At 38.2% G+C, this 237466-nt stretch overlaps 10 protein-coding genes, 1 long non-coding RNA gene, 1 other non-coding gene and 4 pseudogenes across 21 annotated transcripts; 7 read left to right on the top strand and 9 right to left on the bottom strand.

Moving 5' to 3' along the window:
* The first annotated feature begins 8654 nt into the window (after positions 1-8654).
* Positions 8655-11254, top strand: LOC143876110 (U-box domain-containing protein 30 pseudogene; annotated as a pseudogene).
* A 17622-nt stretch (positions 11255-28876) lies between these two features.
* On the bottom strand, positions 28877-32151 carry LOC143876111 (septin and tuftelin-interacting protein 1 homolog 1 pseudogene; annotated as a pseudogene).
* A 6943-nt stretch (positions 32152-39094) lies between these two features.
* Positions 39095-66402, top strand: LOC143876112 (proline--tRNA ligase, cytoplasmic-like). Of its 3 annotated transcripts, none has more exons than XM_077377754.1 (14): positions 39095-39167; positions 39269-39340; positions 40428-40492; positions 40588-40670; positions 40998-41090; positions 45475-45591; positions 49497-49684; positions 53430-53496; positions 58027-58149; positions 58247-58399; positions 60194-60478; positions 63661-63879; positions 65773-65866; positions 66079-66402. In XM_077377754.1, the coding sequence occupies exons 3-14, from the start codon at positions 40435-40437 to the stop codon at positions 66141-66143; spliced, it is 1545 nt and encodes a 514-aa protein (XP_077233869.1). In that variant the 5' UTR covers positions 39095-39167; positions 39269-39340; positions 40428-40434; the 3' UTR covers positions 66144-66402. The 3 variants fall into 3 exon arrangements, with proteins under 3 accessions (XP_077233869.1, XP_077233870.1, XP_077233868.1); XM_077377755.1 differs by having other exon boundaries at positions 39156-39174; XM_077377753.1 differs by lacking the exon at positions 39095-39167 and having other exon boundaries at positions 39181-39340.
* Positions 66403-68080: 1678 nt separating this feature from the next.
* On the top strand, positions 68081-91940 carry AGY1 (Albino or Glassy Yellow 1). Its single transcript, XM_077377756.1, has 20 exons — positions 68081-68575; positions 69199-69271; positions 70104-70310; positions 74544-74647; positions 74767-74946; positions 75358-75576; positions 76037-76150; positions 76896-77009; positions 77498-77665; positions 81645-81820; positions 82001-82067; positions 82175-82321; positions 85211-85306; positions 85397-85465; positions 85953-86054; positions 89167-89418; positions 89586-89653; positions 89736-89853; positions 90350-90589; positions 91490-91940. Exons 1-20 carry the CDS (start codon positions 68162-68164, stop codon positions 91607-91609), a joined length of 3048 nt encoding a protein of 1015 aa, XP_077233871.1. The 5' UTR covers positions 68081-68161; the 3' UTR covers positions 91610-91940.
* Positions 91941-93592: 1652 nt separating this feature from the next.
* LOC143876114 (Ribosomal protein L7Ae/L30e/S12e/Gadd45 family protein) lies at positions 93593-101434 on the bottom strand. Its single transcript, XM_077377758.1, has 6 exons — positions 101256-101434; positions 101025-101084; positions 100531-100588; positions 96446-96577; positions 94133-94300; positions 93593-93917 (listed from the first exon to the last, which is right to left on the bottom strand). The coding sequence occupies exons 1-6, from the start codon at positions 101315-101317 to the stop codon at positions 93831-93833; spliced, it is 567 nt and encodes a 188-aa protein (XP_077233873.1). The 5' UTR covers positions 101318-101434; the 3' UTR covers positions 93593-93830.
* Positions 101435-108514: 7080 nt separating this feature from the next.
* Positions 108515-128717, top strand: LOC143876115 (uncharacterized). Its single transcript, XM_077377759.1, has 3 exons — positions 108515-109147; positions 116221-116408; positions 127981-128717. Exons 1-3 carry the CDS (start codon positions 108541-108543, stop codon positions 128437-128439), a joined length of 1254 nt encoding a protein of 417 aa, XP_077233874.1. The 5' UTR covers positions 108515-108540; the 3' UTR covers positions 128440-128717.
* Positions 119959-121109, bottom strand: LOC143875907 (triosephosphate isomerase, chloroplastic pseudogene; annotated as a pseudogene).
* A 5487-nt stretch (positions 128718-134204) lies between the features above and the next one.
* LOC143875759 (uncharacterized) lies at positions 134205-134832 on the bottom strand. The gene has a single exon (XM_077377362.1). The coding sequence runs from the start codon at positions 134731-134733 to the stop codon at positions 134539-134541; it is 195 nt and encodes a 64-aa protein (XP_077233477.1). The 5' UTR covers positions 134734-134832; the 3' UTR covers positions 134205-134538.
* A 3204-nt stretch (positions 134833-138036) lies between these two features.
* On the bottom strand, positions 138037-154051 carry LOC143876117 (methyltransferase). 2 transcript variants are annotated; one of them, XM_077377761.1, is made up of 8 exons: positions 153803-154051; positions 151984-152057; positions 145622-145764; positions 145397-145443; positions 145197-145305; positions 141568-141629; positions 139004-139118; positions 138037-138401 (listed from the first exon to the last, which is right to left on the bottom strand). In XM_077377761.1, the coding sequence occupies exons 1-8, from the start codon at positions 153959-153961 to the stop codon at positions 138253-138255; spliced, it is 858 nt and encodes a 285-aa protein (XP_077233876.1). In that variant the 5' UTR covers positions 153962-154051; the 3' UTR covers positions 138037-138252. The 2 variants fall into 2 exon arrangements, with proteins under 2 accessions (XP_077233876.1, XP_077233877.1); XM_077377762.1 differs by having other exon boundaries at positions 138038-138401; positions 145622-145741; positions 153803-153868.
* LOC143876116 (uncharacterized) lies at positions 146962-150340 on the top strand. Its single transcript, XM_077377760.1, has 3 exons — positions 146962-149513; positions 149604-149808; positions 149908-150340. The coding sequence occupies exons 1-3, from the start codon at positions 147707-147709 to the stop codon at positions 150026-150028; spliced, it is 2133 nt and encodes a 710-aa protein (XP_077233875.1). The 5' UTR covers positions 146962-147706; the 3' UTR covers positions 150029-150340.
* A 3784-nt stretch (positions 154052-157835) lies between the features above and the next one.
* CF9 (Carbohydrate-binding protein) lies at positions 157836-162544 on the top strand. 6 transcript variants are annotated; one of them, XR_013250311.1, is made up of 3 exons: positions 157836-159260; positions 160466-160531; positions 161868-162544. XR_013250311.1 is itself a non-coding variant. In XM_077377763.1 (2 exons), the coding sequence occupies exon 1, from the start codon at positions 158003-158005 to the stop codon at positions 159212-159214; it is 1212 nt and encodes a 403-aa protein (XP_077233878.1). In that variant the 5' UTR covers positions 157836-158002; the 3' UTR covers positions 159215-159260; positions 161868-162544. The 6 variants fall into 6 exon arrangements, 4 of the variants coding, with proteins under 4 accessions (XP_077233878.1, XP_077233880.1, XP_077233879.1 ...); XR_013250312.1 differs by having other exon boundaries at positions 161888-162544; XM_077377763.1 differs by lacking the exon at positions 160466-160531.
* Positions 162545-163975: 1431 nt separating this feature from the next.
* LOC143875760 (uncharacterized) lies at positions 163976-175986 on the bottom strand. The gene is made up of 2 exons (XR_013250188.1): positions 175704-175986; positions 163976-164344 (listed from the first exon to the last, which is right to left on the bottom strand). It is a non-coding gene; the product is annotated as an uncharacterized LOC143875760 (long non-coding RNA).
* Positions 175987-178343: 2357 nt separating this feature from the next.
* Positions 178344-178458, top strand: LOC143876310 (U6 spliceosomal RNA; annotated as a pseudogene).
* Positions 178459-183630: 5172 nt separating this feature from the next.
* Positions 183631-184524, bottom strand: LOC143876120 (phytosulfokines-like). Its single transcript, XM_077377768.1, has 2 exons — positions 184360-184524; positions 183631-183879 (listed from the first exon to the last, which is right to left on the bottom strand). The coding sequence occupies exons 1-2, from the start codon at positions 184471-184473 to the stop codon at positions 183751-183753; spliced, it is 243 nt and encodes an 80-aa protein (XP_077233883.1). The 5' UTR covers positions 184474-184524; the 3' UTR covers positions 183631-183750.
* A 12379-nt stretch (positions 184525-196903) lies between these two features.
* On the bottom strand, positions 196904-214398 carry LOC143876121 (Peptidase C13 family). Of its 2 annotated transcripts, none has more exons than XM_077377769.1 (10): positions 214170-214398; positions 208629-208670; positions 208398-208542; positions 203723-203952; positions 203395-203452; positions 200912-200989; positions 200692-200780; positions 198017-198098; positions 197497-197667; positions 196904-197406 (listed from the first exon to the last, which is right to left on the bottom strand). In XM_077377769.1, the coding sequence occupies exons 1-10, from the start codon at positions 214340-214342 to the stop codon at positions 197266-197268; spliced, it is 1209 nt and encodes a 402-aa protein (XP_077233884.1). In that variant the 5' UTR covers positions 214343-214398; the 3' UTR covers positions 196904-197265. The 2 variants fall into 2 exon arrangements, with proteins under 2 accessions (XP_077233884.1, XP_077233885.1); XM_077377770.1 differs by having other exon boundaries at positions 208398-208489; positions 214170-214386.
* On the bottom strand, positions 208938-209063 carry LOC143876315 (small nucleolar RNA snoR83). Its single transcript, XR_013250371.1, has one exon. It is a non-coding gene; the product is annotated as a small nucleolar RNA snoR83 (small nucleolar RNA).
* Positions 214399-237466: the final 23068 nt, after the last annotated feature.

Genomic DNA, 237466 nt, shown 5'->3' on the forward strand with positions numbered 1-237466 from the left:
GAGCTGGAAATAGTCCTTTGAGTGCTTCCGCTATTCCTAATGCCAGGTTGGTTAATGCTGAAAAGTTTGAAATTGTTAGTAAATTAGATGGAGGTCAAAAAACGGTCCTCTTGGGAAAAGACAGAGACAGAGCTTTGGTATCCTTACCATGCTTACCACCCACCATTGAGGCAGTTCAAACTTCAATCCAAATTATTGAGCAGGCAAATGTTGAAAGTTGGCCAGCACTTCCAAATGCCACTAGCAGAAATATTCCAGTCCAAAGGAAGGAGGTACCGTGGAGTTTTTTGTTTGAAAACAAAGAAATTCTTTCTGATTCCAAGCTTAAGCATCATAAACCAGAGGATCAATCTGGGACCTCTGGGTATGACTTTGAGGATGAAGAATTGGCGGAAAATGATCTAAAATGGCAAAATTCCATTGTGGGTTATTTGATGGGCAAAAGACCATATTTTGTGGCTCTTATGAATCACCTAAAGAGAACCTGGAAGCTTAAAGGGGATTTTCAAATGTTCAATCTCCATGGAGGTTTCTTCCTATTTCAGTTCAACAATTCCGAAGACTGTGAAAAAATTTTAGATGATGGAAATTATAACTATGGTGGTCGGCCGTTGGTGTTGAGGAGATGGACACCGGACATTGAATTGGAAAAACTATCCCTGACAACCATCCCTGTGTGGGTGAAATTTCCTGGTCTGAACCTTAGATTTTGGTCGGCGCACTGCTTGAGCAAGCTTTCTAGTAAGATTGGCATCCCTCTGTACATGGATGTTCAGACAACGGGTGCAACTAGACTTAGTTATGCTCGAGTGTGTATTGAGGTGGAGGCTGGGATGGATTTACCGGATCAAATTGAAATTAAAACATCTCTCGGTACAACTTACCAGAAGGTAGAATATGAGTGGAAACCTCCATCCTGTAATGAGTGTAAGACTTTTAACCACTCTGATTTATCTTGTCCTAAATCCCATCATTCTCAAGCTGGAATGGCTAAGAGACAAGAATGGAGACCTGTGCAGAGAGTGTCTCAAAAGTCTAAGGGTAATTTGATAGATTCTGAAATGGAGGCTGCTGATCTGCCTCAGATTAATATAGAAGATACTGGGGAGGAAAAATTGGAGGAGTCTCCTAACCAAACAGAACCTGTTATATCCCATGGAGGTCAGAAGCCTCTGAAAGGCCCGGATTCGCGACCAGAGACTAGAACTCTGGAGCAATCTAATATTACTTCGATACTACAGCCTATAGATATTGAAGTATCAAATCCGTATGCTATTTTGGATGAAATGGGAAATGAGGGTAGTGAAGATCCTGCAAATCAGAACCAATTGGAGGAACCCAGACAATGTCAAGACTATCTGAGCGAGAATAGAGATCACATTGTAGATCTACAATGTGCTAACACTTCCATACAAATCCATAATGATGAAGATGGGAATTTGGAATGTTAGGGGCTTGTGTTCGTCAACCCGGCGAGATGAAATTCACGATCTTATCAACCGGGAGAAAACTCCTGTTTTTGGGCTTCTTGAAACGAAGGCTTATCAGGATAAGCTGATTCCTTATGCTGGGAATATCTACATGAATTGGGAATTCTATGCAAACTATTCCCATACTGATAAAGGCAGAATTTGGGTTATATGGGACGGAAGCCAAGTTAATGTGAATGTGTTGAGTGATTCTAGGCAGCATATTCATACGGAAGTTAAATTCATTCAGCAGAATGTGACCATCCTTGTTACTTTTGTTTATGCAGCTAATTGTGCTACTGAAAGAAGACAGTTATGGGAGGCCCTTGGGAACATTGCATCTTCTACTAGGAGCCCCTGGGTTGTTTCAGGAGACTTTAATGTTATTCGTTTCGATAATGAAAGGCATGGGGGAGCGGATCCGAATAGAAGGGAGATGGAAGAATTTAACAATTGTATCCAGAATGGTGCTCTTCATGACCTCAGATGCTTTGGGCAAACTATGTCGTGGAACAATAGTGCTAAAAATGGTGAGATTAAGCTACGAAGGTTGGATAGAACTCTAATCAACACTGAATGGCTGAATCTGTTCACGGACTCGCATGCCATCTATCGTTACCCTGGAACTTCTGATCATTCTCCCATTATAATCAATATAATGGAGAAGAACAGAGTGTTTAGAAATCAGTTCAGATTCTATAGTGCCTGGCTTCAAGATACATCTCTTTTTGAAATTGTTGAGAGAGCGTGGGAAGTGAAATGCAAGGGGAATCCTATGTTCCGTCTAACTCAAAAGCTTAAGAATGTGAAAGCACATATTAAGGTTTGGAATGAGGATACCTTTGGGAGAATTGATCGAATTCTGCCTTTTGTGAAGAAAGAACTGGATGATGTTCAAAGAGATCTTGCCGCTACCCCTACGGATGTGGATCTCCGGAACAAGGAATCTACTCTTAAAGAGAAGTATTTTAAAGTTGCGAGAATCGAAGAATCAATGTTTCGTCAGAATGCTCGCGTTCAATGGCTAAATTTAGGTGACACCAATTCAGCTTACTTCCATTCTGTCATGAATGCCCAAAGGAATCGTAACTGTATAATGGGGCTTCGGGATGCAGATGGTATTTTGACAACGGATCCGCTTAAGATTGAGGAGATCATTGTATCCTACTTCAAGAATCTTTTGAATACAGGTAGACAAGGTGAGGTTTCCCTTCTCCCCCATCCTACAAAGAGATTGACCATGGAGGAAGCTGAATTTATTACCAGACCTGTGCTGAAGGAGGAAATCAAATCGATCATTTTTGATATGGATGGCAACAAGGCGCCTGGACCAGATGGGTTTAATGGCGATTTTTTTAAAAGCTTTTGGTATTGTATAGGCCCAGATGTGGTAAATGCTATCCAACATTTCTTTAAGCAGGGGATCCTGTTAGCTGAAGCTAATGCTACCAACATTACTCTAGTCCCAAAGTGTACTGATGCCTCTTCTCCGGATATGTTTCGTCCCATATCCTTGTGTAATTTTTCCTATAAGGTCATAACGAAGCTGATGGCAAATAGGATCAGAAATGTGATGAATAAAATCATTGGGCCGTATCAATCTGCTTTCATTAAAGGCAGATCAATTCAAGATAATATTCTCCTGACTCAAGATTTGCTTCATAATTTCCATAGGAAAAAAGCCAAACCTGCTGTGTGTGTGAAAATTGATCTCCGGAAAGCATATGACAATGTATCTCATGAGGCTATCCTTGGGTACATGGCAAGATTGGGCTTCAATGAAAAATGGTGTGGGTGGGTGAAACAGTGTATCACTACTCCATCCTTCTCTGTTATGGTTAATGGCAGCCCAAGGGGGTACTTTAAAGCAACCAACGGTATCAGACAAGGGGATCCCCTATCTCCTCTTTTATTCTGCTTTGTTATGGATATCCTCTCCTGTATTTTAGATGAAGCTGGGCAAATGGGTCGTCTCACCACCCCATTTTCCAAGGGCAATATGTGGATAACTCATTTGTTTTATGCTGATGATGTTATGTTGTTTGCAGATGCAACTGTTGAGAATGCTAATCAGATTATGAGCTGCCTTAGCAGGTTTAGAGAGTGCACAGGTTTGGAGGCTAATGTTGGGAAATCGGAGGTGATGTTTGCTGGATGCAGCCACAGGCTTAAAAATCATATTAGAAGAGTGTTGCAAATGGAGGAAGGAACCTTCCCCATGAAATATCTGGGCCTTCCACTCATAACTTCCAGGTTGACGAGTTCTGATTGCATCCCTCTAATTTCTAAAATCAGAGGGAGGATCTCTTCTTGGGCAAATAAGTTATTATCTCGTGCTGGAAGAATTGAGCTAGTAAAGACTGTGTTGAATGCTTTCAGTATCTACTGGTCCACAGTTTTCTCCCTGCCGATGGGGACTCTCAATGAGATTGACAGAATTTTCAGAGACTTCATTTGGGCAGGACCTTCACTTGCAAAGTCTCTCCACACTATAAGCTGGGTTCAAGTGTGCTCTCCTAAGGAAGAAGGAGGAATTGGAATTCGAAGTATTTTTGAAGTCAGCAAGGCCCTTCAAATCAAAAGTTTATGGAGGGTGATCAGCAACAATGAAAGTCTCTGGGCGAAATGGTTTCTTCTGAAATATGTTAGAGGAAAAAACTTTTGGAGTATTAAGATCCCTTCTAATCCATCAGGGGGGGCTAGAGACATTCTCCAAGCGAGGGAAGAAGCAAAAAACCATATTTGCTATTCGATAAGCAATGGGGAGGGAGTTGACTTTTGGAATCAACCTTGGCATCCCTTGGGGATGATGTATACCCGGAACTTTAATGATCCTCGCATCATCTCGATCCCTACTCATACTTCTATCAGGCAACTAATGGAGGAAGGGTTATGGGAGGAAAGTACTAATAGTTCAGAGGTGGAAGCAATCAATCAGTTGATATCATCTGCCCTGATTGACACAGATGGCAACTTTCCAGTGTGGAAACCTGAATCTCATGGCAAGCTTACTCTGAAATCTGCTTGGAATTCGATCCGGACTCAGAGACCAAAAGTGATCTGGACTTCTTCTATTTGGTTTAAAGGCCATATCCCTAAGCATAGCTTTACTGTTTGGCAGGCCATTCAAAATCGCCTTCCTACCAGAGATAGACTCATCTTTCTCGGGGCTTCAAGAGAGACCAGATGTGCTTTATGTAATTCGGAGAGAGAAGATGTGCACCATTTATTCTTTAGGTGTTCCTTTTCGGCATGGATTTGGAGATCGATATTATGGCGTTTCAACTATAGAAGGCGTCCAAAGAAGCTGATTCTTGAAGAGGAGGAATGGATCAGATCGCATTTTCGAGGGAAGGGGCAGTGTGCTACTGCAATGAGAGTGGCCTTTGGGGCGGCAATATACTATATCTGGGGTGAACGTAATGGCCGCATTCATGGAGAACCTCACAACCACAAGCAATCAATTCTTAGGCGGATTCTTGCTCATATCAGAGACAGAGTTCGGTTTTTGAAGCTTCCGGATGAACTCTCCATTCGAAATTTGAGGTTTGCAAATTTATTTAAATGCTCTCTGTTTGATGTAGATAAGGTGCAGCAGGTGTGTTATTGGGAAAAACCAGAGGAGAACGTTACCAAATTAAACTCGGATGCCTCTATTGCTGATGGAAGTGCTGGTATTGGAGGAATTCTTCGTGATGATGGTGGAAAGCCGATTGGTTTATTTTCGATAAGGGGGGAGATTAAACCAATTCACATGCTCGAAATGGAGGCCATTTTGCAGGGGTTAATGCTGGCTCTATCTAAAAGGATAAGTAATATTTGGGTTGAAGCAGATTCTCAAGTGGCGGTGGAGATTCTTAATGGTGGTTATGAATGTCCGTGGCGGGTTAAACCTCTAAGAAACAGAATTCTATCGTCTCTTGGGAGATTTGAAAATTGGAAAGTTACTCATGTTTGGAGGGAAGCGAACCAACCGGCAGATTTTTTATCTAAAGCTGATTGCCCATGTAAGGGGGTGGACATAGAGGCTATGGCCATCCCCCAAGATCTCATCATGTTGATCGAGCAGGATTCCGTTGGAACCTGTTATCATAGATTGTAAATTCTTTTCCTTTTAATATATTCTGGTCGGGGTCCGCCTTAACCCCAGCTTGCCTATCAAAAAAAAAAAAAAAAAAAAAAAAAAAAAAAAAAAAAAAAAAAAAAAGGTACTGTTCCTTGTAGATTACTTCTCAAATAATCCATGTGGTGGGATTGGGAACCGATATCGGCACTACCGTATTTTGACAGCGGTACTACTCCCTTTCGGCTATTAGCCTATTACTATCACCAGCCAATGGGAAAAAAAGTATATCAAAGTGAGTGGTGTCATTATCATGATACAGTAGTGGGGATATCAGTCTTCTTTTTTTGGTTTATCTGCACGAGGGTCTTTTATTAGTCTAAAAGATCGTGTAGTGTCACATCATTCAAAGGAAGTGCGTCATGCACTCGTCCAAGTAATCTTCACATGGGTTACGCCCTTTTTTACAAAATCTACTTCTTCTGAATCCTATCGAATACGCAAAGGACCCTCTCTTTCTTTCTTTCTTTCTTTTTTCCCTCTCTTCAATGACAATAGTCCCCTTCTTTTTGTAACCTTCCTATCCCTTCTTTTTGGTCACTACAAATGAGAAAAGGGAGTGTAGACCGAAGACTAATTAATTTCATAGTCCACTCAAATCTCACTTCATATTCTTATACCAATCATTTACATTGTAGTTAAGAGGAGAAAAGATGAATGGTGAGGATCAAATCAAGGGCCTTAGATGGGAATGCATCCGTTTGTAGAAACCTCATGAGTCACCCTAGATGATAATGGCTCATCATGCTTCTTCCAATATCCAAATCCAAGAAAAGTGTACAAAAAAATACAATATTTTTTTATTGGAAGCAAGTACCATCTTAAACAAGAGAAATCATATGATGCCCGACCATGAAGTCCAGTTCAGTCCAGTCCAGTCCGGTCAAGGTGGTACGTCAGAGGTACCACCCTTAAAAAAAGTGGTCTACTGTTGGATCAAATATCAAGGGTGGTACCGATTCGACGGTACTTCATGGTCGGGCATAGTATAAAAACTCTTTAAACAATCCCCTATTTTTAGTTGAAAGTTCCATCCGATATTTCAAAATCCATATTAAAATGCTTTACCAAGCATTACATTTTCCATTTCAGATAAAAAAGTTTTTTTTTTTTTAAAGAAAAAACAATCCCCGGTTCCTCCAAACATGCCGTAAGTATTGTAATTGTCGTTAAAAACTAATTAAAAAGTATAAAACAAAGTAAGTAGCCTCATTATCAACTTTTGAAGCCCTAGGCGCACATATGTTGATAATGGCACCACTCACTTTGTTTTACATTCTTTATTGGAAGTATAAAACAAAGTAAGTAGCCTGGTAAAAAACTAATTAAAAATAAGCAGTGTCATTTATCAACGTAAGTTGCAATTAAACTATGCTTAACGAGTGCCCTTAGCAAAACCCAACAAAAAAAAAAGATTTTCCATGAAGACATCTGTATCTCTGAAAGAAAGAATATTAGTTAAATCGACTCCACTTCTTTTAATTTAATGGAATTTAATTAATCCAATAAATAATTAAAAAGAAAAAGAAAAATAATTGCCAGAGTGTAAGGCACGGTTCCCATCGCCACGTGTCGGTGTCTTATTCGGCTAAGGGCGAGCATGCAAAGCAGTCAAAGGAAAGACGAGATAAGCCCGAGGCTTACAGTCAAAGGTCAAATGCTGAGCTGGCACTTTAAAAAAGAACTCGTTGAGTGGGACCCGCTTAATTTCTTTATATATATATATATATATATATATATATATATATATATATATATATATATTTTATAGAAAATATTCGTTTTGCTATTTCGAGATATGGCTCCACCCACAACCCGACGAGCATTTACTACTCTTCGTCATTTTTAGGGCTGGACTATGAAAAGACGAATTTACCCTTATTAACTAATATGGTCACCTCCTTAATTAAAAAGCATGGTATTAAATTTCGACCGAAATTCCATTTTTCGCCTTTTACCAAATGTCGGACCGAAATTTCGGATTTCGATCCAAAATTTAGATTAAATGCCATTATTTATTTATTTTTTAAAAGTGTTACAAAATTTCAGAATTTTGGACCGAAATTTTTTGAAAATTCAGTCCTGAATTTCGAACCAAATTACAAAATTTCGGATTTCGCCGAAATTTCGATTTTCGGTGGGGTCCAAAACGGTTACCCAAACCGAAATTTTAAACCGTGATGAAAAGCACTAGCAAGGGCATGTACCACTGTTATTACGCTTCAGCCAATGAACGGTTTGGATCATCTTGATCCCTTTTTCAACTGATATAAGTCAAGATCCAATTGTTTCCTTGTGTTTAGCCAATCCATTTTCCACGGATTTTTTACTAACCAAAATTTTACCTTTTTTAGGTGAATTCATTCGTGCTAGGCCTTGGATTTTCTTTTCCATGAAATATTTTTTCATGGAAAATTTTCTTTTCCAATATTTTTTCCTAGATCCAAACAACAAAAACTATATAATAGCGATAGACACAGTTGAAAGTGGGCCCACAAAAGCATTGAAAGTAGGGCCCACATCCCCTCAAAATGGTCAATAACGTGGTCTTCTCTCTCACTACCAGAATCCTCCTTCCCTTTTAAACTCACAAATGACAAAAGCATCCTAGCTCCCAAAGGGTAAAACCGTAATTTAAAATTTTGAGGAGATGAGTGTCATTGTAAGAAAAGTTATGAACACAAAAGTCTTTTCCAATTCGCTTACTCAATTCCTTTCTTTTAACCGGTTATTAATTTAGGGAGATAATATCTTCACCCCTCTTCAGTACGCATTCGCCCACTGTTAACGTGACTTGACGTCAAAAAGAGTTAAAGTTGCCCACTGTTCACGTTATACGGGGGCGAATGCGTACTGTGGAGGGGTGAAAATATCGTCTCCCTTAATTAATACAATAATAAAAGAAACCGTGGGATTACGGCCACTCGTGACATGACTGCACGTGTGGTGCGCGAGCCGAGGTAAGAACGACCTGCTACAGCCGGCCTCTTCCGGTCATCCGGTAATTATTTTTTAATAAACCCCTCCCATCTATTTTTTTTCTATTTCTTGAGAAGATTTTTTTTTTTTTCTTCAGCAACTGAGGAAAGAAGAGCCAAGGGGAGCGTGAGAGAGAGAGAGAGATAAATTATTATTATTTTCTGAGGCTCTTTTTCCTCTCTTTCGCCCCTTCTGGTATGGTTTTGATCTTACTTCATTTTAATCTGTAGGGTTTTTTGTGGAGAAATTTTATCTGTTATTTTCTTTTTGTGGGGTTGTTATTTTTTGGGGTTTTGAGTAGTGGGGGGTGTTGTAGATTTGGGCATTTGTGGTTTATTTCTTTTTGGGTTCTCTTTTTCTGATATGGGTTTGATGATTTAACTTTTTTTATACTTAAGGGCTTTGGTTTTAGAGCAAGGGATTATACGTTTATGATGTTTGTTGTGATGATGGTGATGATTTTTTTGACTGGAGAAAGGGACCAGATAAAGCAAAAAGAAGAAAGAAAGAAAGAGTATCTCCATTAGAGGAGGGTTTATCTTTTGATTGTCAATCAGGGTTTGTTTGTTCCTCTGCTCTTCTTTTTTTTGTTAACATTTCATGTGCAAATGCTATGTTCCTTTAAAGGGTTCTTGTTTAGGGGTTTTTAGGGTGGGCTTTTGGGTTCTTGAATTATTGTTTTTTTCAGTTTTTTTTTTTTTCTGGGTCTCGAGGAATGCCAATTTTTCAGCTGCCTGCTTGGAATAACAATGGGGAAATTAGGTTTGAGGGAGGTGGGCATGTGGTGGATTTGGAGATTTCTGCAAAAAATGGGATTTTGGGTAGTGGGGGTGAGAAATTGGATCTGAAAAAGATGATTGAAGAACTTGATTTGTCTGATGTGCCATCTGTTTTCATCTGCCCAATTTCTTTAGAACCTATGCAAGATCCAGTGACCCTTTGTACTGGCCAGACATATGAGAGATCTAACATACTCAAATGGTTTTCATTAGGGCATTACACATGCCCCACAACCATGCAAGAACTTTGGGATGATTCAATCACACCTAACACAACCCTTTACCAACTAATCTACAGTTGGTTCTCCCAAAAGTATTTGCAGATGAAGAAGAGGTCAGAGGATGTACAGGGTAGAGTGACAGAGCTTCTAGATACTCTCAAGAAGGCCAAGGGTCAGGCTAGGGTTCAAGCCCTAAAGGAGCTCCAACAGGTTGTGGTTGCCCATGATTCTGCTAAGAAAACCGTGGTGGATGAGGGTGGGATTGGTTTGATTTCATCTCTGTTGGGTCCTTTTACTTCGCACGCAGTTGGGTCCGAAGTTATTGGAATTTTGGTAAACCTAACGATTGATTCCGAATCAAAGACAAATCTTATGCAACCTGCGAAGATATCATTGATGGTGGATATGTTAAATGAGGGTACAATTGAGACCAAGATTAATTGCACCAGGCTTATTGAGTTGCTGATGGATGAGGAGGATTTTGATGGTGGATATGTTATACAGCGAGAACGGTCTGAAATTGCCTCGAGTCTTAGCCTTTTGGTTGGTTTGTTGAGGCTTGTGAAGGATAAGAGGCACCCGAATGGGACCTCAGCTGGGCTTAGTCTGCTCAAGATGATGTGTTCATATAAACAAGTGAGGAATTTGGTTGTAAGTATTGGGGCTGTTTCTCAATTGGTGGAGCTCTTACCTTGTTTGAATTCTGATTGTTTGGAATCTGCACTGTCCATCTTGGACGTTCTGGCTACTTTGCCAGAAGGACGGTCTGCTTTGAAGGATTGCCCTCACACAATTCCAACTCTAGTGAGGCTGTTGATGAGAGTTTCAGAGAGTTGTACGCAGTATGCACTGTCTATTTTATGGGCGGTATGTAAGCTTGCGCCCGAGGAGTGTGCTTCACTCGCTGTGGAGGCAGGTTTGGCCGCGAAGCTTTTGCTTGTTATACAGAGTGGTTGCAATCCGGTCTTGAAACAGAGGTCTGCAGAGCTTTTGAAGCTATGTAGTCTCAATTACACTGCAACCCTTTTCATTTCTAAATGCAAGCTTACAAGGACTATCCAGTGAAAGAAGATTATTGTTTGGTTTGATTCCCATAACCGTTGGGAGTGAAAGGAGCTGATGGGGAATGCCCATTCTAAGAGAAATTACAATGGGGACAGTGTTGGGACCAATTGACAGATGAAGTTCTGCGATGTGAGGTACTTAGCTCCATTCTCCTGTGTATACTAAAACCTGTAATTGTCTGTTCTATTGAATTCCATACATGATGGGCCATCATAATGTAGACTTTTAGGCTCTCTCTTATAATGACTTGAAGCCCTTTGGTGGATTTGGAATCCACTGCCCGGTTGTTGGTGGCTCTACGGAAATTTTCTTAATAAGCCAGCACGTTTCCAATTCGGGCCATTTTTGTTCAGAAAATGAAAAAATATATATGAAAAGTAGGGAAAAAAAATCGTCTGGTTGGACTCATCGATGTGCTTCCGCTAGAGCAAGAAAATGTTAAATGAATGCTAGATTTATGCAGGAAAATGTTGTTACAACAAACACGTGGGGACATTGAACCCATTGGGCTTGTAATTGCAAGTGTTTCGCCTGTTTCTCTTACACATTTTCATGAATCATAATCTCCCATATTTTCCCAAATTCTCTATTTGGGGCATCTATTTTCTTTTGGGTTCAGCGGCGTTGTAGAAACAATGAGTATCAATTTACCTACGAAAAAAGTGTATCCATTTCTATCAATCTTCAGCTCTACTTCTACTCAAATGTGCTTGTTTGTTTGGATTACTGTACCTTCCCAAGTATGGAATTTCATTATCAGTTATTCTTCAGCCCTGGTTTTACTCAAATATGCTTGTTCGCAACTACAGATAATTTCATCGTCAGTTATTTCCATCACTTTATTATTTAATCTTACTCAGTGATTAGCCTATTGCTATTCTCTGATCGATCATATTGACCTAGTGGGTGATAGCCTTCAATGCATATTTTGTGAAACATTGTTTTAGGAGAAGACCCGTGTCACTTACTCCAAGCCGATAATTTCATTATTTGTTATTTCCATCATATTGTTATAATCTTACTCAGTGATTAGCTTATTGCTATTCTCTGATGACCATATTTGACCAAAAGGGTGATAGCCTTCGATGTACATTTTCTGAAAGATGGCTTGAGGAGAAGACCCATGTCACTTACACCAAGGAATTGATGGAGACCCACAAAAGCCAGAACTAGTACTGAGAGAGTGAGAATTAGTAGAAAACTAGCAATCCAGCGAAAGAGATTTCACTGAAAGAGTGCTTTTGAAGAGCTGTGTTTGTAACATGGTTTGAGGACAGGACCCATGTCTCTTCCACCCACCCATTGAGACCCAAATGGCCAAAGTCAGTTCTGAGAATTTGGGAAAGCAATGCAATGTATTGACCAGACAACTGGGAATTTTTGTGCTTGTAAGTTGTAAAATGGTTTGAGGACAAGGCCCATGTCTCTTCCACGCACCCATTGAGACCCAAAGGGTCAAAGTCAGTTCTGAGAATTTGGTATTGCAATGCAATGCAATGCATTTACCATAAAACTGGGAATTTGGAAGAGAGCTTTTGAAGAGCTGTGTTTATAAATGCTCCAAAAGAGGCACATCAAATCATCAATGCAATTTTTGAAAGCTTGTTTAGACCCTCAACTCCTCCCATTGCCATTTTGGTAGTAGATATGTTTAGGCCCTATGGAGGTGTGGTCATTTCATTGCTAGCTTTCGATCTTGTACTGTTCTGGGTTCTTTATTTTCCATTAATAAAAAGTGGTAAAGGCTCTGCCAATTCCCTCTTTTTCCTTGAATGAAAAAGGCCATGAAGAAGGCATCTTTTTGTGTGAAAAATAATTAAACTCCATGATATGGAAAGCTTGTAGTTCCAGTCACTGAATTGACAAAATCACCCCCTTTGATTGTGCAAATTCCCACATGTATTTTTGAGTTGATTTTACCAATTTGAGTTATCTTGGAATTTTGAAATATTGGAGGTGTGCGTGCCATTGATTAATTATAGACATTGGAACCAAGTTTAAACATGTAGAGCTGACAAAGCTGGAGAGAGCCAGAGAGGGTATGGGTTTTGAGTTTGTTTAATATTTTTATTGTTTTTGGGAACTGATTTCTGCAGCTTCTTGTTGTGATATTGAGACCCTTCTCTTTATTTTAGAAGTTAGACACTTAGACTACTGGGTTAAGTCTCATGCTGAATGGATATTACATCCACCAGACAAAAGAATGCAAAAATCAACAGCTAAACTTTTCTTGGAGACCAAATTAATTTGGACCCATTTATGTTATTTTTAAAAAACTGCTCTAAACTGCCTGTTGCAATTCTCATTTTCCAAAATCTGTCTCCAGTCAATGGGAGAAGGTGTGAAGTGCCCCAAGTCCCCAGCAGAGAAAAAAAAAGGGTTTAAAATAGAGAAAGGTGTGCCAGTATCAGATTAGGTTATCAAAATCAGCTTGCTTATTATCCAATTCTGATTCCTATTTTGTTTACCTTGGAAATGGAATGGAAAAAATTTAATTCAAAAAATTTCAATAAAAATTCCATTCTGACCAGGCGGAATCAGAATACCACCTCTTGATGCCGGACACAGATTCCAACATTCTTTCCCCTTTAATTCCTCCCCGGTTCTGCTATTCTTTTCTTTTCTTTTCTTTTACCGATTTGAGCACCTGATTCCCACGTTAATAGAGGAATTGCCCCCGGTAATTACACTACGGCTTAGTGGGTCCCACCTTTGATTAATCTGAACCATTCATTTGATGGGCCTTGCTGTAATCCACTACGGCCCAAAAATACGCCATCATCCAACCTATCTATATATTTTTTTGCTAGGCAATTTCACGGAAAACCATTTAGCAACTGGCTTTTGCATGTGAGAACAGACACACAGGTTGACTTTTTGACAGATTTTGTCTTATTGATTAAATTCATCCAGGTGGCTGTTCTATCATGCAAAATTCAGCCACGAAATGGCTTTCTGCGAAAGTGCCTATCAAGTACCTTTTGTTTTCAGTGGACATCCAAGTTCAAGGGCAGAAGATAAAAAATGTTACTGGATGGACAAAAGATAACACATTATTGGCTGTTAAAGAACCATGAAGATCTAAAGAAAGGGCTATCAAGTGAAATGGTTGAGAACAATGGTGGGACTCACATTTATCTCTTTCTCTCCTCCAAATGATATTTTCACCACCTTATCTACCATTCCCATCCTTTTGGTTGTCTTTTTCTTAAAATGCTGGAAAAGGGGTGGAAATATCATTCCACCTGCCGTGGGGGCATTAGTCGTACTACCTAATTATTAATTAAAATCTCCTTTGACCCTTGGTGAAGAAGGTTCAATGGTGGTTACAGTCAAAGCCATTGAGTCCAAGTCCAAGTGCACAATAGGTTACCAACTGAAAGGGTATAATAAATCAATTGAAAACTTTAAAATTTGATAGTGGGGGCCCGCCTAGTATGGGACTGGCTGGGACCCAGCCTGGTATGGAACAGGTTTAAAGGGCATTGCCTAACGCGTTCCATCAGCTCTGGAGCTTTTAGCGTATACGTAAGGTACCTAACAGAGCCACCGTTAACTCCATAAGGCTTAAAAGTTAACGATTTCTGTTAAAGGTAGGGAAAACATCCATTAGGGGGATTTCACGAGCAAAAGGGCTAAGTAGATGGAGGAAAAAATTCCGAATAAATTGCTAACTTAACCTATCAAGATGGAAAAAAATCCCTAATTTTAAGGGCCAACCCTGAGTTCAAGGGGTGGTTCAAAATTGGTGATCAGAAGGAAGACATCCAGTCAAAAATTGATAATAAATCGATTTAGAGTTTGTGTACGGTAATCTCTAATGAAAGGTCTCTCTATACAAACTTCTATAGGTTTCTCAGTACTCAGTAACAAAATAAAATAGGATTCAATATGCTGCGCAGGTCATATGGTTAGTTCAAACACACAAACCCAATCTACTTGCAGTGATGTTGACCAAAATGATTTTGTTTCATGACTTGACCAGTCACTCGCCCTTGTATTCTAAGATCACCTTACCATGGGCCAACGTTAAATTCCCCTTACTCATCGGTGCTCATTCTATTTGGATTTGAATGGGACGGCTCTCCCAAAAAAATGGTGCATATGGCTGGCTCTTCGGGTGTCACCAATACAAACCATGAAAAGACAAATTCCAAATCACATCACTGACCAATCCTCACCAGAAGGAAGAAATATAATCGAATGATGTACAATCCTCACTGGTATTGTCACTTTACAGAGTTGAAATATTATCGGGATAAGCTAATTACAAATTCTAGGAGTCTACGCCGAGTAATTAATGCTTAAGGCTAGTCTTGGTGGGATCATATAGCGGTGGCCTGTTACGTGCCTAATCGGCCGTAATGGAAATAAACAAAAATAAAAGAGAGAAAAGAGGAGGAGAGAGGTTGATTCGAGGCAACCGGACCTCCTAATGATTCAAATTGAGAGGAACCATGACTCTCCTACAAAGTTTCCTTTGCTATAAATTCTCTTCTTCTCCATTTCATTAGATGATAACATTTTAAATACAAATATATGTCACTTGGCACATGCATAATGCAACTACTACTAACAAAACCACCCTAACCGACTACCACTACTCACATGACATCAGCACCACTACTTAATAACCACACACCACTACCCACATTACATAGCACTACTTAGTAACTACACACAACTAACACTACTAACATGCATATAACATGGCCCAATAAAGATTATAGAGCGTCTCTACGACCTCTGGCAATAGATAAGAGGCAGCAATGTATTTTTCTCTTTCAACATGCTTGCATTCCCACGGAAATAAAATGGAAAGGCCACTGATATTTGCACTGCCACGTTTTGATAATTACACTAACTCATATTGTCTTAGTGCAACTATCATAGCATGGTAGTGCAAAAGATTGTCCATTACTGATTATATTTCTTGGGAAATGATTTTTTCACACCCCTCCCTGTAGGATTATGTGCCCCCTCTTAACGTGATTTGCTGTAAAAAAACGTTAAGGGTGGCAACGGTTCGGTTTCACCCCCAAACCGAAACCGAACCAAACATTCTTACCTCCAAACCGAAACCGAAACCGAAACCAAAACCGAAATACTCCAAAGCGAACAGAACCGATCCGATTAAAGGGGTAAATTTATCATTTTCCTACGAAAAGGAGCGCATTTATCATTATCCAAACCATACCAAACCGAAACCGAGCCAAACCGATCATCGGCTTGGTTCTACCGAACCGAAATTTGATTCGGTTTGGTTTAATTTTCGGTTCAGTTTCGGTTCGGTTCGGTTGATTTTGCCACCCTTAATGGGGTTTAGAGGGGGATTCATGATGAGATTACGTCGCACTTAGAATAGTGCCACGTCAGATACTGCCAATAGCTTTTCTCATGGGAATGCGGGCCCCAGGTTTGCTTTTTTGAGTAAACAGGTGTCTCGTCTATAAGATTCGGTCCTTTGCTCGATTTAGCCCACTTTTAATCGACAAGTGGTCCCATCCGACAAACAAACGGCCCAGATTTCCATACATTTTCCACGTGTACAAAGCAGTGTGTACCTTCTGCACATGGCAAGATGATGTGGACCCCAGAAAACTCTTTTTTTTTTTTTTTTTTTTTTTTTTTTTAAACATGTAGCATGAGGGCGGGGGCGCCAATGACTTACAAAATCCCTTTTATATTGCACGCTTAGCTAGGAATTCTCATGCATGCTTAGCTAGTTTAGAGGCCATGGCCACCCCCCAAATACCAATGCAGCCAAGTGTAAATTAGTTTGGCCCCCAAGTGTAAATTCCTGGCTCTGCCCCTGATCGTAGGGTGTCCCCACCCCACTATTCCCTCCCGGGATATGTAGAGCGGGACTATTCCCTATGGATGCATGGAGTGGCTCACAAACCACATGCATTAGGTTAGCCGCCGGGAAGGGCGGGGAGGGGGGGTTGTGTTTGAACACTCGTCGAACACTCGTCACCAGACAGAGAACAAACCCCGTGACTTATGCCAAAGATCCATCACCTGTTTGGGGAAAAGGAAAAAAAAAAACTCTATTTTTTACCTATTTACATTAAAGGGGGGTATGAAATAACCATAGCTGATGCATCGGATGGACACCAAGTAATTGATATTATACCTCCAGGACCGGAACTTCTTGTTTCAGAGGGTGAATCTATCAAGCTTGATCAACCATTAACGAGTAATCCTAATGTGGTATGTGGCCCAACAAATAGACGGTTTGGATCATCCTAAGAAGTGGATCGTACAATATGTTTTTGAAAAAAATACTGAACTCTACTGCCACACACCATATAAAATCCCTTATTATTCTCGTTTATTTCCCGTATATTTTAAATTTCTGCTCCAAACACCAAGTCCTAGCCCCCTAATTAACACTTTCATGAACAGTCGGATTCAAAATGGATTATGATCGGGACCCTGAAGGTAAAGATCTCGAGAAAGGATCCGACCAATAAAATAGATGGTGACCAAGACAAGGTGGATCGATCCTGTTCAAAGCCAATATGGAATGGTTCCATACAATCCAACGGTCAAAGAACACATCAACTCGTGCCACAACTAACTACTAACTATTAATTATTCCCAAAGCATTCGTTAGAAAGCTAATCCCTTATCATTACACTGTGGCTACTTTCACCATAATCGAGGTCAAGTGGTCGACTGTGGTTAATTCTAAACCAAGGTTTAAAATTTCGGTTTCGGTACTGGTTTCGGACCCTGAAATTTCGAAATTTTGAAATTTCGGTCGAAATCTGGTACAAAACCCGAAACCAATATTTTATTCAATATTAAATTTCGGTAATTTCGGTCAAAATTTCGGTGAAATATTAAATTAATATTTAAAAAAACAGATTTTTTGGGTCAAATTTTGGAAAAACCGAAATTTCGACCGAAATTCCGAAATTTTGGCCGAAATAAATGACAGTTTCGGTTTTTATCGATTTTGGTGTCGGTCTAAACCACACAAGACAATACTCATGTTTTGACATAGAGTCTGCAACCAGTAGCTTTTTGGTTAAAATATCTACAAGAAAATTGTAGCCCTTTCAAGTGTGATCTATTCTCCACTTCATTTGAACTTTGATGCCAGAAGAGGCCAACTTTGATCTTGAGAATGACAACCGAGGGCTATTTCAATTATTATTTTTTCCGCTCCCTATCTGGTAACTCATTGAAATGCAAATCTTGTACCTTAGTATGCCAACTTTCTTGCCATTGTCCATTAGATAACCAGGCCCTTAATCCCCTCTACTAATTTAGAATTTCATATCTGACCATCCTGTTATTCATCTCCTTCCATATTGACACTTCCCAAAAGATAAAAAAAAATTACACAAAAAGGGCCTCCCATCGAACCTTCAGATTGTTCTGAATTCCTTGCTACGAATATCCATCTCATTCCAAAGCTGGAGATAAGCGAACTCAAACTGCTGACATTTAGATCGGAAAATCGTACGGATTTTATTAAACCATGTGCTATGGCTCGAATCCGTAGTCAATCCTCAAGAATTTTTTTTTATCCAATCTGTAGGAATCAATAGACAAGGCAAATCCCTTTCCAATAATATGGAAAAAAAGAACCCCTACATCAATTTTACAGATTATTTGACCCATAGCTGCCAGAGTGGGAAGCAACTGCGAAAAGCCAAGTAGGAAACAAAAGCGGGAAAAAAAAAAGGGTTTAAAATAGAGAAAGGTGTGCCAGTATCAGATTAGGTTATCATAATCAGGTTGCTCATTATCCAATTCTGATTCCTATTTTGTTTACCTTGGAAATGGAATGGAAAAAATTTAATTCAAAAAATTTCAATAAAAATTCCATTCTGACCAGGCGGAATCAGAATACCACCTCTTGATGCCGGACACAGATTCCAACATTCTTTCCCCTTTAATTCCTCCCCGGTTCTGCTATTCTTTTCTTTTCTTTTCTTTTACCGATTTGAGCACCTGATTCCCACGTTAATAGAGGAATTGCCCCCGGTAATTACACTACGGCTTAGTGGGTCCCACCTTTGATTAATCTGAACCATTCATTTGATGGGCCTTGCTGTAATCCACTACGGCCCAAAAATACGCCATCATCCAACCTATCTATATATTTTTTTGCTAGGCAATTTCACGGAAAACCATTTAGCAACTGGCTTTTGCATGTGAGAACAGACACACAGGTTAACTTTTTGACAGATTTTGTCTTATTGATTAAATTCATCTAGGTGGCTGTTCTATCATGCAAAATTCAGCCACGAAATGGCTTTCTGCGAAAGTGCCTAGCAAGTACCCTGTTTTTCAGTGGCCATCCAAGTTCATGGGCAAAAGATAAAAAATATTACTGGATGGACAAAAGATAACACATTATTGGCTGTTAAAGAACCATGAAGATCTAAAGAAAGGGCTATCAAGTGAAATGGTTGAGAACAATGGTGGGACTCACATTTATCTCTTTCTCTCCTCCAAATGATATTTTCACCACCTTATCTACCATTCCCATCCTTTTGCTTGTCTTTTTCTTAAAATGCTGGAAAAGGGGTGGAAATATCATTCCACCTGCCGTGGGGGCATTAGTCGTACTACCTAATTATTAATTAAAATCTCCTTTGACCCTTGGTGAAGAAGGTTCAATGGTGGTTACAGTCAAAGCCATTGAGTCCAAGTCCAAGTGCACAATAGGTTACCAACTGAAAGGGTATAATAAATCAATTGAAAACTTTAAAATTTGATAGTGGGGGCCCACCTAGTATGGGACTGGGTGGGACCCAGCCTGGTATGGAACAGGTTTAAAGGGCATTGCCTAACGCGTTCCATCAGCTCTAGAGCTTTTGGCGTATCGGTAAGGTACCTAACAGAGCCACCGTTAACTCCGTAAGGCTTAAAAGTTAACGATTTCTGTTAAAGGTAGGGAAAATATCCATTAGGGGGATTTCACGAGCAAAAGGGCTAAGTAGATGGAGGAAAAAATTCTGAATAAATTGCTAACTAAACCTATCAAGATGGAAAAAAATCCCTAATTTTAAGGGGCAACCCTGAGTTCAAGGGGTGGTTCAAAATTGGTGATCAGAAGGAAGACATCCAGTCAAAAATTGATAATAAATCGATTTAGAGTTTGTGTACTGTAATCTCTAATGAAAGGTCCTCTCTATACAAACTTCTATGGGTTTCTCAGTACTTAATAACAAAATAAAATAGGATTCAATATGCTGCGCAGGTCATATGGTTAGTTCAAACACACAAACCCAATCTACTTGCAGTGATGTTGACCAAAATGATTTTGTTTCATGACTTGACCAGTCACTCGCCCTTGTATTCTAAGATCACCTTACCATGGGCCAACGTTAAATTCCCCTTACTCATCGGTGCTCATTCTATTTGGATTTGAATGGGACGGCTCTCCCAAAAAAATGGTGCATATGGCTGGCTCTTCCGGTGTCACCAATACAAACCATGAAAAGACAAATTCCAAATCACATCACTGACCAATCCTCACCAAAAGGAAGAAATATAATCGAATGATGTACAATCCTCACTGGTATTGTCACTTTACAGAGTTGAAATATTATCGAGATAAGCTAATTACAAATTCTAGGAGCCTACGTCGAGTAATTAATGCTTAAGGCTAGTCTTGGTGGGATCATATAGCGGTGGCCTGTTACGTGCCTAATCGGCCGTAATGGAAATAAACAAAAATAAAAGAGAGAAAAGAGGGGGAGAGAGGTTGATTCGAGGCAACCGGACCTCCTAATGATTCAAATCGAGAGGAACCATGACTCTCCTACAAAGTTTCCTTTGCTATAAATTCTCTTCTTCTCCATTTCATTAGATGATAACATTTTAAATACAAATATACGTCACTTGGCACATGCATAATGCAACTACTACTAATAAAACCACCCTAACCGACTACCACTACTCACATGACATCAGCACCACTACTTAATAACCACACACCACTACCCACATTACATAGCACTACTTAGTAACTACACACACAACTAACACCACTAATATGTACATAACATGGCCCAATCAAGATTATAGAGCTTATCTACAACCTCGGGGAATAGATAAGAGGCGGCAATGTATTTTTCTCTTTCAACATGCTTGCATTCCCACGGAAATAAAATGGAAAGGCCACTGATATTTGCACTGCGATGTTTTGATAATTACACTAACTCATATTGTCTTAGTGCAACTATCAAAGCATGGTAGTGCAAAAGATTGTACATTATTAATTATATTTCTTGGGAGATGATTTTTTCACACCCCTCCCTGTAGGATTATGCGCCCCCTCTTAACGTGAATGTGGGTAGACTTTTAACGCTTTTTTCCAGCAAATCACGTTAAAATGGGGCGCATAATCCTCAGGGGGTGGGGTTGAAAAAAATCATCTCCCTATGTCTTTCATGGTGGTTAAAGGTGGCAACGGTTCGGTTTCACCCCAAACCGAAACCAAAACGAAATTCTCCAAAGTGAACAGAACCGATCCGATAAAAGGGGCAAATTTATCATTTTCCTATAAAAAGGAGCGCATTTATCATTGTTCAAACCGTACCAAACCGAAACCGAGCCTAAATGATCATCGGCTTGGTTCTACCGAACCGAAATTTGATTCGGTTTGGTTTAACCAAACCGAATTTTCTGTTCAGTTTCGGTATCGGTTCGGTTCAGTTGATTTTGCCACTCTTAATGGTGGTTTAGAGGGGGATTCACGATGAGATTCCGTCGCCCATAGAATAGTGCCACGTCAGATACTGCCGATAGCTTTTCTCATGGGAATGCGGGCCCAGGTTTGCTTTTTTGAGTAAACAGGTGTCTCTTCTAAAAGATTCGGTCCTTTGCTCGATTTAGCCCACTTTTTGATCGACAAGTGGTCCCATCCGACAAACAAACGGCCCAGATTTCCATACATTTTCCACGTGTACAAAGCAGTGTGTACCTTCTGCACGTGTCAGGATGATGGTTGTGGACCCCAGAAAACTCTTTTTTTTTTTTTTTCCCAGAAACATGTAGCATGAGGGCGGGGGCGTCAATGACTTACAAAATCCCTTTTATATTGCATGCTTAGCTAGGAATTCTCATGCATGCTTAGCTAGTTTAGAGGCCATGCCCCCCCCCCCGGGGCAATACCAATGCAGGCAAATGTAAATTCCTGGCTCTGCCCCTGATCGTAGGGTGTCCTCACTCCACTATTCCCTCCCGGGATATGTAGAGCGGGACTATTCCCTACGCATGCAGTGGCTCACAAACCATATGCATCAGGTTAGCCGCCGGGGGAGGGGGGGGGGGCGTGGGTGGGGTGGTTGTGTTTGAACACCCGTCCCGTGACTTATGCCAAAGATCCATCACCTGTTTGGGAAAAAAAAAAAAAACTCTATTTTTTACCTATTTACATTGTGTGGCCCATTTGGCCCAACAAATGGACGGTTTGGATCATCCTAACCTAAGAAGTGGATCGTACAATATGTTTTTGAAAAAAATACTGAACTCTACTGCCACACACCATATAAAATCCCTTATTATTCTCGTTTATTTCCCGTATATTTTAAATTTCTGCTCCAAACACCAAGTCCTAGCCCCCTAATTAACACTTTCATGAACAGTCCGTTTCAAAATGGATTATGATCGGGACCCTGAAGGTAAAGATCTCGAGAAAGGATCCGACCAATAAAATAGATGGTGACCAAGACAAGGTGGATCGATCCTGTTCAAAGCCAATATGGAATGGTTCCATACAATCCAACGGTCAAAGAACACATCAACTCGTGCCACAACTAACTACTAACTATTAATTATTCCCAAAGCATTCGTTAGAAAGCTAATCCCTTATCATTACACTGTGGCTACTTTCACCATAATCGAGGTCAAGTGGTCGACTGTGGTTAATTCTAAACCAAGGTTTAAAATTTCGGTTTCGGTACTGGTTTCGGACCCTGAAATTTCGAAATTTTGAAATTTCGGTCGAAATCTGGTACAAAACCCGAAACCAATATTTTATTCAATATTAAATTTCGGTCAAAATTTAGGTGAAATATTAAATTAATATTAAAAAAAACAGATTTTTTGGTTCAAATTTTGGAAAAACAGAAATTACGACCGAAATTCCAAAATTTTGGCCGAAATAAATGACAGTTTCGGTTTTTATCGATTTCGGTGTCGGTCTAAACCACACAAGACAATACTCATGTTTTGACATAGAGTCTGCAACCGATAGCTTTTTGGTTAAAATATCTACAAGAAAATTGTAGCCCTTTCAAGTGTGATCTATTCTCCACTTCATTTGAACTTTGATGCCAGAAGAGGCCAACTTTTGATCTTGAGAATGACAACCGAGGGCTATTTCAATTTATTTATTTTTCCGCTCCCTATCTCATAACTCATTGAAATGCAAATCTTGTACCTTAGTATGCCAACTTTCTTGCCATTGTCCATTAGATAACCAGGCCCTTAATCCCCTCTACTAATTTATAATTTCATATCTGAACATCCTGTTATTCATCTCCTTCCATATTGACACTTCCCAAAAGATAAAAAAAAATTACACAAAAAGGGCCTCCCATCGAACCTTCAGATTGTTCTGACTTCCTTGCTACGAATATCCATCTCATTCTAGAGCTGGAGATAAGCGAACTCAAACCGCTGACATTTAGATCGGAAAATCGTACGGATTTTATGAAACCATGTGCTATGGCTCGAATCCGTAGTCAATCCTTAAGAATTTTTTTTTATCCAATCTGTAGGAATCAATAGACAAGGCAAATCCCTTTCCAATAATATGGAAAGAAAGAACCCCTACATCAATTTTACAGATTATTTAACCCATACCTGCCAGAGTGGGAAGCAACTGCGAAAAGCCAAGTAGGAAACAAAAGCGGGAGATCAAAGGGCCTTGAAAAGAGAAAATTCAGCAAGCAGAAATCTCTAAAAACGTAACAAGGAAACATGTGGGAAACGTCATTGAAAGTCAAGATGAAGCATGCAATAAACCTCATTAGAGGCAAGCAAGAAGTATATGAAAAGAGAAGGGGTACAATAGGTTTGCGTTAATATAGGCAACGATTACTTTGTGACTGATTAGAATTACAACTTTTAAGGAATTTTATTTTTATTTTTATTTTTATTTTTATTGAAAGGTGACTTTATAGATAGATCCGAGCTGGGGACAAGAGTTCCCCGTAATTACAATAGACACAAATCACCACATGATGCCACAGAGGCTTATAATATAATCCTCTATGTCAGGGGTAGTATAAATTGACATGGATTCCAGCATTACACCATCTCTGGCAACTTTTAAGGATTTATAATTTTACATGTTTATTCATGTAGATTTAATGTTAAGTTTTTGGAAAAAGACCATTTAAAACTTAAGAAGTTTTTATGTTTTAAAATACTATTTTTTTTAACATGCTCCTTCGGCCAAAATCGTTGCGTTGAGGTTTTGAGATTGATATCTTTAATAAATCAAAAACATATGCAATCGTTGTGTTGCAGTTTTGAGATGGCGTGAAGTGAAGTGAAGGGTCTAACGTAGAAAGTGGACTAGTGCTATAAATAGGATTTAGGGATCCAACTAATGGTGATGAAAGAGACGTTAACAACAGCATAGTCTCAAATAGGCCGTAAGCGAGGGACACAGCTTCAACCCGAGTAGCTAATGCCTATGTCCCGAGCGAGGACTTCTTTACCCCCCGCTATGGTACTCAAGCGGTATTCATGAAAAACTCTCAACTCAACTCAACTCAACTCAACAAAGCCTTTGTCCCAAACTAGTTGGGGTCTGCTAAATGAATCCTTTAGAAAAAAAATCATGAAGAAGGTGAAAGGAATCTACCCGGCTCTAATCCTGGATCTAATTCGGTTCGTCAACGTGGATCATTTTTTCCATTCTATCATATCCAAGGTCATATTCTCTGTTATGTTCCTAGCTATCAAGTCTTTCCTCACTGTTTCTACCGAAGTCGTTGTCGGTCTGTCCCTACCTCTTTTTACTCCATCAACTTGGGACGAGTCGCCTCTTCTCACTAGAGCATCCAAAGGCCTACGTTGGATATGTCCAAACCATCTTAAGCGGTGCTCTCTTCTTCTCCTCAATTGGTGCCACCCTCACCTTTTTACAAATGTCTTTATTTTTAATTATATCTAGCCTTGTGTGGCCGCACATCCATCTAAGCATTCACAACTCCGCTACACTCAACTTATGCACATGCTGCTTCTTGGTAGCCCAACATTTTGAGCCATAGAGCATGGATGGCCTCACAGCTGTCTTATAAAACTTTCATGTCAACTTGGTAGGGATTTTACGGTCGCACAAAACTCCTGGGGTAAGCTTCCACTTCAACCAACCTGCTCTTATTCTATGGTTAACATCCTCTTCAATCTCTCATTCCTTACGTAAAATTGAACCAAGATAGCAGAAGATATCCCTCTTAGGTACCTCATGTCCAGTCATATTTACTACATCCTCGTCTCGCCTCCTTACATTACTAAAGTTGCACTCCATATACTCTGTCTTAGTCCTACTCAGTCTAAAACCTTTGGATTCCAAAGTAGTCCTCCATAACTCTAACTTAGCATTTACTCCTGCTTTGGAAAAGGAAAAAAAAAAACTCTATTAGGAAAAAATAATCACTTAAATAGGAAGCATACTCTTAATTAAGGGGAAACCTGTTAGAAAGCGTGAGGGAATATCTTAGAAGCAGGAACCTTCTCTCGGGGTGCCGCTCCCAACTCGGAACCTCAATTCGGTACTCCTTAGAAGCTTCCAGGGAGCGCGATCCCGAAGAGATGGAAACCGCTCCCATGGCGCTTCCAACCTGCTCCTATTACTCCATTAGTACCCCCTCACCAACTTACTTACATCAATCTTCTCCAACTGATCAAAGTACTTCAATGGAGCAATCACGGAGGCAAATCTTCAGAAGGCATGAGGAAAGAGGGCATGAAAATGAAGATAATTAGAAATTACTACTTTTGATATACTGAAATTTGGAAAGATTTATATGAAGATAGCTAAAAATTACTAATTTATGTACTTATATTTTGAAAAACATGATGAAAATATTACATTAACATTAACCATTCAAAAAAAAATATTACATTGACGCTCCCACGGCGCTCCCAACCTTAGACTCTTCCAAACCCCCACGCTTCCCCGCCCCCGCACCCGCTTCGTGTTCTCCTAAATATGGGAAGTGAGAAGAACTTGGCTAGCTAAATGAGTTTCTGGGGAAGCAAGCTTCCCATCCAAGTAGGAAGTTTCAGGTAACTATGATTTAACCTAATTCTTAGCAAAGCGTGAGACAATCAAGAGGTGAGATACATTTTTTTCTGAATGACAATCAAGACGTGAGATACTAGGAAAAAAAAAAAGGGCAGTGTCAAGTTGAAGGTGTTGCTAAGTCGAGTATTGATGATAAAAGTCGGGTAAGAATCTTCATCTATTGATCCTGTAGAGCAAGATACAAAAAAATCAGGAAGATGCTGTCACACTGGCTACAAGTTCCTGCTGGAAATCCTATTAAAAAGATAAAGAATGACACTGAAATCAATGGGTTAGAACAAGCGAGTCTGGTGAAGTAGAAAGCATCATAAAAGGGCTACACATGCCACTAATAGGCTGCTGTTGCAGCTAATAGTGCATAACAAGTGGCATTCCTTTTGGAAGAGGAGTTATCCATGGTTCACAAACTCCCATGTACCACCGGTTCATTTGTAAGAAGATGAAAAGAAGACAAACGTGGGGAAATGGTGAAAAATCGATCACATATTGTTTTGTAAATATGCAATTCCTTTTAGGGTGGCAAATGGTCCAGAGCAAGGAAGCAGGATTCTTCCCTGGGAGCCTTCGATTCCCGCTTTGATTCCCATTTCGATTCCCGCTTTTGATTCCCGCTCTGGCAAGCTTGAGTAGGATTCTTCCCTGGGAGCCTTTGATTCCCGCTTTCGATTCCCGCTTTCGCAACCTTGGTCCAGAGTATGTATAAGAATGAAGAAACAACTAGAGAAATCAAACTATCAGGTCCTCATACAGCTGGAGAGATGAGCACGGCAATAAATGAATTCCAAATAAAGAGTTCATCAATAACTAGTTGAAGGAATTTGAGAATCTCCAATTAGCAAAACGAAGATGTTTGAAGGGATAACAAAACTGATAATGGGGCTAAGCTACTCAAGCGATCTGGTAGCACTTTATATCAATGTCGTAGAGGAAACTATTAGAACATTGTCCTTGATCTTTGTGTCATATGAATACATTTGCATTTAGTTCTTCCACTATTAACTGCTCCACAAAGCTCATGTTATCATTGCCAAAACCCCACAAAGCTTTATTTATTGTGATCAGATTCCCTAAACCAAGGCCTTCCCTTCTTTGACCTACATAGTTCATCCCACTTCACCACGTGTCTGACTCTCTTTCTTCCCTTCCTCGTTTCCTTCCCATAAGAAGTCCCTTTGGAGCCATTCGAAAAAAAAAAAAAAAAAAGTCCCTTTGGAGCTTCTCCAACCATTGTTTAAAAACTACCCGAATCAACCATGGACATGTCCCAGTTGGCTCCTTTTTTACGTTGACCGAGATCTAGTCTTAGTTAGAGTTTTGCGCTACCAAGCCATTCAAAAACACCTTTGACTAGGCCGAGTTAAAGAAAAACTAAACGCATCAATCACTGACTTCCCCAGGTCAACTCTTTTTATTCTGACCAAGTTCTTGTTCAAGTCCGACCCCCACCCTCCGAGGGCTCTTGCTATTACCTTAGGAATCTTAAAAAGCTCCACCCTTCTAGCTATTTACTTAGGAATCTTAAACAGACACAATATGTTGGAAGGATGGATTGAGCCACCTTAATAGGTGTAATCCTGCCACCAAAAGATAGGAAACCCTTCTTTTTTCCTGCTATAACTTCCTTTCCATTCTTGCAATATAGGTTCTTATAGCAACTTGGGAGATTTTTCCACCCTCAAAGGAAGGAACAGTTAGGTTATCAGGAATACTTCCAACTTAATTCCAAACATGTTGGCTAGCTCCGCAACCCTCTCCATAATATTAAACGCTGCTAATGAGATTTTACCCATTCCTCTGATGTCTGCTCCAAAGATCATTGAAGCAGAAATTTATGAACTGTTGCTATTGAAGTCTCTACTTTGTAAGCGGTAACTGAAACACATTGTTATCATTAAAAAACAATAACTGAAAGACATTGTTTGTAACTTTGTCTTTGGTTTACGGCTACGTAATGTACTTCACTATTTTATAACTTTAAAATGTAATAATAAACTACCTTTGGATCTTATGAACTGCTAAAGATAGCTCTATAAATTTTTTTTGAAATAAGTATATCGCCAAATTACTTTGTCAGCCACTCAAATTAGAGCTTTAAGTCTTCATCCGAATTGTAGTCCCTATTTTCAACATTTACTTGTATCTCTACAGTAATTGTTATAGATCATATACGGCCTTAATGAGTATGGACTTTATTTATTAACCCTACTCATTTTATTTTGAACTTTTCTTTGTTCAGATTCTAGCATTATTTTCTTTTTTGTTGATAATTTGAGTCAACAAAAATTTGATTGAATCTTGAATCTCCTCCAGGTTGAGCATTCATTAAGTCTGACTCAAATCTCAAGATTTTAAGCACATGTAAACAATTTGTATAGTGACACAAAGGAAATTGGTGGATGAATCTTCTAGAAATAACAATACGCAATGGAAACAATAGTAATGATCCCAGAAATATGCAAAGAATGAGAAAAGTGCAGCATCACAAAGATATCATGTAAATGGACAGAAATCTTTTGATATTGCTAATTGGTCACAACTTACAAGGATGGTACCCTTGTTACGCTTTCACATTCTTTCAAAATTGCCTTTATTTTTGGACAAAGGCACATTGAACTAAAGCCAGTATCGCATATGTATTAGGTACAAAAATAAGTCACTAGGTACAAAAAATGCATATATGCGGAACTAAAAATAAATCACTAGGAGCAGGTTTCTTATTTCTGTTGTTGAATTTGGGTATTCTGCTTCCGAGTTATTAACCTGGATTACACAATCTGTAACCAACAACTCACAAGTCAAGAAGCACCATTTAACATATAAAGAAAATGTTTTTGCACTCAATGTCTCACATGATTAATCCAAATCTATCCTACAAATTAGCATTAACGAATATTGTAAGCTTTCCACTCTGCATGAAACAAAATTGAAGTATGATTGCATCTACATAAGAGGAGCGCATGTCTTTGTGTCCACATTAAAAATCTCAGCATTCAATATAGCCAACCTTAAGCTACAATGACAGCATTTGAAAAATATCATAAAGTTATGGCAACCTCGTTCACAACAATGCTACTCCTAACTAAACATGATTTAAGATATAATGATTAACAATCAAATAAAATAAGTGTTAGCAGACCAGGCACACCTTTGATTTCTCAACTGCTTCATTGGGTACAATAATTGTACTCGTACAAAATTCAGCGACACCCCACACTCTCTTTATGATGCATCTCCAGCAACCATTCAAGGGATACAGCACGCCACACCCCCTCAGTTTGTGCAAGGAGTTTTTTCTTTACAGAATCAACACAGATGCTTATGTTGCCAAAGCCATATACCTGAAGATTATCATGTGTTCTACCGAATTTAGGCTTAAACTCCAAATCGTTATCTTGGGCATAGGCCTCAATAACTTCCTTCAAGCTTAACTGAGGCACACTACGCATATTATCCATATGGCCCCCACTCCCAAGGCCCGCAGAAGCACGCTGCTGAGCATTTGCTGCCGCTTGCTGCTGAGCCTCAAATTGCCTTTGCTCTGTCACTCTAAGATATGCAATGTTCTCTCTAGCTCCAGGTTGCACCACCTCCATACCTTCCACAGCTTGATTCATCACGTCAAGCCCTACATTAGCAGATATCGGACCCGCTCATTTGCCAACAGTTCTGGTGGGAAAAGTCCTTTCCATCCCAAAAACCATTGTGTGACTTCTTCAAAATTTGGGTTCGAACACAACCAGTGATACAAAACCTGGCGCCACTTGGTGAAAAAACCTGCCTCCAACATTGCAACCATGTGCTGAATTGGAACAGCGGATGCCCACAACATGACCCAGTAGAACTCATCGAGCTTCTGATTTGCTGGATTAACATGGAAATCTTGCAAGACCTTCATGAGTTTCGGAACTATGTAGATATCAATAAGCCTTCCCCAACTAGCTGGATCAAAGACTGTTTTCCACGGAGAAAGTATGGCATGGGCAGATGCATCGCTTGCATGCCAAGCATGAAGAACAACACCCAGTTTGGAACATATTCTATGATACAAAATCTCCAATTTCTGTCCCATAAAAGGTAGCCACGGATGCACCCAGACATGAATTGGGACTGTCTCTCGGCATGGATCCCATGTGTCCACAGCTTCTGATAGCTTTGGCATCACCACATTTTCTAAAATGTGGTGAAGAACTGGCGGAGGCAGTAACTTGTCCCATGACTCCAAAAATCGAAGCATTGGTTCGGGGTCCCTTGCTATCCGTGTATTTCTCCCTGATATCCCAACAGCAGGCAAAATTACCTCCATGACCAATTGGGTATAAGGAGAAGCCACAGTAGCTTCTGAATAATCATAAGGGTCATCTCCCTGCAGCAGACTCTTCCACGAAGACATCAACTCCAATCCGTGCAAGGGGTTCTGGAGTGGTTGCCAACCTTGAAACACTCTAATCAATAATGGAAATGCAAATGAACAGGCAATGCAAGATAAGTTACACAGCTTGTAATCATCGCCGAATCTCTTCTGCAAATCATGAAACATTTTTGCAAGTGAATCCAATGTCAAAGTCCCCGACGAGTTCTTCTCGTCTATTCTATACAAAACCCCTAGTATTTCTTCCATATTATCCAGCTGTTTCTTTTGTCGAGCTGCCTCCTTTTGGGGCTTCTCTTTCTCTATCTGCAAACCAGCAACAGTTTCCCTCTCACGCCTCAAATCCCTATAAAATTTCTGGATATCGAGGATCAATCTCACGTTATGTTGAAGCTCCGGCATTGGTACCTGATTTTCCCTTGCCTTCTCTTCAGCATTCAAGTTGTCCAAATTCGTCAAAATCCGAACTTGCGGGCCCCTCATATCAAGTACCATCTGAACAAGTTCCAACCCCCCCTGTTCTTCCTTCTTTGTTTCCAACAACTCGTCCGCCGTGATATACTCAATTTTTTCTTCTGCCGATTCTGCTTCGACCAGCACTTCTCTTTGGGCCGAGCCAATGCCGCCACAGGCTTCTCTTCTGGTTCTTCCAAAACAGGCAATTTCGCTTCTTTGAAATCATTAAAACCCATTCCCATATTCTTAGGCCGCAATTTCGCTTCAATCGGGGCAACAATCCCTTGCTTGCTCTTCCCCAACCCACCGCCTTTATACCCCATCTTTTCGAGCAATTTCATACCAATCCCCTTGGTATGCCTCTCGAATTCCCCCACATCTCCAATTTCAGCCTCCCTCTTCCCACCAACTTTCTTCTTATCCCTTTCTCTCTCACGTCTCTGCGCACCCTCCTTAATCATTCGCCCAAACGCCGTATGGGAGAAACCGATCATCTCCATTATCTTCTCCGCCCTCATCCTTCTTCTTCCGCAACGAATCCTTACCAAACCCTAACCCCACCCCGCCTTGAAACCCTAACCCCAAATTCTTGTCAATTTCCTGATCTGGCATCACGGTTCCAGTCGAGACGAAATTCGCGGCCTTCGTGAGGTCGGATTTCTTCGATAGATCTCTTATCCGCTTCTTCTTCTTCTTCGAAGATGAATCATCCGAATCTGCGAAGACACCGTAAAGGACGTCTTCCTTGTTCTGTTTGCGCTTCTCCTTCCTTTTCCGGTAGTAGTAGAATTCGCCACCGATCCATTGCCCGTCTTCGTAATCGTTTTCCATACCGAACCGCTCCATGTTCTGATATTCATCATCCATGGAATCTATCTACAAAATCTCTGTTGTGCCGCCTTGCTTCGTCTCCAACTATCTCAACACTCTTCTGTCCATGCCAATGCCCAGGTTAACACAACCAATTTCAGATTTTGTATCTCGTTTATCCTTCTTTCATTTCGTTTTCTTCTTTTCTTCCTTTTTCTGCTTTTCACTCTTCTAATCTCCCTGCCTAGATGTTTCATTAGGATGACTTTTAAAGCTTATGTTGTCGGTCATTAGGCATTTTTTGAGTTGGGCTTCTTTAGGAGAAGAAATTGGGATTTTGGATATGAATCTACAAACCTAGAATTTTGTGCTTCATCTATGGATTATTAAGAACTACATGAGAAATTGGTTTGGTATAATTTTGTGAGTGTCTAGTGTTTATTTGTAACTCAAAATAAATGGGTTTGCAGAAGCAGCAGAATGGAGACGATGAGGGTATGCAATATTTTCATCTAATCTTTTACACCTCTAGGGAGACTTGTGTGTGTTAAACTTATAACTATAGCTAGGTCTTCCTTTGATTTAGGATAATGTTTGACTGGATGAGAAACTACTTTCATCTATTCACAATTATTGTTTAGCTTTGTGCTGCAAAGTGGCCGGTATAAGATTGTAATTTCAGTATCTCTTAGTCAAGTGTTTAGGGATGCTAAATGGGTGAGGTGATGCTAGATGGCCTTTCAAAACTGCTTCAGTTTTATTTATTACAAATACAACAGCATCTTTGGGCTTATGAAAGGTTGAATCAAGTTCAGGGTGGATTAGGGCAGGTGCTTAGGATAATATTTTCATCATGTTTAAATCAAATTTAGGGAGAATTAGAACACGTTTAAAAAGATAAGTCTTGAATGAACCTCAATGCGAAAATGTCAAAAAACCCGACCCGGCCCGAGAAACTATCTCGAGTAGGGCCGGGTTTATGAATCGTGGGTTTTCGCAAAAAAACCCCGACCCGTGATAGTTTCTCAGGTAGGGTAGGGTTCTTGAAATGCCGACCCGAGTTGCAACCCTAGTATTCAGATTTCAGTTACTCTAATGGGGGCTGTCCCAAGTAAAAAAAAGGGCAAATATATCATTTGCCTTTTAGAACCATGATAGGCAAATATATCATTTGCCTATTTAAAACCATGATATATGCGTGTGGTCTAGAATCATCTGATGAGGGCGAGACCAAGGATAATAAGCCGACTTGTATTGACCAACATAAGTTATGGACTTAAATCACCATAGATCAGTGTTCATGAATTATGAACATATATATAATTAAAGTTATATTTCAGTGAATAGCTAAATTTGCAGTTGATGATTCATCCAAGTCTATTAATATTGGATAGTTGATGAGTCAAGTTGCTTAATGAGAGAACTGAACAACTGCTTTTAAAGGACAATTGACTTAGGGCAGTGATAAATCGACCCCCATATATCCTAAATCGACCCCATACAGGGCCGTGCTGGGAGAGAGAGATGGGGGTCGATTTAGCACTGCCCTTGAGTTAGTACTCAGCCAATTGTTCTTGATATCCTATGTGGTGTCCCAGATGTTCATTTGACGATGGAGAGGAGAAAATTTTGTAATAAAAATTCGGTAAAATAAAAGGAAGTTTGAATGAAAGGTGAAAAACTCTTGAACAACTTAAATTGATCCAATAGTCATTTGAGATTGTCTGCAATTGGTAGGTTTTTTTTTTTTTTTTTTTTTTGGCCCAATTATTACGAAATGTGCCAAATCGTTCTGCAATATGTAATAGGCAAAAAAATGAGAATTGTTAATTAAAAATAAATAAATTTCATAATTAAAAATAATAGATGATTAAAGGTATTGTTATAGGTTGATCAGCCCACACACACTCATCCCTTCCTGCAAACAAATTCAACCAACGCTGACTGAAATCTCTTTCACCACATTGGGTTTATTTTATTGGGAGTGTTAATTGATCTGCGTTTCTTGTGAACTCTAAACCAGAGTCGCTACCTAAGTTAGGGCCTAGGACCTGTGCCTGTTTCTTCTGATGAAAATGGGATAAGTATCCCAATTTCATTAAAAGAACAGTAACCAAAGGGGTTCTTTTGCTCTGGGCCTTGAACCCGTTATTTTACTCTGTTACAGGCATGGTCCCTACATATATCTAGGTAAGGGTTATGGTTACATTCGGGGAAGGTGTTAGGCACCCCTCATGCCCGGATAAATCCGATCTCTTGACTTGATTTGGCATTCGAATAATTTACTTAGAAAGCTTGTCTTTTTCTACCTTCAATTGGATTAAGCTTAATTCCAAGATGTAAACATAGTGTATTTACAAAAGAAAGAAAAAAGAATCGATCATTATCCTGATTCTGATCGCATGCTATAAACAAGCCTCCTAGAGGTCTCTGAGCTGACCACAATCAGGTTAACAATAAATTAAACGGAAAATTACAATACATAATGGAAATAGTTATCCTGATTCTGATCGTATGCTGTAAAAAGAATCTGAAAGAACTCGCAGCTGACCACAATCAGGTTAACTAGAAATCAAACGAAAAATGGCAATGAGATAAATGTAGAGTGGTTTATATCACAGGACCTGGGGGCTAAGTGAGTCGGAGATCCTATAACATCACCGCCTCGTACCAGTTTTTGTAATAAAACTACTGAAAGCATGTAAATGAAGTCAAATGGAAAGAGACTGTACAGAAAGTAGAAGAAAGGTAAAGGGGTTTATATTATAGAATCTAAAGCAAAGGGAGGCGGAGTTCTATAACGTCACCACCTCGTACCTTTCCTTGTAAAGTAAATGCAGTATAGAAAGTAAAGGAAGGGTAGAGGGATTTGTATTATAGAATCTAAGCCAAAGGGAGCCGGAGTTCTATAACGTCACCACCTCGTACCTTTCCTTTTAAAGGAAATGCTGTGCATAAAGTAAATAAAGGGTAGAGAGGTTTATATTATAGAATCTAAGGCAAAGGGAGCCGGAGTTCTAAAATGTCACCACCTCATACCTTTCCTTGTAAAGAAATGCAATGCAGAAAGTAAATGAAGGGTAGAGGGGTTTGTAATATAGAATCCAAGGCAAAGGGAGCCGGAGTTCTATAATGTTACCACCTCGTACCTTTCCTTGTAAAGGAAATTGCAATGCATAAAGTAAAGGAAGGGTAGAGGAGTTTGTATTATAGAATCTACGGTAAAGGGAGCTGGAGTTCTATAACGTCACCACCTCGTACCTTTCCTTGTAAAGGAAATTACACAAAGTAAGGAAATAATTGTTATATTACCAGAATCTGTAGGAAAATTGACCGCGTAACGACGTTGTTTGGAAGGGGAGACTCTGAAATCGTCGTTGATTTCGGCAGCGTAACGGCGTTGCTCGGGCAACGGGAACCGAAATTGTCGAGATTTCAACGGTGCAACGGCACTACTTTGAAGTTGTCACTCCGAACCTTTGGAATTTCGGCGTAAATCCGACGCCCAAAGTGAGCACCAAATTGTTTCTCTACCTTTCTCTTTTCTAAGCAAAAAAACAAAGGGAATTTGGGAAACCAAATTGATTTTGGATTCAAACCCCTAAAGCAAAGCAAAAACCAAAGAGCTTTTTACCAAAACTAAAAAAGAAAAGTGGAAAGTCTTTTTTATTTTTACCAAAATCAAAAAGAGGAGAGAGAGAGAGAGAGAGAGAGAGGATTATCTCTTTTTTTTCCAAAAATGGAAAGAGGAGAACTGAGAGTTGTTTCTACTCCCCCCTCCTCTATTTTTAGTGGGGAGGGGTAAAGCTTGTAATTTCGTCCAAATTTCGTAGTCTGCTAAAATATTTCGCAGTCTGCTAAGTTATTTTCGCAGTTTGAGAAATTGGGGGTTTTTTCGGAACTTTTGTCAAGCCATAACTTCTTCGTTTGGACTCAGAATCGCGCGGTTGGATCCGTTGGATTCCTTGTTCCGAGGAGCATTCAATGAGTCTAATATTGCAAGCTTTTGGGTGTAGTATTTTTTGGGTAAAAACGTATGTTTTATACTCAAAGTTAACTTCTGGTTGAAATGCCGTATGTAAACGGGCTTTTTGACTGTACCGTAAAAAACGGGTGACTGTGTAAAGACGGGATTTTCAGTTGTGCCGTAAAAGGCGGGTGCTGTGAAAAAAAAGGCTTTAGTTGCATCTTTGGAATATAATTGTTTAGGAAAATGACAAAAAGCCATTTTTTTGGACTATGATTGAAAAAGCAGTGGCAAGTTGAAAAGGACAAAAAAGCAGTGCTTTTCACTGTTCATGATTTTTTGAGGACAGAACTACCCTTCACCCCATACGACTTAAGAAGTTCATTTTTTTACTTTACATTTGAAAGAGACGTTTCTCTCTCCTCTACCTCTATCCCTTCTACGGAAAAAACCAACATCGCCACGTCGGTGAATCCCTTCTGACGGAGAAGAGACCCTTTTCACCACGTCAGTGAATCCCCTTCGACGAAGAAGAAAACCCTGTTTATGCACGCCGATGAATCCTTCACTCCGCAAAAGGTTCATTGACGTCATTGAAGTATTTTTTTACGCCGGTGAATCCCGTTGGAGATCGGTCGACGTATTTGAAGGAACTTGAAGTATATTTTGTTCTCTATTTACATATTTACATATTCTGTAATGGGGTTTTGTTAGAGTTTTGGTAAACCAATTTGAAGCAGTATTTAGGGTTTTGTGAGGATTTTGCTACACCCATTTCAACGACTATTCTGTTAGGGTTTTCGTGAACTAATTTCCACCACTTTTTAGGGTTTTGTTAGTGTTTTGCAAAATCAATTTCGAGTACTTAGGATTTTTTAAATCCAATTTAGAGTACTATTCCTTGTTGATTTTGTTAGGGTTTTGAAATCTCTGTGGAGATAAAGTCTGTAGTGAGGAATTATTGTTTGAATTTTGTTTTAGTGGTTGAGATGTGTTGAAATAGTGGTTGAATTCTACTTTACTAGATGAAATTGGTATAAATAGTGATTGAATTATGTTTTACTGGTTGTAATTTGTTGAAATAGTGGTTGAAGTCTGTAGACACCCTATTTTGATCGAACCCCAAATAACCTTGTTTTGAATAAAACCCTTCATATCATTGAACTAGAGTCCCAAATTGCATCTTAGTGTAGGTTAGGATCCCAAATAGGTCCCTCTAAAATTTCGTTGAAATCCGTCATCATTTGCCTAGTGAGATGAGTGCAGCTTATAGTGTAGTGTAAAATAATGTAGCTGATGGAGAGTGATTTATTCAGTTTGGGGGGCGGTCCGGTTAGTGTATTCCCGCGACGGGAGGGTTGTCCTGAAATCTTGAAGGGGTGTGCAATTCAGCTTATTTTTTTATTAAACTCTCTGCTTTTGGGTCACCCTATTTGGAACCAAACCAAGCAAAACATATAGAAGGGGGTTGTCCCATGAGTTTTTGGGCTTCTCCCATAATTTCGATGCTAACTCTTCTTCCATAATACTGCACATAGCGTGTATCTGCAAGACATAGCGTGTATCTGCAGGACATAATCAGATAGTATTGACAACCCTTATTCAAAAAATCACTAGACTCAATGGCTTCACACTCATCGTGTTTCATCTTTAATGGCTCGCCATAGATTAAAACTATCATTTTCATTAAATAAGTTCCTCTTGCCTCTTGATGTCGAGCCTATTGCAGCAATTTCAAATCAATCTAAACTCCTTTATTAACTTTGAATGCCAATAATTCATTTTCGGCTTTGGTTTATTCTTTGGCCATCCAATCAAACTAGCACTTAGCCGATTGGCCAATTCACAATAGAATGGTACCTAGTGCGAAATCAAGCCCGTTGATTTTGCACCATGGACATAGATCCCGTGCCTAAGGTAAAATGATTTAAAAAATAAAGACTTAGCTTTCCTTGGTGGGGGCTAGACCTGGCAAACTCGACCTGTGCCCGCGGGTCGACCCGACCCACCCGCAAATTTGCGGGCACAGGTCTGAGTTTTAGTGACCCGTCAAAACTAACCCGCGGGTGACCCAACCCGCAAAAACACGGGTCGGGTCGGGTCAACCCGCGGGCACCTGCGAAAAAGACAGGGGGGTCATCACAATTCACAACCGTTCATACTGTGGTCCTACCATAAAAAGGTTAAAGTCCTACAAATTGCTCCAATCAAACAATCTCAATCCTTCAATAAAATCCAATCTTCTATTGTGTGTGGGCCCCAAATGGATTACGTAGATATACTGAAAAAGGCACGCACTAATCAAACTATCTCAGATTCTCAATCCCTCCACAAACCCAATCTTTTCTTTTGATATTTTCATAGAATATAAATAGGTTGTGGCTGGCACCATAGGTTGATCCCAACCCTCCGATCTGAATGTTAGAGGGTTGATCACTTGATCCTAACCCTCTATAGATCGGAGGGTTGGGATCAACCTATTGAAATGATTTTTGGGGTACAACCTATTTAGGTTGTGGGCCATCTAATGGACGGTTTGGATCATCCCACGGTGCCGGCCATACCCTACTTTTAAGTTTTAACATTTTCCTAAATTAAAAAAATCGTTTGAATTTAACCACTGTTTGAATTTGCGGGTGACCTGCGGTTTGACCCGGCCCACCCGCGGGCCGCTTGGGTCACGTAAATTCTGACCTGCAAAAATGCGGGTCATTTCCTGACCCGCACCCGCATCACCCCCAGGTTGACCCGGCCCGCCCGGCCCACCCGTTTGCCAGGTCTAGTGGGGGCCCTATACAAGCAATTGATCAAGGGCCTACGATTACTGATGAAGGTATATTTGGGAAATGACATATTCTCTCCCTTTTTTCCTTATGCTATGTTTGGTTGCCGGGTTTTTTTTGTTCCTAGGAGTTTTGTGGGAGAGTAAGTTAAATTTTGGTCCCATCACATGTTTGGTTGCCTTTTAGCACTAGGTTTATTTTAATCCCACTCTTGTAATGATTACTTGTGGGGTGAATTTTTTAATCCCACTTTTGTAATGATTGCCTTTTCATCCCATCCCAAGATAACCCCAGGAACAAAAATAAACTCAGGAACCAAAAATAAGCTTGAGAAGAATTTTTTTCTACCCAACAATTCAAGCAACCAAACAAAGGTTTTTTTTTTTCCCACCATATCTCCCAGGGTATTTTTTTCTCCCACATAACCAAACATGGGATTTTTATTTTACCAGGATACTTCCAGGACTTTTTTTTCCCACCTATCTCCCAGGGTATTTTTTTCTCCCACATAACTCCCGAGAACAAAAAAAACCTGGCAACCATACAGAGCAGTGTAAAAGAGTAGTAATAAACACACTAGAGGCAGCTGCCGAGTAGAATAGGGGAGAAATATAGGGAGATGATAAATCCGCACCCCCTCTAGGATAATTCGACCCATTATAACGTGAATTGGGCCACACTTTAACGCTTTTTGACGGCAAATCGCATTATAAGAGTAGCGAGTTATCCTATAGGTAGTGCGAATTTACCTGCACCCTAAATATATCCCTTTCCTTTCCCATTACTTCTAGCCTAAGGCGCCAAGCTCATGAAGGTAAAAAAACCTCGAGATTATTAAGACAATAGAAACGGTAAAAGGTCAATGCTCTCGAATTAGCATTTTAGGGTTTCTCTCTACACTATATCTCTCTTCCCTCTCCTTTATCTCATCTGATACATTGGTTCTTTCTAGGGTTTTTGTTGTGTGCTCCCATTGAAGGAGGGAGAGAAGAATAAGAGCCTTGAAAAAGCAACATACAATCAGGTATTATCCATTTCCATTTCTTCAATTTGATGTGCTTCTACTGTTTCTCCTTGCCAAGATTTCATTTTTTTTGGTTCTGTCTATCTATCTAGGGTTTTCTCAAAATGTTTCTCTCACTCTTCTGATTTGTTTTTTTTAATCTATGTATAAGTTTCACAATTCTGTTTTTTTCTTTTTGGGTTTTGTGTGATTTGATTAGATTCTATTATTTATTTCCATTTATTTTTGGTTTTGAGGTGTTGGAAATTCATGGAGAGGTTAATTAAAGTAATTTTAGTTTCATTAATTGTTATTGTGTTTTCTTTGACCTTCTCCAATATCATTTTGCTTCCAGATCGTTTGAATTCTAAACTATGTTCGTTTATTACATCACAGTGTTTTCAATGTGGGTTTATTAAATATTAAAGTAATTAAGAGGTGCATTTTTTAAATGATGTAAGGGCCCGTTTGGATACCTCTCATTTTTTATTTGGATTTGGAATTGAGTTTTGAATACAAAATGAATAGATCCGGCAGCTCCTGTAGAGGGAGATCGAGAGGGAAGGGGGTACTTCCTAGTGGAGGGGAGAGATTGAGGAGAAAAGAGGGTGAAGGAAACTGCCACATCTGTGGATTTCCAATTTCTTATTTCCACAGCAAATTTAGAAATCTGATTTTTTTCACTGTGAGCTGCTGAATTAGAAATTCAAGAATTTGATCCTATCCATATTACAATGCAAAAAGGGCTGCAAATGTGAGAAATCCAAATCAAAGTCTTCTCGGCATCCAAACGGGCCCTAAGATGATTTTACCCTATGGGTTGAATGTTCTTCGTTTTAAATATAAACTATGTTTGTCTATTCGATATATGCAATTTTGGTTTATTAAATATAAATTAATTACGAGGTGCTTTTTTTTAAGATTATTTTGCCCCATGGGTTGTATGTTTTTGTCCTTACCATTGGAGTAGTAAGTGAGTAACAATTGCACCACATGGGGGTACTACTCTACTTCTAGTATTTTATGTCTTCTTTGTTATCATTTGTTTTTTTTTTTTTCATGCTGTTGATTCTGATTATAAGGGCTTTTCAATTGGACTATGATGCAGTTGAGACATGGCGAAAGATGATGTTTCTGCCACAGGCTCGAAGTCTAAGACCAACTCCAAAGCTGGTGACTGTTATCCCCTTTAAGATTCCAGTTAGATGAGCTTCCATTGTGTTTCTCTAGGTTTTTTTAGGAGCTAAAATCCTATTTTTTTTCTTCAGCCAAGAAGAAGGAGGTGAAGAAAGAAACTGGTCTTGGCTTATCTACCAAGAAAGATGACAACTTTGGGGAGTGGTATTCTGAGGTATCTGTTACATGTTTGAGCATTGCTATCGTATCAGTTTGTTCTGCTTTTTTTCCCCCCATAAATATTGAAAGGGCACAAAATAAGGTCTTATACCCTTATTGTCACTAAATATGGGAAATGATATTTCCAGTCCTTTCCCACCACTTCCACCTCCTTTTGTTTTTGTCTTTTCTTGAAAAGAACTTCAATTTCAGTGAACGACAAACGAAAGGGGGTTGAATTGCTGAGAGGGGGGGGGGGTGGTGTTTTACCATTTCTTATGATATATATTATAGCCCTTGTTGAAGTTGTATGCGTGCTTGATCTATTTGCCAACTTTTGCAGGTTGTTGTGAATGGTGAAATGATTGAATATTACGATATATCCGGTTGTTATATACTAAGGCCATGGACGATGGCGATTTGGGAAGTCTTGCAAGTAAATAATTCATTCACTTGTTATGCACACCTGTTGTATTTGTCAGTTTATGTTGCTGTTTATAGTTGTGGTTTCCTATCAACTTTCTGTCTGATGTTGATATATAGATCTTGTGTGTTACTTTTATGAGCTTCTTAAGAAATACCATTTGGTAATTCCATTAGTGGTCTCCAGGCAGTTCCACTTCTGTGTTTTATTATTCTGGACAAGATTGTTACACTAAAAGTTTGGAATTAATGGAAAATTTCTATCCTGAGAATTAGACTGCCATGTATATTGACCAATACTATGGTCACCGTACTGATTCTGATTCATGTTTAACAGAAGTTTATAAGACCCTTTTGTCATTCAAAAGTTAATGGAGCATTGGTTCTTTGGTTTAGAACTACTCCTCTTCTATGTTCCTTTAATAGAAATAAAGAAACTTCCTGGCAAGTTGGTTCAATCTTACGTGAAGATGTCCATGATCCAAAGTCTGGAATATTTTTCATGTAATGATAATGCAACAAGTTCACTTGTTGATAGCTATTTGACTAGCTGTTGGTTGTTGTTATTCGATTTTTTTACTACTTCACCTTCTTGATACTTGTTTCATCAGAAAGATAATGATGAGGGTTTTTTTTTTTTTTTTAAAATTTTTTATCATTGTTTCATCAATTTTATACTGCTTCTTCTTCATGACATCAGAAAGACAATGATGAGGGTGTTTTTTTAAGTTTTTTAATTGTGGCTTAAAAGCCAAGCCCCTTTCATAAATCCATAGTTCTTCTAATGAACTTTCACCGTATGCCTCATGCCAGTGTGATTACTTGAACAATTTTAAGTCAGAAAACATTGTTGACGCTTGGTTGATTATTTCATATAAACAATGAGGAAGCTAGATTATATTAGTGGTATTATAATTAGAGCCAAGTGATAGAGGGAGAAAATTCTAGTAGTTGACTTGGGTTTTGATTTTTTTTTTAAAAGGCAGGCTCTTTGTAATTTGCAAATTCAAGGTATCTTTCAATGTGCTTATCTTTCATGCGATTGACATCATCGAAGTGTATCCATGATTCCATTCCATTTTGTTATAGTCAAAATGATTCGTGGAAACTAGTACATCTCTTGTCAATGAATCACGATTGTTTTTGGGTATACCGGGGTTTAATTGGCTCACATTTGGTTGCCAATCCTTCCCATGTCTTGTCATTTGTAAAATATTCCTTTCCCTACTTATGTTAGGGCTGAAGGTAAACTGAGTGGTTACCTGTTCTATGTTACATATTACTTAATGAGACCCTTTTTACCATTCAGATGTGTAACACATATCTTCATGGCTACTGCAAAAAAAAGCTTCATCATGTATATTATTTTCTATCTTTAAAATAGCAACATAACCCCTTTCGTAATTGATTTTGGTAGTTTTTTAATTGGAAGTATGCACTTGTGCTTGTTCTTGCCTCTTTTGCCAAATATGAGCATGTCTCTAGCTAAGTTTCCCGCTTACATTGAATTTTTGTTTTGCCAAACTTTGCATAGGCCATATGCATATGGAAGGTCCATACTCTATTAATGTTGAAGATAAAACCCAAACCCTCATGATTCCATAAAGAATATGCAACAAAATTTTTGTGAACCACAAACTGATTTTACAGCTGAAAATCTTTCAGAATTCAAGACTGATAGATAACTCAAAATCAAGAATCAGTGAGCAAGTTTTATTTTCGTGTAATTAAAGTTGATATGCGCGCGCGCGCACACACACGTATCATCAAAGATGGATCTTCACAATCAAATTCAGTTCTTGAAAGAACTGCGTAAAGATGCATTATTACAGAAAATAATCGTTGCCACTAGGGAAAAGTAAATCTCTGCGCTGAAAAAAATGTCCGGTTGCCGTAGGTTAGTTCTTCAATATCTTGTAGAGATCAAGTAGCAAAGATATTCAATAATGGAAGCTTCTTCCTCAAAAACTCTACAAAAGAAAACAACAAACTGCACACCACTCACCAAACTCTCCTTTTTACATAAAAACAAATCTGCCTCAAGCGGGTTTACATTGGTATTTATAACTCATTGCGGGTTTACGTTGGTATTTATAACTCATTCGCATTACCATCCACTTTAAACCCAAATCCTAATGAAAATAAACACCAAACCATCCTTATTTACATAAAACAAAGCTGCCCCATGCGGGGTTTACGTTGGTACTCATAACTCATTCACATTACCATCCACTTTAAACCCAAATCCTAGTGAAAATAAAACACTTAAAGTCCCTATAAAAACCTTGAATAATGACATGGACAGTTATGAATAGTGAAGTTGGACACTCTTTTATTCAAGAAGCCCCTATAAAAACCTTGAATAGTGATGTGAACAGTTATGAATAGTGAAGTTGGACCCTCTTTTATTCAAGAATCACTTCAACTCTGGTGCAAACCTGGAGGCTCGCGACTTCCACATGAACTTTTAGGAGCTCAATGGAATCAACTTTTCACAACTCCATAGTCATATCCACACCCAAAATAAATAAGCAAGCAATAAAATGAATAATAGCAACATAAAGAATCATAAATTTAGCTTTAAAGTGAACTCATGAATGAGAAACATTCTATACTAAGTATGAGTGCATGTAAGAACCTAAATAACATAAAAAGATGAAGATTCAAGGCTCAAATAACGACTTTTATTTACTGTTAAGTTGCTGTCCGCAAATAAGAATATAAGTCTAGGGCCCAAATATTGATGAGAAAATGGCAAATGGCTCAAAATATACTAGGTTAACTAACTAGGGATGTTCCTAAGGATTTCTAAAGGCTAAAATATGTCTAAAAGGGCTGAAAATATGAATAAATCTTACCAGTAATTTGCAGCAGTCATTTCACTTGTAGATCTTGCTAACAAAGAGGCCAAGAGAATGGTGGAGAAGTCATGGCTAACCCCAAATAATATGTGAAAGATGGATGAAAAAGAGAGAATATGAGAGAAAGAGATCAAGATAGAGAGGGACCGCAGCGAGAAGAAAGAATGAAATCAGAGAGAGAGAGAGAGAGAGAGAGAGAGAGAGAGAGAGAGAGAGAGAGAGAGAGAGAGAGAGAGAGAGAGAGCCCACCCGTGCCGTGAGGAGGGAGGAGAACACGCCCATGGCGTGGAGGGAGAGGGAGACGTGCGGCTCCTTTGGTTTATTTCACACAATATTTTTCAAAACTAGGGCTTCTCCCCATTAAACTCATATTTATATGCTTGCTATGGGGGGCCCTCTTTATTAGTTCTAATCTCCAAGTGAGAAGACTGCTTTGCCCCCGAAACAAAGAAAGAAAAATAAACTTATAAGGGCATAATAGGACCATGGTTTTAAATTTCGGCCGAAACGTTTCGTTTCGGCCGAAATATTTCGGTTGAAAACGAAAGGAAATTCACAGTGAGTCGGAGAAGTACCAAATTTCGCCGAAATGTTTCGGAAATTAAACGTTTCGGAAATTTCGGTGAAACGTTTCGGTGAAGTACAAAATTTCACCCGAAATTTCGGTGAAACGTTTCGGAAATTTCGGTGAAATTTTTACAAGATTTCGTCCGAAATTTCGTACCGAAACCGAAACGTTTCGGTTTCGGTGATGACCGAAACCGAAACCGAGATTTAAAACCTTGAATAGGACAAATAGGCTAAACAAAATAAATAAGGGGTGAGTGGTGTGTGCAACAGTGGACCCTAGATGATGTGGACATCCCCCACATCTAGGCATATCAAATAAACATAAAATGAGTCCAATAATCCTCATTAAACTAAAATAAATAATTGCATGCATGGAAAAGAATGATCCAACGGTCGGATCACATCAAACTCTCTGTCTCTCTGTCTCTCTCTCTATGACCCATAACACGAAGAAATAAGTCTTGGCATGAGCCCTACAAGGCTACAACTTATAACTAAAAGATATTAAAGACGAAAGAAAGCGGTCATTATCACTTAACTAAATACTTAAATAAACTTCTAAACAGAACTCCACCGTATTGAAATATGTTGTGGGCCCCAATTTATCGTATAGAAACTAGTTGTATTATGCATACTCATATTGAACAATTTAAAACTGGTTGTATGGAACTAAAATCTTTCTCTTGCTTTCTCTTCATATATGTATAATGCTAATCTTCTTTCCTGTTTTGGTTGCTTGGTTGGGGATAGCCAAGCAATTTTCATATAAGTGCCAGCAGCTTGGGAAATTTTTGATTAACTTGGCTGATGAACTTTTGCAGCTCCATTTGGTAATTGTTTTAGGTTTTTGAAGTGCTGGATTCTTATTTTCTGATAAATCATATACATCACCAGTACCTGAATCCTTTTACATATATTTAGCGTTGTATACATGGTTTTTGACTTCACAATGCCATGAATATGCAGGTCTTTTTTGATGCAGAGATAAAGAAGATGAAAATCAAGAATTGCTACTTCCCTCTATTTGTAACCCCAGATGTTCTACAACGGGAGAAAGATCATGTAGAGGGTTTTGCTCCTGAGGTGAGGTCTTGGGTGCTTTGGACTCGACTATTTTGCCCTGCAACATCTTTTGCTTGCTTTGGATCATTTATCCTTCTTGATAAAGGGTGTAAAAGGAAATGTTTCAGTCAACAAGGGAAACCGTATTCATACAATATCAGCAACAAAACCAGACATTGAATTTCCTAAAAGAGTGATGATAAATGCGCCCCTTTCTTTACCATGACCACCCTTGTAGTTGTTCCACAATTATTCCAAATTGATGTCTTTAGTCATTTTTAGGGAATTAAATTAGTGTAGGCTGTATCTAGTTATGTTCCATGTTGTTAACTTTACTTTAGGTGTGTGTTTTGAGGGTTTTGTTTAGTTATTTACTTGAAGTTGACAGGGCCCATCATTCGGATGCCCCTAATGGCATTTATCCTATATATATATATATATATATATATATATTTTGTTTATGTGACTTATATAATGGAAGTGCTGGGAGAGAATCCTCCCTTTCCATGATTTCCCTTTCATCCCCTTTTCTCCTACCTCTCTCAACAAGAGATGGGAGAGAATCCTCCCTCTCCATGATTTCCCTTTCCTCCCCTTTTCTCATTCCTCTCGTGACTTGTCTTCCTCTCACATACTCTCCACATTTCCTCCATATAAAGTGTATACTTATGACTTCAATAAGGTATCAACACGGGCATTCTAGATCTAATCAAGATCTAGAGCCCAAAAGGTAGCAGTGTAGCACACATCAACTTGACACGCCGACTCTTATTCTCTATCTTATATTGTTGAACCTTAGTATCCTAGAATTGAGCCTTAAAATCTGAGATCTAATTCTTAGAAACCTATATCTTTTTTTATTATTGAAAATTGACATTTATATATATTTTCATACTCATAATTAGATAAAAGAGGGACCAGGAGTCCCCCGTGATTACAAGCATGAAGGAACATCGGAACAAGCTCCATTGTGCAGGAAAGGTAACCTTAAACAAAAGCAAAAAATACTATATGCCCAACATCTGGGACAATCTTTAACACAGCCAGACTATAACACATTAGCAATATCCAGCAGGAATCTTGAGAACCTCTCCTTCAAAGAACCAACCCGAAACACAGCAATCTGCCCCATGAATCCTAATCTCCATCAACTTCTTCCACAAGAAGACATACCCAAGGGCTTCCTTCAGCAGAAGCAAGGAAATAAGTGGCTCAAAACAAGTCGAGCATCTGTATCGTTTCATACACTCATTTTGCTCTTCGATTACCTCAGAACTTGAAAGAAAATACATCCCAAGCGGCGAAGAACAAAGTTCCTCAATCCCACTCGGATGATCCATTACTATCTTCCGATTAGAGCTGCTGTTCGAGATAGAGCTGCCGGGACTCGAACCCTAACAAAATCCCGTAATCAAGAAAAAAGAAGCCACCTAATAAACTAAGCCCCAGCAAACACCGCACGACCGGAGAATATAATGAACCATCTAAACAACCATTCCTTAAAGATACTAAAGAACCGTCTCTAAATTCTAATAACTCCTTCACCCCTTAGAGCCTTAAAGCAAGACCGAACAATTCTAAAAACCATCAAAAGACTTATCAAGATCCCATCGAAGATTCACATCAAAGTTCAAAGAACCAGGAAGCAAAAGAGGGAAACACAAAAGACTAAAACCAAAAAGATAACTACAAGAAAAATAAGAGAAGGAGAGGTTCTCTAAGGGCTGGGGTCAGGGGACCCATCCTTTTTCTGGCTCTGACTTTTCACCTCTTCCTTTTCCTTTTCATTTTCCTTAACCGACCGATCATCCTGCCAAGTCCCAAACACGTCCCCTAAAAACAGGAGGTTTGCCGATTCATCCCATGAACTGGCCTCCTCTTTAGTTAGACAGATCGACAGATTCGCAGAAGGAACTTCCTCAGCCTCCACTCTCTCCCTTTATTGGGCTATCCACCGCAATCTCCTTTCCTCTCTTTCTTCTGCTAATGCCTCCTTGAAAAACGGTAGTTTGTATTTCGGGACACAGGTTCTTTTAATGTTCCCTGGACCAGTTAGGATAAAAAATTCTTCTATGTTCTTTCTTGCATCGGCTTTGAATTTCTTCCAATCTTTCTTTATGATTTCCATTTCGGGCTCCCTTGGAGTTGGTGGCCCTTCATAAGGTCTTCTCTCTTTGACTTTAGGAGATTTTTTAGGCTCATCTCCAAGCTCGACCCACTCAATCTTTGTCTTCCCTTTTCTGTCATCTTCATTGTCTTTCCCTGATGGGTTAGGGTTTTCCATGAGAGGAAATAAAGGAAATTTTTTCTTTTTCTTTCCTCATTAGAAACCTAGATCTGAAACCTTAGAATTCTAGATCTAAACCTTAGAAACCTAAAGCTGAAACTTGTTTGTTACCATAGATCTGAATCCTAGAATCTTACTTCTACACCTTAGTAACATATATCTATACCCTAGAAATCTAGATTTGAACTTCTGTATCCTAGACCTACACCCTTGAATCCTACATGCTCTAGTGGTAGAGGCAATAAGTACTCTGTTGCCTTGGTGTAGGGTTCAAGACTGGTACAGAGAGAATCAAAGACCTATACCCTAGAATCCTAGGTCTAAACTTTCTTTTCCTAGATCTACAATCTAGAACCCTAGATTTGAACCCTAATGCTATTAAAAATCATTTTAAGTTTTATACATATGTGAGTAACTGTAATTGTCTTTATCCATCAACCACTTTCTCCTTGAACCCCTAAGTCTTCACCACCTACCTTTGTGCACAACCACCTTGTGGGGGATCTTCTTGGTTTTTTTTTTTTTTTTCCGTAAAACATCTTGTTGAATTACCATTAAAAAAAGCATCTTGTTGGATTAGAAAACCAAAATGGATGAACTACCATGCTGATGTGCCAGTGACAGAAGTTTCTCCTCGCATTAACTGAAATCTCCTCGACATTCGTTTATGGAGTTGCTATACCTTCATGGATTGATGTGCTTTCCTACGTATGGATTTTGTGTTCTTGAGGTTGTTTTCTTTTCTCTCGTTGCTACTTTGTTGTTGTGTGAGGACTGCATCGTCCTTTTGTACGACGATTGGATCTTTGTTAAGTGTGGGCTGCTGCATTGCGTGTTCGTGTGATCGGCTGTCACATTGTGCTCACTGCTATGTGGAAGTCCATGTACTCCTACAACACTTTTTTGTAGACGTGTTGCACCGTGCAGAGCTGGTACTTTGTGTGGACCCTTTTGGATTACTGTGTAGCCTTTATGTAGGCTATTGTGGGCTTCATTGCAGCCTTTTCTAGTGACTTGCTATCAATTTTCCGTGTGGGTTCTTGTGAACGTCTCCTTTGCCGATTAATGCTGGTAAGCCATTATTGTGGCTGCCGAGCCAATCTTGTGGTTGTTACACCATTTCTTGTGTGGCTGTTACTCCATTTCTTGTGTGTTCCATTTTGCCTTCTCGTACCTTTTCATACATTCGTGGTATGAGTTCTGTTGTATAGTGATGATACTTGTGGATGAATGTGTTGTTTGTGGGGGGAATTCTTTGCTCGTTTGTGATGTTTTGACTTTTGACAAAGGATCAAGCTATTGACAGGGTTAGATTGATGTCTACTCAAAGTGAAGCATCCAAAGTCAGTGTGGAAGTGTTTGTTTAAATTTGAGCATGTTGTTATCCTTTCTCCAGTTTCGGGGGGGATTGTTAAGAGAATTAAAATTTTGCTTTCCCCCAGGATTTTTAGTTTTTCAATTGATTTTGCTTCCTAGAGTTTGTGGGGGCTATTCTAGAGAGGGATTTCTTTTCTCGGAATATATGTTTGTGTCATCATAAACATGCTTATCAACTTTATTAATATTTTGTTTTTGGCGGATTTAACCCTGTATAATTGCCCCAAAATTTTCATGCCACATTTTCTTATCGGGTTCTTAGGTTGCTTGGGTTACAAAGTCTGGAAATACTGATTTGGATGTTCATATTGCGATCCGTCCGACAAGTGAGACCGTGATGTATCCCTATTTTTCTAAGTGGATAAGGGGGCATCGGGACTTGCCTTTGAGGCTCAACCAGTGGTGCAATGTTGTTCGATGGGAATTTAGCCACCCCACTCCTTTCATCAGGTATAATATTCTTGACATGTTAATCTTATTTGTATCTTGATTTATGTTGATGGCATCTAATAGTGTTATTCCTATAGCAGTTTTAAGATGTTTGACTTCTCTAATGTTTGATTTTTAGCACTTATACATTGTTTTAGTTTTGTCACATTTTTCTTCTCTGAATCTTAGTATCTTTCCATGCGTTGTAGTTCTTGACTTCTTGTTGCTTTTAGATTTATGTTTTTTTTTTAAATCTCCTCTTGAGTCAATGCCGGTTTCAGGATTGGAGATATAATAAGTGAGATTTCTTCCATTCATGAAAGTATATCAAACTCTCTCCTTCCCTCAAAGTGGATTTTTTGGGGAATGAATACTCTATTTTGTGGAATGGCATGCGGTGAATGAAAAGTATTCTAACGTAATACCGTAAATGAAGTGATACAACATTCTTAGTCTTTAGTTTTATCTATTTTATGTTGGATATGTCTTATTTTTCTTTTATATGGGATTTCTTTTGGTATATTGACATTTATTTAGCTAGATGTTGGAAATATCATTTCCCATTTTACAACTGTTTCACTCTTGACCCTCATTTCTCTTTTTCTGGTAGGTAAGCTGGGATTGAACCTCTGACCTCCAGGTTGAAGAACAAAGCCTTGACCATTGTGCTAGAGGCTCAATCCCAACTTACGCTTATTTCCTATTGGCTAAAGCCTGTAACCCCATATATGTGTTTTCTTTTTCTTATTAGCTAGCCTTGGGGCTCAGCTCATAAACCTCACACCTCTAATATAAAACCCCTAAACCCTAAGTTTTGAAGTAAACAAAAAGGATCCACCTGGCCCACGTTGCCCCCGCGTGCACACACTTGTCAGTTATTCCCCTCACCTCTCTTTTCTTCCTTCCTTCCCCTCCCCTTCATTTCCTTGTCTTCTTACAGCTGGTGCAGCTCAACAGCAATCCTTTCTCTCTTCTCTCTTCCTCGCTTTTTCTCTTCCATCCACCTTTATCTTTTTCTTTTTCTCCTTTGTTCTGCTTTATCTTTCCTTTCCCTTCTGCCATTCAAAAAAAAAAAAAAATCTTTCCTTTCCCTTCTTTCGCTCTCTGGTAGCCTACAAGCGACATTCCCCTTCTCCATCTCCCTATCTTTCCTTCCCGTCTTTTCTCTTTTCCCCTATCACTCTCTCCTTACTTCCTTTCTCTCAGTATGGGGACTTGCCGCAGCCCCTTTCCAACCTTTTTCCCTCTCTCTCTCTCTCTCTCTCTCTGTGTGTGTGTGTGTGTGTGTGTGTGCATCTCTGCAGTTTCTGCTGTTGTTGTAGCCATTAGTTTTTCTCCTTAGTGCTTGCTGATCCAGCTGTTATTGGAGCCCCCTCATCTATGATTTTTTTCATGTTTCTGCTGCTTTTTCAGCCTCTTATTTCCCTTCTATTTTCTTCCATACGGCCCCTTTTCTACCTTCTCACCCTTTATATCTTAATTTTATCCCATACTCATCTGTCCATCTCCCTTCCTTTCTCTCTTCAGGCTGAGATCAGCCATGTCTTCTCATATCTCTGGTTATCTCTCTTCTCTTGGAGGCCACATTCATCTGGATCTGCACACCACCCAAGTATGGATTTCCTCTATATTCTTATTTCATTACAGCTTACCCGTATTTCCCTCTTTGATCCTCTCCCACTAGTTTTGCAACCCTTGATTGCCTTAACCAATCCTACGCCCATCCCCCTTAACCCTATACCCTACACACATCCCTTACCCTTATTCCATTATCCCTTTTAGATTTCTTTGGACCATAGTTAGGTAGTTTGTTTTTATAGACTTGATTTGTTTGACGTACCTGATCAGATATCTGATTATTATTGATTAGTGAGCTGATATTTCTTGATTTATAATTCCTTGTTTGGAACTCATTTGGCTGATTTTTGATTAGTGAGCCGCTATTTCTTGATTTATAATTCATTGCTTAGAATTCATTTGGCTGATTGATTTCTGTTGCTGGAAGAATTCAGAAGCATTGTATCTTTGTCACAACCTAGCTGTTATTTGATTATTATTTCCTGTTTATTTTGCTATGGGAATGAATGATGCTGCAATATGAATTATAATCTATTTTATGCTCACAAGTTCCCGGAAAAGTTGTCTGCGAACCCTAGGCTTGCACCAATAATTTTTTGAAGTGCCAGACTGGAGGAGCTGTGATGGGCAAAACTAGGAAACGAGGCCATCTTCAATTAGCATATGATAATTGAGACTATAGTCTGATATCATGATGATTCAAGAGGTAGACTGGAGGAGATCCAACTGGTAAAACAAGGAAATATGGTCAGATCATCTTCAAGTAGCCACCAAAATATGCAAGATTACCCATTTAGGTGTTCATGGAAATAAGCCGGCCTCTTAAATTATCTTCTGAATTGATCTATGAGAGTTCTTAAAGTCCTACATTTCTTAAGTTTTTTTGGAGTGATATTAAGGCATGCTTTTTGCCTGGAGTATTGTCTACATAATTTCTAGGTAGATTTTTTTTATAATTTCTCTTCTCTATCCATCTACATTATTCGCATGTTTACATAAGGCATTATTATATTAACTTTTATATATGATCTTCATGATGCTGGATGGGTTTTTCCTATTGTTGTCTACTATCTTTCAAATTTCTCTTCTCTTTCTATCTACACTATTCACATGTTTACATAAGGCATTCCCATTGTTGTCTACTATTGTTCAAATTTCTCCTCTATCTATATGCATTATTCACTTGTTTACGAGAAAGTCTAGACTGAAGGTGAGAGCCCTTCCAAAATGGAGGTGAAAGGGCGCCCTCATTGGCTGCACGTCACCATCCAATTTGACTTTTCAGCCATTATTAATGCAGGATGGTGAATATTCAAATGAAAAAAAAAATTAATGCAGGATGGTGATGTGCAGCCAATGAGGGCGCCCTTTCACCTCCTATTTGCAAGGGCTCCTTCAGTCTAGACTTCCTCCATGTTTACATAAGGCATTATTATATTATAACCTTTAAAAAAATTATTACATTATATTATACATATGATCTTCATTATACTGGATGGGTTTGTCCCATGGTTGACTACTATTGTTCACTACGAGCTAATGGTTATCTGATAGTTTTCTAATCTAGTTGTTCATTTGCACGGATTCTTCTCTTATCATTCCTTTCTCTTTTTCAATTGTAGTTTCTTTTCCTGTTACACTTTCTAATAATACTTCAAATTTTCTTTTGGTCTTTGTTTTGCAAAATTTAGTTCTTTTCATATATTGTATTCAGATAATATTCGCAACGACATTCAAATCTTGGATATCCTCTAATGAGATGTTTGTTGTATCATACTTTGACATCAGCAAAGCAAGCTCTGTCTGATCTGGTGGAATCATTGTGTTGGAAGTCTAGTTATCTTGGTTCAATCATATTTTTTTTAGGTTTAGGCCTAATGCTAGCTTTGCTGGTGCCTTAGGCTGCTTCTTCATTGGAAGGATTTGTGTTTGATTTCATCTTTTCAAAAGAAACTGAAATGGCTACTGATCACATTTACATCTTGTTAGAATCTGCAAAGTTTGTAGTTTTGGTTTTTTGCATCTTTTACAAATATTATTCCATGTTTGTCTACTAATTTATAATTGAAATATTTGCTTCTTAATAGGTGAGGAGGCCATTGCCAATTTAAACATTGTTGCCTTCTTAATGATCTATACTTAGATAGAATTTATTTACCAATATTGCAAGCATATGTATTGATTGCAGGAGTCGTGAGTTTCTTTGGCAAGAAGGGCATACAGCTTTTGCAACAAAGGAAGAAGCAGATGAAGAGGTATGGGACTTATTTATTTTTCCCACACTATTTTGTGCTTAACATGATGCAATTCAGGCACTCATACTTGTAATGATGCTAACACACCATTGTACTCTATGCCATTAATTTTTCTTTACTGATGGAATGTCGTGTCAATTGTTGGTGTATTTTCATATTGATTTCAAAAGCCTTAACATGGATAAGATTGAAAATATTTCAATATTTTGATTTTTATTTCTTAAAAAAACCATAAGTATTTTATTAAAATAAAGACAACAAAGTAATAATTATACCCCTCTAATTTTTCCATTCAAAATAAACAAAAAACAAAGTAATAATTATGCAAAGAAAAATTAAGACCTGTGAAATGTTTGAGAGTCAGCATCCTGTTAATTCTTTGGTGTTTTTGTTTGAAATGTTTAAGGCCTTTTAAGTCTTCAGAATCATGAATAGGTATTGAATTTTATGATATTTTTAATGTTTGTCTGTTCCCCATTTGTTATCTCAAGATTTTCTAATACTGTAGGAAAATATAAAATTAGAAGTACAAAATAAAAAAGGTAAGAATACTGTGCGAAAAAGGCAATATGCACTTGGATTTTCAGCTTGGTTGTTTCTTGGGCCATTTTGTTGAGGAGCTTTGTGCAGGTGTCTATGGTCGACTTGTATGAAAAAGGCAATATGCATGCACATGACTTCCACATGTGCAGTTCGTTTTCTGAGGATGGACCGTCTCCTAGATGGATCCCTCCCCCTCCCCAGCCGGGCTCCTTTATGCTTAATTAGATGGTTTCATGTTTGGGAATCTAGATCCAGTTGGTATGGGTGGCCTCATTTGAGATCCTTACAGGGTGAGAAACTTGGGTTGTGTTGGGTTGAACTCGGGTCGGGTTGGGTCAGTTTGGAACTCGGGTTCGGGTCGGGTTCGGGTTGAGTAAAGGGTTCCTTAGGTTGGGTTTGGGTTGGTCTCGACCGGACCTAACCTGACTCGAGTTGCATCCCTATTTAGTATCCATTTGGATTTCGGTATGTGGGGAGGGAAACAAAAACATTTTGGTCTTTTCGTGTCCGTGTTTGTGGAAATTTAAAACCATGACTCAGCCGATTGGGGTTATCGAATCTAGAACGTATGAGCTGGCGACACTTAGATCTGGAGTCAAAGTGTGGTGATGGGGGCCATCAGTCACAAAAACTAGATCTTTTATTTTATTTTATTGTGTTTATTTATGTTGTATGTTTGTAATATTATATTGAGACAATTATGAGATGTCACATGTGCGTCTCACTTTTAGAGAGATTGCCCAAGGTAGTTATGTCCTACAATAACCGCCCATTGCCACATGTGATTTTCTCGTTTAAAGAGAGCTCCGGGTAGTTATGTAACTAACTTCCCATCTCTTAAAAGAGAAGACGTTGCACGTTTTCTAGAATAATAGAATGAATAAAAAATTTGAAGCTTTTGCTCTTGCGGGGCCGTGACTTCCATTGTTCCTATACATGGGTGTGTTGCTCATAATCTAGCCAATGGTGCAATGCCTTTGGTTAGTTAGTGGTGTGATACCCCTAACTCCTATCCTTTCTTGTTTAGATGTTATAATTTTCATCTTCAAATCACTATTTCTCTTCTATTTCAAGCATTGATTATTCGTTCCTTAATTATCCTCGAATCCGTGCTACATCGGTTTAGTATCAGAGCAAAACCTGGGTTCGACTTCTTGCAATAGGATTTCTATAGTGAAGATCATACTCAACTCAACTCAACTCAACAAAGCCTTTGTCCCAAAGTAGTTGGGGTCGGCTAAATGAACCTTTAGAAAAATTTCATGAAGAAAGTGAAAATCTTCCCGGCTCTAATCCTGGCTCTAGTTGGGTTCTTCTACGTGGATCATTTTCTTCCATTCTATCCTATCCAAGGTCATGTTCTCTGTTATGTTCTTAGCTATCAAGTCTTTCGTCACTATTTCTACCGAAGTTATTTTCGGTCTGCCCCTACCTCTTTTTACTCCATCAACTTGTCACGAGTCGCCTCTTCTCGCTGGAGCATCCAAAGGCCTATGGTGGATATGTCCAAACCATCTTAAGCGGTGCTCTCTCATCTTCTCCTCAATTGGTGCCACCCCCACCTTTTTACGAATGTCTCAATTTTTAATTCTATCTAACCTTGTGTGGCCACACATCTATCTAAGCATTCTCATCTCCGCTACATAGTGAAGATCATACATGTTCAAAAAAAAAAAAACATGTTAAAAAAGAACTTTATTTCTGTTTCGACGATAACCGTAAGCTTTCGTTCCTAGAGAAGTGTGACACTTTTCTAGCTTGGTGGTTTGACTTCATCGAGAACCTATCTAGATTGGTGAGAGGCTCTTCTAGTTGGGATTTAACTTGAGCTAAGTTAGGATAACGATGCAAGGAAGTAGGATTTTCATGAGAGGATTCATTAAAGTTTAAAAATGATGAACCAGTGCCCAAGACTACAAAGGGGGTGTTTTTTTTTTTTTTTTTTGTGCAAGCAGGGGAGAATAATGGGGGGCCATCAGTTGCGAGAATCATATATGTTTTTATTTTATTGTGTTTATTTATGTTGTAAATTTGTAATCATTTATTGAGACAATTATGAGGTTTCACATGCCAGTCTCTCTTTCAAAGAGAGCCCCATGTAGTTATGTCCTACCATAATCACCCGTTGCCAAATGTTATTCTCTATTTTAAAGAGAGCGCCCCAGGTAGTTAACTACCAGAACCTCCCATCTCTCTAGGGCGTGCTTGGCAAGGCTTCTCATTTAGTCCAGCATAATCGGGCGGAAACGGGTAGATGAGAATCTGTGGAAGCGACTCCGAGTCGCTCCATAGAATCTCAGGATTCGCTTCATAGAATCTCATATTTTTTAAGAGCACAAAACACAAAAAGTTGGAAATGGGCTTGACGGGCCGTATTTTCTGAACAAGCTTTTTGCGATTTTTAGTTTCTCATTACCCACACCTATAAAAGAAGTAAAATCCATTTAACTAATGGTGGCCGAATACGCCCTTAAAGAGAAAGCCTTGTACATTTTTTGGAATAATAGAAAGGATAAAACTTTGAAGCTTTTGCTCTTGCGTTGATGCGACTTCCATTGCGCCTAGACATTGACATGATGCTCATGGCCTAGCCAATGGTGCAATCCCTTTGGTTAATTAGTGGTGTGATGCCCTAACTCCTATCCTTTCTCTTTTAGATGTTCTAATTTTCTTATTCAAAATACTATTTCTCTTCTATTTCAAGCATACATTATCTGTTCCTTAATTATCCTCCAACTCGTTCTACATTATGTGGACTCCTCTCCCTCTAGAGTGTTATTGAAGGTGACCTCAAAGATGTTATCCAATGGCTGATGGAACCAAGTAGAATCCCTTGGAGATTCCTCAACATGATAGATGATGTGATGAGTTTTTAGTCTGGTGGAGATATCTTGTTCCATCATGTTAGGCGGTTAGATTACGAGCATGCTAAGGAGGGAGTTCAGCACCCATATCTGATTACCTTCGACTCTATTCCTTTACCCCAGGGTGCTGTTTATTTCCTGTTGCTTTGATGTTGTAGTCTTTGCTGGACCTACTCAGTCAACACTTGAGTTATATTTCTCTCCTTTTTTGAATGTATCATTTTAATAAAAAGATAAATTAGAAATACAAAACCAGAAGGTAAGATGTTTACTCCCACATGTTTAGATAGATATACCCCCCCCCCCCCCACACCCACACACACACACACAGACAGAGTAACAGTAACAGTCAAGTTGGAAAATTAAAATAAATTAATGTGATTTATCTATCAAAATAAGGGTTTCCAAACAAGAGGTTTGAAAATTTTGATTTTCTATTTTTTAACATTTTAGGTTTTTGGGGGACCAAAATCCAAAAAATTAATTCCTGAAAGCGTAGTCAGGAAAATTACTGCTTAGCTTGCTTCCAGTGTGGCACTTCACAAAGAACCATCTGGTTTGAATGGTTAAAGTGTTAAACTAATAAATTAGCCTGTTCTAATGTGTTATGCAAAATATATTTAGTTCGTCCTGACTAGTTTTGTTCAATTTGGATCATTATAAATACATTCAATGGAAAACTAGTCGGAATTTACAAACTCCTCTTCAGCCCAATCTCATCTAACAACACATGATGCTTCTATGAACTTCATGTCCATTATATCTCCAGTCCTATGCCTGTCCTAATTTTTTGGATGATTCTGTATTAGGTTTAACCACATTTTCATCGTATTATTGGTGCTTTATCAGCTTTAGGGGTGTATATCTATAACTTTGCCCCCTGCATTTGCATATGGAAGGTGAGACACCTCCAAAAATAATGGAGGGAATGTGATTCTTTGCAATTTATTTCCACATGGAATGTGTAAAATGCAAAGGTGCTTAGACACCATATATGTTATATAAAATTAATACCTTCATTCTTTTTGTTTTTCAAGATTAGTTGTATCTTGGCTTAAATATGGCCAATGTTTCATTTTTAATCTTAATATCTGAGAGTATTTGCATGTAAACGTGTTTCCAGGTTCTCCAAATATTGGAGTTATATCGGAGGATTTATGAAGAATTTCTTGCAATTCCAGTTGTAAAGGGGAAGAAAAGTGAGCTAGAAAAGTTTGCCGGTGGTCTTTACACAACAAGTGTTGAGGTATTAATATGCTTAAAGTAGCATATAATTTGATGAATTTGGTCCATACTTATCTGGTGCCTTCTTATAATCTATATGTTACCTATTGTCGGGCTAGGCTTTTATTCCAAACACTGGGCGTGGTATACAAGGTGCTACCTCACATTGCCTTGGCCAAAATTTCTCCAAGATGTTTGAGATTAATTTTGAGAATGAGAAAGGAGAGAAGGGTCTTGTTTGGCAGAATTCTTGGGCTTACAGTACTCGTACGGTAATTTTCTTATATATTTCATCGATTATTTTTCATGGGAATTAATATCTTTTGGTAAAATAATAGATTGTCTGACAGAGCAGCAATATATGCCTGCCTTTGTTGGTTTGTGTTGGTTGCATTTATAGTCCAATACATGTTTTTTTTTATACGAGTGCTGCTTCTGAAAAATTACTGAGTGCAAATTGTCCTTTTAATTTTATGCAAGATCTTGCTTATATTCTTTTTGGTCTTAAGTTTCTATAAAATATTCCAAATATGAGCTGGGTGTTTTTCAATAACTTAATAGTGAAAAAATGGATAATTATGTTTGAGGTTAATGTTTAGATGTTTTGTTGCCTCTTCTGGAGATTGCCTTACAGATGAACTTTGATAAGAGCAGAAAAGGTATTTCTGATCCATAGGCTTTTGGAGGTTTGCTTCATGACGATGCCCGCTTGGTCTCCTTCTACTTTACCCACTAAATTGGATAAACTATTAATGTGGTGGTAATGGATAAAACTTTCTGTTGCATGCCTTTTCTTTTGGCTACTTGCTCATTTTGTCAATATTTTTTTACGACTGAGGGGACCTTTCGGTGTTTTGTGTTGGGCAAGGCAGGTGTTTGCAACTATTTGGATTTCACAAGGTTCTTGACTAGGCTATCATGTATATCTGTGGTTCAAGAGGCAGGGATTATTCATATTTATATAGAAGCCAATGGTTATTGGCACTCACTAGTTTAATCCCAGAGTTGGGCTGCCGACACTTCGGGCTACTTGTCATTCTTTCAAGTTCCAACACCTAAAAATGATTGAGGGCTCCGTATGCCAAACGTAAGCAAGGTAGCCTTCGGACTTTGTTGCCTATGAAGGATCATGAGTCACGACCATTGCTTAAAAAGTAAAAACTCCGAGTCAAGCATTGGCTCACACATGTCGATTCGTTTTTTGCCCACCCTAGTCATTCAAAATTCATGACTCACCTGAGTCAATAAAAAACTCACTGTATCAATCATTGACATATCTAAGTCCACTTGGTCTTACCTTGGGCTAGTTCTTGTTGAGTATGATCATAACAGTTCTTCATTATACTTGGTATCACTCTCTATGGTTTAATAGTCTTGGACCCTTGGTTATCAATATTCACAAAAAGCTAATGGGGCCGAGGACTCTTACTGTAATTGACACTTCATTTCCAGTCACATGTTTATCCCTTGCAGGACTGGCCTATTAAGGAATTTTAACAACTTTGTCAGACGATTCGGATGTTTTATGCCGGTGTTCAAAAAATAATTTGCCTTGTTAACATAGCTTGAGTACTGCATTATTGATCGGTTAGACTAAGACCAATTCTGTTTATCATTCCTGTGTTCTATACCTTTTATGTTTGAATTTCCAAGTACACAGCCAGCTATTCGGAATAATATCTTTTAAGCATGTGTTTTTTTATTTTCACTTGTTCTGGCAAGAACAACATTATTACGCTGTTCAATTAAGACTGGTTCCAATCATTCAAAAATAAAAATAAAATAATAGTGGCTCCTTTTTACTTTCCTGTGTTATCTATCTTTAATGTTCAAATTCTTTCACCTTTTGCTCTTTTTCTTCTGTCTTGTTCTTGTTCTTTCTGTTCTTTTCTTTTCCCCTTCCTCGGATCTTAATTCTAAGACATTTTATCCAATTAGAAAAATAAAATAAAAAGTCTACATCTCCTGCCTACAGAAATTTGGCATGATTTTGTTGTCATCTGTTGCAGTGGAATTTTATGCTCATAAAAATTTAACTAATGTAACGTGATTTCTTTTGCTCACAGCTTGGGGTGATGGTGATGGTTCATGGAGATGACAAAGGCTTGGTGCTACCACCTAAAGTAGCATCTGTCCAAGTTATTGTTGTTCCTGTGCCCTACAAAGATGCTGATACACAGGCCATCTTTGCTGCTTGCTCTGAAACTGTGAAGAAATTGAGTGAAGCCGGTTTCCGTGTTGAGGAGGATTTAAGAGACAACTATTCGCCTGGTTGGAAGTACTCCCATTGGGAAATGAAAGGTGTTCCATTGAGGATCGAAATTGGGCCCAAAGACTTGGCTAATAAGCAGGTAAGCAGCAGCTTATACTTTTGGATTACAGCATGCATTTCACCCATGAAATCATTCTTCTTTTCTATTGTCATGGATTTGTGAATCACTGGATCTCATTATTTCTTCTGTCGGTTTATACTTTATACTTATCTGGTTGGTTTATACTTTATACTTATCTGGTTCATTACATGGTGTTATCTAGCTTGGCTACTTTGGGTCACTCTAATTGGCCCTTGAATTTAATGCTTTCAAGACATTTACCACTAGTGACATCAAGGAATTTTCTTATATTGATCTGAGTGGAGGGGTTTACAAGTTACAAAGTGGTCTTGGATATTAAAGTTTTGGACTGTAATAGGTTTCTGTACAAGGAAAATCTCGAAGTGTGTATTGCGGAGAAAAGTGTTTCATTCACACAACCAAATTTATACTGTTATATTCATGTCTTGAATTCTATCCCTCGAAGCACAGAAAAGGGTATTTTTGTCATGCGAAAATAGCGTAGTTTCCATGTTTGGTGGAGTTAATGTATTGGGATTAGTGTTGGGATCTTGTGTCCAATGATGTAGGAAAACCCAAAGAGGATGAACCAAGAGCCTTTGGAGAAGGTCCTTAATTAGGTGGAATCTTAGATCAGAAAATGCTAATAGGAACTATAATTTGAGACAAATGATTGCATTAAATTCAGTAACTATATGAAAGAATTGAGAGAAAACAAATGATGAATTAGGATTTAGGAAAGTAATGAAATCAAGACTTGAAGTTAAGAACTCAATATAAAGAATAGCAAATGGTAATGGAAACCAATAGTTGGACAGTAGTTAGTAGATAGGTAGATGAGAAGAATTGAAAAATGTAAGAGATAATGTCAAAAGGGAATAAAGAAAACATAATTGAGAAGCTAAATTTGAAAAGAGGAAAATCTATAGCAATTCAGGGAGAGCAGGGAAGGAACAATAGTTTAAAAAGAATTAAGGGAACAAATTGAAAGGAATCCACCAATGGTTTCTGGAAATTCACCTAGATCTTTAGGAATCCACCTGGAAGAAAAAACTCCATTTACCAAAGGAATCCACAAAAAGGGAAAACACAATGAACCCATACGGCAAAAAATTGGGGTTGCGACAGCTTTCAAAAATTTTATTTCATCAATTTGCATGCGTTTGCAAGATTTTCCATTGGGACTTGCTCCTAATTGAAGCTAACAACTTGCACCACTTCCCATCCTGTTCGTACAAAATTAGGATACTAATTTTACTTACATGAATTGCTAGAAGCTCTCCCAATTGCATTAAAAATAAAAAACCCCAACATGACAAGTATATCCCTATAAAGTAAAATGCCATTTATACCCTAAAAATAAATTAAAACCCAAAGGAGCTCCTAGCCGCCCCCCCCCCCCCACTCTTTCCTTTCTCGATTGATGGTCCTCATCAAAAGGTATTGGTTGTAGACCACATCTTGTACTTTGTAATCTCCAAATATAGTGGCATCTCTTGGATTGCCTTCGCCTGTGGATGTAGTCACAAAACATTAGGAACAGTATAAATCTTGTGTCCTCAATTGGTGTTTTTAGTTTAATTTCTCTATTTATTTGTGTTTCTATTGAACCATAGATCATTATTTTCATAACAAACTGGTATTAGAGCTTTGGTTGGGTTTTCATTATTGCCATAAATGTTTCTATTGTGAGGTTCAAGGTAAAGAAGTTCATTGGAAGAACAAGTTTAGCTTATGGCAAGTCAAAAATGGAACCCAACATCAGGATGGATCAAAATCTCAATAAATTTTTTAAAGAATCAACCACAACATGAAGTGAATCATTCTAGAATTTTGGTTCATAAAAGAGGGGCAATGCTAGTAAGAAAAAGCTTGTTTGAAGAGGTTTCAATGAGTGGATTTTGCATTAAAGAGGCAGGGAAGACGGGAGGAAGGAGAGAAGGGAGTACGACTAGAAGAGGAAGCTTGAGATGAGGGGGATAAAGAGAAACACAATATGTCCCTTGGAATTTCGATTTTGAAAATCTCCTTCCTTGTCCATAATCTTTGAAATCATGATTTGAGGTTTAAATCATAAGCAACTAGCGGTAGAGGTAACCACATGGTTAAAACAAAAGAATACAATTTGTATTTTTTGGAGTTCAAAAACTTGAGCAAACTCATGATTTTTTTGGCACACCAAAAGTGCCCCAAAGTATATATATATGGTTAAATGATTAATAGATGCCAACACGTTTCGACTTTATACCCTTCAATAGGACCATGCTTTTCAACACAAATAAGCATAAGGATAGGAGCTTTAACCACCAATATGAAAGAGACCCCTTGAGATGCTTCAAACCTTCAGTAAGACCACAATCATGCGCATTTGATATAAGGAAATGATCTTCCACCCCCTTTCCTGGCATTTCCATTCCCTTTTGCTTGTCTTTTCTTCTTTTTTTTTTCTTTTTTTTTTTTGGGAAATGCTTTTGGAAAAGACAAACAGAAATGGGTAGAAATGTTGGGAAACAGGGTGGAAATATCATTTTCCTCAGATAAATATGCATACACTTTATTCACCGTGCCTTAATTTAGCTTGTATATGTGCATGAGTTTTGTAGTATGTATTTTTAGCATGCTATAAGGTGCAGTTATATTAGGCAGCCTCTGCACCCCTCCTGAAATTAGCTGTATAAAGCACGTTACTGTATTTGATAGTTCTATTAACTACCTTCCATCAAAAAATGTAAAATTCATAAATTCATAAGCATAATATCCAGGACGATTGACAATTGATATGCACATTCCCTGTGGCACCCTTCCCTTTATTTACACTTTTCTAGTGAGCTGTTAAAGGCTGTTATTATTCGCAAAAAACTATCATTAACCAATAAGAACAATGTTTTATAAAGGACTAGTGACATTGTGAAAACAAGGGAGTGCAGATATCGTTGTCCCAATATATATTGGAATATGCTAATCACTTTCCTTCTCAATGTTTTGCAAATTGTTTTTAGATTGTGAAAATTGAATGAGTTTGTCAATTTTAAGGGATAAAGATCAAATCGGACAATGAATCATGTTGCACTTGATTTGTATCAGTTATTAAGTTCTATAATTTTCTTGGATTCATGTATTATGTTCTCTGTTTATATTGTATTCTTAGATGTCGTAGCGTATAAACTAGAAGAGTGACTAATTCTGAATTTTATTTGCAGGTGCGTGTTGTTCGTCGTGACAATTCGGCTAAAGTGGACATACCTATGGACAATTTGATTGAGGAGGTTAAAGATATATTGTCCAAAATCCAAGAAAGCATGTTTGATGCAGCAAAGCAAAAAAGAGATGCTTGTATCAAGGTCATAAAGACATGGGATGAGTTTACTGTAGCTCTTAATGAGAAGAAAATGATCTTAGCTCCTTGGTGTGATGAAGAGGTATTTGTATTTGTTTTTATCATTCATAATTCGTTTGGCATTTATAATGTGGAAGACAATTTCTCATCTAATTACACGTTCGTGCTTTTAATTGGAATTTATATTATTTATTTAGGATTGAATGTTTGGTGGTTGCCACTGTGGAGGTCTCAGCTTGAGTTGCTTCCTTGGGTTTAATAAGAATGTCTACAACTTTCTACGATAAAGAACATAATTTGTTGGAGTTCTAACTAAAATGGAGTACTTCTAATGTTTTATTACTAGGGAGTGTGTAGGCAATTTCGCACAAAGTCATTTTGCGGCCTCTCTTTTTCTTTTGCGGCCTCTCATTACCACGAGCCTTGGCGCAATGGTAAGGTTGGTCCATTGTGACCTGGTGGTCACGGGTTCGAGTCACAGAAACAGCCTCTCTGCAAAGCAGGGGTAGGGCTGCGTACATCTAGCCCTCCCCAGACTCTGCAATGGCGGGAGCCTCGTGCACTGGGCCGCCCTTTTTTTTTTTTTTAAGAGAGAGGAGACACTTCATATGTAAATTTTCTTATTCATTTATTTATACGAGGAGGCACTTACTCTCCTGAAAAAGAGGGACTGCAATATTGTTTTTGCGAAATTGCCTAGAAACCCCCTTCTCACTAATTCCATTCAAAAAGAAAAAAACACCCGTATTACTAATATCTCAGTGATGACAAAAAATGATGACGAGTCTGAAATGGTAAAAAAAATTGTCATAAATATTACAATTTTCAAAAAAAAAAAAACTAATATAGGTTGGTAAATTAAAAAAATAATAATATAGTCTACGTTTAGTTCTTATGCTTTTAGTAACTGAAACGTTTCATAAGAACTTATATTTCATTCAGATGTTATATTGGTGGACATATTTTAACATCTGGAATATGAGAGTGATTATTTTCACTTTATACCATGCATGTAAAGGTTGTACCTGTTATTATGTTTTTTGCGACTTTGCTTTCATGAATTTATTGTGTTAAGTACTCTACAGAATAAGCTTTGACATTCCTTGAGATCTATGCACTGGGACATGACATGAGGCATAACGAACTAAACTTATGTTAAGACGATGCTAATCACGAGTGTTTAAAAATGCAAATGCGGCGTGGAATGCAGCCGGAGAAAATCCTAGTCAACTTGGCACGACGCGTCGAGTACTCGGTTGACCCGGTCATAATCCGGGAGAGTCAAATTAGTTTTTATTAATACTGTAGGCCGAAACGTGGAACGCGGCGACAAAACGCTGAGCCCGGCCAACGTAAAAGGGAGTCAACTCGGGGAAGTCCATGATGATGCGGGGAAGTTTTAAAACTATGCTACTTACCATATCCAACATGTTCTTGAATCTAGTTTATGTTACACTACTTACTGAAGTGATTACTGCAATCTGGCATTATGTTTATGGAAATTCTTCATTGAATTTTTCTTTGGGGACAGTTGTAAATGCTAGAAACATAAGAGGATGATCTGATCCTTATATTGACACCTATCCTATCATGTGCTTTTCGGAGACTTCTCAATACAAGGATGGATTGCTGTCGGTTTTCGAGGACAAGTCCTTCCTTTTGGCAATCTTTTTCTTCATTATGTTTGTGACAATTCGTCATTGAATTTTTCTTAGGGGATTTTACTATCCTAGACCTTACATTGACATGTTTTTCATGTGCTTTTGGGACACTTGTCAGTATGAGGATGGATTGTATTCTATTTTCAAGGACAGTTCCATGCATTAAGCCTTCTTTCCATTTTGTTCTATATTTGCATTTTGAAGCATTAATTGGTTGAACATTCTTGTTTTGCATTGCAAAAATTTTAATTTATTTCCGTTGTTTATATTTGATCTACATTGTTCATAGGGTTTTATGTTATTGTGTTCATTAGGAGGTTGAAAAGGATGTGAAAGCACGAACTAAAGGTGAAATGGGAGCAGCGAAGACACTATGTATCCCGTTTGATCAGCCAGAACTCCCCGAAGGTGCCATTTCTTTTCTGTAACAGCTGAAATTTTCATCTTGAATCTGTATGGTGATCATTATTCATGCGTGGTAGTTTGAAATCAAAAACCTCTTGTACATTTAGTCTTGACTTAAAATTTATTGTCTGCCGCCGAAACAGTTAAAATGTTTTTGTTGAGAGCCATTTTCCATGTTAAAAACAATTCTGGACTCATGGTTAACGTCTGTGCAGGTACTGCATGCTTTGCCTCGGGAAAGCCAGCGAAGAAATGGTCGTATTGGGGTCGGAGCTATTGAGTTTCTCATATCGGTTCTTCATCCGCCAATATTCTTTCACGGTTTGCTCATACAAGAAGTTTTGCTTAATATTTCGCAGACATGTGTTGGATGCAATCAAAGTGTTTCATAGGGCTAATGCTAAAGTGTTACCCACATTTCATCATATGGATAACTTATATATTTAGGAAGAATTTAAATTTGGGCATTATCTTGATGAAAATTTTGAATATTCATGCAATATTGATTATTGAAAACGTAGAATATTTTCTAGCAAGAATTTGGGTATTACAGTTTTGAAGGTAGACATACGATTTGCAGGTTTCTTATTATTTATATTTTGATTTTAAGGAATAGTCAGTAAGATCAGAAATCATAAATAACTTGATGTTTGACAATTAGCCCAGAAATCTCATATCTGTTTATGTGGTTTTAATGTTGGATGATCCCGACCGTCCATTTTTATGGGCCCTACTATAGATGGGCTACTATTTGAAGATTCTAAGTGTGATTGATTTATTTATTTTAATTATTGTTAAATGTGGACTACGAATTATATATTGTTTGAAAGCTGTTAATTTGGACAGTTAGGATTGCCCGATGGGTTTTTGCCCCTCGTGTTGCAGCATGATCGGTATACGATCAATATGGACGGTCCAGATCTTCTGATCGGTATACGATTAAAATATAAGATAGAGGGTTGCTAGCAAAAGGGGAATCCCATTTGGAAAAAGAGACCAGAGCCTCTCTCGTGACTGCCTATAAAGACAAAGAAGGGGCAGAAATTCCCACAAAAAAAGCCAAAAATCAATTGGAAACTGACAAAATCATGATTAATTTTCACTATCTTACTTATTAATCCGTTTTAGAAGTGTTTTCCTCTATGATAACTAATTATTGGGCCCACCCAACTAACAACAAAATGTTTTAGAACCAAAGCTTAGAAAGAGTGAGAGGAAAGATAACAAAACCGTATTTTTTTCATAATTGTTGTGATATTGTGTTTCCTACCTTTTCTTCTATTTTTAGTTTTCTTTATCTATTTTTAGAGGTTTAAGATATGAGTTTTTATATGGTGTATCCCCCTTATTGTCACCTGTGTGGACCACACTATAGATGATCCAAACTGTCCATGCGATGATGGGCCACAAAGATATGGCCAAAAAATCATTTCTATAGGATCATCCCAACCCCCCGATCTATAGAGGAACTACATATTATGGAATTTTCAAAAGGTACTGTATGGACCGCACTATAGGATGATCCAAACCGTCCATGCGATGAGCCACAACGTAAATAGGATACGACCAAAAAATCATTTCCATCCTAATGATTTTTTGGCCATATCCTATTGACGTTGTGGCCCATCGTATGGACGGTTTGGATCATCCTATGATGTGTTCGGTATACTTTTTGAAAAGTAGGAGATTATAAGGGCTTACACCATATAAAATCTCAATATATTTAATTTTCAGGAGAGAAATGATATTTTCATCCCCTCTTCGTCCTTGGGCCACCCATCCTTCGGTGTATTTAGGAGTTAAGAACTTAGGACTACTCTTTTTAGTTTTTACCCTTCAAGGGGTGTGGCGAGAGGACTAAAAGGGGTGAAAATATCACTTCCCATTCCAGGAGAGTAAATACTAAATACCGGTTCACTCAAATAAGATGAAAAATACCTATGAAAAAGAGAAATTATATGATGCCAAACTGTAAAAATGTAAAGGGTGGAAGGAGACAAAACATGCTGCCTTGGTTTTTAACCAAAGAAGAAAAGTAAAAAACGGGGAAAGCCCCGTAGATTAAAAATAAAAGGAGAGAGGTTTTCTCTCTCACCGCCTTTTATTTTCACGGTCGAGCAGCGTATAATTTCTCATAAAAAAAATGAAATAAGACGAAAAAGGACAATTTAGGGGGTGGAAATATCATTTCCCTTTAGATACTCAATATCTCTTATCTTCCTACTCTCTCCTCCTTCCCTCCACAAACAGATCCTCCCATGCAAAGCCCAAACAAACGCAAAACAAAAGGGCAAAAAAATGGCAGCATCGAATTTTTTTACGCCAGTACTGAAAACCCCCTCTTATTTTCCTCCATTTTCATCCAAATTTTCCATCTTCCAAACCAATTCCACCCCCAAAACTGAAATGGGTACCTCCCCTTTTGGTGAAAATCCCCACCATCTATGGGATTTTAGGGGAAAAGCCTCCAAATTCAGAGGCTCGAGAGCGCGGCAATTGTGCCCTGTCGCTTCTCTAGGAGGTCTTCTTGGTGGGATTTTCAGAGGAGCTGATACAGGTGAAGCCACAAGGCAGCAGTATGAAGGAACTGTTAATTTAATTAATGGGCTTGAATCAGAAATGTCAGAGATGTCTGATTTGGAATTGAGGGAGAGAACTTCGGTTTTGAAGGAACGAGCTCGGCAGGGTGATTCTTTGGATTCTCTTTTGCCTGTAAGTTGTTATCTTTTTTTTTAAATATCGTTATAGGGTTTTAATTTTGACTTGTTCTTGTTGTTTTGTTTTTAAATTTGATTGAAGCATGGAACCCTGATCAGGTAATTATGAAACAATATCCCGGGTTTTATATGGGTTATGTGTGGTTTTTGGCTTCTATGTCAATAAAATACTTTGGTTAGATGTAGAATTTCTATGTACCAGGAAACTACTTGGCTTGTCTCCTTGTCTGCCCAACGAAACTACTAGCAAAATTCAAGCAAAAAAACCCTTTTTTGGTGGTTTTTTGCTAGTAGCTCTCTCTCTCTGCCCAACCAAACTACTAGCAAAATTCAAGCAAAAAATCCTTTTTTAGTGGTTTTTTGCTAGTAGCTCTCTCTCTCTCTCTCTCTCTCTCTCTCTCTCTTTTGGTGTTTTTTTGCTAGTATCAGCGTGGAGCTGATACTGGGAGTTACTGTGCATTATGGTTTATGGTTTTCAGTTTTACTGGGAGTTACTCATTAATTCCTTCTGGATGTTTGTAATTCCTTTTAATATTTTCCTGTCAATACTGCTTGTGATATCTTATTGGAAGAACCAAATACACATGATACTTATGAAAGGTGGACCGTCATTGGCAGGAAGCATTTGCTATTGTTAGAGAAGCTTCAAAAAGAGTATTGGGCCTTCGTCCTTTTGATGTACAACTTATAGGTATATCAGTCACTCATTTATTATAGATGTTCTGTTAAGGTCATTGACCTACCAATAAATTGCATCTTGACAATGATGTTTTACTCTAAGCTTCAAGCTGTATCATGTCTGAACAATACTTTCAATAATTTATAACCGCTGGCTAATCTAAGATGGTTTTTAGGTTTTATTGACAATTTAGCAAGACTTTTATTATGCCATACATTGAATGAAGTCTTCACTGGATCAGTGCTTGGAATTGAGCATATTTCATAGTATCATACTTCAACTTTTCTGTGCTTCATTTGACTACCTTTACTTTTATGCTAGGAGCTTGTTAAAATACTCATCTTTAGGCATTGACACGATTTATAGATCCATGTTTCTGGCATCTCAGCTACAAAGTTCTTTGATTGTTGTCATATTTGCCTTTCACTATTTTGTTTTGAGGGGTATGGCTCTGGCAGTTCGAACAACAAATTTGTCACCTGTGCCATTCAAAAATAAATAAAAATTCGTCAACTCTAAACCATCAAATTGTGGAACATTTTTTTAAAATTTCTTTTGGACAGTGAATTTTTTTGGGGAAGAAAGATTCTGGGTATTTTTTGTTAAATAATTTTCTTGGCTTTTTTATTATATTAGTGAACCAGATGGGTTAAAAGACATCCAAGCATTATGAAGGGACCATGTTATATGGGCCAGGACTTAGCCTTCCTACCTGAAATTTACTCGTGAGATGGGCACTGAATAGTTGAATTTTATTTGAGTTTAAAAGTAGAACAAATTCAGATTCGTTTTATTATTACACTTCTTTTTTAATATGTAATGCTTATGTGTGTTGATTGTGTAGGTTCCATGGTTCTTCACAAGGGAGAGATAGCCGAAATGAGGACAGGAGAAGGGAAGACACTTGTTGCTATTTTACCAGCTTATTTGAATGCATTGAGTGGCAAAGGAGTGCACATTGTTACCGTGAATGATTATCTTGCCCGGCGTGATTGTGAGTGGGTTGGTCAAGTTCCCCGGTTTTTGGGAATGCAGGTTGGCCTAATCCAACGTATGTCCACATCCTCTTAATAATATCTGTTTCTGTTTTCCTGGTCATGTTTTATTCGCTATGATCCAATATTGAATCTTAATTGAATGGATATATTGACTGATTTTTTATGAGAGATTTTACTCTTTTGATACGGAATTTTCGTTTTCTTTGTTTTCTTTTAAATCTAATGATTATAAGATGCTTCTCTATTTAGTGAGGTTTTTTTTTTTAATTAGATACTGTTCTATTTTTTATTGGGTATGGAGGTTGTCAGGTAATTACTTCCATGGAGAAGTAAAATAAGTTAAATTTATGTTGCAGAAGTACGTTTGCTAGATCAAATAATCAAAATTTTGCTAACTAGAGGCTTGTTTATCAATAAAAAATAAAAATATATAGATCTTGTTTTGCCCAAACATACTTGCATCTTTTTTTCTTTTTTTGATCGGTAACATACTTGCATCTTGATAAAAGAAAACACGTGATATTTGCTCTCTATATTTGGAGCTTGTTTAGATGTCATTTTTGGAGATCCTCAAGAATCACGCTTTGAAGTTTGATTAGAGTATTAAAAATAAAATAAAAAAAGTTTGATTAGAGTATTTTTGTTTTCTTGCTTCACTTTATTAAAAGAGATTCTAGTATTACTCACCCCTTGTTCTCTTCTCCGCTTAGACTCGTACTAATCCAAGATCTCTTTTGATCTTTTCTGCAGATTTATCCCTTTTGTTGTTTTCTTTGTCCCATACATGGTCCGCAATAAATACGCACACACATATAATGTATGTGTGCGTGCGTGTATTATGTCTGCAATAAATACACACACACATATAATGTATGTGTGCGTGCGTGTATTATGTCTGCAATAAATACACACACATATCGGGAACATCATTTCCCTATTTATAATATGTATGTGTGTGTGTGTTTATATATATATATATATATATATATATATATATATATATATATATGGGAAAGGTGTGCGTACTCGGTCGAGTAGATAAGCTTATCTACTCGGTCGGGTTAAAAACAGTGGGGGCCCACATTTTTGGGGTGATCCAAACCATTCATTTGAAAGGCCCTTACCTAGATAAGGTGCCCACGAAAAATCAGCCCCATAGGATCATCCTAACCCATCCAACAACGGAGGGAAAAATGGGCAGATTTGTGGACAAGCTGTGTTTGTCCATTTTTTCCCATTTTTCCCTCCACTGTTGCATGGGTTAGGATGATCCTATGGGGCTGATTTTTGGTGGACACCCTATCTAGGTAAGGGCCTTTCAAATGAATGGTTTGGATCACCCAAAAAATGTGGGCCCCCACTGTTTTTAACCCGACCGAGTAGATAAGCTTATCTACTCGACCGAGTACGCACACCTTTCCCTATATATATATATATATATATATATATATATATATATATATATATATATATATATATATATATATAGAGAGAGAGAGAGAGAGAGAACATTTCCTACACACTTGTGTAGGTAAGTTACCTACACACTAGCTTAAAATACAGTGGGAGCCCACATTGTTTGGGTGATCCAAACCATTCATTTGAATGGTCCTCACATAGATAGGGTGTTCACAAAAAATCAGATCCATAAGATCATCCCAACCATTCAAACTATGGAGGCAAAAAATGGACTAATTTGTGAAGGTTTATACACGTCCATTTTACCTCCACAAATCGTAGGGTTGGGGTGATCCTATGGATCTGATTTTTTGTGGACACCCTATCTCTGTGAGGACCATTCAAATGAATGGTTTGGATCACCCAAACAATGTGGGCCCCCACTGTATTTTAAGCTAGTGTGTAGCTAACTTACCTACACAAGTGTGTAGGAAATGTTTTCTCATATATATATATGGGGAAAGTGATTGTGAGCGGCCCCTCATATAAGCTTATATGAGGTGACCGCTAAAAACATGGCGGGCCCACATTTTTGGGGTGATCCGAACCGGTCATTTGATAGGCCCTGACTTAGATAGGGGGTGCCCAAAAAATCAGCTACATAGGATCATCCCAACCCTTCAAACTGTGGAGGTGAAAGAGGGGAAAATGGATATATATATATATATATATATATATATATATATATATATACAGAGAGAGAGAGAGAGAGAGAGAGAGAGAGAGAGCCTATAGGATTATCCTAACCCAATCAAAGGTGGAGGGGAAAATGGACAGACACTGTTTCTGACCTTTTTCCCCTCCACAAATGGCAGGGTTAGGATGATCCTAAAGGGCTCATTTTTTGTACACACCGTATTCATGGAAGGGCCTTCCAAATGAATGCTTTGGATCACCCCAAAAATGTGGGGCCACATGAGTTTTTGAAGCAGCTGCTCTGATAAGCTATCTGAGCAGCTGCGCAAGAACACTTTTCTCGAACACTTTTCTCATATATATATATATATATATATATATATAAGAAAGTGTTGGTGAGCTTGAGCTTAAGCGCCCAATCACATTGGGGCCTACTTTGTTAGGATGATCCAAAGCATTCATTTGAAAGGCCCTTACATAGATGGGGTGTGTACCAAAAATCAGCTCCATAGGATCATCATAACCCATCCATTTGTGGAGGTCAAAATGGACAGACATTATTTGTCCACAAATCTGCCCATTTTTGTCCTCCACAAATGGAGGGGTTAGGATGATCCTATGGAGCTGATTTTTGGTACACACCCTATCTATGATAGGGCCTTGCAAATGAATGGTTTGGATCACCACAGAAAGTGTGGGACCCATGTGATTGGGGCGCTTAAGCTCACCATAAGTTTGGTGAGCTTAAGCTCACCAACACTTTCCTCATATATATATAGGAATTATCATACACATTATGGATGCATTGTATTACTATGCATCCTAGCTTGTATTGTACATACTAGGCTGACCATGATTGATCTAAACCATTCATGTATTCAGTTCGTAGTAACTTCAAAAGCATAATTTTATGTATCCCATTACTTGAAATCTATGAAGCATGCGTACGGGTACGGGGTGCGGGTACGACACGACACGGGTACGTGGGTACATGATTTCAGAAAAAACGGGTGCGGGTACGTTCGGGTACGCCGAATATAATAATATTTTTTTATATATTTATAAAAATTAAAAAGTAATAATTGGACAACAATCAAATAACAATAACATCACCAAAATGGAAAATTCTAATATTACTCTTCATTTCATAAGTGATTAAGTTCCATATTTCATAACATGAGGCTGACATCATTCATTAGAAAAAAAAGTCTGTCGCCAGTGTGTTGACCAGTGCCTGACAAGATGAATAATTTTTAGACACCAAATTGTAAGATTTTTTATACCGGACTTTTGGGATTTAATAATTTTTGGACATGATAGATTTTACGAATTTTTAAAATTTGAAAAATAGCCACCGTTTGGAAGTTACGAAAGTTAAAATTTTGACCCGACCATTTTTCTTCGAATTTTTTACTAGAACAGGAGAGTTGACATTTTTTCCTTTCAGATTTGGGTCTTGAAACTATTTTTAATAAATCCAAATGGGGGGTATTCCGTTATTTACATGTAAATCTTAAGTAAATGGACATTTACTTAAATGGTTTACATGTAAATACTAAGTACAGGGGAGGAGAGAGGAGAGAGAAGAAGCAGGAAGAATTTACACCAGCTGGGAGAACCAGCATGTGTCGGGTACGCGTGGGTGCGCACCCGACCCGCATCCAACAACCAAATTTGAGGTTTTTTTTTTCTCTCAAAATGTGGGTACGTACCCAGGACGTACCCGAACGTACCCGCACCCAATACGTGTCGGGTACGGGTACGGGAGCCCCGGGAGAGTACCCGTGCTTCCTAGCTTGAAATTGTTAATTAGACAAAGCACATGTGCTTACCAATATTGTGTTGGACTTATTTATCGTAACCTTTTCTGTTACCTTTTATTTCTCGGTGAAACTTCATTTATGATAATTTCTATTGTCTTGTCTGGCTGTTTTTTGTTAGCTATTGTTCAGATGAATTAACACTAATACAAGTCTTAGACCCTCTAATAGTTGATAAGTTTTTTTTTCTTTTTTCTTTTTTGGATGATAATACTTGGTTACTGTTTACCATTGTTTTTTGAGAATCCTTAGTCGATGTATTCATATGTTCTTTTCTTCCTTGACAGGTATTTATTATCATTACTGTTATCATGGAAGCTTCATTACTACAAATTTCTTTGGATCTTATTTACGCATAAATTTTGTTGGCAGAGAATATGTCAAGTGAACAGAGAAGAGAAAATTACTCATGTGACATAACGTATGTCACCAACAGTGAACTGGGTTTTGATTACTTGAGAGATAATCTTGCCACGGCAAGTAAATTTTTCCATACCGATCATTCTTTCCATCTGTAGCAGACCTTCTTTACTTATACAATTATTACTCTTTCCCTTTCTTGGACTGCATGCTAATGGCATTTATGTATTTACAGAGCGTTGATGAACTTGTTGTGAGGGGTTTCAATTACTGTGTGATCGACGAAGTTGATTCCATTCTTATTGATGAAGCAAGAACGCCTCTCATCATCTCCGGACCCGCAGAAAGACCAAGTGATCAGTACTACAAAGCTGCCAAGATAGCTGCAGCTTTTGCACGTGATCTGCATTACACTGTAAAAATAAAGCTATTTTGAAAATGTTAAAATCTTATGAATCATTTCTGTTAAATTTTTTATGGCACTACATGTTGTGGTCTATTAGGTACCTCCACTGAAGGACTGAAATTTTGTTTTCCGTGGAAATTTCAGTGAAAATCTTATAATGTGGGCCGGAGTTTTAAAATTTCGATTTCGGTTTTAAATTTCGGTCCCGGCCGAAATCTGAAATTTTGGTATTTCGGCCGAAATTTAAAACCATGCCTCCACTTTCTAGTTGATCTCACTGTAGTTCTCACATGCTGAAGTTCTTTTAAATTAGAACTTCTCATATATATTGAGGAAAAAATTGTTAGACTGGTAATCAATATTGTTAGACAACTCGACAAAGTATTATATCCATAATCTTTTATTTGGGTTGCTTTTCAGGTCGATGAGAAGCAGAAAACTGTTTTACTTACTGAACAAGGTTACGAGGATACTGAAGAAATTTTGGATGTCAAAGACTTATATGATCCCCGAGAACAGTGGGCCTCCTACATTTTGAATGCAATAAAAGCAAAGGAACTCTTTCTTAGAGATGTAAACTACATTGTCCGTGGGAAGGAAGTTCTTATTGTGGATGAGTTCACTGGTCGAGTCATGCAGGTACTTCTCCTTATTCAGCATTTCAGCCTACCAATGTCTTTTGAAGTCTTTTATTCCAACCACTTGTTTTTAAGTTGTTGAAATTCTTTGTTTCCTGTTATATCATATATTATTGAAAGAAACCAATTACTTATTTCCATCTTGAAATGGTCTTCATGGGGAAACCATGCATTTAATCTTCATGATGGCCAATCCTGGACTTTATCTGGGGTCATCATAGATTTATTGTGGCTTCTTCACATAATGGTGGAAGCACACATGACGGTGTGCAGTTCTTGAGAAGTTTATTTCTGTATGAGTTTGATTTGGAGGTCCTTTAAGAATGTTTTTCTGCTTTTCATTGGAATGGTTCGCTTTTAATACTATAACATTCTCTGGTTTACCAGAAAAATTCCATGCTTTTGTCTCTATTCTAATTTATTATTTTATTTACGCCCTTTATTTTCATGTTTCCTGGCAGGGCAGACGATGGAGTGATGGTCTTCACCAGGCAGTTGAAGCAAAAGAAGGCTTGCCGATCCAGAATGAAACTGTGACCCTGGCCTCAATTAGCTACCAAAACTTCTTTCTCCAGGTGGGTGTATATATTTATCCACGGTTTTAAATTTCGGTTTCGGTCGCCACATAAACGGAAATCTTTCGGTTTTGGTTGGAAATTTCGGTGGAGTCCTATAAAATCAGGGCAACATATGGAAATATGTACAAATGATATAATTTAAAGATGAAACTTCAAGAAATGTTAGAATAAGCACAAATACTTGCTTAGAGACTCATAAGCAAAACAATCATCCATAATAGTTTAAAAACATCAAACACTTAGTGGCATGCACTGTCGCGCATGTCTAATAATTTAGTACATGCCAAAATGTAATTCATATAAATGTTTATGGATTTGCTAGGGACCATCGCAGACCGGCTGTTGCATGAGAGAGCAGCCACACAGGCTCAGATTTTGTCTTATTTATTTAATTCATCTGAGGTGTGTGCTCTCTCATGCAACATCGGGTCCACGAAATGCCTTCTACGATGGTCCCTAGCAAATCCCATTATACAGATACGTGCACCACATTTTGCATGCAAGTCATATAAATATAATTATGTAATGCATAATGGCATAGTATATCACTATTATACTTACGATTTTGGTTTATACATTTTGGTTGTTTCTGTTTTGGTTTCGATGTGGATGGAAATGGAAACATTTCGGTCATTTTGCGTCAGCTGCAGTGGAAATTTAAAACCATGTATTTATCCTATCTCTTAGTGGAGCATCGCTCCTATTCTAAATGTCTGATGTTAGTTTTTATCCAATAATACAGTTTCCAAAACTTTGCGGCATGACTGGTACTGCAGCCACTGAAAGCACAGAGTTTGAAAGCATATACAAATTGAAAGTCACAATCGTGCCGACAAACAAGCCCATGATAAGAAAGGTATATGTTAGAGTTCTTCATTTCCATGGTTTTATTTATGGCACGTTTTGGAATAATTGAAATTACAATATGAATTTTTGTTTTCTTCTGTTTTTGCATTTGCATTTACACAACTAGGTAACTTCTTTGCTCTTTCTGTATAACTTATTGCCTGAGTTCTCATGAGAGTTGTTGTTTTAAACATGATGTCAGACAACATATTGAAAGAATCATGTAGAATTGTTTACATTGTGGAATGTGGACCTTTCACAAAGATATTGTTGAAGGCTTCCTTTTTATCTCTTTAAAGGTACATTATTGCTGTATTTCTAATGTTGACTTGAGAGACTGAAATCATCAAAGTCCATCACTCTCTATCTATATTGTTCTAAATTTGAAAAAAAACGTTTGCATCTAGAATGCTAGATATGTTCTTAAACTTATAATGCATCATCTTTTTGGAAAATGAACTTGTATGATATTTTTTAACTTAATTTTATGTTTTATAGGATGAGTCTGACGTAGTTTTCAAGGCAACTATTGGAAAATGGCGTGCTGTTGTGGTAGAGATTTCTAGAATGCACAAGACTGGTCGCCCTGTGCTTGTTGGGACAACTAGTGTTGAGCAAAGCGACTCTTTGTCAGAACAGTTGCAGGAAGCTGGAATTCCCCATGAGGTGAGGAGTAAATAATATTGTAGAAACTGATATTCTTTTAGCTGTGTTAAGGTTCTCATTGCAGCCGTATATTGTTTTTTATTTTTTTGGATTTTTAATTCATCATTAGCCATATAAATTTTGTTTTCCATGAGTTTTGTACTTTAAATTTGAAGGTTGATGCTTTTCTTTCACATTTAAATTCATGTTGATAAGAAAATATTTAACAAGTAGTTTCCAAATGAGAATATTTGCATTAAAAAAACCTTCCCGGGGTTGCTCCACATATACTTCCTCACTAAGATCCCTATACTGAAAGGCCTTTTTTACATCAAGTTGAGATAATGGCCAGCCATAGTGTTAGCAATAGAAATGATGACATAAACAAAATTAATCCTTGTAACTGGAGAGAAAATCTCAAAATAATCTATGCCGTATGTTTAAGTGTATCCCTTGGCATCCAATCTATCCTTCAATCTTTCAATGTTGGTCCATCGGGATCACTTATTATGTTATAATGTTAACTCACTCCCATAATGGTCTTTTGCCCTTTAAGCTTATCAGACATATGATCCTTTTGATAAGCTTGCCCTCTTATTTTGATTAGCCAACCATCTGATCTCCCTTTCATTACCTCATCATTATCTGTTACCAAAGACATCATCAACAAAGCTTACATTTTTTCAAATGCCCTAACGCCACCACACTCACCACCCCCGAGAGAAACGGATTGATGAGATCTGGGAAGCAACTCCGAGTCGCTCCGCAGAATCCCATCTTTTTAGGGTTAAAAATGCGCAAAAGTGAAAATTCTTTAGAAACGGGCTTGTAGTGGGTCAGTGAGCCGAACAAGATTTTTGGGATTTCCCTATTTTCTCTCGTTCTTGCGCCTACAAAATAGGGTGAAACAAATTTTAAAATGGTTGCCGAACGCGCCCGAAATTACTAACAGTGACCGCTTCAGCATCCTTTGATGTTCTGCACCACCTCAACAACCAATCAGTGAGCCTTAACGAGCAGCCAGCGATGCAACTAAGGTTGCCAAAATGCCTAACATTGCTGAGTGGGACTGCATCCCATAGGTGCCTAGTTACTTAGATATAAAATCTTGGGTTAAATTAATCTTCTTGATCTATGTATATGATTTGATATCATTTTATTATATACCATATTTTAGGAAGAATGGCAGTTTATTCTCAAATTAGTACTACTAAATAAAATAAGTAGGAGTCTAGTAGATGCATACAAGGTGTAATTATATTTCAAACGCGAACTATTCATGTATAAACTTTAACATATTTTGTATATTACTATTCATGTATGACCTTCAACATATTTTGTCTATAATGTATAGAATTATATTGAAAGGGAGGAAAGAAGTTTTTTTAAGGTCTAGCGGTTGATAAACCCTCATTTGTAGGTTTTTTTCTTACCTAATGGGAAACTAGCCTTTTCTTCTTCTATGGATTGTACTCCTGACTCCCCGGTCCAAGTTCCAAGAGTCTGCTCCGGATCTAGGTGGTTACCTAAGCCTTCGTGGTTACCTAGATGACTTCATAGACCGAAGCTGCCTCAGTCTAAGCATAGTATCCACCCTAGGGCATCCATGTAAATGTCATTGAGTACACAAGACACATTAGTTGATCAACATTGCACCCACCCTCGATCAATGACAATGTTGCCTAAGACAAATCAATAACCATGCAAATGACATCGGATCTTGTAACATGTCCCAAATGTACATGCTAGCCTCATCAGCACCGATTATCACAACTAAGGCGGCCATTGCTCGCTCCATACTTCTCAATGACATGTGTCTTCCATGCACTGCAGCAATTGGCACACGTGTAACGTGCTTATCACATGTGTGTGCACTTTCCTCAATGCATGAAAATTATCAAAAAAAAAAATTGAATGGTAAAATCTTTTATTGAAGGAAGAGAAACTCTCAGTTGAGATGGTCAAGGACAATATAAATAGCAGCAAAATACAACGCGACCCTCAAGGTGGAAGATGATCAAAAACCTCAAACTCGCCTCTCCCAACCCCACTACGAGCAAGAGAGTTTGCTCACTTTTGGTAGAACAGTAGATCTTCCTTTGTCGTTATATATGGGCTTCCAAAACCTTCAAAGAAACCCTGAAAGAACTGCTACTATTTAAAGGTAATTGCACGGAAATAGGCTTGCAAATATGTAAGGGACCATGCTGAAAAACAAGAATAACTAAAAATAAAACTTGCTAAAAGCAGTTCTGCCACTATTGTTCCGTGTTATTCATCGTTCAACAACTGAATGTGTTGGTTGATGTTCTGGTCTATCTACAAATTATTCAAGCTATTGATCCGCCTTGATTCTCTACTGTGCTATTGCTCCATACTTCCTATCGGTTGATGGCTCAATCTATCAATTGATGATTCGGCCTATTGATCAAAGATTTGGGCTATCGATTGATCTATCACATTCCTTATGTGCTAGATCGCACACAAACACTGATTAATGCTTGTTCATTGCCTTCAACTTCTGTGACATGCATAGGACTTTTGGTTGGCTATGATGCTTTAGAAATTTCTATGCATTTTTTTTAAGTCCCTTTTCGTTTTCCCACCCGTTTTCTCAATATTCTTATCTCTTATCTCTTTTTACTTTATTTCTCACATTATTCTTGCATCAATTTTTGGCTTTTTTATGAAACTCTTCAACTTTTGGTATATTATTTCTCACATTATTCTTGTATCAATTTTTTGGCCTATTTATGAAATTCTGATACTTTTGGTATGAGATTCTCCTTGTGTTAATTGAACATTTTCTTGGCCTAATATGTTGGTCCATCAACACCCTCAATTAAGGAAAATAGTAGGTCAACTTTTTCTCCTGTTTTTTTTTTTAAACATGTAATATTTTAATTAACGAAGGGGGTAGATAGAAACAAGGATTTAAATTTTGGTTTCGGTCGCCTCAAAAATGGAAACATTTCAGTTTCAGTTGGAAATTTGGTGGAAGTCTTGTAAAATAACGGAAACGTATGGAAAGCTATGCAAATGATAGAGTTTTAATATGAAACTTCAAGAAATGCTAGTAAGCACAGATACACACTTAGAAATCATCACATAAGCAAGGCATCCTTCCATAATGGTTTAACAATATCAAGCACCTAGTGATATGAGTTGTTGCACCTGTCTGATAATTCAGTACGTATCACAGTTCACATGTAATTCATATAAATATATACAATATACACACAACACATTTCATAAGCAATTCATATAAATATAATTATGTAACACATACTAATATAGTATATTACTAATACACTTATGATTTTTGTTTCGATTTGCATTTCGATGGGGATGGGAATGGAGACATATCACTTGTTTCGTATCGGTTTCAGTGAAAATTTAAAATCATGAATACAAATTAGAAAGAAAGAAAAGAAGACAAAAAAGCAGTATAAGCTATCTCAAAGAGAGAGCTAAGCAGGACGAGCCACCCAAAGGCAAACTAGGAAAAAATCCAGGAAAAAATTGGCCGAAATTACCGAAATTCGTGACTGACACGGAAGCAAGGTACTATCGGTGTCAGTGGCCAAAATTTTAAACCATGCTTTCAACCCTCCCCGTCTTCCTTTTTTTTTTTTTTTTTGAAAATTCAGCCCTCCCCGTCTGATCCATTTAAATCTCAAGGATCGCCTCAAAGAGAGCACACAATTAATTTTTCGCCTAGTTTGGACTAGCTTCATAAAAAAAATCGGCGTTCTTCTATCAACTTACTAAGTTGTATAGATCATTCAATTATTGCATGATACTTAGCTTGAAAATCCATGTTTAGATAAAGACAAGCTTCATTTATATTTCAAACTAAAACTCATTGGGTAGTATTTATAAGATTGAATCCAATTTTTTTTTAATGGTAATTTTTTTTTATTACCACAGAAAAATTTCATTTATATCTTTGCCTTCGGCATTAGAAATTTCCCATTTAATCATCATTTTTCATTTGCAGGTTCTCAATGCAAAACCGGAGAATGTCGAAAGGGAAGCAGAAATCGTAGCACAAAGTGGCCGCCTTGGGGCTGTAACAATTGCTACTAATATGGCAGGTCGTGGAACTGATATTATTCTAGGCGGCAATGCAGAATTTATGGCAAGGTTAAAACTACGCGAAATGCTTATGCCAAGGTATTGCCGCATACATGCTCACATTTGCTCCTAATTTATTTTTTCTGTTATTATATAGATGCATCCCATCTTTTCTATTTCTATCGGATGGGATTCATGCAGTTTTAAACCACAAGAAACCTAAAAGAGCACATCATCTGCATATACTACATTGTTTCTAACATGTCATGAATGCTATAGAGTTGTTAAACCAATTGAAGGGGTCTTTGTATCTGTGAAGAAACTTCCTCCAAGAAAGACTTGGAAGGTACAGTTATTATTTTAGTTTTATTAAAAATTGGATTTAGTGAAGAGTTATATTATTATACTATTATGTTACTTCATTATTTTGATACGTCATGTTGAGACTTTCAGGTGAATGAAAGGTTATTCCCATGTGACCTATCCAAAGACAAGATTTCATTAGCTGAGGATGCAGTAGAGTTAGCTGTCAAAACGTGGGGCAAAAGATCATTGACTGAGCTTGAAGCAGAAGAGAGACTTTCGTATTCATGTGAAAAGGTGACATTCCTTAGACATTTAACTGGATGAGGTCAGCTTATCTAATTTGAATTGCAGGTGCAATACTAAGAGTTGAAATTTAGTAAACAGCAAGATTTACTCTTGGTAAGAGTAATTGTATAACAAGTGATCCGAAAATTAAAAGAATACATGTAAATTTCACATCCCAACACTTGTAGTTGCTGTTTTCATGCCACTATTGTTTCTAGGATATTAGGGCAAAAGATGATCCTGAAGGTTTGATTGCCGTGTCTCTTGTTTTCAGTTCTGATCTGCTACTCTAGAACAAGTCCTAGACATACCAATTTGTTGGTAGTGTATGAAGTAAACTTAAAATTTTTGCATGAATTTTGAATTTGATGGGGATCATCAAGCGAAGAAGAAAAGGGGGAGCCCATTAGGGGTGTTGTAGAATTTTGTATCCATTACTTACTTGTTTCTACCAGAAGAAATATAGTTTCGGAACAGATGGTTAGGTAAGTGCAGAAAGGAAGTGTGTGTGTGTGTGTGCGTGCGCGGGGGGGGGGGGGGTGGAGGAGGGGGTGGATATGGTAGAAGACGATTGTTGCAGTAGTGTAGAAGAAAATGAGAACCTGAGAAGGGTTTGTAACTTTCTGTTAAGAGAAGCTCCTGTGTAGAAGAAAAGCAGTTGCAGTGAGAGCGAGAACTTGAGAAAGCTTCCTGAATGAAACAGAGAATGTGATACTTCTGCTGATTTGTCCAGCTTTGATATTCGAAGATTTGAAGAACTTGGGAAAGGTTTTGGAGTGCAGTGCATTCCTCAACTCAAAATCTGCAGTTCAAAGCTGAATGAAGAAAATACTCAGAGAATGAAGAAGAGGAAGAGAGAAGCTTTCTTCGGGTTTTCCAGGTAGCGACAACAGCAAAACAGAGGAAAACCTGAGTGGCTGGGATTTTTTGAGTTCCCATCGGGTATTTCTTGCATCCTCTCTTTTTTCTGGTTTCTACCTCCCCAGGTTGCATACTTGCATGTATGCTGCCAAACCTCCTGACCCAAATCTCACTCAACGCTGGCTACTGGATCAGTTGCTGGCCGAATATTATGAGGGGGGCAATCTAAAAGTATCTGAACTGAGGAGACAAGAAGAGCAAAAGGAAAATGGGTCTTCTGGAAAAAAAAGAAGAAAAAAAAATGGAATCCCCGGCTCATGCACCCAGAGAAGAACAGAAGCTCCCATCTCCTTGAGCCCCCTCCATCAGCAAGGTTCTGAGCATGAAGCTCGATACCCCAGAAATCGAAAACCACATCCAAAGGTTGAAGGAAATGGCGAATTTGGAAAAAAACAGAATTAAAAAAATCAACTCTACCCAAAATGGAAATGAAACAGATGTGACAAGAGCTGGAAATGCAAATGTCGGGACAAATGAAACCGAGAAGAAATGGGTTCACAGATCTGGAAATGGGACAAATGAAACCGAGAACGAAAGGGTTCACAAATCTGGAAATGAAACCCGGCAGAAGTCTGCAAATGTCAGCCTATCCTCAGACCTTGGGCCACAAATCCCTGTTGTACTTAATGCAGGGCCACTAGAGGAAATATCAGAAGACCTACCTGGGCGATAAAACAGTAATGGAAAATTTTCAAATCAATTTCAAAGGAAGAACACCTCAAGCGCCACCCCCTTTCACCTGCAAGAAAAAACAGCAGAAAAGGATCTGATCCTCAAATTTCGAAATCAGGTTGAAAAAACCCAACCAGAAGATCCCAATTGTCATCCCCAGGACAAAAAAAGAAAGTACAAAGCGGGAAACTGTGCTTTCAAATTTCGACCGTGCGTGCGCTCTCACACACAATCGACCACAAATTCCCGCCCCTGGAGCTCTCTTTTTGCCCATACCAACTTTTCAAAAGAACTACCAGCAGGGAAGCTTTAAAATCCCAAAACATAGTTACTTCGAAACAAACAAAAAAGAAGTTTCTGCCCTGCAGAAACTACACTAAACTTTCGGAAAAATCAAATAAAACTAATGAAAATTCTCCATAAGTCGAAATAATAAAATTTCCCGACATTTGTTGTATTCAGACTTCAGACCATTCGTGTGCCTCTGCTTTTTTATGACAGATAAATGGAAAGCAAATACAAACCAGGTCCTCATTTTTTTTTCCTTCTTTTTTGAAAGGAGACAAACCTGCAAAAGATCCAAAGCCATAAACTAATGCTGCTGACTGTAGCCAAGGAGACGCTGAAGTCCATACCATACTTAGTTATCGTGTCTTGCACTGTTGCACCACCTTAACCGTGTGGAGTGTAGACTTGAAACTGGAAAGTGGCCTCTGGAGAGTCATGTCGAGGAATTAGAAGAGAGTGGTTAAGTTAATAAAAGCTGTAGATATTTGTTTAAGAAACCCAACACCCATGCAGGTATGACTATCATTCCAATTCAGTCAGTATGAAAGAGCACAACTGCTCCTCACCATCATGAAAACCTCTCTAATCTTCAATCACTTATGACTACTGTTATTGATCTTACCCATTGAGCACCAATGTCAAGCAAACTGAACGGAGTTTTAACTTTCTCAGGGCCCGATCTTGACAGGATAATAATACATGTACATGTACTCAAATCCAAGATCAACTGTGGGACGCCCACTCCTCCAATGATATGCTTGCTGATTAATCAAGTAGTCTGGCTGTTTTCCTCCTCAATTTCTTCAAAATACTTATATGAATCCACTTGAAGTTTAGTTGCCCAGAGCCTGTAGAGACTCGAGTCTATGTTTCATATCATGAATTTTTGTTGATTACCTGCAGTTCTTTGCAGATTCATTAATATGTAATGTGTATAAACTAGATATTTATCTGTTCTTGACTGTTACGAGTTGGTATGTGTAATAGAACTAATAACCATGCTTTTGGAAATTATAGGGGCCTAGTAGAGATGAAGTCATAGCAAAGCTGCGGGGTGCCTTTACAGGAATTGTTGAAGAATATAAAACATATACTGAGGAGGAAAGAAAGAAGGTCTAATTTACTCCTTGCTAATAATGGTTTTGGATGCTGATATCAAGATTACGCTCACCATAATTAGTTTTTTATTTGTACATTTGTCAGGTTGTTTTAGCGGGTGGGCTTCATGTAATTGGTACAGAACGCCATGAATCACGACGAATTGACAATCAGGTAGAAGTTTCTATTTGACTTGTCGATATGAACACTTCTGTAACTATATGAGAGCATCCGCCCTTCTCTATAAAGTAAATTTTCTTTACAATTCACATTTTTCATACGATGAATAGTAGAAATCGCCAATGTTACTGCTAAGAGTTAAAATAGTTTCCTGTTCATTTTCATTACAGTTTTCAATTAGTGTCTTAATATTAGTTACACTAGTAGGATGGGGCCCATCATGTATGGTTCCAGTTTATATGAAAATTCTATATAAAACAAGTTGCGGGATGGGATTTCAATCTCCACGAAATATTTCTTCTTCCTATTTTTCATATTTCTTCTCTTTCTACCTTCCCCATTACTTGTTTTCCTTGTTTGTGGACTGTTGGGAAATACATGCGCATAAGTTATTTTGTCCAATTTGGATAAAGCATGAGCATGGAATTGTTGTGGTATTCTTGTATATCTGTTGGCAATTTCTTAATTTGTATGCATACAGCTTCGTGGACGTACTGGTCGGCAAGGGGATCCTGGAAGCTCACGGTTCTTCCTCAGTCTTGAAGATAACATCTTCCGTATTTTCGGTGGAGACCGCATTCAGGTATTGCTTGTTCTCACTTTGTCATTGCCTTTTTTCTTTCTACAAATTCTCGGACCATGAAGATCTTGAAGCTGTGGACTAGAATTTTTCAGAAACAGTATTATAAGAATAAAGTCACAGGACAAAGCGTTAAAAACTTAGAGATTTGCTAGGGACCATCTCAGAAGGGATTTTACGGGCCGGCTGTTTCATGTGAGAGCAGCCACCTCAGATGTATAAAATAAAGAAGACAATGTAAAGTAAGCCTATGTGGCTGCTCTCTCATGCAACAGCAAGCCTGTGAAATGCCCTCTACGATGGTCCCTAGCCATAGCAAATCTCTAAAACTTATAATGAAACAAATAATACACATTCTGTCATCATCTGATCATTATCGGGATTGCTATCAAATTCTCTTCGAGGGACAATCGTTCGATCTCATGTGCTATGTGGAACATTTTATCAGTTGTATCTTCCAATGTTTTATGAATTGCTGAAGCTGAACCTATGATTTAGGATTTTTTTTTCCGCTTGCCTTGAATGATTTGGGTTAACTGAAGAGATGCATATACTAATGATTATCAAATGTGCTCAGGATACCTATTCCAAGTAGTTGATTATTCCCTGAAACTCAGATTAAAATGTCAGGCAGCTTTAGAAATGTCATCAACTTCTCAGTGTCATGATCCAATGACATTGGAAGCATAACTAAGTGGAGAGGCACACAACTTCTTCTGTAAATGATGCAGACCATTCATTCATCCATATCAGTTTACTTGGGAGTAATTCTACTTAAGATGCTGTTTATATTTTACTTCACATTCCATCTTAACATAAGTTGCTGTTTATTGTACTACGATTAGAAATGCAGATGAAACTTTTCAATTAATCACATGCTTCAGTTAACAAAGTGTCCCAGGGTTCCTTACCACTATTAGTTTTATTTATGATTGTGAATCCTTTTGTGATTACTAGGTGAACTGCTGATCCTTTGATGAAGGATTAATTTTTCGCTTGGCCTGAATTATTTGAATTATCTGAAGAGATGCATATACGACTGATTTTCAAATGTGTTCAGGGATACCTATTACCAGGATTGCATTATTCTCTAAAAGTTGGGTTAGAATGCCTTGACAGCTTTAGAATATTGTCATCTACTCCGCAGTATCATTACCCATTGACAATTTTTTTTGAATGCTAATTACCCATCGACATTGGAAACATGATAAGTGAAAAGGCACCCAAGTGATATAGACCCATAGACCATAGTTGCCAGAGTGGGAAGCAAGTGCGAGAAGCGATGCGGGAAGTGAAAGCAGGATGTGTGGGGTTTAGAAAAGAGGAAATGTGGTAAGCGTCATTGAAAGTCAACATGAAGAATGTAAGAAGCCTCATTGGAAGCGAACAAGTACATAGAAAGAGTACGATTGTAGTAGGTTAAGAAGCGTTAATATAGGTAAGGATTGCAAGTAGAAAAGAAGACTTCACAACTAATTAGAATTACAAATTTTAGAAATTTGCAGTTTCATATGTTTTATTCACATATATTTAATGTTAAGTTTTTGAAAAAGGTCCATGTAATTTTTACTTAAAATAAGTTTTCAAATGTTTTTAGAGCTCTTTTTTAAATACGCTCCTTCAACTGAGAAAATATACTTTAGGAAGATATATTCACCTAAATAAGAAGCGTACTCTTAATTAAGAGGAAATGGCGCACTTCCCCTGAATTTGGGAAGCGAGAAGAACTTAACTTCTGAAACAAGTTTCTGGGGAACTAGGAAATTTCGGGTAACTATATATAGATCATTCATTTCATCCATATCATTCATTGGAGAGTGATTGTGTACTTTAGAATCTATACCTATGTTACTTCACGGTATAACTTAATAAACGACAAGCAAACACTCGAACGTGAGAGCAAGGGATCACCCGACGAATGGACGAGCTCCAAGGAGGGAGAAGAGAGGGAGGCAAGAACCATGCTTTCAGAGAAGTGGCGGTCCGAATCAACTCCGAACTGCGAGAATAACTGACTAAGCCGTGCCGTAAGGGGGGCATTCTCCACACATGATGGGGCCAAGTTCATGTACAGGAGCAGAAGTGAGAAGCAGAACTCGAAAATGCCTACTAACGAGCTCGAGCCAGTTCCTACTCATGAGATCGACTCTTGAAATGGATCTTCCTGAAAACTCCACTTGACTCAAGCTTGTTAGTAGCATTAATGGACCGCCTTTAAAGTAGAAGGGGAGCCTTTCCCTTTTGGATATAATATCAGTCTTGTTTCATTGCGTAGGGGCCCGGTTCAGGTTAATAAAAGCTATTATTTAGTGTTGTACAAGTAGAAATGCAGAGGAAACTTCATATTAAGTTAATCACATGCTTCAGTTAACAAAATGTGCCCCATGGTTGCTGACCACAATTGGTTTTATGAATTTGTTCCTTTTGTGACTTGCTGACTACAAAGTGAACTTGGCCAAGTCTTTGTCTAGTAGCGTCAAAGTAGTTGTGATTCTCTTACATCCTTTCCACTTTTATCTTCCACACCTCTAGCTATTATGTATATGAATATCAACCAATACATTATACTTGTTTAGTTTGACAAATTAATAGGATCATTGAGAGTTATAATCTCGAATCAGGCACCAGAAGAATGCAATATTAATATTTTAGAGGGGAAAATTAGGCTGGTGGAAAAGAAAGGACTCTACTGGAATAACCTTAAAACTCACCCTTAAGCAAGACATTGTGGATTCAGGGCAGAATGCAAGATTTTAGAGGGGAAAATTAGGCCTGTGGAAAGGAAAGGACTCTACTGGAATAACCTTAAAACTCACCCTTAAGCAAGACATTGTGGATTCAGGTCTTCATAGAACCTCTCACATTGCCCACAGAAAAAGCATATGTACAAAACATTGGCCATAGGCCCATAGGCTATAGTACCACTGAGTACTGGAACTTTCTAAGACGAATATGTGCTTGTGGATAGATCAGTAGGGAGAAATGGCAATCCCGGTTAACCATTATGACAACCGGCAAGCCTCTTTCTTTTGTTTTCTTTTTCTTTTCTAAGTAAACTTGTATGCACTACTTTCTCCAGCGGATACTGTTACTGAAATGCTCTTAACTGATGTAGGGTTTAATGAGAGCCTTCAGAGTTGAAGACCTACCAATTGAGTCCAAAATGCTGACAAAAGCCCTAGATGAGGCTCAAAGGAAGGTGGAGAACTATTTTTTTGATATCCGGAAGCAGTTATTTGAATATGATGAGGTTTTGAACAGCCAAAGAGACCGTGTATACACGGAAAGAAGGCGAGCCCTCCAATCTGACAACCTACAAACCCTTCTTATAGAATATGCTGAGTTGACGATGGATGATATTTTAGAGGTAACTCAGCTTTGAAAACTCAGAAGTGAGGTAGCAATTGGCTTCCCACCATCAATATTTTAATTGTCCTCAACCATGTCGAACATGACAGTCTAACCAAATTTGCTCTTTGTTTTGCTGGGATTTTTTTTACTGACTTTTCTAATTGTACTATGACACATGGCTAGGCAAATATTGGTCCAGATGCTCCCAGGGAAAGCTGGGATCTCGAGAAACTCATTTCAAAGCTTCAACAGTAAGATATGCCTTGTCAACTTTTGGTCTTTTTTATTATTGTTCTATAACATTTCAAATTCTCCTTTGATTCCTACTTGCAGGTACTGCTATCTGTTGAATGATTTGTCAGTGGAGCTGTTGGCGAGCAGATCTTCAACCTACGAGGACTTGCGAGACTACCTTCAATTCCGGGGGCGTGAAGCATACCTACAGAAAAGGGTCAGTGTTTGTTGTTGTTGTGACCCGTCCTCACGAATGTAAATTTTAGAATCTATTAAAATAGGATTATATTAGTAATACGTGTATTTTTCTATTTTTCTACCTTCTCATTTTTCATCTACCACTGCTCGACTCCCATCACTGACAACCAGTACACCACCCTTGTCGATGCTATTCTTTTGTAGCCACCACAACAAAATAAATAAACTTGCACTCATCAACATGCTCTCTTTTTTTGGAGATTAGCACATCAAAGTACAGAGTTCATGTCATACCTGAATGGAAGTCACCTCTATGAATCAAATAGTTATGCAACATAAAAGCACGCTTGTCCTTTTTTGTTGTTGTTTTTCCCATAGATACAAAGATTAATTCTCTATGTAAAAACCTTGGCTTCATCTAGTATTCACATGTTTGGAAGGATCCTATGCCATTAAAATTTCAGAACCTCAAGTTTTTTAATTTAATTCCTTTTCCCAAAAAAAAAAATTTGCAGGAAATAGTGGAGAAGGAAGCACCAGGGTTGATGAAGGAAGCTGAGAGGTTCCTCATTCTGAGCAACATCGATAGGCTATGGAAGGAACACTTGCAAGCACTGAAATTTGTCCAGCAAGCCGTGGGCTTACGGGGATATGCACAGCGAGACCCTCTTATTGAGTACAAGCTCGAAGGGTACAATCTCTTTTTGGAAATGATGGCACAGATTCGTAGGAATGTCATATATGCTATCTACCAGGTTTGTCCCATCTCCCAATTCTTGAGGCTTCCCTCCCGTATTTTTCTTTTTTCCCAAGCATGCAATTCATCTCCTAATCTAGTCTGGTACTGATATACTTGGTCTCTTTCCTTAGCCACTTTAGGCTACAAATCATGGTTGACAAGTGTGGGCTTGTGTGGCTTCTGATTGTTCTTTATATGAGCTTCAGATCAATTTATTCAATAATACCCATTCTTAATAACTGCTATTACAGAATTTTTGATGTGTTATTTATTTAAGGAAACTGTGTTCTTCATATTCAGACATCTGTACACATCTCTTCTACCTAACCTCTATTAGCTAGTGCCTTCTAGCCAATCCCAGCAGCATTAGGTATGAAGGTTCTACTGCACTTGGTACCTGATGTGCTCTCAACAACAAAAGAGCGAGTTTTTCATTGTGTCAAACTAGTATAAATCAACATCCAAAGCGTACTTGATGTTGTGCAGATGTCTTGTATTCTAGTATTTTCGGTTTTGCATTGAAGGGTATTTGGGTAATTTCCTTGATGCAGTGGCATTGATATAAGCCACACATTAGGGTCACAGGTGTAAGGTTTTCTTTTTTATTTCTTGACCGGCAGAAAGGAGTTTTGTAACCCTAAACCGAAATAGTGAAACTCTTCTCTCGTGAACGTAGGCACACTGTCGAACCACGTAAATCTTGTGTTTTTTTTAATTGAGTTCCTCTCAGTCTTATCTTGACGTTTTGCTGCACTTCGTGCATGATCCTAGTTGAGAAGGTATTTCTCGGTTTTTTACACGATATAAAGGAAATTGAACATACTTTTCCATTGAGTGTTTTGACTTTTAATTGCATGGGGTTCAGTCCCATCAAGTTTATTTCTATTTGTTGACATATGCAATATGTTCTCTACAGTTCAAACCAGTAATGGTGAAGGATCAAAGAGGCGATGAAAATTCGAGAAAAGTTGTTTCCAGTGGAAGGGGAAGCGATAGCGACTCAAACCCAGTTGGTGCAGTAAAGGCATCCTCGTAAACTGTTGGTTTTGAGAGACTCAGAGACCCATATACGCCGTCGAGGTAGAGGCTTCTTCCAAAACTTAAAAGAGAAGAAGCCCGGCCTTTTTCGAAGTGCAGAAAAGCTGGATGCCCATAAAAAGTCTTTCAGGCACCCTATCTGTTGTACCATAAGAAAATCACCTCAACAATCAATGCAGGAGAGTTAAATGTCAAGAAATGAAGTATAGAGCTGAATGAAAAGATAGATTGATTTTTGTATTGATTTCAGGGTTGCTTGGGTGTGCAATCTAATTGGATTGTGGGTGCAATTTTTCTATGCTGTTCTAAATAGAGCGCTGTTATGGACACTGGTTGCCTAACCGAGAGCGGAACCAAACAAATCCCTACACGCCACATGGCACAAGGAGAGGTAGTTTTGCCGTTTTAAGAAAAAAGCTAAAAAAAAACAGGAAGTAAGATAGTGAATCATTGACATATTGGGATGAGGAGAAAGAAATCAAGTAATGAAAATGTCTCCGGCATCCTCTGAGGAGCCGAAATGTTCTAATTAGGTAATGAAGTCTTGATGATATCTATCTATATATATAAGTAAAGCTGAATGTGGGAAGCTGAGGCTACGCCACGTGTCACCCCCACTGCATTCCGAAATTTAATAGCGCATTAAGGGGATGCGGCACACCGTTTCACATGTAACCTTAATAACGAAATTTAAAAACATATTAAGAGGATGTGGCACCCGGAATTTAAAATGCCTAAAATCAAGAAATGGAAAAATCGCCAAAAATCAAGGATTGATTAAAATAATCTCTCCACAAATTAAATTTCCTAAAATAGTAAAATACGCTTTTTATTTTGGATTTGAAAAAAAAGGCTAAAATCAAGGAATGGAAATATCGCCTAAAATTAAGAGTTTATACACAGAACTGGCATGTATATTTTTGTCTCTCTTAAGAGAGACGATACATAGAAGTTGTGTGTATAGATTAGATACACGCTATATTTATGGAGAGTAATGCCTATTGGACTTTTATGAAGAGGTACACACGAAATTTTAAAAAAAATTGCAATCCCATAAATAGAGAGACGGTTATAGATAGTTTTTTATAATACTAATTTTTCTTCGCCCCCGTGCGACTGCAACTAGTTTATTATGTATTTCATAACTAAAACTAAACAGTCAAAGCCTCCCATTTCAATTCTTGAAAATTATGACCAGATCTTAGAAGATCTAATAGATTTGATATATTCTAAACAAACTAATTTTTTTCTCTTTGGTGGACTCATCTAGGCACATAACAAACTTAAATGAGGATTTGACTGTGCTGAAAATTTGTTGCTCAAATTCATTGTGCACCTCCCCTTTCGTTGACCCCTTGTATTTCTTCCTCTCTCTTTCTCTCTCTCTCTCTCCAGTATATATGTTAGGTCATCCACCGTCTACTGCATGTATAGCTTGAAGCCATTATAGTATTCCATCAAATTAACAAAACGAGTATTAGATTTTCCAATGACTATTTTCTCGTGTGAAAATAAAGAGTAAAAAAGATGATCTCCACCCATTTTGAAAACTGATTATTTGACCAATATGGATGTAATCCATGAAAAAAATTTCAACCTCCACATTGCAGGGGGGCAAACGGCCAGTGGACCCATTTGATCTGTGTGAATTTCATACCTTTGCCCCTTCACAATAGAGCCCACCACAAGAATGGTGCAGGCCATGCTGCCAACCTTTCTTTTATATGTGACAAACCCCATGGAATTGTTCAGAATTAACAGAGTTCCAGCATCTTCTCTAGCAGTATCTTAAGGAGCCCAAAAATCTAAACTTATTCAATTTCTATGACACCTGGGATCTTTTTATCAGATGGGTAGGAGGAACAAACTAATATTTCACATTTTCAGTTACAACTTGATATGGATATCTGTAGTACCAATGACTTGCCCATTTCAATTGGAAGGGCTTTATCACACAACTACTGACAACAATAAGCAAAACTTGGGAAAATTATGATGATTTGAATTCTCATGACCTTTGATGACAAATTACAAAAGAAATAATCATAAGCATTACTCTCACATGGCAAAACTTGTATTCAATCTATTAATCTGAGCTTGCCATCTTTGATGGGTACACAAATCACATGTATCTTCTCTATATCATACTTCCCAACATTTCTTTCCAAGATAGCCTGCAAACAAGCTCATTCTTTTTAACAGGATAAACTAACTTACATTCACATTTTGTGTAATTCTATGGCTCCAATCGATTCATTGTCGTGGAGAACTTCCTCAATAGTCTTATTGATGACGCTTCCTTTTGTCTACACGGAACATAAAAAAGATGAGAGGCTTTCTTGTATGTCATGGCACTGGTATAATGCAGAATGTCTCAGAAAAGATGGTGTGGCACCTCCACCTGAAAATAGCACTTACACTTGCAGGTGCTGGGTGGCCCTCACCACATAATATGTCCTCAATTGATAAATCTTTGAGTAAACAAAATCTATGATGAAAGAGATACAGAGTTAGAGATGACCTTTACTCCTATGGCTATAGCCGTTTTCAACTTCACAAGTTCACCCAATCTTAGGGAACCTTTTTTCTGATCTCTGACAAAGATCAGGGGGACTTTCCTTGAGGATGCCAAGCTTGGAAGATGCTTAGTCAACCATCGTGGATTGCAATCCGAAGCTAAAAGCACAGCCTACATCCAAGACAACATATACATAATACACATTTGTTTAATTATTGGGTTGGTTATATCTAAACCAAGCCACAAAATAACATTTAATAACAGCTCTACAGATACAAACGCATATCCTGATATCCTCTTCAGTTCAATCTGTATCAAATGAAATTTTCGTTAGTCAGAGGGACTCGAAGTATGAAAACCTCACAATAAGTTTATGGGGTTGTAAACTATTTCCTTGGATTTAATCACGAACTTAAAAGTCCTGGACCCTATAAGCAATGCCAGAGCAAAAAAAAAATCTAAAAGTAGCAACTCCATAGCCAATCAATCCGCGCATGCCTTCACTTCCCATATGCAAATCTACATTGACATATAGGAAGTGCACTTGGGATGGAAGTTTGCAATGGATATTTTGTAAGAATAGCAATTAGCAGTTGATAATATTGTATTGGCATGGCCATATAATACCTAACACGCCATTGTATAGTGGTGCTTAGAAGAATAAAATACAACACAACCAAGGCTTTAATTTGTAATTTCAGTTTTAGTAGGTGAGCAACAATAATATTAATAATCATTCAAGAAAAAAAACAATAATATTAATAAAAAAGGAATAAACGGAAAAAACTTTCGCACACAAATGTTACTCTAGTATAGACTCTAGACATTGACTACGGAGAATTGAAGCTAATAACAAAAGGTTACACTTCTGCTACTGGCTTTCGAGAACGACGAAAAGCACATTTTAAATGTCTAAAGAAAAATAGAAGGTTCAATGGAAGTATCATGTAACTTGATAATCAAAGAAAATTAAAGGAAAAACATTTAGCACACAAATGTTACTCTATCTAGTGGCTGCTGAGAAGCAACCATTATCTGTGAAGCATAGAGAAGGTTCAAACTGTAAAGGAAGATATACCTTTTAAAAAAAAATCATAGTAACAATGAAGATTTCATAAAATGTGAAAATCCTATAAAATATCCACAAGTTCATTTATGAGAGGGATCATTTAACAATAAAAAGGAAAAGGAAAATGTTTATATAGAAAATGTTTCACAATGAACGAATGCAATTTGCTCGGCTTAGTAAAATCAGATGTATATAACTATATATTATTATTGAAAAAGCATTTTGATCAGTGTCCAAAGAATTGGTGGCATTAATAAATTATGTGTTGTAACCTACCCGTACCCATATCTGTGTTGTATTGTACTTTGACCAAATCACAGTATTCATGAATCATGATTTGGTCAAAGTACTGATATCCCTTTGAATTCAAGGAATAACAACTTCGGTCCCTATGCTACAGAATAAATATAAATGCACCTTTTTTTTTGAAATCAATGGTAAGAAAGTGATGATTATTTTCATTTAGAAAAGAAAGGGGTGGGCTTCTCTTAATATTTAAAGATGGAAACTTTTTCTTAGGTCAGATGGGCATACACACTAATTTACGTTATCTCCCCATAGTATAAATACACCACTAATCAACTTTCGGGGAAGATTGGATTGATTATGTTTCTATTGGTTCATGGCATTAAGATTAGCATAGAGAATGAAAATTTTTTAATGATCATGTTTCCTCTTAGACTATGATACCCAGACATAGATACGGATAAGGGTGTAGATATGAGAATGCTAGCACAATTTAACATTTTTATAAAGTCAAGGATACCGACAGACTAATATAATATTAATAATATTAAATTTGTTTGATGTAAAGATACGTTACAGAGAAAAAAGATTCAATGTTTACCATGTTATTGTTTTTTAATGGTCTTGGAATTGTGACAGACATTTGTCTAGTTTGAAGAAGTGAGTAGTCAAATAAAAGCTCCTTTATGATGAAGCCATATCCTGTCATATCACATACCCATATCTGTGTTGTATTGTACTGATACGGGTCCTTTGAGACTGTATGACTATCCGCCAACAAAAACCAAGTACAAGAAATAATAACACTGTTGATTTTAGTAAATGTAAAATTTTTAGAATAAAAATGAAATATATAGAAATCTGTAGGTGCTAAAGAAAGGATTGGTGCTTGATACCAGGAAACATAAGCAAACAACCATTTTAAGCTGATCAAGACATGTATTTGATGTCAGTAACAATAAACCAAGAAAGAAAGACAGAATTTCAGAAAGGAAACTAACCTGAAGTGGAATTGAAGAAGCTTTATGAACTTTGGAGATGGCAGGAGGCTCTTGAGTGGAACTTCCTATGTCAGCATTAGGCATCCTTTCCAGCAAACGCGTAACATCATTCACACCAATGGAAAATTGTTGCTGCATGGGGTTGCAATATTAGAAAGCAACTAGAAAAATTGTATACATGCCAATAGTATTTAACAGAAAGTCTCAATATCAGGTTGTCTGCCAACCCTAGATTAGGTGAACATTTGTAGAAATTATAATAGCACAGATGTCTAAATATTCTACGATCACATTTAACATTTTTTTTTTTTAGAAAATTGGACTGATATGGAATACTTCAATAAGTGGGATTAGAAGATTTGTGAAGCAGCAGCCTCTTAGAAACGCAAACACCAATCTAACTATGAATGTGTACACCAATAATCGAAGGAAAAAGTGCACAACTGATTTTCTTTTGAAAGGAAATGATAGATGCATTAATACAAAAGGGAGGAGTGCCCAAGGCTAACGTGAATCCATGACAGAGATATACAACCAAGTCTACTCTTATCATGGTATCAAATGTCGGCCAAAATATGTCGACATCGGTCCTCACCAACACAAAATCCACAAGCGATTTAGTTATAATATGACAACCGATATGTCGGTCATGTCGGTAGCACGTCGGTGTCGTGACCGAAACGTTATGTTGGAAGCATATTTTTTTGGTCATGTCGTTTCGATCAACATTTTGAACAAAGTGCCTAAAAATATATAGTTTTCAACTCCAAACTCGAGGAATGCATTTTTTTCAGTTTTTTTTTTTTTTTTTTTTTAAATTGACAAATATATTCATACTAGCAAAATTTACAATAGGTACCAGTAGTCCCACCAGATTTACATAGTATGAATTGCCCAGGAGCATTCTCCTTGGCCCAAAAGAAAAGCCCATTACCCCTCATACTACCCCTTACATTACCCACTAGCCTCCATTGTAACGAATCCAACAAAAATGCCATATCAATTTTCTTTTATTCTTTCTACAATTAACATGCGTTAACGTTCAAATGTGTCAACTACGATGAATTTGAAAATGGATTAATCCATTTAATGTCAATTTTTATGGATTAATCCTTTAAAATAGGAAAAATATTTTTTTCCCAAAAAAGTTGATCAAATATGCAAGAATCTACTTTCTTATATGTGAGTTGTTCTTTCCAGATCCACCTACTGACGGAGTCATTTTTTCATTTCAAAAATTATTTATTTTATTTGGTTTTGCTAAAAAAAACCTTTAAATATGCAGCATAATTATTTTTTTGTGATATTATATTATAAAATAATAAATAAAATTTAAATGTCATAAACAAGAATGGACAAGAAATTATATAAATAGCATAATTCATACGATTGTATTTTTATACAACATATTTTATAATAGGGAAATGTTATCGACCATATTTTGATATTTGCACAAACCCAGCTGGCTTTTCTTCTTTAATGGACTCGTGAGAGCTTTTTGGGAAATGTAATAACCTTTCGACAGCTCTTTAAATACTAAAAGACAAGATGGTTTGTGAAAATATCAAAATGTGGTTGTGCTGATATCATTTCCCTTTATAATATTATAACTTTTTTTGTATTGTTTATGCTCCAGACATGTATAATAGCCCATGTCACTAGGTGTTCAATGTTGTTAAACTATTATGGATGGCTGCATTATTTATTTGATAGCTTTTAACTATGTATTTGTGCTTATTCTAGCATTTCCTGAAATTTTATCTTAAATTCTCAAAATTTGAATATAGTATCATACACTTCCATGAATTTGCATGATTTCCACTGAAATATTCAACTGAAACCAACATGTTTCCGTTTTCGTGATGACCGGCATACATACCGAGACAGACATTTAAAACCTTACTTGCTACATAGATGAAATCAAAGTACAAGCAACGAATTCCTACAAGGAATCCTATATAATAAAGTAGATGCTTCTATTATCCTTTTCAAAAAATGCACAATTCTTTGTGTTTCATAGGAGATGTGGAATGGCAGTGCCAGCGAGAGATGCCTTGTATCATATATTATTGGACAGATAAGCATGCACCACTGGATGCACTCCACAAGTGAAGCATTTACTAGTATTAGACCTCGGACCTCTTCCATTTGTGCTTCATTATACATGCATATCGTGTAATTCAAAGCCCTATCAGATTTGTGAACAAGAAAAAGTGTGCTTCACAATGCTTCGAAACATTATACATTTAAATTATGCGGCCAAGATTACTACACATATATGTTGGATCAACAGCACATCAAGGGGCATCTTGGGGCCTACACCGGACGTCCTTAGGTTTTACCTTTTACATTAATTCATGTCCTTTTCTAACTTCTCCTTAGGGCAAGCATAGTTAACTGATACTTGATGGTCAAGTTACCTAGGCCTATTTGGCTCACTACGATGGGATGTTTGCGAGTAGGATTCTGCCTTGTATCTTTGTTCTTGGAGTTCCTGCCAAATCCCAATTTTTACCAGACTTCCTACTTTTCTGGTTTCGCATTTTATCTCATTTTTATAATGTGTAACAGAATTTCATAGCCCCCTTTGGGTTTGGACATGCACTTTGAAGCACTAAAAAATGATAGGGTTTCTGTCTTTACATTCATAAAAATGTTGGACCATACTGATTTCATGGTATTCCAAACGCACTGAATAGTCTGTGAGTTAGTTTGTTCAGCTGCAGCTCAAATTATATGCACACCTTTTATGATAAAGATAGGTATTTTTTTGGTAAACATTCTATTTATTTTGTATGGCACTCTGGCTGCTCGAGTTATACTGAATGCCTGTGTGAATGCTTAATGACTATAGCAATTCATAATATTCAAAAGACAACATGTGTACAGAAAATGTAAGCATAGTTTCACTGACATTGTACAGAAATGGTACTACTCAAGTCATCCAAGCAATCCCTTAAGAAATTTTTTCACAAATTCTATTAACAAACAGATACACATTAAGAATGAACCTATGTTTATTATATTTTTAAAACACTTGACAGCTATCGAACTGAGTAAAATTGATCACGGCATCTGATTGAGGACAGAACATTACCCGTGTCCTCATTACCAACAGTTCTCGAACCATTGTTTCTTCAAAATGTAACATGTTCCATGTCTCCCGCACACAAACACATGCACATGCATACAATGTACACAACAGTGTTTAAAAACACGGATGCAAAACGAAATGCGGTTGAAGAAAATCCTAGTCGACTCGGCACGCGCGGTCAAGTACTCGGTTGACGCGGTCAAAATTCAGAAGAGTCAAAGGAGTTTTTATCGACTCTGTAGGGCAAAACACAGAACGTTGCCAAGGTAAAAGGGAGTCGACTAGGACACAGGGGAGTTTTAAAACTATGATACACACATACGTGTATAAAAGATCCATAAAAAGCCCCATTTTTGCACAGATGGGACATGTTCCACTCAATTTTTTTCAGTAAGCATGGCACAGTTGTTATAGTTAAGCCACGGCAACAGCATGATGGCAAGTGATTTGAAAATTTTCTAAACTTTATTATCATCAGAATTGACAAATTTTCACATGTGGACTGAGATCAGTTGCATTTTAACTCCAGAATATCACTTAACTAAATCAATTTATGCATTCTTCAGTTGGCTTAAAATACATATGAGCTCAAACTGCTATCACAAACTCAACCTTAAAAGGAATGGGAAATTCAAAGAAATAGAAGATTCTAATGGCATTTAGAAGGCCTTCACTAAAATTTTCAAATCATGCAAAGTTGCAAAAGAAAAAAAAAACAAACTCAACCTTAAAAGGAATGGGAAATTCAAAGAAATAGAAGATTCTGACGGCATTTAGAAGGCCTTCACTAAAATTTTCAAATCATGCAAAGTTGCAAAAGAAAAAAAAAAGGTCTTCCGACGAAGCTGAAGGGATGCATATACTAACTGATGATAACCTATATCAACTAAAACATCATTGATAATACCACTAAAGAAGAAAAAAGTAAAAGAAAATAAATAGTAAGTTTAGGGTTATAATCAAGGTACCTAAGTACCCAAGCAGTAAATACCTTAATCCATATTTTATCAGGCAATGCTCCCTTCAGAAGTTTTGCTGATTCTATCGCCCTGCGATAAGATCAAATAAATAGCAGACATAAGAAGAGACATGTTACAAATACTGAATAATTCAATGGAGAAAATCAAACACAACAAACATAGACCCTATCAGTTCAGCCTAAACCCTAAACCCTAAATCCTATACCCTAAACCCTAGACTGCGATAAGATCAAATAAATAGCAGACATAAGAACGGATATCTTACAAATACTGAATAATTCAATGGAGAAAATCAAACACAATAGACATAGACACTATCACTTCAACCTAAACCCTAAATCCTAAATCGTAAACCCTAAACTGATAAAAGATCAAATAAATAGCAGGCATAAGAACATATATATTACAAATAATGAACAATTCAAACACAACAAACATAGACAAAATCTGTTTAGAGTCAAAAGAAAATTTTCTATACAAAACCCCACTTAGGTTTTCTGCTTACCTCTCAATTTTTTTCAGCAGAATAGAAAGACTCTCTCCTTCATAGCAATTAGTCCTCGGCCTTGCTTGAACAAAAACAAGAAACACATTTGAATGAGAAGATTTGAATTCAAAAAAAAAAAAAAGGTAAACCAAATATAATACAATTAAGAAGAGTTAGATAAGGTCCTGGTAAAAAAAAATTAAGAAAAAAAGGAACCTAACAAAAGACAAGAAGAAACAAGTTATATACTGTTTCTGAGCAACAGAGGATGGGTTTGAAGGCTCAGGAACCTTCCGAGACTTCTTTCTCATTATCTCTATTTGGAAACCTGCAAGTAACCAGAGTGCATAAACTCAAAGAACCCTTCTAAATCTGGAATAGATGAGAAAATCCTAAACCCAGAAACGAAAAAGAGTAGGGAGAGAGAAGATAAACCGAAATGATATATTCTCCCCCTTTTCTTCCTCTGGCCACCCCCTTTTTTAGTGTCTCAGGATCTCATCCGGTAATTTGCGTAAGCAATCCTGACCGTTCATCTTGTGGGCCCATAATTCACGGGTAATATCTCCGCTTTTCCCATTTTAACTCGTAGTTACAAAATTCGAGATTTTTTTTTTGGTGGATGACCCCACATGCATACTTAATTGGGTGATCTAAACCATTTATTTGTTGGGCCCATTATATAGGTCTTCTCCATATTATCATCCTGACCTTCCAATTTTTGAAGGTTTAAAATGGACCTCATGTTATAAAAACCTATGAGAAGATTTTTGGTTTGGTTTTAGATGATTTGTATGCCCCAAGTCCCTATCTTTAAAAAAGAACAGTGGGCCCACTACTTGGGATGATCCAAACTGTTCATCTGAAATTGAGACGAAGTCTAGACTGAAGGATGCCCTTGCATAAATGAGATGAAAGGGCGCCCCCATTGGTTGAGCTATGGAAAATGGAAAAAAATTCACCACGGGTGAGGCCACATATAGCACTGGACGGCTGGACGGCTGGAGTGCCCCCAAGTGCGGGCGAAGCCACATATAGCGTTGGAGTGGCCGCCCTATCAACCATGTGTAACATGAGTGGAAGATTACGCTCGTCTAATTAGGGCGATTTATAATTTTATATAGGTTACAAATCTGATATATGCATATGTAATTTGGATTGTTCATCTGGCTGGCCCTATCAACCGTATGTCATCGAATGTCATTCAAATTGAGAGGCAGTCTAAATTGAAGGATGCCCTTTGCATAAATATGATGAAAGGGCGACCCCATTGGTTGAAGTACGGAAAATTCAAAAAAGTGCGGGTCAACCCGCCCGTCAAAACTGGGCGGCTCCGGGTCGACCCGCGGGTGCCTATAGAAGTGAAACAAAGTAGTTTTTCCGTAATCGTCATATTCTATACCTTTTCTTTGAAGTTTTTTCCGTAATTGTCATATAAAAGTACTTTTCGCTACTTTTTTTCCGTAATTTTTTTACTTTACCGCACTTTTTTCATAATTTTCCTCCAAAACTTTAGTACCTATAATTATTATTGCAAAGGATGGGCGAGAAGTAGCCTTTCCAGAAATAGGTATTTCCATGCAGGTTTCACCCCGTCTAATAAGACAAATCTCTCAACACATTCAATTGCAAATGATGGGCGAGAAGTAGCTTTTGGAGAAGGTGACTAGCAAATACCTATAAAAAACTTGAAAAAACAAAAAAAACAAAAATTCATTAAAAAAACCGAGTGACCTGTTGACGAGTGAGGGTCCAAGCTTAGTGACCCGTAAAATTTTTCAGGTCATTTTAACCCGGACCCATACTGGCTGGGTCAAACCCGGCCCGACCGTTTGCCAAGTCTACTTTAGTGGGTTTCAACCAATGAGGGTGCCCTTGCATAAATAAGATGAAAGGGCGCCCTTCAGTTTAGACTTTGATTTGACAATTTTTCCCATCTCAACCCCAGATTCTGGTTGGTTAGGGTTGAGTTAATACTTCCTCGGATTTGGTTAGGATTGTCATCGACCCGTCCCAAAGCAACCCGGCCCGAGTTGCACCCCGATGGAGATGGAGTGTTCACATCAAATTCAACAATCACTTACAGGGGGTGGAAATATGAAATGAGAAAAGTCGCGGTCAGACACGAAGGCCGCTGGCTGAAACTTGAAAAGTCTTGGTACCGACAAAGAAGGCCTACCCGAACAAACTCGACGGGTACTTCTCTGTCCCACGCCCACTGCCACGTGGCGCCCATTCACTCGATCCGTGCAACATTAAAAAAAGATTACAAATCGCTTAAAAAGATTGCATTACTCTCAAAGTAATCCGGTCAAACTTTCCCCATTTAACCACTTGCCACACCAGCACAATTAGCCGCCGGCTGATGTCACACATATCAATTAACATTAACAACCAAGAGGGGGTGCATCTATCAAACAAGGGGGTATAAACATCAGCTCAACATTAGAAAATTAGTATAAATAAGAGACGTGGGCTGGTCGGTTGGCCATTGCTACATATGTTTGAGATGGTTAAAGACACAATAGACTATTCTTCATCACCATACGGAGAGAGAGAAGAAGCGAAGAGAGACTCTCTTCCTCTTCTTTCCCTCCATTCTGTAAGGAAGCCCCCGGCAAAGCCATGCAAGAAAATTCAGCCCACGGCTCCGGCGGTGCCACCCAAGGTCTACGTGGTCGAGCCGCGGGGCTTTAGGCGACTCGTGCAGAAGCTAACAGGTTCATCAGCACAATCCATGCCACCCTCGCAAAGGCCACGTCTACAAGACGTGGCACCTCCCGCCCTTGATCTCCTCCCGTTTCCGCCACTTCCGACTATTCCTTCGCCGGAGCCGAGCAAATTCTCTCCAAATTTGTTTGATTTTTTGTCGCCTAATTCGTATTTTTCATGTTCTTTCCCTCTCCTTAGCCCTGGAACCATGGCCTCTTTGGATCAAAGCACCATTATTTAGTGCTTTAATCTTTGTTTAATATTGTTGAGAGGTGAGGTATTGTAAGGGCAATATTTGTCTTGTCTTTTCCCCTCAAAACCCTATTCAGATCTCTCTCTTCTTCCTCAAACGTACAACCCCCCTCTCTCTCTCTCTCTCCATTAACATGGTATCAGAGCCCTGCCCGTCCTTGACAATATTGCCTTACAAAACCAAACCCTCTCAGCAAATGGTTTTTTCCTTTTTCTTTAAGTTTTGCTGATGTTCTCTCTCAAATAAGGAGCGTTACTTCTCTTAGAAGAAGAGGAGTCAGATTTTTTTCTTTCTTTTCTGTTGTTCGTCATTATGAAATAAATCTATGTACAATTGTTATTGTTATACATTAATGAAATATTAGTTCAATAAGCATCAGCAATTTTACACCATCTTTTACTATCGTGAAAATTTTTAATGCATACTTTTCCACGAAAATTTCGGCCGGCACAAGAATAAGCAGGGCTCCGGCGATTTAGTGATCCAAACCGATCATCTGCTAGGATCTATAATGGATGGGCTACATACTAAAAATCTCAGACGTTGGATTTGTGGAGATTTTTGCACCTTTGATTCTTATTTTTTGTGAACGACTGATTTTACAGATTAAGAGTTCAAGGGTTAGGATTTTCCGATGAAAGAATTTTGGCATGAGATTGCTTTGTTTTGGTGGGTGGGTGGGGGGGGGGGGGGGGGGGGGCAAATAAATGGCTGAGATCATTGAACGAGTGAGCCCCACCTGTACTTTGCCGGTCCTTATTTTTGGGTGATGATAAATTCGCACCCCCTATTGGAAAATTAGAGCTGTTGACTGCTGAGATCCCTTGACTACCAGTGGGCCATCTAGCCAACCAGCACAAGATGGTATCAACTTCTCTCATTAATAAAATAAGGGACTAATAGCCGCACTACCGTATTTGATAATGGCACTACTTTCTTCAGTTTACAGTTTTTAACCAGCTGTTAAAGGGTATAATTGCCGTAAAGTTATCAAGAGAGTGAAGAGACAATTAGAAAAGTGGCAACCTAAGTGATTAGTGCCAATATCAAAATATGGTAGTGCCCCCATAAAATATTGTGAGACAGCTAGCAGTGACACATTAAGAATAGATAGCTGCTAAGTGCTAACAAGAGAGGGAGCTTCAATTTGGGCAAATTTTGGGTTCTACCAAATAACAAAAACAGCCCTATTTCAGGGCTAAAATAACCAAAACCGGAAAGCTAAGATATCAAATGCCAAAATGAAGACGATATCAATGCCTCAGGCATTCTACAAAATGATCTTAGTACCTGTTATAGTATGAAAGATTAATTAACACCATCACCAAAAGCTTAAGTTTTTGGAGTAATTGGTCGTTTCACATTGTATCAGAGCCAAAGGTCTTGAGTTCAAACCTCCTCGATAGTAAAATTCCACATGGAATGGCCAAAGCCAAAAGAGGGGCCACGTGTGCTACATGTAGGCAAAACCCTATAAAATAAGGGCCACATGTGAGGGGGAATGTTAAAGTATAAAAGATTAAAGAACATCATCTCCATAATTGGTCGTTTAACAGTACCCATAGATAGGGTTGCAAATGAGCAGAGCCGAGCCGGACTTTGAGGTGTTCGTGCTTGGCTCATTTAGTTTGAGGGTCAACTCGTGTTCGTGACGAGCTTTATACTATGAGCTCGTATTCGACTCGCCAAAATTCAACAAAGCTCGAGCTCAGCGTGGCTCGGCTCGTTTAGTAAACGAACGAAAACGAGCCGAGCTTTTAGTGAGCCAAGCCGAGCTAGGCTCGAGCTTGGTTGGGTTCAGGGTCAGCTCGTTTAGTAAACACATCAAGATGAGGCGACAAATAAATGGCTGAAATCATTGAACGAGTGAGCCCCACCTGTACTTTGCCGGTCCTTATTTTTGGGTGATGATAAATTCGCACCCCCTATAGGAAAAATAGAGCTGTTGACTGCTGAGATCCCTTGAATACCAGTGGGCCATCTAGCCAACCAGCACAAGATGGGATCAACTTCTCTCATTAATAAAATAAGGGACTAATAGCCGCACTACCATATTTGATAATGGCACTACTTTCTTCAGTTTACAGTTTTTAACCAGCCGTTAACAGGCACAAAATGATCTTAGTACCTGTTATAGTATGAAAGATTAAATAACACCATCACCAAAAGCTTAAGTTTTTGGAGTAATTGGTCGTTTCACATTGTATCAGAGCCAAAGGTCCTGAGTTCAAACCTCCTCGATAGTAAAAATCCACATGCAATGGCCAAAGCCAAAAGAGGGACCACGTGTGCTACATGTAAGCCAACCCTAAAAAATAGGGGCCACATGTGAGGGGGAATGTTAAAGTATAAAAGATTAAATAACATCATCTCCATAAGCTTAAGCTTATGGAGTAATTGGTCGTTTCACAGTACTCATAGCTAGGGTTGCAAATGAGCAGAGCTGAGCCAGACTTTGAGGTGTTCGTGCTTGGCTCATTTAGTTTGAGGGTCAACTCTTGTTCGTGACAAGCTTTATACTATGAGCTCGTATTCGGCTCGCCAAAATTCAACAAAGCTCGAGCTCAGCGTGGCTTGGCTCGTTTAGTAAACGAACGAAAACGAGCCGAGCTAGGCTCGAGCTTGGTTGGGTTCAGGGTCAGCTCGTTTAGTAAACACATCAAGATGAGGCGACAAATAAATGGCTGAAATCATTGAACGAGTGAGCCCCACCTGTACTTTGCCGGTCCATATTTTTGGGTGATGATAAATTCGCACCCCCTATAGGAAAATTAGAGCTGTTGACTGCTGAGATCCCTTGAATACCAGTGGGCCATCTAGCCAACCAGCACAAGATGGGATCAACTTCTCTCATTAATAAAATAAGGGACTAATAGTCGCACTACCATATTTGATAATAGCACTACTTTCTTCAGTTTACAGTTTTTAACCAGCTGTTAACAGGCACAAAATGATCTTAGTACCTGTTATAGTGTGAAAGATTAAATAACACCATCACCAAAAGCTTAGGTTTTTTGAGTAATTGGTCGTTTCACATTGTATCAGAGCCAAAGGTCCTGAGTTCAAACCTCCTCGATAGTAAAAATCCACATGCAATGGCCAAAGCCAAAAGAGGGACCACGTGTGCTACATGTAGGCCAACCCTATAAAATAGGGGCCACATGTGAGGGGGAATGTTAAAGTATAAAAGATTAAATAACACCATCTCCAGACGCTTAAGCTTATGGAGTAATTGGTCGTTTCACAGTAACCATAGATAAGGCTGCAAATGAGCAGAGCCGAGCCGAACTTTGGGGTGTTCGTGCTCGGCTCGTTTAGTTTGAGGGTTGGCTCGTGTTCGTGACGAAATTTATATTATGGGCTCGTGTTCAGCTCGCCAAAATTCAACAAAGCTCGAGCTCAGCTTGGCTCGGCTCGTTTAGTAAACGAACGAAAACGAGGCGAGCTTTTAGTGAGTCGAGCCGAGCTAGGCTCGAGCTTGGTTGGGTTCAGGGTCAGCTCGTTTAGTAAACACATCAAATAAATATCATTAAGTAATATAACTCTGAACTCATTGAAATTTGTTCAATTTCGAAGTTATCGAAGTCTAGTTTACAACGGAAGAAACGAAGATGAAAAACTCTAAGCATTTTGAGAGTTACGATGGAAATAGTGGTATGCAGAGTGGGTACCACGTGGCACAACCACAGCATACCATATTCAGCTATATATATATATATGGAAGGTTTTTATTTTTTTTATGGAAGGTTTTTTATTTTTTATTTATTTTTAATTATTTTATTTTGTTACTTTTTTTTAATTTCTTATTTTTATATTTCTTATATTTTTTTATTCAACACCCCCTCAGCTATGGCCAAATTCCACTTCTAACCTCGTGGTTTCTAAGTTACCAAAGACACCCGTGGGTTTTTTTTAACGTGACGAAATGGATAGAGAGGAGGAAATGACTATAATGCCCTCGTCTTCCCCAACTAAAAATTAGGATTTAATTAAAGCCCATGTTTATTTATCAGCACAAACCCTCGATGTAGGGTTTTTATTTGTCTTCATTCACATCAGTATCATGCTTGCACAAATTCTCTAATATTTTAGTTCTTTTTTTTATCAGCGTTTTTTTCTTGAAATGTGGGGTTTGATGTAGCCATGGATTGGGGTTTCATTGTCTATGGTGGAGGTGACAACAGTGGCCGCTGGCGGCGGAAAATGATGTAACCCTAATCCCTCTGCAAATGGCTTAAAACCAGTGACAATGTTATTTCTGTCCTCAAAATATTAACCATTGTTAGTTTTAGTCATTCTTTCAGGTTAAATTAACGGACCGTCTGGTCTACTTAAAAATTTCATAAAGTTGAGGGTTGTCTTTGGTACCTTGATACCACAGGGTTAGAAGTGGCATTTGGCCATAGTTGGGGACTTGGGGTCGTATATGTATTTTTCCCAAAAATAAAATAAAATATTAGTACCAGAAGGCGAAGGACATACATTCCAAACAGAACTCCATTCATCCTTTAAATTATAAGACTCTTCCCCCCCCCCCCTCTCCCTCTCTCTCTCTCTCTGAAATTCGCAATGTCATGGCTAGCAAGATCTATCGCGAACTCTCTGAAACTCGACAACGAAGAAGAAGAAGACGATGAGAACAGAGAGCAAAACCTCAAGAACGATCAATCATCAGATAATCCACTCGAATCAGAAACTCCAGGCAGAGGCGTAAAAGAAGATCTCTCCGAACTCAAAAAAACCCTAACTCGCCAGCTATGGGGCGTAGCATCTTTCCTCGCTCCTACTCCTTCAGATCCCTCAATTTCCGACCGGAATGGATCCGATCCCTCAATTTCGGACCCGAATCGCTCCGATCCGTCCGATTCCAAAGAATCGGAATCGGAATTCACTGATTCTCCGACAATCGCATCAATCCGTAGTGATTTCGCCGAGATCGGAGGTAGATTTAAGAACGGGATCTCGAGGCTCTCGAGTAATAAGGCCGTTACGGAGATTTCGAAGATCGCATCGAGTTTTCTTCCTTTTGGATCAGATGAGGGTTTGGATGACATGTATTTTGTTGGAGATGCTGTTGGTGTTACAGATGAGGTTTTGACTTTCGCGAGGAATATCTCAATGCATCCTGAGACTTGGTTGGATTTCCCGTTATTTGTCGATGATGAGGATTCTGACGGTACTTTTTTATTTCAGTTTCTACATTTTCCTTATTTTTTTTTCGTTATTTACGGCCTAATCTGTATTTACATTCTAAAATTCATATGATAAGTTTGGGTGATGAAACTGTAACAGGTGTTTAAGGTCCCGTTCGTTTGAGATTGTGGTAGCCGATTGTCACCCCCAAAATCCGGTTTTTGGACTCAAAATTAATGTAATTTTGGGTCCAATAATCAGATTGGCGGTGGCAATCGGTTGTCATAAGCCCAAACGAACAGGGCATAAGGAAGAAGAACAGGAGTGATCATCTAGTATACTTATGTTTTGTAGTAGCATATATACTCGACAATATAGTGGGTAGTGTGGCTGATATATTAGCATTGGCTCCCTGCCCTTGTCTATCCATTTATTATCAGTTCTCTGTTTACAACAATGAGATTTGATGAGTGGTTTTTAAAGCTTCATTCATGAATTTGTCCTGGGTAATTGTATAATGATTTTTCTAAATTCACGGGGGAAGAAGAAGAATCCTAGAATCCACTAGGAAAAAGTGAGAGAAGGGAAGAAGAAGAAGCCTAGAATCCACTAGGAAAGAAGAAAAGGGAAATTTTATTCCAATATTCTTGATTGCTTATCACCCACAATTTACATCCTCTTATATAAACAATCCTTAAATAAGTAAACTTCTCTTAAAAAGAAAGACCTAGAATCTTTTTTTTTTTTTTTTTGAAAATTGACAATTCCATTGATACTATGAAGAATACATTGGGGACCAGGGGTCCCTATTTGCATTACATAGAATCAATTAAGGGTGGCAAGGAGCATACTCCTAGGCTAGTAAAAACCAAAAGAAAAGATCTTCTGGGTCAACCGCTACAGGTAGGTCCACACTTCCATACGCTGCCATCACGCCGAATAACTATTTGACTTCCCTTTCAAATTCTTTATCTACTACTACAGCCGAGAGTACCTTCACCATTTCCCCTTCATTTCCTTTACACTGCCCAATGGTCTCAATTGATTCGAATCCAACAAAAAGTGCCATATTTGTGAGCCCCATCAAGTCATATGTGTGACCTGCCACGTCACACAGACTTCTCCACCACTTTCTAGCAGGCGAATTTGATTTTCAAAAATCCCGCTCAAAGGCCTGAAGCTATTGTGCGCTACTAACCGTGTACGATAGCCAACCCATTGAATCCAATCTTCGGCGGCCTCCACCATGCGCCACCGCCTGTCCTGGGGGATCCCCATTAAACCACCAATCCAAAAAACCTAGTCTAACCCTAGAGACCACCATTATTCACCCTAACTTCTTCCTCTTCATCTCCACCAGAACCTAAAACCCTAACCCTACCCTTCCTTCCACCTAACCCTAGAGACCACCATTGGTCACCCTAACATTCTTCCTCTTCACTTCCACCAAACCCTAAAACCTAACTCTACCCTACCTTCCACCAAACCCTAAAACCTAACTCTACCCTACCTTCCACCTAACCCTGGTCTTACCTCCTCCCTCAACCACTACCTCTCCAGCCACCGCCTTCCACCACTCTAGCTAACTATCTACAACCCAAAACACCTATTCTAACTTAGCACCTCGGTCCTTCTAGCCCAACCTTGCACCTCGATCAAACTCATCTTTTACCCCCCAATCTCCGGGCGGCAACCCCAACGCTATCTCCGGCTACCCGTCACATCCGTCACTCAACACGGCCCCTAGTCCCGGCGACCCACTGCTTCCCAAAGCCCTTTGCCGGTCAATCGCCGCACCGTTTCCGAAATTCCACGTGCTTTCCGCGTTTCACGAGGGGGAGGGGGGTTTGGATTAACCGGCCATCTCAATATCGCTGTCCGTGTCCTTCATCAAACTTTTCCTCCACCACCACCACCACCACCACCACCTCCACATCCAATCTCCTCCTTTTTTCCCCCGAATTCGGCCACCCATTTTCATACTCTGCCACGCCACCACTTTCGATGACTCACCAACCCACTTTCTCCGTCCACCATACCCAGTTCCGATCCTTTCCCCATTAAATCCGGCCCACTCGGACCCAGATTCTGCCATTCCGCACCTCCAGCCACCATTGCTGCATCCCCTGCGAGATTTGCCCAAACCCCCGGGCATCATCCAGAAGGACGTAGAATCTACCACATAAAGAAATGAACTACAACTAGAATAATAATCCTGTCATATAAAGAAAAATCTCTACCAAAGAAAAAAGAAAGAAAGTTGCTAATCTTAGTGTCCTATGTCATTTTAGCTCATCTTTAACTAATATTTGTTGCTATATCATATATACTTTCTATTTTAGCCGTGTCCCCGTTTCTAAATTTTTGGGGGTTACCGTGTCCGACACTCCGTGTCCATGTTGACATGCGACACTTGTGTCCGTGTCCAAAAATCATAGTTTTTCTGAAACGTTTATCTTATTAGTTTGAGAATTTGTCAAAGTTTGCGACTCTGGATTAGTAAGCTGTGATTTATTTTCAACAGGGTTAGACTAATAAACACTATGGTACATGAATTTTAGCATTTTAATTTTGAATGCAAGTGTCATATTATCAAATGACATCCTGTTATGACAGATACATTTTTTGAGAAACTGAGCTATATAAAATGTGTAACAGAAAAAGTTAGTTGAGGTCATTACAGGTCCCCTTTAGAACTATGGTAATTTGGAGGAAACATTTGGAGTGCTACGACGATACGACATTGATGATGGAGAAAGCGTGCGGAAGTGTCGAATTTCAAGCAACTTTTAAACTTAGGACAGAATATTGAATTTGTGCTGATATCATTTCCCTCCCTAACACATGCATGCATTAAACAACAGGAATATATTAAAGTAGGAAAGATTAAGGTTAATCGAACAAGCATCTTGGCAAGTTTTGGTCTCTCTCTCTCTCTCTCTATATATATATATATATATATCTATATATATATGAGTAAAGAGTTCCTGCGGTTACCCGCAGAAACCTTACCTGCGGTGTTGTGTTATAAGCATTCTCAATGGCTGATAGATGTGGGGCATAGGCGATGAAAAGAGTCAAAAGAAACCAACAAAAGATGTTGACTTTCGTAATTGTCATATTTTACTACATCATTTTGGTATTTTTTAGGTAATTTTTCTACTTGTGTCCTTTTTGCGGTAATGTTTAGTAATTCTGGGAATCTTGCAAACATCCGTAATGATTACTTCTCTTTATTTCTCTTTATTGCTAGTAACCTTTGCCCAGACAGTACTTCACCCAATCTTTGCAGCAAAGGAGGGGCTACAAGCCGAAAAATAGCCCAAGAGAAGGTGGCTAGCAAATCCCTAAACAAATAAAAAAACTCTTAAAATAGATGAATGTGAGATTGAATGGGCACGGTTCTCCCTCTTCCCTCTTCCCTCTTCCCTCATCGTCCACGGTTCTCCCTCTTCCCTCATCGTCCACGGTTCCTCTTCTATGTACGAAGGAGAGCAGAGAGAGGTGATTTTCGGCCGTAGATCTCACTCCCTTTCTTCGTCTTTCGCAATCCAAAACGAAAGCCAAGGTCAGTCCTCTCTTTCCCTACTTCTATTTTGCTATTTTTTCCTCTTTTGTTGAGATTAGGGCTGCTGTTTTCAATCGGTTGGCACTTGCAATAGGTTTGGCCCTTGCAATCGGTTGTAATAATCTTAAACAAACAAGGGCTTAGTAATCTTTGAATTAGCTGGTTATATGAAGATTCATTTTTTTCCCTATTTTGTTTCATCTTTTTTTTTTCTTTGAATTAGCTGGTTATATGAATTAAACCCAAAATTAAAAACCCCAACCATATGGATTTCGATTTTTTCATGGTGAGAAGAAAACAAAGGACAAACAGAAGAGAAAGAAACAAAAGGTTTGGAGTTTTTTTTTTTCTGTTGATTGTCTTTTTTTATGTGGTAAATTTTGCTTGCATGTGAGTTGATCTTTATCTTTGCCAATAGATGAGTATAAGGGAACGGGAACAGGAACAGGAAGAGGCAGACGAAGATATCACTTCGTGATATTGCTCTTTTCACTAGGTATGTGGTAGTGTCTTTCACTAGGAAGCGAAAGACATCGCTTTGTTAAACACTGGTATTTTGTATATCATTCCTCACTGCTGTGACTTTTTATGCTTTTTCAGCAAGGAGTCAGACAAGGAGTCAGACAGCTCTGGTTTGCATCCAAGCAGAGCCTTTCATAGTTAGATGGCAGGTAATTTAAAAGAACAACTCCTCTCATCCCCATGTTAGAAGAACCAATGATGTGTAGTACATTTTCAATGGCATATATAGCCACCCAAAAATTCACATATCACACACTTTCATGCCACCAATACATCTCATTTAAAAAACGTGTTTGCAGTCCCATTTTTATTGTTTAGGCCTTGATTGTAATTTCTTTCTTTTTTGCAGGTGAAGATAAAGTTACTCCCAACCAACTTGTTGCACCTACTAACTGGAACATGTTGTTTTTTGAAACTTCAGTCTCTATGAAAGTGACAATGTTGGAAATAATGATGTAATAAACTGATTGTTATTAGGTGAAGCGTGAACAAAGATACATTGACTGCTTTCTATTAAATGCTTTTTATTCCACAGATTGTTGTTGGAAAAGTAGTCCTCTTGTAGGATATCTGCTATCCTTGAGACTATGCTGAATGCCAAGCTCACAAGCTGAATGCCAAGCTCACACAAGCTCACAAGCAGGATATCTGTTTATACACTTGCAGAATGCCAAGCTCACAAGCTCACAATTTTGGCAATCTTGATTTTTTTTTATACACTTGCTGAATGCCAAGCAGGATATCTGCAAACACGTTTTGCCAAGCAGGATATCTGCAAACACGTTTTGTTTATACACTTGCTGAATGCGAAGCAGGATATCTGTTTATACACTTGCTGAATGCCAAGCAGGATATCTGGTCCCTTGAGCCGGGGATTGTTGTAGAAACTGGAGTTTAAGAACATGAAGCAAAAAACCTTCTTCAAAAAAAAAGAACATGAAGCAAAAAAATCAGTTGTATCTCAAAGTAACATAGGATTAGCTTCAAACAGAGAGTATTGCTATCAATGCTTTATACACTCATACTGGAAAATTTCTTTACTCTATTACTGATTTTTCTATTATAGTTTCACAGGTAAACTTAGACCTGGCAAACGGGCGGGTCGGGCCGGATTTGACCCGGCCCGTACGGGTCCGGGTCAAAGTGACCCGGAAAATTTTACGGGTCATTGACATTGGACCCGCACCCGGCCCGTATGGGCCGGGTCAACCCGCGGGTCACCCGGATTTTTGACGTATTTTTTAAGAGTTTTATTTATTTATTTAGGGATTTGCTAGCCACCTTCTCCTGGGCTATTTTTCGGCTTGTAGCCCCTCCTTTGCTGCAAAGATTGGGTGAAGTACGGTCTGGGCAAAGGTTGCTAGCAATAAAGAGAAATAAAGAGAAGTAATCATTACAGATTTTTGCAAGATTCCCACAAGTAGAAAAATTACCTAAAAAATACCAAAATGATGTAGTAAAATATGACACTTACGAAAGTCCTTTGTTTTTGTAAGTGTAAAAGAGGGGGACTCGACTGTGGGGTCTGAATTTGTCCCCTCTTTTCATCGCCTCATGGGGAGCACTGTCACTGCTTTCTTCTTTTTGAGGACATCATGAGACCAGTCGTAATGGTCCCTAAATATCATATCATAAAAGAGGGGGACTCGAATATCTTTTTGTTGGTTTCTTTTGACTCTTTTCATCGCCTATGCCCCACATCTATTAGCCATTGAGAATGCTTATAACACAACACTGCAGGTAAGGTTTCTGCGGGTAACCGCAGGAACTCTTTACTCTATATATATATATATATATATATATATATATATATATGAGAAAACTGTTGGTGCGCTTAAGCTCACCATTTTTTTGGTGCGCTTAAGTGGTTATAACGCCTAACATTCGTTTAAATGTTTGGGTCCCACTGGGTCCCGCTTAAGCGCACCAATGGGAGGCGTTATAACAACTTAAGCGCACCAAAAAAATGGTGCGCTTAAGCTCACCAACAGTTTTCGCTATATATATATATATATATATATATATATATATATATATATATATATATATATATATATATTTCAACATCAATAACCTTTCATAGGAGTATCAGGGAAATATATTCCTTGTCGTTCTCTTTTACTTGTTCTTCATAAAACTTGTGCACTTCATTCAATATGCTGCTGATGCTCAAATATTAGTCTAATAGATTTGGTAACAATGACATGGAAGTTGTACAATGTCATTGTTATCCAGAAAGAAACTATTTGATTAATTAAGAACTATTTGACCCAGAAAGAAACTATTAGTCTAAGAAACTTTCTGATTAGATAGTCACGGTTAGTTTCTTTTTGGAAACTATCTACTTTTGGGAGTTTTCGAAAATCTACGAAGTTCTGACAAACAAGCGACATTTAAGATCCTCTGAAGGGGAATCGTAGCATGGTGAACTTTTGGGTCTTGGTTCATTTCTGAAGGATGTCAAGATCTTCATGGACGGTCGCACAAAAAGCTAGTTTCAATTTTTGAAAGGTTTCTCTCAAGATCTTCATTTGAAGATCGCAAAGATGTTTCGTTGTGTTGTTTTAACAGTGTACTTGCAGGAATGATCTCCTAGGAAGATTATAGTTTTTGGATTATTAGTATCTTGTTGTCTTGATGTATAGAGGCATGTAAAAAGTCTGATGATGTAGAAAGGTCTTTGTGGAGTCTGAAGAGAAGAGTACCAGAAGGTATGAAGCAGGGAAGAAGAGAAATGTTAATATTTTGCCTTGCTTTTGAGTTGTATTATCGCTGGTCTCGGGTATGCCCGTTCCAGCTATCTCTGATATTTTGTAAAGCAGGACGGGACTCCTGGTCCCTAATATGCTATTCCAATATCAATGAAATCCGTCACTTTTCAAAAATAAAAAAAATAAAAATAAAAATAAAATTTAATGCATAATTATCATGCACTTTTTTGGCTATTATTTTGTTGTTATAATTTCAGACAGTTGTGTAAATTCTAACTTATGATTTTTTTACATTTGTAAATTTCCTTTTCCCAGATTTTGATATGTCTGATGCCCAACAAGAGCATGCTTTGGCTGTTGAACGTCTTGCACCAAGATTAGCAGCTCTAAGGATCGAGCTTTGCCCCAGCCATATGAGTGAAGGATGCTTTTGGAAGATTTATTTTGTGCTTTTGCATTCTAGGCTTAATAAGCATGATTCTGAGGTCTTGGCAACTCCTCAGGTAGGTTCCTTACTCCCTTGCAGCATTGCCACTAATCGTTTTTGCTCATTGTATATGATCTTCCTTCTTAATCGAGCCATTGTCTATCATTTCAAAAAAATAAAAATAAAAACATAATTCCTTGTGTATGGATCATATCTATCTGTCATCAAATTATAGTTGCACTAAATTCTACTCAGGTAGGTCTCTCTTACTTTGGAATATTGTCGATCCTGCCTTGGAATCTTGCAATTCCTATATACTCGGGGTAATAAATTTGTTAATTTTCTAGTTTTCATTCCTCCTCATCCTTGCGCAGACCTGCTTCTTGGGGTGCTTCAATTAACTAAGCCCCAAGTTTGTGTCCAAGTTGTGGATATATCTGTTATTTTAGTTCGTTTCTTTCTTCGTCGAGGTTGGATTAAGGTGCTTCTTTAGAAATATACTTGTTGATCAATTGAATTCACAAAAGGAGGTTATTGAGTTTGTTTCGTACTTTAGACGTTCATTTTTACCCCAATTTTTGGTGATTTTAATTCTAGACTTGGATGTTGTCTCGGGAGATTAGTGAAGTTTTTTATATGTTGACCAAAGTGTGCTTCTCCAATTTTTGAGAGAAGAGGGGGAAAAAAGAAGGATGGAGAAAGAGGAGAGTGAGGAAAGGAAATGACCCGCAAAGGCTTTTCCATTAGCCATGTACTTCTCAGCATGTGAAATGCAGGTTTTTGCAATGCAGGTGTTGCAAGGGAGTGTGCATATGTTAAACACCCTTCGTAACGCCTGGCTTCACGCACATTTATGTAGAAAATTTTCTTTTTATTTATTTATTTTATTTATCTCATATTATTTAATAATGGGTGCCATTACTAAATATGGGGTGTGTGAGTTTAAAGCATGAGAATTTGAATTTGTGATGGGTGTCTATAAAGAACGGCTAGAGATAATTGTAGCACTTTCAATTTCCAAAAGGGTAGTGTGGTGATTTTTACCCATTCAAGTGAGAGAATGAGAGTGATATTTGGGACTTTTGCTAATACTTAGTGATTTCCCAAAAGGGCAACTGTAAAGTGATTTTTAACCAATGAGAGAGGAGAATGAGTGGGACAAAGAGGATAAGACTTAATGGGATTTCATTGCTAATTTTAGTCAAAGTTTAGTTGTTGAAATTGTATGGGGAATAGAAAGAATGACAAACTGTTGGATTACAGACCAATATGATACAATTTAATAACCAGTAAGATTATGGTAGAGTCCATACGAGGTATGGATTGCTTTTTGGTTTAGTTGCTTGGCCAACAAGAAGTAAAAGAACCCAAATTCGTTTTGTAACAAAAAAAACAGAAAGCAAGAAGGACAAGAGAGAGAGAGAGAGAGAGAGAGAGAGAGAGAGAGAGAGTCTTTCAGGTATTTTCTTCTTTGTTTTTATTTGTTTTGATTATTGTTTTTAGGGGTTGAACTTGATTTGGATTTAGTGTTTTCGTTTTGGATAAATCAAACATGTTAATTGTAGGATTCTTCTTAGGTTTATTATTCTATTCAATTACTTAGGTAAATTTGGGAGTTTTAATCCGAATTTGTTAGGGCTAAATTAATGTGAGATTTTCTAAATTTTTGGGGGGTTTTGTACTTTTGTTTAATAACCATGATTAGAATCGATTTATAAATGTCCTGGGCAAATTGATCGAGATTTGACATTAATTTTGGGATTGATTGCTCCCAATCTTATTTTTAGATAAGGATTTGAGTTATCTTCTAATTTTTGGGATTAATATTAATAATGATAGTGAAACTATAAAGGAGGAAGAAAAGAGAGCAAGGAATTAGAGTTTAGAGTGAATATATTAGAGGCATATTTTTCACATGCAATTGGATTTTGAAACTTTGATTATTTTATTTATTATAGAATTGGAGGAGGAAGCGTGGAAATTTAGAAGCGATTGTTTTAGGTGTTTAGCTTGGGTGGATAAGGTAAGTGATTGTATATCTTTTATGGTTGTTTTTCTTTGAACATTCCCTAGGATGTTATTTGTTGAGGGGTTTGCTAGCATGGTATCTCAGTGGACCCTAAAAAGGTAGAAGCGGTAGTCGAATGGAGCAAGCCTAGCACTGTATCAGAGGTGCGGAGCTTCTTAGGTTTAGCCGGGTACTGCGAAAGATTTTGTCGAGGGGTTTGGGGTTTGCTAGCATAGATGTGCCGTTGACTCGGTGGACTCAGAAGGGTGTCATGTTCAAATGGTCTGATGAGTGTGAGAAGAGTTTTCACGAATTGAAAAGGCGGTTAGTGACAACCCCTATTCTTGCTATACCTTTTGAGGGGGGGGCAATTTCACCTATATAATGATACCTCGAAGATGAGTTTAGGGTGCATCCTGATGCAAAATGGTAGAGTGATTGCATATGCCTTTAGAGAGTTGAAGCCCTATGAGCAGATTACCCCACTCATGACCTAGAGTTGGCAGCAATTGTCTTTGCCCTCAAGATATGGAGACACTATATATATGAGGTGCAATGCGAGATATTCACTTATCGTAAGAGTCTGAAGTACATCTTCACACATAAAAAGTTGAACATGAGATAAAGGAGGTGGTTAGCACTATTAAAAGATTATGACTTGGCCGTTAGCGACCATCCTAGGGAATGCACATAGAAAAACAACCAGATAAGATATATAATCACTCACCTTATCCACCTAAGCTAAACACCCAAAACAATCGTTTCTAAATTTTAGGCTTCCTCTTCCAACCGTATAATAAATAAAATTATCTAAGTTTCAAAATCTGATGGCATATCTAAAATATGTCTCCAATATATTCACTCTTAAATCTAATTCCTTGCTTTCTTTTCCTTTTCCTTTCTTTTTGTTACTATTATTATTAATATTAAGAGGATTGCTAGCGACAAGCGATAACAAGCCGCTTGAAAACCAGTGGATGCTGGTTGGACCACACGTAATTTGATAAGTTCGGTGATCCGTAAACCATGAAGAAAAAAGAATGAAGGTAATAAATGCACGTGGTCCCACTGATCGCTTGTCAGGGATTGCCCCCCACTCCCACCCACCTCTCTCTCTCTCTCTCTCTCTCTCTCTCTCTCTCTCTCTCTCCGGCGACCTTGAATTTCATCATTTTTCTTCCCTCGGCCACCTTCTCTCCCTTGCCCCTTGGCTCAAAGAATTTTGTGAAAGAGCTGCCAGTGGTCCACTCTTCTTCCCCTACCATTTCTTGTTCTTCTTTCTTTGATTCTTAACAAGTAATTTTCTCTTGGGTTGCAAATTGAATTCTGGGTTCTGTTGGTTGTTGCTCACTTGAAGAAGATGAAAAACTATGCCAAAACGTAGAAAAAAAAAAAGAACGGAAAAACCAGGGAATCATATAAGAAAGAAGAGAAATTGGATTTCTGCTAAATTTCCATGTGGGGGAGTTTGATGACAGAAGAAAGAGGAACAAAGCAGGGTCTCCTGCTAAATTACTGTGGGGATGTTTATGCTAAATTGTCTGCAAAAGCCTTCATCTGTTGGCAGGAGTTTGATGACAGAAGAAAGAGGTCTCTTGCTAAATTACTGTGGGGATGTTTATGCTAAACTGTTTGCAAAAGCCTTCATCTGTTGGAAACCTATATCAAACCTTTTCCCTTCTTCTGTCTTCTAACTTGTCTCCTATACAAGCAATTACCTTGAGAGTCTGACTCAAGGCATGAGAGGCTTTCTTCCCAATGAACAGATCATTTTTGCCAATAAAATGTCTCGGCCCATAATGCCTATGAATAACCCGTTTGCAGCTAATATATTTCAATTGCTCCACATTTCTCTAGTAAAAGTTCAACCTTTTCCAGCCCAAGAGGTCTGAGCAAATATCTATATCAAATCAGTCAATGAGTTCTTTACTTGGTCAATATATGTAAATGGAGGCGCTCCAACAGGATCCACATCAGCCTCAATTTTCGCACAATTCACGTTAGCAACAAGCTTGCTAATAGTCTTTTGTCCCATTACAATTTCAGTTACCACCAGGACAATTCCAGTTACCACCAACGAAAAACTTTCCGGGTCCGGCCATGGCAACAACAACTCTAGAAGCTTTTGACGGCCATGGCAACAACAACAACAACCCTTGCTGTAGGTGCTGCAATGGAGTGCATAGGCTAAACACCCTTGTTTCTTTGCCTTCACAAGCTGCTCAGTGACCGTGGGGATTTTATCCTCGAACCATGGTCCTTTTTTTTATGTGTAATTCCTACTTTCCAACATGCGTTAAGCATAGCCAACAAGGTGGCTGATGCTAAGGGTGGGTGGGGCCTGAGGAAGTAGTATTGTGAGAACATATCCCTTTATGGATATCCGTTGAGTGCAGATCATTTAGATCTCGTTCATCTATTTTTTTCCCTATAGTAAGATATACGCACACCATTAAGAAAAGGAAACCCCTTTAACCAAGTGAACAAACTAACAATTTGAACTTATTTGATTCTAATCTTGGGTGATTCCCCCTCGGGGAGAACTTAAATCTGTTTGGACTAGGATCTTGTCACATACATATCCCACTGATGAAGATATAGTAAGCCTATTACCATTTTCCAGGTCCTCAATCTATATGATCAAATGATCTCAAAACATGCCTCATAGGCATAGCAGCCCGCCTGTGATATGCAACGTTCAGGCTGGTCGAGCCATGAGCTCTCGAGTGTCCGACCAGTACTTAAGACTTCTGTTCTAGCAAGGGACATAGGTTGGGTTCAATGATGAAAGTCATTGTCATCAATACCAATGATGAGTTGAGGTAATGTTCTCCAAAAGAGGGCGGCTTTGAGGAAACCGGCTATGTGATTAAAGGATCCCAAAGTTGGTTGAAGGCATACTACCTATTTAGTTCAATATTCGTGGGCTCTTAGGTTAGCTGATCTTTTGGTCGAGTTTTCCCTTTGCTCTTCCTTTGGTTATATACCAGCTCATATACTTGGATTAGTGGATTCTCCTGATTCAGTGGATTTGGCTCTGTATGAAGCGTCTGAGGATTACTAAGCCGTAGATCGAGATCTTAGGATCTAGCTAAATAAGACTTAATACACCTTGGGGAAAGCTCATACGACAGAACGAGACCCTTTCACATAAGGAAAGAGTTTTTGTTGCTTAAAAAAAGATCTTGCGAAGAGTACCAGTGAGGTGAGTCACAACACACTTCAAAGAGCTCACACGGATTATGCCTACCTTGGCTACTGGTGAAGATGGAGTCAATTTACAGGGAAGAGGAATGGGAGCGAGTAATCTATGGGAGTTCGCGAGTTCTTCGGACAACGGGAGCCCTAACCAGGAGTTCCGATTCTCGAAGACTCCATAGGTGAAGGGACTTGCAGATGTGGATATAGGATAGAAATCTTAAAAGATGTCTATCTAGATATCCTTGCAGCGGGTTACTCTGTGTTTGAATGCCTCCAATCGCTAGAAATCCATCGCGATTGCTGTAGAAAAAGCCTAATCCTTCTTGGTAATGGCAAAAGTTTAAGTACTTATCCCAGATCCTCTCCAAGAAATTTCCAAGGGTATTACGGATCGAGGATTGAAGAGAATTTTAGGCAGGAACCTCAATGGAGTCGACAACCACAAATCCCCAAGCTGGGGATTGGAAACAGGGGAGATGCCAGAAATTTTGCACAAGGGGGGCAAAAATTATAGTAATTTTTTTGGTCGAGGGTACCGGAAGGAAATCATGGGACCACACACAAAATTAAGCCTCTGCAATCATCTACAATAAAGACCGACTCCCTTTCATTTCAATTACTTCCATGGTGTCGTTCCCTTGAACTTTCTTAGGTGTCTTGGTCCTACATCAAAAGGATATCTCATCCGTAAGACACGGCTTACAAAAAATCAGTGGTTTAACTTTTCTTGGATTAAAGATAATTGACGATTAATGGATCTAGGGGCCAGGATCATCCAATCAATGTGGGTGCAACGGGAATGGGCCATACTCGTGAGCCGATCAGATCAATGGATCCAATCCCATCCTACACATGGTGAGGGGCCAGAAGCTATATGTTAGTTTGGATGTTGGTGGGTCCCGTAAAGATAATCCCAATCTTCTCTCTCAGGCGAAGATGTAGTTAAAGCTTATCCCAATCAATCTCTCACTGCATTGCAACTAAAAAATTGCCTTAACGGGGTTAAAGCTAACTTATTAAAGAGGAAAACCGCCTAAATAGGGATTCTTTATTGGAACGAAAAAATAGCATATAGATAACTGATAAAAGAGGGAAAGCGACAAATTAGGGATTTTTCTTTAACTCTAGTTAAAGAGACGGATTTTATTGCAAGAAAAATGCTAGCTTGGCGAATTTGTAACCAATCAGATCCAGAGTACATTCAAGCGGCTAATTAGCCGCTTGATGCTAGCATTCCTCAAAAAAATAAAGGTATATTTTTTTCCCCAAAAATTAAGGGGGGCAATTGTCCCCCTTCCCTTGCATGTGCCATCGCCCGTGATTGGAAATGCACAACTTGCGGATACTATAACTTTGGCAAACGAAATTACTGTAGAAAATGCCAACGAAATAGAGAAGAAGAAATTGGAGTAGAGACCATCCGAGAATCTAGGAGGATGGAAGATAATAACCCAAAAAGTACCCGTGGAAGGAACTATCCAGAAATTACTATTTTTGGAAAAGAGGTCGAGGAACGCATGCAACTCCTTAAGAACTGCCTGGTGGGGATCATGAAGGATAATTCATGGCAGCTTGAGAAGGTATGGTTGGGCTAGAAGAGCATGAAATCTCCCTCAGCTTCCAAAACCTCATGTAATCAGTCAAACAGAAGTTCTTTTCACATTCCAATCAGAGAAACATGCCGTAGGGGTACTTAGACAAGGAGGCGAGGCATTGAGAGGGGATATTGAATCCCTCCAAACATGGAATCCAGCCATGCACAGTAGAGCTAAGACTATATACTTAAGATTTCAAGACATTACATTACATGCGTGGACCCTATCTACGGTTGAAGCTCTGGGTAAGTTATTTGGGCAGGTTCTACAAGTCCAATTATCAGGGAGCCATGAACACTGCATGGCCTATGCATCTGCTAAGGTTCTCCCAGCACAGTGGAAGTTTTTATCACCTTTTATCAAAATGAGAGCGAAGAATAAAAACTTCTTAATTCGTATGACAGTTATATCTGCTGGGGAAAACATTAATGGTGGGAACCTTAATGATCAACTGAAGTTGGGGCATGCAGCTAATGCACAAGAAGTGGAAGACCATAATTGTGGGATTTCGGAGGAAGAAATGGCCGCCGATAAGGATAAAAAAAGGGAAAAAAAGGACTTCTCAACCAGAGAGAATTGGACCGTTGGATATTGATTTCAAATTTGAAAATAGAGAAGATGGACCATTGGATTTCAAATTTGAAAATAGAGAAGATGGAGCAGAAACATCGGTGGTAGGCATGTTGCGGCCAAGGCAGGTGATGACCAATGAAAATCGAGTACCTGCGAAGACGTCTGATGGAGCATTAAATGCAGGGAGAGATGGCAACAATAGGTTGTTAGCCAGAAAGAAGTATGAGAAGGAAAAGGTCATAAAACAGATAATAATCACAGAGTCCCGAGGAAAGATATCTCCGCCCAGTGAAAGACTCAAGATAATCACCATAAAGATTTTTGGGCAGCTGGGAAAAGATCTTTTTTTAATCGCGTAACACCTGGCGGACGTGGCCCACGATGAGGCATATGAAAAGTTTCCATATAAAAAACGCCTTTAAAATGCGGCATGCGTATGGGCGTGATAAATACTCAAATTATGTATGTCTGCAGATAAAGAGAGAGGAATGCCTCTATATAAATAAAGGAAGGGAAGGAGAAGGGAGAGATGTGGAGGTAGAGAAAAGACAGAGAGACTCCCCTCTGCTATTCTTCACGTTTTACACAACTATAAGATGGCAGTGTCCCTCATCCTCTGACAGGGAGATTAGGGAAATAGACTTTAAAAGAAAAAATTAAGGCGGATACGGAAGAAGAGACAAGAGGTGTGAGCGGAAAAAAGGCCAAGAAAAATGGGAGGAAAAGGAAGATGAAAAAGGAAAGGTCACCATCAAGAGGAGAAATAGCAAAGGCTTACTTAGACTTTTAGTGGAATTTTTTTTGGAGGGGACAAAGGGTAAAGAGGACGAACTAGAAGCCCCGACAGGCAAAAGAAATATAACAGATTTATATGTTCCAATGCACCATCTTCCGTTCTTCAGAAAGCAGCTTGAGGAGGAAAAGAAAGCTTTGGAGGAGGAATCAGAGTCGACATCGGAGGACGAGACGGGCATGGCTGAACCTAGCGAGGTTCTTACTTGAGACCTGGCTTTTTCTCGTGACTCCATGGATGCCGAACTCAGTGGGAATATAAAAGGGTGCATGGAAAGGGCTGCTGGCAAAGAATCTGTTGAGGGGGACGAAGAGGCGTCTGTGGAGGAAGATAAGGCTTTTTCTGAGGAGTTTGAAAGGATGTCAAGGATGGGTACTGCTTTCGGGATCTGTTTTGAGGAAAATGTGGAAAGACAAAGGAAATGCTGATGGTGATAGAGAGGCGGGATAGGGCAGAAAAGGTGAGGACTCCAGGCAGGGGACTTAGAGAGCTCAAAGCTCTACAAAAATGATGAGGGGGTTCCTCAATCTGTAAAAAGTTTTTTGGTTCTGGGATTGGGTATAGTTTTTTGGGGATTTCTCGACAAAGGAGTTGTCGTAGGAAAAGTTCGAAAATTGGCAGTGTTTCTTCTTCTGGACTTTTGTAACTAAATCAAATTTTGTGGGGGCGATTACGGGGTTAGTGAGTAGTTTAGGAATTGTTGTCTATTGCTCATCCCCTGCACTGGTACGAAGGTCTTTGCTTTTGACCTTGAGTAATGGAGTCAGATATTATGACTCAGGATGGGAAGGTGTTCTGTTCAAGATCTTTGACGAAGATCGCAGAAGTTTGTTGGAAGTTCTTATGATTCTTGGGTTGGATGGGGACTGTAAATGGAGATAGTTTTCTTTCTTTTTCATTTTCTTATCTTTTAGGGCCTGTTTGGTTTGTAGAAAAGGTCTCTCCATTTCTTTTCCATTCCTTTCGAAGAAAGGTTTTGTAATTGTTTGGTTTAATATATACGAGAAGAAATCTTTCTTAGAAAAGTATTTCTTTTGTTTGGATGCACATCAGATGGAAAAGAAAAATGGGCATTTAAATAACATAACATACGATGACCAATGGGGCCTACATTACATAATAGTAATGGGATATATGTAGGGCAGTGATGACTCATTTTCGTCCAGAATTTTGCACAATTCGAATAGTCCTTCAATGGAATTCTTGATCTAAAGATGCTGGATAACAGACCTTCAAGATGACTTGTTCAAACTAGCACTAATAGTCCAGATTGTAGGTGCTCTTGCTCCATAGTGAGAAAATCTAGCAGATTCGAATATGATGTGTGCATCAACTTTATTTCTGGACATTTCTTGAGATAGTTCCCAGATCTTCCAAGCAGTGAGGTGCAGAGATGATTTTTTAGTGGAAAACTTCACCATTTCTGCATTGCTGGACAAATCTGGACAGAGAAATCATGCCTTCTAATGCTTACCTTCCATCATCGGCATCCACCACACGCAAGAACGGAATTAGGGATAACAAGTGCTTACCTTCCAACATCCTCATCCACCACGCGCAAAGCGCAATTAGGGCATCAATGGCTTTCTCTTGAAAAGGAGCGTTACCTTCTTATAATGCAAATTTCTAGCTTATAAGGGCAATGTTATCCCCTTCCCATTTCCATTATTATCAGAACCCTATTTATTGTAAAAAAGGGCAAAAGTAAGAAATTCAACATAGCAAATCCCCTCTCTCTCTCTTTCTCTCTGGGATGTTGAAATCACAGGGTAAGGTTAGGTTTATTTTGACATCCGTACGGAGTTTTCAATTGAAGAGGCGAATAACGTTTTAAGAGGAGGGATAAAAGACAAATTAGTGATGCCCGATACTTCTTTCCAGGAAAGCCGCATCCCACCTTTTAAGACGGAAAGCGTTTCCACGTTTTGTGAGTGCTCTTCCATCTACATGGAAAGGGCTTTCCACTTTAAATTATCTGTTCCTGAGGAACCAAACAATGGAATGTCTTAAAAAGTTGGAAAAGACTTTCCTTTCCACTTCTTTCCACCACTTTCTTGCAATCCAAATAGGCCCTTAGGGCTTTGGAGTTCTCTCCTTGGCCGTCATATGATGTAACCATGGGGGACTCCTGGTCCCTTCTTCATGTATCTTCCGTATGAATTATCAATATATATATATATATTTGTCAACTTTAAAAAAGAAGAAGATGGAGTCAATTTACGTTACTAAAGCCATATTGGAGTGACTTTGGAAGCGGCTTTATCTAAGCCTTTCCACCTTTTGCCCGAGCCAACAGCCTGATCCTTTCATGGACGAAGGGCTTTGTACCGTACTCAAGCTTTGGATCAATGTCCCATCCTCCGCCTTTAGGCTTGTAGTGACAGCAACAGTTAATGATCTATTGTGCTGCTAGCTCGGCCATCCCTCACAATCAGTTGGTTGATGTTACTGGGTCAAGTCGTTCTATGTGCTTGTTTGCAAGGTTTTAAATTTTGGTTTCGGTCTCAGTTTCAGTTTCAGTCGTCACGGAAACAAAAACATTTCGGTTTCGGTGGAATCTTGTAAAATCATTGAACGTATGGAAACATATGCAAGTGAGGAAATTTTGAGATGAAACTTTGGGAAATGCTAGAATAAGCACAAATACTCAGAAACCATCACATAAGCAAGAAAACCATCCATAATGGTTTGATCACATCAAACACATAGTGACATGCATTGTCACACTTGTATCGAAGAGTAGAGTCAATAAAGAGGTACAATGTAATGAAGTATAAGAAAGTACAGTGACTAGCCTCCCCTTCAAGGACCCCACTCTATGTCAATACCACAGAGTTACAAGTTATTATTGGACCCATCCGATCTAACATCCCATGCATAAGATACGGTTACTTTGCTGTGCAATTCAATGATGTTTACCAAATATCATTCTCGACATTAATGAATGAAATGCAAATCGGTAACATTTTTTTTTTGAAATGCAAATCGTAACATCTTTCCATTTTTTTGTCGTTTAGACAATTTTGGTTGAATTTCAGGCATTTCAGTCAGAAATAATGATGTGGAAGGAATTTTTTGAAATTTCGTTTCAGGGAAATTTAAAACCATGCTTGTTTGGTTCAGAGAGTGCACCACCTTGCTCCACTTGATATTCATATGTTGTCTATTTTTGTTCTTCATTTATTTATGGGTCCATTTCTGTTATATTATTAGAAACCTTGTGATTGGAATCTTCTCATACCTATGCTATGCATCCACTAGATTTGTTTGATGATACTTTAGTGCGCTCTTTTGGAATGGTTGATGATTCTCAATTAAGTTGCTGAAATCAATTTCAGTCACTAGTTATGTTAGTCTTCTACTACAGTTCAGTAGTTTCACTTCTGGTCGTAGCATTCTTTTGATTTTCTCTGCAGGCAATTTTAGGAATGTTGTACTGCTATATCAGTAAATGTTTCACAGCACATTTTTCTTGCAGATTGTGGAAGCCAGAGCTATGTTGTTGCAGGAGTTACAGAACCGGACAAAGCAAAACCCAGACAAGTCTGGAAGGAGCACATCTTTCACAAGAGAGGCTCCCCAAGAGCAGCTCATTACACCATACGTTTCTCCTGAAACTGGACCGTCGAGGACTTTCACGTTCGAACCCACAACTACTGTATCCACGTCGGATTTCGAGACTGAAAAGCACCCCATAGTAACCACTGAGATGAAAATCATTGATAAATCTGCCATTGAAGAAGGGTCGAAGATCCAGACTAAGGGTTTATCAAGCACTGTATCAGGGGTGGTGATGGATCAGAAGTTCGAAGAGGAAGGAGATGATGAGTGGTTGCATGAGGATCATTCTGAATTGACTGGTGCTTCTATTCCACTGGGAAATGAAGAGGATGTTTCATTCAGTGATCTTGAGGATAATGATGACGCCATGAGCTGAAAAACAGCGAAGAACAAAAGATTTGAGGTTCATTCCAGTGAATCACAAGTTTCGATAACTCTAAAAAAGGATGGTCATTCTGGTAACGTCAGAAAACCATTAATCCGAGCATTTGAATTCCGATACTGAGACGAAGAAGCCCAATGACTGGGTTAGTGTCGACAAGATTGATGTCATATGATACTGTAAAAAGCCTCCTGCTGTATCTGTATACTCTGATTTATTAGACTGATATGTTCATATATAAAGACTCAGGAGCTGTGTGGATTGAGTTTTCATCTGAGGCTGTGATATATCAAAATTCAATAGATGGGGTCTACTAGGGTTTCTTTTCATTTGGAGAAGGGGGTTAGAAATGGAAGAATCAGTAAGAAAATACACGATCATATTCACATACATATATACAAGTAATAACATCTGGACATTGTACTGTAAAAACTGACACTAAAAACAGAGAAAGAGAGATATAAGCTATAATGTCCCGTGACCAGAGAGTTTGGACCCCTAACATCACTGGTTCCTTTACAGGTTGCTGAGGGAGGAAGATCACACCTCCTGCAAACAGATGCATTTTTTTTTTTTTTGCAAAGAAGAGGAAGACATGTTGAACCATGTGTTTTCCCATTATCATTTCTCCTCATGGTGGGCTTTGGAATGATGTACATCAATCTTGCATTGTAGCAGTGGCCCGTTTGGAAAAAAATGTGGCGATTCTTTGGAGGGTGGTTCCTTTCACGCATATTTGACTCACAATTGGTTCTCAAAATCCAAAAGAAACCTGCCCTAAACGTAAATTTGCGTCTAATAATCAGTTTCGAACTCAAATCGTTTCTCAAAATCCAAAATAAACACGGCTTACCTTTTCCACATTGAACTCAATAGAACCGGTAAAATTCTCATCAATGCACATCATTGTCTAATGGGATGGGCCTTAGAGTGAAGCCTGTTTGTGTCGTATTTGGGTCTCACAAGTGTAATGGGCTGAGCCAAGCTAGGTTACCATGGGCCTTAAAGATAACAAGTCAAGCCCATGCACAACTCATGCGAAAATGAACTTAAATTAAGAATCACCTAACCGGCGGCGTCTTATGTCTTACGGCACCCGACTTCACCTTAAATGAGCCTGGTCAATCCCTAGTCAGTGTTTCATTTCTTTCTTTTCTCTTCTTCACCGATGAATCAGATTACATTCTGTACCGATTCACTCGTACGAATTCGAAAGAATAGAATCTACTTGACCCATTTGCAGTGCATTAGGGGGGCACTTTATATTATCACAAGCCCATCAATTGGCCCAACAGGAGCGATAGATCAGTCTTTTTTTATGTTGATCCGACGGTAATAATGCCGCACCCTCATGAAGAAAGGAATAATTTTTGAAACTCCTCAGAGGGAGAAGAGTAGAATACTCCTGTTGATTAGTATCATAATTAAAGTTGGGCTTGGGCCATTCTTGGCCCGATTTGAAATTAGGTTTGAACGACCCATGCCCAACACTTAATTCTCCATACTTGGAATGAAGACATCAAAATCAAAAGAGATAAAGATTGAGATTTGCTAGGGACCATCGCATAAGGCATTTTGCGGGCTGACTGTTGCATGAATTAAATGATTAAGTCAAAATCTAAGCCTATGTTGCTGCTCTCTCATGCAACAGCCAACACCTAATGGTCCCTAGGAAAACCCAAGATTTTGTTAGGAACATAAAGACGAAAGGAGAATTGAGAGATGATATGGTCAATTCCACAGTTTTATTTTATAACATGTTGTGGGGATATGACTTATGAGCACACTGCTTTGTCTTCTGTGCATGTTTCGCAACATGGAATTTTGTCTTTATCTTCCAACTAAAATCCCCTTCTGCTAGCAGCCCCCAAAGTTACAAAGGAGGATTTTAGGCTTTCACAGCTTTCCTTCTTCTTCTTCTTCTTCTTTAAATTTATTTTTACTAAGAGATATCATACATACACTACTTACTTTTGGGAATGACATAAAGCATTTAAATTTTAAGATATAATATATTTAAAAAAAAATAGAAAGGCCACTTATATCGGCACTACCATGTTTTTATAATTGCACTAACTCATCTTTTCTTTTAATTTAAACAGCAGTCAAAGGTTTGATAATTGCACTATAAGAATTGGTTTAGGTAGAACTCTTGTCAATTGGGCGGTCTGGTTCAGTTTTTGTTAAAACAGAAATCGTCTTGTAAAAAGACGAAATCCGATGCTCGAACCCTACAAAATGCAAAAAAAAAACACCATGAAAATGACTAAATTGTTGGTCAATTTCACTTGCGTCTTTATTTTCCAAACGAAATCCCATTTTGGAAGTGTTTTCAAAATAGAAAAGAACATTAAGCATTGCATTTACCGACAATAAAAAGACGGAAATGATATCAGCACTACGGTGTTTTGATATTTCCACTAAAGCATCTTGTATTTTAGTATTTAAAGAGCTGTCAACAGGTTACTACAAATCCCAAAAAAAAAACTCTCACAAGCCCATTAAAAAAGAAAAGACAAGGTGGAACGTGCAACTATTAAAACATGGTTGTGCTGATATCATTTCCCTAAAAAAGAATTCAATACGTGTATCATTTCCCACCGAGATCACATCTCACCAGATCCCTAGTTTGACTAGAGAGATCTTTAATTTTAGGTCCTGTTCGTTTTTTATTGTAAGTCGCAGTTGCATCATCTTGGTAGTAAATTATGCAAGTAGATTAGAAGAAGTAACCAAGATAGATTAGGCAACTAGGTTGGATTAGGATGGTCTCCTTCCATAATTATCTCGATTTCTATTTATGTTTATCCTGTCAGGTATTGTATTGGTTATCTGTCAAGTACCTAACCAATATGCCAAAAGCTCTATAGAAACGATGGAACACATTAGGCTAGACACTTTAAACATGTCTCATAGCAGGCGCAGCTGCCGTCCTCAGCAGCCCACTCTGTAACGGCTTTCACTGTGATTGGATCGCATTAGGCTAGGCCCTTTAAACTTGTCAACCAGGTTGGGTCCCACCTAGTCCCATAGCTAGGCAAGCCTCTGCTTAGGACTGTAAGATCCTCTAGTGCTCTATATAAGCACACTTTAGAGTTGATTGTAATTAATTAAGTTTACTGAAGAATCTTTTCTTTACAGATGTCAAGGCATTAACATCATAGAGAAGAGACATTAATTCCTCGAAGAAGTATAATATAGGCTAGTTACCTTTACCTTAGATAAGTTTAAAGAGCACCTGACTGTTAGATTGTACCCAAATCATCTTGCAGTATCTCAATTCAATCTACAAGAGTTATAGATTTGCAACCATATTTTATAGAAAGAGGAACGCGTTCCTGAGCTCGATCCATGGAAGGGCCTTTCAAATGAATGCTTTGGATCAGCCCAAAAATGTTGGGCCACGTGTTCTTGAGCTCGAGCTCAGGTAAGCTTATCTGAGCTCGAGCTCAAGAACACTTTCCTCTTACAAAAATGGGAAAACGCAAAAATTATTTTAGGCCTAGATAATACCACCGGTCCACCACACCCGGAAGAAAAAAATGCGTGCCAAATACAAAGTCCTTAACTGCCCAACGATATCTATCCTTGGCAACCTTCTTTTCTTGATCGCTAGGGTTAACTTACATATAGGCTATGTTCACCTACCTTCCCTGGAAAGCAAATCCCTGGAACACAGCTTATTTTTTCCCTGACAAGACCTTGATGAGACAAAATTCTGGTGGTCGCTTGCTTTCCAGGGAAAATAGAATTACACATGTGGAATATTTGTAAAAAAGCAAAAAATGACATGGAAAAGCCCATTTTCCCACCCTTTAGGGATTTCTTTTCCGACAAAAAACACACGAATTTCGTTTTACTGGAAAACTAGTGCAAAAAGAAGGGCAAACAGTTTCCCTGGAAACCTTTTCCAACTCAAGTGAACAGTCTAGGGAAACTTTTTCCTGCACAGATTCCCTGGATTTCTTTTCCTAATGCCAGATTCTCAGGAAACATTTTCTTTTCCTTTCCTGGAAAAACAAGTGAAGAGAGCCTATAATGACCCTTTTAACTCTAACTTCCAGCCAGTGGATTTGCTAACAAGATCCTGTCATCCTTTTTTTAACTAAAATATTACCATGATGAATATTCAATTGTTTTTTCATTCTCTACCGAATCTACATTCTATTCTTCAAAAAAATACGGCTGTCGACGTTTCCAAATCATGGTGTATTTTCACAGGTGGGACTTTGACTCGCCATTAAAAAAAATCATGTGTGTTGGACAGTTCCAAAAATCCTTGTAGCACTTTCTATTTTATATAGCAAAACCATATACCACTCATCAATTTGATACTGACTCTCTCCACTTTATTAAACACTTTTCCCATTAGCAAGTAAACAGGAATGCTTTAAGCCAAAGGATTGAAGACAGATTTTTTAAATTTCCCTTCTTAAGTGATAGAGTAAAACAAATGATGTGGTTGTGAGGACTGGAGGTCTAGGATCATCCTATGGAAATGATTTTTGCGTTCCATCACATGGATGGTTTAGATCATCCTTTGATGTGGTCTGTAACGTACTTTCTGAAAAAATACAGGACTAACACCATATAAAATCTAAATCATTGGGCTTTCACGGGCACCCGCGGTTCCACCCGGCCCGGCCCAGTTTTGACGTTACCCGTACGGGTTGAGTCAAATTTCAATCGGGTCACTAACTAGTGACCTGGACCCCATAAATTACAGGTGGGCCGGGTCCGGTTCACTTTTTGCCAGGTCTACTAAATTCTAGCTAAAACTCCAATTCTAAAATTTTCATCAAGTCAAGAGATCTACTTAGAAATTAGAGGTTCTAATATTAGATAAATCCTAATCCTAATCAAGATTCTTTATCTTAAACAAACTAAAATTTCTAAAAGTAAAACAACTTAAGATAAGCACTTGGGTTCTTGCCTAATAATAGCCACCTTTTAGGCCACGTTTGTGACGTGGACATGATAAAAACCTTCGATCAATTGACCCCACCTTGATCAATCCTAGCCCTACGATCCATCATCAAGCCGCTTTTTGGACTCTGCCTATAAAAAACTAAACCGTTGATTTTTACTATCTTTCTACAGTATCAACGGGCTTGATTACACCTCCCCCTAGGGCTGGCAATTTCCCCCGTTAAAACGGGGATCCGCCCCGGCCCGAACGGGGCAGGGGATTTCCCGACTTGGATATGGGGCGGGGACTTAAAAATCCCCTAAACGGGGACGGGCGGGGATGGACCCGCTCCGCCCCCATTAAGTGCACAAACACGGCTTGTCCTTTTCTTTTTTTTTGGGTGTTAAAAAGCTTTTCTGAAGTGAGAATTTTTGTGTGAGACGGGGATGGGGATTATGTATTCCCTGCGGGGCGGGGGATCCCCGCCATCCCTGAAGCAGAGACGGGACGGGGACGGGCAATGCAACATCCGGCCCCGCCCCGCCCCGTTGCCGGCCGTACTCTCCCATCATATCGCTGGAATCATCCAATGGTTGTAATTTTTGGATCAGAGCTCATAGAGAACAGTTTCCACATAGGGACGGTCTGGATCGCCAAAACCCTAAGTAACCATTTATAGTAACCACGGCATACAAACTAAGATTAGAAAAAGAAACTCCATAATCAATCCGGACCGTCTATTTCGGTGGGCCTCATCCCAGATCTTGATCCTATGATATGGACGGCTAATATTAATTTATGGAAGAAAAAAAAAATCTTCACCAATATTTCTCAGCAGAACAACAGATCAAAGATCAAAACACTAACAGAGGTTTATTCAGAAGAAAATAAAGAAGAATAACGGTTTCTCTCAGGAGTACTAGTAAATAAAAAGGAAATAAGATAAAAACATCAGAATCACCATGTTTTTTTATGATATTTCTCCACCGGAACGGTTTCAAACCCTAGCTAGAAGCCTAGAACACGCCGGAAAAACAAATCCAGAGAAATTTCTGCCAAGAAACTCAGATCCAGAGAGTAGAAAGGTAAAAAAAAAAAAAAAGAACATAAATATTCACATTTATAGAGACAGATCAAGAAAAAAAAAGATCAGAACCTTGGAAAATCAGTAATAGTCAGAAAAATCAAGGGATGCTACTCTTTCCAGGCCGATCTGCAACTTTTAGGGTTTTGTCGATGAGTTTTCTCGCCCTACGGCTACTGATCTCGACCTTAACACTCGAGCTCTTGTCCATCTTAACGTAGGGTTTCTTTGATTTCTTCAGAGATCGAACCTTTGATTTGATGGATTCTACGAGGTTTCCGAGCTGATTCGCCATCTAATCTCTCCTTTTTCTCCTTCTAGGGTTTCGGATTTTGTTATTCTCGTTCTTCTCCTTTTTAATAGCCTAGGGTTTCGTTTTACGAGAAGATCATATCTGTCTCTTCAATAGTTTTATTAACAGCGTGGTTGAGAGGGAGTCTTGTTTTTACGATAATTACGAATGAGCCACTGTTTCTTAAATCCCAGATTTACCGTTTCATTGCCTTGTTTGGTCAAAAGGAGTTTGCGCAACCAAACATGCTTTGGGGAGATCTCCTTCTGATGATCTCCCCAAAATGGGCAACCAAACAGGGTCATAATAGAAAAATACTCATGAACAAAAGGCTACTGATATTGGCACTACCATGTTTTACTAGTTGCAGATACTCAGCTTGTCTTTTCTATTCTAATTCACTCAGAGACAACTTTTGTCAGCCGTTTAATGGGAAATGATATCCCCCCACCGGACGGATAAAATCCCCGCCTTTAACGTTATTCGTTAAGGCTCTGTTCACTTCTTTTCCTTGGTGCTGTTTTCCCCGGAAAACAGCCATTTTTTTCCCCGACAAGACCTTGAGAAGACAGAATTTCTGTGTTCACTTCTTTTCCAGGGGAAACTATTATCAGATGTGAAATTTCTTATTTAAAGGCTAAAAATGATGTGGAAATTGACTTTTTATCTGTTACTTGAGATTTGCTTTCCGATTAAATATATCGGAAAGAGGCTTTCCATGGAAAATGAAGCCTTTTCCTCTTCATTCCTTTCCCTTCTGCCATGTCACCTGGAAAGGAAAGGAAAACAAAATCCTTTCCTTTCCTTTATGGGGAAAAGAAGTGAACAGAGCCTAAGTTTTAAAGGCAAAGAAAAATGTTAAAGGGGGTGAATTTATCCTCAAGCAGTGAACTATTCGGGGGGATATCATTTCCCCTGTTTAAATGATACAAAGAGAAGAAATCCTATTGCAATTATTAAAACATAGTAGTGCCAACATCAGTAGCCAAACAAAATTGGATTTGGATTGCAGGAAATTTTGAGAAAAGTTTGGAAAGGAAAAATATTACTAAAATATTCATTCAGAGCAACTCCACCCAAATCCATACATGGCAGATCCACCATTTTACACCTAATTTTTTTATTAGGGTGGGTCCCACCACTTTACCTCATGTTTGAATGGGGTGGGTCCCACTATCTCCACCCAAAGACCATGCATAGGGTGGGACCCACCATTTTACCACTCATGCTTTTTAGAGCCAGGGTTGAAGGTTTTAAGTATGATATCTGAGATTTATAGAAATTTAGGTAAGAATGCAAGACATATCACACGCAATAGAAAGGTCGTGTGGATGAGAACACGAGACTTTCCCCAACGCAATAGAAAACCATGGATGGGGGCACGTGACTTTCCCAATCGTACTTCTCTGGTTTTTGGTGACAGCTCCTTTTAGCGAAAAATTAAATCATATATTTTTAATGAGGAATGATAGAACGAAGGGCGCCCTTGCAAAAATCAGCTTTAAGGGTGCTCTTATTGGTTGATTTATGCAGAGTCAAAACGGCTTCCACTTTTTTAGGCACCATCCACTTTGCATGAATTAACCAATAGGGGTATCATTAATAGGGGTGCCCTTCATTCTATCATCGGTAAAAAGAAAGGGAAATGATATCCCCCCTAAGCGGATAAAATCGCCCCTTTAACGGTTTCTGTGAGAATGGTTTAACTGTTTGAGGATAAATTCACCCCCTTAAAAAGTTTTTCTTTGACTTTAAAACTTAACAAAATAACGAATAACGTTAAAGGGGAAGGATTTTAAAATGAAATAAAATACATCCATCTTATAAACTGTGAACTAGCACATTGCAGAAAACACTTTGGTCTTCTCTACTTCTTCTGTGAAAGTAGCTTATGCTTCACTTTTATAACTAGGAAGGAACGGCTAGATCTACATGACCCTTATTTCAGTTTATCTAGACCATTCAAATATTATCTCAATCTCCCCGTGACACAAAAAGGGTTTTGCTAAGGCACTGGTTAAGCATCATTTAATGACCATTGGGAACATGATTTTACATGTACTTCTCTATACTTTTACCCCTGTTTTGAGATTTTTTCATCAAAGAATGTGGAAATCCATGATCCCCATGTTCATTAAATGATGCTTAACCGGTGACCTTAGGGCACTCATTAGCAAAACCCCTTGTTTTTTTTTACTGTCTCAACTTGGGTCAGGCTCAACCCGAACCCAATGGGTTCAACCCAATTTTGGCTTGGGTTGGGTCGGGCTAGGTTTGGAAAAAGCCAACCCGATTTAAAATCGGGTTGGATTAGGGTTGAGGCTTTGGCAACCCGACCCGACCTCCGTCCTCTAATTTTATCATGATTTTCTTAGGAGTATGTTTTTTTCCTTGTTTGGCCCTAGATGAAGCTGAACCCAACCCGATTGGAGGCGGGTTGTGTTAGGGTTGACCATCTCAACCCGAGGCTCGGGTTGGGTCAGGTTAGGGTTGAGGGAATGCTATCTCGGGTTCGGTAAGGGTTGTCCTCAACCCGACCAATCTGACCCGAGTTGCTACTATTTATGAATAATTATAAAAAAAAATCAAATTTATGAGATTTCTTAACAAATTATATCTGTGAAACGAGTTAAGAGGGTATTCTGGTCTTTCAGGCAAAGGCGGGCGCGCTGTGGCCTTTTTCATGGCGTTTTTATGAGGACTTTTGGAGAAAGAGACTCCTGCTATTGTCAAACGATAATATTGACCGTCAGATCAAGTGGAGAGTTCCCAGCCGTTCGATGATCCACCATGCCACCCAAGTCAAGTCAATACCGGGCTGGGCCGTTAAGTAAGGCTTTGCTGTCACCTTGTGACTTTAAAATTTCCTCCACTGGACTTATTTGAAGCACCGAGAATTTTGATCCTCTCTTATATCAGCACACCCTTTTTATTATTGTGTCTAGCGAAGTGATATAATCGCCCCCTTTTCTTCCCCAGGCCACCCCCACTAGTGTATTTATGAGTTTATGACTACTCTTTTTTACACAATGACATTCCCAACGTCGGCCTAGAAAGACTAGGATGGGGTTGTTGAGTGCTACCCACTTTCACACTTGACCATTCTTCTTCTTCTTTAGTTGAATGGCTACCCATGACCAATTTTAGTAGAATTGAGGGCGCCCCACTTTGGAAAAATTAACCAATAGGGGTGCCCTTGAAGTTCATTTTGCAAAGGCGCCATTCATTCTATCATTCCTCTAGTTTTTCTCCATTTTCATTATGATTTCACAGCAAAGAGAGGTTATTAGCACTCCCAATTTCTGCTGCAAACTCATTTCTATCATTAAGTTGACAATTCCCTCCAACCATTTTTTTTTCTTGCAAGGAAATTGCCACATTTTATGAAGGAAAAAAATGAGTGTATTCACCATTTTCAAGGCATTTGACATCAAACAGATGTTTTTCCTTTTTCTTTTTCTTTTTTTATAAAAAGAATGACATTAACCAGTTACTTAAAAGCAGATATACTTGGTGGGGCTATCAAGGATCTTCCTGTTGAGAATCACACCATAGCATGAGAGCTGCTAAAAGTGTGATTGTTGCAGTCTCAACTCGTAATCGACATGGACCAAGCCCAACAGGAGTAGCTCCTGCTTCAGTCATCAGCTTCACCTCCTCCTCTGTGAAATCTGAAACATCACAATTGCCAGCAGAAAATTCACATTAAGTTTTTCCTATCTTACATTAATTAAAAGAAGAGTTGGAAAGAAATGTAAAATCTTGAATAATTTATGGAAATTGCGGGGGTGATTCTTATCTGAAGGAACAATTTTTGTCCTCTTAAGCAAGCCCTTTTATTGACATCTTATGTTTTGAGTGAATCAAAATAGATTTGTATCAATTATTAGGCATGCATTTGTTTTCAGTTCATCATCAGCAGTAAGTTCACAGTTTGTCACAGATACAGGCTTAGGCATCAAGGCTGTTAGGCTAGACAATTGCCGAGGCCCAGAAACCACTCCAAACAGAAGCTACACTTTGTACATCAAATCATTTGGTTACTAGAGTATCTGATGCCTTCTTTCTAAGAAGAGTTTATTAACTAAAACTAAGATAACATCGAGAAATAGAACTGACTAATCCTAAAGGATCAAGAAACTAAAAACCACCAGTCCAAGTTTCCACTATTCTGAACAACTTGGAGCCAGGCGCAATTCGAAAAAAAACAACTAATAACCGGGCATCACAGAGAGAGAGAGAGAGAGAGAGAGAGAGAGGAGCATGTACTAACCCCCTTCTGGTCCAATTATTATAAGCCCGTTAGCCTCTTTTCTTGATAAAGCCAATGTATTAACAAGAGGTGTGGCTTCCGCTGCTGCTAGAAGTGATAGCTTCGTCTTCTTAACCTGAATCATATATAAAACAAGAAACAAATTCCTGAAAAGGTAAGGAAAAAAGGTTTGATTGTATTTCGGAAATTTTAGCACCAGGACATTGATGAAATGTGAGTACATCCTACCCAATAGTTAAATAGACAAAGTAACTCATATACTGTGAATAGAGCAGTTCAAAACATGTAGAACCAAATACATACACTCAAACTCAACTAAAGTTGTGTCATACTAGGAAAAAAACTAGCCAAACACTAAACATGGTAATACCGTAATAGGTCAATTGGATAATTAAAGTGTGTGCGACCAATTTACAAGGAATATGGGAGAGAGAGAAGCACAACGTTGTCTCGATGTTGAGAACTTTACACTAAAGACTTGAGGGCACTATGGACATTTTTTTACGCATGCCGTATTGTACTTTAGACATTTTTTGAATAGGAAATGTTATCTGCACAACCATATATTGATATGTGCACAAACCCGGCTGTCTTTTCTTCTTTAATTGGCTCGTGAGAGATTTTTGGGGAAATGTAATAACCTTTTGACAGCCCTTTGAATACTAAAAAACAAGATGGTTTGTGAAAATATCAAAATATGGCTGTGCTGATATCATTTCCCTTTTTGAATATATAGGAGAATTTTTTCAAGATTTATTTTCGTTTGGTGAATATAACTGAACATTAAGGGTCAGTTTGGCTGCATGTAGTAGCCTCATAGAATAGTGATGAAAGTAGTCAACAGTTAGAATGCAAGAAAAGTAGTCTCCTCGTTTATCCTTAGAAAAGTAGTGGTAAGTGTTGTTTGGTTGCCCTGGCCCGGGGACATGCCAAGTGCACTTAAAAAGGAAGATGATATGCCAAGTGCACTTCAAAAACCAGCTCTCTCTCTCTCTCTCTCTCTCTCTCTCTCTCTCTCTCGCCTTCTTGAGGGGACTCTAGTCATCTCAAATCTATTGTCCCTAAAGCAGCCTTGGACATTTTCATTATCGTTTTTAACACTTACAAGTAAAAAAAACAGCTCTACAGCCCATATAAATTCATGTACACTGACAAGGAAATAGAAATGGTACCTGAAGAGCTACAAGATAAATGACACCATCATATGTTCACCACCCGATGATAAAAAGGAAGAAACTGTAATCTAGCAACACTCCACTTGAACCACAACTCATCAAACAAAAAGCTCAACAGCCTCCACGTCATCACCTCAATGCTTCAGGTCACCAATCCCATTGACCGCACATCTCAAAAGAAGCTTAGGGCATAGCTATACATTAAAGCCTCTGCCAAGATTCATCCATTCTCAGGTAGCCATAATCCCCCCTTTCCTTCACAGTGTGAATTTTCCCTCTAAAATTTTTTATGTAGCTATTTTCATTACTTGACAAGAATATAACTTAGCCAACCATAGACCTTGCCTCTTAAAACAACGAGCCATAACTTTGTAAATTATATAACATAGTGGAGGATACATTAATACATAGAAGACATTACTATATAAAATAAGACTGAGAGTAAGGGGATAGAGCATATAGTGAATAATCAAACCCTTTTAACATCATATAGCTTCCGAGAGGCTTTGGTTGAGGCATATTCAAAAGTAATTTTCTCATGAGTATTAAACAGCTTAAAAAAATTTCCAGATCTATGAGAAAAAATAAATATTGAATACGCCAAGGAGAGCTGTGCATCAAGTAATCAAGTTCCTTGAATATTTGGACCTTAATAAAGTGGTGATCGAAGGGGACTCTATGAACGTGATAAGATGGCAAAAGGGTTCCCACTCGTTTCCTTGGTGTTTTGCTCCGTATTTTGATGAAATCCAGGATAGGATGGGTGAAGCCAACTTAGATTTCGTTCATGGGCGATCGGCTAATGGGATAGTGGGTAAACTAGCTAGGGAGGGTGAATCAAGGGCAGAGGTGGAGTTGTTTGATTTCCTACCCCCTTGATCAGTTTTCTCTTTCATCTGTATGGTCAAGCATTTGTATATTTCTTATCCTTACTCTCTTTGTTACTTGTAAAGACCTCTTTGGTCTTTTTCTTATTGGAATTGTTGGAATATGTAACTTGCCTAAGGGCATTTAAGACTTTGTACATTCCTTTATGTTTTAGTATAAAGATATGAGTCGGAGGGAGATTACCCTAACTCATTCAATTCTCTCTCTAAACTCTCGGTTAACATAGTATCAAAGCCTTAGGGTTTTCTGATCCCTAGGGTTCTCTATCAGCCTCCACCTTCTCCGCCACCCTCACATAGTCGAACCCCCCCTTCCCTCTCTTACCATTCCAAAATAAAAATAAAAATGCCAATGAGTACGTAGCATAAAAAATGCATAGAAGACACTGATAATTAGCCCTTATTTTATTGGAAATTGTTCTTTCGGTGAGAAAATAACAGAATATTTAATGTTTCAACATATTAGTTCAAAGATAAATCGTGTGGGGAAAAGATCACTCACGATAGGCAAAAGGCTGCAAATTTTTGTCGGAGGGTTCAGAGTCATTGGATGTAGCCGTTGACCTGGAGAAATGAGAAATACAAGATGTTTATGGTATCATTTCAATTAAAGATCAATGGAGTTGTAGAGACATGCTTACTTCAAACAGATACTGAATTGCAAGTACAAGATTTATAATGTTTATACCTACAAAAAAAAGGATTTAAAATGTTATACAATGGAGTGCCTTGACTGACCAAATTAACTGATGCAAAAAAAGGCCTAGGGACATTTTAGTCATTTCCATCTCCTTTCTTTGTGAGAGTTTTATTTCCTTTTACGAGAGTTTTATTTTCCTTTTGCTTTTATGACAGTTTTTAGAGTAAAATATTGTTTTTTTACCCTAAAATTTCTTTTATTGGGTTTATGCTCATGTAAGGGGTATATTAGGCAATTAGCATCACTTAAGTGACTTAAGCAAGTGGTTATAAAATGGGGCAAAGGAGAAAAATGCGGCGACTATTTTTCAAGAGCATTGGAAGAGTTAGGGTTTTGAGGATTCAACCCTCCAGTGGCTTCCAATCCCTCCACCATTGCATGTCTGTGCGATGGATAGCAATACGCTGAAAGTGTTGGCCTGTTGGGCAGCAAAGGTTCCTGAAGATAAAGTTCCCGCTTTCTTGGAGAACGCGGCGATACTATTGTTTGAGATAAATTATGGTTTCTTTCTAGTCCCATTTCTCTTTTCCCTTCCTTTTGTCATTTCTTTCTTCACCCTTCCCATTTGGGTTCATAAAACGCTCCCTTCTTCTACTCATATCACCCCTCTTTCTTGATCTTGATGTTGATCTTTTTAATCTTGATCTTCTTCATATTGTTCGCTCTTGATCTTTTTTGTTCTTGATCTTGATTATCTATTGTTTCTCTATCGTTCTCTTAGATGTCATGGATTCACATCAAGCTTTGAAGGCATTGTTTGGCTCAGTGGAATTTCATTTTGAACTCAAATCATGAAGCGCTACGGCTTCCCAATCCCCAAAGAAAATGAAGCTGAAGACATGCAAAATGGATGGCTTATACAAGAGTACACCTTTGTCTTAGGATATAAGGCTGGTTTGCAAAACAAAGTAGTCTGATGCTTTAAGCCAAAGGGTGTATTCTTCGAAAACCATGTCTGCAAGGGTTGTTGGGTTAGTCGTAAGGAACAATACAAGGATGATTTGTATTTCCAAGATGTATTTGGAACTGGAGGACATCAAGGAGACAAGATATTGGCTAAGTTTGTGATCTGTAATGGATATTTATTCAAATGCATCAGGTGGTGCATAGCTGAAGGCTCATTATGATTTTTTTTTTATTGATGAATTACATGGAGGAAGTTTGGGAGATAATTTTGGGAGGAGAATGACCTTAAATATGGTAGCAGAGAGGTAATTTTTTGGCCTACATTGCAGCAAAATGTCTATAGACACTAGCACAAGCTGAGTTTCCATAAAACAGTTTCGTGAACATGTCTAGAGGGAAGAGCCCTTTTGAGATTGTATCAGGTGGGTCCAAAATCATGTTGTTGATCGCTTGATTTTGTAGAAATCAGGTAAATCACATGTTAGTAATGATGTCACCGTATATGCAGAAGATTTAAAAGAACTCCAAGAACAGGTCCATCAATGGCTGCTAGAAATGAACCGGTGGTATAAAGAAGCTAATTTTTTTTTTGAAAGAACACGAGAAGTGTCTAGTGGGAGGTTGGGTCATGTTGTTTCCTTGGAAGAAAATATTCCCCCATTGGTACTCATCACAAATTGAAGAGTAATAAAATAGTCCCATTCAAAAATATTGGCAAGTTTGGAGAAAATGCATATGAAGTTGAATTCCCTAAGACCTCGACATTTCCCCCATCTTTAACACGGATGATCTCTATGGTTATCAAGGTAATGTAGGATCTGAAATGGACTATGGTGGAGAAAAGTTACATGAGCAGATTCTAAATAAAGAAAAGGAGACAATTGAAAAGGTGATCTAGGTGCGGAAAATCAAGACTAGGGTTGGCACCTATTACCGATGTCCCGCTAGGTAGGTTGGCAAAGAATTCGTGGATTAATGAAGAGGAGTTCATGATGATGATGCTGAAATGTGCCAACCTGTAAAGGCGAGAACTCGCACGGGAGCAAGTTCCTTTGAAGTGTAGGAGAATGATGCAAAAAAAAGGCGTAGGGGCATTTTTTGTCATTTCTAGTTGTAGTTGCTTTCTTTTTTAGCAGTGTATTTTCATTTAGATTTTAAGAGGTTTCTAGTCTAAAATGTGGGTGGCTTAAAATGTTTTTTACAAGAATTATGCTGATGTAAGAGGTATTTTAGACAATTACATCACATAAGTGACTTGATAAAGGAGTTACAGAAGGGGGCAAAGGAGAACAACGAGGGGGCAGTTTTTTAACGGTATTTTCTGCTACCTTTTGAGTTGTACCACCCTCCAGGTTAGGGTCTAAGCATTGGAAGAGTTGGGGTTAGAGGATTCAACCCTCCAGCGGCATCCAATCCCTCCACCGCTGCATGTTTGTGCGGGAGGACAACAAAAGGCTGAAGTTACAGTTTCTGGCCTGTTGGACAGCAAGGGTTCTTGAAAGGGTTCTTGAAGGTAAAGCTCTTATTCGCTTTCTTGGAAAACATGTTGATACTATTGTTTGGGGCAAATTTTGGCTTCTTTATCTCTAATTTGCCTATACCCAATGTGATCCGGCCTTTATCTACATGTCATCCTTAGAGATTTCCTGTTTGTATAGTTTCTAGGACATATTTCATTATGTTGATATTTTAGAGCCTAGATGTGGGGCTAGTTCACATCATTCAAAAAAAAAAAGAAGTCCCTAGGATTGTTTTTAGGGTTTGTCTCTTAACGGTCCCTTCCCCCATCTTTTCCTTCGTTTCTTTCCTTCTTACTACACTTTTATACCTTATTGTTCAGGGGTTTACATGACCACCTATACATCATATCTTCCCTCTTGGGCTTGATCCAAAGGTGTTGGCAGTTGTTCCTTGAATTGTTTAGGTCTTCCAAGCTTCTCCGCATCATTCTTGGGCCCCCTCTACGCAAGATTCGAGGATGAAGTGATTACCTTCTGTTAATATCTGAACTTGTTGTATTTTCAGCCCATTACACCTAATTTCTATGACTCCCCGGTACTCCTTTAGCCATAGACCTTGAGCCTATTTATTCGTGAGTTTATTTATCCTAGAAAGAGGTTGTTTGGGCCATAGATCTTCATTTCTTTTCTTTATTATTGACTGAGATGAGACCTTATATTGTTGGCATATTTGTTATTGATTGGTGTGATCTAATATTCACAATATATGTTTGAGGGGAATTTTAGGCTTATTGTAGAATTTTCTCAAAGGCTAAATCTCACTAAATTTCCTAGCACGAATTGATTAATCAGACACTAATCTGTCTAGCAACCAGTTGTAGTGCTTTTACAATTGAAGACAGATACATTGGGCTCCTAAAATTCTCTAGGAGAACCTTGCGAATCCTCTGGGTTTGCACCAAAGTGGTATCATAGTGTACGTTAGCAACACTAAAAGATAAAAAAGAAAAGAAAAACACAAATACAATTTGTCAACTAAAATAAATAGTTAGAGAGGCAGTATACATTGTTTAATTGCAGCTAGTACGACACGTTGCAATCTATCTACCCGGTTTTCTGTAATTGAAGAAGATCTGTTGGTTAGTAAGGGCGTTACACTACTAGCTCCCAGCTCCTGAAAAGAGAAAAAAATATTCCCCATTATAGAAACACATCATCCAATGTAGACCACAGAGAAGCTCATAAGTTTACGTAGAAAAACATACTGTGCATTTCTCAATAAGCCAATCTGCTCGACCCCCTTTCAAGCTGCCTGAACAATAGCAACTTAAAATATTAACAATCAGCCCATTCAAAAAAACAGAAGAAGAAATATTAACAATCAACTGATGTGCCCAAGAAGACATTACACAGAAGAAGACATCGTACATATAGAAACCGAGGACAAATGGAAACCCACCAAAAGCATTTTTAAAAAAATGTAAACCTACCGAAAGCTGCAAACACGTGCCACTGCGTGCTTCTGGGAACAATTACTTTTGGATCTTCCAACGCCATGAAATCCAGGCCACTTCTATCAATCCTCTGTATGCAGCCTTCAATAACACCTCCTGTCCCATTGAAGAGCTCTACCCTTTCAAGTTATGACAGGGTGAAAACCATAACATATAAAAGCATGCAAGCCATCAGATGTCCACCTAAGAATGTATATGGGGTTCAATCTATATTCTATAGACAAAATAAGGCTTCATAATTTGCAGATATCAGTGAACAGCAGAGTACTGACAGTAATCACGGCACAGCTACAACCAAGGTTTTAAATTTCAGTTTCAGTTTCGGTTTCGGTCACAATGGAAACATCGGTTTCAGTTGAAAATTTCAGTGGAAATCCTATAAAATCACGGAAACGTATGAAAACATATGCAAATGATAGAATTTTAAGATAAAACTCCAGGAAATGCTACCATTCAAAAAAAAAAAAAAAAAACTTCAGGAAATGCTAGAATAAACGCAAATAAACACTTAGAGACCAAAACATAAGCAAGACAACCATCAATCAGGACGGAGGCAGCAGGGGTGAGGGGGGGCAATTGCGCCCCCCACCCCCCCCCCCCCTGAAAATCTGGAAATTTTCGTTGGCTGGTTTATTCAGTTTTCTCGTAAAGACCCCCTTGAAAATAAAAAAAATTTCTCAGATTTTCGTAACGCCCCTGTAATATAGCATTTGTTTCCTAATCACCTCAAAAAGCAACTGAAGTTAATGCTAAATTTTCATAAATCCCTTGGTTTTAGCATCTATCTCTCTCAATTAATGTAATTAACTCTATCTCTCTATCTTACCACTAAAGTTTTCTTTTCTACATGAGCAACGACAAAAAAAATACAATATATATGGTTCGGGGGCCAAAAGTTGAATCAACAGATGATATTTTATGTGGTTTGTGGTGGCTAAGTATTTTTAAAAAACGACCAAGACCATTTCATGGGATGATCCAAATCGTTCAATTGTTGGGCCACAATGTAAATAAGTTGTGCCCCAAAAATCATTTTCATAGGATGATCCTAACCCTCCGATCAATAAAGGAACAACCTCTATTGGTTAGGAGATAGGTTTTGAGGCAAAACCTATCTATATTTTGGCCAAATAAATGATCGGTTTGGATCATCACGTGAAGTGGGCTTTAGACGGTTCTTTTAGTAAAATGGTGGACTGTACAACCACACTCCATATAAAAACTCATGATTGATATAGGTATCTTGTGGCCCACTTCATAGGACGATTCAAACTGTTCATTTGTTGGGCCACAATGTAAATAGGTTGCACCCATAGTTGTAAATACCGTTTCGTTTCGTCCGGAATGGACGAAACGAACCGGTTTCGTTCAAATTCCGGAATGAAATTGACAAAATTTCGTTTCGGACGAAATTTCGTTCCATTTCGTCCATTCCGGACGAAATTTTCCGAAATCCGGAATTTCGTCCGGAATGGACGAAATTCTCCATTCCGGCCGAAATCGTCCATAACGGCTAGTTTGACTTGCAGAATTTACGACAATGCCCCTGCAACGGCTCTTTTTGGTTTTTGACCATTTTAACCTCAAAATGTGACTGTTTATAGCTGTTGGGAAGGGTATTTTAGTCATTTTTAAATGCACAATCAATAAAAAACTCTATAAATAGCATTTTCCCTACCTTCTTTTCCTCCACCTTCACATAAGTGATTCTCCTTCTCTTCTCTACTTTCACTTACACTATCTATTCTACTAAATTTCCTACAAGTCTACCCTCTTCTTCAACTCAATCCAAGTTTATTTTGAAGCAAAGGGAAGGCATACATTCAACTTACCACTACAAGAAGTCAAGAACTATTTCCAAAGGCTTATTTCAAGTGAGTGAAGGCTAATTTTTTCTTCTTCTCTTCAACTCAAGTTCAACCCCAAGGTTCTCTTTATTTCTTTCCATTTCCTTTCTTTTATTTCTTACTTCATTTGTCCCCTTCTACTTCATTTTTTTGTAATTTGTTTTAATTTTCTTTCTTCTAATTCATTTTTCCCCTTCTTCTACTTCATTTCAGAATGAGTGGGTCGGGTTCGGGACCTTCTGCAGGAGCATCCTCTATTGGTTCGGCACCCGCTAGATCAGATGACCCGGCATGGTCTTACGGTACATTGGTTCCGGGTCAAAGAAATAAAATAACTTGCATATTCTGTGGCAAAGTCATATCGGGTGGAGGTATAACCCGCTTGAAAGAACATTTAGCGGTTGTTCCTGGTGAAGTAGCATCATGCAAAAAAGTGACTGAAGATGTAAAATATCGAATGAAGCACCTTTTAGATGCAAAGAGAAAAGAAAGGGCTAGGATGAGCATATCCAGAGCAGAGGTTGGAGGTTTTTATGGCACACCAGACGAAGAAGAAGAGCAGGATGAAGAAGACCTTGGCACACAATTGCCTCAAGTCCCTCAACGAAGAGGTAAGGAAGTTCTTGTAGAACCGAGTGGTACAAAAAGGAAGAAGAAGGGAATCACAGGAGGGATCAGGAATTTCTTTGCAGCACGAACAACCCCTGGAGCCCAGCCAAGCATTAAAAGTGCTTTGGCTACTAAAGAAACAATGGATAGAGCAGACATGGCGGTTGGCATGCTTTGCTACGATGCCAATCTCCCTTTCAACGTTGCCAATTCACCTTTCTGGCAACCTATGTTTGACGCTGTGAATGCCGTGGGTTCGGGTTATAAGGCACCTACTTATCATGCTTTAAGGGGTCCCATTTTGAAGAATACAGTGGATGAGGTAAACAACTACTTGGAGGAAATTAAGATGTCGTGGAGATACACTGGTTGTAGCATTATGGCAGATGGATGGATAGACACCAAACAACGTTCCCTAATCAACTTTTTGGTGTACTGCCCTAAAGGAGTCATATTCCTCAAATCCGTTGATGCATCTGGCATAGTGAAGAATGCCGATGAATTATACAATATCTTTGCAAAGATTGTCGGAGAGGTGAATCCGGAATATGTGGTGCAATTTGTAACTGACAGTGAGCCAAGTTACAAAGCTGCTGGGAAAAGACTAGAAGTCGCGTTTGGTACATTCTTCTGGACTCCGTGCGCAGCTCATTGCTTAGATCTCATCTTGGAGCATCTGTGCAAACCGACTGTATTTCCTCACATAGCAACCACAATTGAGAGGGCTCGAACGATTACAAAGTTCATCTACAACCATGGAAGCCTCTTGAATTTGATGAGGAAGAAGTTCACAGGAGGGAAGGAGTTGTGCCGCCCTGCTGCAACCCGATTTGCTACAAATTTCATTAGCATACAAAGTCTGGTGTTGAATCGGAAAGCACTTCAGCAGATGTTTGTGTCTGATGAGTATAGTACTAGTAGGTTTGTCCAACACCCACTGAGTGAAGGGGTAGTTAGTACTGTGTTGGATAAATCTTTTTGGGACCAATGCAAGTACATTCTAAACATCAGCGAGCCTTTAGTGAGAGTGCTGCGCTTGGTAGATCGGCAGGACAAACCGGCGATGGGTTACCTATATGAGGCTATGGATAAGGCCAAAGAGAACATCAAGGAGAGGTTGAAGAGAAAATCAGATTACAATCCCATCTGGAGGATCATCGACCAAAGATGGGATAGGCAACTCCACAGTCCCCTCCATGCAGCAGGATATTTTCTTAACCCTGCTCTCTTTTTCACTCCTACTTTCTCTAGGCACAGTGAAGTAACCAGAGGCTTGTTGGCATGCATCACTCGACTGGTACCTGATGAAGGTACACAAGACTTCATCACCAATCAGATTGAGGATTATCGAGAGGCTAAGGGTATGTTTGGAATGAAGCTTGCAATCCGCAACCGAACGAAGTTGGGACCAGGTATATTTGAGTTTTTTGTTTAATTTAGTATAATTCATTTTAACTTTCAGTTTCTCAACAAATAATGATTTACTATTTGTTACTTTACAGTTGCATGGTGGAATCAATTCGGAGGTGACGTGGAAGAATTACAGACATTTGCGATCAGAATTCTTAGTCAGACCTGCAGTGCGACTGGGTGTGAAAGGAATTGGAGCACCTTCGAACACATTCACTCTGCAAAGAGAAATAGGTTGGAGCACCAGAGATTAGATGACTTGGTGTTTGTCCATTACAATCTTAAGTTTCGAGAAAGGTATACAACGTAATATAATGTTTTCAACTCTCACCTCGTCACTTTAAGCTTTTAAGTTTAACCTTTGACATTGATTAAACTTAATGTTTTCCTTTTCAGGGACTTGTTGAGGAAATCATCTACCACTAGTGACCCTTTGAGCATAGACCATCTGGATGTCATGATGGATTGGGTTGCAGAAGAAGAAGATGTCATATTCACGCCGGAAGACATTGGGTGAGAAAATCTTGAAGCACCTACTGTTGTGGTTGGGGCCGGGGACGACAACGATGACTTTCTCATGCCTCTTGAAGAAGATGTCCATACTAGTGGTCCAGGTGGTGATGACGGCGGCGGCGACGACGACGACGACGAAGAAGACATTGAGTATGATCATCCGGGTTATGATGACTGAGAGTTGTTGCTACTAGCTATTGTCTATGTTTCATTTTCATGTATCTTTTTTTTTTTAATGTTTTTCTATGTATCAGACTATCAGTTGCACTTGTGCAAGACTTTATGTGTTTAAGTAATGAATATGCCTTTTGGGACACATATTTTGGACTATTTATTAGTTTTCCATCTTTTTCTATTGATTTTTTATTTTTTTGGATTTTTCTCATATTTTTTAATATATTTTTTGTGTGAACGAAAAGTTTCGACCGAAATGCACCGAAATGACCGAAATCCCACCGAAATTCCGTTTCGGTGGCCAAAACGAAATGGCGACCGAAACGGAATTTACAACTATGGTTGCACCCCTTAAATCAGGGACGTAGCCAGTGGGCGAGGGGGGCACTTGCCTCCCTAAAATCCGAGATTTGTTGGGCCACACCACAATGTGAATAGGCTATAGTATTTTTCAACTATAGTATTTAAAAAAAAAAAAAAAAAAACTAGGTCCCACTTCGTATAATGATCCAAACTGTTCATTTGCTAGGCCAAAATGTAAATAGTTAAATCAGTGGCATTGTTGGCCATCATGTAAATAGTTGGTCCCACCCATCAAAACATGGAGTGTAAATAGTTGGCACCACTACATCAAAATTCGAGGTGTAAATTGTGGGCTCCACGTAATGCATGGGGTAGGGGCAGATTGTGGGCCCCACCTATCAAAACATGAAATGTAAAAGTGTGGGCCCAACATACTACAACAACCATTATTTGCCCCCTCTGGACCAAATTCCTGGCTCCGCCCCTGCCATCAATAATGGTTTAATAATATCAACACCTAGTGACATACGATGTTGTGCATGCATAGTTTTAAATTTCAGCCGAAATCCAAAATTTCGGCCGAAATACTTTGGTTTCGGTTTAAACCGAAACCGAAAGTACATTGAATTGGTTTTTTACTGGAAATTTCCACCTAAATTTTAAGATTTCCACCGAAATGGAAAAAATTTCGGCTGAAATTGCCGAAATCTCGGCCAAAATTGTTCAGTTTCGGTGGTGGCTGACACCGAAACCGAAACCGACATTGAAAACTTTGTGTGCGCATCTAATAATTCAGTACATACCACATTTCACATGTAATTCATATAAATATATACACATAGTATATACACCACATTTTACATGCAATTATAATTATGTAACACATACTGATATAGTATACCACTAATGCACTTACAATTTTGATTTCGATTTGTGCTTTGGTTTCAATATTGTTTCGGTGTAGATGGAAATGAAAACATTTCAGCTGTTTCGTATCGGTTTCAGTGTAAATTTAAAACCATGGTTACAACTAAATTACAAGGTTAATCAAATTAGAAGACCAGATCCTAGCAGGATGATGAGATATATCTTTGAAACTTCATCAATGAGGTTAATAATTTCACAGGTTTAGTCAATTACTTATTCCACACTATATACACCAGAAGCATTTGTAAGGCATTCCTGGATAAGCAGAGACCAATGCTAGAAAGAGAATACTGAACTTGTTGATAAAAAAGAGGTTTCTCAGCTAGTGAGTGCTAGAAAGATTTAACAAATTCCAGTATTAAGAGTGTTCTACACAAGAGCCGATCTTTCCTATAAACCCTGCACCTGGTCTCCTAAATTTCATAACAGCATACAAGTTCCGCAAAGAGTTTAAAACTTTATATCAAGGTCTAAATACCTAAGGCCTTTTTTTTTTTTTTTTGATAAATGTCTAAATACCTAAGGTTATCTGAAGAAATAGATACAAAAGCATACCTATCATTCTCGCTCAACCGCAAGACCTTTGTCATATGCCAAAACTCATCACCTTGTACTCGGATAATGTTACCCTGTTTCCATATTATAAGCATTACAAATGTAACACTGAGAGTCCAAAATACATAAATCTGACAACATTGGACTGATGAATCCAGAACTTATTAAGAAGATCAGCATGGCCCCTTACACAGGGATGGCACAGTTGGAGAAATGATCCAAATTTACTGCTCAAAGAAAATGTATTGAGAATCTGAGTTACAATGGAAACTTGCAGTTTTATTTAGCAAGATCCAAAATAAAATCATACAAAAACAGAAAATGCCAGTGACCTTTTGTCTTTTCATTTTTGTTGCTTTTTGAAACTAATTTTCTTCCAATAGGAGAATCAGAGTATGGTTCGGTCTATGAAGAAACATTTTGCATGTGTAATCAAGATGATAACTACACCATGCATCTTCTTAGTTGCATCTACTAAGGAATGGAATTTTAGTAGCGGTATAAAAGAACAAATTCTTTCAAAGCTAAAAGAGAATCAAAAGATGCTGATACGACCCCATTTCTAGCAATATTCAACTAGAAAATTCTAAAGAAGTCATGATTTGTGTCGAGGAAGGAAATATATAAACTTAAGCTAGCCAGTAGAGTTTAGGCTTCCTATGGGAAGTGGTGAAAATGTTGCAGTGCATATGATGTGATCTCGAGGAGCCTATTATAAACATCGCACAATGCGCAGACTAATCAACACAATCCAAACATTAAACCCCAGCATGAATTGCCGTAGCAAGTGAGAACTACAATGTAAAGGTGGGCCTAACGATCCTATTAATGAAATTTTAACTGTTGGATGTGTAATACTGCCCATATTTTACTTTCACCCATTCATTTGCAACCCACCAATCGAACAGTCAGAATCGTCCAACTATTCCAATTCCTTGCCCACCAACTATGGAACCCTTCTGATTGCGCGCATCCGGAGGGAATTAGTCCCACTCTACAAAGTGGGGTGGGGACACCGTACGTCATAAAAAAAAAAAACTGTGGAACCCTTCAATTGGTAGGTACAATTTTGCCTGTAAATATCCCACATTCATGGTAGGCTGCTCAAGAACGCCCAGAACAGTAAACTAATCAGCACTTCTCCAAGTTGTAGGTTCCCCATCATGGATTGGCCAAAGCCCAAAAACTGCAACAATCAGTAGATCAAAACTGTCGAAAAACGGATTTTCTACCCGTAGAACATAGAGACCCATTCCCCATTTTTGTTTATACTCATCGAAGTAAAAAAAATTAAAAAATTCTCGCACCTCCATCAAAACCTAATTTGTGATACGTATATGTTATGGTGTATAGGAGCAAGTTGCAAGGAAGTTATTGAAGGGATTTGCATTTAGGTTTGTGGGTATGTGTTTTAGAGTTATGGGTGGTAGTTATTTCCTATGTGTGATGTAATTGGGTTAGTGGGTAAGGATGTGGCAACTACTTTTATTCTTGTATTTAAGTACAGTATAGTGGAGAAGAAATTTACAGCACAAAGGAAACTTTGTTCTAGGAGAGTCATGGTTCCTGGTTCCTCTCGATTTGAGCCATTAGGAGGTCCAGTTGGCTCGAATCAACCTCTCTCCCCCCATTTTTCTATCTTTCTTTTGTTTATTTGCGTTACGGCCGATTAGGCACGTAACACATTACTAACAACCACAGAAGAAACAATAGTTGAATAACTGAAGACGAAAAATAAGAATAAAGAGAATTTTGTAGTATGATATGAGAGGTATTGAGGAAAAAAAAGGTAAAGGGATAAGAAATCAAAAGCACTTGCCTTGGAGGGAGGGAGAAGTTCGGAGTAGAAACGAGGGAGACCTCCGCGCGACTGGTTTTTCGAAAGTGATGCTGATGAAAATGCCTGAAACCTCGAAAATTTCCGCCATGAACGACTGAGAAGCTCTGGGAAGTAAGGTCGGGAGATTAGGGTTTGCATTTCTAGCTCTTGCCCTATTCCAAAAAAATGGAAATGGAAGAGAAATGGGAGATAAATCTTAGTTCTTGAGATTTTATAGGGTAATAATTGGTTGCCGACTGTGTGATGTAGAGGTAGGATTTCTCCTCCTTTTTTATATGTGGTTTGGTGGTATTCAATTAAGTAGTGGGCCCTACATTTGATTGATCCAACCGTCAATCTGATGGGCCCAAAACTTCTGGCCATTGGGCAATGCTAATATCTAATCTAAATAAAAATGATTTGCTATTTCCATTTGAGATTATGACAACCGATTGTGATCCAAACCTATTACATTTAGACCTTGTTCGTTTGAGATTTTGACAACCGATTTGAGCCCCCCAAACTGTAATTTTGAGTCAAATAATCAGTTTGGGGGCGCATAATCTCAAATGAACAGAACCTTAAATTTGAGTCCAATAATAGGCTTAGGGGGTCCATCAGTTGTAATGACCTCAAGCAAACAGGGAAAAGGCTTTGGTTGTTACTGTGTTAGGCTGGTTCCTAACAGGCATATACTGGGCCTGCTTGTGCTACTTCTATGTGATCGGGTCCACTGGACCGACCCGTAATAATATTTCAGGCCAAATGCTGTTGAGAAAATCTTGATCAAGGATCCTAAGTCCTTGATCCCTTAAGCCACTTTTGTGGTTCGGCCACAAAAGCAAAACCGTTGCCAATTGCATGTGTTGCCTCTTTCGTAACAGCCACATTTTGGGTCCCATGTGCGTTACATGGGTAAAATCGGATCCGTCGACCCAATTTGGGACCACGAGTCTAACCATTTCGATCAACCCCACCTTGATCGGATCACCCTAGCCTCTGGATCAAAGCTTTCTAATCTAGTAAAATTTAGTTCAGCTACCCATAGATCTTTAGATCTAAATTAAACTAAGTCAATCTAACTACATGGATTGCTAGAACTCCAAAAACTAGTTTGGTTCGAACCTCAATCGGCTATGATTGCATAACAATCGCTTGGATCTTCCACTACCTTTTTTGGACAAGTGGGGACCATTCCTATATTTATAAGCTTCTTGTGTTTTCACTATTATAGAACTCTAACAGGTTAATTAATTAAACACCTTACTCGGATGTGGAGTTGTTAGGGAAGAAAATGTTTTATGGTGAGCAATCCTCATACGGCGTAAGTTAATGGTTGTACCTGGACATGGCAAGAAGTGAGCCGGACCTGCGGGTCGACCCGGCCAGCCCGTATTTTCTGGGTCTAGGTCACTCATTTGTGACCCGTTTGAAAACAACCCGCGGCTGCTGGTAGAGAAGTGAAACAACATTTTATTTTGGGCATTTTTCTCGTAGCTTTTAGATTTTCATGTATTATTTCCGTTAATTTTTCTCCTATACCTTACGCCATGATTATCATGTAGGGATTTGCTAGCCCAATTGCAGAAAGCTATTTCCTCACATCCTTTGCATATGATGACAGCCACGTCAATGGATAAGACAAATTTATCAAAAAGTCAACATAAATGACTATCATCACATGAACAAATGTAAAAGACGGGCACGAAGTAGCCTTTTGCAAAGGTGACTAGGAAATCCCTATAAAAACAACAAAAATCATTTAAAAAATAGAAAAAACAACAAAAAATTATTTTTTAAAAAAGGGTGACCCACAGGTCCACCCGGCTCGAACGGATGGGATCCCGGTCAACCAATTAGTGACCCATAAATTTCTGGGTCATTTTTTACTCGGCCCGTTTGACGGGGACCCGTACGGGTAGGGTGAAACCCGGCCCGGCCCGTTTGCGAGGTCTAGTTAGGGGTGTAAACGGATCGAATTTGAAACGGATATGGCTATATCCGAATTCGATTACAGTATACACTATCCGAATTCGGATTCGGATTCGACGGATATTTAATGTCTATTACCAATAGGAGTGTAAATGGATATTCGAAAATTCGATTACCGTCCGCATCCGAATTCGTTTAAAGCGAATATTATCCGGATCCGTTTCAAGCGGATATTATCCGAATCCGTTTATGAGATATCCGGCTCTTAGCGGATGCGAATCTGGTAAATGGTATATCCGATCTGTTTAACATCCGAATCCGAGAAGTAAATTCTTTTTATTTATTATTAATAATATCATTAATATTTATTTTTAGTAATGACACACTATCTTTTGTTTCTAAAAGAAAAGTAAATTTTCTTTTTAGAAAAAAAATAAAAACAACAAGTGTTTTGGGTAGGAAATGAAGTAATCTCTCATTTTAAAAGCATTCTTGGAGTTTGACATGGCTTCTTTATGAAGCAACAAATGTGGGCTGTAAGATGAAAAAGACAAATGGATGATGGTGATTGAAAGAAGATGGCATAGTTTCTAGAGAATTATAGAGCAAAAAGGCCATAGTCATTGATGGTAAATGGACGGCTCAGATCAATTTTTCAACTTAGGGTTATATAAAAACCCAAAATGCAATTAAAAGAGGGGACTTCTAAGGTTTGCAAGGAGAAGCAAGAGAAATGAGGAGGCTGAGACACCATCTTCGGCATTCCTTGGTGCCTCCAATCCCACCAAAATCCACCGCCGCCCCTCTCCATCTTCTCACAACCACCTCCATCATCGCCAGTCACCTCCATCTCTAACCCAATCATCATCTCCATCCTCATTTCTCTTCATCTTCCACAATCAGCACTCCCACTGTTCAAAATAGCCCAAATCCATTCCATCATATACATAAAAAAAGAAAAAACCCAAAGACCACTACCACTACCATCCCATCCCCACCGCCTCTCTCTATCTCTCTCTCTCTGCCTTTGTTTTAAAAGGAAGAAGAGAATCTCATATATTTTAGGGTTTGAGAGTTAATTTTGTGAAGAGAAGGTAAATGTATGGTTTTAGGGTTTGGAAAATTTATTCGAGGAATAAGAATGAGAATAAAGACAAAGTGCTGCAATAAAATGTTCGAATTTACCGGATAAACGGATACGGATAATATCCGAATTCGAAAAATATCTGACAGATACAAATTCGATAATAGATATTAAATATCTGTCAAATCCGAATCCGAATCCGAATTCGGATAGTGTATACTGTAATCGAATTCGGATATAGCCATATCCGATTCGAATTCGATCCGTTTACACCCCTAATTACCGAATTCGTATCCGTTGGATATTGTTCGAATTCGGATATTATCCGTATCCGTTTATCCGGTAAATTCGAACATTTTATTGCAGCACTTTATCTTTTTTCTCCTACTTACTCGAATGAATTTTCCAAACCCTAAAACTAGACCTCTACATTTTCTTCACAAAATTAACTCTCAAACCCTAAAATATATGAGATCCTCTTCTTCCTTTTAAAACAAAGGCAGATAGAGAGAGAGAGGGAGGCGATGGGGATGGATGATAGTGTTGGTAGTGGTTTTTGGGTTTTTTTCTTTTTTTTTTGTATATGATGGAATGAGTTTGGGTTATTTTGATGGAATGGGTTTGGGCTATTTTTGTTTTTATTTTATTTTTTCTAAAAAGAATATTAACTTTTCTTATAGAAACAAAAGATAGTGTGTCATGACTAAAAATAAATATTAATAATATTATTAATAATAAATAAAAAAGATTTACTTCTCGAATTCGGATGTTAAACGGATCCGATATACCATTTACCAGATTAGCATCCGCTAAGAGCCGGATATCTCATAAGCGGATTCGGATAATATCCGTTTGAAACGAATTCGGATAATATTCGCTTTAATCGGATTCGGATGCGGACGGTAATCGAATTTCCGAATATCCATTTACACCCCTAGGTCTAGTCGTAACCGAATCTCTTCAACTGATTTAACGGCGTCTCTAAACTCTTCCAACATTCGCCCTTCTGACGTTCTTTTTCCGTCTTCTTCCCACAACAAACCAAAAACGGCGGCTGCAATCAATACCCTTTTTTGGTAAGTACACCCGTCTTTCTTTTTCTCCTCCTATCTTAATCTCCTCTCCCCCTTTCATTCCTCAAAAAAACAAAACCCTAGGGTTAGGTTTTTTTTTTCTGCACTACCATGGAAATTCAACTGTTAAAATCCTGCTTTGATTTCTCTAAAAGAAGAAAGAAATTTCTTCTCCTTCTTACAGCCTTCGGTCTCTCAAGCTATGGATTTTACAAAATTTATCAAATCCCATCCGTTGTAAAGAAAAGAAAGCAGTTCTTTAAGCTCTTAGAAACCCTAATTTCCGTTTCGGAATCGGTTTCCGGTTCGGCCGAAACAATCGGTATTATCTCCAAAGATTTGAAGGAATTTCTACAGTCCGATTCGGACGAAATTCCCACCAGTTTGAAGCAGATTTCAAAATTAGCTAAGTCAGATGAATTTTCCAGCTCTCTAATTAGGGTTTCCCAAGCTTTAGCAATCGGGATTTTGCGAGGATACAGTTCAGAGACAAAGAACAGCGAAGAATCAATGACTAGGTCTAGTCTGTCAGACCGGATTTTGGACAAGCTCTTCTCTACGGCGGGGTCCGGTTTTGCGTCTATCATTGTTGGTAGCTTTGCAAGGAATTTGGTAATGGGTTTCTATTCGAATTCTCAATCTGTTGGAAGTTTGAATTTGGATGATCAGATGAATTGGGTGAATTTGATTTGCAATGATAAGTGTAGGGGGCTTATTGCGGACTGTATTCAGTTGTTTGTAAGTACTTTAGTTACTGTTTATCTCGATAAGACGATGAATATCAATACATATGATGAGATATTCTCTGGTATGACTAATCAAAAGCATGATGTGAAAGTGAAGGACATGTTAGTCTCAGTCTGTAATAGCGCTATTGAAACACTAGTCAAAACGTCGCACCAAGTTTTAACTAATTCGAATTCAAGTTCGCTCGTGAAAGCGAATTCAGATTCGAGTTTGCCTCAAAGTCCAATGAGAATTGAGGGTTTTGAGCATCAGTCGAGAAGTTCGTTCGATGAAATTAAGGATAGTGGATGGGTTGATAAGGTGTCATCTACTTTGGCAGTTCCGAGAAACAGGAGGTTTGTTCTTGATGTTACTGGGAGGGTGATATTTGAAAGTGTGAGATCGTTCCTTGATTACTTGTTGTGGAAACTGTTGGATGGTTTGAAGACAGGTCGAGATTTTGTTCATAGGGAGTTTATTGAAAAGGGTCTAGAGGTCATGAAGTATATTGGGGCAAAGTCAGTTTTCGTCATTACAGTATGCATTGCCTTGTGTTTACATGTCTTGGTGGGTGTGACGGTTATGGTGCCTGCTTAAACAGTTGGGAATTGGGATCTTTCTTATTGAGGGATTTAATGCCCAGGTATTATAATTCTACTTCCTAGTTTCCTTGTATATGACCAAAATTTGCTAGCTGGTAGGTTTTGGTTTAATCTCTTGAGAAATGACAGTAAGGGAAGAAACTTCTTTGGTGAATGAAACATTTAGCCATTTTAAATCATGGTGTTTCTTCATATTCTCACATTTATCAAAATAATAGAATCTGGTGGTTAGTATTTTATGGTCTGGGTCTCTATGGCTTTGAAGTGTTTAGAGAAGGGAAAGTGGAATTTGTCTGGTAGAGGTCTGTATTGCATAAGATGGAATCACATTTGGCAATAGAACTGTATTGATTGTATACTTGAAGAAATTGTAGTGGGAGGAACATCATAACAAAAGAACAAGCCTTTATACATGGTGACGTTTGTTGGTATTAGCCAATGGTTGACACAGTGACAATATTACAAGGATCCAAATTATTTAAAGGGATTTGCTAGCGACCATCACAGAAGGCATTTTGCGGATGGGCCGTTGCATTTGAGAGCAGCCACACAGGCTCACTTTTCAGCAGATTTGGTCTTCATTCATGAGGTGGCTGCTCTCACATGCAACAGCCCATCCGCGAAATGCCTTCTGTGATGGTTGCTAGCAAATCCCTTATTTAAATAATGTTCAAAATTGTTCATCGTGTCTTGTGTGCCATAATTTCATGCTCAATTTTCTGAAGACCGTCGTGACTCTGGCATTCTACTTGTTTAGGTATTTTAAGTAGGCACTCTTCATGTTGGAAAGCAGTCATGACAAGTAAAATAACCTCTGGGTTCATTCCTATATCTCGGTCTGGATTCATAGCTTTTGTCATGGTAAGGCACTTGATGCATTTTGTGCCTGTGTTTTGGCTGTTGTAACAAAGACAAGCATTCTATGAGGTTGGAGATCCTTGAAAGCTCTGCCTTCCAATTGTATGATTTGGAATAACTCGAGCTAAAACTGTTGTCACTGTTGACTTGGACAAAAAAGTATTTAAAAAAAGACTCTTTGTAGTGATGAGACCATGAACATTTTATGGATGAGTAAAAGAAAATAGGTTGTTTCAGTACTAGACTACTTGTGTTACCTCCATTGCTTTTCTGGAGAAAGCTACAAAATTAATATCTTATCCTACAAATCTCTTGTTTCAATAATTTTATGCGCACATTGATGGGACTACTCTATCTTTTGGCTTGCCTCCGTTGTTTTGTCATGTAGGTTGAGCTTCCAGTTGCACCTTTTATTATCCTGCTTGCTGTAGGTGTTTTGCTTCAATGTGTTGAGGTAAGCATAAATTTGTATGTAAAGATGGAATAAAAAATCAAATATCCTTTTCGTTTGGACGTTGATGAATCAAATAATGTGCTCAGTAGAGACTTGCAATTTGGAAGGCACTAGTCTAGAGGAGCAGACTTGTTGGATACATTATGATATCTTTTATTATCCATTTGGTGCATGCTGAGCAACATATTATCCTGTGAAAACAATGCTGAGTATGTTATGAATCTTTTTTCTTTCTCCCAATGTTGTTTACATTACATTTCAAAAAGTTATTAAATTGACTGGTCTCCTAGTGCTTCTCTTGAGAATTGGGAATGCCATGATGGTCGGAGAAAAAGTATCCTAACATCTCTATAGCTGGGTGAAGTTGCATTTAAGAACATCATTGAATACACATAACAGCTATTATTTATTCCTTTAGGCCCTGTTTGTTTTGGATTTTGAGAGCCGATCATGAGTCCAAAACTGATTATTGAAATCAAATTTAAATGTAATTATGAGTCCAATAATCAGTTTTGGACTCGCAATCAATACTCAAAATCTAAAACAAACAAGACCTTAGTTTTAGATCACATTCTAGGTTGCTCCAGTGTATAGTGTACTGGAGCAAGAATGTTGCTGACGGTGATGATTGAAGTCACTTTAAACTGGCTTCATAGCAACAAATGTTTAACAATCATGGGATGGCATGATATTCTCGTATTAATTTTTTTTTTTTAAAGTTGACATATTTCATTAATATTCAGATAGCATTCGGCACCAGGAGTCCCAGCCTGTAATACAAAATATTAAGATGTATCGGCACGGGCATACCCGAGACCAATTCAAAATTAACCAAAATAAGTTAAAGTAAAAGCACAAACTATTCATTTCCTCTATTCTATAGCATGCCTTCTTTACATCTTCCTTTGCATTCTTTGGAAACTTTCATCCATACCTTTCTGAAACTGCACATAATTCTGGTTCCCCTAAACAAGTACCTCTTGAAACTACCGGTAAACTGATTCTTCTGAAAATACCAAACTTGCATTCTGAAACTCTAAAACTCTAGATCTAACGTTAAACTCCAAGAATGTTAATACCAAACTTGCATCCCCTATAGCCAACAGTTCGTCTATTTCCTCAGAAGGAATAACTTTACTTTCTTCCGACTCCAAAAGATCCACCAACCTTGAACTCCCTTCTTGATTCTCCACTTTCCACAGAAGGAATAACTTACTTTCTTACAAGATATTAATTTTCTCCTATTAATATCTTGTAAGAACATCTCTTAATGTGGTGAAATCTTTTAAGATCTGTTAATAACAACTCTTATAATACAGCTATTTCTGATCCTCAGGCATTTCAATCATATTCTAGGTCAACCGTTTATAATTGGAAATCGATTGTATTGAGAAGGGATGAAGATTATGGAGGTGCCTAGTCGGTCTCCTCCACCACTACGTTCGATAAAGTTCAACTTTGATGGTAGCTCAAAGGGAAAACCCGGGAAGGCTGGTATTGGGAGTGTGTTTTGGAGTTTTGGGATGATACGGAGACTATCATTCGATCTTTTTGGGTCCAGCAGCGATTTGTGATTCAAATGAGGCAAAGGCCAAAGCCCTCTTTTGCGGTCTGAAATGGTTCACGAAGAATGGGTCAGACCCTTGATTATCGAAGTGGACACTTCAAATGCACTTGCTTGGGCAGCTTGTAAGGCTCCTGGGCCATGGAATATGGCCAGCATAATTACGGAGATTCGTGATCTTTGTCAAATAATGCACCAACTTTTTAATCATATGAAGCAAACTGTTAACTCTTTGGCAGATAGTTTGGCGAAAGAAGGCCTAGAAAGGGAAGAACAGTGGTTCTAATTGTCGTAGTTGGGGAATCCGTGGTTGTTTTGGGAGTGGCTTTATTTTCTTCTTACATTGTGGGAGACACCTTGTCCCCTGCCTTTGTAAAATTTAGTTGTTTCTTAATAAAACTTACTGGTAACCTTCTAAAAAAAATAACAGTTCACAATGGTATGCATGTCATGGGTTGTTCTGCCATTTTAGCTATGTGACAGTGCGTATATTCTAAGTGGACATGATTTTATGAAATAGCCTTCCATCACAGGGGCCTTCATAAGGGGCTATTTATGTAGTTATCAGTTATCACGGCCTAGGTAGAGGAATTTCAGGGGCTTATGTTGATATAACCTTTCAACTATCTATAATTTGCAGAATGTTGATTGTTTGTGCAGGAATATTTGGATATTTGTTCCTGTTTTGTATTTATAGTTTAGGTAGTGAAATATGATTAGAAATGGATAAAACATGGCTTATTATTTAGCTTTTGAGGTCATACATTACTGTAAAAGAGGTGAAAACAAGGACAAACATTTTCACTTATGGGACACGGGTATGGAAATCCTTGGATATACTATTCCAAGGATTGACTATCTTCCTTGGATAGATTTTTTATCTTGAATAAACCCATAGGATTGGCTACTGTGCACCATTTATATATCAAAAACATTGGTGCTATTCTCAGCCTATGGATAATATAAATCCCAACTTGATATTCCCATGGAGAACAACCCTTTTAACAGCTGCCTAAAGGGAACGGAAAATGTTGGTACTTGGCAAGGGGATTGTGTTATAGCAGAATGATTTTTGGGTTTGGGTGCACAGATTGAGTGCAATCTTAAAAGGTCCCAACTTGCAGTCAAATTGCAATTTGGGAGAAGCACCAAACCTCACAAATCAAATTTCATCAACAGCTTTTATGGTCTTATAATTGTCATCCGGTACTTCTTGAATGAGCATCTCATCTCAACATTCATATAACAAGATCTAAAATGCACATCAACCCGAATAGACCATGAAGTATTCCATAATGTAAATAATGGCTGAGAGAGAGAGAGAGAGAGAGAGAGAGAGAGAGAGTATTGTCTGCCAAAATCAAATTTTCCTCAGGCTCCATTTATTTTGACATGAAATCAAGGTTTAAAATTTCGGTTTCGGTACCGGTTTCGGACCTTGGAATTTCGAAATTTCGGTTGAAATCTAGTACAAAACCCAAAACCAATACTTTATTCAATATTAAATTTCGGCTGAAATTACCGAAATTTAGGCCGAAGTTACCGAAATTTCGGTGAAATATTAAAGTAATATTAAAAAAAACAGATTTTTTGGGTCAAATTTCGGAAAAACCGAAATTTCGGCCGAAATAAAATACTATTTCGACCGAAATAAAATATTGTTTCGGTTTTTATCGATTTCAGTGTCTGTCTCCACCGAAAGCCGAAATTTCTGTCCGAAATCCGAATTTCGGTCCGAAAGATTTCGGTCGAAATTTAAAACCATGCATGAAATGGGTGTAGAATCTGATTGATTTTACATTCATTTTTCCCCTTAAAAATGGGCATAAAAGTTGTTTAACGCCCAATTTATGATATTTCTGAACATTGCTTTCCCCAAATGATCTCAATTTGAACATGTTTTCCTTTTTATAATTGATACCATGATTGGATTACATGGAGTAAGTGTTACATAGGACTCTAAAGAAGCTAAAAGGAACAGAAAATTCATTATTATTTTTAATAAAGCCCATTCAAAAAAACAAAAAAAGAACATTAGTCAATGAATACACTTTCCTTCTAACCCAGAAAAATGAATTCTATCCATTGCTTCCCTACCATTTCTATGAAAAAAAATGGGTACCTAATTCATACATCACTGACTTGAGCCTGAATCTTTTCCCTTTCTTTCTGCCTCTTCCCGTAGTCTCTTTGTCCAATATTCATCCAAAGGGGGTCCAAATATCGCCTTGCCAGAAACCACTCCAATCCTACATGGATTAAGTCATTGAGAATCTCAGTAAACTTTACTGCATTTTAGTCAACCAACAAGTTTTCATGCATATCTGAAAATAGTTTGCAATAGTGTAACAATTGTGGACGCACATAAGTGAGGTAATCAAATGAAGCAACCACTAGTATGAAGCAGTTTTTTCACATTGGATTCACATACTAAGATGTTTCATGCAAGGGAAACCATGATCATGTGAAGAAGGGTGCAAATAGTTCAGGAATTTAAGACAATATGGTCCTCTGATATTTGGTGGTAATTTTGCTTCTTTGGTATGCCTCCATCCTTCACCAAAAAGAAAAATAACACGGAACACAGTCAAGCATGTGGTTCTGTACCTAAACTGAAAAGACAACCCCCCCATGTTGCTAGCATTGTGTAGATCCCACGATCAAACATATGACCATATACCCTGGCATACTTACCTACGTTATAGCAGTTAGTTCTCACCATTGTTTTAAATTTCGGCCGAAATCCAAAATTTCGGATTCGGATGGGTCCAAAATCTCTAAATTTCGGATTTCATTTTGAATTTCAGCCAAAATTTGGTCATTCTGGCTGAAATTGTAAAAAAAATCGGCCAAAATGACCGAAATTTGAAAAAGAAAAAAAAAACCGGTTTCGTGAAATTTAAATCCATGGTTCTCACAACATACAAGGAATATCCATTAGCATCATCACACTGTTTATAAGGAAATTTAGTCTGTCAGCCGCGAAATTATTTGGTCCACAGGAAACCCATTGATAGAAATAATGAGAATTCAACCCATCGAAATCTGTAGCTGAATAAAATAGCTAAGAAAATTCAAGCCAATTGCAAATCAAGAGAGAACACATGAACTGTTCCCTTTCATTCATTGTATTCGATTATATAAACAATCCAAACAAGACAAGAAACTTCTAAGCAGACTTTCTAATAATTATATCTAACCCTAGCCCTTTTACCATTCTTTTAACAACCAGATTTCTAATATTAGACCTGTTGTAGTTTGAACGACAAGGATAATGCTTTGTGCTAATCTGAGAACACATATACAAACAAATTTCTACATTTGACATCGTACTTGCCAAGAACTTATTTACTCCTTTTTCCACTACAAGCTTCAATCCCTGCCAAAAATGATGCTGTAAGAAACAAGATATTCTAAATTTCTACTGAGGGTTTCTCCCTACTGCAAGGGTTTCATAGGCAACGTCCTAAAAGTGAGGGTTTTAAGGGAAGAAAAACAAACTTCATCCAGGAGCTTTCCTAGAGAAAAACCCAACAACATCAAACAATAAAAAAACTCCCATACAATACTGTCAAAAGAGATATTTATAATTATAGACAACACCCTATGGACTAACCTAAGCCTGACCTTGACTTCTGTTTTCCTTTTTTTGCTTGAGATGGTTTACTTAGCTTCACTAGCTTCAGGAATCACTATCGGTATCACATTCCAATCCAATTCCAATTCCCCTCGTAAAAGGATAATGATTCCAATTCTATTGTTTGTGTAAGCACTGGAATTTATCTAGGGAATCAATCGTGATTCCAATTCTAGTGTTCGGTACCCATCACCAAAGAGGAAATGAATTCAATTTTTCAATAAATCTTACATATTGTCCCACTGAATAAGACTTGTTGTTTTTTCCAGATTCATCAACATGATAACTTAGTGAGACCATGCTAATCATCTGATGTCATCTGTTTCAACACCATCCAGACTCATCTGCCTAAAGAGGGTCAAGCCTTATTTGGCCTATAACAATTCCATTAATACTAGAGTTCCAAGTCACAAGTTCTCTTGGTCTCATTCTCTCAAAATGCTTGTGAGCATCAACTTGTAAGCACATGCACCACACAAGTGGATTAGATTGTCCTAAACAAAGAACAAGGATTCAATCTTCAAATCACATTCGGAAGGGATAGCAAAAAAAAACCCCAAATTTTATTTTTCAAATCATAAAAAAGAAAGTCATCCAAGAGAAAAAAAAAAAGACAAGTTGAAAACTTAAAGCAGAGAGAGAGAGAGAGAGAGATACCTTGAAATTATAAGAGAACGGATTTAAAAAAAAAAAAAATGAGTCTCTCATTTCTGGTTTTGGAGATAAGCTGTAAAACCAAAAAGTAAAAATGGGATCCTGGAAAGGGGCTCTCTTTGAGAAAGCAGAAAAGCTATGAGAGAGAGAGAGCTCTTTTTTCAGCCGGAGAGAGAGAGAGAGAGGGATGAATACCTTGAAATTTACTCTTGATTTGGAGGAGAGACGGACGAAGAGGAGAGAAGGCTGTTGAGAGAAGAGAGAGGAAAGTTTGAGAGAGAAAACCTAATATCGGAAGCTAAAATCGGGAGGAGATCTGACGCCGTTTTTATCTCTTGATTCCCGGAATCAGAATACCACCTCCTGGGGCGGGTAACAAAAAGCGCTGAATTTTCCAACGTTTTTTCCGCTTGGAATCAATAATGGTTTCCCATTCCATTTGGAAAACTAAACCAAACGCCGGAATCGCCCTAATCGGTATCAGATACTGATACCAATTTCCGATTCCGGCAATCCAAACGCATCCTAAGGGTTTTACTTAGCTTCACCAGTACGAAACTAGCTCAGCTATCTTGTTACCATTTTAAAAAAAAAAAAACACTTATATCTTGTTTGGCTGACAGGAAAAGCTTTTCCAACTTTTGCCCATTTTCCAACATTTGATTGCGGCTGGAAAAAGATCCATGGAAAAAATTTCCTGCCTAGAAAAAGGCCCATCTTCTTTTAAAAAAAAAATTCCTGCCAAAAATGAGATTTCTTTTTCATGGCCTTCTGGCCCTTACGAAAATGATGGAAAAGGAAAAAAAAGAAATATTTTTCTAGTCAACCAAGCAGTCTCTTGAGAAACCATGCAAAAGTACTAGAGAGCCATTCCATGCCATATTTAATTAAATTTAAAAGCTGGGTAAAGAACTATATATTATTCACTTAATGAAAATTACAACAAATAAAAGTAGAGCACATTATGATGTGTCCCATACTGATTATCCATAAATACTAAATAAAATCATATCAAGAAAGTGTAAGTAAAAGAACTAATTAAACCATCCTATCCTAAATCTCAACAGCTGAAATGAATTGCAATTTGTGTATCTAGTGCAGGTATGCAGGCATTGGTGATCGCAATTCAAAACCAACAAGCTCTGGAGGCACCAAAAAACAACTTTGCTTAACAGATGCATGATGGATTAATGGGGGAAGAAGATAATTGTTAGGAGTGATGATCTACGGACCAAAAATGGGTCAAAGCAGTTTTGGTCAATAATGAATGACAAGTGGGTCAAATCCACTCAGATTCACGGCAAACAATGCACAGAAGGATCTTTCTACTCTGATAGCAAATTAATATAGCAAAAAACTAGGGATTCGGGATCTCAATGCGCAGTGTTCTTCATAGATGAAACGGCTCAAACATCCTGCAAGGGTTTCTTAGAGGAACACCAAATAACGAGGATTTTCATGCCAGACAACCCAAACCTCCCAAAGATGAAATTAATTTTATTCAACAATCAAAAGATCCCTTACAATGCTCTGTAAAGAGATTATAGAACTCTTAAGTCATAAGATAACTTGATTCCAACACTACGAAACAAGCTATGATAAAACCATGCAAAACTAGCAATCTAGATACCATGCCTGCTATACTTAGTCATTTATAACCAAGGAAATACAGGATAAACCTAGAATCGACCTAAGCACATTGGGAAATGCCACTTTGGAGAACAAAGACTATTTTAATATCTTGCGATAGTTCCAAGCTTAGTTATCAATTCCGTTTCATTCGCCGTTTTGTTTTGGTCAGTGGAACGGAACGTTTCGGCATTTCGTTTTGGAAAAGACTCTCAACTCAACTCAACTAAGCCTTTGTCCAAACTAGTTGGGGTCGGCTAATGAATCCTTTAGAAAATTTTCATGATGGTGAAAGAATCTACCCGGCTCAAATTGACTAAGTCTAATCCTGACACTAGTTGGGTTCATCTACATGGATCATTTTCTTCCATTCTCTCCTATCCAAGGTCATGTTCTCTGTTATGTTCCTAGCCATCAAGTCTTTCCTCACTGTTTCTACCCAAGTTGTTTTCGGGCTACCCCTCCCTATTTTTACTCCATCAACTTGGCACGAGTCGTTTTGGAAAAGACTAACTAGAGAAACTTTTTTAATAGTTAAATTTTTTTTTTAAATCAAAAAATAAAAAAATGCTAAAAATTGGAACAACAGGGTCATCCTATGCAACCTAATCCATCATAACATCAAGGTTATAAAGATCCAACATTTTCTCAAAGGAAAATCAATGTCAACCGAAATGCCTGAGTTGACTGGTGCCTGATTAGATAAAACAATTTAAGACTAAATTTTGAGATTTTTTTTACCAGACTATTGGGATTTAATAATGTTTGGACATGATAGAATTTATGAATTTTCAAAACTGGAAAAAATACTCCATCGTTTGGAAGTTAAGATGTTGACCCAGCCCGAAATGACCGAAAAGGTCGAATTTTGTACTAGAAACTGGAAAGTTGACTTTTTATCCTTTTAGAATTGGGTCTTAAAACTATTTTTAATAAATTCAAATGGGGGTATTCCCCCCATCTATATGTAAATCTTAAGTACATCTACTTAAATGACTTTGCATGTAAATACCCAATTCTAAGAAAGGGCAAGAAGAAGAGGAGAGAAATAAGAAGAGGGAAGAAGAGAAGAGAAAAAAAGTAAAAAGTGCTTCGGCTGAAACGGACCAAAACATGGTGAAACAGAATTGGAAGGTGTTATGTTCCAGAATTCCGGACGAAACGAAATGTTTCGGCCGAAATGAAGCGAAATTGATAACTAAGTTTCCGAGGTAACACATGTACACCATTACACTTACGACTTATTAATTCGTAACTTAACCATTAAAACTTCTTAAATAGATCGCAACCAAATCTAAAAAGGTCAAATCCCTCAATATATGCCACATGCCACACTTGCAACAGCATGGTGTCATGCCCATGGCTACTCAAAGCTCTTTCTTGCCGACTTCTAAGTTCGGCCCCATCCCCCCCCTTTGCCAAATAGAGACTGAAGGAAGCTTCTATTTATAGGCGTTGGAGGCCCTTAACCCTTTATTATTATTAGTAAGATAGGTTGTCTTGGTTCCGTAACATGGATCATTTCAGATTTTTGCTATACCCATCATAACAACACAAGAGTCAGTCAGTTCAAAAGGTGTGTTCGAGATCATAGACGAGCGCAGGAGCGTAGCAAGATAGTTCCCTCAATCGAATAGGTGAACCAGCCCTTGATCCTAACCCTCGGAGCGAAAAAAATAAGCTGGCATCAAAGGATAATAATTTTTGGATATGTTCTTTACCCTTTTGATAGAAGAGAAAATCAAATGATATGATATTCAGGTCGACATTCTTTGGAATACGTCATATATAAACCAATTCTTCCTTAAATTGGGAACTTTCCAAATTGGAAAGATCACAACTTCTAAAACCAGGGTGTGTGGAATTGGAAAATGGGTTTTCAAAAGCTAGCTAAAATACCACAAATTTTAAGAAGGGGAATAGTTTTAAAGCACTCCAGTGTTTTAATAAGACGCACGAGGCACCTTGTCGTTTAGTGTTTTGAAGGGCTTGTAAGAACTTTTACAGAACTGTAATATCCTTATGACGGCCCTTTAAACACTAAACGACAACATGCTTTCGCGCATCTTATTATAACAGTGGAGTGCTGAAATCATTTCCCAAAAAATAAAAATGATTAAAATTGGAAAGTTCGAATTCTCGATGTATGTGGGCCACAATGCAAATATGGGCAACTTGTCATGCTGAAACCATCAATATGCCCCCTTTCGGCTCACCATTCATGAACCTTGTTGGTGCTTTCAAATGCACATGTTAACAATGGTTGGGGCTTTGTCAGACTGTTACTTTGCACCATTCTCTGTGATGGATAGAGACCGTTACCTCATTAAACTCCATATCTAAGATGAAAAAAAAGATTCCAAATGTAGATTCATGACCAATAGGAATCAGTTCATGAGGATCATGAGATGGGTTCTAAATTTTAACCTTTTAAGAGACAAAACTCTTCTGCACAAATATGGAGTTGATTTCCAAACCTTTCCTTAGAGCATCGGATCAAAGGGGGAAAAAATCACAATTGATAAGGTTGCAGGAACCTATCACTGGTGGATCTCTCGGGGAAGAAAGCTTCAAAATCTCAACAGGTTTAGCAGTGTTGAGGTTGATTAAACAAAAAAGGAGGACAGTTTAGCTGTATTGAGTTTGATTAAACAAAAAAAGAGGACAGAGATTGTTAAAATCAGAAGTCCTAGAAGAGGACTCTAGCAGGTATTTCATTTGTGATAATGCTCCTGAATTTTTGCGATTTCTGCAAAATGGTGAGCCAAAGACCATAGCCGTTAACAAAAGATTACGAAGAGAATGTAATTAAGATCCTTGTGAAAAATCAGGATTGTTTGTACTGGAGGGAGTGAAAGGAGACTACTGCCCAAGGTAGTTACAGAGTTTCAGATCATTAAGATAAAGCAGTATTACCAGAATGGATATGAAAACCAGATGAGGTCGCACTGTCAGAGTCAGTGCATAACAGAACTGGATGAGAGTAATGCTTTGTGCTTTTTCAGGAATATCATGTCTTACAATTTACTATTCTGGAACGCTTCAGGGGTTGACAACCAGCCTCCCAAATGCTCTCTCAAGCCTTTCTGAAAGTGTTATAACCCAGAAATCCTAGCAGTTCTGGAACAAAAGTTAGTTCCACTTGAAACCGAAAGAAAACTAGCTCTAACTTTATGCTTCCAGGATTAAATAATTACTAGCTGATCACAAGAATATGAAATTTGGGATTTCCTAGGCAAAACATCCAAAATATTGCCATAATACAGGAACCCGAAGAGCAAATATCTGTTAAAAATTAACGAGATCCACGCCAATTAATATTACTGTTTCAAGCAAAATTTAAATAACCTTTTGGGGGGATCTATGCAAGTCTCATAGAAGTCTTAAATGGGCCAGTTTTCCAACTCTAATGATAATAGATTTCAGTGAAGTAACAACAACTCAACTCAACTCAACTAAGCCTTCGCCCCAAACTAGTTGGGGTCGGCTAATGGATCCTTTTAAAAAATTTCATGAAGAAGGTGAAAAGTCTACGCAGCTCATATTGACTAAGTCTAATCCTGACACTAGTTGGGTTTGTCTGCATGTATCATTTTCTTTCATTCTCTCCTATCCAAGATCATGTTCTTTGTTATGTTCCTAGCCCTCAAGTCTTCCTCATTGTTTCTATCCAAGCTGTTTTCAGTATGCCCCTCCCTCTTTTTACTCTATCAACTTGGCATGAGTTACTTCTTCTCACTGGAGCATCCAATGGCCTACATTGGATATGCCCAAACCATCTTAAGCGGTGCTCTCTCAACTTCTCCTCAATTGGTGCCACCCCCACCTTTTTACGGATGTCTTCATTTTTAATTCGATCGAACCTTGTGTGGTCGCACATCCATCTAAGCATTCGCATCTCCGCTACACTCATCTTATGCACATGCTGCTTCTTGGTGGCCCAACATTCTGAGCCGTACAGCATGACTGGCCTCATAGCTGTCTTATAAAACTTTCCCTTCAACTTGGTAGGTATTTTACGGTCGCACAGAACTCCTGAACCATGCTTCCACTTCAACCAACCTGCTCTTATTATGTGGTTAACAGCCTCTTCAATCTCTCCTTCCTTATGTAGGATTGAACCAAGATAGCGAAAGATATCCTTCTTAGGTACCTCCTGTCCACTCATATTTACTACAGTCTCGCCCTACCTCCTTACATTACTAAAGTTGCACTCCATATACTCTGTCTTAGTCCTGCTCAGTCTAAAACCTTTGGATTCCAAAGTAGTTTTCCATAACTCTAACTTAGCATTAACTACTGCTTTGGTTTCATCAATTAATACTATGTCATCTGTAAATAACATACACCACGACACCTCATCCTGGATACCCTCCGTAAGTTCATCCATAACTAGCGTAAAAAGATAAAGGTTTCTATATGATTCATTTCATAGAAAAGAGGCAAAGTTTATGCATAGAAAAGAGGCAAAGTTTATGGCCGGCTGCCAACCTGGTGCCAACCCTCCTCCTTTATCCTAGCTTGGGACAGGCTGTGAAAAACACAGGCGGTTCTAGAAGAGAGGTGCTCTTCAACCACATTCTACTTCTTGTAAGGAATTCTTTGGGTGACTGCTTTTCTCGAAGGGATCAGTTCCAAAGAGAAATGGTTTACTTGGTATAAGCATAAACCAGAACTCCAGGTAAATGCATGATAGAGGTAAATATAAATTTTCACATAACACTCTTCAATTAGAAGTAATCAAATACTATAAAAGGGCGGCCCAGGCTCCTGCCATTGTGGGTCTGGGCGGGGGGCTAGATGTACGCCGCCTTACCCAGGCTGTTTCCATGACTCGAACCCGTGACCACCAGGTCACAATTGATTGAAGTAATCAAATACTATTTGGATCATAAATCTTTGTAGTTAAGATGTTAAATCTGGTCATTCGGATATGAAAGTTACAATCTCATGGTTAAGGACCGTAACAAGGAGGTTTCTAGAAGAGCCACGATTGAGTGCCCAAAATAAGTCGCTCTGCCAAGACTGAATCTCATAACGAAAATTGTGGAAAATCTAAAGTACTGGAGATTTTAGAGAATAAAGCCGGCCTTTTTCTGCATCATTAAAAAAAGCCAGTATTTTGCTGCATAACAGCATACATCAAGAAAAAAATTGGTCCCCAAAATTGAGAATTAAATGTAGAAACACGTCTTTCCTCACATCACTACAATTGAATGGGAAAGAAAATATGATTAGAAAAAATCAGAGAAGAATCAGAATGTGTAGGAAGATCAAATGGCATTAGAGGAGATAATATATGACACAGCTAACTTGAGAGCTTTATGTTACTTTTAGTTATATGGGAAATTCCAGATTAAGTTTTATTTCTGTTTTATCTAGGTTTTATTTCATTTTTATGGCCATTTTATTATCCTACTACTTTCGGTAATCATGGACTTATTAAAAATAGTAAGTACAAACCACCCCTTAGCCCGTCTAAAAGACCTAAGGAGGAAGCCCTAGAGGAGTTTTTTTTACGGTGATTCCCAAGAGCAGTCGTCTCCCTCTTGCCCTTCTCTTCTCCACAGTATGATTCTTCTCCTATCCCCCTCGTTCTCTCTTCACCTCTTTCCTGCTTCTTTCTCCCTCCTCTCTCTTCCTTTCCTTCCCTTTTCCTTTCCCTTTCTCCTATTTTCCTCCCTCTCCCCTTTCTCTCTCCTGCCCTACTGCAGTAGGCACAATCCTGGGACTGTTCTCACCGCCGACAGCCATACGCCTCATCAAAATCTGCAAGTTTCTGTCAGCAGGTTTACCTCATGGTTTTCCTCTTTCTTTCCCCTCTGATTTGTCCCCCGCCCCTTTTCACCAACAGTTAGAGCTGCTGCCACCTAACCTTTCTTCTTGCGGCCCCCATTTGAACTTCCTCGTTAAGACTGCAGTTACAGCAGTTTATAGCCTATCATCATCTCCTTGTGGTGCTACCTAATGCACTTGTGTCAGAGATCTTCCATTGCAGATTTCAACATTTTCCCATCATCACTACATCGCACCAGTGGCTGGTTCAGTTCCTTGGACAGATCAGGCTGATGTGATTCTTCCTCCTCCCCTTGGGCCTTCATGTCGCAGGATTTGAGGTTGATGTGTACATAATCAGGTGAGGCCTGTCTTATTTCGGCCAGTGATATTATTGCCTATTTCTTGCTGGCATACCCCTTGGATTAGCTTCATCTACTAACCTACATATTTTTTTAACATTATCCTACCCTAGTTAGGTGTTTGGGCCCTAGTCTTGTTTACTTTGCATTATTTTGGATTGTATACAAACTCTATCACATGGCTCACCTTATCTATTAATCTGATTTGGGAGTTGATAATACTTAATTTAATTGAATCTTAGACACTTTGAGATCCAAAGTTCTATTTAAAACTATGATCTGTGGACACGGACACAAGTGTCGCGTGTCGACACGGACACGGAGTGTCGGACACGGCAAACCCCCAAGCTTTAGAAACGGGGACACAGGTAAAATAGAAAGTATATGTGATCATGATTTGTGGATATGGATTCGTATGTCCAGTTTCGACATGGATACGAGTTGTCTAAATGAGGCAAACATAATTTCAATAAAAAAAACAGAATGTAACACTTGACATGGTACAAAAACATGTCCACACACCCACATTAAGTCTAACACTTCCGGCAATACAAGTTAAAGTGTCCAAAGGAGTGTGGACACGCGTGTCGTGTCAAACACGGCAGGACACGTGAGTCGGCAATAAATTCGAAGTGTCGGTCAAATCATAGATTTAAAAGACCCGCAAACCATATGTTTGCACCAATAATTAAAACTTTGAACAATTTGTGGCCTCAACTGAAAGTTTTAGAAACAATTGGCAGTGGCCTTTTTGGTACATGTAAAGGTTCCAAGAACCCCATGAATTTTGCTCTTTTGAGTTTGCTACCAAGCTAGCTTGGTCATGACATGCTCTTTAAAAGCATCCACAGCTCTTGGGCAAGGCCGATGTGATCTATTCTTGGTTGCCAAGCCCATAATGTGTCATAACTCATAACACTCCATGAGAAACTCCTTTCTCACTATCCCTGATTTTGGAACAAAACTTGCACACCTTGGAGACCCATCTTTTGATCTTGAATAAACCGGCTTTTCGTCCTCCACATCTCTCATATGTTCTTGCTAAAAGATGCTTCTCAAATCCTTCACTTACCCATTTGATTCAAGTAACACCATTCACATCACTATTTCTCATTCATGTTATTTCAATACATTCATCACAGCTTAGCTAATAGACCTCCTAGCACAACGAAAAACCAACATGATGTAAAAACCTTTAACACATTACTTGTTCTAAGGAAGTGTCAAAAGGATCAACATAGTAACAGTAAAACTACCCAAAGAAGTTAGGATGTATGAACAAATCGCATGTTGGGCATGGATCAAACTATACCCTAGTGTTCTGTAGAATCTATGATATTGCCATCCTCTCCCCAAATACAAAAATCCGTAATTTCTATAACTACCCATGTGATATCAACACTCGGAATCATCAAAATCGGGAAACCTAGATGCAATAAACGCAAGAAGAAATAAAATGAAGAGAAATATTGTATGCTACCCATACTCTCATTTGAATGTCATAAGTAACAAAAATGGTTAAGGGGGTAGAAAAAAAGAAGAAAAACTCACACAACTGCTACGAACACCATGGGCAGCGACAGAAACCTTCGTCTGTTAAACATCTTCGATCAGCTATCGCACTGTTTTTAGAGATTTTATACTATGTGTGGCCTTATAAACCCGTTTCTTTCCAAAAAGTATGGCCCACTCCATAGGTTGATCTAAACCGTCCATTTGTTGGGCCACAAAAGTTGTGCTCCATAGGATGATCTAAACCGTCCATTTGTTAGGATCATCTGTTCTATAGAGAGACTGCACATGGAAACTTCTATAGATAAGAGGCATAGGATCATCTTATGGATTTGATTTTTGGGGCAAAACCTATTTACTTTGTGGCCCAACAAATGGACAGCCTATGTAGGCCTTTTTTCCATAGGATGATCCTAACCCTCCGATCTATATAGAAGGACTGCACATTATGTTGGAAATCCAAGATTTTAAAATCCACGTATCCAAACGGTCCACGGCCCATCCTACTTTCTTTTTTTGCTAGGAATTTTTAAAATAATAGTCTTGTTGTGAGTTTCCTTTCAAATCAAGAGGAAAGGGAAACTCAGGGGTTTTTATTTAAACATTATTTTCACTTGGATCTTTTAAAAAAAAACACTGTATGCCCCACTTCATAGGATGATCCAAACTATTCCTTTGTTGGGCCGCCCCGGGACCGTCTGTTGTTTTTTTATTTCTCGCCCTTCTTTCCGTCGAGCAAGAGAGTAGGGCATCATCCCCTGTTTTCAAGTTTTAGAAATCTCTACATAGGGGAGAAATTTCTAAAACTTGGATTTCTTACTTAAACCCTTCATCTACAACCTACTTCCTCCACATCCGCAACCTACTTTCATTGTAAAATTCATAACTTTACACTGCTTTCAAACTAAAACCTGGATCCTAAAATCCACTTATCCAAACAGCCCCCAAATGTCTCGAACAAACAATATTTTGATGGAAACCAAAGAGAGGATTTTTGTCTAGAAGTCCTTAACACCAAATTTGGTTAATTGTCCATGGCACTAAACCGCAGTTCGGATACGAGGATTCTATAAACATGGATTTTACAATCCTTAGTTTAGCTTGTAAAAGTCAGGATTTTACAATATTGGATTATGAAATCCATGTATCGAAACGACTACTAAGGCAATATTTGACAACCATGAATTTTTTTTCCCTGGAATATTAGGCTTACCCAATGGTGTGCGAGAGTGGAATATTAGACTTCAGCCAAAATATGATTGATTTTTCTTGGTTTTTAGCCTCTTCTCATCCTTACTCATTCGTGTGCTCTCAAGTCTCTAATTGCCAAACATGGCCTACACATTTGGTGAATTGACATTTTATATTATTTATTAAACCTTACCCTTGCTTAAAATCTTATACTTGTTTCTCCTTCTCCCTTCTCCCTTCTCTTCCCTTTTATGATTGATTTTGCATTCTTGTTCCTCCTTTCCCCTCACTTATTCCTCTATCAAAACTACACCAAGCACTGTTGGCTCTTCATCTACCATCGTCATAAAAAACCCACATCCCCAAGCTCTGGCTTTCCGTCTGCTATTGTCATGTTTTGCCTTGGACGAGAATCTAAATGTGTTTGGTAGGGTCCACAGAGCAATACACTTATAGAGTCAATCAGGGCGATGCCAGAAATTTTGCACAGGGGGGGCAAAAATTATAGTAATTTTTTTTCTCCAAACAAATGAAAGTAATATTATAGTTTCCAAAAAAAACCCTCCATATATTCCATCACCAGCGGCATAAACATCACTTCGGCTAAAATGCCCTTGGCTAAGTGAGGAATGATATAATGAAGTGCGGCATACAAAAACCAGCTACAAGGGCGCCTCCATTGGTCCAATCTTAAGAAAGTGAGAAAGTGGATAACTTTCTTAAGATTGGACCAATGGGGGCGCCTTGGAGCTGGTTTTTGCAAGGTCACCCTTCAGCCTATCATTCGTCAAAAAGTGGAATGTTAAATTCTCTTGCAAACCCCACTGGTGGAACGGGACCAATGTGCATTTATAACTTGTATAAGTCAAAGAACAATAAATGGATTCGGTGACACTCACCAATGGGGCGTCCTTTCATCTGTTTTCTGCATTCGGTGACATTCACTAATAAAGGTATATTTGTTCTTTCCCAAAAAATTAAGGGGGGCAATTGCCCCCCTTCCCTTACAAGTGCCGTCGCCCCTGGAGTCAATGAACTTATGTTATAACATGTGTGAGGGAGATTAACAATCCAACAATTACATCTTTCCTTTGCTTTTAAAGTGTGTAGTACAACTTTGGTGATCACAGAGAGATTGCCAAGTTTGAAAGCTTTGGCATACTTTGCACTTCGCTTGTACGCATCGTCGCAAGAAGCAATCATGATCAATTGCGTACTAATGATCGAGAAGTGATTCGGACTGTAGATTAATGATAGGTCGCGAAGCAACGGTCAAATAGCCATTATGGGGGAGGGCGGATGTTTTACGCTAGGCAACAGTCACAATAGGAGCCAATCTATAAAATTGAAGTGTGTGAAGAATCATCTGATTGAAGACATTGTTTTCTATCATCACTAAGAAAAAAAGACCAGGATCGTTCAGTAAGGATGGGAATCGAGACAAAAGGCCAGACTAGCAGAAGCGAACTGAATAGACCAGAAAAACTTTTTTCCTTACGAAGAGACTGAGAGACATCCGATAAAATTGGAACGATACAGAGAAGATTAGCATGACCCAAGTGCAAGGATGAAAGACACAAATTGAGAAAAACTTTTACCCTTGCGAGGGCAGTTAGTCACAGGCATAAAATCTTAATTGACCTAAATTTTTTTACTTTTAAGTATTTTCATTTTCACTCGTACTTGGAAAAGTGTCAACAAATTAAAGGGCCTTAACAGAAGAACAATCTGTCATTCAAGAGATGGATTCTTGAATATTAACAGCATTGAATGACTATACAAAAAAGCGTACTACAAAAGTACAAAGTGAGTAGTGTCATTATCAAAATATCGTAGTATAGATATCGGTCCCCTTTTTTTTTAGTAGTCAAGCACCTTGGCTTAATGGTCTCATAAATGATGAAAGATGTTCATGGGTTTGGCCTGAACACACTAGTTTGAAAAAAAATAAAATAAAATAGAGGGTTCCATGTGGAAGTTCTCTCATGTTAATATCATGTACGGATTCAAAGAATGAACTGTGCATGATTTAACAGTCCTCTTCAATGATCCCTATTTTCAACCATTTTTTCATGGGGAGTCGATTTATCCATTTGGGGAGTGGATTTATCACTCCCTTTTATTTATCGTCTTCTCAAAATGAATGTGTTTTCACCCTCTTTAGCTAGTCTTTTCCTGAAAATAGGTATGAAGACTACAAAATGAAGTGGAAAAGATAGGAAAAGGGGTCGAAATATCATTTCACTTGTTGAGAAAATTCGCCGGGCAAAACAATCCGATCGTGCACAAATTAAACCGAAAAAGTAAAAGTAATTAAACAAACCACAAGATAAACATCAAGATTTTACATGCTTCGGCCAAGCCTACTCCACGGGCAAGAAATATGATCTTCCACTATGAGAAAAATAATATACAAGGATTACACTGGATTTAACCCAAAACTCAAAACCTGCAACCCTTTGCTTTCCTCTCAAACCTAAGATCGTACCCAAGAGATAACAAGAGAAAAAACCCAAGAGAAAGCCCCTAGAAGAGACCAAAGAGGAACCCAAGAAGAAACCAAAGAGAAAAATCATATTTCTCCTCTTTATCTCTCTCCCTCTTCATTTCTTTCTCTCTCTCTCTCTCTTCTCTTTCTCTTTTCTCTTTCCCTCTTTTGATTTTTGCAACCACACTCAAAGAGAATACCGATTCTACTTTTAGCCTTGGGTTTCCACAAACAAAACCCACTTTCCTTTCTTGCCATATTGCCTTCCCACCCAACCAAGACTCAGTGGGTGGGAAATAAGGCAACTTTCCCAATAATCTCCACCTTGACTTATTTCCCAGCCACCTAAAGATTTTCCATTGATATCGCCACCGGTCCGCTGTTACCGCAAACCAGCCTTCCGAAGTACCAGCTACACACCCTCGAATCACCTTCGTTCTGACTCATCTTGATTCAATCAACACTGCCAACGCACATGTGTAGCTGCCAACCTGTTGACTCACCCGGTCAGCCTTGGAGAGGGATCTCGATCCATTCTCCCCAATGCAGGTACTGTCACCTTCTCACCATCGTCTGCAACTTGAAAACCTGTCTCTACACCAACTGCGAAAGAGAACCTACGTGTGCACGCGCTACCACTCCGTTTCCAACTAACCATCGAGATCTTAGGAACACTAGTCACCGTGTCCCAGACCAGACATACAATCCGTCACACTTCTCTCCTTTCATCAGAACCATACAGCCTCGTGTTTTTTCATGGCTCCATCTGTAGCTGAATGCCTGCAACCCCTGGAGTCCAACCGGTAAATAGATACTAGATTCCTTCGCATCTTTGGGACATACACCACACCACCAAAGTACGAACTACTCCATCAAACATGTTGATCTTCACCGTCCCAAACTCCCGTGACAACACAAGTAGACCCGTCACCCAAGGACACAACACCCGCCCTTGTCTCCTAGAACGTATCAAAATATTCTCTCCTGGAGCATACATGAACAGAGCACCCTGAATCTAAAATCCACTCATTATGAAGAGAAGCGTGATTACCTGGGAGACTGTGAGAACGTCTCCAAACTCTTCACCCTGCTCATCTGTTACCGCCACCACAGCATTCGTAGCACTATCATCCTCCTGGTCAGCTCGCTTTGGACAATCCCGCTTGATGTGACCATATTCCTTGCAACGATAACATTGCACACCCTTTCTGCCGACCCTGGATCTTGACCTGCCTTTTCCTGATTCCCTGTCATATGACCTTCCTCTTTGATTCCCACCATGAACAACCAACTCATGCTCTTCACTTCCACCAAGAACAGGTTTCTTCCGCATCTCATTTGATAAGAGCGACGCAGTGACTTCCTCCAACTTTATCGTATCCTTACCATACAATAATGTCGTCATCAGGTTGTCATATGAATCAGGAAACGAAGTAAGAAGTAAAAGGGCCTTGTCCTCTTCAACTTTTTCTCAACCTTGTGGAGCTGATCCACAAGCCCGTTGAACACCGTAATGTGTTCCAGAAGATCCCCGCCTTCCTGCATCTTCAGCCCATACAATTGCCGCTTTAGATACAACCGGTTGGTCAAGCTTTTTGACATATAAAGCTTTTCCAACTTCTCCAAAAAATTTAGACACATCTTCCTCTTCTATAACGTAAACATAACGTTGTCTGCCAGACATAGTCAAATCGTGCTGACCGCCTTTGACTCTATGTCTTCCCACTCGGCACCCGTCATCTTCTCTGTCTTCCCATCATTTTCCTTTAACGCCTTAGCCAAGCCCTGTTGAACTAGGATGTCCTTCACCCTCATCTTCCATAGGGTAAAACTGCCCTTTCCGTCAAATCTATCGATGTTGAATTGAGTAGAACTTGATTTTACTGTCATGTCAGATTAGTCTGCACTTCACGATGTAGTGCTCCACCTCGAAAAAGAATCTTTCTTAGACAATCTTTCTACTTCCAAACATCACTCCGCGATCTAACCACAACACCAATAATCACTCTACCCATCATCGACGATCGCTCCACCTGAGCTCTGATACCACTTGTTGAGAAAATCTGCCGGGCAAATCAATCCGATCGTACACAAATTAAACGGAAAAGTAAAAGTAATCAAACAAGCCACAAGATAAACACCAAGATTTTACACAAAAATCCGATCGTACTCAAAACCCGCTACCCTTTCCTTGCTTCTCAAACCCAATATCGTACCCAAGAGATAAGTCGAGAAAAAAACTCAAGAGAAAGCCCCTAGAAGAAACCAAAGAGGAACCCAAGAAGAAACAAAAGAGAAAAACCCTATCTCTCCTCTCCAATTGTCTCCCTCTTCCTTTCTTTCTCTCTCTTCTCTCTCTTCTCTCTCTCTTTTCTCTTTCCTTCTCTTGATTTTTGCAGCCACACTCAAAGAGATTACCGATTCTACTTTTAGCCTTTGGGTTTCCACAAACAAAACCCACTTTCCTCTCTTGCCATATTGCCTCCCCACCCAAGCAACACTCTGTGGGTGGGAAATAAGGCAACATTCCCAACATTGCTATTTTAATTTAGGAAAATGCTATAAAGAGGATCATCGCTGGGATATTTTTACAAATGATCACCCTTATACCCTTGTGTGGTGGCCTTGTGTTGTGTGGAAATTTGACCTGGGCATAACAGCTCGACAGGGCGAACACTAGTTCGACCATTGTTATTGGTCCCATCTTGATCAGATATTCCTATTCCCTTGATCTATAGGGCCCCATCTTGATCGGATGATCCTAGTCCCTTGATCTAACCAAGAGAAGTTGAAGCATTAATTTTTGTAGGGATTGATCTTACGGATGTCTGTGATGATCTCCCATATAACAGCTCTGATTATGAGCACGTGTCCCATCACTCATGTGGTACTCAATATTAATCTCTCATGTGGTACTCAATATTAATCTCAAGAGCATATTAAAGCAAAAATAGAGAGGTTTTTACTAGTTATTTGGTACAAGAAATGCAAGGGATCGATTTTAAGGGACAAGTTTGAAGCTTTCAGAAGGAAAGCTGTAGCCTTGAAATTTAGAACCCAAGAAATTTTGATAATGAAAAAAGATTAACTTACTTTAGAGGAAATGGAAAATGCAAACAAAGCTATATCGAACAGTACTCCCTTAGTTGTTTATAGATTTATCACACCGGATGCTGTTTTAATAATTGCACCAACTCAGCTTCTCTTCTCTTTTTTAATTAGCTTGTCAGAGCTTTGAAAGCTGAGTTTGTGCACTTAAAAAAAGCTAGAGTTTGTGAAATTATTAAAACATGCATGCTTGTGCTGATATCATTTCCATTTTAAAAATTATTTTATCTTTCCATTTCGTTTTCTTTTTCTTTTTCAGTTTCTTTTCTTCCTGCCACGTCATTTCCTCATGTCTTCCAAAATGAGGAACAGAACTGAACAGAGCCTAATCAAAGCCATTGAACTTGAGGGCTGCAACAAGTCTAGTCAATTCTGTCTTTTTCTTAGCGAAATTCAGCTGCGAACAATTTTTCAGTTAGAAATAATCCCAGGTGTTCTTTTGCAAACTTGCCCAACTGGGGGTTTTATAATTTTTAAAATCTGAGATGTCTTTTACAAATACCTCAAACATCAAGTGATCTTTTGAAAAAATCCCTAAATTCTATAGCTAATGATTCCCAGAAAGGTCTTGGAAGTTGCAAGTAAGATTACCACAAAATGACCTTAAAATAATCTAAACCATTCATTTTTCAAGCACTAATGCATGGATGAGATCTTGGTTAAACATTAGTCAAGGACAACAAGCGTGTGACATAGTGATAGTCCTCTAGATCAACGGTCCAAACAACAAGCACATGTGCCATGTCTGACCAAAGATTAATCCTAGGATCGAAATTTAATAGGGATTCGTAGTTAATCTAGGCTTTAAAACACCACAAGCATTGAAAGATAGGTCAAAAGGACCAACTGACCAGGGTCTTTCCCATCCCCACAAGTACGTTTACTACTAGAAGAGTAGAAGGTTTATTTCCAAAAGGACAAGACAGAAGCAAATTAACCAAAGGCCAAGGAAGAACAGTCAGTCGAGTTTGCATGTGCCACTTTATATTTTAAAATTGTAAGAGATTTAACAGAAATACAGATTCTAGAAACGACAAAACTTAAGAAAATTGAAAAGAAGAAAACATGGATTTCTCTACTAAGGCTTCAAGGCCCATTCTTATCAAAATTTCTGCCTGTAAACCTTCAAAAAAAGTTCAATACAAGAAATGAAATTCATTCAAAAGCAAGCACAAGAAGAACCCAATAATTTAAATTATATTATTATTTATCTCTATCATAGTAACAGACTGAGTTAGATAACATGTAGACGATGAACATGGGGTCCATTAAATAAGCTGAAAAGGGAAAGTGACTATTCTATGGGTTCTTGTTGCCCTGTGTATAGATATAATCTGTGTGCGCAACAAGTGTTCTTCTCATCAAGCACTCCTCCTCACCAACTCCCTCACATCCTTCATTTGCATCGAGATTCTCCTCACCAAACCCCTGAAAAAAAAAATAGAAAAAAAAAGAAGCAATGAGAAAACATTCAACTTAGAAAAACCCAACAATTAAAAATCGAAATTTAGTGGGCAAAAACTAAAATAAAAAACCCATTTATTCAAAGGCTACTGATGTTTGCACTTCCATGTTGTAATTGCTGCACAAACTTAGCTTGTCTTTTCTTTTTTTTAAACATCTGTCAAAGGTTATTACAGTTCCCAAAAGGGTCTCAAAAGAAAATTAAAAAGGAAAAGACAAGTTGAATTTGTGCAATTATTAAAACATTGAAGTGCCATATTCAAACCATAGATAAGAAGAAAACCCAATAAGAAAAGATGGAACAAAAAATTGTGGGAAAAAAAGAGGAAAAGAAAGCCATTTATTCAACCCAAGACAAGAACAAAAACCCAATAATCAAAATAGGAATTAAAATGGGAAAACAAGAAAAGAAAAGAAAATCATTTATTGAAATCAAAGGCCTACCCCATGTTGGGTTTTTTGTGGAGAATCAGTAGGATGGAGTGGCTCATGGCGAGCAGCATAGGATAGAGAGAAGAGGAAGAGAAGAGCAATAGATAAAAGGGTGTTTTTTGACATCTTTGCTGATATATTTTGATGGGTACAATTTGGAATAGAAGAAGAAACAGGTGTATTTATAGAGAGAGAAACCGTGTGTGAAATGGAAATACCGAAAGACCAAGAGAGAGTGCCTTTAATGTTAAATTACAGCACGGAGAGAGACTTAAATTACAGCTGAAATTTCGTTGGAGATAAATAATTTGGGAGTAAAAGACGACCAAAGATTTTGCACGTTTAAATATGGAGTTAGAAGAATACTTAAGTGATATCGTCAAGGCTTTTTCTAGAAGCCCTTTTACCGACCTGGGTTTCCAATAGAAAGAGAATCTTTCCTCTCTTGAGTTTGAAGAATGCTACTGATATTGGCATTACAGCGTTTTAATAATTGCACAAAATTTGCTTGTCTTTTCTTTTTTTCAATTGACCTTTGAGTTTTGAGAGCTTTTAGGAACTCTAATAAACTTTGACAGCTATTTGAATATTAAAAGAGAAGATGAGTTAGTGCAATTATTAAGATATTACAGTGCCAATATCAGTAGCCTTTTTTTTTTATCCGAAGAGAAATACCACCTTTTGTCCGTCCCAATACTCGAAGGTTAGAAAAATAAACGTGCAGTAAAAATATAGAGCTTGGAGATAGGCTTGATGGTATTTGGCATTGTCTAATAATGGATAGATAATTCTTTGATATCTGATATTTCCACCCCCTTTTCTTATACATTATCCCAATTTATTTACTGAAAAATCATTTTTTCTCTTTTTAGAACTCTATTGAAAAAGATACAAAACGAATTTTTAAAATTTTTGTGAGGAAACAATGAAGCCAGAGTTTAAAAAAACATATTGAGCTATTGGCACTACCATGTTTTGATATTTGCACTAACTCACCTTCCCTATTCTTTCTTATTTTGCTTCTAAGAGCTTTTCTGGAAATTTTGATAACCATTGTACAACTGGTTAAGTAGTAAAAGACAAGGTGACCTTATGCCGTTATAAAACATGGTGGTGCAAATATCAGACTAACCCAGCTAGTGTCAGGAATAGACTTAGTCAATTTGAGCCGGATTGATTCTTTCACCTTCTTCATAAAATTTTTCTAAAGGATTCATTAGCCACCCCGACTAGTTTGAGACAAAGGCTTAGTTGAGTTGAGTTGAAGTAGTGCAAATATCAGTATAAAGAAATTTATTTACAGCACATTAATGATTGAAGGAGATTTTATATTTATAAGGTTATAAATAACCTTGGGCCCAAGTTTTCCCATTATCTATAGAAGAATTAATGATAAAGGGAAACTAACTTTACATTTAAATGGCTACTGAGATATTGGCACTACCATGTTTTGATATTTTCACTAACTCCCCTTGTCTATTCTTTCTTATTTTGCTTCTAAGAGCTTTTTTTGGAAATTTTGATAACCATTGACAGCTGGTTAAATATTAAAAGACAAGGTGACCTAATGCAATTATAAAAACATGGTGACTAGACAAACTCACCTTGCCTTTTTCAATTAACAAGTTATCGAAAGCTAAGTACAGATGTTTTCAAAACATGGTAGTGCTAATTTTTTTTTTTTGATGGGTCAGTGCTAATATTAGTAGCCCATAAAATAAAGTCATGGTTATGCCGGGGATATTGGCACCACCATTTTTTAATAATTGCACAAACTCAACTTGTCTTTTCTTTTTTAATTAGTTACCAATAGCCTTTTGGAAATGCAATAACTTTTGACAGCTGTTTATTTATTTATTTTTTAAAAAATTCATCCTGAGCTGACTCTATGTAGGGGTGGCAAAATTGGCCGAACCGAACCGGAACCGAGCCGAAACCAAACCGAAAATTCGGTTTCGGTTTGGTTAAACCAAACCGATTCAAATTTTGGTTTGGTTCGGTTTGGTACCGAATATTTGCAATTATTATGAGTAAAGGGTGGCAAAATTGGCGGAACCGAACCGAAACCGAACCGAAAATTCAGTTTTGGTTTGGTAAAACCAAACCGATTCAAATTTCGGTTTGGTTCGGTTTGGGGGTCAAACCGAACCATTGCCACCCCTAATTCTATGTAACAATAAACTACCTAAAAATGTAACAACGAAATGATCTTAAGGCAATGTTTGGCTGCCATGGAATTTTTTTTCCATTGAATTTTAGTTTATCAAGCTGTGATGACGGAGGGCAAGGGAGAGTGGGAGAAGGATAGATTAGAGAGAGCATGATGGGTGAGGAGAGGGTGATCAAAGACTGAAAAACAAGGAAATGAAAACCTCTAATCAAAATACAAATTTATTTTTTTCCCTTGCTTTTCAGCCACTTCTTACCCTCTCCTCAGTCATGTGATCTCAAGTCTCTTCATCTCCCCGCTCCCTCTCTCTCACTACTTGATAAACTAATATTCCATGGAAAAAACTCATGGTTGCCAAAATTCTTGGAAAATTATCTACAATCTCAAATTCTCTGTAGTGTTCCCAAGGGACATAGTCTTTATCTTGTGAAGAGATTACTTGCAACAGTATATTCTAGAAAGAGAGATTCAAAGAAGATGTCAAGTGCTCTAAATCTACTAGAAGAGCAATAAATGAGTGACCCATAAGATCTTAACCCTGTAAGGAGAATTTGTAAAGAACATGAATTTCAGTAGAAGGACAAATGAAATTAATTATTTGACCAGTATGTAAGTGAAAAAGTCTAATCTTTGCTTTTTTTTTTAAGGGCACAATCACTAACATTATGCGAAAATTGAATTGATTGGATGGCTATACATTTATTGGGCCCATCTACATGGTTGACCTATACTAAAGCCCATCTTCTTTTTGTTCTACACTTCTCCAAGGGTGTTTCTATTTTGGTACGTACATATATAAATATGGGGAAAGTGATCGTGAGCGGCCCCTCATATAAGCTTATATGAGGTGACCGCTAAAAACATGGTGGGCCCATATTTTTCGGGTGATCCGAACCGGTCATTTGATAGGCCCTGACATAGATAGGGGGTGCCCAAAAAATCAGCTCCATAGGATCATCCCAACCCTTCAAACTGTTGAGGTGAAAGAGGCGAAAATGGGCGGGTATAAATTTGCCCACTTACCCGTCCATTTTCCCCTCTTTCACCTCAACAGTACAAAGGGTTGGAATGATCCTATGGAGCTGATTTTTTGGGCACCCCTTATCTACGTCAGGGCCTATCAAATGACCGGTTTATATCACCCCAAAAATGTGGGCCCACCATGTTTTTAGCGGTCACCTCATATAAGCTTATATGACGGGCCGCTCACAATCACTTTCCCCTATATATATATGGCAGCAATAAAATTAAAGAGGTTTTAAACACTTTCAAAACTGAATTCCGTTTGGAAAATAATTAAAGATAAAGGTGAAAATTCTGGGGATTCAAGCTCTCTTCTTCTTTTTTTAACAAAAACAATTCGCTCCTTTCACCTTCTTCATGAAAATTTTCTAAAGGATTCATTTAGCCGACCCCAACTAGTTTTAGACAGAGGCTTTGTTGAGTTGAGAACAAAAACAATTCGCATTTTGCTAGTAATGCTCATTCTAGAAAAACTATCACCAACGAATAAAGTGTTTAATAAAGCGAGGAGTGCTATTATCAAAACAAGATAGTGCAATTTAAAATAAACAGATTTGTGCTTTTATGCATGACATATTTTATAGGAGATAACAATAGGGATAATAAGAAATGTGATTACCCACAGTAATTTTTGAAAAATACTGGACTATATGGCCTTACACCATTCCGCGCGCAGCTTTTGCATGTGATGAGGGCCATGTCAGGTGAATTTAATGGGTAAGACAAAAAATGACAGAAAGTCAACATCTGCGGCGGTCATCGCATGCAAAAGCCGGGCACGAAATGGCTTTCGGCTAAAGTGGCTTTACTTTGCTTTACACTTCTGATTAACTGCTAAGAACTTTATTATGGGGATTGTAATAGCCATCGAGAGGTGGTTAAAAAAGTGTAAAATGAAAATAGGAGTCGGAATCGGCATCCTATTCTGATTCTACTAGAAATATAATGTACAAAATTAAAATTTAAAAATTCAAATAAAATTTTCATTCCAACTAGGGCAGAATATGAATACCTCTTTCCCCCCTGATCTCATTCACTGTTTTGAACCAAATGCCGTAATTGGTGGAATCAGAATAGGAGTAATTGGTGGAATCAGAATAGGATGATGCTGATTGAAGTGCCTGATTCTGGTAATCCAAAGGCACTCTAAAAAATATCAAAGAAGGATTTCAGCCAAGCCGGATTCATAAGTATGTGGGAATATGTTTGTTTCATATCACACGATATTGGTTTTTACACCCCTTATCCTCATTTTATAGGTGTTTTTTTATCGGAAAAATGTGGCAAGGTGGGAAAGACGAGACCCTATCACAATATAAGGGTCCCACAGCATGTTATGGCACTCCTGATGGATCCCACATCTCCCACAAATGGACTAATTTTAAGTGTGAACATTCTGATTGGTCCCACATCTGCCCTTTTTACTACTGGATACCAAGTGGAATTTAATCAATGAGCATTCAAATAATAGTTAATAAAGAAAGATTACCTGAGGATAAATGATATTTCCACCCACTTTCTCAGCATTCACCCCCTTTGTTTGTCTTTCTCTTTGCAAAAATTATCAGTTTTACTCTATAGTCTATGGACCATACACATAGTGGCCTAGATACCAAATCAACGGTCCCGATTACAAATAGGCATGGGCAAGAAATTGTCTATAGAAGCATTAAAGACCGGCCGACCTCCTTGTCCATCTAGTCTGATAAATAATGGGACCTACCTGAAATGGTAGGGACAGCCAACTCGTTTTGTCATTGGGCCCACACATTTTCTAAGCAGGAAGACTAGTCATAAGACTTAATCAATCCTTTGGAGTTTAAAATATGCATTCTCATACGTAAACCATATATTTCTTGCTCACAGAATGATGTGGTGTGAAACACTTGCATGGAAAAAGTCTACTTTGGCTATTTTTTATCAAGAAGTGGGCCCCAAAGATAAAGTGGGGCCCCAATTACTCTCCATTTCCTTTTGACGTTATCAAAAAGTTCATAACAACTGGGACCCATTTTGATATCACCACCCTGTCACTGCTGATTTCCTAAATATAAACTTCTATTTAGTTATTTCTTATTAATTCAAGTGATCTTAAAAGAAAACCCAATAATAGGACAGTCATAACATCTTATGGGTCGACCGAGTTGACTCGTCTCGCTAGTAAAATGAGTTAACATGTCAATAACTAGGCATAAGTGAAAGAGGGCAAGCCAATTTCGGTACCCACATCCTCATTTTGGGTAAAAATAACACAAAAATATTTTTTATGCTATAATAAATATAATATGTTTATGAACTATCCATATTCTAATATGAAATGTAATCAATGTTTTACTGAGTCAGTAGTCACTCGTTCGAGTTGACTCAGCTCGACGCACTTAAGAGCTGAGTTTTCAAGATTTTGAGCAATGACTTTTTCAGATTGAAAGTGGTGCAACCAAAACATTCAATGTAACGGCACATCAGGAACACACCAAACCAATGGGCCTGGTACGCCAACTTTCTTTGCTTTAATAAAGAAAAAGTAAAAGGAAGAAGCTTCTCTTTTGTCATCCTGAGATGGTATTTGGACACTTCGCATTGTTTCTAGCTGGGTTCTGCCTTGCTTTTCTTGCAAACTTGAATTTCTTTCTAGTCATTGCATTTACATTTGATTGTACAAATAATCAAACGCTGATGGAGAAATGTTCAAACCCTAGAAAACCTTAGACGCATCTTATGCTGATCTCACTGTCAAGTCACCATAGTCGTATGCAGCTTTGAAAGTGAATCTCTTGTTCGAAGTTCCGACTAGAAGTCACAAAATCCCTTTGTTTTGGTGCGTTTGAAGGAGTTAAAGTAAAAAAAGAAAGAGGAAACTGTTGGTGCGCTTAAGCTCACCATAAGTATGGTGAGCTTAAGCGCCCAATCACATGGGGGCCCACTTTGTTAGGATGATCCAAAGCATTCGTTTGAAAGTCCCTTACATAGATAGGGGGTGTACCAAAAATCAGCTCCATAGGATCATCCTAACCCCTCCATTTGTGGAGGACAAAAATGGGGCAGACACAAATCTGTCCATTTTTGTCCTCCACAAATGGAGGGGTTAGGATGATCCTATGGAGCTGATTTTCGGTACACCCCCTATCTATGATAAGGCCTTGCAAATGAATGGTTTGGATCACTCCCCAAAATATGGGACCCATGTGAATGGGGAGCTTAAGCGCACCATAAGTTTGGTGCGCTTAAGCTCACCAACAGTTTCCTCCAAAAAAAAAACTACTACCAATTAAACGATATAATTATATGAAGATTTTCTACAATCTAAGAGGATAAATCATAAAAATGTGGGTCACCAATTTCTAATCTTGGGTTGAGAGTTGAGTAATGAAGCTATCATTCAAAATTGGGAATCACTTCAAAATTGTGGTTAAAGATAAACTTACTATTTATAGAAACTTCAATCACTAATATCATTTTATGGGTAAGATTTTTGTTGCTTCACCAAGAGCCAATTTTGATTTATTTATAAAGTAGATAAGTGATATGCCCATAATCAGTTAATATTACAATGTTTATTTTTGGACTTACTATTTATAGTAAGTACCATCTCTATTAGGAATTAAGAGTCTTTGCTTTGGAGTTCAAGAAATCCTAATCCTATAAGGGAAGACTTGTAACCCAAGAAGAATGAGTTCAAATTGAGCACGGATAGTGCCTCCAAAGACAATCCTGGCTTATCAGGTGGAGTAGGAATATAAGAAACCATAAAGGTGAGATTTTATTTGCCTTTTCTCATTTTTATGATAATGGGACTAACTTGCAGGCAAAGACTAGAAGTATGCTAGATGGGCTGAGGTACTGTAAAGTACTTGGTCTATCTAACATTTGGCTTGAAGCAGGTAGTAAAACCTTGATTGATATGGTCATTGTTAAGAAGGATCCCCCATGGTCTTAAATATTATTGGTAGGAGCTTCAATCTTTGGGTTTAGAGTTGAGGCCGAAAGTGACTCATCAATTTAACTCTTTAGCTAGCTAGTTTTGCGTGTAAAAGAAGAGAAAGAAAAGAGAATCATACATACTGACGGTGAAATGAATTTCCAAGAAGGGCTAGGGACACTTTAAGATGTCTCTTTGGGCATTCATATCATTCGTTGTAAGTAATTTTCCTTTTATTTTATTTTTGAGGTAAGGTGGTATGTCACCCTCTTCTACTTCATTTATTCTATCTTCTACTTCATTTATTCTATCAATAAAATTTCAGGTGCGCCTAGTTCTTAGATAAATTTTGGGTAAAAAAAATAAAATAAAGAAAGAAGAAATCATCTCTCATGGTGAAAATGTAAAACTCGCCTGTGGAAATCCATGTATTCTTTTGTGGATGTGTTGGGTTTTTTATTATTTTCGTTCGTATCACAAGTTTAACAGATTAAACGGTGAAATTGCTCTTCTTTAAAATTGGATCATGAAGATTATAAATATTGTTGTGAATTTATAATAGTTATGCGTTGCATGATAATTTTATTGTCATTAACCTAATTCTCACCTAATTCTTTTGTAAATCATGTGAATAAAGAATTTATTTAAAAACATCTAAGCTGGTTGTAACCTAATAATATGTAATTAGGCCGAAGAAGTACGTCTACAACAAAATTGTGCTGTAATAATGGGACCATGAGATCTGTGGATGGACTATTTAGGCGCACTGTTTGTTTAAGATTATATGACAGCCGATTATGAGTCTAAAACCAATTGTTGGACTCAAAATTGCAAAAAAAATTGGTTTTAGACTCACAATCGGTTCATAATCTTAAAGGAAGTACAGCGCCTTGGCCTTTGGTACATTATACTTGAAATATATATCCAGCTAGAACATTTTTGCCTAGGAACTTTTGTTGATGGAAATACCCATTTAACCAGCACAATAGCTAATTAAAAGAATCCATATTTTCTAATCTCAACCTTCTAAAAAAAGTGAATGTTTGATGTTTATGCAATGGAGATCATGCATGGCCGAAGTTATTAGACCCCTCTCCTAATAAATACATAGAGATAAGTCTACATGAATCCATATTTTTCTAATCCCCAGTTGGTGTTTTTCTATTGCACCGTCTTGATAGTGTTTTACTAATTAGATGAAACAACAAGGACCTTAGTTTTGTTTACTATGTATTGAGCAACGACAACATATTACAAACACACACTAGCTAGATTCCGTCATGCAAAAGGATTAGAATTTCATTATTTTATCAATATTATATTTTTCCTTTATGCAGTAAGCTAAAGCTTGTATTATTCTATAAAGTAGACTTTATGCAGGTAAGTTGAAGCTTGTGTTATTCTAGAACGTAGACTATTATAGTCGTTGTACGTGTCTTCAGATTTCTTTGGGGAAGAAGCTTCTTTAGAGAAACACCTGTCGTTGAATACCATGCATGAACTTCCAAAATGACGTTTTCTTGCACCTTGATTTGATTAAAAAAACACTTTTTTGCCTTACGTGAAGCTGATTTGTGTCATGGCTAATTGAACAACCATACACCAACCAAAATATATAGTCAATTAGTAAAAAATACATTACTAACATCTGTACGTGGGAAATTTTTTTTTATATATAAAACCTCTATGGGCATGTTTAGCCATTAAGAAAAAATGGGTGAGAGATGGAGAGAAATGGGTCCCCTGTTCATGTATTTTTCAAAAGAAAATATTTTGATACATTCCAGGAGACAATAGTAGGTAGTCCTTGAGTACTGAAGAGTTTACTTGTGACATTACAGGAATTGGAATGGTGAAGATCGAGATGTTCGATTGTGTAATTCGTATTTTAATTGGGTGGTGTGATGTTTGTCCCAAAGATACAGAAGAATCTAGTGTCAGTTAGTAATGGGGTGACTTGAGAGGGTGGGAGTGAGGAAAGCATGAAAAGCTCCTAAAAATCAGGAAAACAAAAACCAATTCTATGGGGAGTTTATTTTCACTAGTTTTTAGAGATTTTTATGCATCTCTCTCTCTGTCTGTCTCTCTCATAGTTGGGAATATTACATGAAATAATTTTTCGCAGTTGCCAAACATGGCTTAAAATACATAGTTCTTGATACAATCACCTTTTTTTTCAATGTACAATTTATTGTATCGACGATATTATCAAAGGGGGGGGGGGGGTCCATTATGACTTACCGACCTCTAGGCGATATCTATAAGCGTAGTTAACGGTCTTCCCAAGGAGTCATTCCAAATCCACAACATGGAAAATACTTGTTGTCTCATTAATTTATTACCTTTCTTTTCACTTAAGAAGGTTTCTATATTATTAAGAAATCCTTCTCAATGAATTGCTCTCATGAATGATTTCCACCCATATTCAAATTTATAGCTTTTGAAATTCAATACACGTTTCAGTTGTCTCAACTCTCAAGTTAAATATGACCCATGAGAAGAAAATAATTATTTTAAACTTCAAACATCCACACATTCAATATAAGAGTTTTGACTTAGAATATGGCAAACCAACATATCTTTTTTCTTATTATCTGAAAATTATAAGAAGAATGATAAACTGAAGGGCACCCTTTGCAAAAAACAATCTACAAGGGCACTACTCCTATCAATACTTACTCCTTTAACTTTATATTTGACTACACCGCTCTCTATTTTTCTGTGCCCTTATAAATGAACTTTGTTGAGATGGACCGACTAGAGCGCCCTTGTAGCTGGTTTTTCCAAGGGTCCTTCAGTTTATCATTCCTCAAATTATAATAGGATCTCTCTCTCTCTCTCATTATCACGTTTATTGATCTAGTGAACATCTCTCTACAAAGAAAAAGATGGTTGAAAAGGTACATACGACCCTTTCCACTATATCTGCAATAAAGAGGGAAGCTGGGAAGTTGAATGATGGCCCAAGATAAGCCCCATTCCTCTCTCGCATTCATTCCAATGACAAAGAATATGTGTACGTGAAGAAAAGATGGTCATCCCTGTTTTAATTTGGAGGTTGATGAAAAGGCACATATGGGAGCACCTGCAAGCCACTTGACAACTATACCACTCTTTGCCCTCACAACCATGACATTCTAGTTGAAGAATTAAGATGGCACAAGGCACAACCAAGTTACATGTTGAAGCCTCTAATGACCCAATATGTGGCGCATAGATTGACACGCCTATAAGGCCTGTTTCTTTCTCATCACTTTGAGATATTATTTCTGCAGAAAAAGGGCACTAACATTCGATACCTTCTCTTATGTATATTTTTAAGAAACATTTTCACGTGTGTAAGTTCTGCAAAAATTGAAGGTGATAACATACCTCACAATCACAAAGGGATTCACCTACTTTCCTGTGGGGGTGCAACTTGGTCGGTTTCAACCTGATTTTTGCTCGGGTTGGGTTGGCATTTATTCGGTTTCCAACCCCTGTTTAATTTTGGGTTGGCTTAGCGTTGAGGCCTAGGGCAATCTGACCCGACCTCCTTCCTCTAAAAATCTTAGGATTATTTGTTTGTATTTTTTGTTTTAGCCCTAGGCTAGCACAAACCCAACCCGACTCAACGCGGCCTGATTTGGGAAAAAGGGGTTTTTTACAGACAGTCGGGTTAGGGTTGATAGATTTAAAGGTGGGTTAGCTAGGGTTATGGTTGACCGGTTAACCCATAGTTAGCAAGACGTGATTCTGCAAAAAAAAATGGGACGGCAAAAATTCGAGTTTAATACGGCATTGGTTCATAAAAATGTAGTAAAAAAAACCGAAATGCAAGAAAATGAGTTTAGAATTTTGTCATTTACAAATATGGGGGAGGGTAATCTTCGACCCGAGGCTCTTGTTAGGGTTGGGGGAATGTTAGCCTAACCCGCCCGAATTCAATGACTAAAGAAAGACTTAATGCACCTGACTGTAATTATATGTAAATCAATTACATATAGCCTGTGACAACACATGGCTGTTTCAATGTGTTTTGGGTTTTAAGCTTAATGTCGTGGATTCTCAAGTCCTTCTCGTAACGTTTTGTGCTTTTCTGTTCTACCGAGTTTTGGTACTAGTTAACTCTTCTTGCTATGCAATTGAGTTTGGATGTGCTGATTTTGCTTTGGCTGATAGTTTCAAATTCAATTAAAGCTTAAAACAATGAATACTGAGCCACTTGTGAACCGTGTACCGTCTTATTCAATGTTTGTTCAATTACTCTTTTATCTGCAAATGCAACGTATGATCTTATCAGCGACCATGAATAATAAACCATAGATAGAATTGTCGAATAAGGAAAATTGGGTGTTATCATGTACCTTTGTATTAGCTAAGGTCACGAGCTGGAGATAAGTGGACTCGAACCATTGACATCCACCACTCAAAAATCTTAGAAAAGACCAACTACTCAAAAATCTTAGAAAAGATTTGTTTAGAACCCTATAACTAAAATAAAATCATATAGTACAAACGATTGAATTTACTGTCTGTAAGCCATTATATCTTCCACCCTCAGATTCAAGGCATTTAAGTAATTTTTAGAAAAGTAGTGAGGCCCACTTCAAAAGGATGATCAAATAGTTCATTTGCTGGGCCACAAAGTAAATAGGCCGTACAGCGTAGATCATCTCCATAGGATTTATCCTAACCCTCTGATCCATAGTACTCCACCCTATTGAGATTATCTATGGTATACTATTTACGTAGTGGCCCAATAAATGAATGGTTTGGATCATCCTTTGAAGTGGGCCCCACTACTTTTCTAAAAGTATTGGACTTCAAGCTCCCTCACCACATAAAAACTCAGTACTCCATCTCTGATCATGGCGCTGGTTGGGTTGTGACTGATAATCGATGGTCTTAACAAATGGACCATAAACGACACTCTGCTTTGGTGGACATTGCTCATGCTCTGGGTAGTTCTACCATACAAGCATAGGCAAAGTACATGCACAGATTCTTGAAGGTGATAAGATACCTAACAAAGTGACTCACCTAAGGAAGAACTATACACCCAATAAAGGTATTAATAGTAAGATCTTTGGAACTATATACTCACTTTGTTGTAATGAACCCTTCTCATTTTTTTAAAAATGAATTGAAGACTTCTCATTGTTATCATTATTGAAACTAAAGAAAAATATCTATTATATCCCCTATGACATAAAAATCTGATAAATGACTCATTTGGAACACTAACCAAAATAAAATACAAGGACACATTCTTGGGTGAATAAGATTTTAGTGTTCATTTGTAGTTTATTTGCATTGCTGATACAGTTCTAGAAGAATTTTTAGTTCCTGGATGATGAACTGGACTGTTCAGTCAACAGCCACCAGCCCACCACCATGGATGGAACATGGCCAAAAAACAAACAGATTAGTGATACTAACTGTTCAGATCCAGACAGTAAAAATGGAAAAAACAACAATCCACATTCAACAGTTAAATTCCACTGATCAGATATAAAATCTCCAACTGGCGCGAATTCTTGCATACATGGAGATTTTTCTAATATAGCTGTAATGTAAACTCATCTGAAAGTTGTTTACTATCTTCTTTCACACAACTGGTGGAATGTTTGAGTGGTACAAAAGTTGAATCTGAAGATCATTTTAGATTTCATGATTCAATCTAAAGAAAAAACAGGTTTTCTTTTGTACAAATGAAATTGAACTACTTCTGTGCTCCTCTTGATCTTAGATTTTCAAAACAATCTGATGATATACAAACATGGGCACAAGATTAAAAAAATCGGGAACATGTCGCTTCGCATATTTACCGCGATAGCCAAGTGGAAACTGCCACCATTACAACCATGATTACCAAACCATAGTTCACAAGGGTGTCGGCATCGTCCATTGTTTCGGCATGATTATGCAAAAGCTTCAATATATGGTGGAGAACATCATCTTCCTCCTGCAGATTCACAATTCATAGCTTCTCAAACATCTAAGTAGCAGAAAGGAAGCCTCTTTGGAATATAGGGAAAGTAACTAGAAGTCTCACCTCTATATTCATGTTACTTGTTTTGTCTTCAGCAGTTGCACTTGTCAAGGTTCTTCCCTCCGCTGGATCTATCGGCATTTTGATTTTGGGGTCTTTAAATGAGAGGCCCGTATAAGCTGTATCCGTGTGAATTGTTTCCATGACTGAACCAAAAAAATTTGTAACGGGTACCTGAGATGATGACGGTAAGATCAGCTCTCACTGAAATTAAATCGTACATGGTGCCCAAGTTCTGGTTACTAGATCATGCTAGACAATCAACTAAGCATTGGGAACCAAGTCTTCCGTATAGAGATGGGAGTTTGGCATAAATCCCAAGTTCAGAAAATCATTTAATTTCGGAATATCATCCATAAAATGCATCTATCCATTTAAGGATCTCGAGGAATTACCTTTCCAGACTTTAAGATAAATGCTATAAATAAAGACGTAAACATTGTGACTATGGAAGCATTAAGGCATTTCTAAAGAAATTTGAAATGCCGAGATCAAAAGCATATGAGATAAATTCAGCCCATACCTTGTCCAAAGGTCGTTGATATAGATCTGTTCGGTAGTATGCAGTTGACATCAACATACTTGGATTGTATGAATTGAAAAGACTGCAGGGAGCGAAATTTCCATAAATCAGAACCCAAAGGTCAATTTTGAGGATAGAAAGCATTTAATTATTACAAAACAAAGAAAAGAGAGAAAAAACATAAACTAGTAGAGGGCAAAATAATCATATTAACTATGCATCTAAATAATCACCATAAAGGCCAAAACTAATAAGGATCTAGCGGACTTTAATGGAGGTCATCTTTCCACATTAGAAATGCCTATTTAAGAATCTTGGGCTGAAGGGGATTTGTTTGAGAGCCCTCAGTCGAGTCTTGTTTCTATATGCCTATAGTTGGTGGCCAGTCTACAGAGTTCTGATTCTTACAATTTTAACTGCACTTGTGCCCAAGTAGGCTGGGGTTCAAGGCGTTATTTGAAGCAAGCAGACAAAAAACCAAGAGGAAATAAAACCAGCATGGTGCACTAGTATGAGAAGTACCTTCTACACTATTCAGGAAAATGTTTTGCTCCTTGGCTGTTTCCTATGAAAAAGTTTCAAACTTCAAAGAGGCTAAATGACATTTATATGGCTAAAGGGAAGATGAAGTTTCCACATAACAGTAATAATAATAATAATGGTCACAAGACTCACAACTCACAAGCCCTCCAGGCTTTGTACATTTTATTACAATAATATGATGAAATGACCTTGAGGGAGGTTGGAAAACATAACTTGAAAGTAGAATGATCCATGGTATCACATATCCGCATTGTATCGTTTATATAAGCCACGTATCAGTATCAATCTAGGCCGATATGATATTCTCCGATATTTAACAGTTAATGAAACATCACACCCACATTAGCCTCATACCGTATCAGGTCATAATGGCCGATATTCTCCTCTTTCTTCATTCTCTTTCTTCTCGTTCCCTTTCTCCTCTTTCTTGCTCGGTCCCTGATAGTGTATGTGCAATTCTTACCATTCGCTATAAAACCCTTTGCATGAGCAGTTGCTCCTGGCACATTGCAAATCGATCATTTATCCAATATCTCGCACATCTCATCAATGGAGGGATGCGCTTTGGTGACCTTGCAGAACTCATCAAACTCGACAGCAATGTTGACTGCCAATTTCCCATTTCCTTGTCCATTGTCGTCGATTGAAACCTTCAAACTCTTCGTCCTTTACTCTGCATGTTGCACAAACTTTATGCCTTTCAATGGAGGGGTTCCATCTTGCAACAGCTCTATTTGAGCATCTATTGCTCCAAGTATTAATCTTCCATTGCGGAAGACATCACCAACGCAAAGGCCCCAAAATTCTTTCCCAACCATTGCCCATTTAAGTAACGATATTTTAATGATCACAGATAACGAGCTTGTTTTCTAATGGACAGAGATAACAAGCTAATAGACTTATGAGGATCTTCAAAAATAGATTTGTCTATCTCGGTCCAAATACCCAATATGACTGCAAAAGGGGATATTTGCCAAAGAACCCACCCCTTTTCGCCAAATGGGCATCTCGACCGTACCACCATGAGCTACTTCACCGATTTTGGAATTAACCATGAAACACCAAAAAATTGCTTGAATAAATAACCCAAAATACCATGAGCAGATTTACATGGAAAAAAAGTTATATCTGGTCTCTGCCTCCATACACATAATTCATCTACCGGAAAGCATAAACTTTTTCTCACAAACATCTCACATGTGGAAAAAGTTTACCTCCAAATGTCATCCGACAAAAAACCTCTACTTGTAGAGGGGTCATAACCGCAAAAATAATTGGATGACATAGGCAGATCATAAATAGCAATCACCTTTGCTGTCCTGAATCCAAAATTCATATATTGGGATCATGGGGGCAAATACAAACCTTCTTCTAAGTTCTAACAACCTTGAAGACTCAAAGTAACACTTAAATTCCTGCTATTTAAAATTCCTTACATAGAGCAAATCCCAAACCACCATATCCCCTTCGCTAAAGTAGCATATGGGCAACGTTAGCTCAGATATGAATGGAAAAGACAAGATACTCTTACCCACAAATCCTCACAAAACCAAATGCTCTCTCCATACTTGTCCCCAATAATATTGCGCATGATGTAAGGATTTTCTACTTACAAGAGGATGGTATACTAGAACCTTCCAAATAAAAAAAGAGGATGGTATACTAGAGTTGCTTTGTTATAGAAGATAGATATTTGGAATCATGCATCAATGATGAAACGGCATTGTAAAGTGTTCCAATTGAATCCGGTTGGGGTCCCACAGTTTTAGCGCCATGGTTTATATCTTTCTTTGACCAAATCCTTTTCCAATTTTGTAGAGATCATTTAACTGAAGTACTAATTACATACACTTTCCATGAATCTTATCCAGTTTTTTTCCCTTAAACAACAGATTAACTCATAGAGCCGTAACATTTGATCAAACCCTGTCTAGACAGTTTTTTTTTTTTTTTTTCTGAAAAGAAAAATTAATTTTAAATTGTTAAAGTAATATCAATCAACCCTTTCTAGACAGTTACAACAAAGATATGAACTTTCTATGCCTCAACCAATAATTTCATCACTCTTTGGAACAATAATATCAAACATGATAGCTCAAACACATTTAGACTCATAAAGGTCACATATTTACCTGCTCAATGAAGCATTGTTGTACATATTCAGCCTCTCAAAGAAGGCAAGGGTATAGAAAGTGAACCGATCCACGACAGATACACCAACCTGCATGGAAGAAACAAATTGACCAGGAGGAGATCAAACTTTGTTTCCATAGGCACTTAATTTGAATATATAAACAGCGACCCATACACCAGATCTTCACAGGAGCAACAAAGTTTCCCATGCAAACTTACATCTGAGTCAAGGTGATGAGAGTATGAATTTTCTCCTTTCATACTACTCCCAATAGCCAAAACACCAGGCGAATGAAGCTGCACAGTGTCAAGGAAAAGTCAAAGTACTATATAGACAGATAGTTATATCAAGCAGATTGAAAGGATCAATGCAGACACATTGCCTTATTCAGTTTTTCAGGTCCTATCCTAAGCAAATACAGTCGGATCAGCAAAAACAAAAACCCCAAAGACGAGTATATATGCTCAATTTTTAAAAATAGGGGCTGGAAGTACAATAGATAGTTCTGAAATAAGAAAGCTAGGGCTGCTATCCACTTTCCAAACCAAAGATTTATAAAGTTCAGCAACACAAAACCGTAAATGCAATGTGAATTTAAGGCGTACTTGAAATAAGACAAAAAGCGTGTGTGGCATTTTTATCCCTTCATTTATTATTCGAATGCATGGCAATTGAATGTATTTGTTATTCGAATGTATGAAAATTACATGATATGAAGCATGAATTATCCACAGCTAAACAAATAGTCAAATGCATAATGAAATGGTAGTACAGTATTAATAGCAAAGACCGCCACATAAGATGGCATACTGTTGAGAAAGAAGTCCAATACCTACTAGCTAGTCTGATTGATTAGAAAAGCAGATATAGACTCGATAACAAGAGGAGTTTGTGCGTCCCATAAGTAGATTTTAGGGATACATGTTAAGCACTCTATACCTGGTTTCCGCACTAGATTTTGAGAAATCTTGTTGCATTTGTTTCTCGAGAATATCAAGTTAAATTCAATTGGCCAGTTACATGGGAAAGCAGAAGGAGATCATCCATAGCTTGGATTAGGGTCATAGGCTAGAAAATGAGCGGCAACATCACCACCAATGAGCTGAGATGATCTCTCTTTACTATTGATATGTAAGGCATAATTTAAAAATCTGAAAACTTGACCCAACTCATAGTTTGATCAGTTCGAATCAACTCGAAGAATAAGTCGTCTTGATTGAGTCATGTAAATCACGGGTCAAAGGATGAAAAGATAGCTGAGAGAGAGAGAGAGAGAGAGAGCTCTGCGGGGTGAGGATTGGGGTCATTTGGAGTTTTCTCACACCCAGACATAGGGTTTCTTGAAATAAATGCCCGTGAAACTTCAAAAAGAAAGTAAATAAATAAACAAGTACATGAGTAAACACTTCCACACGACTTGGTCCAGTAGATGAAACTAGCTGAGTCATGCCCCATGAAAATCTTGAGTAGCATTTCGAATTAACTCAGCTCTCTCAAGTTGATCAGTTTTTAAACTATGTTTTTTTTTTTTTGAATGGTAGTTTTTAAACTATGTTAGCATTGTGTAATCTGACCAAGTCTTTAAAAACGCAAATGAGACACGGAACACGGCCGAAGAAAATCCTAGTCGACGCGGTCGAGTATTCGGTTGATGCGGTCATAATTCGGGAGAGCCAATGGAGTTTTTATTGACTCTGCAGGGTAAAACGCGGAACGTGGATGCGGTGCAACACAGAACGCGGCCAAGGTAAAAGGGACTCAAGTCGGGGGAGTCGACGCTGGGAATTTTAAAACTATGATCTGACCCATAGATATGTTCTGTGACAACATGAACACAAATCAAATGTTGCATCCAACAATTGAAAGCAAGGAACAAGGGAGGACTGGTCTTCATAACCAAAGCATTTAGAATGGAGCAACCCATAAACAGACAACATCGTCACTATTTAGCGTCGAAGCAAATGTCAAAAGAGTTTTATATGACAATACTTTCTGTAGTTTTTTTTTTTTTTTTGGGTTTATGGAAAATTGAATGCAAATTCCTCTATTTATGTTTGGTTCCTTGCACATTGGCAATTGGCTAGCTTAACTTATGATGTTAATATATTTTCCCTCAATAAATTACGAATCAACCTTTCCTTCTAAAACATGTTTCAGTTGCATGTAAAGATCATCGTGTTTTCACCTTGTCATTTTTTATCTTCCTACACTCATTGCAGGGGTTAGCATCCATATATTCTCCCATTAAAGTATGTTACTGAAATCCGTACATATTTATAATTGCCTATTTTGGCTTTTTTAAGTGCATATATTGTCGCACAGGAAATGATATGAAGACACACTTATGTCAAGGTTGTCCCAGACACCAGGGATATGTTAGTCAAGGTATGGGTACTTTCGTCTTAAAGCAATGTATCCTTGAAAAATGGAAGAATAGGGAGGGCTGTTAGGGACATCCCTGACACAAGTGTCTTCCTAACAACTCTCGTCTCAGTGAATAAATGAACCAGCTTTCCATTCAAAACATGCTTCAGAAAAGTTTACCAAGGAACTCTTGCAATTGCTTTAATGAACACTACAGTCTATTTTAGTATTTTATAACCATATCATTTCCAAAGACCCTACAAGGCTACAACATTCGCAACTGCAGAAGATAAAATTCAAGCAAAACTTCAAAAAAAAACTAAAGCAAACAACAAACCTGAGAGAAGAGGGTAGCAGCTTGGCAAGTGTCCACCATTATCAGCAACTCCTTGAATCTAAACAGAAGAGACGAGTATTGAGTAGATGAGCTGATCAGACCACATGCATTATTCTGGAAAATACCACGCAGTTATTTTTTTTTTGGGAAGAGTAAGACCATGTAGTAACCCATCTATAATGAGCAATTGATTCTTCTAAAGATAAACTAAAATATTCTAAGGTTTTTTTAGTCACAATGCATAACTTGAATTCATTTCAAATCACAATTAAATGAAACAAAAAGGAAAAAAGAAAAGCCACAATAAACATGACAGACATATTCTCACCTACGCTTCTCTTTCATTTGCTTTACTGCATCAGCTAAATCATGACTTTGAAGCTCTTCAGAGTCCTGGAATTTTAAAAATTGGTCTCCCCCATGCCCAGTCATGTATAAAAGTATGTGGCTTCCTTCATCACTCAAGAGACGTTTTGACCTTGGAACAGCGGTGTCATGGCGCCCAGTCAAAACCCGTAAAAAGTTTTCAACAGTTACTTCATAACCTCGATAATCTACCTGATGAATTAAAGTGAAAACAGTTTTTTTAGTCACAATGCATAACTGACCATAAATACTGACAGTATAATGCATAAGCTGTAATAATTTCTTGCATGTTGTTGTACTGTTAAAAATCAAACAGTCTCTTGTTGATTTTCTTTGCTGTTTTCTTGCTTTCTTGTTTTAACCATAGTTTGTTGCCTGACAAACAAAATTGTGATAAATAGAACTAAAATATGATCTCAAGTGATTAAGGCTACTGATATTGGTGGCACTACCATGCTTGGATAACTGCACAAACTCTGCCTGTCTCTTATTATTTAAACAGCTGCCAAAGGTTATTGCAGTTCCCAAAAAGCTTTCAAAAGCCCATTAAAAAAGAAAAGACAAGATGAGTTGGTGCAATTAATAAAACATGGTAGTACCAATATCAGTAGCCAACATTAATTGATAATTATATTGTAGCATGAAAGGATTCCTCCATTACAAGATATGAGCTTTCTGAAGATTGAGGTATATTCTTGGAATTAACACAATTTATGGTCATGGTACGAAACCAAACTACTATTCTTGGACATAGTTCAAAATTTCCACCGAAACCGACTCGAAATGACCAAATATTCCTATTTCCAAACCGACTCGAAATGACCAAATATTCCTATTTCCATCCCCGCTGATACTGAAACCAAAACCGCATGTGCATGTGCATTAGTGCAATTATTAAAACATGGAGGCATTATTTGTTGGAGGATGGGTATTTAAGGTAAATTGTGTGTGCATTCCCTATACGTCACTCCGACAACTCATAATCAAAGAAGCATATAATGCAGGAACTTTTAAAGGGATAAGCCTAGAATGAGAAATATTCTTTTCGTAGAGCATAGATCATGACATTTCTCTCTATGTGAAGAAGTGTGGAATTTGTCAAACATCTGTCGATTTGTACATGCTTACGTATTCTATCTTACCCTTGGGAGGAGGTTCGCAACACTAAGCGAGTGTTTTCGGAACAATCTATGGGGAATTCTTGGAACGACTATGAAATTTAGCATTATCATCTTCCAACCGATGGTAAAACAGAGGTGGTGAACCACATGCTGGGAAACATGTTGAGATCTCAAGTGAAGCTAATAGGAAATTGGGATCTTATACTTCAGAATATTGAATTTGAGTTTAATTGTTCCAAGAGTCGCACAATAGGTTTCTCTCTATTACAAATTGTTCTTTTTCTTAATCCCCAAGGATCCCTTCCCCTTATTCCTACTCCTAATGTTGAGAGGCTGAATAAGGTGGACGAGAAGATAGCTGATTTGGTGATTCTCTCGCTAAAGGGATTGAGTAATATTTCTAATCCTTACATGTGGGGAAAACTCTGCCCCACCCCCACCCCCTATCCTTCCTTTTTTGTTGAATAGCTGTTCTGCCCCCTTTGTAATATTTTTTTCCAAGTTCCTATTCCTTTTGCTTTAATAAAATTCTTACTGGTAAAAACAAATTACAAAAAGGTTCTACTACCATAGCAAGATTCTAAACCACTTATTTTCATTCTATTCCCAACCATGGTTTTAAATTTCCACCGAAACTGAAACGAAATGACCGAAATGTTTCTGTTTCCATCCCCGCCAAAACCAAACCGAAATGACAAAAATGCATAAACCAAAATCGTAAGCGTAATAGTGGTACACTATATCGGTATGTATTACGTAATTATTTTTATATGAATTGCATGCAAAATGTGGTCCATGAATTATGTATAAATATTTATATGAAGGCTACTGATATTCCCATGACCATGTTTTGACAATGAGACAAACTCAACTTACTTTATTATTTAACCAGCTATCAAAAGCTATTTCAATTCCCAAAAAGCTTTCAGCAGTCAATTAGAAGGAAAAACAGGGTAAGTTTGTCTCATTATCAAAACATGGCAGTGCAAAATATCAGTAACCTTATAGAAATTACATGTGAAATTTGGTATGTACTAAATGATCAGAGATGCACGACAATGCATGTCACTAGGTGTTTAATGTTTTTAAACCATTATAGACAGTTGTCTTGCTTATGTGATGGTTTCTAACTGTGTATTTGAGCTAATTCTAGCGTTCCTGAAGTTTCATCTGTAAATTCTAACATTTGCATATGTTTCCGTGGTTTTACAGGATTTCTACTTAAATTTCCAACTGAAACACAAGTGTTTCCGTTGCGACCGAAACCTAAAGTTAAAACCTTGTTCCCATCTAAGACATTTATAGAAATATTTTCAACTTTAATTTCCATGATGATCAAATCATGTCACAGAAATTCATGATCAGATTCCTAAACAAATGCCTATGATCAGGCCCATTTACCCCATCGAGCTCCATGTGATTATCTGCATAAGATAGGAAAAGCAGTCAAAAAAGATGTGGAACAAAAAGATATCCAAATACCATAAGATTTTGGTTATTATATAAATGATGGTGGCTGGCCTTGAGGTAAAAATTCTTGAAGGGGGTCCTAAAAGGCTCATTTGGATTCAATATACCAGATTTTGTCATATCACCATTGTCCAGTAAGTCCATTAGGACAAGGCATTAAAACTCTCCACACAGCTTTACTCCCTCAACACATTTGGAGCAGTAAATAGATGATATAAAACAAGTCCAACTATCATACATACAGGACACAGTTGCATTTCATGGGAGAGATAAAATCAACCTCTTGAATCTATCTCTAGGTTAGAAACACAGTTTAGATCTATAACTTTTCTGGCATGCTAGATCATATTTACTTTTTGTAGCTTTAGTCGCAAGACACTTTTCACCATAATATTTTTCATGGTAGAATGTTACATTATGGAAGAGAGAGAAAAGCCTGCTGATATTTTTTAAAAAGCCTACTGAAATTAAGTCTAGTTTAGAGACACAAGGAGAGATGTTAGAGCTACAACTCTTGTGGGCTGCGAGATCTTGAGAGTTAAAGTTTATTTCATGATATCTGAATTCTGAAATGCCAAAAGCTTATCGCAATGCTTTATTTTGTGATAATTGTAGAGTCATCCATAACCCCATGTTTGTTGAAGTGTGTGCGTATTAGAAGTAACTGACACACGTGATAAGAAGTCATTTTGATTCTCCCACTTCATGTGTTTTAGCTCATAATTTGGAGTCCAATTCCCTGGCATTTTCTGAGGTCCAAAATTTAATAAAAATGAAGGTGATCAATATATAATAAATCTTTCATGGATACTTGAAATAATTGTGATATAACCATAATTATCAATGTTTAAATGAAGGATTGCTAAATTAATCCCAATGCAGCTGTGAGATAGTTACACAACATATATAGCAATAATAACATTAATTCATGGTTTTAAATTTCCATTGAAACCAACATGAAACGAGTGAAATGTTTCTGTTTCCATCCTCATAGAAATGTATGCCGAAATTGAAACCAAAACCGAGTATATTAGTGGCATACTATATCAGTAAGTGTTACGTAATTATATTTATATGAATTGCATGTGAAATGTGGTATGTAATGAATTATTAGATATGCGCGACGGAGCATGTCACTAGGTGTTTGATGTTGTTAAGCCATTATGGATGACTATCTTATTTATGTAATTGTTTGCAAGTGTATTTGTGTTCATTATAGCATTTACTAAAGCTTTATCTTAAAATTCTATCATTTATACATGTTTCGATACGTTTTCATGATTTAACAGGAATTTCACCGAAATTTCCAACTGAAATCAAAGCGTTTCCCATTTCTGTGACGACCGAAATTTAAAACCTTACACAAAATACATACAATATAAGAATATAGTATACATGCTTAATAACAAGAAGGTTGTCGAGAATAAAGATGGCATGCAAAATTAAATAGATTAGACCTATTCATTCTTGAAGGAGAGAAGCCAGGATTGGCCAACATCATCACACTGAATCAAATAGTAAAGATAGTGTAGAACTATAAAAGTATAATGGAATGCTAGTTTATGCCTTTCTTGCACATCCATAAAAGTCTCACTCAAAAAACTGCCATGAAAATGGAAGCATGATAGTCTCCGTCCAAAAATTGGACCCAACGCAGTGGATCTTTAAAATGGAGACCAAGGATCACAACCAAAAAGCAAATCAGCAAATGCTTCTAGCCTTTGGACATTTGCCAAGGATGCCAACAACAGAGGGTGCCTTCCCAAATTGCACATGGGAAGCCCATGGCCAAAGAACCCACTTTCTTAATGAAATTTTCTAAATAAATCCTTTCAGAGATCTATAAAAGTAGAGTGCACATGCAGAGACATCGTAAATATTCCATTTGGTTCGGCTTCAAATAAAATAAGTGTAATTGACTGTTAAGCAATTAAGGTGAACTTAATGGATCATAATGCCCACTTCAAATTAACAGGCTAATGCCTAGATTGCCAAGGGAAAGCTTAATGCATTTTCTTTAGAACACGTATGTGAAGGATAACTCGCCTCAACATTATCTCCATATAAGTTAAGGCGGTGATTTTCATTGTTGAAAACTTGGGCAGGGTAATTGTTCCTAGCATTGCACGCCATATCATCTGCCAACATAAGTATAATTCTCTCATCAGGTATTCCTAGCCGTTTTACTGTCCTGGAAAAACTTCAACAAATCACTATCTTGAACAATTTCTGCAACACTAAAATTTGTGAAAAGTTCCAAAAAATTATTCTTCTTACCTGTACAAGGATAGAGTATTGGCCATGTGTCGGTAATTAAACCTGATCAAAAATCAAAATTTTAAAATAACCAGCATAGTTAAGAACATGAAATTCAAAAATGTGCATGTAGTCTACTAGCGTAAGGAAATACCAAATAACTATAAATGCTTAGGCAATAAATAAATTTAGACATTGATGTTGATATACCCGAGTCTAAATAGATTGAATGGGCAGTAAGCTTGTATTACTTATAATAAATATTGTCCTTCAGTAGTGGTGTCATCTAGCATGATATTAAATTGTCGATTTCATAGGAAATGGATCATATAATGTTAAGGCCAGCCACTAGTAAAACACCTTCCCAAAAATAAAAAGGCATTATCAGCGAAACTTCCTTGATTATTTGTGGCCTCCCATGAATCAGACAAACACCAAAAACAGTTTATCTGGGATTAATGAAGGCGACAGGACACGGCAATTAAACTGTTGACTTCAAATAAGCTGGGCACTATTAGTAACCCATGCGACCATTAATGTTTGTAATTTTGTATTGATCTGGTTGATATTGGCGAATTATTGAGAAGAATGCAAATAAAAATTCGTTTAACAAAGCTTAAGTTGCCCTTACCATTTCTTCTTCTTTAATTAATAAATCCTTACCAAGTTACCCTTGTACTTTGAACATGGAATTGTGCATAAGAACAAACTTTAATATTCATGAGTCGGGAAAGATCAAATGGAAAAGTAGAAAACTATCTGACGTTTTGGGAGGACAACTACTGATATTCTAAAACACACAACATTCACATTTCGTTCTACAATAGAGATTTCAAGTGAAATATGCCACCGTTTCTATTTCTTAAGAAACCAGGAATCAGCATAAAGATTGCATCGAAAGTATTTCTAAAAGCTACTGCTTGATTATACATTTCTCTGAATTGGAAATAAGCAGCAGATAACAGGATATTCTCACAGAGATAAAATTATCCATGATGTATGCTAAAAGAAATGATCCCTGTAAATCTTAGTAGTAAATATCGTTCTGGTGACCATTTCGTTTTGGTCACCGGGACAAAATGTTTCGGTCAATCCGGTCATTTCATCCGGATTTCGTTTGAAACTTTTCGGTCCGAAAAAATAGTAAAAGATATGAAAAAATCCCAAAAAATTCTGAAATTGTTAAAAAGATAAAAGAAACAATTAAATGAACCAAATGGGGGTATTCCCTTATTTACATGTAAATCTTAAGTAAATGGACAATAAAAATAGTAAAGGCATTTACTTAAATGACTTTACATGAAAAACAGAAAAATGGGGAATTCCAGACGGAATGACCGGAATTCCAACCAGAATGGACCGGAATTCCGGCCAGAACAAAATTTATGGTCGTACCGTTCCGGATTCCGGACCGGAACCGAATTCCGGACCGGAACCGAATTCCGGTCCATTCCGGCCGGAATAGAACAGAATTTAGAGCTAGGCTGAAAATATTTGTAATTCACAAACTAGTCAATGGTACTTGTGTCGATTTACGAAGTCCAAATATGGAAAAAATGAATTATTCGGATAAAATTCCAAATATAAAACCTAAATCTGGAATTAAAGAGTTTCATGGAACAACAATGATAATAAATTCAACTGCCCTAATACCATGATAAGAACATATTGAATAACAAAGTGTCAAGAAGCAAATTACATAAAAGTTCCTTCAATCATCTGATGGAAGAAAGAATAGAGAAGGTGAAAAATTATGGGGAAGAAGTGAAATCTGTTTTCATTGATTTTCTAACGACAGAGATGCATTGACTTCTATATATAAGAATACCAAAGAAGACCAAAATACGCTTAATGAGTGGTAGTCCACTAAATCATATGACATATGCACTCTATTTTCATTGATTTTCTAATGAGAGATACATTGACTTTGATATATAAGAATAACAAAAAAGACCAAAATACACTTAATGAGGGGTAGTCCACTAAATCACATGACATATACACTAGAAAGTCCACTAAATCACATGACATATACACTAGAACGCTCCTCGAGCTGAAAAGTTCCCTGAAACATGATCACGTTGGCAATCAAATGCAAGTGATAATTGGTAGGGAGACCCATTGTAAGAATATCTGCAACCTAATCTCCACTCGAAACAAAGAGCAAAAGGATCTGACCACACTCTACTTTCTCTTAAACGAAATAATAGTGTATTTCTATCTGTTTCGTATTGGGATGAAAGATTGGGTTTTGTGATGACTTAATTTAATTGCACTTTAATTATCGCGATATAGAACATGGAAATTTGATTACATGTGAAGCTCTTGTAGAAAGTGCCTTAGCCAGGAATTTGATCCCATGTGAAGCTCTTGTAGAAGGTGCCTTAGCCGGGAAGCTCTAAAGTAGTGAAAGTCATGGCTCGTTATTTTGCCTCTGCATTAGACCTAGCAACTGTGTGTTACTTTTTCACTACCCAGCGAAATCAGACAAGCATTCACCAAATTACAGAACCAGGTGACAGATCTCAAATCCGAGTTATCAGCCTAGTCCACATCAAAATATCTTTCAACCTTGACTCCATTGTTTTGACAGACCCATGGAAGAACTTTGAATTAGAGTCTTTGTAATGTACCTCACAATCCTCTTTGTTTCCTGCAAGTGTTCCTCGCTTGGGTCATGTCGGAATTGGTAAACTTCATTTATTGCATATCTAATATTAGGTCTTGTAAAAGTGAGGTATTGTTGAGTTATCACCATTATACAATGGGTAATATACTAATATGATCCTTTATCTTTTCTCCTTACTAGCCTTTTATGGTAAAGTATCACTGTTGTTTGACTAATTATCATAAGAAATCAGCAGAGAAGATCAGTGGAATACTTTTTCAGCATCAATACGATGCCTTCCTTCATTCTATCTACCTTAACCTCAAGAAAGTAATTTTAACTCTCTAAGCTGGGTTTTTTTTCAAATTCATGTCAAAGTTCTCTGTAAGTCCATCTTTCAGTCTTTGGATCTATAGATTCTCACTTCTAATAATGATGATGTCACCAGTATTTAAAAAATTGCACTCATACAAGAATTTGGCCGAGGTCAAAATCAGTCAACTCGGGTTGACACAATCAGATTTTCATAAACTCAGGCAAGTCAAAGGAGTTTTTATTGATTTGTAGATCAAAACTCGGACTCGGACAAGAACTCCGCCAACGTAAAAATTAGTCGACTCGGGCAATTCATTGATTGACTCGAGGAGTTTTAAAATAGTGATCTATAATGACTAAAATAAAAAAAACATACATGAGTATGCATATATGATGAATAGAGAATTGCTTGACATGCTTATTTTATAACCTTTTGTCTCAAGAGGTTCATTAAGCACAACAAATCAGGCTATTGGTGCCTGTTCTAACCCATAAATGGAATTCTTGAGCCTCTACATGGAAGTATCTTGTATGTTAGTTTAAACCCCAATGGTTGTTCCATATAAACTTCTTCATTTAGGAACCCATGTAGAAAGGCGTTTTTGACGTCCGTCTTGAATTGTTTCTAGCCAAAAGAGCTAGCCAGAACCAAAATAAGCCTCATTGATGACTATGCTGAAAGTCTCCTCATAATCCAATATGTTGCTGGTTGTACCTAACAATAGTTCCATCAGGTTTTTGCTTCAGTTTATATACCCACTTGCATCCCACTATGCTTTTATCTTCAAGTCTAGCAACAATGTCCAAAGCATCCATTTATTCTTCCATAAATTCCATAAATTCTTCTATAAATGAAGACGATTCAGCTGCCTTGACTACTCAAGTCGTTGAAGGTTGCTTATGTTTTTCTTATCGAGGATACATGATACATCTACTATCCCAACTACTCAACTGAGTGTCACTCTACAGGTAAAGATGGCACATAAGTAGGTAGGCTTTGTAGAAGTACGGGTTGATCTTCCCTTTAATCTCATGGCAATCGTTTGGAGGGTCATAAAAGAGAAACTCATTGAAAGACACATGGAGTACTGTATGGTAATCTGGAATTGTGCATGTAAATGTAGGGATCTGTAGAGGGGACATTTGGCCCAAGACAGAGGAGGGGAGCATTGTAATCACATAACTAGTTGTATGAAAAGCTTGTCTGTCTATAGGTGTTGTGAAGCCCCATAGTGAAATGGCATCGAAAGACCAGCCTCAGTTATATGTCACTGTGCCCGCTCTACAACTCTATTTTGAGATGGTATGTGAGGACAAGCAAGTGTACAACATAATAGATTAGCAAATCGGCATGTGTAAAAGAATCTATTATTAAGAAGTAAAATCATCAAATGCAACATAATAGATTAGCAAATCGGCATGTGTAAAAGAATCTATTATTAAGAAGTAAAATCATCAAATGACCTAATAAGTAGAAGAATGTGGTATTTAGGTAGACATTCATATCTGGAATAGTCTTCTACGAGCCCCCATTGTGTTTGGTTCTAATTCTTTACGAAATTGTTTTGTAAGCATCCTTGTACAAAAAATAAACTATGTTTTGACAATAATTATACATTAGTTCTTCATAAAAATATATTAACACTGTATTTTGTTCATATCATCCGGTTTAAGATGCCATAAATACACCCAGCCACCATAGTCATCTGAAAAATAAAAAAAGAACTTTTATTGCCACACAAAAAGATGCACCATGCATCGACCAATTAGACTGTCTCCTTGTCCAAGATTTATACTTAATTGATTTGATTCAATATGTTGACTTATGAGGAACCCTTACATAGAACAACTCAATGGCTCCTAAGAGTTTTAGAAGAAGTGGTCAAGTGGGTTTCTATAAATAACATGTAACTAGTCTTTTTCAAAGGAACGAAGAAATTTATCCCATAAATTGTGTCTGTGAACACAGAGGAGGACTGACCCTTCCCTTGAAGTGGCTCAAGAAGCTGATCTTCCCTCTAAGAAGATCAATCACATTGCGAACCGATTTGGGCTCGTAACAACGTCCGTGTGATGGTGACTACATGATTGGACAAAAATACTGTTATGTGCCTAGATGGGTCCCACTTAGGTAGGATAAATTAGTTTATATATGTAGTATTTTGACTATTTTCTCTCTAGTTGTGTGGTATGGATAGAAGTCTTAGAGATAAGGGTTATCTAGATTAGCTTGGGTAGGAGTTTTAGAGGAAGTGGTAAGTGGGTTTTTTTATTTATAAATAACATGTAAGCTGTCCATGGAGATTAATGAAGAATTTTATCCCAGAAATTGTGTCTTCAAAAACTAAGAAGATCAATCACGTTGCGAACCGATTTGGGTTCGTAACAAATACATCCAAAATCTAAGGAACTTGAAAATTTTTAGCATAGGCCATGAGAATCGAAACCCCATTGTGTTAAAATCAAGCATAGACTAAGATAAGTACAGAATTTTCATGAATCCAATAACCTAAGTTTTCTAGGCACCCACATCAACAGTCCATTCATTTCAATAACCATATCACATGAAATTAAAAATATCCATTACATCAGAACAGGGTTAATAATAAGGTAAAATCAAGGAAAAGGTAAATGAGTACCAGAAGCGAGAGGTGCAAACCAAGACAGCCCAGTTGTTGGTATGCATGGCGGAAGAAGAAGAAGAAGAGAATGCATTTGATTGGTAGATATGAGAACAAGCCAAGAGCAAGATCAGAAACCATTTTCCAATATTTGGCCACCTGGGTTTTGATTTGGCGATCGTGGAAACCATTTTCCTGCTCTGTATGGAAAGCTAAGGGCTAAGAAGGAACAAAAGTAAATGAATTGAGAGAGCTGCCTTTTACCTTTTGTTCGTTTTTATGTAGCGTAAGCCCGTGTAGTCCGGTATTTTTCAAAAATTAGAGTACGGCTTAATGATCCAAACCGTCCATTTGATGGGGCCACTAGGTAAACACGTTGTGCTTGTGCCCCAAAAATCATTTCTATAGGATGATCCCAATCCTTGGATCTAATGAGTTTTCCATAATATGCAGTTACTTGATAGATCGTGGGGCTAGATCATGCTATGGAAATGATTTTTTTGGCACAACCTGTTTATGTTATGGCCTATCAAACGGAACATTTCCATATGATGATCCCAACCCTTAGATCTATAGAGGTTTTCATACTATGCAGTTCCTAGATAGACCGGAAGGCTAGGATCATCCTATGGAAATGATTTTTTTGGGCACAACCTAGTTAAGTTGCGATTTATCAAATGGACGGTTTGAATTATTCTACATTACTTTTTGAAAAAAATACCTTACTGGACTGGCTTACACCTTGTCGATCTCTGAATTTCATCAGGGGTGCAACTTGGGTGGGGTAAAACCCGACCCACATCGACACGACCCGATATCTCTTGAATAACATGGCAAATTATTTTCTAGTATATTGGTATAATTGTTTTCATTGGGCTGATCATGTTTCTTATGTGAAAAAATAGTATCTTTCTTATATTTATGCACTTTACAATGTACATCTAGAGATTTTGGGGTGAAAAAATTGTCTTTTGTACAATCTTTGAAATTAATCATTATCCTATGTTAAATAATAAAAACCCAATCCAACCCGAACCAACCCGAACCAACCCAAGAAACTATCTTGGGTAGGGTCAGCTTTATGAATCTAGGGTTTTCTCAAAGAAAACTAAATCCGACCCGCCTGACCTGAGTTGCATCCCTAAATTTCATTCTCCTATACAGAAGCACATCTATTTTTTGATTTAGGTGGGACCCACATTCATCGATCTGAACCGTTCATCTAACGTGTCTTTGAATCTCCCTTCGCCTGAAAAAACTCATTAATCTCACAGCCCTAATTATTCAATCAAAAGAAATCCATAATCCATCCATTCCTGCTGCCATGAATTTAGGTTTTTTAAGCATGTAGTCCAAGAAGTTTGGCCATTCAATCAAACAACTAGGATTAGAGTTTCTAGTCACACCCTCATTTTATGTGGTCCGTGATAGGGGCCATTGGGTGACGACCGGTCAAAGCTAAGAATTTATATTCTTAGGGCCTATCCGATTTATGTTCAATTGAATTGCCATGGTAAACCTCCACAAATCTACAGGTTAGAATCATCTTAGGCACGGCATATCCATGATGGGGACTAACAAATGAATGGTTTACTTTAGACCATCTAGATAGGTGGGCCCAACTATACTTTTTTCTCTTTGCGTTTTCACAAAAACAGTAAGCATGAGACTACCGTGAACAATCTCCTGAATCAGAACCATGGGCTTCTTTAGTTGTCCTAATTGGTCCACTCTTTCATTTCATGTTTTTTCTCTAAGTGTGAGGTCCAATGGCTGCTTGAATTGCTCTTTCGGGTGCTCTAATTGATCAGGAGTAGAATGGGCACCATGAAACTTATATTTCTTCTTGGGTCAGCAAAAATCCTTGTTTGCTTGCCAATATTGCATTGAAATCTTTGGAAAGTACAAGAGATGTCTCCCAGTTAATCATTGTTTGTTTGTTGCTGTGTCACCCATGTCTCGCCCAAAGAAATATAAGCCAAAACACACGGAAAGGTGGGTTTTTGCGTGGATTTCTTGGGAATGATGTTTGTAATCTCTCTCTCTCTCTCTCTCTCTCTCTCTCTCTCTCTCTCTCTCTCTCTCTATATATATATATATATATATATATATATATATATATATAGTAGAAGAGAAAATAAGAGAATTTTTTGTGGAATTACACATCACTTTTTTTTACCTTTTTTAACAAAGGCACCCATTTAACACACATATTTTCAATCCTACCCCTCCTTTATGCTTTTTAACAGAGGCACCCATTAAAGCCACAGAATTTCAATCCTACCCTCCTCCTTTATTCTTTTTTAATAAAAAATCTATGGGGTGATCTTAACCATCCGATTTAAGACGAATAACATATTATGGAAACCTCTATAAGACTGGAAGGCTAGGATCAGCCTATGGAAATGATTTTTTGGGCACAACCTATTTATGTAGTGTTCCATCACATGGACGGTTTGGATCAACTTGTGATGTGGTCCATACAGTTCTTTGTCGGCCCGTGCATCGCACGGGGTTTTTTTACTAGTATATATATATATATATATATATATATATATATATATATGAGGAAAGTGTTGGTGAGCTTAAGCTCACCAAACTTATGGTGAGCTTAAGCGCCCCAATCACATGGGTCCCACATTTTCTGTGGTGATCCAAACCATTCATTTGCAAGGCCCTATCATAGATAGGGTGTGTACCAAAAATCAGCTCCATAGGATCATCCTAACCCCTCCATTTGTGGAGGACAAAAATGGGCAGATTTGTGGACAAATAATGTCTGTCCATTTTGACCTCCACAAATGGATGGGTTAGGATGATCCTATGGAGCTGATTTTTGGTACACACCCCATCTATGTAAGGGCCTTTCAAATGAATGCTTTGGATCATCCTAACAAAGTAGGCCCCAATGTGATTGGGCGCTTAAGCTCACCAACACTTTCCTCTATATATATATATATATATATATATATATATATATATATATATATATATAGAGAGAGAGAGAGAGAGAGAGAGAGAGAGAGAGAACTGTGGAGGCAAAAAATGGACTAATTTGTGAAGGTTTAAAGACATCCATTTTACCTCCACAAATCGTAGGATTGGAATGATCCTATGGATCTGATTTTTTGTAAACACCCTATTTATGTGAGGGCTTTTAAAATGGATGGCTTGGATTACCCAAACAATGTGGGCCCCCACTGTATTTTAAGCTAGTGTGTAGAGAACTCTCTACACATATGTGTAGGAACCGTTTTCTCATATATATATATATATATATATATTGGTAATGACACTCTCTACCACTACTCTACGAGTTTGACAACCGAACATTACTTACAACTATTCTACAAGATAAGTTCGAGGTAAATCCAAAGCTCGTCTTCCGTCTGTTGAATACTTACAACCCTGTGGGGTAAATACCTGCAACCAAACTGAGCCTTTTGCAGATTGCCTTTGTTGAATACTTACAACCCTGTGGGGTAAATACCTGCAACCAAACTGAGCCTTTTGCAGATTGCCTTGGATTCCCCTGTGTCTCTTTGGATGAATGTAATTTTGAAGTAGAAGGAAAGGAAAGCACAGTCTCATTTCTTTACTTTCCTTTTCATCTTAATTTCAATGAAAAGTCAAAAACAGTAAGATAGGTCCTGCATCTAGAGAATTTATAAACAAAAGGACCCTTTGTTGTAAATCTGGGCTCCCTTTGCTGCCCTTGAATGCCCTTTATGTGTGTCCTCTTTAATCTGCTTTGCCTTATTATATGATGAAAATGCGGGTGGATTGCAGATACGAAACTCCGATCTGATTCTTTTATATTTCTTTACGCATTAGATTTTAAATTACACTCCTTTTCATAATGATTTGGTGGATTTATTTTCCAAATAGGGCCCACTAATTATTCGAATCGCCATCTTTGCTCTTGGCACAACTTTTATTTATCTTTCCCAAGTGGGCTTTTATTTCGAAGTAGCAATATGAAATAGTGGGCCTACACTAGGCATATGTATTTGCCCAACCCTAGGTTAATGCATTTATTCTTGCACAAAATCCGGGATAGATTAGGGGTTTGCCTGGCTTATGGGTTAGGAGGTTTTGCTTGGCTTTTGGGTGTCCCGTCAGTGAAACTCCTTATTTGTTTGCCAATATAGCATTGAAATGCCTGGAGACTTATCATGTCTGATGATGTGTCACCCTTGTCCTATCCATATAAATCCACAGAAGGTGGAATTTCGTTTGGATTTCTTGAGAATCTTTGAAGCTTGCCTTGTCTCACTCTAGTTACAAGAATATATCATTGTATCTTGAATTTTGTTTTTAACTTTGCCCGATATGTAACCTAGCCACTACATCTGGGGCTAAACTAGTGTTTAAGCCCTGGCTCAATTGGATGGGGCTTTGTGTTGAAACCTGATGCATGTGGTAGGTCATTAAGTAAGATGGGGTCGGGTCAATATTTCTTGGGCGTGGGTCCTGCCATGCCCATTTTTTCAACGATAATTAAGCACGTCTTGCAGTCATATCGATTAGATTTTTTAACCTCTCTCATAATGATAATTCAATATAACGACCATTGTTTTAACTTTTCCAATCATTTCCCATCTTTTATTTTCCCTTTAAAGTAAACTTGACCCAAATATAATAATATTATTAAATAGTTTATACTAAAACCCATTAACCTAAGTGCTCATTAACAACTTTAATAATTAGAGTGGTCTTCTTGCTCCCGTGACCCTCATAATGCACCTAGAGCAATCCCTACTATAGTTAAGCTCACTGCATAAGATGTGTCCACTTTACCTAAGTTCTCATTAACAACTTTAATAACTAGAGTGCTCTACTTGCTCCCGTGACCCTCATAATAGACCTAGCTAGATCAATTCCCCACTTGGCTAAGCCACATAAGACTTGCCCAATAGGACTTGAGCCAGTGCCTGGTCAGCTGGCCTCATGTACTAGGGATAAGTGGGTTTCTACTGTGGAAAAACCCAATGAGTCTAACACGTCTCTGAAAGTGGATTTAGTTGTGTGAATACAAGGAAAGTTACATTTGTGTTTGAAGTCGAAGAAAATTTTCTCCTTTCTTCTTTAGAGAAAGTGTTAGTTTTACTTGTTCTTCGTGAATTCGTAGAGCATTCTTTCGTGGATTCGAAGGTCTATTCGATTGGAGGTTGACGGTGATGGTGATCGACCTCCGACTCGCTCTTCCCACCTTCGGCTACGCCAATTTCGTAGAAGGCGCACACCAATACACACTACACGGAGAGGGAGAAGGGAAGTGGGTTTCCTCGATGAGTGATAGCAAAAGGCGATTACACCTCTTCACTCAAACTTAGGAAATCGATTTTAATTAGTCCTTCTAAACAGTAGGAGGGGGCTTCACTTGTCTGTTGAAAAATTAGACAACTAATGGAGTGATGAGTGACTCAGTCGAGTTGAGTTGACTCTGTTCACTTTCAAGCCGGGTCAAGTTTTCGGGTTTTTAAACCATGAGTCATGTGCAAATACTGAAGATTTTGTACCCGGCACTCATCCTTCTTATCTACACTGAAAATATGCACTGTACTTGCAAAATCACTAAGAAAATGGCATTCCTATCAATCTTTTAGAAATGGAAATCAACACTACAGATCATTAGCCTCTTATTATATTCTCTCCATTATTACATTCTTATGATCTTATTTTCAATGCCATTTCCCTGGAAATGTGAAAATTAACTAGATATAAGAAAAATCAAAGAACCCAATTACAAGAATCAACATATACTTATGCCATCAAATATCTATCTTCTTATCAAGTTTGGGTTTTGAGAGATGAAAAAGCCCTTCTTTTTCTACTTCAGCTCATGTTTATAAATTGGTAAATCTAAGTTAAAACTAGTCTTACATTATCGTCTCAACAGAGAAAATGAAAAAAAAGAGAGAGGAGAAACACCTTTCTAAGAAAAAAAGAAAAAGGAAAAAAGGTTTCTTAGACTTGAGAAAAAAAACCTAATTTTAAACTAACCCACAAAAATATTTCCTTGATACACACCAAAAAGAAAAGATCTACTGAAAATTTTTATAGAAAAGATTATACTAAAGCTGTTTATTTATAAATTTAACCTTAAATTTGGCAAAATTCATATTTAGATATGCATCCTCAAATGGAGATCCAAATTAGGCAGATCCCAAGCAAACCCCTTTCCACCACAGTAAAAGTTAGGAAAAGATACAACTTCAACAAAATCACAAAACCCATGAAATTTTTTATGGAAAACCATATAAACAAAGCATACGTATTAAGAAAAGCACACCCTTTCTACTTATAATCCATGAAATCCTCAACAAGCCCACCTCTCTTCTTCCCCTTCACCATTCTTCTCCGGCTTCCGGTCCCACCATCAAGCCCAACATCCTTGCAAATCAACGGTACATCATTGGCTTCCTCTCCATCATCCTCTGTGTCAATATTGATACAAGAACATCGCTCGAGAGATGCAAAAAATGCACTTGCTAGACCATTTCCAAACCACATAGCCACCCGATCGAGTTTTCCGCACCTTGATGGATCATGGCTCGCCGGTCGCCGGACCACCGGCTCAGCCGAACCGCACCGGAGACTGAAGAAGTTGGTGCAACTTGATGACGCAGTGGTAGCCATTGAAGAGTACCCAAGTTTAAGCAAAGGTAGTGAGTGGTACAGATATATTTCAAACGGTTTATATGGGCTTAAATCTTGGCAAAGCTTGTTATAGTTACAAAGGTACGTTCAAAGGTTGGTATTGACTCTTTGGAATTACCTTCCTATCCTTGTCAGTACAATGTCTTTTGTGGCATTAAAAAGAGAAAAGTTAAAGGTTGGGTGAGAAACTTTATATTGTCTATTTTATATTTTCTTCTTATGGTTGTGGTCATGGTAGGTGAGAAGATTGAGAATGGGCAGTTAGATCAAGGGCTTTTCTGTCATAATAAGGGAATTGTAATAGCTCTTGATAGCTACTTAAATAATTAAAGACAAGGGGAGTTCAGCCCATTATCAAAACATGGTAGTGTCAATATCAGTAGCCTTAAAAAGGGCTGAGATGAGCATTTCCTTTACAATATTTCGGATTTGAAAATGTAACAAGGCCCCTCTCCTCACCTCTAAGGGTTACTCTCTGACGAAAATTTCATTTTGTTGGTGATAATCATCAGGGGGACTTTCAATGAAAATTTCATTTTTGTTGATGATAATCAACAGGGGGACTCTTATTTTCACCACTTGTTTTGGTTCTTTCACCTCATCTTTTTATTAGCTTGTATAATCCATAGTGCTCTGTCTGGTTTCCTTTTTTTGAGAAAAATGGCAGGGAATGTAATTTTTACTAATTCGCTAAAGGGTGTTTGGAAGGGAATTTAACATTTCCTTTTTTTGAGAAAAATAGAAGGGAATGTAATTCTACTAATTCACTGAAGAGTGTTTGGTAGGGAATTTAGCGAAATTGGGGACTTTGACTGCCGGGGATATCGGGCGCTTGTCGGTGACGTGGAACCCTCAAAATTCGCTGGATGAGTTTCTCTGAATCGAAGAAAAAATGTGAGAAATTCTCAGGCAATTTCTTTTTTCCCGTAATTGTCATAAGTTTTTAATTTTCATTATAGTTTTCTCGGTAATTGTCGTATGTTAGTACACCATGTTAGTATTTTTTCGTAATTTTCCTACTTTGCTTCCATTTTTCAATAATTGTTCATTTAAAACTTACCCACAAATCGTAATAATTACTATTTTTTGCTATTTTAGGTTTTTGCTGGCCACCTTTGCACCCATGTTACTTCTGCCAATCTTTGCACAAAGGAGGGGCCACAGGCCGACAAGTAGCCTTGGCGAAAGTGGCTAGCAAATTCCTATACAAAAAAAAAGGGAAATGTTATCAACACTATTGTTTTTTGATGAGGGCACTCCTCACTTTATTAAAAGTACGGTATGGCCCACACCATAGGATGATCCAAACCGTCCATTAGATGGGCCATAGCCTAAATAGGTTATGGCCCAAAAATCATTTCCATAGGCTGATCCTAACCCTCCAATATGAATGTTAGAGGGTTGATCCTAACCCTCTATAGATCGAAGGGTTAGAATCAACCTATGGAAATAATTTTGGGGCATAACCTATTTAGGCTGTGGCCCATCTAATGGACGGTTTGGATCATCCTATGGTGCAGGCTATATTGTACTTTTAATAAAGTGAGGAGTGCCGTCATCAAAAAAACAGTAGTGCTGGTAACATCTCCCAAAAAAAATCTTAAAAAATACGGCAAAAAACCTCCTTCACATCTCCTAACGCAACCAAACAAATCTCCCCGTTGACTGATTTTCTTTTGATTTGCTTTTAATCTCCCTTCGACTTTTTCTTCTCTAAACCCTCCCAACATATACCAGCATCCAAACAGAGCATAGGATATTGTAAATTTGTAAGTACGTAGCAGCCAATGGAATAATAATAAATAAATAAAGTAAAGAGGGTGTATCTTACCAAAAGAACGGGTGTAAATACCAGCTCCCCTAATCTAATATAGTAAGGCAAGTGTAATTATAGTGATGCACAGAATAAGAATACTCGTATGAAATGATGAGACAACAAAGGATAAAGTGCTCACCATCATAGGAAACCCACTGAGCTCCCCCATCGCATCATGTCCAAAAAAAGGCGCCTTCTGATCCAAAATTTCTAGGTCATTGTATTTTAAAATTCTCCATCGAGAGCCACTGAGTCTAGGGTTTGCTTAAGCTTTTAGCAATGTAGATGATGTTGGGAATCATAGTACTTGAGGAGATAAATGGAATTTCATGGGTTCAAGCATGTTTTGTTCTAAGTAAAACAAAAAAAAATTCTTTCTTGCACCCATCTTTTCAAAGCGTCCCGCTTTAATTTCAAAAGTAATAGAGGTATGATCAGCTATAAAGAGATGTGTATCTGCATTGGATTTCCTTTTTCACTGTAAGGAATCTTCTTTTGATTAACATGAGAGAGAGAGAGAGAGAGGGGTTGATCTATCATCATATGGAAATGATCTCCCGGGTACATCCTAGCCCAACAAATAAACGGTTCGGATCATCCTATAAAGTGGGCCCCACTTACTTTTGAAAGACACAGGACTTCACAATGCACGCAGCAAATGAAATCTCGCTGGTTCAGATCATTTAAGATTATGAAAACCGATTGTGAGTCCAAAACAATTTGTTTTGGACTCACAATCGGTTGTCATAACGAACAGGGCCTTTGAATTTTGAGAATCGATTGTGAGTCCCAAAAACTGATGGGTGTGCACAAGCTGGTTCTGGTTAAGTTTAACTTTGAGGATAATAATCAGTTTTGGGTGGCCCTGTTTATTTTGGATTTTATGAACCGAGTCCAAAACTGATTATTTTACTCAAATTAATTTACATTTAGGCCAAGTTTGGGAATCATGAAAAGTTATCCCATGGAATCTAACATGAGTCCAAGTGAGCGAATGGGGGTTTGAGAATACCTATCTATAATTGATTTTTAAGTAGCTTTTCACGCTCCCCACACTCTCACCCTCTCAAGTCCTTCCCATCACTGGCCCATCTCTCACAGCTGGCCCCACAAATATTCCATGGAATATTTTCATGGTGGCCAACACATGGCCTTAATTTTGAGTCTGGATTCACAATCGGATCTCAAAATCCAAAACAAGCAGGGCCATATATAGTGTGGATCTGTCGCACAACACATACGAGGAGCCCAATATTCTTCATGCTCTCTTTGTTGCATGCTGAGCATTTGAGATTGTGGCAGCCAATTGTGATTATTGGACTCGTCATAGGCTCCGCTCCTTTCGACGTAAAAATGGACGTAAAATTTGTTTTATGTTCAATTTTTAACATAAAACAAATTGTACGTCCATTTTTACGTCCAAAGGTTAGGGGAAAATTGCTAATGGGAGACACCAAAATACGAGAATTGCCAAAGGAGGACACAATTTTGAAAAATTGTTAGAGAGGGACGACATGGGGTTATCAAGTCTCTAAAAGGGGGTTATCAACCCTCTTTAACATTTTTTTCAAAATTGTGTCCCCCGTTGGCAATTCCAACTTTTTGTGTCCCACATCGGCAAATTTTCCTTACATCAGGCTCCGTTCCTTTGGATTTCAACATAAAACAAAATTTACGTCCATTTTCACGTCGAAAGGAATGGAGCCTAATGGAATTTTGAGTCCAATAATCACAATCAACTGCCACAATCGGCTGCCATAATCTCAAACGAACATGCCCTTAGTATAAGCACATGGAGCTCCAAGAGCAGTACATTGTGGAGGAGTTATGCATAGCTTATCGCTTTGAAGATTGCCCCATTTTCTAATATTTTCGTAGTAGTAGAAGGTATACCTCTTTAGCCATCATGTTTGTGCAGATGACAACCTCTACGGCCATGTTTGGCAACCATGAAAAAATTTTCAATGAAATATTAGCGGGCCCAACTGTATGGGAGAAAGTGGGAAGGAGAGGGAGAGTATTGAGTGGGAGAGTGTAGGGATGGCAACAAAAATCCCTAAAAAGTAGTGATAAGAAAATACCTATTTAGAATTGGTTTTTTGTTTTCCTGGTTTTCAAGAGCCTTTCTACCACCCTCTCAAGTCTCGATTTGCCACCCATCTCTCACAAACTGGCTCCACAAAAATTCCATGGAATAATTTTCATGGTGGCCAAAAAAAGGGGTATTCTCCTGGATTATGATGGTACTATGATGTCACAGGGATCCCAGAAATGTTGTTTTCCCTGTTAGTCAAAGAGACAATAAAGTGGTTTACTTCTTGTGAAAAGCTAGGAATTGTGGAATCAAAATGCTTGTCCCCGCTCTTTTGATTTCTTGTTCCACTACTCTCCAAGCTAGCCCCGCGAATCCAAACATAGCCTTAGCCTTAAGAAGGGTTTTTTAGGGGAGCCACTTGTAACGTTTTGAAATTATTAAAATGCTCCCATGTACAACTACCTCTCTATCCCCTACAAAGACCTAGTTTCTCTATGATCTAGAATTACCTTGGAGAATAGTTCAAGTAGTTTTTGGTTGCACGGCATATACTTGGACAGTAGGAGAATAAGTAGGGGGTGTCATTACCAATATAAGGAGAGAGAGAGAGAGAGAGAGAGAGAGAGAGAGAGAGAGAGAGAGAGAGAGAGAGAGAGAACATTGTTCTCTGAAAAATTCAAGCAAAATTCCTTGCTATTGGAAGAATTTGGTTCGAAAGTCATCAGGAGGGGACAATAAATGCACCTCAACAGACATGCAATTATTGCATTGGAGACATCCTAGAGAGTCAAAGGAGAGTGCACTGCTATTTTGAAAACCAAACATGGGATGGAATTCCCAATCCAAGCGAAATTCCGACAGCTGCCGAGCTTTTGTGCAACGTAGAGGGGCTATCCTTGGGAATGAAAAAGGTCAAATATATCAGGCCCCCAACAATGAAATTTTATTTTCTGTTTTGAGAAGGATTTTTAATGTTGTGAAAATATGCCTCATGAAGAGACATAAATGAACAAAGACATAAAGGGTATGTTCATACATCAGTACCCTCCATTCGAATCTAGAATGCTCCATTGGATTTTGTGGCTGTATCTGAGAGACAATCCAAAATAATTTTGAATCTTGGGCTATAGATCCAATCGACACGGTTAGGATTCAATTGTTGTGCCCAAATCCGTTCCATTAAATGAACGAATCCTAAGACTGTTTGGGTCCATTGACAACTCTATGGGCATTCCTAATGTTGAACATAAATATGAGGACAAAGTCTTCCATTGAATGGCTGGTTTACAAAACCTGGGCTTTGACGGAGCTCAGGAGAGGATTTAGCCATCTGGTGGACTACAAGCTGAAGAGTTCATAATGGTGGGAAAAGGGACTCAAACCCTAATACTCCATTCCTTTCGAAGTCTCCTGGAACTAAACTCTTAGATGCAGCAGCCTCCATTGGCAATCCGCTCCCATATGGACATTAACATGCTTAGCAAAGATCTCCGTATTTACGACGAAATTTAGATCAGGTTGGAGGAAAGGAAGGGGGAAACCCTATCTAGAAGTCGCTTTTATGTGATCTCTTGAAAGGGCTTTAGGGCATGTAATCGAGGAGTGAGCGACGAGGGAGGGACTAGGGTTATAGAAAGAATTGTCAGTTTCTCCTAGTGTTATCATTGCCTCAACAAGCCATGTTGACTTATCAAATCTTTTTCAAGTGCTCTTTCCTTGTTTAGAAATTCACGAATTAGATGTATTGTAGTATACTCTTTCCATAACTTTTCCACCAACGCACTAAAATGCAAAAATAGGGAGTTGCTTATGTTGGGAAGCTCTTGCTCACTTATCAAACTGAAGTTCTTTATGACACAAATGCTCGTGATAATTATTGATTACATACCAACTAGTTATTCAATAGCAGAAGAGTAGATTAGGAGATTAATACCCTTTCTTTCTTGCCCTATCTATAAGGGTATGCTGGGGGTTCCTGTGATTGCCTGAGATTGGCTTATGTTTGACGATTTCTGCCTAATACATACATGAGACCATAGATACGGTTAAGGGGAAAAGATTTGGTTGCAACATGTCCTTTGGCTAATCTCCAATTATGATAATGAAACTAAGAGGACTTAGTATTGAATAATCGTGTTCTCACAGTACCTCCTCCTCGGGGTGTACATTGAAGGGATCAGCAAAGTCCCCAACGAGGAAGAGGAAGAGGAGCATACCAATTCCTACCCTAACCTTTTTTTAATATAAAGAGTTGGTTGAGAGTGCAAAAAGGTGCTATCTAGCATGCTTATCTATATTCTATCTATACTCAATCCATCTTAAGCTGTTATAAAAACAATAGAATCTATCTTCTCCAACTTTTACTAGGGAAATAATTGTTGGGTATATAATATAACCCATGTATGTTCTAATATAAGCCCAATAGGTAATGGACCAGGTGTAGTGGGCCCATTATGGCTGGAGCCCATTAACCTCTCATAACCCTAGTGTATCTCTATATATAGGGGCTAGAGGCAACAAACTTGGTATTCCAAATTAGATACCTTGGGTGTAATGCTTTAAGCATCCTTGCTTAAACCCTAATAACTCTAACAATCTTAAAGCAGTATTGTTTTAGGGTTTCATCAACTCCCACAAAAAGAAGAAGACGTATTTCTCCCACACCGACAGAAGACGTTTGGCTTCTCTCTCTCTCTCGTATACACACAGACAGAACCCTCGTTGGAAATACACGGCTGTGGGTTTTTCAAGTTTGGGCGTGGGCTTCTTCTCCAAAATTGATTCTGATTCTTGGGTTTTGATCTAAAGGAAAACAAACATCTCTGTTTCTTGTGTTTCTCAGATTGGGCGTGGGTTTCTTCTCCACAACGTTTCTGTTTCTTGTATTTCTCATCAAACCCTCTTTGAATTCAAGGTGTGGGTTTTCCTCTCCAGCCCAGATTCAAGGCTAAATCTTGGATTGTCTCCATCGTTATCGCTCGAAACGATTTGGGCGTGGGTTCTTTCAATCGTTGAAAACAAGAAAGAGAATTCACAACTTTGGGTCTCTCACTCTCTCGCTCGTGACGAAATTCAGAAACGTCTGTTATCCTCAACAGAATTCATTTTTTTTTGTGGGTTTAATCATCCATAGAAACAGATTTGCATCGTGGGTTTTTTACACACAACAACAATCAATCGGTGGGTGTTATTTTGGGAGTTGGGTGCTGTTGGGTAGCGTTCCTACTTGGGAATTCTTGGACGTGGGTTTATACCCTCCTTCAACATTTCGATTTGGCCGTGGGTTTTTTACACACAACAACAATCAATCGGTGGGTGTTATTTTGGGAGTTGGGTGCTATTGGGTAGCGTTCCTACTTGGGAATTCTTGGACGTGGGTTTATACCCTCCTTCAACATTTCGATTTGGCCGTGGGTTTCTTCCCCAACAAATTAGATTTTGGGCTTCATCTCTTTTGCTTTGCTTGTACCTGCAACCCAAAGGAAATTGTCGGAATCTGGCTTCCTAACACCACAGCTCGCCGGCGAATCGAGTTTTCTGGTCTTTAGCCCGAAATCAAGTTTTTAGCAGACAAAGAAAGGGATTTGGTTCGGCAACCTGATCTGTTTCATCATATTTATCGGAAGAGATTGGAAATTTTGGGTTTTCCTGTTGGTCGAATCTCTTTTTTGAAACTGAACCCTTGTGGGATTTCCAATCCCGACCCCAAGCATACCAATTTTCCACCGGTCTCTATCTCGCCGTCAGTTGGTCATTGAGCCGTTGATTCTTGTATTCGGTTTATTGAATTTGGTTCTTGAAACCGAAGCTGAAACTTTAGATCTCTTGAGCTCGACTTGGATTTGATTCGTGGATTGGGTTCTTGCGTTTCGCAAATCAGGTGCACTCTTTCTAATTTTTACTCTTATAAAAATTACAATGGAAAAGAATTCTCTTCCGTTTGAGATGGTCAAACTTCAATCATTTAGAGGATCTGAGTTTACCTCATGGAAGCGAAAGACTCAATTCAGTCTAAAATATATGAACTGCTTTTACACTGTTTTGAGTATCTTTGTTGAGACGGATGAAGAAGTTGATGAATCTCAATGGCTTAGAGATGAGGATTTCTGCAAAGACTACTTGTTGAATTGTCTTTCAGATCGTCTTGCAGAAACCTATATTAAATTTAACACTGCTAAAGCCATATGGGACAACTTAGATGCTCAATTCAAGAAGGAGGAGGAATTGTCCAAGACCCATCTTGTGGACAAATTCATTGATTTCAAGTTTCAAGAAGACAAGGAAATCACTCCTCAAGTTACTGATCTAGAGAATCTGAGATCTAAGTTGAATAATGAAAAAATAGTTGTCTGTGATTCATTTCTTGTGGGTGCAATTATATACAAGTTACCATCTGCATGGCACTCTTTCAAAACCGAGATGTATCGGAAAAAGGTGCAAGTGGGACTGGATGATCTCAAACGATTCATTCGAATCGAAGATGAGAATCAAGCTAGGAATAACTTGGAGATGGTTAGACAGCAACAATCTACTGCTAACGCGGTAATATATCCCAAGAAATTTCCTCGGAAATCCAAGTCACCAAAAAGTGAACATCCCAAGTTGGAGGCCAAAAAGACTATCTTTCAGAAAAAGAAGGGCAAGTGCCACAACTGTGGGAAATGGGGTCACTTTGCTGCAGAGTGTAAACAACCTAAAAAAGGCTAAATCTGACACACCACAAAAGGAAGCTCATATGATGGTGGGCAGTGCTGCGCCTAAGAATTTTATTGCCATGTTAGGCAATGGTAAAGCCAGTACTTCTTCAGACTGGTGGTTAGATACAGGAGCCACCTGCCATGTTTGCAATTCGAAGAAACTACTTACGGATGCTGTTGGCGTGAAAGAGACCGTTACAGTGGCTAGTGGAGCTGAGGCAAAAGTGACTCACACTGGAACTGCGAACCTGGTCATTTCTTCGGGTAAAATACTAACTTTAAAAAATGTTAAAGTAGTTCCTGCTATTCAAAAGAATTTAATTTCTATTAGTCTTTTGGACAATGCTGGCATGTGTTCATCTTTTTTGGGTGGTAGAATAACTTTAACTGTTAACTCTTATTATTTTGGCTGTGCTTTCTTAATCGATGGTATGTATAGACTGAGTTTAGCAAATGAAACCGTTAGTCAGGTTAGTTCCACTTTGATTGATCCTAAGTTGTTACACACTAGATTGAGACATGTGAACTATAGAAAAATGGTCAAACTTGCTAACACCTATAATATACCTTTAGATACATCGATTAGATTTGACAGGTGTGAAGTGTGTGCACAAACCAAGATCACTAGAAAACCCTTTCGTTCGGTTTCTAGGAGCACACACCTTCTTGAGTTAATACATTCTGACCTCTGTGACTTTAAAAGTTTCACTACTCGAGGTGGTCGGAAGTATTTAATCACTTTTATAGACAATTTTTCTAGATTTTGTCATATTTATCTCCTAAAATCGAAAGATGAAGCTTTTGATAAATTTAAAATTTTCAAGAATCATGTTGAAAATCAATTGAACTTGAAAATTAAGCGATTTAGAAGTGATAGAGGAGGAGAATACACTTTGACAGAGTTCAAGGAATTCTGTGCCTCTCAGGGCATAATACTTGAAACTACTGCTCCTTACTCACCTCAATCTAATGGCATAGCTGAACGTAAGAACCGAACGTTAACTGAAATGTTAAACTCTATGTTATTGACAGCTGGCATGCCTACTAGCTATTGGGGAGAAGCAGTTTTAACTGCAAATCACATCCTGAATAGAGTACACCACTCTAAGTTGACCACTACTCCTTATGAGTTATGGCATAAACATCCTTGTAGATATGACACTCTTAAGACTTGGGGCTGTATTGCTTATGTGAGGATACAAGACCCTAGGAGACCTAAGGTAGGACCTAGAACCAACACTTGTGTTTATCTAGGTGGTGCAGAAGATAGTGCTGCTGATCGGTTTTTGGATCTATCTACCAATTTGGTTATAGAATCTAGAGATGCAGTATTCTTTGAGAATAAATTTCTCAGAGATCATGGTTTGAACCTACCTGGCGATACTGAAATGGTTACAGAATCGCATGTAGAGTTTGAACAGAATACTTCTGACACCTGTCTTACACTGATTTCTGCATCAGAACCTTTAAGAGTTTCTACAAGAGATAGAGTACCCAAGAACTTTGGTGAGGACTTTGTGACCTACCATGTAGAGAATGATCCATCAACCTATAAGGAAGCGATGAGATCTAGGGACTCTTTGTTGTGGGCAGAAGCCATTGATGATGAAATGAGCTCTCTGCTACAAAATCAAACTTGGCAGCTAGTCGATTTGCCAAAAGGGGCTAAGACTGTGGACTGTAAGTGGATTTTGAAGAAGAAACTTAATCCTGACGGATCCATAGCTCGGTATAAAGCACGTTTAGTAGCTAAGGGCTATACTCAAGTCAGTGGGATAGACTACTTTGATGTTTACTCACCGGTCTGTCATTTGGCAATGATAAGAATTCTTCTTGCTTTGGCTTCTATTGAGAAGTATGTTGTGCATCAAATGGATGTAAAAACGGCTTTCCTTAATGGAGACCGCACAGAAGAAATCTACATGAACCAACCTGAAGGGTTTGTCATGGAAGGTTTCGAGAACAAAGTTTGTAAGTTACACAAATCTTTGTATGGTCTTAAACAAGCACCTAAATTGTGGCATCAAAAATTTGACAAGGTAGTAAAGAGCTTTGGTTTTCAAACCAGTTACTCAGATAAATGCCTTTACTATCGTTCTGTGTCGAATAAGGTTGCGATTATTTGCTTGTATGTAGACGATATGTTGATTCTTGGTTCCGATCTCTCTGTAGTGAGTGACGTGAAAACCACTTTGGCTTAAGAATTCGACATGAAAGATCTTGGTGTGGTTGACACCATTCTTGGTATGAAAGGCAAGGGATTACTCTTAGCCAAGCCCATTATATTGAAAAACTACTTTCTACATGGGGATACAGTGAGTGTAAACCGATTGAGACACCATTTGATTATACCAAGAAGCTGATCTCTAATGAAGGAGACAATGTGAATCAGTTAGATTATTCTAAACTGATTGGTAGTCTCATGTATGCTATGAGTTGCACTAGATCAGACATAGCCTTTACAGTTGGCATGCTGAGTCGTTTCACTAGTAATCCTGGCCATGAGCACTGGGATGCCCTTCTGAGGCTGATGAGATACCTTAAGGGTACTCAAGGATATGCTCTATGTTATACTGGCCATCCTCCTATCCTGGAAGGGTATTCTGATGCATCATGGGGCTCAGAATTAGGAGACAGTAAATCCACCAGTGGTTATGTTTTTACACTGGGTGGAGCCGCTGTTGCATGGAAGTCAAAGAGACAGACTTGTATTGCTCTGTCATCTATGGAATTGGAACTTTATGCTTTAGCTTCTACAGGAGATGAAGCAGAGTGGATAAGAGATTTGCTCTTGGACATTCCATTGACCCATTTAAAGATTAACTCTTTAAGTTTGTTCTGTGATAATCAAGCTACAATTACGATTGTGAAAAACTCACTCTTTAATGGTAAAAGGAAACATGTCAGGCTGAAACATATCACGCTGAATTATCTTCTAGAACAAGGTATTATCACTTTGGTTGATGTGAGATCGAAGGATAATATGGCCGATGCTCTTACGAAGGGATTGAACAAAGATCGAATATTCAAAACTGCGGGGGAGATGGGGTTAAAGACTGTGTAGACGTGTCTTAACCTACATTCATATTATTTTAAATTTTTCGAATCTCCCTATCTTGGCCAAGATAAGCACTTGATATGTTTCAATGATGTTTACAGTTTATCTTTATGTCATTCCACATTTGATGACATGTCCTCTTGGGAAAGGTTGTTTCATTCCAAACTTGATGATACAGCTTAACTCAATTTGGATATGATGCCTGTAACATTCCAAATGGAAACATGGAATGGTTCTTTGTAAAAGAAACTATTTAGGTCTTGTTCTTGATTGAAACTTGACATTGATGCTTATTGATATTAATATTTGTTTTTCAGCCATTATGAAATTGTACTAAGTTCTTCTGGTAGAACTAGATACATTTAGTAAAATATACAAATAATTGGATTCATTTTTAATGAAATTCATATTTGATAATTTACAGGAATTGGCGAAAATGGAGGAGATTGCCTCAATTTGGATCTTGATGAGGATGACTTACTTGATGAGTGAATCCTTATAGCGCAGTGGAACTATTATTTTCTTTTTCCGTTGATTAAATAGTTCACCTACATATAAAACTGCTTATGTTTGAATTTAGATTATCTCTAAAACTCTTGGTTATTCTTTAAAGTATTTTTGTTTTCAGTTGGATTACAAATCTTAATTGATATGGTGATATGGATGATTCAATAATTTGGTTGGACATCACATTATCTATCTATTGGATTGTGCTATATGTAGAACATAGGAGGAGATTGTTGGGTATATAATATAACCCATGTATGTTCTAATATAAGCCCAATAGGTAATGGACCAGGTGTAGTGGGCCCATTTGGGCTGGAGCCCATTAACCTCTCATAACCCTAGTGTATCTCTATATATAGGGGCTAGAGGCAACAAACTTGGTATTCCAAACTAGATACCTTGGGTGTAATGCTTTAAGCATCCTTGCTTAAACCCTAATAACTCTAACAATAATCACCATTAGATACCATGGAAAAAATGTGGCAGAAGAAAGGAGGGGGTTTGGGTATCCCTTCCCTCCACGATGTTACCCAATTAGAGTCAAATCTCTTCATCACATTCATGAAAAGAATTCTCCATGGAGTAGTTTTATTATCTCCAAATATGCAGAGAACCAACATATCAATTACCTTGATGTGAGAAGTAGCAGCTCAAAAAAGTTGGAAAGATATCATAAACGTCAGACAACAATAGCTTTAAAACTGCAAATGGATTGTTGGAAAAGGAAGTATTTCTTTCTAGTATGATAAATGGTATGGTAAGAGACCCTTATTGATAAATATCCAGATTGCATCCAAATGTAATTGTTGTGAGAAAGGAAATTATGAAGAATACGAAACACCTATTTATAGAAGGAGATTTGGCTAAGGATCCATGGAACTTCTTTTCTAACATTTTTAGTGTTGCTTTAATCCCTAACCAATCTATTAAAAACAAAATTCAATCGTGATATGAAAAAGTTGAGAGAAACAATTCAACATTTGATACCATCATGAAAGATTAACCTTGGAGCAAATCAACATTAAAATTAAGTATCCCATCCCGGGGAAATTTTCTTTGGTTTACTGGAGAATACATGTTAGCAATGTCCTGAAACTAAATGTTGATGGTACGGGTAAAGGTAACCCTGTAAATGCTGGAGGGGGTGTTATAAGAGATAAAGAGAGCAAGGTAAGATTTGATGACTGAAGCTAGAGCTATGAGAGACGATCTTCGCTATTGTGCGACCCTAGATATTAAAAAAATATGGATTGAATCTGATACCTTGGTCCTTGTAATTATCATTAAAGGTTATATTAAAAGAAATACGAAACATATTATCTGCTATGGATTTTGCTATCACTCACATTTGCAGGGTAGGCAATTTTGTTACAGACAGCTTTGCAAATTATGCCTGAGACACAAACATAAATCCAGTCTTTTAGGTTGGGCCAGCCTACCCAAGAACTCCAGAGGAGCAACTGGATGAGACCAACTGTGTATTCCTTATTTACATACTAAATAACGTTGTTTTCTTTTTGGGAAAGGGGTTTTGCTGCCTTATGTTTCTGGTATTATGGGTTAGAGGCAATGATTTATGTCCTCCTCTTGTATCTTTTATTCTTATTAATAAAATTTAAGGTGCCACCCCACGTTCTTAGATAAATTCCGCCCTCTCTGCCCCTCCCCCCCCTAATGTCAATCTTTTTTTTAAAAAGTTTGTTTCTATACTCTCTACTTCTCCAGTAAGTCTTTTTTAAGTAAGTCCTCTACTATACTCTCTGGCTGACTCCATAGGATCATCGAAACTGTTAATTTGTTGGGCCACGATCAAAATAGGTTGCATCCCATAGATGATCTCCATAATATGATCCTAACCCTCTGGCACAACGTAAATAGATTGCATCCTATAAATCATCTTGATAGTATGATTCTGACCCTCCAATCTACAGTGTGATTTCCCATTACTGAAACCTATATAGATGAGAGGTTAGGATCATCCTATAAAGATGATTCACACAGTGCACCTATTTTATGTTGTGTCCCAACAAATTAACGGTTTGGATCATTCTATTAAGTTGGTTCCATAGTATTTTTTTTTTAAATACTGGACTTCAAGCGCAAAAATATAAAACCTTGATTAAATCACTATCATTTTTTGGGCCCTAATATGCAAGGGTGTAATATGGTGGGCTCCACCTATCGAAACATGACGTGTAAAATTCCTGGATCTGCACCTGTTCCCAAGAATCCATTTTGGACTTTGGTCCAAAGTTTTGACATGTGCCCGTGGAAGCAGTAGGCTTATTGATCCACCAGTTGGCCTGGAAAGCAAATCCCTGGAAAACAACCTCTTTTTTCCTTAAGAAGACCTTGACAAGACAGAATTCTGGTGTTCATTTGCTTTCCAGTGAAAATAGAATTACAGACGTGGAAATTCTGCAATAAGTCAAAATATGACATGGAAAAGCCTATCCCCCCGTTAGGAATTTCATTTCCGACTAAAAACACACGGATTTCGTTTCCCTGGAAAACTAGTGCAAAAAAAAGTGCAAGCAGTTTACCTGGAAACATTTTCCTGCACAGATTTCCTGGATTTCTTTTCCTAATGCCACATCAGATTCCGGGAAACATTTTATTTTCCTTTCTCGGGAAAACAAGCGAACAGAGCCTTAAGGTCAAAAAAGGGTATGGAAGGTTATAGTTCAAAGAATGCTTTCAATCTGTATTTCTCGATAAAGCAGCCCTCTATTCTGATGATGCTTTGGCAATGCTTTATTCTGATTAGCACGAAATCAATCTTGCCTATCTAGCTTGATGGTGACACACTAGATCAAAGGCTCTGGTTAATACAACTTTAGGTGGGTCCCAGCCCAAACAAAGGCTCAATCGAGAGCTTTGCCTTCAACATTCTTTTTGTACCAATTTTCTTTTTCGATAGTGAAGTCATTTTTCTATCAAGACTGGTATCCCGCGAGACGTTTTACAAGTAAGGACTTAATGCATGGGCCACCGGAAATCATAACCCTAGATCTATTGGGCCACCAGTTGATGGGCCCAGCTCAAAATACTAAGGCCCTGGTATCTTAGCTATTAAATCAAGGGCAATGATATTCTACTTGGAAGCCTCAATGTAAGAAGCTTGAGCTGGATCCACCGACTTGGCGTTAAAAGTGATCTAGACCCTTCAATAGGTAGGTCCTATCCTAGAAATGATGCGACTAGAAAATCACGTTATTGTATAATCCAAGCCGTACGATCAATGGCTTGCAAACGGATTGGTAAGGAAAAGTATTAAGTTATTAAATGGTAAGACACATTATTTTCTGCACCAGACCCACATTATTGGGTGATCTAAACCGTTCAAAAGTTGAGCTCACCTGTTTTTCTTCCAGGTGGGTTGTGTCGTGATGTTCTACAAGATCAACGGTCTTGATCTCACATACATGACCACTGGGCCACCTCATGATCATAAAAGTGGATAAATGGATGATAATTTTCTTTTATAAAGGAAGGATCCGGGTCATGTTGACATAATGGGGATGGGCCATGTCCAGTTTGGAATGTGCTTCTCATAGTATCAGTTCTCATAGATCAATAATCAATGGCCAATATGAATACTTAGAGAAAAATTAGCAAAAGCTGTTAATTTTAAGCATAGCTTTTGCCCCCTTAAATCACGAGGATTGATTACAATGTCACTGATGCTATTTTTCATCCTAATGTCCATTATTTTCCACTTGTTAAAAAGTAAGATGAATTATATGGTGTTTTATTGGGCCAAGGTAGAACTCACCCTTGAAAGGTAGCAGTTGAGGGGAGGAGGGGAGGCCGCCAAGTCCTTATAAGCCAATCCACATCCATTAATTTTTCCGATGTGGGATCTTTGCTTGGGCGCGAAAATCCAACATTTATGAATTATATATATTGTGTTCGGGGATTTGCTAGTGTCCATCGCAAAAGGCATTTCGCGGATGATCTGTTGCATATGACGGCAGCCACCTCGTGAATGAAGAAGTTGTTTCATTCACGAGGTGGCTGCCGCGAAATACTAACTGTGCATATTGCAGCTTCATGATGTTTTTTTTATTCAATCACCTTTTAATTTTTAATTTCTTCTCTATCATAATCATCCTCCTAACTGTGCATCGCAGGGTTGGTCCCACTAGTAAATGAATAAGACAAAACCTGAGCCTGTGTGCTGCTATCACATGCAACATCTCAGCCGCGAAATGCCTTCTGCAATTGGCTCTAGCAAATCCCTTATTTTTTATTTTTTTAAAACGGTGGGTCAAGAATTATCTCAGAATTAGCTTTGTGCTCCCAAAAAGACACGTGTCCCATGGGTTGCTGTTTTCTGCCACACGTGGTAACCAGGCCTCCACCCAATAATCCCACGACCTCCCTGGATTACGGTACAATTGCCTAGAAGCTATCAAGAGTCATTTAGAAATGTTTAGGGGATTTGCTAGCGTCCATTGCGAAAGGCATTTCGAAGATGGTCTGTTGCATGTCAGACCAGCACCTTGTGAATGAAGACAAAAATTGCTGAAAAGTGAG

The sequence above is a fragment of the Tasmannia lanceolata genome, unplaced genomic scaffold (assembly GCF_043159265.1).
Source record: "Tasmannia lanceolata isolate RefF3 unplaced genomic scaffold, GAP_Taslan_0.1 ptg000004l, whole genome shotgun sequence".
Lineage (NCBI taxonomy): Eukaryota > Viridiplantae > Streptophyta > Magnoliopsida > Canellales > Winteraceae > Tasmannia > Tasmannia lanceolata.

Excerpts from the sequence above, each read along its gene's own strand:
- LOC143876117 (XM_077377761.1), bottom strand. The coding sequence starts at position 153,961 with ATGCAAACCCTAATCTCCCGACCTTACTTCCCAGAGCTTCTCAGTCGT. Across the intron at positions 145,306-145,396 it reads GGCTTATTGAGAAATGCACA|GAGCTGGGAGCTAGTAGTGT; the intron begins GTATGTTTTTCT and ends TTCTCTTTTCAG. Across the intron at positions 138,402-139,003 it reads AATAATTGGACCAGAAGGGG|ATTTCACAGAGGAGGAGGTG; the intron begins GTTAGTACATGC and ends GTGATGTTTCAG.
- LOC143876115 (XM_077377759.1), top strand. The coding sequence starts at position 108,541 with ATGTCATGGCTAGCAAGATCTATCGCGAACTCTCTGAAACTCGACAAC. Across the intron at positions 109,148-116,220 it reads CGATGATGAGGATTCTGACG|ATTTTGATATGTCTGATGCC; the intron begins GTACTTTTTTAT and ends TCCTTTTCCCAG. Across the intron at positions 116,409-127,980 it reads AGGTCTTGGCAACTCCTCAG|ATTGTGGAAGCCAGAGCTAT; the intron begins GTAGGTTCCTTA and ends TTTTTCTTGCAG.
- LOC143876114 (XM_077377758.1), bottom strand. The coding sequence starts at position 101,317 with ATGAGAAAGAAGTCTCGGAAGGTTCCTGAGCCTTCAAACCCATCCTCT. Across the intron at positions 100,589-101,024 it reads CTGCTGAAAAAAATTGAGAG|GGCGATAGAATCAGCAAAAC; the intron begins GTAAGCAGAAAA and ends ATCTTATCGCAG. Across the intron at positions 93,918-94,132 it reads CTATAGCCATAGGAGTAAAG|ACAAAAGGAAGCGTCATCAA; the intron begins GTCATCTCTAAC and ends TGTTCCGTGTAG.
- LOC143875759 (XM_077377362.1), bottom strand. The coding sequence starts at position 134,733 with ATGGCGAATCAGCTCGGAAACCTCGTAGAATCCATCAAATCAAAGGTT.
- AGY1 (XM_077377756.1), top strand. The coding sequence starts at position 68,162 with ATGGCAGCATCGAATTTTTTTACGCCAGTACTGAAAACCCCCTCTTAT. Across the intron at positions 89,854-90,349 it reads AAGCATACCTACAGAAAAGG|GAAATAGTGGAGAAGGAAGC; the intron begins GTCAGTGTTTGT and ends AAAAATTTGCAG. Across the intron at positions 90,590-91,489 it reads TCATATATGCTATCTACCAG|TTCAAACCAGTAATGGTGAA; the intron begins GTTTGTCCCATC and ends TGTTCTCTACAG.
- LOC143876121 (XM_077377769.1), bottom strand. The coding sequence starts at position 214,342 with ATGGTTTCCACGATCGCCAAATCAAAACCCAGGTGGCCAAATATTGGA. Across the intron at positions 203,453-203,722 it reads CAAATGAAAGAGAAGCGTAG|ATTCAAGGAGTTGCTGATAA; the intron begins GTGAGAATATGT and ends TCTTCTGTTTAG. Across the intron at positions 197,407-197,496 it reads CAAGTAACATGAATATAGAG|GAGGAAGATGATGTTCTCCA; the intron begins GTGAGACTTCTA and ends GTGAATCTGCAG.
- LOC143876120 (XM_077377768.1), bottom strand. The coding sequence starts at position 184,473 with ATGTCAAAAAACACCCTTTTATCTATTGCTCTTCTCTTCCTCTTCTCT. Across the intron at positions 183,880-184,359 it reads CACAAAAAACCCAACATGGG|GGGTTTGGTGAGGAGAATCT; the intron begins GTAGGCCTTTGA and ends TTTTTTTTTCAG.
- LOC143876116 (XM_077377760.1), top strand. The coding sequence starts at position 147,707 with ATGAGTGGGTCGGGTTCGGGACCTTCTGCAGGAGCATCCTCTATTGGT. Across the intron at positions 149,514-149,603 it reads CCGAACGAAGTTGGGACCAG|TTGCATGGTGGAATCAATTC; the intron begins GTATATTTGAGT and ends GTTACTTTACAG. Across the intron at positions 149,809-149,907 it reads AATCTTAAGTTTCGAGAAAG|GGACTTGTTGAGGAAATCAT; the intron begins GTATACAACGTA and ends TTTCCTTTTCAG.
- CF9 (XM_077377763.1), top strand. The coding sequence starts at position 158,003 with ATGGAAATTCAACTGTTAAAATCCTGCTTTGATTTCTCTAAAAGAAGA.
- LOC143876112 (XM_077377754.1), top strand. The coding sequence starts at position 40,435 with ATGGCGAAAGATGATGTTTCTGCCACAGGCTCGAAGTCTAAGACCAAC. Across the intron at positions 58,400-60,193 it reads GGGCTTACAGTACTCGTACG|CTTGGGGTGATGGTGATGGT; the intron begins GTAATTTTCTTA and ends TTTTGCTCACAG. Across the intron at positions 60,479-63,660 it reads AAGACTTGGCTAATAAGCAG|GTGCGTGTTGTTCGTCGTGA; the intron begins GTAAGCAGCAGC and ends TTTTATTTGCAG.